Source organism: Coturnix japonica, chromosome 3, assembly GCF_054131305.1.
Source record: "Coturnix japonica strain WE chromosome 3, WE-NBRP24, whole genome shotgun sequence".
Taxonomy (NCBI): Eukaryota; Metazoa; Chordata; class Aves; order Galliformes; family Phasianidae; genus Coturnix; species Coturnix japonica.
Genome location: NC_140665.1, coordinates 60,382,188 through 60,670,545, shown reverse-complemented (window position 1 = coordinate 60,670,545; position 288,358 = coordinate 60,382,188). Strand labels below are relative to the sequence as shown.

Genomic DNA, 288,358 nt, shown 5'->3' with positions numbered 1-288,358 from the left:
GGATTAAGAAATAGAAGGTAACCCTTCATCACAAAGCTGTGTCATCCCTTAGGATCTCATTACTAATGTGAAATAGTACCAAAACAAAATGAGAACTGCACACAAGCACAAACAGCAACATGCAGGTGCTCTCACCATCACAAGTATAAACATATGTCAGTACAGAGACAGAATGGACTGGAAGGTGTAACAGCTTTCATCAATGGATTCACATAGGTATTGCTCCAGCTCCAGCTCAGACATCACCTGATTTAATGCAATTACAGACAAGCATAGAAACTGCTAATTTGTATTCCCAGATATTGCTAGCTAGATAAGAAGCATTTTCTATAAGACTCTGTTGCAATCCATTAAACCTATTAAAAATGCTAATTAGATTACACTTTACAAATGAAAGTATCTGGGTTGCACTCTCTTGTCCTGCAAGCATCCACAAACTGTGGCTGACAATATACAAAGAACATCTCCTAGGAAAGCCTTGTAAACAAATTAAGATGTCAAAAGTAAGGGAGATAAAATGCCCTTCTACATCACAGCAGCTGATGTAACAGGCATGAAATTTATGTGGCTGGGGGACTGGGCTTGCCACCATTCATGGTGAGTTGAACTATGTGAAAGGTCAAGGCTGCTATGTCTTTCTGATAACATCTAAGCAGAACACAAGCATTTGGAGAGCCTCGTCCACACATACATCCAGTGAGATAGATCAAACTTATGCAGAACAGCTGCAGTGCTCAACAAAGGGCAGAAAGATTAGAGACCAAAATAATAAGACATGAAAGACCCTAATGACAAAAAGAGAAAGGAAACTGCTTGCTAACCCCCAGCAATGACAAAAATCATTATTTGAAACTTAGAAATGACTTAAGGAGAGCGGGGAGGGAAAAACAGCAGGACAGCACATCCTGGAAGGGCTTGCCTTTGTTTCTCTGCAGAATGTGAGTTGTGATCTTGTGGTACAAACTCTTGAGTTGATAGTATTGTTTTCAGTCGTACCAGTTGTTCTCCATTTGCTCAAAGTACGTCTGGAAGGACAGCCCGCTAAGGCACAGTCATGTGCAATGCACTGCTGGCAGAGCAGCTCTGCAGAAGGGAGGAAGAACTGTTTGTGTGCCACTAGGGCATCTTTGCATTTGTTTGTGTTTCCCTGTTCCCTGCTTCCAGGAAGCACTTAATCAAATGCCTTGCTCTGACCCTACAGGAGGCAGCACAGGACACATCATACAGATTATCTTTGGTAGAATCTGGTCAAGTTCAAAAGCATGAGGTGAGGAACAAGGTTCATAGTGGGACCTATTCTATCCTATGGCTGACTTTTCAAACACAGACTGTTAACATCAAAGTGAGAAAAAAATAAATTGTATTAAAGTTAGTGAAAAAACACATCCACTGTTTCTTAGAGCATGGGTTCCTAATACTATACATATTTAAGAAGCAATGAAGAAAACTTCATGAAGATCACAGACAAATGGCAATGAACTGACTCACAAGAGATGTGTTAGCACCACCAACCACTCCAAACTGCTGTGATCCACACTCACTGCTAAAAAAAAAACAAAAACAAACAGACTGCGGTTTTAGCACATAAGAAGCACTCAGTAAGTAGCTCTCAAAAGTCAAAAAGATTCTCAACTTTGATTTGTTGCCGGACCTCAACATTTTGTTTTACATCCCCGTATTTCTTGAATGCTGGAAATATGTATCTCAGTTAGGACTTACCATATATGATCATATCATACTTGTCCTGTCCTTGTAATGTTTACACTGTTCCCACTGTCGGTATCATAGCCTCCTTAATGAGACACTTCTATCAATCCTATGATACAACACAGGTCTTGTTTGCCTGAGTTATGTGATGTTGAGGTATCATGAATTTTGTGCTATCTGCAAGTTAGTTCTACCTTGAGAAGCCTAAAGGGGAAGTATAAAATACTGGCTAATATTCACTTCCTCCTAGAATGCTTGCTTTTGTTGTTGTTTTGCTTTGTTTGTTTGTTTCCAGATACTTTTTTTCTGACTTTTGTTTTCTCTGACTATTTTTGAAGAGAATTAACCTTCTAATCCACTAATTCATGTGCTGGGATTTGCTTCACAGTAGTTTTAATATTAAATCTGTATTTCCAAACCATTTTTTTTTTTCTTTTTCTTTTTTTTTTTTTTTTTTTTTCCTGCCATAGTCTGAACAGTTTAGACAGACACATGATCATCCAGAGGTTATTAAATATTCCTTCTGAGATGAAACTCTGTAGCTAGAGTTTCATTCTTATCTCTGCTTCCCATCAGAGTATGTCCTGCAGTCCTGCTATAGCAATTCTGTCTCAAACTTCCAATAACATTGCCATCTGTAGAGGAAAGCATATCCTTCTCTCTGCACCTGTGTGGCATCCAAAGATCCCTCTAAACCAAGCACTGATTATCTGGCTGATCTCTGTGTTTGTAACGTAGACCTTACACTAAGGAAGCTAAAGTTCAAATATGCTATGGCAGGGCCTTGTTTCAGGCAACATCCCTGATAAAAAGAATAATTTCTGGGTTTAAAGCCATGCTCTTTATGGGAGAAACCCTTCATTTGCACTAATGATGCATCTCAGTATGGTTGTGGAGGGCAGTGAAAGCTAAAGGAGGTCTTTCATACTGATGAAATCAGTGCATCACTCTAATATTACAGACTAGGTAGTTTTCTGACAATCTTGTCATTTGTCTCCACTTTTCCTAGTAGCCCAGTTATTTGCTTAGCGCCTCCTCCTCCTGTCAAAAGCCCTTGAACTCTCCCATACCTTTTACTTGCTCAGTTTTGGATAGGCATAACAATAAACACCAGCCTCACTGCAAGTCAGAGCTCCCGGAGCAGGAAGTCATCTCTATTCCTGGTTGCATGGGGAAGCTTACCTGGCACCTTGGGGCCACAGCCTGCTATGAGCCATGTAGATGAATGAATATGGTCAGTGGGCATGGCAGTAATGGGTTGACAGTTGGACTAGGTGATCTTAGTGGTCTTTTCCAAATGTAGTGACTCTATGATGTCTATGATTCTGTGGGTACTGCCTCCTGTGCTGCCTTTGGTCAGACTAGCATATGAGTGCTATCCATGAACTAAGGAAAACCATTAGAGATCAGAAATGTCAATATGTTGAATTCCTAATGTGAAACCCCACAGGTTACAGATTCATATTGCCATAGAATCACAATAACAGAATGTCCTGGGTTGAAAAGGATCATAATGATCATCTAGTTTCAACTCCCCTAGCTATGTGCAGGGTTGCCATCCACCAGACCAGGCTGCCCAGAGCCACATCCAGCCTGGCCTTGAATGCTTCAAGGGATGGGGCATCCACAACATCCTTGGGCAACCTGTTCCAGTGTGCCTCCACCCTCTGAGTGAAAAACTTCCCCCTAATATCTTACCTAAATCTCCCTTGTCTTAGTTTAAAACCATCCCCCCTTGTCCTATCACTAGGACACCCTCATAAACAGCCATTCTCCCTCCTGTTTATATGCTCCTCTCAAGTATTGGAAGGCCACAGTGAGGTCTCCCTGGAGCCTTCTCTTCTCTAAGCTAAACAAACCTAATTCCTTCTACCTTTCATCATAGGAGAGGTGCACCAGTGCCCTGATCCAGCCCTCTGATCTGTTCCTGTAGAGTACAGGTTGTAGCCATGTTACTTAGTGGCACCTGACATCTTCACAAACAGCAAGAACAGTGTTTGGAGCATCTTCTTGTCCATGAGTTTTTAATAATTAACAAAGCTTTTTGCCATTAGGTTTAACTTCTCTAGAACAAAAGAAGATACAGGAAAAGGTTATTTTCATTGCACATTACTAAACTCAGACACCTCTAGCAAACATTTTTATTTCTTTTTTCCCCAAAGCCGATGAAAAACTCTTCAGGCTTCTGCTGATCAAGACCAGATCCCTTGCAAGCAGCTCACTCAGAAGTGCCATGATTTAAAATCACAGAAAGTTACAGAACAAATTTGCAAATCATTCTTTAGTCTAGCCCACTCTTTTCAGAACAGAAAATTACTATTTAGCTGCTTTGAGATTGACTGTACTGTTCAGATATTTAGTACCATAAGAAAAATACTGCTGGAAAAACTACCAAAATATGTAGTGTATTTCTTAGAGCTGTTGTATTATAGACTCCGTGCTGTTTGTTGTATCTTGTTATACCACGTTACAGAAAAGCCTCTCCTTTTTGTTACAAGTATTTGCAGTCTCATTCTACCATCATAAAGAAGTGTTTAGGTTTCAGTTCCTTTTGGATGTGTATTGAATAATGCCACTTTTTGTTTACGAACATTTATTTTGAATTTCAACAATAGAACACAAGGACAGACCCAATGAACAGCTCTATTATTCTTCAGAAATTGAGTTTCTATTCATAAAGAGCTGAGTAGCTCCTGTTAGATGGTTTACCATACAAAAAACACTGAATACCTCCAAATGAAGCTGACTATATCAAAACACTAAAACATGAATAGCATTTATTCTCAAAGGAAAGAATGAATCAAAATACAACTATACTGATATATCTTCTAATACAGCTACTTACAATTTAAGAAGTACCTTTACCTTGGCTTAGAATCACTTTGATTTTTGCTATAATGTTTTTCTTATATACACCTTATTATGCAGAGGAAGGGCTTCTATAAACACCATAAAGGACACATTTAAAGACCAGTTCTTCAGAACCGAATAAGATGTTATCCATGAAATAAAATACTTGCAATTTTTCAGCTTTAGAACATCTCAAATTTATGTTGATATTTTTAATTATTTATCTCTACTTCTAAAAACATGCACACACAAAAAAAGTTATTGTTACATTTGAGAATCATTTTTCAGAAGCCATCCAGGAAAAGAGAAAACTGTAACTCTATGTCTTAGTGACAAAATCAGTCTCTTGACTGGCAAATCTTAACCAAAACAGCTTAAAATAAAAAGAACCACACATTTCACTTCAGTTGGGCAGAAACTACATGTAACCTTAGCAAACTGTGCGTTGGGTAATGAATGCAGTCTTGGTAGAAATTTTTAGAGGCAGAAATATGCAAGAACGTGTTCCAGATTGTATATTGTGTATACAATTGTATATTTTCCCAAAGAGAATTTTACCGTTTGCAAGGAACACACAAAATAAGGTTTAGGTGTTAATGCTTAATATCCTTTATTTGAAATGTAATGCAGGTTATAAAATAAAGGAAACCTCTTGCTCAGTGGTTGTAGCAAACCTTTGCTGAGGGTCTAGGAGGCATTCTCAGTTCATAGCACTGTTCTACCTGACAGTCTCCTTATGCCCAAAAGGCAGAACGCAACATCTGGCCTCATGTATCCAGGAATGGCAGAAAAACAGATAGATGGTGGTTATCCTGGATTTTCCAAAAATTAACTAATCCACTTAAAACATACACCAAAGAATAGATCCCAACTTCAGATTAAGCGTAAATGAGTGATGCAATGAAAAGTGAATAGAAACCCAGAAGAAGGAATGAGATTATTTTTCATCTCCAGCCTAAAGCCCAAAGCTCCATCATCTGTGATGCTACCAACTTTTTTGAAACTTTCTGCCTAAAACATTTAAGTTCAAGAAGTTCTTATAAGGGCTTTTTCATTTTTCACATTTTTAAAGATCTAAACCACTTAAGCACATTGTCCATGGGTCTCAACAAGAAACCCACTTAGAAACAGCAGTATTTCTGCTAATGGAAGCGCTGTTCAAAGAAAGAGCCCTGTAACTTAGTTTTTGTTCATAGCCAGCATTTGCTAGAAGAGAAGATACATTGGTCTCTGGATCATAGCGGGTAAATGTTACATTACATTTAGCAAGCCCAAATCAAAAGTGCTTTCCTATGTTGCTTTTTAGTTAATGGCATTTTCTCTGTGTTGTGACAGAGGCTGTTTGCTGTTCCTTCTACTCTAAAAATACATATTTTGGTCACAAAACATATTCTGCAAGTTTACTCACAGTAGGAGTATCCTACAGTGTCTGTGTGTCCAAAGGTTTTGCCTCATTTCTGGATAGAAATGATGGTTACCTTTTCTTACAAAGATAACACAGAACAGATTATTTGTGATGAAGCTGCATGAGCAAAGGCATCTATGAAATTCTGCTGTCGTATCTTGCTAACGTGCCTTCTCATAGCCAGGAGTTTCACTGCCCTACACCTTCTATCAGAAGGTAGATCTTTCTGGGTGGGATCTGATGACTTTCTCTCAGTGCTCCAAGAAATATTGTGCAGGTAGTTTTAAGTCAAAGTAAGTCCATATTGACAAAGGCACTACTTGTTTCACAGTGGCCTTGTACACCACTCTCTTCAGTTCAAGGGTGCATGACTACTTTGCACCCATATGATTCTTTCCAAGAAAGCATCTCTTCCAGACATGTCCTTTGGAAACCTTTACATGTTCAGGTTCCATTGACCCTCCAAAACAGAAGAAGTGCACAGTCACAGCTAGCAGCACACTTCCCTTCTGCATCTTTTGTTTAGCCAGGAATCGAACATACTCAAAATACGCTGATAGAACAGAGTCTACAGCCACAGTGACCAAGAGGACTCAGACATAAATTTCCAGTGCTCAATTACATTACAACAAAGTGACTGGCTCTCATATTCAAATACAAGTAACACAGGGCATTTGGATATTATCACGCTTTTTAGCATGCAGTTAACCTTCGGCTTGCATGTATTCAAAAGCTTCTTTATAGATGAGTCAGGGTGCAAGGTTTGATACAACAAGGAGAAGATAGATAGCATTGCTGGTAAATTATTTTGGAGAGATCAAAGGTGATTTTGGAAGCACTAAACTAGTGGAGTGTTTGCTATATACCTTGTGCTCTATGATAAACGATAGAACAAAACTGCATCAAAACAGAACATTTGGGAATTCTTGCATTTTGGTTGTCATAACAGACCAGAAGCAAGAGTTTTGCAGGTTTTCAAGCACCTGGCCAGAGGAAGTGAATTATGAAGATTAGGAAAATACTTCAGTAAAATATAGCAACGAAAGAGAGAGCACATAAACATATCTTTGAAAATCTGGAAGTAATTGATTTCTAAGCTTTTTCCACATCGAGCATCTTCCAAATTTAGAGAATATGTGTGCCATCGGCACATCAGGATCTGTGCTCAGCAATCTGCCTTTGCAGTGGATCAGTTTGCAATAATGTTCAAGAAGGTACGAAATAGAAGCAAGTTTTGACTCCATAATACCACTCTCTGAACAAGCATCAAAAGCTATCTTGTTGCTGGGCGTAAAAGGAGTTTATAATGAATGTGAACTGAGCCTTTCTTTGCATTGGGATTCAATGCAATGTATGTCTTTGCTCACTTAAATCAGTTTATTTGCACGGAGTCTGCACATAAAGAAATCACTATTAAGATATTATTGGAAAGGCCAGAAGGGCATATGAATTTGTGGCTGAATCTCTGAGCTGGCACATGTGATGTTTGGTTTTACCACAGACTGAACTGTTTGCTGCAGGACAAGTAACTATATTTTGTTAAGCTTCTACATATAAAGCAGAAGTAATATTCACAGTCAACCTTAGGCAAGATCTTTGCAGAGACATGGAATACCTTGTGCTGTGTATCTGAGTACACACTTGACTCTTTCCAAATTGAAAAGGCAGATTTCTCATTGGCAATGCTGAGGGTAGGAATCAAATCACTTCTCAATGTGTGGATTGCAACATATGGTTCAAGACCCACCTCACTCAAAAGAGGAACAATTTATCTTCACTTATCTTGGTTTCACTCTACTAAATGCAGTAGATCAGTGATAGCATGAACTATAAAAATGTGTACATTCTGTGGAAGAAGTCAGTGGATTGGATTGCAAATCACAATATGTCATACTTCATTGGATTGCAAACGTGATTCAGGAGATTACAGGCCTGCTACTTTTGCTATTCTTTTCCTGCTGAAGTAATTTCTACATTGATAATAATTTTTGAAACAGCTTTCTGACAAGCTAACTCTTGCAGTTAGTGCTCTGGAGTATGTGAGGCAGATTTGTTTGGATGCACAAATATTAGCCATCTGCTTAATCACAGCTGTTAGAGGCAGGTCACCAGACAAGACAGATCTTGATCTCTGCACAGGATGGCTGGCTATACTTGCAGGAGTGTTGAAAGGTTCTCAGACATGAAACAACTTCCCCAAGTCACATGGCACAGTATGCTTAAGTCAAAGAGAACAAAACCAAAAAACACCAGGAAAGACAACTTATCCCATTGTTACGTTTGAGGGAGCAGGGAGCAGAGGAAAGAGCCGTAACTCAGGGAAGGGGCAAGTGAAAAGCCATTGCTTCCTTCAGGATACACAGCAGTGTTTTCTGTGGGGGCAGGAATCAAATTCTTCTTTTTATAATCAGCATAATCCACCAGAAATAATATATAATTCCTTGTAACTGAACGGCTGTCTCACAGATGGATGGTGTAATGTGTCCCCTGATTCCCTCACTCCCCCTCTTCCTTTCTTTCCCTCTCTGGAAGTTCCTGTAATTGTCACTTTGTAATGTATATTCCAGCACATGGACATGCAGAATGAACACTGCGTGCTCATTTTGCACTATAAATGATGTGTACTGCCTTGTGTCACAAACAGTAAATCCTTTATACCAAAAGTCTGCTCATTTTCACACCATTCACTTGTTCAGTAACAGTTGTCCATATTTTTTAATTCAGCTTCTTACTCTAATCCAGCAACTGCTAGTCTTAGACAGGTGCAGGGATCAAACAGGCTCAATAAACTGAAACATCTGGCCTGGAAATGATAATAGACCCTTTTACTCTCCAAAGCAGAGAAGGAATGTGAAGTTTTCGAATGTTAAATCATGTAATTAGCCCCTGTATTTATTTATTTATTTATGAAAGTGTAGTGTTTTCTATTCAGTTTCATTCATTTCTTTGTTCCCTGTTCTGATCTGTACTGAAGGAGATGACAGACCAACAGAGAAAAGATACAAATCACCATCTAAAAAAAAAAAAAAAGAAAAAATTTCCTTCACAGTAGTAGATCTCAGGTATTTCATTCCAAGCCTGGCTATGCATTAAGTGAAAAAACAATTCTGAAGAAAGTTTTGGGAGTGCCAGTGCTCAGTTCCTTCATAAATTCAGTTTTGTGAAGCCAAGCCTCACTCAGACACAGGTGGCAGGGCTGAGCAAGCTGTAAACTGTCACCCCGTTATCTGGATGACAAAAAGGAGAACTTGTCCCCACATTTCTTCTAGTGCACAAACTGGAGACACAGAAAACATCTGAAGATCTGAAAATGCTTTGAGAAATGTCTCTTGTTGATGTCACCCAGGTCTGGAGCAGCTTTCAGCACACTTGTGCCTGCATCTGGTTTGGCTGAGCCCAGGGCTGGAGGTCTCTTCATGCTTTCCTCTAGACATTGCTCCCAGCTACTGCTCCTCATCTAGACTTCAACTCAGCTATCACTTCAGATCAAATTCAAGACCCTCTACAGTAAAAGAACACTGTCACAAGATTTTATACCTACAACTAAAGGGATGTTACATTCTGACAGTCCATGTGCCAGTCTTAGTGGGAAGAACAGGTTCCCATCAATGCATTAGAAATGAAGTTTCCATCTCTTATTCAGAAAGTTCCTCAACCTGATGAAAATATTTTAGCTTCAACTAAATAAATCCTGTTTAAAAAAACCCTTCAAACATGCTTCATTTCACCTACTGGCAGTGATTAAATCACATGAGCAGAGCTGATATTTTTATCCAGCATCCTTGCCAAACTAGAGTCTTGGTAAATCTGCATTGACCAAGTTTTCCCTTTACACTAGCAGCTGAACATGGCATACTTCTCTTGGGTAAACAGGAATGCTCATCTTGGTCCAGAGAAAACTGGAAATGAAGCCTGGATCCCACTCCAATTTTTGTCTCAAGTTTCCTGTGAGCCTGGTTACACTCTCCTTGGTATATCTGGGACCAGTCTTTCAGAGGTATGCTCGGTTCTTCTTACTGGCCATCAAGACCCAGAAACCTCTCGATGGACTGAATTCAGCTCTGAATGAGCTTCTCCTGAAAATAATTTTTCTTATGACTTCAGCTTGAGAAAAATGGAATTATAATATTAGCAGCCCTGAGAAACGACATCTCTTGGTCAATGTCATGCAGAGACAAAAAGAGGCATTATCTCAGAGCAGGGCTCTGAAATGCTATGACTGTCCTTGGACTAGACAAAGGGATTCACTGGGGAGGGAAAAGTTCCATGCAAATAAGAGAGGTTCTGTGTGCTCCCAAGGACACAGTACTGTGGGAGATGATACCGTTCTTCCTGTGCAGCCATAGTGCAAGTTTGAGTAAAAACTAGTTGCTGCATGGCTCTGAATGAGAGCCAGGGTTGACTCCTCAAGGGCAGTCCTGCCATAGGTCATCAATAGAAGCAGGAGTGCAGACATCAAGCAGGTTAACTCTCTACTCCTACCTTTATAAATCAAAGGATCTTAGATTGAAAAATTGTAACCTTAGAAAACATGCTGGATGAAGATTTCTTTACAAAAAGTAGATAGTGTGTCTCTGCTATATTCTCTCCCAGAAAGCAAGAATATTCTTATAAATTCTGAAGGAATTATGCAACTAGCAGCAAAATTCTCTCTTTCTACACATGCAGAACATCTCTCAAGAGACTACAGATTTGCCAATTACAGTTGTAATAGCTTTTCAAGTTGCATTCGCATTTACATTTGTAATGATTTGTTTCAGAAGGATAAACAGATGAAGAAGTCAGAGTTGTGCATAGTTTTAATCTTATGATTGTTCATGTTTCAGCTTTCCAGGCAAGCAAAAAAGGCCTAACTTGTGACAAACCAACCAAGTCATTTACTTGTATTACAGGGAAATGAAATTCCTCAACACATTCTTTGTGGGTCTCTGAAATCAACCTTCAAGTCATATGCCTACTTCAAATAGGTTCAGTGTTCAAAATCGACAGCCTATGGCCAGATTTAAATTCTCCGTGAAGGAAGTTTACACCTCAGTGGTGCTGGTGATGGAGATAAGGTCAAAGCAAAGTGCAGCAGAACAGTATGGAAGAAGCTGGTACAAAAGCCTGGGTGAGACGGGGAGTATTTCTTAAGTAGTTGTTCACCTTCTCTGTATCTGCTTGTTTGGACGTAGCAGGATCAAGAAAACTTATCAAAGCTGTGTTCAGACATTACTGAGGATGAGAAAGAAAGCAGTTTCTGGGGAAAATAAAAAATAATTAAAAAAAAAAAGAGTCACTATTTTTCTCCCAGAAAACAGATACCAGACTTTGATTTACTAACACATGGCTCCTTGGCGGGCCCTACCAGCCCTCGCCCCAATTCTGTACTGTGCAACATGAACAGGGTCTGCACACTGAAGAGTCACCTGACTTCACCTGGATTATTCATGAGTGCCAAAAGCCACTTGCCATAAATTGAAATATCACATCTGCATGTAATCTTGACTACTAGGATTAGGTGTAAAATAAAATCAATCCAATGATGCTTTCTTATTATAGGGAAAAAACAAACAAACAAAAAACTATAATTTTGTGTTCTTATTATTCCTTTGCTTATCTGAGATACTCCAGTTTATTATCAAATCACGATGTCCTTACAAGTCTTCAGTTCAAATACTCACTGCTAGTACACTAAATCCATCCTATATGTCCGTTAAAAATAGGCTACTGCACATACAGCAAGTGCAGCCCTCACTATCCACCCTTGTATGATCACTTTAAATAGCACACATATTCTCACGCTATATTTAGTGTTACATTCACAGTAACATACCACCACATCATTATATACAAAATGGCTTCATAAAAACAAACATTGAAGCAGAGAAATGAGTTTCTTTAGCCCACAATGAAGCCTGTCATATAAAAAAAAATCCTCATGGCCAGAAAGTTTTATTTCATTTAGATTAATTCCTTTAACATTCATTTTAAAGTTCTGATTTGTGAAACTTCCAAGCAAATTCAAATTCCAGTTGTTTTTTTTTTTTTACCGTAGCAGACATGTACTACCAGGTATTTTTAAACATTTGGTTTACCAGTTTGTACACAGATTTGTAAAACATTCCAGATTTCTTTGGGAACATATGCATATACAGACAAATATTAAGCACTTGGAAAATCGCGCCTTCCTTCTTCCCCACCTGCATGAGAGTTCTGAACTGGGATGCTGCACTATTAAGTATTACTCCCATATAAAAGAAGTATATATTAATCTATCAGCATGAGAAGGAGTACAGTAGGATGGTGTTCACTGACACACAAGTCTACAGCCTGAGAGTACCAACTATTTGTCTTCTTTATTATTTTTTTCTTTTGTAGGTATCAAAGACCAGAGGAGTCTTAACTGGTCTTGGGGAGGATAATATCTTAGATATATGAAAGCTTCCTGACATGAGTAAGTGCATGGGTGAGAGCATCTTGAAATTGTATATGGTAGGATATGGCAATAAGGCACAAGAAGAGAATAAATTTGATATTTTGAGAGTGATTATAAACTACTGAGTCAGAATGAAAAAAACTAGGAATGGCCCTGAGCATGAAGTACTTAACTCAAAAGAAAAGGGAAAGGTGGTGAAGGCTGCTCAGGGAAATGTTACCAAACAATAATTGCAGTATACTGATAATACAGGCTATTGTTTCAAAACCAAAGGAGATAATTTTTCAGTAATAAAAGCTGTATGGTGAACAGGAAAAGGCACATTTTGGAGAAGTTATACAGAAAATTATTCTTTGTACTTGTTTCCCATTTTATAGTCTGTACTTTTCTCACTGAATCAATGAAACTACACTACAGATCATGAAACCTCACTATGATGTCCTTCAGGAAACTGATCCAACCAAAAACAAAATCTGCCAAAAATATCAGGTTTTTCCCGAGACAGCACAGCTCTCTGAACTGCATCATGTGCTCACATGTTGTTCTTTACTATGAGAGTGGTAAGGTGATGGAACAGGCTGCCCAGAGAGGTTGTGGATGCCCCGTCCCTGGAGGTGTTCAAGGCCAAGTTGGATAGGGCCCTGGGCAGCCTGGTCTAGTGTTAAATGTGGGGGTTGTTGGCCCTGCCTGCAGTGGGGGGTTGGAGATTTGTGATCCTTGAGGTCCCTTCCAACCCAGGTCATCCTGTGATTCCGTGATTGTATGAAGAAAGGAAGGAATGTGATGGAACCACGATCAGGGTGTGCATAGCGTTCACATTCACATTCACATTCATAGAGTAAGAACCCCCACATTCACTTCTCTGCCAAAATCTGGGGGGGATATAAGATCAAGGAAAGTCCCAACCACTGGGTAATATTCTTGGATGGTGTGGGGACAACAAAGCATAGAAAGTGAAAACAAAGAGTCATGTTTTAGCTTGACAAACCCTGAAGTGGTGACAAAACATCCATTAATAGTTACAGGAGAGAGAAGAAAAGACTTGAACAGGAGGAGGCAGGTTTGGAATGAAAAGGTATATTGGTAAATTACTGATGTTTAAAATCTCATTTAAAATAAGTCATCTCCAAATGCTAATATTTTTTTTAACTGTTTCTGTGAATAAAACACTTAGAAAGATAGATCTCTTTTGCTCCTACATGCAGCCTCTTGTCTATGTAGCCACAATATTATCTTACTTCTTTTACCATTACTAATGTTTTCTTAAAAACCTATTTCAGAGGACTGGTTGAAAGACCCAGATTTCCTGATACTATTGCTGTAATTTTTCACCTTTGCTTATTGCAAGAAGGCTGTTTTTAAAATGTTTTCATCTGCTCCAAAAACAACTTACACTGGGCTTAAACTCATTCTTTCTGATGGTTAATTCTACTCGGAAGCTTTATCCAATCATGCTTTTTCCTTAGCTACAAGGAGTTTTATTAGGCACCAATAGCTTTCTTGGCTCAATAGAAGCCCTGGCCCAGCTGAGGCAGTTTCCAAAATACTCCAGATTTTTCATGGAGGTTGAGATGAGAGCTTTAAATTGCCTTCAGAAACAAGAAAACAAGCAGTTCTGTGAAGCAAGCACATACTGTAGTTCCACCAAGATGCCAAGCTGCTTACTGTGGTGTAGATAATTACTTTGAATGAAATCTCAGCTCTCAAAGTAATCCCCCCAAAAGTAAAACTAGGCAGAGAAGGCATGAAGAAGTGTAGCTATCAAATAAAAGGAATACTGTCTCATACTGTATGATTTAATCACAATAATTTCCATTACCTATATTGAATTAAGATAAATGTATAGGCCTCAAAAGGTTCTTTCCACACTGTGACCAGAAATGTTTTCAAAATCTTAAATTAAATCAAAAAAAGAAAACAAAAGCTTTGTAAGTAAAATACTGGACTTCTTTTCAAACTTTTGTCTTAGAAGAGACTTCCACCAAGCAGCCAATAGATCTAGGCACTGCCTTAGTAAACCAGTTCTCAAGAGATTAACAACAGCATAGCCCATATACACAGAGCTGGGCACTATCCTTCTGCAGTGGACTGCATAACAGCTCAGATAATACTGGCATCAGCCTACTACCCTGAGGTAGAAATCACCTCTCATTTCCACCTTCTAACCAAGATCTGGCAGCTGTATTCACCTCACCCCAGGAAGTGAGTTCCTCTGAATACAAATGAACCAGAAAACTGTTCTAGTTCATCAGGAGAAGACAACAGAAGGAAGTTACTCCTACTGTCCATATCAGTCTACAGGTAGAATAAATGATACTGATCTTATTTCAAAATTTACTGCAAATACAGCTGCATCAGTTTAAGATGATATTGCAGCTTTGCTAATTTGTTGTCTCATCCATTGCTGAGCTGGTCTTGTGAAAATCCCTCCTTTGTCTCAAGCTGAAGTTTACATGTTCAGCTCTCTTTGATGTCCTTCTTCACAGATAGAATACTGGGATACGGGATGCGTGCAGTTTGCATATTAGCATAACAACTTGGAGAGGACTGGGATTTTTTTGAAGATAATAACTAATAGAAGAAATGAATGGTTGGACACCGTGGTAAGCAAAGATACTTTTCAAATATTCTGCCTGACTCAATACCAAACCCTACTCCCCTTACTCTTTATGCAGTCCTTTAACTACACAGTCCCTCTGATTTCCCGACTGGGATTTTCATATCTTCTCTTCATTGTTATCAGGGTGTTCTTCATTTGGTGTGAAAGACTTCAGTCTCACTAGTTCTAATTAATCATGCTGAATAGCCTTGTGTTTGTGAAAAACTTAGAAGTATCTCAAGTAAAACATGAACTTTGGCACTGTCACAAGCTTGACAAGGAAGAAATTCGTCCAACTTATCTGTGCATGAAGAATCACACAGATATTGCCCAGTGAGTAAGGTGAGACACAGTTGATCCTTAGAGAAGCAAATCTTTCACATTACTCAGATGGTACTGCATGTACTATAGGTTAGTGCAGCAGATGGATTCTGAAGTACTGAAGATTCTGAACCTGTGGAGGGCTTTCTACAGACCAGGATGCAAGATGGAGTTTTATAGCTTCACAAGGTGCTTAACTTGGTAACCGAGGTTTTTTGATGGGATATTTTTTTCCCCTGATTTACAACATACTTTGTAAATACAAGTGTTCTATACGTGTGTAGTTAGAAATGATGACACTACAGTTCAGAACAAATTAATTGAGTTTTCAGCTGTAGCTCAAGGAAGCATTAAGTCCCAGTTCATGACTTAATGAATGTGAACTTGCAGAAAGAAATGTAGCACGTGTTGTTGCTTGCTAGTAGCTCTGGAGACTGTTCTTTTCATCAGGCCTTTCTCTCTACAGAAATGCAATAATGCTTTACCTATCATTTTAGGATATTTTTTTATCTTTTTTTATTTTTTTATTTTTAGGATTTTTTTATCATTTTATGAAATTTAGACAAGCAGCTTGATCCACTTCACCACATGATCTTGAGCCAAGAACTTGTTGAACTCTCAAGAGTATTCAGTTCTCCTTTCCCTTCTCCTGTGTGTAGAAAGCAAGTTAGCATACTTACAGAATTCTGCTATGTCTATCTTTCAGGCAAGTGAGAAAAATGGGAGGACATTAAAGAAGGGAACTCAAGACTTTCTTCTCAAATGGAGATTTTTTGATGCTCAGCTGATTCATAACCTCACTCTGAACAACAGGCTGCCCAGGAAAGTGGTGTAGTCACCATCCCTGAAGGTATTTAAATAAAGAGTAGACAGAGTAGTGGGTAGTCAGGTCCATCTGCACACGACTGTCTCTTGGCTGGAAGCATACTTTGAACCTCTGCAGTCTCTTCACTACGATGTCTGAGGATAGCTGCAGCAATTTTGGTGAAGTCACTCTACCTCTATGCCTCAGTTGACCCATCTATATAACTCATCTGTATGGAGCTACAAATATAAGACATCATTAATTAAAGACAGATGATATTACAGATCTTCAGATGCAAGGAACTGTAGGATTCAAATCAGACTGTTATTATTACCACAGAGTCAACATCTCATATTCAGTGATGAAAGCCTCTCAGAGGAGTAATGCAAACCTATTGCTGGAATTAACACTCCCGCTCAAATTTGATAGTGCCCTTTATACACGATTTTCATTTGTATTCACAGAAAAACGTAAATAAGTGCTCAGGCTGGCCATTCTATTTCCTCTGTAACTGGCAGCATTCACAGTCACTTTATTGTATGAAATAATGTCTTATTTTTTCTTTCCTTTATCTTGCTTGTGCCTGACCTTCCATTAAAAGTTGCTTGGAAACTGCTTAGAGAATAGTCAGTGGTTCTTCTTATTGATATCTTCCCTTTGTGGTTTCTTTGCCATTCTACCTTTTTCTATTCCTTTCCAGAAGCTTTTCAAGCTAGAAGAAGATGAAAAGAAACCAGAGAATCAAAGCCTAATATTTTTCTGCTTAAAAAGAACAGGAAAAAACATCCTCCCCATACACACTGACATGTTAAAGAAGAAAGAAATAATCTTCTAATAAATGGTCCAGCAGGTCTTTAATGTGCGTGTCATTATCAACTGTTTCAGATACTCTCTTTAGCACCTTGGTAATTAAAAGCAAAAGATACAAAGCAAATTGTGTCCCTAAACACACCTCACTGTTGCTGTTGTATAGAAATGGTGGAAAATGGGCACTGCTGTGACACACGTGTTAACAGAGAGGCTTTGTCAGGCCAGTTTGTACTGTATCCTCAGAGAAGGATGGAGAAGTGGCTCAGAGTGAAGCAGTTATCATGGGGTAGAGCAAGAATTTATGCAGTATACTGAGTGATGAGATTATTCCCATCTACTCTGCTCTTGTGAGACCATACACAGAGCTCTGTTAGGGTGCAGGGCACAGTGAGGTCTTCCCCAAGTAGACCTTGTGGCCATGGCTGTCCTAATACCCAGATAAGGAGCAGGGCAAATGGGAGCAGCCATGGAGTAACCTCAGTCTTAGGCAGGGAGCACCTTCCTAGGGACAGGAACAGAGCGTCACCCTGGCTGTGGTACACCCATTATGCTGTCTGGCAGCCTTTGCCTGCATCCAGCAGGGAACTGGTCCTGAGCCCCAGTCCAGACCTCCAGGAGGGAGGATGCACTCAAGTCCCTAACATCAGTGTCCACTTCTGCCCCTATTTATCATTGTAAAAGGATATATAAGGGGTAAGTCCAGCAAAGGATCAACAAAACTGTTGGTGGAATCAAGCATCTAATATAAAAGGAAAGACTAAGCAACAACAGTTTGTCTGGTATACAGAAGAGAAAGCAAGAAAGTGAATCTAGTAGTAGTCTTTAGATATCTAGAGAGATGATTGAACTAGAGATATAAATGAGTGGACAAGAAGCCATGGTCCCAACGATACAAATATTGACAGGATGTGCAGAAAGATATTCTGACACATGCCTTCTGACATATGTCAGAAGAGCTGGAAAATCTCCATCCTTAAAAGTTTGTATTGACAAAGCTCTTAACACTTTAAAAATAGCCTTTCCTTGAGCAGGAAAACCTTTAGTTAAACCAAGTTTATTTCATAGAGTGACAAGTCAGGAGATTCATTTCATTTAAAGAGATTTTATCCATTTTATCAGCCTTCAGCTTTGTGTTCTTGCTCTATACTTCTGTTCCTGTACAATAAAGCTTCACACAGACATAAAGGCCTATATAGCATTTCTCCTTTTCTCCTTATTCACACTGAACTACCTCACTGCTCTAATTCAATTTGCTGCTGGGACTTGTGATGGTCAAGAATAGTAGGATTGTAATGGAGACATAACTAAGGCTGTATCTGACTTTATTTACATCTATGGCAAAACTTCATTTTTTGGCTTAACAAGATTGTACATCTTCATTGTACAAATAATTCAGGCTCAGTAGAAAGGAGAAGCCAGACAAAATTATCTGAGTTTTTAAATAAAGAGAAAGCACACATTCTTCAAATTCTGTTACAATATTCTTTGAAAATGGTGGAAATATAGAATATGGTGTATTTTTCAAGATGACAGTGTCTTAAAATGTTATTGATCCTCTCAGTATTATCTGTCAATATTATCTGGTTTTAGTGCACTAATTAAGTCATTTGCAAGAACAACATGCAAATTATGGCATATTTGTAGAGAAAACTAACTTTTTCATACATTCATAATTCTTGAAACTGTAGGTATTTCTTTCATGAAGGCTCATGGCAAGTATGTACATTTTAATATGAACTAATATGTAGAAATAAGGCAGTAAATCTGACCAGGAAGTAGTTCTTTTGTGAGAAAATTTTGATTTATGCAGAACTGAAGTCCTTTTATTAGTTTATTTATTGGGTGTTTTTTCCAACCAAATTTAATTCTTTTACGTACTTTTGAGTCCTTTTTTAAGTGCTTCTGAACATGATTCTACACTGATCAGTCTGATCATCTTGCAAGCAAAAGGTCACATCAAATCACAGATGTCAACATGTAGTTCTTATCTGTTTCAATCCAGAAATTCCAGAAAATTATCACATGGAGATTTTGGCATGCCCTCTCAGAACACTATCTTTCAAGCTAATCTTTAATACACGTATTTAAGTATTTGTTTCCCGAGGGAGAAATACTTCAGCCCTTTGACCCTTAGAAAATTATATTTTACTTTATGAATTTTTCTAGTTTTGCTCTCTTCTGTTTTCCTCAGCTTTCCCATATTTCTCTATAACCGACTGGGCTAGCTCAGAATTATTTTAATATATGGACACATTGCTGCCAACATTTCTTATTATCAAAAATGTGATTCAACTCCAACTTGAGCCTGAAAGTTCAAAAAAAAAAAAAAAACCCACAAAAATTGCATTGATACTGCATTGAAAACACAAGAAGTAGCTCTTTACTGTTTGTATGTTTGTAGAATACCTGTTCACTTTTATAATAACTTCAAGATTTATGCACTGTATACATGCATTCTCAAGGAGATCCTAGATATACTCTTCTGCACCCATTTGATGCTGTTTTAATGTAAAAAAGTAAAGAGCTACTGTAAGTTAAGGGCACTGAATGTTATGAGGGCTGCAGACTTTGATTTTTATCTTAGGAAAGATAAGCTTTGTTTGCTTTTCATGGCTTGGAAATAAATTGTTCAGGTTTTTTTGTTGTTGTTTGGTTGTGCTTCTTTTTTTTCCTGTCTTATATTTTACTTCATTTCAAGGTGCATCTCACCTTGTTCACCACATTGGTTAATCTCAGATCGCCACAGCCAGAGCAGGACTGATGGGTAGTTGTCTGTGGAAGCCCCATCCCTGGAGGTGTTCAAGGTCAAGTTGGATGGGGCCCTGGGCAGCCTGGTAGAGACTGGTGGCCCTGCCTGTGGCAGGGGGTTTGGAGCTTGATGATTCTTGTGGTCCCTTCCAATGCCATTCTATGATTTTCTGACATAGAGGAGAAGGAGCTATGTCAGCACGAGCAATTGACCTCCTCCTTTCTGGGGCAAAAGTGTGGCAGGAAATTCAGATACAGAATGATTCATGCTGCCTAAGCCAACAGCCTCACTAACCCAGGGGAACAATCTCTGCTCCCCAGGCTTCTTTTTCTTGGCTTGTACAATGTGTTTTGAACTTCAAATTTAGGTATCCTTCCTAATTAATGATTATTTCATACTGTCTTCAAAAGCCATTGGGTTTTGATTAGCCAACAAACAAAAATGGCTTCATTTTCTTTTCTGGCCACATATTTCTCCTGTCTCCTTAGCACTTAATTGAGTCAGTGAATAATAGTGTGTTCATTTGAACAGGCTGCATAGGAAGGGCAATACCAGCCTGGTCGCCAAGAGAACTTTACCATCATTAAGCACTTAGCTAATCTGATCACCAAAAGGGAGAGTGAAGCTGCATCAATACATCCTGGTGCAGCTCGAGCCCTGATAGCATGGCATTCATCCTTTCTTTGTGGTAGATATGTCAGCTTGCTCCTTCCCCCAGATCCGTAATAGGAAAACAGAAAATGTTATATTCTCTCACCTAGTTAAAGGTGCAAACATTCACCTTCAGAGATGTTTTGGTCCACCAAAGATACACTGCTGGCTGCAGAGTATCTTAAGAAACAGAAATCTGAGATCTGATTAGATGCCCTTCCTTTTATCACCTCTAAGAAGATGTGTATTTCAACAACACTATAGGAAAAAAAAAAAAAAACAACGAAAAAAAACCAAAAAAAAAACCACCTGCTGCTATTCTCAGCACAGTGGTTAGGCAACGTGTGTGCAGAAACAGTGAATAAATATGTGAATCTCCTCACTGCACAGACCAGATAAAGTACAGCATGTGAAATCAACTAGGCGATAAATACGTAATGAAGACATCAAGAAGAGGAAGTGCTAAATAACCTTCAGAGCATCTTGATGGATGTTACTGGCCCTTATTAAAATATTCCAAGGGTAGAAAACATACTGTTATGCTTTCTAATGAGGTGCTAAGTTCAGAGAAATAAGACGAGGCAAGGAAAGCTTTCGACAAGTACTGCTTTTGAATTCTTTTGGCCTTGGAATGTACTAAAGCATTGTAAGTCTTAAGCGTAAACAGATCCTCCTACATATAACAAAATTGACATCAAGAGGTGCTGAACTTGCTTCCACAGCACTTAGAGCAGCCTTTCAGCCTTTATGAGGATGAAAGGTGTTTTTATCACTAGCTTCAGGCAAGGTCTGAATACCAGACTCTTTGAACGTGGTGGCTTAATGTCAGTTTGAAGATCATAGCAAAACCTGAGCAGTGATTCAACCAAAAATATATATATATTCAAACACACTCTGGAATCATTTTATTGTTCAGTTCAGTTTATTGAATTGTGACAAAAAATGCATAAGGTTTAATGGGAGCTCAGCGATAGAAAGATTGCTTTGTTGATGGTGACAGTTGCACATCTCTTCAAATATATTAAAATACCAGTAACAAAATACGGTGTCACATCTCTTCAGGAAGCTTAATGGTCTTGTATTATTTCTGAGAACATGTCCCACATTACTCAGCCTGCTTTCTTGCTTAGGAACATGAGTGAATGCCTGACATTGCTTCTCTATTGCCAGCAGAAAAACTGTTGGCAGGCTTCAGGAGAAGCAATGCAACTACTTCTCACTGTAAAATGATGTGCAGCAATGGCTAACACTGGCTCTAAGATGGTAATTATGGAGGATATTATAAAAATGACAATTACAGTAAAAAAAAAACATTCACAAAATAAAGCTTATATATGGGAATCCTGACAGAGGAGGGTGATTGATCTAATTTGTGGCTGCTAAGGGAATCAATAGTGCTCAAAGTGATGTTGAAAGGTGGTGTAGCCCTGGGGTAGAAAACACAGTCAATGACATTCACCTGCAGAAGAACAAGATAATTGATCTTTTAGGTGTAAAACACAGCCTTAAATTTTTCTATGTGCAAATATATGAATTGTCAGATTTCTATATATAACTACAGATATTTTGAATCCATTCCATCACTTTGTTTCATACACACTCTTACTTTCCCTGTGACAAGGCAGGAAACCAGCATGGCAGAATGAGAACCTGCTATTAAGTCTGAGGGAAAAGAAGAAAAAGTACAAGCAGTGGAAACAGTAATTGGTAGCCTGGGAAAAATGCAGGAATGCAATATGTACACGCAGAGATGGAATCAGGAAAGCCAAGGTGCAGGAGGAACTAAATTTGATGAGGGAAGTGAAAAATAACAAGATTAGATTGTATAGGTACACTGGTCAGAAGAGACAGGTAAAGGAGAGTGTATCTCATCAGATAAATGAGAGAGATGACTTCAACAGACATGGAAAAGCCTGAGGTACTCAACAAGTTCTTTGCCTTCATCTTCACTGTCAGTAAGATTTCCCATATCTTTTCTGTCCCTGAACCTTGAAGCAGAACTCCCCATCTGATGTAGTGGTGTCCCAGAACAAGAAGGATGTGGAGCTGTTAGAACAGGTCCAGAAGGAAGTCTACAAAGATGATCAATTGTTGGAGCACCTCTCCTATGAAAATAGGTTGAGGGAGTTGGGATTGCCCAGCTTGGAGAAGAAAGACTCTGGGAGACCTCATTGTGGCCTTCTAGTACTGGAAGGGAGCTTACAGGCAGAAGGAGGACAGAATTTTTACAGAGTATGATAGTGATAGGATACGGGAAAATGGCTTTAAACTAAAAGATGGATAATTCAGTATAGATGCTAGAAGGAAATTCTTTACTCAGAAGGTGGTGAGGTACTAGCACAGGCTGCTCAGAGTATCTCTGGATACCCCATCCCTGAAGGCATTAAAGGCCTGGTTAGATGGGGCCCTGGACAGCCTGATTTGTGAGTGGAAGCCTTGCCCATGTCAAAAGGATTGAAACTAGATGATCTTTAAGGTCCCTTCCAACCCAAGTAATAATTCTGTAATACAGCATACTTGGGAAAATAAATTACAGGCAGGAACTGGAGAAGCCAAGTTAACAAACTTAGAGCAAATTATCTCTGAGCCTCACTCATCCACTTCCAATTTAATAACTAATATGGAACCCCTAAAAAGAGATATGCAACCTTATTATTTCACAAAACAAAGAAAATCAGTTTTGAAGTCTTCCCATTTCCAGATCAGCATTTTCATGGGGAAACAATAGCCATAATATTCAGAAGCACAGCTGAAAGGAAGTACACTCCGTTTTCCCTTGAATCTAAAATTGAAAGGAAGGAAGCCAGTTAGTGCACGTTTACAGACAGCTCTCTTTAGCGCCCCCTCTACATTCTCCCTGGTCATCAAAAGGAAAATAAAAGATGCACGTTAGCTTGAAGCGAGAATATAGTCTATATATTCCATATGGTCTCTGTTAAAGTACAACTCATGCATCATTTAAAAACACATTTTAAAAATAAATACATCAAAATTTCAGTTTGTTGTAGTTTATCCATCCAGCTAAGCATCTCACACCAACCGGGCAAGAGATTTTATTTGCATCTCTAGAAGCAGTCTACAGGTGGTTTGAAAAGGATGCATGCTCAGCCCTTGCACAGTACAGTGCCTGTATTGCTTTTCCATGCCAGCAGCCTCTGTGCCAGGCATGCACAGCATGCCAGTTCATCAGAGATCACATTAGCAGTTGTATCTGGTGCAAGCATTTAGGGAGCTGGGAGAGGACTGTGGTGCTGCACTGTAACAGGTGCTGCTCCCAGCTTCTGGTGCTGCTGGCCATGGGTCTTAGGACATAGGAGAAAGCACACATCTGTGGAATGAACAGACAGATCGGGGCAGCAGTGTTGCAGCTGGTATTTAAGTTTTTCTGATTTAATCATTACACTGAAGTGTGGAGGTAAACTATATGTTGAGGACAGTGAGAGCAACTTGGATTGGCGGCTGAGTGGGGACAAGGGCCACCCAGGTGATTTGTTGAATCCAAACTTTAGGGCTGCAATGGCCTGTGGAGTATGCACATCATGCCTGTGTATCCACAGTACGCACTGGAAGAAGGAAAATATATCACAGAATCAAGTGCTCTGGACAGTTACATGCCAGAGCTGTAACCAAGGAGCAGGAGGTGACAAAGGATAGTGAAAAGTATGTGCAGCATGGCCCATTCACACCTCCCCTCTGTGCCAGCCCAGTTCAGTGAGCACACATAAAAACCAGAGCAGCCCCTTTCTAGCTGCTTGGTCTCTCCCTCCTCTTCCATTGGGGAAGACTGCTACCTGGGGAGGGCACAGGCACATGCCTACTGGCACCACGTGCCAGGCTGTGGCATGGCAGGCCCCCCGCTGCTGTGTCCTGCTGCCTTCTGCTCAGCTGTCCCATCCAGCAGCCCCAGGGCTAGGGTTACAGGACAGTTTCTAACTTTGTGCCTGTCCCAAGGCAGCAGGACAGAGGCACATGATTTGTAATTTATGAGGACACCCATAGAGCTGTCACTTGCAGGGCAGGTGTTGAGAAACTGGCAAGCAGCCCGAGCAAAGAAAAAGACTGACCTCACCCTGAAATAATGGTGGCCAACATGGTCACAGGACAGAGAGCATTGACATAAGTGGGCTTTAAAAATAACTAGGTCATCCTGCTAGACTAGCTCACTGTCTTATACAAAGAAGCCATGAGATACCAATTTATAGTAGAAGTAGGAGCGTAAACAGCTATTCAAGGGATTGACTACTGTGTAGCATTTTGAGTCATAATTTTATTTAGCTTTTTAGATTCTCTCGCCCAAATCAGATTTTAGGTCATATCACCAAGCATACCACCAGAATAAGAGGCAATCTCTCAGTGTCTATGCTAAAAATGTAGCAAAGGCCGCAAATATGCACAGAAGAGAGCTGCTGAATCTGTGTTCATAGGGCTCGGGCTTAGGAAAAAAAAAAAGGAGAGGAAATCCAGACAGGAAATGACTATTTTCCTACCTAATCCAAACTTTGGGAAAAAAAATCTTAAAACAGACTGTTCTCCATTCAGAACTAAGACAAGGCTGAGCTCTTTCAAACAAATACTCGTTTACGAAAGATGCTTCATACTTCCTAATATCCAAATATTTTGCTGCAATTCGTAAGAGGAGAGAAACAGCCAGGAAAATCAAATAGCTTCAATTGTCATCACAGATATTAGAGGCTAGTAATGACTTAAGTTGTGACATCCACATCCATCACACACCTATTCCTGGTTTTATGGCACCTAGTCAATTCCACACACTGTTCAACAGTACATGCTGTTAATTCTACCTTCTTCAACTTGGTCTCTTTAGAAAGATAAATGTTGATTTTGGTATATAAATCTCTTCAAAAATAAGTCTTTCACGCAATTTAAATGGTGCAAAGGGAGAGGATAAGAATCACAGAATCCTTAGAGTTGGAAGAGACCTTTTAAAATTGTTTAGTCCAACTGCCTTGCAATGAACAGGGACATGCACAGCCAAATCAGGTTTCCCAGGGCCTTATCCGACCTTACCTTGAAAGTCTCCAGGGATGGGACATCAACCATGTCTCTGGGCAACATGTTCCAGTGCCTCACAACCCTCACTGTAAAAGGTTTTTTCTTTATATCCAATCTATATCTACACTCTTTAAGCTTGAAACTATTTCCCCTTGTTCTCACCCCAGATCCTGCTAAAGGGCCCCCTTCTTTTCCAGTACTCCCCTTTAGATACAGAAAGACCACTATCAGGTCACCTCAGAGCCTTCTCTTCCCCAGGCTGAACAGCCCCAGCTCTCTCCACCTGTCCCCACAGGAGAGGTGTTCCATTCATTGGATCATTTTTGTGGCCCTCCTCTGGATGCACTCCAACAGGTCTATGTCTCTCGTGCACAAAGGACTCCACATCTGGTCACAGTACTCCAGGTAAGGTCTCACCAGAGCAGAGTAGAGGTGCGGGATTGCCTCTCTTGACCTGTTAGCCAAGCTTTTTTTGATGCAGCCCAGGATACGGTTGGCTCTCTCAGCTATGAGGACACATTGCTGGTTCATGTCCAGTTTCCCATCCACCAGTAGTACCCCGAGATCTTTTCTGGCAGGGCAGCACTCAATCCTTTCATCCCTCAGCTTCTATCAGTGAGGGGACTACCTGCTGGTTACTGCACTCTGCATGCCCAGGAACATGAGAATTAAATTCATGTGTTGCTTAACACTATTGTTTTTGTCAACTGTGTATGTTCACAGCAAATTCTTTTCAGATTCTGGTCAAATTCTGACCAGAAAACAGATACAAATAATCACAGGAAACACTTTTTTGCTTTCATCAACAGTATCTCTGAGGCAGCTGTTAATGTTTTATCACATGGTAACTCGTGAACTACCACAAACAATCTAGCACTGCTTGCATTAGGCTGTTTGTCAAGCTTGTAAAGCAGTTACCTAAACCAAGACATCAAGTTACCGTAGGCCAATGGATTGCTACTTCATGTTTGCTTATCACCTTGCTCCCACTAAAATGTACTAATTGTTCAGATCTTCAGCTAATCCTCAATGATACAAAAAAAAAAAATGCTCCAGTAGAGAACCCATTCTGCTACTTCAGATTTTCATTTTCAGAGAGCAACACCACATCCCATGTACTATGTTCAATTCACGTTCAATTTTTCCATTGCATTTCATAATGAGTTCAATGCCTATCTTTTTCAGTTCTGGACAACCAGTAGTAGTTCAGTCCCTAGAGGCACTAAAGTGAATAGCAAGAACAGTTAAACTAGGAGAATAACAAGCAATATATACTACAATGCTTTCACAGTCAAAAATAAGAGAAAAAAAATGCTTTTTCAATTCATTTTGTAAGCCATTGAAAACAGGCCATAAGCAGTTTGCAGCATTTCATGACAAATTGTAATTGACAGGCCAATTAAAGTAGAAAAACCCTCAGCAAAGCAGATTCTGTGAGCCCAAACATCTTATTAAAGTAACGGGCCACCTAATTAGCTTCAAATGGAATTAGGAGCTTGCTGCCTCTTTCTTTTCTAGTAATACGGCTGTCCTAGTTATCCATATCCTATTTCATTCATTTTGACTGTGAACACCTTTCCAAGACAATAAATAGATCCTTTCTTAATCGGTGTACTACAAACTACATTTGTGGAAGCCATTTGTGGTGGTGTCTTTGCAGTTGTCCTAAGCTGGTTCAATGCCTGTAGCTGTTTTCCTTGCTACCAACTTAACTCAGAATTATAGTGACCAACATAATGAATCTAATTTTTAGATAGGTATCTAGGAAAAAAAAAAAAAAAAAAGGCCCTGGTAAAATGTAATTCCCCGATTTGCCAAAGATTTACTCTTGGCTGCCATAGAACAATATGAAATTCTTCAATATGGTAACCATATCAGCTGTAAGAGGAGGACAAAGGGGAATCTCCATTCTTTACTGGACGAGGCTGGGAATGTGATCACAGAGGATAAGAAAAAGGCAGAGGTTCTGAATGCCTTCTTTACGTCTGTCTTTAAAAGTCATCTTGGTTGTTCCCAGGACTCCCACACTCTGACTTGGTAGTCTCGGCTGGGGAGCAGACTGAACCCCCTGTGATTCTTGAAGAAGCAGTCAGGGAATTACTACTCCAACTGGACTGCCACAAGTCCATGGGTCCAGATGAGATTCACCCAAGAGTGCTGAAGGAACTGGTGATCGCTGAGCCGCTTTCCGTTATCTTTCAGCGCTCCCTGTTAATGGGTGAGGTCCTGGAAGACTGGAGGCTTGCCAATGTGACTCCCATATACAAGAAAGGTTGTAAGGAGCATTCGGGGAACTACAGGCCTGTTAGCCTTACCTCGGTGCCAGGGAAGGTAATGGAATGAATTGTCTTGAGGGAGATCACACGGCAGGTGTGGGATGACCAGGAGCTCAGACCTAGCCAGCATGGGTTCGTGAAGGGCAGGTCCTGCTTGACCAATCTGATCTCTTTCTACGATCCTGTGACCCATCTAATAGATGAAGGAAAGGCTGTTGATGTGGTCTACTTAGACTTCAGCAAAGCCTTTGGCACTGTCTCCCATGCTATTCTCCTACAAAAGCTGGCAGCCCGTGGCTTGGGTGGATACACTCTCGGCTGGGTAAGGAGCTGGCTGGAGGGCCGGGCCCAGAGAGTGGTGGTAAATGGAGTTAAATCCAGTTGAAGAGCAGTCATGAGTGGTGTTCCCCAGGGGTCGGTGCTGGGACCTGTCCTCTTCAACATCTTTATTGATGACTTGGATGAGGGCATCGAGTGCGCCCTCAGTAAGTTTGTGGATGACACCAAATTGGCAGGGAGTGTCGATCTGCATGAGGGTAGAGAGGACCTACAGAGGGATCTGGATAGGCTGGAGAACTGGGCTGAAGCCACCGGGATGAGGTTCAACAAGTCCAAATGCCAGGTCCTGCACTTTGGCCACAACCCCAGGCAGCGCTATAGGCTTGGGGCGGAGTGGCTGGAGGACTGTGTTGAGGAAACAGATCTGGGGGTACTGATTGATGCTCGGCTGAACATGAGCCGACAGTGTGCCCGGGTGGCCAAGAAGGCTAATGGCATCCTGGCTTGCATCAAAAACAGTGTTACTAGCAGGAACAGGGAGGTAATTGTCCCCCCTGTACTCGGCATTGGTACAGCCGCACCTTGAGTACTGTGTTCAGTTTTGGGCCCCTCACTGCAAGAAAGACATTGCAACCCTGGAATGTGTTCAGAGGAGGTCTACGAAGCTGGTGAGGGGTCTGGAGCACAGGCCTTATGAGGAGTGGCTGAGGGAGCTAGGATTGTTTAGCCTGGAGGAGACTCAGGGGAGACGTTATAGCTCTCTATAACTTCCTGAAGGGAGGTTGTAGTGAGGTGGGGATTGGACTCTTCTCTCGTGTAATCAGTGATAGAACTAGAGGGAATGGTTTTAAGCTGCACCAGGGGAGATTCAGGCTGGACATTAGGAAGTATTACTTCTCGGAAAGGGTAGTCAGGCATTGGAATGCACTGCCTGGGGAGGTGGTGGAGTCACCGACCATGGGACTGTTCAAGAAACGTTTGGATGTGGTGTTGAGGAATATGATTTAGCCGAGAGGTATTGGTAATGGTTGGACTAGATGATCTTCTAGGTCTTTTCCAACCTTGGTAATTCTGTGATTCTGTGATTCTGTAAAATACCTGCAATTTGTCAGCTTAGCCCAGTCATCAGTTATTTTGCACAATACCTTTCCCCCAAAGACTTTTCTTTTAAATAATCTTTGTCCATTGTTTTAGTTTCCTGTTCTGTGTATGTTACATTTAGAAAATTGAAACTAAACTGAATTCTGATTACCCATTTGAAATAAGTCCTGGTGGTCTTGACCATGGGGCAATTAAACATGACATACAAAGAATAGTACAAATACAGTCTCAGCTCTGTCTCCAAATTATTAACATGGTTGGTGATGATGAGAGTCTAGACACTTGAGGACTGTACATACTTTCTAGCAGTCTGATGCTCCGTGACAATCTTTTACCAGTTACAAATTACTTCCCCAAGATAATATTCAACTACCTGTTGAGTATCTACCTTGTCAAGTGTTACACTTAAAAATATTATATGAAAGCAAAGTTGTGAATGGTTATTTTGAAATCCGATTGTTGGGCTCACAACTGGTAAGATGGAAGCACAAGTCTCCTCAGCTTCTCTAGACTTGTGCTGCTAAGTCATGCAGCAAAATATGAAATTCGCTATTCAGAATCTTGTAAATACAGAATATTTGACAAGATCATCTTGTTGGAAAATTACAAGGGAAGAATTATTTAACTAGTTCTCACCAAACTGATCCATACCCTGGAAAACTATCTGCAGATACCTCTTGGGACAGTGAGCACACAGAGTCTCTCCAAGCACAACCCTTTACCAGTTGGGTCATTAAATAGAGCAGAACTGAACTCAGTGCTTCCAGTGCTCCGTGCTGCATCTGAGCATTTGGTTATTATGTGTCTGGAGAGTGAGATAGCAGAGGAGTGAGGTTTGACTTGAACTACTTTCTTAAGTAGAAAAAAATAAGTTCTCATTAAATTCACTTAAAGAAAACATACAAATAATAGCTCATTTTTGTTTAACACAACTGTGTATCAATAGTAAACCATCTATCAGGTTAAAGAACCACATTTTGGAGTTTTCCATCACAGTAGCTAAACATAAATAGTATCCAATCAATAGCTGGAGTTGCTGGGACGCCATGTGAAGCTTTACAGATATCCTCATTATGTTACAGGTTAAGTAGGTTACGTGTTTGAAGGTAACCTAACAGCAGATATCTTGATTAGATATTTTCAGGCTGACATCACTCATACATTTCATTTCTTGGTAACTAATTCTATGCAGCATGTGTATTATTGGCAACCCGTAAAAGCTTTTCTTATGATCCTGACACCCTTGTTAAGATTGCACTAACTTTTGCATGAAATAAGGGATTCCTCCTCATTGTATTTTTAGAAATTACATGCATTCTCCACTCAAAGAGCAAGAGCCTTAATTTTGCAAGGGCACTATGTTTTCTAGCTAACATGCTTGAGGAAATAAGATATTATTCATTGGAAAGACTAGCATAATTTAATGACTATGTCAGGCAGAAGAACATCTGAATTATTTTGTGGCTGTACGCCGTTTTCTAACTATATACTGGTATAATGTTTGTATAGTGTGGGAATATTGATTAATGCTTGCTGTACAAGAACAAAAATATACAGTATTTGATACTTACTCCTCTGTTCCATTTCAAATTTGCTGAGTGCGTTCATGGAGAGCCAAGAGCAGTTCTGCTTCTGATCTCCAGAAAATTCTCTTCTTATTTATTTCAAAACTTTTCTTGCTATAAATTTAGCCAATGAATTGCTAAAGATACTTTTCATCCAAATATATTTTTGCAAGTGTTCTTGGTGTGATCTCTACAAATGTCCATCTTTCCCAGAAAAGCCCACAGTGCCATCAGTTTACGCTTATAAATTCCAAGTGCAGCTAGTCCTCTGCTTGCTCTTGTAATCACTGACACAGCTTAGCCACTAGGGAACAATCCTGTGGAAGTGTTTTTCATCAAGAAAATTTCTCTGACAGGAAATAATAGTTCTTTTCTGCTTTTTCTTTTTCCCTAATCCTTGCAATTGAAATTATTTTCAGCTCTGATATCATTAGAGAAAGAATACAACATAAATATTGAAGGTGCTGTACATCAAACTAGACCTAAGATGTTTTTTCATTACTACACGAGCTGTCTTCAAGCGAGCTTGGTGGCCAAGAAAATAATAAATTTGGTCCACATACAGCAGTTGGCTTGGCATGCCTCATTACCCAGATGTGAACACGGGATCCAATTGACTAAATTTTCCTGGCATTCCAGAAGACCACACTTTGCCTTCATCTCCATTCAGCAATGTCTGCACATCATGACTGCATCAATGGACTGACTTTTCTCCTTACTCTTTCTTCTTTCTCTCCACCATTCCAACATGAAAAGGTCTTTATGCCAGCCAGGGGAATTCCTTCATCCCATCTCCATTCTGAACTACTTTGTAGAAGTTTCCCCCTTCAGCATACTCACAGTCTTTGTTGTCCAGGTCTGCAGAGTACTCAGCAAACTGAATTAGTCTGACACTGTCACAGTGGGCACTCATACTGTGTTCGAGGGAAATTTACTCTGGTTCTAGTGAGGTAATGAAGTGTGTTTCTGATTATCAAAAATGGATTATTACATCAGTCTTAAAATTTTAGTTTTGACTAGGAAGAATATGCTGAAGGGCTCTACTTATTTTCTACAATGTATAAAGTGTTCAAGTGTTGGATTACCAGATTCATTGCTTCATTAGAATACTCTCATTAACCATCACCTATGCTATTCTTCTATAGAAACCCCTGCCGACAGTACCATCATTCTGTTAATGCTTGCTGTATCCCTAAGAGTTGTGTAAGGGTAAATTGCTACAACAAATTTCTATTTTTTAAGCTCATTTCATTAACAAAATATAAAATTGTGGTTTTGTTTTCTGTGCAAATCAAATCACATTCTAAATTTGAGTACAACGTGCTTGCAGGAGGCCACATGCTACTTCAGAGAGCAAGCAGCCTAAAATGCTGATAGAAACACTCCGTTTGGAAGGAAGATTTCTTGAGTTCCAGGAAACATCTTTAGAAAAAAAAATCACTGTGGCACTGTTCATATTCTTAAATATTCAAACTGATTTAAAGAAAGAGCCCAAATTGTCTGGGAAGTAAGGCCTGGGAGGACAAAGTGGAATGGATATCTCTCAGCAGAGATCTTGTAGGCTCATATTTCACAATCCTATATGTCCCCATTAGTTCCAGTTACAAGAAGGTTTGAATGTACTTCCCATTAAATGTTACATTTAGCTCCCTCCCCCATACCTTTCACCCAAACCTGCTCCATTAAGAATAAGTAAATATGAAGCAAATATGAATTGCATAGATGAACATGATTTGGTGTGTCCACATGAAAGACTTTTTTTGAGTGCTAATATGAGAAGAAGTAAAGATTCCACAAAACAAGACCATCCATAAATAAATAAACAAATATGTCAATAGAATTTCATTTGGATAATTACTATATTTTTTGAAACAAGACCATTATATATGGAAGCGAAATAACATTTATTGGAATGTCATGTCTTTGTGGTGTTGCTGTCAATATTCTACATCATAACATCATGTACAGTGTGGATCATTGGAAGGTTCATGCTCCAGTTCCGTGGAATGGCAGCATCCCGAGTGCTCAGCTCTCGGAGGAGAACTACATATCCCAGAGGACTTCGCAGAGGATGGTTCCCTGACCATGGCATTTCCTGATCGGGAATAGAACCCGGGCTGCAGGGGTGAGAGCGCCAAATCCTAACCACTAGACCATCTGGGATATGTAGTTCTCCTCTGAGAGCTGAGTACTCGGGACGCTGCCATTCCACAGAACTGGAGCATGAACCTTCCAATGATCCATACTGCACATGATGTTATGATGTAGAATATTGACAGCAACACCACAAAACCACGACATGGAATTACTTATTTCTGTGAATGACAGAATAGTTGGCCTTTCTATTTGACAAAAAGAATTTTAAACATTAAGAGCACAAGGTTACAAGTTTCTTGGCTGTATGCACCACAATCTCCATTACTAAAAGCACTTAATTATTAAAATCCCTATTTATTCAAGAAAGTCCTTCCTTAGGTGTAGGTGAATACAGGGACACTTAAGGATGTGATAAGGTCCTACTCTCAATTCCAATTTAATACTTTAAACCTAAAAATCAGCACTTTTTGTGCCGAAATGATTAGCAGCCATCACTTCTCATGACTTAAAAAGTAGAGAAGGCAGAGTTCAGTCTGGATAAACAAAACAAAACAACAAAAACAAATAAACAAAAAAGTGAAAATCTATTGACAGTGGCCAAGTTGGCAAGATCTGGTAGGTAATTCAGTGCTCTTTCTCAGCAATTCACAACAAACATTTTATCTGTAAGTCCTTGATGTGAGCAAGGCCAGCATCCACAGCAGACAGCTGTTGCTGCCTCTCACGGCTGCAGCCCAGTACTGAAAATGAGTTGGTGGTCTCAAACCAGGTACTTGTGCAAGGCAAAAATCCTTGGTACTAAGTGACAACCTTGATGGTATTAGTCATGACAAAAAGAACCAGGATCAAAATAAGCTGAAAAGTACATCAGTGAGCACATGACCCCTATTTCCTCTGAATGATATATATGAAGGGAAAGATTTCTGGAGCAAGTTATCCATCTGAGTCAACGGTAGGAATTGGTGATGGTGACCAGGCTGCAACTCTTGGACAGATAGAGAAGTCAACTTCACATACAGAACCTTTTCAGATAAGGTAAGATTCTGCACAAATAAGAAAGAAGCAGCATGACGTGTATTATACAGGCAGACTAGAGATATCAAAAAATGCCTAACTAATTCGGAGATATTAGCTCCAAATAAATAAATAAATAAATAAATAAAAAGAAAAATGATCATCTTGTATTCCCATGGGACAAATCCTCATTTGCTAGCAATTTGACTTGCCTAAGTCTGCCTAAGTAAGTCAGTTTGTAGGTTTTCATCACAATTTGAGGTAAAATCCAGGAATACTTACTTTGCACTCCATCCCACTTTTCTGCAGTCATGGCACTGAAATGAAAAGTACAATAAAAGTGATTTTTAAAAAATCACTGGAAAGCAAAGATAAGGAAGGTAGAGAAAGCATCAATTTTCCCTTCCCCATCATTTAAGGAAAAGCTGATCACAAAATATTTATGGCTGATAATGCAGGGACACTCAAAAATGCAAAACATCAGCTGTTAGATAGCACTTCAGCTCCTCTGATCTAGCTGAAGCACATAGACTCACACTGTCTTCTACGCATTCTCAGGCACCACTAATTCATTACTTGCTCCTTTTCCATAAAACTGACAGATGCTGGTGCTATAACAGGGATCTGTCCAGATGAGTCCCACCACTGACCCAGCCTCTGCCTGGCCAGCCCTGCGAGAAGCTGGGCGGCATGATGAGTTAAGCCTAAGATTCTCAGGATTCCCCACAACATAACAGCAATGCTTCAGAGAGTTTCTGCAGCTTGTTATGGGGGATGCCTCACATGGTTACTAGAGTGTATATTTTCATTTAGTCTGAATACTTGGCACACTTGGACAGTAAACAGAAGCCTAGGTAGAAATAGATGGAATTATTTACTTATGCTCACAGTGCTGAAAATGATTAGTCAATTAACTTCACTAATATACAGTATCTTGTGAGATGATAAGATCTCAATAAGCAAAGCTCCAGCTTGTGTCAAAAAGAAGAAGCCTGCTGGCATTTAGGCTGATTTACAGTGAACTATGATAAGTATGCAGGTTATGAGAGTTCCCTTTTATGTTTACATTTGTGCATTTTTCTTTGGCTATTTCTGATGATAGGCAGATTAGTGTGTCTACTTATAATTCAATCTCATTGACAGAAATTGCATTCATCTTGGAAAGACTTTCTGCAGCCCCAACTTCCTATTACAACAACAGACTGAGAGCACCATGTTGGTAAATAGTTTCAAGGGGAAAATGGCAACTAAAATTAGCCATGATGATATTACAGGCATCACTTAAAAAAACGCCCAGATGAAAAAAGTTTATAACATGAGACAGGTTCAATTAGCTATTCAGTTCATTTAAGTAGTTCAGTTGGACAATTATAGACAGCTACCAATTCCATTACATAATCATGAAGCAATGTCCTCATGAACTTCTATTTGTGCATCACTGTATCTGTCCAGGATCTCTAAATCTCTCTGCAGTCCACTTGTCAAATCTATCCCTACTCTTTCAGAGGATTCTCTCATTCTCTGCCTGTAACCCAGCATATGTTACCCATGCTACATAGTACAATATGTAAAAAACCATGTGCAATATGTAAAAAACCTTAAACCATGTAGGTGTTTCAGGCTTTCTTCTGATTGTGTACCAAACATAGAACAATTGTAGATGGCCTGGGTCAGAGGTTTCCACTCATTTTATGTAAATGTCACTTCATCCTCTAACTGTGTACTTTCATTTTCATTGGAGATTTTACTCTCCCTCTGTTCATCTGCTTCAGTCTACTGAAGAGTGTGGAGAGCTATAGCTTATGGTCAAGGAGAGGGGTTCCCTCAAGCTCAAACGTGTGCTGTTCTGTAAGGTACTATCATCCACTAACTTTTTTTTCCCTTGTGTGCTGCAGTTTAACCCAGCAAGCATCTAAACACTAGACAGTTTTTTGCTCACACCCCCTACTTCCCAGTAAGACAGGGGAGAGACTCAGAAGGGAAATTAAAGGCAGAACGCATAGGTTGAGATAAAAATATATATATATTTACAGAGACAGTGAAGAAAGAGAAAAAGAACAGTAATAATAATGATATATAGATATGTATTTATATACAAAACAAGGGATACACAAAGCAATTGCTCACCACCCACCAACCAACCAGTTCTCAACAACAGCTGCCCGCCCCAGCCAACTCCCCTCAGTTTTATATTTCTCTCACATGATGTCATATGGTATGGAATATCCCTTTGGCCAGTTTAGGTCAGCAATCCTGGTTCTGCCCCCTCCCAGTTCCTTGTGCTCCCCAGTTCCCTTCCTGGCAAGACAGTACTAGAAGATGAAAAGCTGAAATGTCCTTGGCTCTGTTAGCACTGCTTTGCAACAACTAAAACTTTGGTGCGCTGTCAACACTGTTTTCCTCCCAGAGCCAAAACAGCACCACACCAGGCACTACAAAGAAAATCAACTGTGTCACAGCTGAAACCAGTCGGTTTGGCAAAAGCTGGTGAAGCTCTCCTTACCGTGATTTAAAATGAATAAATGACTGTATATATATGTATATACACATACACACACACATATACACACACACACGTATATAAAGTTGGAGTCTACCTGTATACTAGTTTGGTTGGGTATGAGCAAAACAGCTGTTGACTTGAAAAGTCACTGCATCAGGAAGAAATATGCAGTTTTCCATTGCAAGTCTGCTTAAAATATTTGGAAGGCCTTTTCTTGAAATTAAATAATTCTCAGCCTCACAGAACTAACCACTGCCATGACATTCTTAAAGAAGCTGAAAGACAGTTCAAAGGGCAGCCTACACTTGAACCGACAGAAAAGTCAAATTCAGTGTAACTTTCTCCAGTAAATATAATGTTCCAAGATGACCTACCCAAACTGCATGGTTACCAGTGCTCCTAGACCCCAGTAAGTGCTCACAGGGTGAGCAGATGCAAGACAGTCACAAGGAAGCACCCCAGCAGAGCTTCTCCATTTCCAGCCCTCTCCCATTCCTAGTGAGATAACATGGGTTCTTCCTTTGGCTCTGGCCAACAGTTGGATATAAATTCTGCCGTCAGCCCCAGAGTAAGCTACCCTCTGACACAGTTTCCACCCAGGGATGTTTCCAGACCCTGCAGACCCAAATCACCAAGCAGGAGCTGGACTCTGGAAGTTTTCCAGGCAGTAAGCCAGGAAAAGGAGAGATGGGAAGTCCTCACCTAGATTTGAGTTGCTGGAGGTGAATTTCAGCCCAAGGAAGAGGATGGGAGTCCCCAAGGACAAGTGGCAATCACTTGTTCACTTATCTGCCAGACAGACTGCTTCAAAGCGCACATAACAGCCTGATTCTTTGTAACCACACAAGATCAGTGATCACAGATCACCCAATGACAGCAAAGCTTTTGCTGGTGGCCCCACACCCTTTATTCTGGTCACCCACTGAACATGGGCTTTTCCAGTTTAACAGAAAGATGCTACTACTAACTACAAACATTAATAAAATTAATAGAGGAACATTAAAACACCTCAACTTTCAGTAGTCAAGCAATATTTCAGCAGTCAGCTCTTTGCAAGAAAATGTCATGAGTAACCCAGATTACTCAGATTCAGCCTGAACCTCTGGTATATCAGTAAAAAGTTGAGAGTTTAAAGGGCAGCCTACCTTAACACAGGCAGAACAGTCAGCTGTAGTTTGATTTTCTGTATTAACATGTTCTACAAATCTACTTAGCCACTGGCACCTCCAGACATTAGCTGTGAACAAAACTTCACTCTAAACATCCCAAGCCTTGAATTCAGATCTGAGTTTTCTTCAGGTTTTTAAGTATCTCATCTGAATGAATCCTGAGTGTGAGTCAATCGCAGTCATACTCTCTTGAGGGAAACACAAGTATTTTCACAGCATCTTCCAGAGTAGAGAAGGAGATGAGGCGAGGTAACACAATCAGTCTTTATCCCCTTATTCAGCTGGCACACACACAAGCCATAAATGTCCTCTGTGCCAATTACTACATGGGAGTTACAGCTCTTCTGCTTGGTGTGAGGATCTGGGAGAAAACCTAGGAAGTTCAGAATATTAAGTTGTTTTCTCCGACACTTCTTTTTCTGCAAATGCCTGTTAAAATAATAATAATAAAATAAAATTAAAATACATAAATAAATAAATAAAAGATCTTGGAGATTTAAAGGGAATATTTCCAGCTTGTTGAACATCAAGCAGTCAGTTTTCCCCCCATAGACATTAAGACTTTCACAGAATGTTACTACTCTGAAAAGAACACAGCTTTGTGTTACTAAAATTCCTCTGTTCTGTAGGTCAATATTGTGCAGTGTTAGCAATATAAAATTATCTCCAAATACATCTTCATGGACTAAAAAATTATTAGCTACTAGCCCTATCCTCACAATTCAAACCCAGTGAATATATATCCACAGTTCTTAGTAATGTGCAGTGTATTTTAATAGATAATCAGATAAAAGAGATAACTTTTCTCACAAGATTTTTATCTCTTCTGTCTGTAAGTAACCCAAAACTGAGCACCAGTAGTAGTACTACTCCCAGTACATATATGCATATGTTTTTTCAAACTAAACAGTTAGAAAACTAAAAACTCACATTATTAAGGTCAATAAAATTTAGTTTTGATAACAAGTACATTTCACACTGAATTTTCAAAACTCGGTTACTAGAAAATAAAAGAAAGCCTGAGAAACTCTGGGAATTAATGTGTCTTCCTAGGGCTCCAAAACTTCCAGAAATTCTGCATTTCTAGCTCTGACTAGAAGCCGGAAGAACTTACTTTTTAAATTAAAAATGCATGAAATAAAGTTCTTAACAAATAAATTCTTTTGAGAATTTGGTTTAATCATGTCATGGTTCAGTCTCATAATATTAGGACATATTTCATTCACACAAGAGAGACATATGCCTGATGTTATTTAGCTGAAAGGAAAGGGGAATCAAATATTGATCCTAGCATGGAGCAAAATAAGGGACTATCATGATGATAGAATTTACATATCTCACTCCTTTTCTTAATCGAAAGGAAGAATACATGAGCAAAATCACTGATGCTGAGAAAAGTCTGGGAAATATCCACCACTGATTACTGCTTAAAATGAATAGTTGTGATCTGGTTGCCTGAGTTCATTTTATTTTTAACTTGCAGATGGTAGAATCGAGTGAAGACTGAATAAGTTCATCATGAGCAGCATTTTGTTAAGCTTCCAAAACACTTAGGCAATATCCTTTTAGTAAGTTGTCCATCACTGTCCTTCTCTAGGACAACTGGTATGTAGAAGTTTACCTAGCATGTTGAATCTGTTGCATGTGTAAGTGGTCTGTGTAATATTTGTGTTCCACTCTTTGCTGCAGCACAGTAATGGATACTGATGAGGTGGCACAAGTTACAGGTAGGTACACCTCAGAGCTCTGTGCTAAGGGTATTAGGAAGAATGTTCAGTCACACAGAAAGAACTCATTTGCATTATCACCCTGCCTGGTGAGGACACTGACAGTTTTCAAAGATGGCTTTTTATATTTTTGTGTCAACTAGTTGAGTTTTATTTTCTACAGATCTAGCCAAGAACTCAAATATTTCTGTCTGCTCATCTACAGAAGCAATCCTACTTGTAGCCATAACCTTAAGCCTCTGAGGATCCACTGATTTTACTGTCCATGTTAGGTTCTCAAGCACATCTAAAACGCAGGTTGCTGAAGCAACAAACTCACAGCTTTTGAACTAAAACAGGATCTAACTAAATGTCCTGTTCTTGTCTTATCTATGCATAAGTTGAAATGAGGCAGGCAACCAGAATCTTCAAGAGTCAAAAAGACAGTTCTTTCTTAAAATCAGCCTATTGCTTTAAAAAATGTAAGATATGAGGAATTTGGAGGAACACTGTTGTTAGAGGCTTCAATACTCAGCCTTTAAATACAGTAAGATTTTCAGCAGCAAGAGGAGCTAAGTCTTCCACAGGAGCCTACTTGTGCAACTGCAGAGCAACTTCCCTCAGAAGCCGTCAACCAATACCAAGTGAAGTAGTCACTGCTAGACATACACAGCCCATTTCATACATACTTGGCCATTCAGTAGTATGCCCCTCTGTGCATGCACACATATTTCTGAGTTATAAAAACAAAAGACGTCAAAAGATCTGCTGCACATGTGCTTCTGGGGAAAGATATCAGAAAAATACTGTGTGTTAAAGTATCAGTTACATCACCCAATGCAGTACTGCAAGTTATTTGGGCAGTCTAATGATGAGCATGGTAACTAGATAAGTGGGGAGCAGAAACAAATTTTGCATAGTATCTGTGAACTGGAATTTGTGTAATCAAACTGTGTAAACCATGTCTAGACTTGCTTGATGCTAAGAATAGCACGAATATGAATGTAAACTATCTTGATTTTTGTGTGCACGGTAGTTGAGATTATTCTCACTGTTGGCTTTCTTAAAGGAAGATTTCTTCATTGTAGATGCAGCTTAGCAAATCATCTTTATACACCTCTGAGTTTGCTGAATCGAGGCCTGGCATGGCTGGTGCATGAAAGGAGAGTGTTTCAGAAGCACAAGACAGACATTTCTATAAAACTGCAGTCCTGCAGGATAGCAACAGGCAGCTCTCCCCTTACACAAACAGCTGCTGCAGAAATACTCCCTTGTTTACTGTTGGCACCGCGTGCACAAGAAACACGCCTCCATTCCCGCGCCTCAATTCAAAGTCACACGTAACAAGGGAGTGAGTGCCTGCTGAATCCTCCTGTCAGCAGATCTCCTCAGTTTTCACCTCTTCTTCACTACTTTACAAACCCTCAGCTATTTTTTTCCCAAGCTGTAACAAGGGGGCTCGTGGGGACTGTTGCCATTCTCCCCCTGCTTGTCATACACCTTGTTTCCAAGTATGGTCACTATGAGGAGACTGTCGCTTGGAGCCTTCGTGGAAAATTAATGGCAGACAGGAAAGGGCAAAAAAGACAGGACAGATGGCTCTGTCACCACCACCATCCTGATGCCATGAGAGAGCTTCACTGCCTTCGCAAATGCCACTCTGTTCCACAGACTTATTCTGAAGTTGATCCAATTGCACCCTTTGCAGCTGTCTTTCTTATTTTTCATGAGGTTTTTATTTGTCCTTCCGCTTATCCAAGTAGTAAATGCAAAAAGTCAGTTTTTCAGTCAGTGTCTAGACACTAGTTGTCTGAAATACTGCTTAACTGCAGGCCTATTGGAATCTTGCTAGAAGCAGTGTTGAATAGTGTTGTTAATGGGACTTGTTTACTTGCTGGTTAAAATCCAGATCAAGTCAGCTGAGACATGAAGGGGAATGAGTAAACTTCTAATTTAGTAGGCGAACAGAATGATGTCACCTCTCTTTATTCTTTGAACAGCATTCTGTCTAGTTTCACTTTCACAGGGAAATATGCACCCTTAATACACTGTGTGCACATTGGAAGCCTGAAGAGATGTGTCTCCTTGGGTGAGCAGTGCCAGACAAACTGTGGCTCACTTTATGTTCATACTCATGTAAAGATATTATTAGGGTTTTAGGCATTTAAAACATGATGAACTTCACTAGGGCTATTAAATTGTGATGTGACCCTCAACTGTGCAATCAGAGTCTACAGAGAGAAAGCTTAATTCCCTGTCCTGAGAAGTAGCACTATAATCTCTAGTTTTGTAGTTTCAGCCATACAATTGTAATCATAGGAGAAGTTCTACACTGCATACATCTCAGACTGCACAAGCAAGTTTGTAGTTAAGAAAGAAAAATCATGTTTGCAAAGGCTGTGATATTTGTAGCAGTTTGTTAATGTTATGCTGAGTGGTGGGGTCATGAGAAACTAATGAGGTTCAGAAAGTGAGAGATGCTGCACTTGGGCAAGGGAAATCTCAGGTATTTATACAAAGTGGGAGAAGGACCCCTTGAGAGCAGCCCTGCAGAGAAGGACCTGGGTCTCCTGGTGGACCAGAAACTGGACATGAGCCAGCAGTGTGCGCTTGCAGCCAGGAAGGCCAATTGTGTTCTGGGCTGCATTTAAAAGAGGAGTGGCCAGCAGGGAGAGCAAGGTGATTGTCCCCCTCTTCAATCAAGGTCACTTTCTTTACATTTTCCAAGATGAATCATGAATATCAGCCTTCCTTTCCTGATATTTTTGCTTCATGATCTCCATTCCTCTCCCTTTTAATCTGTCTTGAAGCTCTCCCTAACACATTACGCTTACTCCTCCCGTTAAACTGATCAAGTATTCTGTTCTTTGCCCAGCAGGACGACTTGGCTTTCTCAGCACTGACCTAGATGTGACATTTCTACTTGTTGTCCTTGCAGAATATAAATAATAAAGGGTTGTCAATAGAAGACAAGTACAGGACCTCTGTTTTTGCAGATGGAAGATTTTGTTCATGTTTCCACCTGCTCGATATCACTTAGACATATCAAAATGCATCAGATAATTTCCTACTATTACATTTCATTGTCAGCAAATGCTATAATCCCCACAGGAAAGTTGTGTCATGATAAATGGGAAGGAAGTGCTCCCCATAATCTCCACATAAGGACAGGTTTTGCACCACTCCTTCACTTTTCTGTCATATCACAGGGGCATAGCTGTACAGCTCCCTTGGCTACATCCAGCTCTTGTTCCGTGTCCCCTCTTTATATGGCTCTAGGCATATGTCACCGCCATAAGATCTCCCTAGGACGGTTGCAGAGGGAGTTTAGGAATATCAGGTTCTTAGGCAATCCACAAAGCCTAACATGAGGTTACTTTTTCCAGGCTGCAAGCCTGAGTCAGGTGCTTAATGGAGGGTAACTAAATAACATTTGCCAGCTTAGAGCATATGTTTGAAAAACAAAGATGTTGTTAGAGTAAGCTTGGAGTTATGTGTGCAACTTAGACTGCAATTCCTTCCTTGGCAATAAACCTTGGTGCTTTCAAAAGTCTCCATGCGGCCCAGTGAAGAAGCAGGGTTGAAATCACAGTACTTGAGATTTTAGTTATTGCATTTACCAGACAGATGAGGAAATAACATTTTTTCAGAAATAGTCTCAAATTTTGAAGATGAGGCTATATCGCAAGATGGAATTGTCATAGTAACTCCTCAATAGATACATGCAGAATATTAGCAAGACTTTTAGGAATGGGCAAAGTCTCTGCAAATGGGGAGATGGAGATCCCCAACTTTGCAGGTTCAGGTGGGAAGAATGGATGGGCACCCGGGACAGCAGTGAGCAGAAAGGATAGTGTTGCCTGGAGATGAAGACACAGTGGACCAAGAAAGGCTCGAAATGTAGCTGTGGAAAGACATTTCACCTCTCCCCATCACACTCCTATTTTCTTCTTTTTCCTGTCCCATTCAGCCTCCTGGAAAAACAACTCAAGTGCTGCTGGTTTCATTGTAAAAGAAGAGGAAGTGGAGTTTAACAAGCAGATAAAGTCTCTTCATCTCTACTTCTCCAAAATTTACAAGCATTTCTGATGAGGAGGTACTGTTAGCTCCAGGGGAGAGAGAGAGAACTCTTCCTCACATTTTTTTCCTAATAACAAGACTATATTGATAATCAATAACCAATTATGTTCCTCCAGCGAGTGCAGAAGTTCTGTGGACTTGAAGTGTTGTAGAGGCACTGACAGTCACATCACAGTGACAATGGACCTATTTCAGTTTCTAAGTAACATAAATCTGTATTGTATTCATTGTTGTCTGGGGAATGCAGAAATTCAAGTGTTGTACAAGCCTCCCAAGCTTCTCATCAGACACAAAATGTTGTGGGCCTGGGGATAGAAATACCATGATTCAGAAGTCACTGTCAGTGTAAGCAATTAGTACAGAGGAGGGGAGCAAGAGTGGGAATGCTACATGGGTCCGATGGAGAATACATTAGAAGTCAGGACTACATGAACGTGACATGTGCATGGTCTTAGTTATAGAGAATACACAGAAAGGACAGAATGCCAAGGAGGACACAAATTAGTTATTAAATAGCAAATGAATGAAAGTGTGATGTAACCTGTGTCGGGTGAGTGCTAATTAATTATGTCTGAGTCAGCAAAATGAGTAAGCACTTAAGAGTTTCTCTGAAAAAAGCATATCTCTATCACGGGAACTTTGAGGATAAGAGATGAGGTTTGCCTGATGTAGTGGTTGTCATGAAATTGTGAGGCACATTTATTCCTTATAAATGACAAACAAGGAAAAACATGGAGACTATCATTGGAATTGCAGAATAGGTCAGAATATTGACTTGTATGAATTCTATAGCAGAGGAAAATGAATCAAAAAGTAAACCTTAAGTGAAATGTAGTGTATGTGGTTTCATGGGCAGTGAGTAACCTAAGGTACAAGAGGTAAAGAAACACTGTAAACCCTAATAGAAAATATAGCCAAGGACATGATACCCTTCAGCGCTAACCTTCCTACTCACCAGAATATGGAACTACCCATTCTTCATTCATCCTTATTTTCTCTCTAGCATGCATTGTTCTACTATTCCTTGAGGAAGTCTGTGTAACCCTGCTAAGTTTCTGGATATTTCACACTTCTTACTCTACAAGTTAATCATTATTTCCTCCCCCCCAAAAAATATATTTTGAAGGGGAAGCCTGCTGGTCATATTTTTTCTTCAGTTCAGAAATACTTTCTAGCTACCAATCTATGAAGCTGGTTTTGGAAGAGATGAAGAATCAAAAACAAGTGATGTTGGAAAGAGACTGGAAAAAGCACCAGAGAAGGGTTTACCAACAGATCTGATCACAGAGAGGAAACTCCACTGGTAAAACTGAACTGGAAATAGTTTTGCTTTGAGTAGGCAAGGTCAAGGATGGATTAGAAAGATCCAGCCTCCAAAAACTTCAGACAGGATGTGAACTGTGATTGTAACTCACAACAGTCTGAAAGATGCAAAATCAGGCCTCTTGCTTTTATTTTCTCCCTTCCACCATCTTCTTCAGTTAGAAAGAGTGTAGGGAAATGTTGTTTTCACGGAGAGCCGCAGGAACATTGTCTCCCTGATAAGTGAAAGGGTAGCTCTATCAAACCAACAGAAATAGTTCTTTCATATTTCCAAGAGCCCTGGGAGTTCAAAGTGTCACTTAACCATCATTATTTGACCTGACTCTTAAAGCTTTGGCAGTAGCAATTAGTTGATATACGTGTTCAGAAAAACAAGCATCAATAATGTCAGCCAAAAGAGATACGTGAGTAGCTTCTGTATATAGATGACATTTGTTACTACTGTGGAGACTGAGATGAATAGCTGTGTGTGACCAGGCACTGATCACAGGCTCTTCGTGTCTGAAAAAGATCTCCTTAATGACAATTCAGCCATCTACACTAATATGTATTTTTAAACTTTTTCAGAAAGTCACAACCAGCATGCTGTTCCATTCACTGACATCAAAGGTGAGTTTAATGCTCTTTTTATAGCAAAGGAAGCATACGCAACTCGGAAATGGCAGTTGGACCAACACTGCTCAGTTGGCAGTAGCAAGTGGGGAAGTTCAGTGTTCAGAGAAAACAAATGAAAATACGTGTTTCAAGGTACTCATAGAACATTTTAGTCCCCGAATCTTTTAAATAAAGGTATTACTATTAACGATGAATTTTACACACTTTTTGAAACCCCAGGTTCTGCTATTAAAATGTTTAGTAAAACTTTACTGAAAGATATCAAGCAGAAGATTTAAATCTGAAAAGTTAATATCTCACTAATGAGGATGTACGTATAATCGTTAACCAGATCTAAAATGAGCAGCTTCTCTCACCCTGATACCCTTGGTCACAGCCGTCTTGCCAGTTGGACAGGTCATCTCTGTCTTGCCTGGAATTTTCTTGATCTTCTCTCTTGAGTGGCAGCTGCTGGCACTCTGCAACTATGGGGAATGTGCTGGCATATTGCAGGGCAGGCATAGCATATGACTGAATGCAGCAGAAAAACCAACAGAGATCCTGCTAGCAGAGGGCAAAAAGCACTGAAGGGAGAAAGGAAAGGGGGGAGTTTGTTGAATCAGATCTGAACCACTAGTGATTTTTTTTGTTCGTTTCTATCCAAACAGCTACCAACACTGTGTGCCATTTTTTGCCCACATCACGTTGACTGACCTAACTGCAGTGGCACTGTAAATACACTCGCACATGCAAACACACACACATACCTCAGGACTGCTAGGTAGGACCCAGAATGTGGTGCTGAAGCATTTGATATGAATCTGCTTCAGCTTCTTCTGATCCAAGGGGCATATACCACACTTGTCGCACCTGAGCTGGCACTTGATGCTTCTCTGCTTCTGCAGCATCGCTCACACCCACAAAGATTTATCAGCCCACAAGTATCAGATGTATTTCCTTTGGCTTCAAAGCTTTCATTAGACTGGAAGCATTTAAAATACCAGACTGTTAGTGCTGGCAGTCATTTACTAAAGCATATCAGGCACATTTCTCATTACTCTTTTTTTTTAGTATGTGTATTTCTTACTAACTTCAATAACATTGCTTTGTGTTGTCACTGAAGATCTCCTGGAAATTTGTGTTAGAACAACATTTCTCAGGATGTCTCCTTAACAGGCTTTTCTGCAATGAATATGCTGTTCCAGCCTATGTTACTTACCACATTTTTTCTGTATAAAACTTAAGTCTTGTTTTTACCATGCATGTTTAGGCATCTTGCGGACTAGTGAGTTGCTTCTTTATGTTATCAGCAGGCATCAGGTGGGGCATTCCCTGCCCTTACCTCCCCTGATGCTGGAGGCCAGGAAAGTAGTCCCAGCCAGTTGTGTTTGGGGTGGTTTATGTGCTCCTCCACACCAGCACAGCTGGCAGAAACCACACTGCAACTTTAGGGTGTCAAGACAATTGTAAGACCTAAAAGCTTACACAGGGAGAAGACAAGAGGATGTACTAAATTCATACTCACTTTTAAACGGCTTTAAACTGTCATAAGGTTTAAAGACTGACTGGAACAGGTGTTTGTGCAATGCAATGGCTCATGATAAGTGATCAGTTTGATCTTCACATCACTTCTCAGTTGAGAGTCGTAGGTTATAACGCACAGATAAGTAGTGATGAGAAAGGGTGCAGAGCATACACGGAAATGCATGCTCACTTCTTAAAGTTGTTGTAATTAAAGAAAACATTCAAAATACAAGAGCCAGCTTACCCAACCTGATATTCCCTAGCTGATTTCTTAGATACATCTCAATATATGGAAATAGTTTAGAAAAGTGTTCCAAGGACAGACAATGGTTTTTCATGACTGGATTCAAGGAGGGAAGTTTAAGTTATAGAAGTATGATAAAGCCCATAGAGCTGTGTGGGACCTTGCCCAACAAGCTGCCTTGGCTAATGTCACTGGCCAAGAAAATGGAGGTAGATGTGATACAAGAGAAATGGTACAAATGCAATAGCCAAAATGCTGCATCTAATAAAACAGTCTGTATGTTCAGTTTGACTCATTTGGTTTTGACAAATGGAGTTTTCTGATTACTAAGAAAACCAAAATGCCTACTTTCCAACCAGCTAGTTGACTGTTGTTTCAATTTGAAATAAATTTCCTCAGTTAAAGTACAACCATGTAGAAACCAGATGTCCTGGTTCTTCTTACTCGGGTCAGAATTTGCCCAACATATGACTAAATCTTGACAGAGTAAGAACCCAACATGATGGATTTCTTCCATGAAAAACCTAATGACATGTTCTTGTCTTTAGCAGTCATTATAGGAAATCTTTGGTGAGAAGTTAGTCAGAAAAGTCTACAAAGTCCTTTCCATGTAGTGGATCAGCTGCTATTTGCATTACAGCAGTCCAAACTTGAATTATACATGGTGCTGACATTAAATCTTGGTGCATCTTGCTCTTTTTTTGGTTTTAAATATGTCTACCCTCTGTTGGAGAGTCAGCACGTGTAAGTCAGAGCTTGGCTGCCTAATTTTAACCACTAATGGGGCTCGCTTATCCCCAGGATCCAGATTTGGGCCAGAAATAGGAAGCCGAGTGATGGTCATGTGTTTGACAAGGAGCCGGGCATCAGGCCAAAACACATTTGAGCTGGATGGAATTTCTTGCCCCTGTGAAAATGCAGTGCTAAATCTTCCTCCCCCACTCGCCTCTTTACACACAAGTGGATGTCTCTAGTACAGTGAACTGTCACCCGAAACTAACAAGGAGGATGTGTCTCCCGGCAATCCGAGCTTCGGTCAAAAGTTCACCACTTGCCAGCCCTATGCCAACTTGGACCCAGATTTCTGGAATGGTTAGAAAAATATTTTAATGTAATTCACCTTGCTATGCTATTTCATTAATAACCTCTAAAAATGCAAAGAGTGCGGCCTTAAAATTCCTTGACATCCTCAGCATATGACTAATAATAATGAAACTTTTTCACTGTCAGTGGAGCCACTCTATGAATACTCTGTTTTCCCTGGAGTTTCATGGAGTCTTAAGCAAATGCAGTATATTTGCCGTGTCCATTTCTTACAGCCTAGTAACTGCTGTTCAGCCAAGCTCATCTGAGCTGTCTCTTTGTCCACTTCACTCAATCCTTCTTTCCCTTTTCCCTGCACTGTGCTATTTTTCTCACAAAATAATTTGTCCAGGCATAATTTGAACGTGCGTGAAATACTTCTTTACACATTACATCTTTTCTCTGTATTTGTTTTGAATCCAGTCTCTCAATGTCTTCCAAAATATGTTGTCCATGAGAAGAATGGAGTTGTTACCAGTTGAGGATTGTGTGTGCTCTGTACTGTGTTGAGCGAAAAGCACTCAGCCCTCGGTGGAGCCAGAGCATGTCTGACATGCCATTATATAACATGAAACCAATGTATACAAGATCACTTTTAAAAGAAGATTTTACAGATTCCCTATTTGTATATCTTGCTTTAACCATTTCTTTTTAAAGTCTCTCTAAGTCTTTTGGGGGTCAGTGGATGGGATTCTGATCGCTCAGGGTAAATTCAGCACCACAGGTTTTTTTCTCAGTGTCTGGATTCAGACTGCTATAACCAGGTGTTTATGAACCACTGGATAGTATCTGGAATTAAATTAGCACCTCAGTAGCAAAAACAGAGTGTAGAGTTAAAGTGTTTGGTTCTCAACACCTCCAAAACATGAACGTCAAGCTTCTTAAATAAAATTTATTTCACACTTGTCATTTGACATCACTGGTAACAAACAAGAAATCCTCTCATCCACAGGTTCTTTAAAGCGTATTATAATACCTGATTATGGCCCACATAATGTACCTCCTGACTTTGACTTATTAAAGATAGGTCTCTCTCCACTGCACAGCCAAATCTAATAGGATTGTATTCTGCAGCTGACATGCAAGTACTTGCCATGATAGTTTGTTGGATCACATAATTTTTCAACCAAAGACTCCTTTGTGCCTGGAACATTTGCCCAAATGGAGGAGGTGATTTTTCCTCCATAAGAAATGCTTGAGATCAAATAAAAAATGCTACTGCAAATCATGAGATTATAACAGAAAGATGCTCTCTCTAGCAAGCTTAGCCACTGGAACCTTTCTCTAAGGGTCATCCTACAGAATGTGCCACTCCCCATCTACCTTGTTTTGCAGTGGGGATCTGTTGATACTGGGAGATATAAACTGGCAGAACAAGAAGAGAATGGAAAGGGGAAATGGTTTTGAACTATTTTTATAAACTGAGGAGCATTCACTATATTCATTCTAAATTATCTCTTTCCAATTATACCCATTTTTCCTAACTATTCACTGTCCCCACCTCAATTCACTTTTAGAATGTATTCTGATGTCTATAAGTTGTCCTATATGCACATTTTTTCTGAGAACTTCATTCACTAACACAGGCAATTTAGTACAGGTCAGTTTTACCAGTTAAAGAGTTTTCCAGAGATAAATGAAGATGGAATATTTTTTCCAAAATATTTCCCTGTTCACTCAATATTTCCCTGTGTGTTCTGTTACCCTGTTCTCCTATGGTTCAACCACCCCCTGCTGAGGCGCCATCACCTCACCAGGGCCATGAGCTACACGGACACTAATGTGGTGGAGAGCAAAATGACATTTATTGCAATATGGCAGCTACTTAAATACACAACCTACTTCGTCTACGCCCCCTTAAGCATGCGTCACATATCAGTCACAGAGCAGGAAAGGTCCTACTGCATCACATCCTGAGTCCTCGTTAATGCCTATCACAATAATGTTCACAAATTGGGCCCAGGGAAAAAATGGAACAGTATAACCAGCTAAAAAAATAAGCAAATTCTGGGGGAAAAGAAACAAATATTCATATAATTTAATAACATTTTGAAGTCCAGAATATCTACAGAACTGGAAATATTCTGAGCTCCAGTCCCTGCAGATTTTCACTGTGGGTTTGAGAGTGCATTTTTGGTGATGTGGGCATTTGATCTACAGAAAACAGTACTCCTCCAAAGTATGGGCAGTTGTTATTCCAAATGTGAATATATAAGAGCTGTTTTTGTTTTGTTTTGTTTTGTTTTTCTGTGTTTCTTTTTTTGTGTGTTATTGTTGTTTTTTCCCATATGTTTAGTCAGTGTCTCCAGCAAGCGTTTATTAACCTGGGGTATGTGGTAAAGGAACTACTACAGTGAGGGAGGAAGCAGCCTTTTACAGAGGATCTATGGGAAAATGTTCTTTCCATGACCTCTAAGAAAGATCTCTTTCAGGTTTGAGAAGCATCAATTACTTGCCTGGTTGCATGCTTCATGTTGAGCCAGTTCTTCAATTAGATTTTGCATTTTTTTTCCAAGAGAAGGGTTCTTCTTCCAGTTTTCGGTCATTTCTAGTGAACAATTTTTTGTTGATAATTTTAATCTCCAAACTTTCATTATGATTGTCAAGGAGTGAAAAATAATGTGTGTATATATACATTAAATGTCTGTACATATGCGGGCATGTCTATTTGCAAATGTATATATGCACAGATTTTTTAACCGTTTTTGCTATCTTCTTCACAATTCTACTCACTGTACATTTGTCACATTACGCTAGAATGTATTTATCTGGGAGCACATCCCAAGTGACCAGTGGTGCTCCATTCCAAGAAGTCACAAACTCCATTTAATCAGTAAAGCCAAAAATACATGCATTTATGTAAACTGATCAGTAGAAAGCAGACAGTGCATGTAACTTAACCAGGTTTGGAAAGAGATGTGTTTGTAACAAATATTTCTGCAAGCTCAGTTTCACTGCACTTGCTGTTGCCCATAGTGGCAATACTCAGCATGTTTCAGAAAATTTCCATTCTTCCTCCACACCTTCTTTTCCCCTTCCTAAAGGCCTCACTTATAGCAATCCATTTTCTTGTTTATCCAGCTGTTGTTCTCTCTAGGTTAGCAAGCAAGTGGAGTGGGAAACCCCAGTGCAGAAGGTAAGATATCACCATAAGAACTGATGGAACTGTACTTGGATCTCCTGGAGCTGAGACTTCAGCTGACTTTAGCCAAATGGGTTGACAGGAGGACTCTGACAGAGTATGGTGTAAGGTGAACGTTCCCCCCATGACAACAGAACAAGAACCATACAGCAATAACATCAAAGAATGCCATCTCAAAATAATCAAACACTGGAGAATTAAATTGTCATCATCCATAGTGCATATTATATAGCTGAACACTACTTGGTCTGTACCAGGATTTTTAAAGATGGTAATGTTCCCAAAGGATATAATTTTGCAGTTACTGAAAATTAAAAATAAAAAATAAAAAAATAAAACAAAAGGAGAGAGAGGGAAACAGAAAAATGTAAATCCTGTAGGGCTGTGGGAAATCAATGGTTATGTATTGGGTCAACTTTTTCTACAGAATACAAAAGAAAACAGGAAACAGTTCTCTAAAAGACAATAAACTGGAGGTGAATCTTATTGATGAATCTACTTAACTCTGAAAAGCCAAAGTGCTCTTTACAACCATTGGTTAAGGAGTTCTCCTGTTAGACATTTTTTATCTGAAAGCTGGACTTCAAGGCATTAAGAGGCATTGAATTTCCATGAAATTCCTTTTAAATTGTCTTTTTGTAAGTATTTGATCATTTTAAGACTATTGGTACAATAGGCTGTTAGGTAGATAAGATGTTAGGCAGATAGATAGGAAGGTAAACAGACAGTCAGATCTTTAGAAAGGTAGATGAATAAGTAGATAAATAATCTCTTGGGGGAACAATTTAGCAGACATTTAACCTACAATTTCCAGTACATTTGGTGCTCTTCAATGTGAAAGACAATGCACGACAATGCATATAATTGGTGTATGTTTTCAGGTACATTATAAATAGTTCTTATTCTCTCTGAAAAGAAAAGAATTCACACTGTATTGGGAGAGAAATTTAGAACTGATTTATATATTGAGTACAGAAAAATGGTTGGTGAATACAAAGAAGCACTGCTGAAGAAAAAGGTGGATTGTCTTAGAAATAGTTGCCTTTCTGCAAATTAATGATAACATACTTTTTTTTCTCCTCACTGCTTTTTTAATCTAGAGTCAATTCAGCACCATGGAATTGCCTAAATGCAGAAGAAAGCATGGTTCTGACCAAAGCACACATAACTACTTGGACGAAAACATGCAGTCTCAGGATGCCCTGAATACCCTTTGGAAAGTTTATTTTACCCTTGTGCCAGGTTTCTCTCATCTATGTAAAAGCCGTGAGGCAGCATCACTGATTTAGGAGATTAACACTGATACAATTCATGGAGTGGGAGTCATCTTGCTTTTCTCAAATAACAGAAGCACAGAATAGTGTCATGTGGCAGTCTCTTAGGATGCTGCTGGGAATGAAGGAAAAGTGTGCATTTTTCAGAGAGCTTCAGGAGATGTCAGAAGATTGGGCAAACTGAATAGTGCTGAACACATGAACGCTGCCCTATTTTTATGGGGTGACACACTGTCAGGGTAACACACAAATGTAACATGAAAAAAGATGTGTGGCCAACTTCTGAATCTCTGGTGAAGAGCATGAGGGCATGTTCATTTATAAAGGAGAACAGTACCCCTTAATCTGCTCTAGGTTTTCCCTGGAGCAAGCTGTGCTCTAAGAGGTAAGAGCGGGGTGTCCAGTGCTGCGGGAATGTGAGGACTGTGGAGTTTGCATGGTGCTGGAAGGCGAGAGACTGAAGTATGGCTTGGCACGCACATGTTGGAAAGACACAGCATACTGAAAGACATGCTTCTGTCCTCGGGTGTGCAGGAGGCTGGAACGCAGCACAGGGCATGCGGGAAAGGAAGGAGATTCCTGGGGCTCCTGTTCTTCCTCTCAAGTGTGGAGCTGATGGCAGACATTTCCCAACAGCTTTTTCTTGTGCATTTCTGATTTCTCTGGAAACCACTCTCTGCTTCTTCTGCTACCAGCTGCCCTGCAGGGCACCCTTGTGCTGTGAAGCAGCACCTCCCACAGTAATGCCACCTTTGGGGATATAGGGACACATCAGAACAAAATCCACATCAATTTTGAAATTGCTCCCCATGACCAAGAGTGTTAAAAAAGGTAACGCCACAATGGAGGGCAAGCCAGTTTATCTAATTCAGCAGTTGTACTATCTCAACAACAATGGACACATAGATAATTCAGAACTTGTGCTCTCCCCTGCAGCATGCCATCCTTCTATCCAGTCAGTGAACTATTTGTGAATTACAAAAAATTTCTTCAAACACCAGTCAAAAAGTAATGCCAAATTCTGAGCCTAAACAAAGCTCTGCCTATTCACTTCTTGTGAAGCAGAAACTCGAGGTATGTTATCCTGAGCATTTGGCTCTTACCAGCCAACGAGTTGTAAAAGATTTTCCAAACTGGAATAACTCTCTGAATTGTCTCTGTCATGTGGTCTAAAAAATATATATTTTTTAAAGCTTGGTTTATAAACTGAATCTACATTTCAAAACCTTGGTTTGGTAGGATGCCATCTCTGTAAGTTTTGCTCTATAGACCAGAAGTCCTTCAATACATGCAAGTCACCTTTGGATGATTTCAAAAGGAAGCATGATCATGGGAGAAGTATGAAACAGCATAGTGTCTATAAACTGCTGGCTCTTACCTACTCTGCCAGCCCAGTGGTTGAATTATGTTTACATGTAAAACACCTCATAATTCAGGAAAGCATCTACCTCAACATGAGAAAAGATCCTTTTTGAAAACTTATAGCCACCCTGTGTGTGATCATCCCAGCACCTGAAACCTGGTATGCACGTTTCCCTTTGCTGATGTGCAATAAATATTATTTGGGGTTTATAATTTTGTCCTTGTTATAGAATTATGTATTATTTTTTGTACAAGTAGGGGCATGGGGCATAAGCTACATATCTGGTACATTACCTATTATAAATAATTCCTTGCATATCATTGTTTTATCTTTCCATACTGAGTGAAATAAGTCTACATTGGTACAAACAGGAAATTACGGCACAGCCTCCATCTGGGCTGCAATAAGCTTGCTTCCAGTGGGTTCAGATTTAGGCACTATTAAGAAAATCAAATGATGTTTTCTTCTGTCTTACCCCACTCTCCCTCATATAGACTGGGTGCATATCTGCTGTGGCAATACCTTCCTTTCTTACTGTCTTCCTCTCTCTTTCCTGTTTTGAGTTTACTTCTAAAGATGGGATTTTCTTTTGCAGCCATTAGGATAAGAAATTAATTATGTATGGCCATAAAAATGTTAAAATGAGGGTTTTGTTCAGTTTAAGAAAGTCAGGATATTTTCCAGCTTCTGAAATGGCACCTATCTGCACTCGGCCCAGGAGCTGCATTATTTGGGGCAATTCCAGGAGATAAGAACACAATTCCCTGTACCATGGCTCCACCTCCAGTATTTTTCTGAGAATTTTCTTTTTACTCTTTGATACTTCTTTTGTTTAAAAAAATATTCTTGACATTTTCCCGATGACATTTTCTCGAGGCTTAGCCAAATACACACTGAAGAAAACTGAAGTGAACCAGTGAGCCCCCCCAGTATGATAAGGTGTTGAACAATAGACGGTCCCACTCATTATAGACATAATCATGGAAGCCAATGTGAATATTTCTTTATCCCATCCTAGCTTTGTGTTGTCTTTATTGCACAAAAGTCGGAGCAAACAAAAATAAAAGCAGATACATTACCTGTTTATGCTCAGCTAAGAATCTGGCAGTCTTGTTTCCTTGCATCTAGCCACTCACTTTCTCAAGCTGCAGTCTTTCTCTGCCACCTACCTCCTTCTTTCTGAAACTTTATCTGTAGAGTTGAAAAGGAAAACATTCCTAAAATGAAAATGTTTATTGAAAGTAAGGGCTTCTCATTATAACACTTCTTTCTTTTTTTTTTTTTTTTTCTTTTTCTATTTTTCCAAAGCAAAGCCTGCAAATGTATGAGTGTGCCATCAAAATCACGGATCATGATTATTGCAGAGGAGTTAAATGGATATATCATGTTAGTAAGTCTGTGCTTAAGCAGTGCCAATGGGACTTGAACACTACCTGTTCCTACTTTCAGCACTTAGTAATGAAAATAGGCATAACAAACCAGGAAAAAAAAAAAAAAAAAAGCTGGTTTATGATTGGGGATCATTGTTAGGGAACATTTTGCTTGATACTCTTTGTTATGAATGCAGATAAGGAAATATGCATTCATGACAAACAAAAAATACTTACAGAATATCTTGGTGAATGCATCTTGGAACAAGCCCAGTTTGGTGGTGGGGTGACTTGAGTGGATCTGTGCCCATGAAGCAGAAGCATGCAGTGATTCAGCTCCCAATGTAAGGAGGTACATGCATCACAAAAGCTGCTATCTCTGCCTCTAATGACCAGACATAGCCTATTCTCATACCAGTTCATTAAAAACTTCCATGAGCCTTAACATTGTGAAAGCAATGCCCCACCGTTCAATGTACCCAGTGTCTTCTCACACATGTTAATCTACTCCCTCATGACAGCTCCAGGCTTCCCTTCCAGCCCTGCACAATGATCTCTTCATCTGCCACAATCAGCAGAGCAGAGACAGGTGATGCCATGGGCTGATGGGCAGAGAGGATCGGGCCAGAGGAGTGAGTGACATACACCAGATGCAGAACCAGCCCCACTGCAGCTCCTTGAAATGCATCAGTGTGGGGAAATCACCGCATGCACTCCAGCTGCTGCAGAACTGCTGGAGCGGATGCATTACACAAACCGTCACCCAGTAGTAGCTGTGCATGTAATGAAAAAACAGCCAGCAGTCAGTTTGGAGAGCAACAAGGAGACGGGAAAAAAAGGAAGGGGAAAGAAAGAGAGAGAGAGAGAGAGAGAAAATAAAGCACTCCTTCAAAGAAAGATCAAAATTAATTACAAAATATTTTGAGACTGAAAATTAAATGTACAACAAAACTGAGTTCCTCAAGACAGTGAAGAAGAAAAGATCAATAATATGCGCCCTTACCCCCTTACCACGCTGACTTTTATCTGTAAGCTTCATGAATTTAGTGCCCATGACTGTAATCAAACCAGCAATTTCTGAGCCTGAAATCTTCACACACGTGGGCCCGGGGATTGCACCTCAGAAACATCTCTGGGAAAACCATGGTAACAGTTGCTATGTCCTAAGAAGAAACAAAGAGCTTTTTAGGCAGACTGAGCGCAGGGACTACAAGGGTAAGAAACAAAAGTGTAGGTATTGATCTTCATTCATTTCAGCCAGATTTCACCACTGAAAACCCACCAATCATATGTCCATCTTAAGGTTAGGTACGCACTGATCCCTTCACACATTTGAGAATAAAATAAGAGCACAGAAAAGGGAAGCCCATTGAAACCAAAATTAACATCTCATAGAGGAGGTATTACACACAAAAATGAAACACATAGGAAATGGATGAAAATGTATAAAACTGGAGCAACAGAAAATATTTATTATATGGGAGCATTTGCATTAGATAGTTTGTGAACTGTTCAAGATGATCGTAGTCAATTTTAAAACTAGTATAAAATCTACCAATAAATTTTGTAGGTAATGTACTGGCAAGAAGGTTGGTCAGTAAGATGATAAATGGGACATATGGAAAGACCCGAGCCTGCTGGTAAGCCTGTGGGCACTTTCAAGCAAGCAACATGTGAATGGAGCTAGTAGCAGTGCTGCACATCTAGGAACACAGCAGGTGGGCAGTGGAAAGGGTCCTGGAAAGAATGACACTATGGGCAGCACGAGCAGGTGTCATATGATTGTGTGGCACCGCCAAAGCATTGAGTTGGTTGCGTGCAGTCTCAGTCAGCTACATGACAGCTCAGAAGAAACATCAGAAATAGCCCCCTACCATCTGTCCTCATCACAATGTAGTCCATAGTTTGGACTCCTAATAGCGAAAACATGTAGAGTTCCCAGTGGGAAAGCAGGGAAGTGTGCACTCCTTGTCTTTAAAATCCTGTTGTGGCAATAAGCAAACAAACAAGCAGGTAAACAAACAAACAAATAAATAGACACAATCCTCAAGCATAATCAGAAGTTGCTAACTTACTTCATACACACCTCTGGCAAGAGAGGTGTTAAAAGTAGCAATGAGTTCTTGTTTTAAAATGTTAAAATCATTGAAAAATTGTGCAGAGTACAAGAAAAAAAAAAGGTATAAAATGTCTGCAGAAAATTAAGGAGCTGTATCTGTGTCTTCTCTCAGGAAAAATAAATAAATAAATAAGCAAATATGTGGAATAAAAAGGGTTTCACAAAATACTACATCTGAAAGGACACTCCAGCTACGTGCAGTAAGGCATTACATGAAGCAACAGCTGGAAGCTTGAGTCAGATCTACTCCAAGTGGAAGTGGGAAGCACTGAAGGCTGCTTCAGCACAGTGACAAACTGCTAAGGCAGGGGCAGAATTCCCATGCAGCTCGTGGTCTCTCCCAGTTGGCAGAGTGTGCCTCTCTGGAGTCAATATTAGTTTCCCTGACCTTCTGAAAAACTGTATTATCAACAGCACAAGATATCCATTTGGGCAGATTCAAAACCAGAAGGATCTCTACTGGTCAGTAAATGTTTAATCTCTGAAACATATGTTGGCTAGGCAGACTGCTGTGCATAGGATGTAGTGCTGGTGCTGGATGCAGCATTCACAGGGATGGTGAGCAGCACATGCTGCCAGTCCTGTTACATTTCCCTTCCCTTTTTGTTCCTGTCTTTCTGAATGTTAATGCTTTGTTTGATGGGGTATTTGCTTGTCCAGAGAACTGTTCACAGTAATGCCCCATTCTTTTGTGAAAGATTACAGCTCAATTAGAAGATAACTTTGAATTGTGTTATAGGAATGCGCCCAAGGCATGTTGCAAGGTTCTGCAACTTGCTGTTCATCAGAGCCCACCATTCTTCAGCCATAGCAAGAAGCTACAAAACAAGATTTCCTTTTCACATTACCGCAATGAAACATTACCTGTCTGTGAACACAGGCTGTGGCCCATGCCAGTGCTTTAATGGTACATAGTCAGCTCTAACCCATATCCTTTCTAAAAGTGTTCTTTCCCTCACTGCTATTGTTATTTTCTCCCTAGGATAACTCAGATGGTTTTATTTCAAGCCTTTGTTGTTCTTTATGTGAGTCAACTCACCTAAAGTCCTTTAGTTAGAACCAAGAAAAACCATTTATATATAATTATACTAAAACAGTGAGATCATTATTGAATATAATGCTGACCCAGGAATTCCAGGATAATGGAGACTGATTTCAGAGAGTGCTAAAACACTGCCGACACTTTTTCATGAATGCTTGGACTGCTCTGCCTTGAAGTAAAACAATTTGCTCGTGTCTTACATTAGACAGTTTTACAGTCAAATAACTGTTACAAAAGAAGCTGTGGATACACCAAGCCACATCAGTGTCACTTCCAGTAACATGTACTGGGGGTGAGGTAAACCCACTCAATTCAGACCTCAGGGAGAGATTGTCCAGGGGAAGCAGCCTGGACTCTGCCACACTGTTGTACACAGTCGCATGTTGCTGCTGCACTTTGCTTTTTCTCCTTGCTTGAAGCACATGCTAAGCTGTGGTGAGAGTCAGGTGTTACTTTTGCTATTGCTCAAAGTCACTGGAGAAGAGCTTGTGCAACCAGCAGGGAAATGTGCTGTGCTTTCAGAGCACACGTTCCAAGTGTACTCACTTGTAAATGTGTCACCCAGTAGACTGATACCTTTGAGACAGGCCCCGGCATCTCCCGGACAGGGACGCTGCCCGGTGGGGACGCCAGGCTGGGAGAGGGGCCCTTCAGTCCCAGTGCGGTCCCTCGGGCTCTTGCCGCAGGGAGCTGGTGCATTCCTCCACTGAGAGCAGCCTTTTGAATCCCAGCCATGGGGTGAGTCCTTCCCGCTACTGTGGTTATTTGCTTCCTGGACAGGAGAAATGAAGCCATAGAGTGTTAGATACATTTCTTTTCCCAGGCCTGGTACCTACAGTCCTTGCCTTTGTTCCCATCCCAGCCATGAGCACACAATTAATTTAGGTTAGCAGTGAGGGGAGCACCGGTGGGACTGAGCTGTGCAGCCAGGGCTCTGAGTTGCATTGCAGTACAGAAAACAAACTTACTGAACTAGAAGAGGGAGGAGACGATGTTTAAGTTATGACTTTTCTACACCTGGTGTAGAAAGAAAACAAAACAAAACAGAACAAAAACTTATGATCATTGGCACTGAGATACCTTTTATTTTTTATTTTTTATATTTCAGCAATAGATGAGCATTAACAACAGTTCTCAGACTCTGGATCATAAAAATTGTGTTTTTGGTAAACAAAGCAGTGGTAAGTACAAGTCTTTTTAATTATAAAGATTTTCTTTTGAAATGTAATGGAAGAATTCCGGGCCTTCAAAATTCAAAGTGTCTGTTCTTTTCAGTTTTCCCCCATATTTTTGGAAAACTAATGATATGCTTTCATTTCCCCCCCGTATTTTTGTCTTCATTTCAAAAGCTTTACAACTAAGTTCAATAGGGTCCCTTTCCTCAGTCTCTGTGAGTCGTGCTATGGATGCTTCAGCGGCTGGCATCGATATGAGAGCCTCCATCCCCGTATTAGACACCGAGCTTTCCTGTACACCGCCGTCGAAGCTGCTTTGGGATGCGTTCAGCTGTTCGTGTCAGTGCGCTCACCGGAAAGCCGTGGAATAAGCCGCTTTACCTTCCCGACAGGTTGTTTTTACCACGGGAACCGTGCACGAGCATCCTCATTCATTCCCGGCATTTCCCATCCTAAGTTCCCAGGAAGGTTCCTCCCGGTGAGATAACTTTTCACCAGCTTTGGCTGATCCCGGAGCAATGCTGGTGGCGCTCCCAGGCGCACGCTGGGTCTGGGGGCATTACCTTACCCGCAGGACGGTCCCCGCTTCGTGCGGGAAAACCCTCCCCGGCACGGTGGGCGGAAGGGAAAGGGCAGGAGCAAGCGGCGGCTGAAGGGGGCTCTCCTCTCCCTGCCCTGGGTTGAGTCCCTCCGTCCCGAGGAGCCGCTGCGCGGTTGAGGGCGACGGGAGGGAGCCGCGCTGCGTGGGGGGGAGGCAGAGCCGGGGGGGACCTCAGCGCGGCGCGGTCTCACCCCTCAATCACTCCTCCCACAGTGAGCCGTGCCTCTTAACCCCCGGGATCCTCCCTCCCGCCGAGCACTGCTCCGCTCTGCAGAACGCGAGTTGATGTCCGAAAAACGAATTAACGGCCTCGGACAGCCATGAGCTGTCTGGATGTTATGTACCAAGTGTATGGTCCCCCCCAGACGTACTTCGCCGCAGCCTACAGCCCCTACCCGCAGGTACGTGAGGTGGGAGGGGTGGCGTCGGGAGGGTGGCCCCCGGGCCTCACCAAAAGGAAAAAGGGAAAAGGAGAAGGGGAGGGGGTGGGGGAGAAGAGCCGGAGTCTGCGATGGTGAGAGAAGCGGGGCTGCATCCCACCCTGGTGCGGGGCTCGGCACGGTACGTACCGCCGGGACTGCGGGAGAGAATGGGACATCAGATCCGATATGACATTTAAGGGATTTTTCCCCCACTTTTTTCCTTTCCCTGGCCGGGCTCCATCCGAGCTCGGCGGCTGCAGACAGCGATGCAACCGGGTTGCAGAGGGCTACCGGGGAAGGGCGAGGGAGGGTGCACCACCTTTCTTGGGGTTACCGGGGATGATCCCGCTCCAGCCCCGCTCGGCGGCGGGACCCCGCGGGCTGCCCTAGGGACACGCGTGTGCAGCGTGCAGCGATCGGTAAGGGGATGCCTGTGCGTGTGCAGCCCGGGCTGTATGTTGAACCCGGTGTTCCTGTTCTCTTGGCAGCACCTGCTGCACCTCTCAGCTCCCCGTGTTTCTTTAGAGGTGTTTTTCTTCCTTTTTCTTTTTCTTTTTTTTTTTTTCTTTTTAAAATGTATTTGTTTATTTATTTCTCCCCTCATTGCTTCGGAATAGGAGATCTGCATTCCCTAGCAAACGAAAAAAAAGAAAAAAAGGAGAGGAAGAGGCGAAAGCGCCCCGGGCCGCTGGCGGGCTGCAGCCCCGGGCGTGCGGGATTGGGGGCTGGCAGTCACGCTCCGCTCCGCTCCCTCTCCGCGCAGCCCCAGAGTGGCGGCTCGCGGGACACCTCCAGCCCTGGCATCGAGGCCGGCATACCTGTTACAAATAGCAGATGATGTGTTCCCCCACCTTGTCCCCCCCCCCCGCCCGTCCGCACGCGGGTGACATTATTTAGGGGGCTAATTATTAGCTCAATGGCTGAGCCGGCAGCCAAGTGGAAAGGCGGCAGTCACGGAGAGACGTTATTAAATATCCCGCGCCGCCCGGTTCAGGGCTCCCGCCCGCCCTACTCTCGTTCTTCCTCCGGTCCGATCCGGCTCTGCTTCCCCGGCTCATCTTAAGGAACTCCCGGCGGCTGCGGGCAGAGAGACCTCGGGAAAAATCCGTCGAACTTCTGAGCGCCCGCTCTTTTTTAATCCCGGAGGGATCCAGTAAAAATTGTGCAATCCTGTAGGAAATACCTGAGGCTTCCCGCTTGCCAGAGAAATACCTTCTGCCCTGAAACGTGTTTGAAGCGGACAGCTTTGATTTTTTTCCCCCTTCCTCTCGTTTTCCACTTTGTTTTGTAGGTCATGCTTTTCTCTTTCCCCCGGTGTCGGGATCCGGCCCGCAAAGAGCCTCTGCGTGCGGAACTTAGTGCCGGGAGCTGAGTCCCGCGCGTCACCCCGCTCCCGGCAGTGCCCATCCCGCACGGCACTTCCAGGCTCGGGCGACCCGGGGGTGCGGCAGGACCGCAGCTCCCGCATGGAACTCGGAGCGGGTCTGGGCACTGCATCCCGCCTGGCCCGGGAACGGAGGGCCGAGACGAGGGCCAGCACGCCTCGTTGCTTCGTTTCCCGTCCTCCCTTTCCTTTCTCTCCCTCCAGAAACTCGCCTTGTACTCCAAAATGCAAGAAGCCCCGGAGAGCGGCAGCAGCGCCGGCGCCAGCAGCTCCTTCTCCAGCCACGCCGCCGCCAGCATCAAGGAGGAGGAGTGCAGCCCCGAGAAGGAGAGGCCCCCGGAGGCTGAGTACATCAGCTCCCGGTGCGTCCTCTTTACCTACTTCCAGGGGGACATCAGCGCCGTGGTGGACGAGCACTTCAGCCGGGCGCTCAGCCAGCCCAGCAGCTTCTCGCTTGGCAGCGCCAAGGCGGCGCGGAACGCCGGCTCCTGGCGGGGTGAGCACCGAGGAGGGGTGTGGGTGCTGACGTTCTGAAAGTGCAGGGGATGTGGGGGTGCAGGTCTAGGAGCCACGGCAGGAATCCTCCATGTCCCTTGGCTTTGAGTTTGGGGCTGTGATGAGCAAAGGTGGGAGCAATATAAGAAGTGGATGCAGGCACAGGTTTTTTGTGCCTATATCACAATTTTACACCGTATAGGCTCATGGGGTATCCGAGGTGGCAGGGAACACCTGACCTCAGGCATCGCTACATAGCAGCTTCAGGGACCATCCCTCATCTGCCAGTGCCCAACTGAGAGCCGACTGCACACCTTCCCCACGAATTCCCATCAGTTTTCTAAGAATGAAATACTACTTAAAGTATTTCACAAGTGGAAAATGCTCAGCACTAAAAGCTGAAAGATTTCTTAGCTCCTCAGGAACTTCTTCCCTTTCTCCTAACACCAGAAGGCTCAGAGCTTATATACTTCCCTGGCAAATGTTTGTATCAGCAGCACTGTCTTCACAATCAGTAATGTGTAGCATCTACTTTTGCACTATCATTTATCTCTATTCCACGGGGTCCTTGTCCTTTGCCCTGTCAATCCTCAAAGAGCTAAAAAATGCTTCCCAAACATGCTAACAAGAGCCCCAAGCAACAGAAATTACCCCCCCATAGATTAAGCACATTTAAGCTGATTGCGCATCTCACGCTATTCCTGGCTGCTTTGAAACCACACTGAGGAAGCAGATGCTTTCCTGGCAGCACTGGGCATCCTCTAAGGTGTTGAGCGTAAATGCTTCAAGAGGGAGATTAGTACTAAATAAATAAATAAATAAATAAACAAAAGGAGAAACCCAACCTTGACAATTGCTTCGATTCATAATGATTCTGACTCAGTTTCCAGACTGAGAGAAAAAGGAGTTTCTCTCACCTTAGATAACAATCTTTTCCCCTAAAGAAGTACTAAAAGAAGCCTGGAGCAAATTGTTCCAGCCCTGGGCTAATTGTGCTGAATGACTGGGCTGGGGAGGGCTGCTGGTGGGCAGGTTTGCGTGTTTGGTGGTTGTTTGTAAGATAACTGCAGAATGAGAGTGAAGAGGAGCCCTAGGGTGTCGGATGCCAGGGCTGAGAGTGCTCATCCGTTATTCCTTTCTCTCTGCTTCTAGATGGCTCCTTCCCGATGAGCCAGCGCAGCTTCCCCCCATCCTTCTGGAACAGCGCCTACCAGCCCTCCTCGGTCCCTGTCACCCTTAGCAGCCCCCTGGCCACCCACAGCGAGCTGCCCTTCACCACCACGGACCCCTATGCCCCAGCCTCCCTGCATGGCCACCTACATCAGGGCAGTCCTGAGGCCTGGCATCACGCCCACCACCACCACCACCACCATCCCTACCTTGGGACACAGAGCACAGCCTACCCCCGCCCCACAGCCATGCACGAGGTCTACGGCCCTCACTTTGACCCTCGCTATGGTTCCCTGCTGGTGCCCACTGCCTCCGTCCGCCCCCACCGCCTCACCCCCGCCTCCGTGCCCACACCAGTCAGCCCACCCTGTGAGCTGAGCAAGGGCGAGGCGGGCCCTACTGCTGCCTGGACAACATCGGGAGCCTTCCCCAATGCAGCGGGAGATGTGGCACAGAGCCTTGGCCTCAACGTGGATGCAGGTGAAGAGAGGTCCCTGGCCTTTCGGGGTCCCCCCAGCTCAGGGCTAACCCTGGTGGTGGGAGGGGAGGGCTCTGTGTAGAGGGCAGCTAGAGGAAACATATGGGTGTGTGAGCTCCCAACCCATCCAGTGTGTCCTTCTTTGCATTCCTTGGCCAGGCAAGCAAGGGCAATGTGTCACCCACTCCACATATCTGGCTCTCAAGACACACTCTGAGGTACTGCTTGCTTTGGGCCTTGTTCTGTGCTGGAAGCCTGATGGATCCCCGAGGGCTGTAGCTCAGTCCGGCCATAGGGCAGTCGCACAGCTCTGTGAATTTCTGCAGCTTTCTAAATGGTTTCCTTTGCTTACTTTTTTTTTTTTTCTCCCAGTTTTCAAAAAAATGCTATTCTATCTGCTGAGCATGTAAGGGCAATATCTATCCCTGTGACCAGGGAGGCTAGTGCTAGTGGCCTGCCCCTGGCCAGCTGTAGGGCTGCATGCTCATAATGGTGCTGCAGAGAGGACAGAGTCATGGACAGCAGTGCCAGCTCCTCAGGCTGCAGCTCCTTGTCTGCAGCGGCAAGGAAAGCCTGCTCAGCTGCTTGGCTTCCTCATGATAAAACCCAGTGACCACAATCACTGGTTGCTCCATGCAGCCTCACTTCAGGTTAAAAAGAGACATGTGCCTCTCCTCACTGCAGCCAGGGCTCTTCTCGCTTCACCGCTTTCTTCTAGCCCTGGGGAGCCCAGGCTGAGCCTCTGATCTCATGTGGCAGAAATGGAGTTTGTCTTTCTCTTTCCTTAAATGCCTGTACCTATTTTTTCTTCTTCCCTTTTTTTTTCTTCTCTCCATTCTCAGGTTTGCAGCCTCAGGACAAAAGCAAGGATCTGTACTGGTTTTAGAGCTGTCCTTCACTCTTCCTCCCCTGGCTCTCCCCTGTAGATCTCTGCCTCTAGGCATGGTGGCATTCAGAGCTGAAGTCGGGTCAGTTTGTAACAGCTTCTGGTCTTGGTTTGCAGCTCGGCGTTACTCCTTCTGTGGTGGACCCCTTCTGAGCTGACGAGCTGACTCAGAGCCTCCCAGACCCCCTTGCCCTTTTCCAAGCCTACCATGGTCCTGCAGCTTGGGGACAGACAACGGGACTTAAAACAACCTGGCTTTGCAAGGATGATCCTTTAGACTTATTTTGGAGGTGAAAACCCCTCTGCTGAGAGAGGAGAGCCAAAGACCATGAACTATTTAAACAAACTCCACAGTCAGAATTGCAGTTGGACTATTTTAAAAGAGTCAAATGACGTCATGAACCGTGATGCAAAACCACTGGCCTTCTTACAAGGGACAGAGGAAATTGTGGTTATTTCGGTGGTGTGAATATATATTTTTTTTTATGGAGGTGAAAATTATTTCTTGACTTCAACATGGGAAAAACTAATGTAGCAGTTTTGAACTGGAATCTTACTTTACAATTCAGAAAAGGAAAAGGAGAAGAAACTGGAACTCACTAACATTTTTTGGACTACTGAGGAGCTAGTCAGATTTTTCAGCATTGTGGTTATGAATGGCAAGCGCCGAGCTTGGGCCACCTGCCTTGGGCTTACAGAAGTGCAGCTGTTCCGCGGACAACTGTTCAAACTCCAGAAATATGAAAACCAAGGTGGCACTTGTCAGAATTTGACATAACATTTGCATTGAATGTGTAATGGTTGTTTGTTTTCTTTTTCTTTTCTTTTCTTTTTTTTTTTTTTTAACAAGAAATATTTTATGATGAAAACAAAACCCTCTTAAAGAAGGGGGAGAAAGGAAACCCGGGAAAAACTGCCCGCCCTCAACCTGGCAACCTTTAAGGGGAACATCAGAAGGATAGGCACTTGTGGGACAATAGGTCTGGGTTGCCTCTAACGCTTCCCTTTGTCTACTTGTTGCTGTCATTTTGTCACTTTAATAATTGTCTTGCTTTGGTTTGAAAGGTGGAATAAGATATCTATTTAACGGTAGGAAAGCTGCATTAAAGGTATTCCTTCTTTCACCCTGAGTGCTTTTATAGGGAATTAAAACAGAAAAAGAGAAATGAGGCGGGTTAGAAACTTCAGGATGAAGAAAATAAATACCTGTAGTGTGGATGGAGTGAGTTATTTTACTAGTCTGCATTAACGCTAACTAGAAATCCCAGCAGTTGAAAATAAATTCTTAATGTGTAGAAAATATGGTGATAAATACAAAAGACAAGAAAATGCAATGTTATGGCAATGCTTGCTATTTAGCATAGGGTGTCTCTGTAGGATAGGCTGCAGAAAGGGTGGCACCCCATAGTAAGAGGTGCTTCCTCATACACCTGATAAAAAAGGGAACTATATTTTGCTATTCTGGAGTGGTACATTAAAATGTTATTATAAAGGGTCGAATGACTAATTAAACAGTGCAGAAATAGCAAGTTCACCCTATGCTTGCAAGCTGATGTTTTTACAGGCAAAGCATCAGATCCCAACACTACAGTGTCTCATTTTGTTCCGTCTTTTCTTAATGCAACATCTTTGAAGGCTGACAAAGTTCAGTACATGTGAGAGGAGAGTCCTGATGCCATCCCTCTAACACTGGGAGAAGCAGTAGAAAACAGACTTTTGTGATGTGATAGGAGATTTTACATTCTGAGACTTGGGCAAAATGTTCACTGTGTTGGAAATGGAGAACTTGTTGCGCCTAAGTTCTCAACCAGAAGTATATTTATGGGGAATAACAGGAACATTAACAGCAAGAAAACAACAAAGCAGTGAGAATAAGTATTGCAAGGAGCTGCTTTGAAATAAAAAGAGGGCAGAACATCCCTGGCCAGAGCTGGGCAAAGGTCAGGATAAGGCTTGTGGTGGTGCTTCAGCCAGACAAACCCACAGGCATGTCGTCACAGCCGTAGGCTAACTGGCAGGCTGGAAAGGGCAAACAAACAGCTCCAGATTTTGTAGCGCTGGTTAAGCCACAAATGTACTAAGTCTTCTATCATGAAGGAAGACAGCAGCACTTAGCAGGAGAAAAAAAACTAAAAATGGCATTTAACTTTATTGCTGCAGAGGCTTGAAGATGGCAAGGTCTTCCTGTGAACAGTCACCTGCATTTTTCTTTAGGTTGTTTTTAAAGTTTTAGGGTTTTTTTTAAGTTATTTTTCTTGTTTGTTTTTTCTTTTCTTTTCCTTTCCCTTTTTTTGTGTTTTTTTTTTTTTTTTAATTTTAATTTGGCTTTTGTGTAGACTATGCATTTGTTTCCTTTTTCTTTTATTTTTCCCCCTCTTTTTGTAATGGGGAGCACTGGGCAGTAGAGCCCAGATATGTTTGGATACATTCATGTAAGCGGATATTTACTGTGCTGACAGTTACCATTCATTTTGACTGGGAGCATTTTCAACCATGAGGATTTATGCAATGAATACACGAGTATTGCTTCTGATACTTGCTCTCCAGATAGTTTTTATTGTTGTACTGTGGAAGTACCTAAACACCAAAGTCAAGTCTTTGGCTTATGGTGTTAGGTGCTATGCAAACCACTTTTAAAAAGGCTCCCACTTTGGGTGCGCTGCAGTCACAGGGTGTTTTGATGAAACAGTGCAAATCACTGGGTTGTCCTGACTGTGGGAGGCTGCCCACAGCACTGCCTCTGAGATTCAGGTGTGAAGCTGTGCAGGGCTAGGGCTACAGTTTGTATTGCCAGAGCAGAAACTTCACCCTGAGCGTTAGGCTGCCCAGCACAGGGTGAGTGAGTTTCCCAATGCAGTAGCAGTGTAAATAAAACCTCGGTGCTATTTCATAAATCTGTTTTGTTTCTCTTTGCATCATAGACTAATAATTGCTTAATCAGGAATGTGCACAAAAAAAGATCTGTAAATGCAAAAGGTATGCTTTCTCTGTGTTACGTGCATCTTACATGTCATTTGCAAACACCTAGGGTCTCCCTTCGGCCTGCAGTTTTGTACTGGCTACTACTCTCCAGCAATAGTCAAGCAAATAGATTGTTTCAGTGGTGACATACAAACAGACATAATTTGTGACAGTCCTTATAGGCTCTGGGGCAGGAGGCAAAGGGCTCAGAGCTGTTGCAGAGTGATGCAGAAGCAGGTGCAGGGGCAGTCAGGCACAGAGTCTGCTTCATTTTAACAAAGATTTCCTTCTGATATGGCTGCAGTTGCAAGGATGCAGTTCAGGGCTCCTTAAAGGCAAATAAATATGTACCTCTGCATTTTCAGTCTCCTGTCAGCTAGCCCTAGGGTGAATATTTCTTCCTACCATCTCTCCCAGTGGGTTTTGCATCAGAACCCCTAGGGGAGAGGAAAGTAGGAGAGGAGAGGAGGATAGCGCCTGAAATCTCTGCACCTCCCTTGGCTCTTGCCCTGCCCGTCCTCAGGGAAATGGATCTGCCCGTCTTGGGTCAGAAGCAGTCCGTCCTCACTTTGCCTTTGATGTCCTATTAAGGTTCACAACAAGCTCTAGCTAGGGCTTAAAGGTTGGTCCCTTTCTAAAAGGAAAGCAAGTGTTGTGGATGGCTTTAGATTCACCAAGGCCTCTGACTGGCAGTTCTTGTGCATCTTTTTCTGGGTAAGGGGTGTAATTAAGATGCCCTTTTGATTACAGGAAGGCGAGTCAGCTCCTTGGGGGGTTGTGGTGTCCTGGCTGGCTTCCCTGGCCTGCCACCCAGAGGAGCAGTTGCAGAAGGGAAGGAGAGAGAAGAGGTGAGATTATTTGGAAGGGTAAGCAATGCTGTGTAGGGAAGTAAGAATGAGAGATGGGGAAAGAATATGGATAAAAAGAAAAAGAAAAAGGGAAAGGAAAAGGAAGGAGAAAGAAAAGGAGGCAGAATAAGAAAGGAAAGAAAAAGAAAAAACCTTCTATTAAGATCTGGGGCTGAAATCCTGGGAACTGAGCTATTGTTTACCTCTTTCTACAGTGAGACTGCTTTCTGAACTGGCCATCCTGATGAGCAGCTCAGACCAGATGAGTCCCACTGTTAGTGTCCATCTCTAATTATACCTAAGAAATTAACTTTGCATCCTACTTCCTACTGCTTCCACGACCAGGGACAATGCATGAATGCTGTACAGCAGACCTACAGGCAGGCGCTACCTGCAGTGAGGAGTCCTATGCCCTCTCCTGCCTGAGCTTCCTGGGTGTAGTCCCACCTGACCACTGCAGGCATCTTCTCCTGTTTCACCTGGCATGGTCAGACTGCAAGGTGTCTTCCCGTTCAGCTTCCTCATTTCTCCTTCTCTTGCTCCATCCACTGACCCCCACTCCTTGCCCTCCCTGCTCACTGAGCCCCTTCACTCCTGCATCCACTACTGGTCCTATGCTGCAGCCACAAGGAGTGCCACAATGAGGGATGTGAGCTTTGTCATCAGCACCTCTTATCTGTGGTTGAAACTTCAATACTTGCACAAGAAGCAGAACTGAACCAGAAGAGCCAGCACACTGTTTCCAGTCCTGGACCCTACTGGTAGGAGTTGGGTCTGAATCCCTGACCCAGCAGAATAAAACTTTTTCACAAGAAGAACCCAAAAGGGCTGTGACAGCCCCAGTTGCACACAAGCACAAATGATTATTTTCTCTTGACAGACCTGCACAGCTCCCTCTGTGTATTTAACTGCGGTCACAGTGAGCTGGATCAGGAAAGGGACACTTGATATCTGCTGTTTCCGTGGTTGAAATATTTGTGAAGTTAGCGCATAATCTGAAAGCAGAAGCTAATAAATTATAGGGTGCTAATTGGGGCCGGAGTGGAGCTGTCAATCATATTATCCTAAACACACAGAGACCCTCATAACCTAAAAAGGCAAGAGAGGCTCCAGGAACAGCTCCCAGTTGTCACTAGCCATGACCTCCACTTCAGTGAGAGCACAGAGAGCCAAGGCAGAGAGTTTGTTCTGCTAAGAAAATTCAAATCCTACCCTCATGAAGGCACTTATATGTGTTTTGTTTACCTTCTCTGGCAGTGCATGTCCCAGGGCACTTTGTTATTTTGCTTTGCCACCTAACTTATTGCTCTCATGATTTAAAAAAACCCACATATCTGAAAAGAATTTGCAACACTTATATTTGCATAGCCCTTAGAGTAACAGGCACAAACTTCTATTCATGGCCCAGCCCTACTGCATATGAGCCTATCTTCTAAAGGTTACTTTATTGCCCACGTTTCTTTTTCCCGCTTCTCAGGCTCTAGAAGCATATATGCTTCTGGGACACTGCAGAGGTCTATGATCTGGGTCAAAAGACAACTGTGCAAACATCATAGTTATAGAGCACCTGCAGTTATTTTGTCACTAGTTTTCTTGCATTGTTTCCATCAAGATATTTGCATTTTACTCAACATATAACATAAAATTGAATCAAAGGCTGTTGAAGAGGATTTTAGTACACATTTACCACAGAAAAAATCATGCCTGTATTGAGACAAGAGGCATTTCAGAAAGGCTTCCGTGGAGAAAGTGTCTTGAAAAAGATTAGGGACAACCCAAAAAATGGGAATCCTTGTTTTAGTGCCAGCATGACTGCTATGCACACACCTGAAAACTGAGCAACAGTGAGGTCAAACCCTGTTCCTCCCTTTTGACACCTCAGTGATTGCCTAGGCTTACTGCTGCAAGGACACATGATTAAGTGCACAAAGACTCTAAAAGGTTTTTCTAAACATGCCATTTTTCCCACCATTTGTGATACCTAATTGAATTACTTTATGGTAACCCTGAAAGCTGATAAGCAGCAGAAACAGTGATTCTTCTCCATTTCTGCTGTGAAAATACAGCCTCTAGCCTGAAGCCAGCAGCCAACTCTGGGTGGGGCAGGTGAGGGAATGTGTTTTACCCTGGCTGGGTTCATCATGGTCATCCCCTCCCTGTGCAAAGCGAGACAACAAAGCTGCCTGCATTAGCTCATCATGTGGTTGCAATAGAAAACCCTGAAGAATGGCAGTGTGGAAAGAACACTTCATCTTTACGAAACTTGTCCATGGTCACCTGCAAAATCTTATCAGTTTCCTACCCAGTCAGTGGAAACACAGTGTGTTATGCTGACATCACATCAAACACTTCACATTTATGTCTTGGAAAATTTTGTTTATAAATTAGAAGCATAAAACTATGCTCAACCCTAAGTGTAAATGTACAGAAATGAGTTTTTTAATTTTCTAAATGTAATTGGTAGGTATAACAATACTTGTACAGCTGTTGCTGCTCTCCTCTCCCTCTTCACAGAATCATAGAATCATTAATATTGAAAAAAAAGACCGCTAAGATCATCTAGTCCAACCATCAACCCATCATCACCATACCATGCCCACTAACCATGTCTCTCAGTGCCGTTTTTAATGGAAAGACATTTTTAACAGCTCCTTTACATGTGGCATTGAGAGCTGCACCTCTTCTGATACAGCAGTCCCCACACATCATGCTCTTATTCACCTTCACTCCTACAGTTTCCAGCGGAATTTCCTTATGTTGACTATTTCTATCAGGAGCTCACCCTGAGGATAAACATACTATTCTTCAAAATTTGCACTGCTAGTACAGAGAATCTTCTCTAAACTTTCTCAAAAACAGCAAAATTCTTCTGTCTGCAAGTACAGAGTAGTTTAAATGAAAGAAAGCATATTCAGCATAGGGTATCTGCATGCACAGAGTTTGCATACAAAGATCATGTCACTAGTTTTGTTTTAGTCAATTTAGGCAGAGGATAATTCTTAAGCAACAGACTCAAAAACTGTGGAGTGATGTCGTTGTTAAGATGGCAAAGACTATGTCAGTAGACAAATTGAGGAGAGAAGAAGGCTGGTGAGCTCATAAGGCTGGATCGTGCAGGTTGGTTTCCATTGTTGGGTGTGTGGGGAGGTCATATTAAAGAGACAGGAAGACATGAGAGAAGATATTCTTATAAAACGTTAATTCTGTGATCCCCAGAGTTTCTGTGAGAGAAAGCTAAATATATTTGTGACTGGAAATTACTGAGGAGTTATGCATTTTCCTCCAGGAAAGGTGTGAAAGTTGAATACATACAGAGAAATACACCAGATTAATCAGAGGACTAAGGTCTCATTGAAATAAAACAATGTCAACACAGTTTCCAGTGGGATGAAGAGAAAACCATAGTTACTTACCACAAGAGCACACAGGTATTTCAGTATCCTCACCTCTAATAATCACTGAATGACCTACACTGCCAGAAAGGTAGGAGGAAAAAAAAGAAAAGGAAGAAAACCAGAAAAAGAAAAGTCTGCAATGTGAACAGCATTGCAAAACTGACTGGTATTCACAGAGTGCCTATTTTACAGCTCACTTCTTACTGTAAAAGGCAGAAGGCAGTGATGAACATCCTCCAAATGGAAAATGTCATCTGAAGAAGTGAACACATTATTATAAAGGTTATTTTATACGGTAGTATCATTTATGCCATTGGCAATAATGACAATATTTTGGCATCAGCATTCGGCTTTGAAGCACAAGGTTTCTGATTATTTATTAGAGTTAAAACATAATGTCAGGCAGAGGTGCCAAGTGTCATTCCAAGTAGAGTCTTAGAAAACCACCAGGTTTGCAAGCCCTGATGAAATTCTATGAACTGAACAACAAACATGGATAAGAATTATCTATTTGATATAGTCTATGTGGATTTCCAAAAGGTTTTTTACTTTGTCTTCTACAAAGCTTTCCAAAGAGTGAAGGATCCTCATCTTGACATGTATCTTGTTAAAATCTTAGAGAAAAAGAATAGGAATAAGTGGTCAGTTCCTGAAGGGTCAAAAGCTCACCAATGAAGTAATTTTTATGGGATATGTATCATTTAGTATAATCAGAAGGAACGCTGTGGGAAGGTGTGAGCAGTTAAATCAGGACTGTAAAGAGACCCATCTCTGAGGAGTTGCAGAGGATCTCATGCAGCTCAAAGACCTGACAATAAAACACCAGTTTAAACTGAAATATGAAATGATTAAAAGGTGAAGTTAAATACATAACAAAGTTTTAATAACTTCACAAATAAGCAGATGGACTCCAAGGTGGCCGTTATTGCTTAGAAACAGCATATGAGGACTGTGAAAGATAATTCTATAAAAATGTCACCTCAGTACTTAGATAAAAAAGCAAACAAACTAACAAACAAGCAAATAAAATAGTAGGAGTAATTAAGAAAATATTAGAGAGCAGGAAATACTTTAACGAGCCTTGAATACACTGTGTTTCTGATCTCTTGCTTTCAGAAAGGAGCTTGTAGAACTGAGAACAGTCTGGGGAAAAATGCGAGGGTGGACAAAAGAATAGAAGATATCCTGTAGGAGAAATGACTCAACAGGTTAGAAGCCCTCATTGTGGGGAATAGTCACTGCCTGTGTTTGAGTGTGGGAGTGATAGAGCTCTGCAGAGTTGCAGTACCAAGAAATAGGAGGAGAGGGAGAAACCATTCTTTTCTTTCCTCTCTATAAGAACAAGGTAGTCTAAACCAAATAAATTTTCTGGACTCTTTGTGTGATCCATGAGATAATTGCCTACAAGGGGTGGCATTTGCCCAGACCTTGCTCCTCCAGAGTCCAAATAGTTCTTCAGAATCAGCAGCCATTTGGAAGATGTGATGAGCCATAGAGTGGGTGAAAAAGGATGTACATTAGATAAGAATTTGCTTCACCAAGCCCTCCAATGTCAGTTTAGAGTAATTAAGGAAATGTGCTTAAAAAATGACCCCTACCCACAAAATGCTGTGTGCCAGAAGAAATATGTATTGGAGAGAAAGTAGTCGGGATCCCCATGGAAAAGGAAAGGACAGAACTGTGCAACTGCGCAAAAGCATGCCAACAAGAATCTCTATAAATTTTCACTTCAGATTCCAAAAACCACTTCCTACTTTCTCCAGGTCTTGCAGAAATAATCTTCACAGGAGGTAGCTTCTGCTGGCTTATGAGTGGATTCAGGAAGAAATGTTCTTACTACATTAGATACCACACCCCATACTCATTATCAATGTATGCCATAAACAAAGAAGGTAAAGATATACAATATTGGCTGTACACTTGAGGGTGAGTCTCTCTTTCAGCAGGATGTTACACAACTGTGGTCATAATGACTGTTTCATTTGTATCTCACATTTAATCTTTCTGATATGTCAGGATTCTTTTATCTGCTAAATATATACTTTTTAAAAAAGATGATATTATCCTTAAATCCATCTACATTAACTTAAAAAAAAAAAACCAAACAACAAAACAAAAACCAAAAAACTATATACTTGAAAGACAAGACACTTAAATTCAAAGCTTTCTTGAATCTTTCACTTTGTCTGCCACAGGTGGAGTCAGCAACAGAGAGAAATAAACACAGGTCCTTTTTCTTTCCTAAGAGAGATTGTGTTAAAAGAGCTTTTCATGCCTGTTCATCCCTCCTACTGTCTCCAAAGGTAGCTATGAGAAATATTATCAGATGCTAGCTGCTTGAAAGTGAGAGGTGTCCTTCAGAGTGTAAGGAAAATTGATGAGTAAAACGTGGATAATCATGAAGAGGTGAGGAGTAATTTCAGTATGAAAAAGAATGTGAAATGCTGATTTGTAGAGAAAAGTGAAATGGAAGCGTGAAAGATTAAGAAGCTTTTTGCAATTAGTGTTATGAGTAGATTCAGATAGGGTAACTTTGAATTCCCAGTCAGTATCATCATCATCATAGTATCATAGTCTCGTGCGGGTTGGAAGGGACCTTAGAGATCATCAAGTCCAACCCCCGGGATTCGAGCCTCTGTGTAGCAGAGCGGCACTTCTACCACTTGCGCCACAGGGGGGATTCGAACCCCGGGCCCCAGTGTTACAAGGTGGCATTCCTACCACTGCGCCACCGGGGCACACAACAGTACAGACCTTGTGTATGTACTTCTCTAAGACAGGAAGCAGGAAGCAATGATGGGCAAGGTCAGACTTAGAGCTGAAAAATGGCATCACCAAGCATGCTTCGGACCACACTGTGTACATGGGGAAGGTTAAATAACGTGTCTTCCACTGACTCCTGAAAGTTATATAGGAGGATTCTTAGATATGTATTTAGAGACTTGTGTCTTATCCAATCAATATTTCATTACTGTTGGGTGCAATAGTGGTCGGTATTTTGAGTTTTGTTGGCAATGCATTAAACTCAACACTTTGTTCTTCATCTTCTTCTAATAAACCCTCCATCAAAACTAGTTTTCCAACTAGTTTCCAACTATGTTTTGTTATAAACAAAGCAACACTTAACTTCCTGTCTATTCTTTTTGTATCCTTGTGTATTCATGACTAGTTTGAGGTGTCAAAGGTATTACTACTGATTTCACTGTTACTTGCCTTCTACACTAACTCAATTTACTTATGCTGGATAGGCTTTTGCATGATCATTTTCCAACTCAGACCTATAAAAGACTAAACTGATGTGGGTTATATCACAGACACAGTCATGGGGCCTGTGAACGATGCTGCCTAGATAAGCTTCTTGGCAGGATTGAAGGCTCCTGCTAATATCAGAATATCATGTGAAAGAGATATCATATGAAGTCATGTTCATTCACAAACTTTTGTTTGCAGCTTGCTGACTGAGCAGTCTTCTTGAGTTAAGTGGAATTACATGTGCAAGTGAAGTCATCCTAGTATTGTGACCACGGAACAGAGATCTTCCTTGTTTCCAGTTAGCAAGTGTTACTGGTTAGTAAATGTTACTCATGTGTAAGTTACTGAAATGAAAGGAATAGCTGTGCAATTAATCAAACAGAAATTGAAGAGGGAGGAAACATTATACAGTATTTCGTTAGGCATCACTAGTGGCCTGGTGAGTGTAAGTTAAAAGAAGAAAAGATAGAAGTGTTTCAACTGTTGGTATTGGCAACCGTGGCTTGTACATGTACAAGTGTGGCTAAATGGTAAAAGGAAAAAATGACATATGATAACAGCCAATTTGAATTGGTTGTTGGTTTTTTGGTTTGTTTGTTTGTTTTTGCAAACAATTTTTAAAGAATACTAATTCCAAAATACCTCAATTTTTATTAAATTTGAGGCAAGACTTTCAAATAGTCAAATGCCAAACATATTTTTTTATCTGTATTGAATCTCCATTTAAGAAACTTTTGGAGCTTGACTTCAGTGGCAGTGTTCCTTAAAAATATCTACACTTTAGCATTAAACAATTACTACCCTCCAGCATTTCCCCACTATCAAGAGTTTGCATAAAAGCAGGATATGATTCTAGTTTCCAGACAGATGTCAGTGAATATCTCTGCAAAATTTGCAAATTGCTCTTCATGATGAAGCATTCCAAAGAGATTATTGCTTCCTTTTACTCAGGAATTATTTATATATTGTTTTATTGCATATTTTGATTTGACCTCTAAGGACATCAAGGGAAAACATTTACCTTTATCCAATCAATTAAGAAATGAAAGGTGATCAACATTAAAAGGGAAAAGGAATGTGGATACTAGATTCACAGATCAATCACTGTGCAACTTAAAATTTGAGATGATTTCAAGCGTATGTTTAAATTAAATGATAAAATAGGCCATCCCCGCAGTGAACAACCCAGCCACCTTTCTTCAATTGCTTACAGATCTGGAGATCAGAAAAATACAACTAGCATTTGTTAGCTTTTCAATTTGCATAATTTCATGTGTGCTTAATGGAGCTATACTTGAACTGTTTTTCTTTTCATGATCAGGTTGTTTCCTTCCACAAGATAGCATGCCAGTACTTCTCTTTTGGAAGGACTTCTTGTGTCCAAAGTTTATGTCTCTGTATAAAATTAATGGACATCATAGTAAAATCATTTTCTCTCTGATGGCAAGTTTTATTTCCTTAAACTATTTCTTGTGAAACACATGAACCTTAGCACTTAGAAAGTCAAAAATATGTGACTGTTGTCCTGTTGTAGACAAGTTTCAGTACCTTATGACATTCTCTGGAAGTTCTGGTGTTTTAAAGTGGTAGCGTTTCTTTTAAGAAATCTTTAAATGTATAATAAAATGCATGATATTTTCTCTGTCTTACATCTTCTTAGGTAGAGTTCTCTCTTCCGTCCTCAAACAGAGCATTAGACAGATGGTATTAGATTGAAGTAAGTTCTGCAGAGCTGATGCTACCTTGATCTTGGTTGCTTTCTTTGACTACTACCAAATAATTTAGGCCTTCTTGATCCTTTGCTTCCATTAGAGTGGTTGAAAGAATGCTGTCTGAATCTGCAGGTGAAACATCAATATCTGCAATTAAAAAAAAAAAAAAAAAAAAAAGTTAACAACCCAGTAATATACAAATAGTATGAGAAAAACCACGAAGTCAGCTGGTAGAGAAAGTCTGTCTAGTGACTGTGTGAAGAGTGACCGATGAGTCAAACCTATTTTCTGCTATTGCTTGCATGGATTATATCTTCCACCAAATCACTTGAGGATGTTTGGTCATCGCCATTAATAATTTTGCAGATGGAATTATATTTATGAACACATGAACTTTTGGTAGGAAAGATAGCCTGCATAAAGCTAAAATGGTTTTAATCTCTAGCTTTTTGTAACCTGGCTAGTAATACAGTAATAATGTCCTGTAACATGGGCAGTTTTCTACCTGCTAAGTTGTAACATACCCCCTCTCTAGAAGAATTGTAATATTCTGTCTTCCAGGAAATGTGAACTCAGCAGTACAATGTCTTTTATCCATTACTAAAAACTTTACATTTTTTTCTTAATTTGATGCTGTTTGCATGTGCATCATTGTCTGAAAACTACTGCAGGTACTATATATATATACATATATAAATATATTAAGCAATTAACTAAAAGCTCATGTTATAATTGTTGCTATTCTGTGCAGTTGTTCCTAGTAACATGTCTTTTTTTATTTTATTCTGCTCCCCTCTTATTTTACTTCACAACTGGAAAATGAAATGTGACATTCACGGTAATCGACTCATAAGAATCACATGTGTTGTGCTATTGCAGTGGGACAACAAACTATTATGTCACTATAAAGACACACATACTTCAATTACAAACTCGAAAGTCTTCTCCACATACTAGAGACCACTAGTAAGTATTATGAGGAAAAAGCATGAACAAGAGTTTTGAATTTAGAAACCTGCTAGCAAAGTGCAGACTGGGACAGAACGAACTGCCTTCATATACCATACTGACTGATAGCTACAAAAAAATCATTTGATACTCACTTTGTCACTTCAGGACTATTATGGCAATATTTAGTAATTCAATCCCAATTAAGTGTTCACCAACCAGTACAGCTCTTCTTTGTATGTGGCTTTTGTTTAATAAATATTTTAATGGAAACCCTCAGGCACAAGTTGCCTTGGAAAAGGCAGGCTGGCAAATGCTGAGAGCATGTTTGCAGCAAACTCTTAAGAGAGAAACCTTAAAATAAGGACCCAAGTAAAACTCGGTATTTACAGACCAGACATATGCCGGCTGACCTGCCTAAGTATAGAACACTGGAGGAGCATTCAGATTTGTTTCCTGTATAAGTATCTGGAACTGATGAGGTGATGTTTACACAAATGTGAGTATGAGGTCACTGAGATATTTTTACCAGATATATAGATACATTACTAATTCTTTCCCCAACAGGTCTGAAGATCTACGGAATATATGAAATATTATAATCCTTCTTTAGCCCATATACCACTGTATTTCTCATTGCAGAGAAAAAGAGATGAAAAATCAACACCTTTAGCTTGGTTTTACTTTTTGAGCTTTTGAGACAAAACAAGCAAGGACATTTTGTGTGTGTGTGTGTGTGTGTATGGAATGCTCATACCCTGTAAAAAGAAAGAGGAAGAAGATAACATTGATACCCTTTCTTCTATAACATGACCCACATAAGCTGCATAGCCACTGACATAATGAGATTTTTGACTACAACAGTCCTTTCCTTTACCATTGTGTTGTCTTCTCTCAGCATAGTGTTCAGTGCCCATGAAAGCTTAGCACTATTCTGCTGCACGAGCCAAAAACTGTGCAAAGATGTCAGGGTATGCAGTACAATGCAAGTCAGCAAACAAGCAAATAGTTTTGCTCACTGAGATATATGACAGACAGAGACAGAAGATACTGAAAATTAAAAGTTAAGAAAAAAATCATTGTATCTTGTGAAATTTCCCCCAGAAGAGACCTAGAGGCACCACCAACATCCTGGGAAGCCATAAGACAATGTAGAGAAGTTTGAATAATGTTAAGAAGTCCCTTCCAAACAACATCAAGAATTTGGAGAAAGATAAAGTCTGGAGATGGGAGACAGGTCAGCATATTCATGAGATATCTCTCTTTTCTTTTCAATTTTAACTTTTCTAAAATTAGTTGATTGATGTATAGTCATGCTGGGTTATACGTGAGTAAATGCAGGATAAACCATGTGATGTGATCCCCTCAGATTTCACAAGCAGAGCCTGGCTGAGCCAACAAACGTACCGAGAGGAGGCGTCCAAGGAACACCTTAATAGAATCTGGAGTCGTGCTGGGAAGTCAACTCCAAATGCTTAAATCCCACTGGCTTGTCCATACTGTGGGCCGCTGCACAGTGTAGAGTTACCCACATCCACTCCAAACAGTCTACATCAGGGCATGAGGTAGGCTGGCTCTGGCAGCACAGTGATCAATATGAGAACTCCATTGAGAAGTAGATCCCCACAGTGTTCCATGCTCCCTCAGACAGACCACTTCCAATATTAAAATGTTGAAAGCTCTGCACTTCAGCTGTGTAGATACTTGTGTCAGTTCCTAAATGTATGACCTCTTGAGATGTTTTCCCCACTACTAGTTGTAATTACAACATCTGAGCTAAACTGCAGGTAAACTAATTACAGTGCAGCTCTCTATGAGTAGGCAGAACTTTGGTCTAAAGAACCCCACATTAAGTGACACAAGACACTGTGATCACCTGACTCATAATCATGACAGATTGAGTTTGATTGCTTAGGCTCCTCTGAGAAGGCCAGTCCCAAACTGATAAAATCTGTGCTTCCCCCTCTAAATCCCAGCATCCCAGCCTGCCGCTTCCTGCAGCAGCCATATGAGCAGGGTCATGCATCCCGCCTTTCCAGCACAGAGTCTCCCTTCCCCTGCCTTCCTTGCAAGCTGTGAGGTCTCAAAGCATGTTTTGAAATCCTGCCTGGAAGGGCACAAATTGTTGTGATGTCTTGATAAGCAGATGGTTTTGAGGTGTTTAATTTCAGTAGGTGACAGTGTATAAGAGGAAAAAAGTCCACAGAAAAACTGATTGGTAGATTCAGAACAAACTGATCTAGAGACATTGATCTTCTGTTATAGCTATTTCAAGGCCAGAACCTCAGCTAGCACAAATTTCAAAGCTCCATAGGAACAAATGGGACATCAGAGATTTACTAAGAGGCTAAGGATCCAGCCTGAAACATACCAAAACTGGGTAACACAGTGGCATATGATGCTTAGAACCTTCAACAGGTTAGTGACCACGTGTTTAGAACTACAATCACATTTACTTCTTACCATTTTTATCTTGTTTTTTTTTTTTCTCTTACATACTCTGCCCCTTTCCCCTTCTGCACAGTTCGTATGGGAGTGAACAAGTGACTGTCTAGCATAACAGAAAGGTTCCCACAATGGGAACAACTGCAGAGGAAGTGCCTGGTGTATCTTTGTTCATGAAGAAAAAGGTATTTATCTAACAGTGACTGCTTCATCTCAACTGAGTCAATTCAGTTTGGAGCATTTGACCAATACCTGTTGTCCACCTGGAGCTGGAGGTGCTGTGTTTCAGTTTCTGCACATTGCCAGTAAGAATATAAATAGAACAAATATATATCCGTTTTAACACTCTGCTCTGTATTATGTATCAGTGGAGATATATCTGTGTTTCCTGTCTAACGAAATGTATGATCTTGCATGGCTTGAGGGTGACTCACTGACTTTGCTATTCTGTCAGACACTGAAGATGCAAAGGTGCAAAACAAAACCACTAAAAGCAAGGATTTTGTTCATCTTGCATTTTTACTGCACTAAACTGCTCGAAGCACTGACTTATTATTTTTCTTCCACATTTTCATAGATTTTTTTTAGAGATTCATGGAATTAAATGCATGTAAACAAGATGCTGTCTTGGGAAACACAGACATAAACTTTTTTATTAATTAGTTTATCATCACACTTAATAAAAGAGGACCAAAACCAGACAGCTCCACACTTGTTTCAATACAGTGTGCCTTGATACATAAGCAGAGAAGCACCTCCATTCTCCAGGTCACAAAGTAGGATTAATTTTACCAAGTTTTAATTACTCCAATGTTACATATCTAGTTTAGGCTTTTTGCCGAGGCTCACTTTACAGTCAATTGAGAGGGAAGAGAGAGATGTGTTTTTGTGGAGATACTCATTTCTTGTATTGACCTTTCCACAGTGTCATCCTCCGAACATGTGTACATCTCTCTGGTGACTATCAAATGGCCTACATGGACAGTGTAAGCGCAGAACCTAAATTTTAGTTGGTAATATCTGCACACTCATACAACATAAATGTAATTTGTAAAATCAGATCATCTGATGTTATAATATATTTTTTCTCACCCATTGCAAAGCAAAGTTTTAGTATTACTTTCCATGCAATGTCATACAGCTAATGTGCACTCTCTGGAATCAAAAAGCATTTGTCTGGGGAACACAAAGAAAATGATCATCCCATCAAGTCTGCCTTTTCCTGTAGTGTTGTAAGCACTCACTGTTTTGGAAGAAGCCTTTTTGTTGACCCCTCCTGGCTTTGGGTCAGGCACTCACTAAACTAAGTGGGGAAGAGGATTACTGAATTTCAGAAAAATACAAAGGAGGCTAGATACAAGGTTTAAAAATGGCTCTTATCAACATATCTGCTTCAGAGAAGCTTCCGTTTGTCCAAGTGATTACTTTAAGACTGGAAAGGTGTGCAGAATAGTTTCTAAAAGGCATCTAGTTTTAGGAAAATAAGCTAGTGACTTACATAGCAATCCAGTACTTTTCAGTCAGCAGACATATCATTAACAATGAGAGCCCTGATCCCAGATTTTAATAGCAAATCCCCTCAATGAAAAGTTTTGCACTTAGTTAAAAAGAAAGGAAAAAAAAAAAAAAAGAAAAAAGAAAAAAAAAAGTGACATTTTTAGCAGGTGCTTTAATTGATGAAAAAAAACCTAAATACACTGGGTATTTTAGCTTCCCACGTTTACCAAAAGACATCTCCAGTTTAGGGATTAAAACATTATCTTTTAAGGCTGAATGTGTTTCCATTCAGCCCCTTTTTAAACAACCAACACTTGTAGCTCTTGAACAAAACAAAATGCTGAAGGCAAATGAGACCAACTTTTGAGGAGTTTTTTGCTGTAGTTGCTGTTTTTGTCTAGTCGTGCCAGAACTCTGCTCCTCACATTATTATACTCAAAGAAAACAGTATATCAACTATGATCCACATCATTTTACCAAACTTAAATCACATTATCAACCTTTCTGAATGTGATTTTTTTTTTCCTAATTATCTCAGAATAAATGCTGTCAGTTGGTAGCTTTGATGGTAATATTTGCCTCCTATCTACAAAACGACTTCAAGGTAACAGTGGCAATTGTCACAACTATGGATTTCCTCAGGCTCCCTCAAACAGCCTTACTATCTGCTCTTGTCAGGGCAGCCTCTTCCAGCAGTAACGGTGTCATGCTCTGACGGTTTTTGAGCAGTTCTACATTTCTTCCTTATAGGTCCAGAATGCATTACTGGGAGCAGCACCAGTAAGAATAGTCCTCCTGTGTCAAAAAGGCAAGGAGCTGCTCCAGCTGCTTAATGCCCAGTTGTCTGATGTCGACAAAGATGTTTGCCAAAATGGGCAGGTGTTTCCATACTCATAAAGGGAAATGCTTGGGACTTGAAAAAACATAACACTGTCTTGAATGCACAAATGTAAAAAGTCATTTCTGAGAATAGATGGACTAGTTATTTTTACAGCAATGCAGGACCATCCTTTTAGCATATTTCTTTTGCACTTTTTGAAAAGGAGGGAAGAACAGCCTGTATTTCAGCCATGAGTGGGGCTCTTGAATCAATTCCAATTTGATTAAAAACCAGTAAGCCCACAGACATCTCAGTGCTGCAGATGCACTTCCCTCATCGAAAATGTTAACATTTCTTGCCTGCCCACATTCACTGTCCTGGGAAAGCCTGTAAGAGCAAGAAGAATAAATGCTCAACTGGTAGATATCAAGAGCCTTTAAACTCACTTCATACAGAGGGACTTGCAATGAGTGCTGCAGCTGGTATTGTGCTCATCTGCTGAAATACAGCAGGAGTGAGGTAAAAGCAGATCTGGGTACATAACCCTCATTAATGCTACTTTCAGTTGAAATGAGTGAGAAGTAGGCAAGAAAAAACCCATAAGATCCCACAGATATTCAGAAAATATTTAGTGAAATTTTATGATGCTTTATATGTATTTACTGCAATACTTACTCTGTAGACTACTATCCCAAAGGAACAAACTCATGTTCTCCTGCCTGTGACATTGGGTTGTTTTTTTTTTTTGGTTTTTTTTTTTTTGTTTGTTTGTTTTTTTCTATAAAAATGTTATTGGCTTTGAGCCATTATTGACATAGCCTGAGAAGTAATCTGCACATCCCAGTGGACTGCTGCCTAGCCACTTAGTGCTGGAAGAAGTATGATTGCTTATAGCTGTCCATATTTGCCATCCTTTGGTCAAGAAAGAAAAATAATTCTCTGCTTAGATTCCTTTACTCTCTTTCTAAACAGTGATGCCAGGACCTGCTGGTGTTGCTTGGACATATTTACTGCTATTTGCTGCCTCCTTTATATGGGTAACTCGTGGCAGCAAAGCTGGTGTCTCTTCTATCATCCCCTCACTATCCTGTTAGTGTGCTCTCCAGACCACTGGCATGCTTTTTATATTAGTTCACCCTTACTTGCAATCTGCTTGACATGGTGCATCAGTAATAATGTTGATAAGGAAGTCTAACGTTTTCACAGCACTTCTACCTATTAAAAAATGCTAATAGCATGTACAGACCTGCTAATTGCCTAGATAACTACAAGCAGGTAAGGTTTAACAGAATTTGGAATAAGTACTTTCCCATGTAAAGCTAAGTATTGTAGTTATTTTGTAATCATAGAATCACCAAGCTTAGAAAAGACCCACAGGATCATCCAGTCCAACCATCCACCCATCACCATGTCCCTCAACACAACATCCAAATGTTCCTTGAACACCTCCAGGGTTGGTGACTCCACCACCTCCCTGGGCAGCCCATTCCAGTGCCTGACCACTCCTTCAGAGAAGCAGTATTTCCTAACGTCCAGCCTGAACCTCCCCTGATGCAGCTTGAAGCCATTCCCTGTAGTCCTATCACCAGTTACATGAGAGACGAGGCCAACCCCCAACTCACTGCAACCTCCTTTCAGGTAGTAATAGAGAGCAATAAAGTCTCCCCTGAGTCTCTTCTCCAGACTGAACAATCCCAGCTCCTTCAGCTGTTCCTCATAAGGCTTGTGCTCCAGACTCCTCACCAGCTTTGTTGCCCTTCTTTGAACATGTTCCAGTGCCTTGAAGTCTTTCTTGCAGTGAGGAGCTCAAAACTGGACAGAGTACTTGAGTTGCAGCCAATCAGTTTTAGTCCAGAAAACATGGATGGAAGCAACCCTGCACAAAATGTATTACAGAGACTTTGCACTGTAACTGAACAACTTAACCTCCAGGTGGATGGTGGAATCAAGTGCCTTGTAGAAATCCATAGCATTGTCTCAGAGTCTGATGTCTCCTCATTTGAAATCTAGCATAGTGGATTTGTGAAACAATTGCTGCTTTATTAGACATCTAAAAGTGAGAAAGATGCTGCAAGTAGGGATATCAGATTGAAAAGATTTCTTCATGTATTCTTCTTCTGCCCACTTCCTGGAGAAGAACCCCTTGGAAGATTAGAGCCATTAGAAAATGCACCTTTGTTGGCATTAGTCCGTAAAATGAACAGTTGCCTCAGTCTGATGGAGCAGTTTCCAGTAAAAGTGCATGACTTCCCCAGTGGAAATGGAACAGGGAGCAGAGGATGTCAAGCTTTAAAATTCTTCAGTACATGTCAGTTACAATGACGGCTGCAAAGACATCCAGACTGTGCTAATGTGAAACAGTGGAAGAGTGGACCTGTGAAGACTGATCCTCTGGCTTTGGTTCAAGCCAGTGATATCTTGTTGCTAGAGGTTATGGAGGAGCTAGAGAAGATGATGAGGACAGTTATGATGATGGGACAGGTGAAGAAATAGATGAGTCTTTGGCTTCTCAATTCTTAAATTCAGGGAACTTGAGACATAGATTGCAGTTTTACATTGGGGATCACTTGCTAATGTGTAATTGTATCAAGCAGTGTATCTGTACAGTTTTCAAGCTGAGAAAGAGAGGGAATTGACTGATGATGAAAGCAACCCATTAGGAAGACCTAGGATTTGGACAAAACCGTACACCATTTGGTTCAAACCTGTATGGAAGGATGAAAATGGTAGCAAAGACTGTGCTGGTGATAAAAGAGGAAGAGCTGAAACTGCTCCCACAAAAGCCTCACCTAGAAATTCTAAAAAGCATGATGAATTGTGGCATGATGGTGTATGCCCTTCAGTACTGAATTCTTTAGAAGCCTACCTCGTATCTACTCCTCCTGAAAACATGACATTTGAAGATCTTTCATGAGATCTTATTCTTCTTTTGAGAATTTTACATGCTATCAGTTGATACTGGTATTATTTGTATGATAATACAAGAAGCAAGGAGATTATTCCAACTTCAGAATTTATCAACAGTAAACTGACAGCAAAAGCAAACAGACAGATTCAAGATCCACTGGTGATTATGACAGGAAACATACCAACTTGGCTGACAGAACTTGGAAAAACAAGCCTATTTTTCTTTCCATCTGATACCCTACAAATGCTGTTTTGTATAACTGCTTTTGATGGTGATTGAGCCACACAAAGACTACTGGATACTAATCCAGAAATCAATCAATCAGATTCTCAGGATATCATAGTGGCACCATGGCTGGACAGGAAAAAATGCACTGTTACACCAGGAAACTTCTTTGATGTCGCATGACTTGTTCAGTATTGATCCAGTAGTAGCCAAATCAATATATCACCTTGAAGATATTGTAAGACAAAAGAAAAGAATTGAGCAAAACAGAACACAGACCAAAGAAAGTCTACAGCATGCATTGGAAACTCTGAATATGAATGGCTGCTCAGTGGAGGATCTAGGGCTGGATTTCACACTTCTTGGATTTCCTAATACAGAGCTGAAAAAAAAAGAGGAAAAGATACACCAGTCACCATCCACCTCAGACTGATTATATTCTGGGCATCTAATGAAGGTGTTGCCAGACAGTTTGATTCTTTCAGAGACAGATTTGAATCAGTCTTCCCCCTGAGTCATCTTTAGTACTTCTGTCCTGAGGAGTTGGAGCAACTCTCATGTGGCAGCAAAACAGGCACATGGGATGTCAAGACCTTAAAGGAATGTTGCAGTCCAGATCATGGTTATACATATGACAGTCGAGCGCTGAAGTATTTCTTTGAGTTCTGTTATTACACTTTACTTGACATTTGGCTCTTTCTTTTGAAACCACATCTCCTGGTGAGAGCAGGCATTTCTTGGCAGCAGGGTAATGACAGGAGTTTCATTACACACAAAGGCCAATGACCATGTAACATTTGGGGAAGATCTTGCCCAGGACAATCCATCATGGAATGGTATTTTGGATTATTTGTTCTGGCTGTCATCTTCCTACTACTACTGCAAACACAAGAAGTTCTCCATTTAGTTCTAGCTAAAAATGAATGCAAACTTAAAGCTACTTTAAAAATCACTTACTTATACAGCATTTTATAAATCACAGACTGAAATTCCATGCCCCAAACTGTGTATGGCAGGATCATTAAGGAGTGTGCATTTTATTCTTGAAGTTTGACTAGCACATGAATTGCCAGTTCTTGCATAAAACAGCCATGCTTCTGGAGCCAGCATTACTCTGAACTCCATTACAAAATGTTTACATTTCTGGCAAAAAAATATTTGAATGAGTTTAAGCTGGATATCTGCAGAAAACCTACATGCATGGTTCCCTGATCAGATAATATGGTAACATTAAAACATCACTAGGACTCTAGGCCTTCAGTCGAGTATGCAGCATACAGTTTGAGTAGACTTGTAAAGACTCCCATGGGGAAAGAAGAAGGTAACCAACAGATAAACTATGAATATATGGGGGGGAAATATGTGTGTTATAGAGACATGTAAAGATCCTATCAAGTGTTTAGCTGTGTAAAATACACTTACATGAAAGAACAATATGTAGATGAATTAATTTCAAGTTATACTGTTTTCTGATGGGGATCCCTGTGTGAAAATCACTTGAAGGCCTAAGAAGAAGCCAAGGAGGAATTTTGAGAACTGAAGCATACCTAAAACCCCCTCCATAGAGATACCTGGTAGAGTATCTGAGATGAGATTGCTAGCTTCTAGACAGCTGCGTTTAGGTGAGATAAAGTCCGTACTAAATATAAGGCCTATTAGTTTGGGCAAGGTGCCTAATTAATTGGCAGTACTCATTTCCTGAACTAAGTCCAGGCTTAGATTTGTGCCAGATTAAATATCTTTTTTTTTTTTTTTTTTCCTGAGCACCACTATTCAAAGCAAAGATGCCCTTAAAGAAACTAGCAATTATATTACATGCACATGCACTAAGCATTTCATTATTAGGTAAGGGTGCAAAATCAGCTGTTTAAAAAAGCAGGAAATGATAAGTTATCAGTGCTAGCTTACTTTTGTCCCAGTGCATCAGTGATATAATCTCTGGCATTATAAAGACATATGAGCAAGTGATACTGATACAGAGAGAAATTATGATGGGGAAGGGGAGGCTGACATCTGTAAAACATCATTGAATGACAAAGACTAGCAAAATATCGAATAAACTATCTTTAACTGAGAATTTGACAGTGTCAGTCAATTGAATGCACGTAGAATACATTGAAAAATGGCTACATAATCGCGTAAGTGAGTGCTTTATCATTCCTGGAATTGATCACAATTTGTTTGAGGGTGGGGAAAATCTCAAAATACTGATGCATTAAAACTGTTTATAAGACAGAGTAAGTTCCTAGTTCAAAAATTTTTTGTGAGAAGAAAAAAAAACTTTTAGAAATGTTAGCAATTACTGCATTTTGCTTTTTTTGGATTGGGAAGTACTTCTTTAGCAGAGTTTATTTTTTTTCCACTAGAAAAGAACAATAAGGAAACTGTTTAAATTAAAATTAACTGTGAAATAAAAGTGAGATATTTCAAGAGATAAAAACCTTCTTTTTGAAGACTTTCTAATCACACCATTTACTAAGACTCTGCTTTCTTTTTCCTAGATTTAACCATTTGGGAATTACTGCAGGATTGGAAAAGCTTGTTCTGGCTCAGTTGGGATGTTCATTTCCGTGCTTAGTTGCTCTGAGCCTCACTTGCTCAGATTTGACATCAGATTTGACTTTTCAGATTTCTGACAACACAATTTTAACAGTATTCTTTTGAAATTGGGCTTTGTTATGTCCATTGTCTTGAGTATTTCTTCCCAAAGATCACCTCATGAGAGTTCAACTTTTTACATGGGCAGATAGTGACAGGACAAGGGAGGATGGCATTAAATCAAAAGAAGAGAAATTTAAGTTAGATGCTAGGGGAAAAATTACTTGTTCAGACGGTGTGAGGCACTGGCACTTGCTGCCCAGAAAAGCTATGGATACCCCATCTATCCCTGGACGTTTTCAAGGCCAGGGACAGTCTGATCTGGTGGGCGGCAGCCCTGATCATGGCAGGAGCTGGAACTCAGTGGGTTTTAAAATCCCTTCCATCCCAAGACATTCTGTGATTCTATGTTTACACTGTTGCAGCTTTGGGCAGAAGCTGTGGGGACAGTGCTGTCCAGGCTTACCCTCAAAAGCTTGGTTGATGAATCCAGCCACTGACTCTTTGTCTTCAAGGAAGCAGCTGAAGCACAGTGGGGAGTGTCTTATCTCTTGCAGTTTGTGCTGAATATGAAAGAAAGTAGGTCTGTTGTGAGGGTCTTGGGCCCAGCATCGTGTCATTAAATCACGTCTGGAAAAAAGAATTTTTAAAAGGTAAGTATTAAAGACGATGCAATCATCCATCTCATCGTTTAATCATCTGACATCATCTGACAAGCAAGTTCAGTGTAGATTTTCAACTTCTGAAGCCTTCATATATGGTGCAAAGACTACCACTAGTTGCTGAGGGAAGAAAAGTAGATTATGGGTCAGCTGACTCCATGAATGTTTTCAGTTTTGCCAAAGATGGATATTTTTTAAGACTGAAAGCAGCTATAATGTTGTATATTAGTTGGGAGCCTACTATAATGTTGGCCCCTAAAACCCCACCAGTACCTGCTCACAACTCTCGCCACTCTCTCATAAAAAGTAGCCAGTATTTTCTGAGGAAGCAGACAAGAAAATAGTTCTCTGACAGTAAAATTTCACTAAAGTGAAAAAATGAACTTGAAGCTATCAGCTTGTTTTATTCTCCTTCAACTAATGCCACTTCAACTTCAGAGATGTTCAAAGCAAACCCTCCAGGACAGAGAAGGTTAATTTAGACTTCTGCTCTCAGACCAAAACAAATAGGAGTACATTTTCCCATCAAAGGCAAAAATGGTATCAGTTTCCTCTGGGTGCAGGGATCCTAGCCTGCCCTGCACAAACCTATTTGTATCACTCAGTGGCAAAACTGCCTTTCCTGTTTGTCTAAGGGATAGGGCTGATTTACACTGCCTACTCGCGGGCATGGATTGTGGCAAGACACAGACACACAAAAACAAATCCTTTAAAAGCCAGGGGGAGCCAGGCTGAAAACCAAATCGCAGCCAACACCTGGATATGTTAAGTGTTGGGAGAGGGATCTTAGGGCCTCAAAACCAGAGCACAGCATTTGAGCAGTCAGTGAAAGGACAATTCAGAAAACTCTTACAGGAATGCAGAGTATTCACCTCTAAGCCATAAGTTCAAATCCTCCCCTGAAAAAAAATCCTTGCTGTGAGATCTGAGCTATGTGAAATGAACTGGCTTGCTCAGAAGGTCCATGTTAAAAAGGAAGCTGCTGTCCTTCATCACAACTCAGTATTTTACAGAACTCCTGATGACAACTGAGGGACATCTCTCTACTTCTGATTTTTCCATGATATTTTTCATTAAAATATTGTATTTGGGTGGAAAACATCAGTACATTTTTTTCAGAACCACTTTTCATCAAACCATATCACACAGTTGCAGAGCTGTTAGAGTGATACCAGCTTCTCAAAAGAATTCAATGAAATCTTAAGGATCTAGAAAGTGATAATAACTTCTTGACATTGAATCACTTCCTCTCCTTACTTATTTTCATGTGTACTGCTTATGGATGACACAAGAAATATAAACAGAAATATAGTGGATTGGACTGAAAATGAAGAGAAATAACTCTGGTTTTCCTTCTGTTGGCAACAGAGTGTCTGTCACATTCAATCCAAAGGCCAGACTTGGATGCTGGCAACCAAACCACCTACTTTCTGGTAATGCTGACTTGTAGGATATTCAAGAGGACCTGCACTGCAGGTTAGTATTGACTCTGATGGGCAGAGCCTTGTGCACGGAGGTGTGCACAACTTAATGAATGCACTGCTGTTGTGACAGAAGGGACAGATAGACAGCCAGAAACCAACAAAGGGAGAAAGAAATAAGAAATGGTCCATAAGGTCACTTGTGAAACAAGAATTTGACAAAAACAGATTCAGAACAGTTTTGCATTCTTAAGAGAATCTTTTGAAACAACTGCTTTTTAATGGACCATTTGCTTCACAAAGCCATTCAGTTTTGTTACTGATTGGGAATATTCACTATTGAAAAGAAAAAAATCAGAACTGGCATTATGTTCCAAATTCTTATTTCTTTAATCAATTTATACGCTGATTGGCGTAAAATATTAGTACGGGATAGCATATATATTGTCTATAAAGTATGTAATTTGGATAGGGTTTTGGTTTCTAATGACTGAAGCTTTCATGCTGCCTCAGAAAATATGTGGAATTTTTGTAGGGACAGCTACTTATGGGTGTATATATTATAGATATCTATCTTTCAAAGTACCTCGTGGCATCCAAAATTTTCAGTCACGTGGCAGACCGAGAAATGCACCAGCATGACATCAATCAAGAGAGTGAAAGTGAGTCTAATATACTAAGACATATGTGAATTGCCATTTGTGACCTTGAGTGTGTTCCTACAATTTCTTGGGTGACAAACATGGGTAACATACTTCATGGGGAAAGCCTTCCAAAAGGAAATGAAAATTAACCAATCTAAGCACATCCTTAGACAAACTATAGCATTAGATTTAAGAACTAGCCCCTAGATGTACACCTACACACCTACATTTCACAACGGTATCTTATGTGGGCTGAACAACATGTAACCAACTGTCCAACAGAACTGCAGATGTGTAGATCTTGACTCTAAAGTATCAAAGAACTACTACTGAGTAGCTAATTTTGGAGGTTGAAAGTGAACCACTCCCAGCTATTTCATTGGTAATGTCCTGTAGCTTGTGTGAAGTAATTTTCTCACACACAAAATGAAAGGTACCATTGGTGTGGGGATTTTCTTAGAAAAGGAGAAAAAATGTTGGAATAGAGTCCTTGTCCTCATTTTGAGCAAGCCTTTTTTACCACCCAACCTCAAATCCCCCCCAGGGGGATTCTCCTAGAATCAAATTGCAAGAGCTTTTAGTTACCAAAATTCCTTCAGCAAACTCAGTTGTATAATTTTGTATGGGCACGAGTATTTAGTGAAACAGCAGCTTCAGGTCAGCAAGCGGCATTGCCCTCGTACAGATTCTACTGTTTGCAATCCATAGCCTTTCAGGATGGGCGTTAAAAGATGTTCTACCTGAACCTTGGCAAGCTCTTGCATGCAAAATTTACACCCTGGTGGCTGTACCATATGAGGGTCTCTGACTGCACAACTAGAGTCATTCATACATATGATTCATATTTCAATAAACACAGCTCATCTACAGATTCCCATATCTCTTTTTCAGTTCATTACCAAGCTTTATGTATCTGCACTTCTCTTGAGGTAAGCAGATGATTACCCTCTGGAGCAACATCTTAAGGAGGCCAGGGGCAGAACTTCTCTTCCCCTACACCCAAAAAATGAAAACAATTCCACTTCCTAATGCTTTCACACTCCAGGTTTCTGTGTCAGGTCTCCTTGCCCTTGCAGTGCAAGCCTACCACAGATTCCTAAACACTTCTCAGATGAAGTAGTTTGGCCTTTGAACTCTCTTCCTATCGATGATGGTTTGTTTTGTCAAATGACAATGAGGAAGCCAAAGTATCAGGATGACAATCACCGACTGCTGATGTCCCGATGCAGGTTCAAAACCACACGGAGAGCAGCAGGAATGCTAAGAATCTCAGCATGCCATTAATGACCGAACAAAGTAGCAAAAAAGCTATTTAGGCTACTGACAGAAGCTGCACGCAGGTGCTGAGCGTTCACCAAATGAGATAAAATACGATACAAGCATCTAAGAGCTCATTCAGCCCCTTGGCTTTCAAAAACCAGACTGCTGCTATTAGGTCGTGATCCTGCAAGTCACAGCCTGTGGATGAGAGTTTAAGCTCTACCTGATATGCTAATTTGTGAGACCTAGGACTTAAAAGAAAAAATAAATACTTCAGTCAACTTTTGTTTGTTCTTAAGATCTTGTCGTTCACTTTAAAAGCAGCCTACAAACCTTTGTGTGAGCTTGAACATCGAACTATTATATGGGCATACTTCATCTCCTGCACTTTTTAATTCATGGGTCATCTGCCGGATATTTTTTAAGGAAACATTTTTCAATAGAAAATATTGAAACTGAAGTTGCTGTCGGGCTCCCATTAGTGCTATTGTTTCACCTCCAGTTTGCACTCTGTTCTTAAAATTCTAATATCTTCATCCAGATAATGATAAGTAATCACCATCTGGAATTGAGAGTGTTGTAATTGATGTGGGACCTATCATGGAGATCCAGTCTCGCCAGACATAGAATCAGTTTCCAACCATTTCCTCAGCCTGAGGAGTAAGAGTTGTGTACCTTAAGTACCCTCTTATTCCATTTGTAGGACCAGCTGTCAAACACATTTCTGCAGCTGCTTACACAGAATGGTTGTATAGGAATTGAGACATGAAATTAGGCTATACTGAGCAATCATTGGGCTCAGATTCAGTTTCCTCATTCATACACCTCTGTCTGGCATGGGTTGGATCCATTATACATATTCACTTTTTTTTTCTTTTAATTGCAGATGAATTTTGTACTTAAGATACAGTTTAGAATTGAAAGCTTTGTTAAAGTCCAGCTCAGTTGAAGTCTAACCAGAAGTACAGACTTATTTTTTCTGCTTCAGCTCCTCTTATTGGCTTTTTCACAGAGAGGTCTGCTAAGACAGTATGCTATCAGTGAGAAAGCCTGTTATGTCCTTCATCAGTGGCACATGGTATACAGGACCAGGTAAATTCACTATAGTCATTATAGCTTCTAACCAATTTTGAGCTGGTTGATCAGGCATTCCCAGCCTGTTATAACATTACTACTGGATTCATGTCTAAGGCTTAATTTACACTATCTCTACAGCCCTGTTTAAAAGATAGCTGTGTATCAGTCATGAAACTGTAAGATTTAATTTTCAGTTCTCACTGAAGTTCATGCTCACAGGCAGCACTACAAGATGAATTAGGAGCAAGTGGGTAGCTACAAGTGCAAGCTGTTTTATCTAAACAAAACCAACAACAACAACAAAAAATGGAAGGATGTTAGATTTTGCAGTAGCCATTCTAAATGATAGTCATCTGACAATAAAGCTATTGCTGTATTATAAATATTATAAATAATATGGAAACAAAATTAACTTACATGTCATCAGGACAGTTGTTGGGAGATTCCAGCCTTCCTCCTGATCGTACATGGTGTAAAACTTCTATATTGGAGAGTCCTGGATATGGCTGTTGGCCCAAAGTTAATGTTTCCCACACTAAGACTCCAAAAGCCCTAAGAAACACCAACAATAAATTTTGATTGCCATGGTGATGATGAGCAATCTCCCTATCATCAGTTAATTAAAATGGCTCCAGTCTAAGAACAAGTCTCAGAAAAATTAGGAGTAAGTTGTTTTAACTTTATGTAAAACACTGGACACATTCTTAATCCTGGCTCTAGAATTGCTAAAATAAATATGTAGGACTGACACACTTCCCTAGACTCGGTGAGATGCAGCACAGCATCCAGAGGCACCAGTCTCCATTTGAGTATGTCCTCACTTAAACAAGCATTTAGAAATCGCTGGAGGTGTCACTGGAAATGGAGAGAGTTACAAGTTCTCCTAAGTACCACTCATAAAGCAATCAGCACCTCATTGGATTTGGCACAGAGAACTAAGCAGGTTTTTTTAGATAAAGTTAAGAGTGGCAGTTAAGTGGATATGCTGTAGGGCCTGAAGATTTGACCAAGATCGTGGGCCATTATCACCAATAGCCATCCAATCTAAAACTGTGAATCTCACGTTTACTGGAGCTGTATTGGTTTGCTTTTTTCCAGGAGTCAGACAGGGTCTCTGCTTCTTCACCATAAACCCAAGCCTGCACAAATATACCTTGCAGGTGAACCTCTGCAGCAAAGTATTATGACTTTCTCGTAGTGGTGCTGAGAAATTTCAGCTTCAAAATAATGAAGTCACCACAACAGGGTGAAATGGTAAGGGGAAAGTATTTGCTTGTAGGAAGGAAATGTCAATTAACCTAATGGAAAACAAAATGGAAAGAACAGGATGTAGGCAGTCAATTCACTGCTCAAATGGGGGGAAAAAAAAAAAAAAAAAAAAAAAAGGTGGGCCTAGTATAAAAATGTTTCATTGAGCAACACTAGTTTTTCCCATCCAGGATCCCAGGGCTAGAGCTCAAAGCATTAAGTTAAGAAATACTTACAAGCAGATACAGTTGTCATGCCAATTTTTTTACTAGTTCATGAAACCACCACATAGGAAGAAATCTACCTTAGCTTGTAAATAATTAGAGATGGAAATATTCAAGCTTATCATTGCTGCTGTAAATCAATATTTTCTTGCTGTGGGATTTACTATTCTTTTTACACTGCTGTGTGCCTGCTATAGCTCACCAAACATCAGAGCGATTTGTAAAGACGCCATCAATGAGGCTTTCAGGAGCCATCCATCTGACAGGGAGTAGGCCTTCTCCTCTTTTCCTGTAGTAATCATTTTTATAGATATCTCTGGCAAGTCCAAAATCGCCAATCTTTACCACTCGGGAACAGCTCCCATATTGCTTCTCAGACACAAGGCAGTTGCGAGCAGCCAGGTCCCTGAATTTTACGGTAGAAACAAGAAGATGGAGTCAGCTTTGCCAAGCAACACAGGTCAGAAGAGACCTCCAGAGGCCAAACGGTTCAACCCTCAATACAGAACAGTGCGACTCATCAGGTTAGATCAGGTGACTAGCAGTCTCATCTAGTTAAATTTTGCGTATCTCCGTGGCTGGTGATGCCACAGCTTCCTTGGACAGCCTGCTCCAGTGATTGATCCTACCCATTGTGAACAATATATACCAGTTTCCCTTGCTTCCCTGGTATAAAATGTTAGAGTAAACTACCATTTTTTGAGACAATTGTAAATAATTTTAACAGAAAAGCATAATTTTATGTTTTAATCCTGTTCTTACCTTTCCTGTTATATTGTGACATCTTTCCCAGGCATTTTGTCCCAGGTAAGATAATTATCCTTGATACTGTGGATAAAGCTTTAAAGATAAAGGAAATGAATTCTGTACCTGTGTATGAAATGCATTTTCTCTAAATAGACACAACCTTTGCAAATATCTAAGCATATATCCAAGAGGTCAGTCAGTGTCAGTAAGGGACTCTGGAACTACAAGAAACAAAGATAATGTTAGCCACATCTCCCAGCTTTACTAACTCAGAATGACAGCCTCCCCATGCAAAGATGGTATTGTTTTCTCATTTGAAACTTATAGGATTTTTGCAAAACAGGTGCAAAGTATCTCTGTGCCAATAGAGCAAATGCTAATTAGTCGCAGGGTAAACTGCTAAATCACTAGACTGCAGGGCAGGGTAACACATCCTGTTCTTTGATTTGGGGCTAAGAATATCCTGGGACCTTCAGAATTACTTCTTTGTTGTAATGCAGGACACCAAATATTTCCTCCTGCTATTATATCAAGTTTGCTTGCTGCCGTATTAGTCAGTAGAATATATTATTTCTGTAGAATATATATACATACTTTTCAGTAGGCTTCAACACTTACTGTGGATTTGATGTGGTCATGTAAATGAAATGGACAACTCCTATAGTGCTGTAAAAGTCCAATGTCAAGTCCCTTTGACATAAACTCATACCATTTTCTTAATCTTCATGCTAACAATGAAAATTAATTAACTTCTCAAATAAAGAGATTTATTCTTTATTCTTTTCTCCTCATTCCTCTGAAGACTTTTGGGATATAGCCACAAGGACAACAACAACTGAGAGGCCTAGTGGACTCGATACTTGACCGCTATTATGTATAACTTTTCAAAGGGCTGTTCACTGTGTTCATAGAGAAGGACTCAACAGACATATCATGACTGTAAAAGATCCTACTTTCAGTCAGTGATTTAATGGTATTCAACAGGACATTCAGTCTTCTTCACAGCAACTCTGAATGCCTGGTCAGCAATCAGTGCTGAGATCCCAGGGCATTAGCCAGGTCAGAGCCTGTACATGCAGAAGAAACTGGACATCAGCATGGCCTTTAAGGAAGATTAAAATGGAGAAACTGTGGGCAGATACATTTTAAAAATAGATTCCTTGAGGTCATCCTACCTTTTGCTTTCTGGCTCCTCGTAAATAGCTAAGCAGATCTCCTCCTTCCATCAGCTCCAGTATAAGGTACTGAGGTTCATTTAATAGGCACACTCCAAGTAGCTTCAGAATGTGGGGATGATCAAATTTACTAAAGAGAAATAAATGACTGTAAGATTATACATGAAAAAAAAAATCAATAATTTGCATATAGCTGCAAGTAATGAATTGGGTTATCTTTTACAATCCCACCTCCACCAACATCGTGATTTAGTAGCTTAAATTGCCTTGATTTGCTCAGTCATGGGGCAATCCTGTGACAACCTTTCAAAGCACAAGTTTACACTGTGCTTTGACAGACACTCTAAAGCATACACACATATGAAAGGCACACTTCATCATGTTTACATGACAAGATACTCAAAGGTAATTTCATCTTCTTGGAATAATATGATTTGCCACCTGTTCACTGAAAGTATCTCTATTATTTTAATAGACTATTCCTACTACAGCAGTTACATTAGAACTACTGATTTGGAGAAACGCACAAAGAAATAGAAGCATAAAGTACAATATCTTCATCTTACAATCCAGAGAATCATTTTGTTCAACTATTTTTGTTTTGTTCAAGAGAAATAAAACGTGTATGAGAAGAACTAGCAGATATGAGAGTAATTGCTTGTGTGTGTCCAAAGTCTTGGGATTATGACAGAGCAATCAGCCCTCTGTGATCTTGCAGTTTATAAACAATGCAAAATATTCATTGACTCTTTCAGTGGCCGTGTTTTTACAGCCACACGTATTGTGTTTGAAAATAGTTTTCTCTTTGCACTGCTGTGTGAAAGGACTTGCACCATCAGCCAGAGAAACCTGACCCTGTTGGGAAAACTGAAGACATCACTGTTGGGTGGTGTCTAAAGTGCTGTCAGATGCACCAGAATAAACAAACAAATACAACAGGGTAAGATTTTCCTTCTAATCTCTTTCAATTCACTTAATCTTAGGTGTGGGCAAAAGCTCTTCAACAAAAAGTGTGATTTTGAATTTGGCAGTTCCCCTGAAGCACATACCTCTCCATCAGACAATGTTGTCACCCTCCAGAATAAAAACAGAGGAAGGAAGGAGCACTTGATTCTTTCCTTACAGATCCTGCAGTCCTTCCTCTACTGAACTGTCATTTCTTATTTCCAAAGTGATGGGATGCTCTCTGAAATTTGCTACATGTATTTACACACAAATGACCCACCAATAACCAGTATCAAATTACTGTTTGACATACAGGTAGATCAAAACTTTTCCCACTGCTGTATAGCAATAGTAGAAGAAACTTATAGTCCTTGCCTAGCTAGGACAGCAGCACGCTACTACTGGATGTGCTCCCAAACAGCAAGCAACATTTAAACAAAGAATAACAGGGTTTTTAAACAACTAGAGCCACATATGTAGCCTTTTTGCTTTTGGCTTACTTTGAGACATCACTGATGAACAGCAAGAAAAGTTTCTAACCCCACCATGAGAAAACTAAATAACTTTTTCTTGTTAAAAAAATATTTAAAGCATATACAATATGCCTTTTTACTATTATTATTTAATGAATACTGGAAATATGTAACACCTAACCTTTCCTATTCTCTTTGTCTCTATTAACTGATATACATGGGGCCCCACATTATTATTTATCTAATATTATAAAATATAATTAAAAATCTAATGAATTCCAATAACATATTTTTCCAGGTTTTCTCAGTTTGGATTAGTAGCTAAAAAAAGCAAAAACAAAAAAAAAAAACTACCACAATGACATGAAAAAGCAGAACTGGAGAAGCTCTGGGTAATATAATACTCCACAAGAGGAGCTTTTAACTTCCAGGTAGACTTAGGAAGTTTGCACACAGCACTTATTCTTCATCATGGATTTCCACCATCATTACACGATTTCATTTTAAATTTCATAAACCTTTTACTTCTTTTAGTGAACAGTGTTTGGTAAAAGTTGGATAAGATAATTAAAGACATAGATACATTCTAATTGTAAACAACAATAACAAAAAAACACAGTAAAAATCAATTTCAAATTTAGCAATATCATGTTTTCTGCTCATTTTTTAAAATATGATTCTAATCCTGCATTTATGAAATGGAAATCAAGGAAGTGTGGATCAACACACCTGAAAACCACACTGTACTTCAAAATCAAGCAGAACTTAATTTCAGTTTGTACTGGTCTCTGTGGAGTCTCTGGAGAACAAGACTTCAAGCTGACACATAGACCTTTCCATGTGAAGTTCTCACACTGTGGACATGTTTTATTTTTTCTGGGTGCACATCAGTAGAATAGGTATGTGGCAGCCTCTAGTGGTAAGTATGCGCATTTTAAAAAAGCAGTTTCCATACTAAATAATTGAAACTGCAAGATGTAAGCTTCTTTCAATACAATTATTTTGACAAAATAATGTCAGCCAAATTTTGCTATTAACCTTTAACTACTTAGTTCTAGGGGAACAAAATACTGAAATATTTGATATCAATATATCAAATTTGCAACCCAAATCTTAAATTTTGCAAGAGTTTTATAGCCTTAATTTCATAAGATCAATCAGTAGCAATCTGAGTATTTTAGAAGAAACAGGAAACTACCCCTAAATGCCACAGCTGAGAAAAGTGCTGTTCTCATTCCTATCAAAGTCTACCACACTAATATGAGAGCAGCTTTGAAGGATACCCAATAGCAAAGCTTTTCCTACCTCATTAAGTGTGCCTCTTTCAAGAATTCACTCTTCTCTTGGTCTGTTGCACCCCTCTTCAAAGTCTACTCAACAGAAAGCAGAAGAACACCTATGTCACTATCACTTTTAGCACATATTGGTAACATAGACACAGCCTGAAATATATGGTGTTTTCTAGAAGTTGTTGCTAAGTGATAGGTTCAGCTTTAAGTCACTTGCAAGAAATCCAGCAAGGAAATATCTAAATCTCTCAATCCTTGTTTCAGTGGTATAACCTCTGAGCTGTTTCTCTGCCCATTCCATTATGTTTCCAGAAGACTGTACAGATGTAATTACCTTGACTGCTACTTTTGATTCTCCACTTCCATCTGACAGGATGTCTAGAGCAGTCCCTTCATACACCTCTCCAAATGCTCCACTTCCTAACAACTTGTGTAAGTTCAGTTTGTCCCGAGGAAATGCTGGCAATGACTCAATCTCTGCTTGAGAAGGAAGAGTGCTGCATAACAGCAATATTAGTCACTTGTTAATACTTAAAAATGCTTGAAACTATATGAAAATTCTTGCTTAAATGAATCTGATACTATTTGTCTTGTGGACAACATTTAAGATGAGTTTGGGAGAAACCTGACTGTTTCAGAATCTCTTGGAAAACACATTCCCTCCCCCTTCCCTTGTGTTTCTTGCCAAAGTGAGCACTCAAGGTGGGCTAGAGGAAATCCAGGCCATGCTCTATACCAAGGAACCAGGGCATATTTCAGAGCAGAGCTGCCCTGCTGAGCAGACGCAGCCCCCAGCATCACATCGAGTTGTGAGGGATTAGAATGCTGATAAAAAACAATCCAGGGAAGCCCTCTTCCATGTTTTTGTACTGAAAATGCATTTCCTCCAAGGACATACCTGACAGCATAACAAGCATTGGCTAATCCCACTGTCTCAGCCATCCCCCTGAGTTGAGCTAATTCTTTATCTTCCTTGACAAGCACTATCTGCCCGGGTAAGGCTGGTTTTCTGGATTTCCATCTTTGGTGCCATACTGGAATTGAAAAGAAGACCATAAGATATTTTACTCTGAAAGCATCCCAGAATATGAGTAGGAACTGAAAGCTTGCAAGTATTTTTGTTGCTTGTTTGTTGTTGTTTTTTGTCGTTCTGTAAAGCATGACCCTTTGGCTGATAGTGTGAACAAGACATTTCCCTTTGGCTACCACCTTTTCCGACAGAAGACAGAAAACTGAGAAATTAGGCAAGCATCCACTTCTGTATGTGACAAGACCAAAACCCTAAGGGCTGGTGCAATATTGCTTGGAAAAGATGAGGAATGAGAGGAGAAGACCATCATATCTAGATATCTATATTGCAGAGTAATTTCTGCATCCTACCTTCAGGAAGAAAGTTGAAGGGGACAAAATTAATTCTTTTGGTGAATAAACACAATACTTAACTTGGGAACTACAAGTTTTCGTAAGGGTACATGAGAATGTCAGAGCACCTTCAGCATTTCTATGCTTTTTCTACAAGGAATCTGCAGCAATAATGCCTTAAGATAGAGTGAACTGTTTTTCTTTCCTAGATGCTGAAGAAGTAACCATACATCTCTAGGACCTCAAAGGATGAGAACTCAGAAATTCCCTCCAGCTTCCACACTGCAGATTGTTCAGCATTTCTCCAAACCTGGAGTCCCACCATCTCCTGCTATCTGAAATGCCTGGCAAACCAAGATTATGCAAGAAAAAAAAATAAATCAATCACATACCAAAACCAAACAGTATGATCATAGTCAAGCATACTACAATTGCTCCAATCACAGCAACAATAGCAGTGATATCTGCAGAGGTCACAGGATCTGTTAAATAGAAGGGGAAATTTGGTAAACAACTGTTTATATGAACTGTATCAACCTAACAGAGGTGAGCAAACCTGTAAGATCCCATGAGTTGCCTGCTGTGTAAGTGTCTTTCTCTGCACAAAGCTGTCTTGTAGGCTATGTGGACACATCTATACTTGGTCAAATTAATTATCTTCCTCTAGGTCTTGACTACTTATGCCCTGATGACCTACAGTATGTATGTAAAGAGAATGTACCAACTGCTTGATCACTCAAGATGGGATTTTCAAAAATAATGGCAATGGACAGACCTAGCATTTTGACTGACATCCATTAATAAATCTCACATCTTTATCCAGCATGGAAGTTTGCATTTATTTTAAGAATCACATCATGATGCAAAGTGCAGAACCATGAGGTAAATCAGTTTAAACAAGCAGAATCAAAGTTCGGGCCTGCTGTTCCGTGCAAATCAGTCACAGTTGAGGTTACCATGTGAATGCTACCAGTGATTATCTTACAGACACATTCTTTGTGCAACAACTTCATCACAAAATAGGTCTTTGTAATTAAATAAGTATATTTATTCTGAAAAAAGTCTTGATTAGTAAAACATAAAAGTGTAGGACATACCTTTAGCCAACACAATATCTTTGCTTGTGTCACTGTATTCACCAAGCCCCAGCATATTTGCAGCTGCTGCTCTGAACTGAAAAGTTCCTTCTAAGTTCTTGGCCTTCCATGTGCAAATACTGTCACAAGAACCATTGTAAACCACTACCCACAAGGAGCTCACTTTGTTGGTATTGCCAGACTGTTTCCTGCAAGGGGCACAATGATATAACCCAGGTACATCATTAATGCAGTAAATGTTGTTCTCTACTTCTCTTCCATTCTTCACTTCCACAGATTTCTCAAAACCTCTCTGCCTGCATGAAAGCTCAATCTATTCATGGGGATTTGGCTCTGGAGCAGAAAGTTGTATCATGCCATTTCAGCAATGTCAGGAATCACCCATCCTCAGTTTGGCACTGGAAATGAAATGCTAGAACATTTTAGATGTACAAAGCTGCAGGCACATTTTCATCCATTTCAGTGCACACCTTACAGCCAAGGTTTCTGAACTTCTTATTTATCTTTCAGAAAAAAAACAAAAAACAAAAACAACAAAGCAGTGTTTATTTTGTGTACTGTTACAAGTTCTTGCTTTCCTGGGCCTAGAGTAATTCAGCGGCTCTTGTGCATCAGGTTTCACAAGCTAAACAGGAAGCAAGTCATTGGCAGGGAAGACACAATTCTTTAGCTAGCCAGGTTCCCATAGTATCTGCTGACTGCTGCATATATTTCTTCCATTCCCCATTGGACTGAGATTGATTGCTCACAATAAATCCAGAGCTGATTATTCATCAACCAAGAGAAGACCACGCATTAAACTTGAAAGGCAATATGTGAAATGTCATTTCATGTCACACAGGACTGTAATATTTCATGTGAGATGACCTTCATGGGTATGTCAATCACTCTCCCAATATGCTTCGATTCAGAAAAGAGACCAAACACTTCTAAACAAAAAGACAAATAAAAACTATACCTTCATGTCCACATCCCTACTGTTACTGCATGAAAAATGAGTTACTTCAGAAGGCTATGCAAACATTTTCTCAAATACTATAGGTCTGACTTTACACTTTTTTGAAGGACATAGAAATACCTTGAGGCTTAAAGTGCAGTTCAAAAACCTCTGCATTTGTGCATTGAAGCTGCAGGAGAAAAAGATATATTTCCTTCAACTAAAAAAAGCCTCAGTGATGAAGTATGATTCCAGGGATGAATATGATGCTGCAGCCTGGAGAACACAGCAACTAAAAGACAGCCCTGACCCAGGCCACAGAAAGTCAGGCACAATGTGGCTGCGTCAAAATTATTGTGGTCTCATAGCATGAAAGTCAGTGCTGCTGTACACTCATAGAAATGTACAGAACCTTACAGCACCAAGAAAATATTTCTGAGTGAAAGCTTACATAAGTAGAGTATGCTCAACACCACAGTGCTGTGAGTCTGTAACTTTCATGAGCACTAAGTTAACTGAGGAAAAGGAAGGAAATATAAGCTTCTCTCTATCCCTGCTCATTTAAAACGTGATAGGAATATCTCAGGAAATGGAACCTCCTTCAGTTTTAAATAATGCATTAATTAAACCTTTTACTGACTGCATTAAACACACTTGGCCAAATACTGGTCAAAATAATGAGAACTTTCTAAGACACAGCCATCAACAATGTATTCTAACCTGTCCATTCAGCCCTAATATTCCTCATGCAGGAATAAGTGTGAATTAGCATTCAGTGGGGCCTAATAAGTGAGACAAGAACAGCCCAAGTGATTTGTATTTGACAAATTACTATAAATATTACCTAATTTTCTCATATTGGTGAGACTACCTTACAACTCTTTTTGGCAACATTATATGAACTTTCTTTATAACTACTGAATGCTATGATATTTCTACATATATTTTAGCTGAGAATATTTTCTAAATATTCAAAAATTCATATTTGAAAGATTTCCAAATCTTTTAATGAACAATATTTATCCAAATATATTCCCATATTTCAAGGACTGGTCTGGAAATGTTAGTGTATATTTTCTTCTGTGCTTTCTGGGAATTAATGACAAAAAATGGCTACTTATTTTACAGAAGTATGAGATCCTTCAAGAGGGGCTATTTGCATTATTGACATTTCAGTATTCCCACTGAAGATATATTGAAATCCCTTGAGATCTCATAACTGTATTTCCAAAAATGATTAGCTCTATCAGATGTACTTCAAATTGTCCAGAATCTAAATACAACCTCAATAATCTACAGAAAATCAGAACAAATGGAAGTGTCTCAATCTGCATATTCAAAACAGAGAAAACAAAAATTGCTTGTCAGTTCAGAAATTTCACACTTCGTGTCCTTAAACTTCCTCAACAAATCATGAGCCCTCTTATCCCTTAATTACAATTGCAAAAGCAATTACAGAATAAGTGGAAGTAGTTCATAGGAATTCCTCTTGTGATAGCAAAACACAAGACTGATTTACCCTTCTGGTTTGTACAAAAGCCCAAGCAGAGGCAATTTCAGGGACAAATAACTAATTCTCGGCAATTTCCAAAACTTCCACACTGTTTTGGACTCAAAGGGCAGTGCTTCCTCAGAGGGAAGTGGTTGAGTACAACACAGTTGGCACCACGTTAGTCCACCTGTCCACGTATCCAAACAGCCAAAGCCTCCAGGAAAACCTGTCACTCCTCATCCAGTTTTATTCTGGGCTGCTCCCTAGGTAACACATTGCTTACCTGCTCTCTAAGATGTAGTAGGTGAGGTTGCTTCCATTGTCTTCAGCCTTTTCCCACTGTACAGAGTTTTTAGAGCCTTCTGCTCTTTTGGGCGTTCCTGGCTTACTGGGAACACCAGCTTTGGCCAAATGGGGAAGATACAACACATTTAAAACATGTTAACACAAAACAAAAGGCTAACAGATAAGGAGCAAAAGTTAGACGTGTACAAGAGTGGACATGCAAAAGAAGCAAGGATCAGCATCAATAATGCCCCATGAAAAAAATGAGTCTTTGGCCTTCTCTTTGTGATGAGTCAATACGGATATAGGCATCTCATCTCAGTTTCCCTCACTCTTTTCACCATGTTCCACTTGAAGTGAATTTTAATTTCTTGGTATCTTGCTACTTATTTTCCAAAACTATTATGTCCTGGTATAAGAAAATTAATGGCTAATTTTTACAAAATATGTTTTGATTATTCATGTTCTGAAAATAGTTCTAAAATCTTGTTATCCTATGCTATGTGCTTACCTGTAGTTTTAAAGCTTGTTGGAGAGGAAGTGCTTTTCATTCCTGTAATATATATTACTGTTGCTCTTACAAGATAATTGGCAGAAGGAAATGTTCCTGTGAGATTGCATGTGTAAACAGGGCCAGTAGTGCATGTGGTGCTTGCAGGAGAAAACCAGTCACTTCTTGTTTGCCACTAGAAAAATAAAATGTCATCACGGTCAGATTTCTTACTCTATTGAAAAAATGTCACAGATCTATTTGTGGATATATAACCACCTTGTTATGTTTTAATATTGTAAGGGAGAGGTTATGCATGTGTTGTTTCAGTCACAGGGCTTTACCTTGTTAGAGACCAAGGACACAAAAAGCAGGTGTATTTTTTCTTTGCTTTCAAGAGACTTGCAAGTCTTGGCAACCACAAAGGACAGCAGATTATGTGACCCCTTTGCACAACCAAAAGGAGCCTTCCCCTTGCTCAGCTCTGTGCAGCCTGTATTTCTAGATCACTGTGACATGACCATGAGTTCAGTTTGCCATTGTGCAGCTGAAAGGAGATGGGTAAGTGGAGTTTGCAGTATGACACTTGTTACATGGCAAGTGGGAAACATCTGGTGTAGGCCTCATGGATCTGATTATCTATATCAAAGAATCTAAGTGATCCAGGTTAGCACAGGACATTTTCTGTTTCTGGTGGTCTAAACATTAAAACCTGAAGCTTCCATCCATACTGCTGTCACTGCAACACATCTCTGCAGTCTGCACTACTGGACCTGTTTTTCTGTCCAGCATTTGCTCCTAACTACTATGATAGGAAAATAAAAATCAAATACCAGGTTGTAGCCAACATTCAATGCCAAACGTCCTTTTCTTTATTTTCTTTTGCAGAGTGGACATACAGTTCACAGCTAACAGGCAGATTGGGGGAGGGCAGTGAGGAAAGAGGGAGGGAACTATACTGAAACAGGAGACCCAGGAGGAATTCTGGTGGGGTCATCCAGGATGTCCTTTGGCACTGTGGAGTATTAAATGCTGCAGCTGCACTCCTCCTTGTTCCTGGCAAATGCTGCCTGCATCCTGCTCCTTCTGAGTCACTAAGACTGACATCACTGTGCCCAAATTAACCACTGAGATTCTTCATACATGCCCTGCCATGCTGTCTTGCATGAGGACAGAACTGGGTTAAGTTTAATCTGGTATGGGATAAAAAAATAAAAAAAAGTATTTTACCTTACGCAGCTCAAACCAAAAGCTGGTTCCATTGATGTGCAGAGGAGCTCTCCATTCTAGCTGGAAACTGGTATTTCTGGGGATTATATTGGAAGGTGAAACCGGAGTCTCAAAAGTTTTTGCAATAACAGGGACACTTTCAGAAAACCAGTTCTCATTGGGATGAAAAGCAAAAACCTAGTAAGGAAACAGATGAACTGTACAGTACAAGACCAGTTAGAAAAGGTGGCTTTAGACACTCAGAGCGTTTGGAAGGATAACTGATTTAAAACAATATACTATTCAGGCAGTCTAGGATGAAATATTCTGTGCAGCTTCAATGTTACATATCTTTAGGATGGATGTCAATGGTTTCTGCAGTCCCCCTACTCAAAGAATCTTTTCAGTTTCATCTTTCTTTTTTCTTTTTTCTTTTCTTTTTTTACTAAAGGAAAATATAGTTATTAAAGGAAAAACAGCAATTGGTAAAATGATTAAGCCCACTAAGATAAAACTTAATTGATTGGCTGTGACTCATTTCACTCACACAGCCAGTGCTTCAGAGGTAGGCGGCCTCCTTGGAGAATGGAGGTCTCCCATCTGTTGATCCTCCTTCAGCATGTATGAAGGCAACCACAGCAAGACCATAGCAGAAGATCCTATTTAGTCTTGATGTTAGTGAAATGCTCCCACAATAGAAAATACGTAAGTTAAAGGATTTAATCTGAAAAACTCATATGGGAATAAACTGTGACGTTTGTTTTTCCTTAACCAGAATACTAGAAGGCTGACAGAAATCTGTCAAGTTTTGAACTTACATTTTCAAAATAAACACACAGATTTACAGTGGCATGGTCTGAAAAATTACAGGTTAGTGAACAAATGGGTAGTGGTTATACTGCTTATAATTATACCTTGAACAAATTGTTTGTTCCAGACTGGAGACCACTGACAGACCATGAAAGTGTCCCATTTGGAAATTCACTTTTTCTCAAGGGAGCTTCTGGGAACAAAGACAATAAATTGACAGAGATTTGATAGCGGATGGATTCCAAAGGTCCATTTGGCTCCAGAGGTTCACTCCAAGATATGTTGATAGTAGTGTCGGACAAAACCACCACCTTAATGGAATCAACTCCTTCTGGTACTGGAAGAGAAATTAAAATGAATCTAATTTTGGTATGGACATCAGTGTTTTGTTCTTTTTTGCTTGATTGAATTTTAGACAAATAAAAAAATGTCATAGAGGAAGGAAAAACAAGTTACGAATACGGTCGTATTCTTGGCTATTGTACAATGCAAGCAGGCAAAAACATATCTGGTGTCCTATAACTTTACGGTCATATCACTGAACTCCTGCTCTCTTATCAGTTTCAGATTTGAGTGTAGTAAGACACTAACTTGGATATGCACTAAAAAAATACCTGTCCTCTATTCCAATTGGAAAGAAGGAATCCTCAAACTTGACCATGTATTGCAATATTCTCTAAAATATACATTCAGAGATTATTTAAATTGTTCAGGTTGGGGTCTATAAATTGAGAAGTTCCAATACAGTGTAAAACTGATTTATTTTTATCTGATCTACGATATAAAATTCTTTTATAAAGAATTAGAACTCTGGGGAAAAAAAAAAAAAAAAAGTTTCTGCATAGCTTCCATGTATTCTCCTTTCTTTAAAAGAAATCATTAAACTGAGGATTTCTCATATAATACACGAGGTTGGCCTTTGATCTAAACACACCTAAGATAGCCATCTGTTACTGGTGAGCAAAGAGAAGTCAGCTAACAAGATAGTAAAACATCACATACTCACCTAATGTATTCAGCTTTCTAAACTTTGGAGATGTGCTACACTCGATTTTGGTGGCAAATAAAAATACTGTATTCTGGATTACCAGTCAAATGGGCTAGTAAGTAATTTACAAAAGAAAAAAATATTTGCAAACTTGTCATGTAAGCAGGATTGAATTGAAAGGGTTGTTAGATAAAACACAACCCCCTCAAGTTCATTTTTTCATAATTTCATGTATTCTTCAGTTCTTTGTTTTGTCCAATTCAGAATCTCACAATTAAAGAGATTTATTTTGTTCACTTTGAGAGGTGTTTCTAGACTCCAAGAACAAATTTAGATGTATTCAAGACAGCTTGTTACATAGACTCTGCAGAAGAGGAAGCCAGCTGAGAACTCCTAAACATTTCTTGCTATCATTTACAATTTTGTTCAGAAATACATTCTCTGCCTGAGCTATGTAAGCAAGAAACTTGACTGTTGGTCTGTTTTCACTGCCAGCAGATTTCGCACTAGCACTTCTGAAAAAATAAACTTTTCCTTTGGATCTTTGTGATCACAGATTGAACTGGTAAATGGAATGCCCCAACTCTGCATTAAACATTCTTTCTTTCTCATTGAACTGTTCAGATACATAAAAAGTTAAAAGTTGTTACACTAAATAGATTACCAACATTTCAAAATGAAGAGAACATACTCTCTAATGTATGCCTTAGCAGCAAACATTGCAGGTTATTTCAGTGAAATGTGCAGAAGCTAAGCTAGCAAGGAAGGAAAATGATTTGTTTCACTAGCTAAAAGATATGTGGAGGAAGAGTGACACTCTGTGGCAAGAGCAATGCATTTATTTTTCCAAGTTGTACTTTTTTCATTCCTTCTAATTTCCTATTTGTTAGAAAGCATGGACTAATCCAAGCCTCTTTCATTTCAATACAGAATTGAGGGAAGGAGAGGGAATGTACATAGCTTCTGAGGTGTGAAATAGCATACACACTTCAAGAGGCTCTAGTAGCATCTGATTACAATTTAAACCAGCAGTTACATTCATGAAATTGAGAACACAAGCTCTGGGACACAAACACATTCTAGTCACAGCTGGTTGGAAAATTTTCAACAAATTGTGAAAAGCTGATCAAAATGTTGATCAAAATACCTGTGAAACTGCTCAGGGTTTGGGATTTCTTTTCTTTTTTTTTTTAAATTATCATCATTTATTTTCTTTTTTCTATTTTGTTTTCAGACTTCATTTGTTTTGGTCACGCTGTTTTGTTTTGCCCAACTAAAGATGTTTGTTTTGAGTTTCATGTTTCACTTGACTCGAGCCTGAAAAATTCCACTTCAGTGGAGCAACACAGTCTCTCATTACATATTCAGTGTTCGAGTTCCTCCACGGAAAGGGTGTACATTGCTGCAGGTTGGCTCAGTTTACCACACAAAGAATCAAAAGTGTGAATTCCTGCCACATCCCAATAGTATCTGATCTTACTCAGTCAGCAAGTTGTATGAATTTTGCAGTACAGACATGGATTCCCACGCAAAGAATTGAAATTGACTACCAAGAACATAGGCCTTACAATAATACTGAAGTGATGCATGCAGTCAGGACAGGCAGCAGTGAGAGAGAGATGAAGGAGAAGAGCAACCAAGAGAAAAAATCCAATCAAGTGACCTTGCCAGGAGTTCTATCTACTCTCTGACCACAAAGACCCCTGGGGAATGTAGTTCTTCTCTTCCGGTCAGGTAACCAGAACTGGAGCATTAACACTTTAACTCCCAGTTCACTACATGATGTGGAATACCAGTAACCAAAAATCATAAAACCATGACATTGGGTCATCATTTCTTACCTTCTGCAACAGATTCTTTAGGAATATGCTCAAAATATTCATAGATCTACATAGGATGAAAGCCTATTTGCTCAGTGCTTCAGACAGTGAGAAATCTGATTAAGTGGTAAAAAAAATAGCAGGGCAGACAGAACCCAAAAAGAGGTAAAGAGAGAGAAAGGGAAACCTTTGGAATCTTGCTATGTTATGCACAGGTCTAGCTGCATGTCACAAGAACCTGTAGTTGTGTAGTTCTTGTGAACATCTATGCTGGTTCCAATTTGAGCAGAAAATTTCACTACTTTCTGACTTGCTACCCAAACATTTCTTTAACTGAGATGAGAATTATGTTCAGAACCAGAATAAAATGTGAAACAAACCTCCATATAGAGTTGTGCTGACTGTCTCCCTTCCAATAGCCAGCTGGTTTTGATCTGAATAGTAGTTTTTCACAGCAACTCGTATGGCATAGCTTGAAAATGGTTTTAGGTTGTTTATGACAGCAATGGGTTCCTGAATTTCCTGTAATTTGAAATCAGATAATGAACTTGTATTCTGAGAAATTACTTGCATGTAACACTAATAATCTGCCTGTTATATTAGTAATTATGTGCAATTAGCATGGCTACAGTAGTGTTCTGTTCAATGACTGGTGTTTGAATAGGAAATGGCAAAGTTTAAAAAAAAAGTTATGGAAAAAAACTTTACTAAGGCAAGTAGAACTACCACAAAGTACATAAAATCAAGACTTACTGTTGCTGAACATACTGAAAATTTATTTAAACACTTAAAAATGTGTTTATTTAATAACAACTTCAACATCTCTTTTTTCAAGTAAAAACCAGAGATCCATTGCAATCGGATTTCAGTAAAGACATGTTGAAATATAGATGAATACTTGCCCAAGGAAAAGCTAAGTAATCCCCCACTTAGCAAAGCACCAATCACAGACAATAATTAGTATGGAATTTGCAGAAGTAAAAAAAAAAAAATAAAATTCCCTGACAGAAAGTTGCAGAATGGTTTATAAAATGATTACAATTCCACATTCCCTGTTATATATGGTAGTACATGCATTTTTTGTTCTAAAATAGACATACCAAACTTTTTTGCTGTAGAGTAGAGAAATGGTAGGTCGAGTTCTCATCGTTGCTAGTCATTTCTCTGAAAAATACCAGATATGTTGGTGTAGGCTGGGATATGCTGGGGCAGAGCTGCTGTGTTGTGACAGATGGTAAGCTTAAAGTAAAACTAGTGTTTGTTGTATCAAGGATAGTAGGTTTCTCAGTGTCTAGTAATGGAGTCAGGCATCTCTTATCTAGGAAAGACATTAACAAATGAAAAAAAAGCAATTACTGTTGGACCAATCTAAATGTGCATGGGATTCTATCGCTGTTCATATGACAAAATAATAACCACAAAACCTCTTCCACAAATAGAAACATAATAAAATATCACTTGGATATAGTATATTTGGTTAGTTTCATAGATTAAAATAATAGTAATAACCAAAGTAAAGGCTTATTTATCTCTGATAAGATCAGAATTGCTAAAATATTTTGATGCTTCTTTAGGTACCTAAATACTTTGGGAATTCAGACCTTAGTTGCTGTTTTACTGAAAGTAGTACACACCAGTGAGTCCAAACTTGCTTGTCATAGGAAAGGCAAATACGTAGAATAGAAACTAACTTTCCCTAGCAATTGAAGGGTATCTCATTTACTTCCAAACAGTTTTCCACTTGTAAAGTTCATGGTAACAACAGGGAACAGGGAGACAAGATTTGGAAAGGAGTTTTTATGGAGAAAACAACAGAATACTACGTAATAGTATAAAAGAAGTAACAAAATAAAAACCCTTGTCACTTGTTGTACTTTTAAAAAACAACTTAAAATTTTACTCAATTGAGTTGCTACCAGGAAGGAAATAATAGTGCAAGAACGATTGTTTGCCCTTAAGGAAGAACAATTGCCCTCATTGTCAAGATCTTTTCTCCCTACATGAGCAACCCTGACACTCCTACCAAAAGCAGGTTCATGCTTATAAGGGAAAAAGAATAAGAAAGGCTATTTGGTAGAAATAAATGTAAGGTTCACTCTTTGACCCTGTATAGTTGTTTAGGGTGGTAAAACTCTCATGGGAAAATCCAAGGTGGAATAAAGAACGGAGTCATTTTCATAACTGAAGTTTCTGTCAGGCAATCCCACAGAAACATGCTTACACCGGGGAAAAAAAAAATAAAAATCCTTTGCTACATATTCAGTCCTCTTCCTTCTAACCCTGAAGAGAAATCATTCTCTCACAGAGCCTGTGACAGGACAATAATTTTCACTGAGTGCTTCTGATGTGTTAAATGATCAACTGACATCATGTCTCTGGATGGCAATTAAATAGGTTAGGATGAAAGGAAACTAGCTGTACTACCTGCACACATCACTAAGGCAATAAAAAGCTTGTCAGTCAACCCAGATGGTCTTTGCAAACATCCTTTTTTCAGTACCAAGTAGAAAATAATTTTTTTTCTTAATTTAAAATTTTTATTTCCTTTGCTCTTAAACTTATGCAAATAATTATGACCAATGTTTTTCTCTTGTTTTGTTGCTTTGTTTGTTTGTTTTCTTCATTAAGTGCCAAATATTTTTATCCCACTATATATTTATTTTCAGAAGCCATCGTTAGTGGGAAGAGCTCTTTGGAGATCTCTAGGTAAAAACAGACCAATTGGACCAAATACCAGCTGTTCCCTTTCTTCACCAGCCAAGACTGGATTTTTTCAAATGAGCTGTATCTCTGGTTCAGTCTGTACCAGAGCCAAGCCAGGATCCTGCATCAATCCCAAGCCCACACAGACTTTATGGGATTAAATTTGCCCAAAGTACTGATAAGAATAGCCTGGGTTTTGGTCAGAGCAGCTGTGGGCGGGAGAAACTCTGCCAGCTACCCCAAACCAGCATAAAATGTTTCATTCCATAGAAATCCATCCCATTAAAATATCCTCTTGTATGTTTGCCATTTTTTAATGTAAAAATTAAGAAATTACTTTTTATATATTAAACATGCTACTTGCCGTTCTAAACCTCTATACTTACAAATACAATCTCTGTAGGTACCACGAATGCTGGAATTGCATTAAAATAATTTTTCCTTCATTCATTACTATTCTATCATCATTTCTTTAAAACAAAACAATAAAGGAGTAGTAAGTGAAGCCTGAGTCTACTAGCATATAAGCTGGAATCGCCTCCCAAGCATTATTTTATAAATCACTTTAATAAGTGAAGCTCTTATCTGTTCACCTTTGGAAGAACATACATATTTTGTTTCAGCTTTGCATACTTTTGAACAACAGCAGAATTCTGTATCATGACAAAGACCATTACTAAACTCTTGCAGTACCTCATGACAACTGATCATTTTCAGGGCACAATGGTTGCTCTTTTTCAGCGCTTCAAGGTTCATCACCATTGTCAGCTCTCCAGGTTCAACACAACTTTGAAAATAGGTATTTTCCTTTCATTACTATCCTGAGCCATTAAACCACAGGCAATAACCACTATCATGTCCTTCCATGAAACACTTAGTTAATCCTTATTTCCATCTTTTATAAATATAAATACATATAGTGTGATCTATGAGTCAAATACATGATCTGAAATAAACTTAATGTATTTGCCAAACAACCCAAGCTTCCACTACCTGGATATGATTGCACTGCTGAGCTGTAGGCTAAGATTTTCAGCTCATGATTTGCTTTCTTCTGAAGAGAGTGTCTTGTGCTTTCTTTATTTGCTAGATAAATTTCTGTGCATTCCTTCATTTCAACGGTCCAATATATAAATTGGTTGTCTACAGTCAAGCTTCCAGTTTTCATACCTGTAGGAAAATACTGTAGTTAAGCTTCAGCATAACCCTGAGTGAACAGTTTTATGAGTGCACATGAGCGCTTCTTCACAGTGAGTCAGAATGGGTCAGTATCTCAGACACATAATATCTACAAAGACTTTTCCTGGAAAGGAGATTTCTAATATCTCACTAGAATACATACTTACATACTCACACGCTTTCTCCTGGCTTGTTTCAACAGACTACACTATGCATGTAACCCTTAAGTTTTTTTGTCCGTCTTGCCTAAAGATGAATAAATTTTATAAACAAAGTACTTCACAAATGCTATTTTGCTGAAATGCGCATTGGTGGTGGTAGAGACAGAACTAATCACAAACTACCGAGAAATTCAACATTGCAATCAGACCTTGAAAACTTGGTATCTTGATAATCTTCCAGCAGTGGCAACCATCCACATCTGAGGCCCATATTTCATCTCTTCCTCTGATAAAGAGCAGTTGGGGTTTTTTGATGTCAGATAGATCTATACTCATAGGTCTTCCCAGCTCTGCTTCTGCCACGTTGCAGTTGCAGTAGTTTCTCATCTTTTCTTCTACTGATTCATATCCCAAAATGTGGTGCATGGTGTTATTCAGTATATCATAATAAAACATGCGGCTGCCGTAATCAAGCTCTTCAATCCAATACAAGCGGCTATCGGATAAAATGCATTGCTTTCAACAGAAAAACTTCAATCCAAACAGAGTGCCCTAAATACAGTTTTTCAAGTGACTTCAGTCAGAAACCTCCCAATCATTTCAAACAAGGTAAGTAAAGCAGCATATTTCCAGAGCGAAATTTTCTGAATGGAAGGTCACAATAAAGAAATACTCTGGTTGCAGTGATGTTATGGTAATGGTTATGTGGTGTTAACTTCCATTTGCATCACTTGAACAGAAGAGCCTATCAGGATATAAATATCATTTGAAACTTTTAATTAAACATAGTCATCTTTTGTAAAATTAGATGTGCCCAAATTCAAGTCGCATACAAGTAAAATAGCATCTAGAAATTTGAGACATACACAGTGCAAAAATCTCATATAAAAAATCCTTTTGGGTCCTTGCGAGTTAATTCTGCATTTAAATCTCATTACAAGTATGCTTCAAAGAAATTTTTAGCAATATGTGCCTTACCTTAAAAAAGGATATGACTGCAGAGATGATATAGTTGAATTACGTTTACCCAACTGAATGTTCAAAGCTTTTAAGGACTTTGTCTTGAGCTCCAGATCAATAAAGAATAGTTGAGTTTCGTTCCACGATGTTTTCAGGGCAACAAAAAGATGCCTTGCAATCCAATCTACTGTGATGGCTGTGACATTGTGAAGAAATACGTCTTCGAAAAACTTAAGAAAAAATAAAGTAAAATCTTAAGAGCAGAATTTTTCCACTCAATGCTACAATACTATGAAATCAGATTGCCTTCCCAAGTTATTTCTACTTGGAAAGTAGAAGTCAAAACATAAAGACGTGGGATGAAGTTTCCAATGCCTTTGTACAAACAAAAACCCTCTACTCTGCTCTCATGAGGCTCCACCTGAAGTACTGCATCCAGTTATGGGGCTTCCAACACAAGAAGGACATTGAGCTGTTGGAGCATCTCCAGAGAAGGGCCATGAAGATGATCAGAGGGCTGGAGCAACTCTCCTGCAAGGGCAGGCTGAGAGAATTGGGGCACTTCATCCTGGAGAAGAGAAAGATCTGGGGGCTGAAGGGGTCCTACAGGAAAGGTAAGGAGGGACTTTTTATAATGGTATGGACTGACAGGATGAGTGGAAGTGGCTTTATACTGGGAGGGAGTAGATATAGACTAGACATTAGGAAGAAATTCTTTACTGTGAGGGTGGTGAGACACTGGAAGAAGTTGTCTGGAGAAGTTCTGGATGCCCTTACCCTGGACACATTCAAGGCCAGTCTGGATGGGTCTTTGAGCAACCTTGTCTAGAGGGAGGTGACCCTGCCTACAGCAGGGGGGTTGGAACTAAGTGATCTTAAAAGTCCCTTCCAACCCAAACCATTCCATGATTCTACAATTCTAGGATTTTGCCAATAAATGTAGTTTGCTATCACACTACATTTTCTTTCTGTTTTCAGTATTGTGTTTTGACTTCTTCAAAAACACTAGGCCCAAAATAATGAGAATAATGACCACATTTTCCTAGATTCCTTATGTCAAGGGAAGGGACAAAGTAATACCTGAGACTCTGAGGTACTCTGTATATTCAGAAGAAAAAGAGAGTCTTCTAGGATGTAGTACAATTTGTCATCATCAGCAGTATAACAGATGTCCTTTATATTTGTATTTGTCAAAACTTCCCATATTGTATGATCATTGTCTATGTCAGTAAGAAACAACTTGTTGCAAGAAAAAGTTATAAGAGTTGGGACTGGGAAAAAATCTGGAAAGAAAAGAGCACAGCAGAATTTACACCAAGCATTCTAGGCAACAGCAGTCATTCATAACATGCAACATAAAGGAAGTACAAAATAAAAATGTCCCTGTACAAGGTATATTTGAACATGAGGCATAGTAAGTAAATAAATAAATAAAATGATCAGATGTCCAAATTGATGTTTGTCATCAGATACAAAATTATATTTTTCAGTGGCATTGTGGATGCTTTCCTAAGAACTTTAAGCCAGGTAAAAATGTATATTTGCTCTCTTAATTACCCTTCACAGCCCAATTAGAAATAATCTACAATCATATAGACCTTTAATTTTCTTGGGTACCTTTCCACAGCCCAGTTATAACTGACCTATATTGCTGTAGTATTAAACAGATTGAAGATCACCATTCCATGCCATCCTGCCACTGCTTAGAAAAACTGATCTAGCATACTTCTGAGAAAAGACTTGCAATTCCCAAAATTAAAGCTAATGATAAGATATATGTCAATAATTTCTCATTAAAAGCTGCAACAACGTCTTCTGTACCTCAGTGTGGAATAAACGTCACCCCTGTTTAAGGGACTATTTATTATCAAATACCTGCATTGTTGATTACACCATCTATAACATATAAGCCATAGGCCAGCATCTAAGTCATCCATACCTGATGAATTCCTCTGCACTACATCAGACCTAGGTCCTGGACCCACAGATGTAAAAGCTTGCACCTGTGAGACAGGAGATTGTTGTGTATGTTAAACAGCAGCATAAAGTATTCCATTATAGAGCCTACAGAGACACAGTTAATGACAAAAGGACAGTCAGATCCCCTGACTGCTCAGCTAGGACTGTATGTATGTGTTCTACTTGACAAAGGCTGTGCTGGTCAGTTCAAAGTCTACACTGAGATTTTGTCCATGGCTATGAGGAAAATTCTAAGACATGGCCTAGAAAGTGCCAATTCATACTACATTTATCAACTGGATACAAGGAAAGCCAGGCAGTCTTATTTCCTTCCCTTGGTTGGAGTACTTTCCTACTGTTGATACTGCAAAAAACACTGCATTCTTCCCACTCCATAGCCAGCCTACTACACAACATGTAGTTGTGTTTCTACAACATGTAGAAACAACACATGTTTCTAATTTGTCTTTCATTATGTTTTAAGCCTTTTATCATGACAGAAACATGACCTCCTAGTAAGTTTTAATATGAAAATCTTTCAGTATGGATATCAAGTAAGTCTTTGCATTTTTTAATGCAGTATTGCTTTCCACCTTTGCTGTCTTTTTACAAACAGTACAACATAAAGAAAGGCTATAAACCAACTGTCCGGGGTGAGTCAGTGAATCAGCAGCTTCAAAAGCAAAAGCCACAAATTCTTGCACCAAGCCTTACACCATCTCCTAGACAGATACATTAGGATGCACTGATAACATCTGAGACAAGCTCAGTAATTTTTTCATACCTGAAACCTTATTGTGAGCCTAGGAAGCACATCTCTGATTGAAAAGTGCAATGCAGTGGGTTTGACATCGCTCACATTCCACTCCATGAGAGTGTCATCAGCACCACTCTGATACAACAGTTGATAGTAAACCCTGAATTGTGTTAATACTCCATTTTCCCTTCCAGGTTTGTCCCATCTGAACTCCACAAGAACTCTCTCTTCACCTTCATGTATGTTATTATGCAACACATATATTCTAGGGTTTGCAGGGGCTGAAGGAACTGCATAAAAATAAAAAACACCAAAGCACTTACATGAAAACACAGCCTGTACCTTGTAATTAACACTTCTAGTTTTACACCTGAGCTTGACAACCTTAACATTGACAGGTACAGATAGCAAGTGGTTAGGTGTTAGTGTATCTGAAACTTCACAGTAGTTCCTTTCTGTCTTTGATCAACATTTATGTTTCTGTTAAAGATACGCATAAATGTAGATAAAGATACAGGTAAATGCACTCCTGCTCTTTGGGAAGTATCTATTTAGTAAAAGATTGGGAAGTATCTATTTAGTAAAATCCTGTGGGTTACTGTGGAGCAGCAAGAATATCACAAAACAGAAATACAGAATGAGCCCTATTCCTTCTCCTATCCACTTGAAAACCTACTGTGGCTCACCAGTTATTCAGCATTATATGTTAGCCGTCTTAACTTTAACCTATATAAGAGCAAAATGTTACACAATTAAATAGTGCATAACATTTATAAGAAACTTAATAAGTAGTTGATATATCACATGCAGCCTTTGATGATCATTATAATGGATGTCAGTTTCTCTGTATTATTCATAGACATGGGCACATGGTGGGTATATGGTCACACTCTTCCAAATTGCCTTACTGCAACAGTGTGCATTTATGTGTGCAACAGACAACTGCCAAAGATCACAGAATCATAGAATGGCTTGGGTTGAAAAGGACCGTAATGATTATCCAATTTCAACCCTCCTTTCATAGGCAGGGTTCCCAACCACCAGACCAGGCTGCCCAGATCCACAGCCAGCCTGGCCTTGAAAGCCTCCAGGGATGGGGCATTCACAACCTCCTTGGGCAACACGTTTCAGCGTGCCACCACCCTCTGAGTGAAAAACTTCCTCCTAATCTCTAACCTAGCCTCTCCTGTCTCAGTTTAAACCCATTCCCCCTTGTCCTATCACTACCCACCCTTGTATACAGTCATTCCCCTCCTGTTTATAAACTCCCTTCAAGTACTTGAAGGCCACAATGAGGTCTCCCCAGAGCCTTCTCTTTTCTAAGCAAAGATATTTAGGAATATGTCCTTGCAACTCTGCCTATGGCTGAATAGCCCTGGAAACTGCTCATTCCTCTCTAGACAGGGCTCCACATTCTGACACAGATCTGGTCCCAATACCCATTGCAGGTTACAGCTGGGATTTGAAATGCATGTACCTCCTTCAGGGGCTCGAAGGTACACAGTTGTTGTTGGTGCCTTGCCCCAGTATGTGTACGGAGTCACACTAAAATCAAAGAGTGCAAATGGTTCCAGCCAATCAACTTTGTAGGATGGAGTTGTAAGGTCATGTGGATGGAGGCACCGTTCAGTCTCCAAAGCCTGTGAACAAATAAAATACAATAAAATAAATAAACAACAAAAAAAAGGGCTTCTGTTTTCTATATTGTCCTCTCCAGATTGGTCAGTTGAACCAGGAAAGAACTGCTCCTCCTGAGTGATCACTGTTTTATCAGCTCTTGTCATGATACACAGCAATTTGATAGCAATCTGCCCTTTGAATTTAAATCTTGCCAAATGTGCTAAAATGCAGTGTGGATGGACTAGATCTCACATTCAGTCAAAGGCCTTCCCACTAGCATCTCGGAGGACACTTCTATCTTTCAGATATTGTGAAAGTTTTTCTCACACATCTTTAGGCCCTGGCCCTTTCCTGCCACTTCAAACTCCAGCAGCTAGTCCAAAACTACTGCTAAGCCCTTGTTCCTCCAGTGCTGGCCTCAGTGGTGGAAGAACAGAACAGCTTGCTTTGTATTTGCTTTGTCCCTTGTTTGGTTGTTTGATCAATTTCTAAATTCTGGAGAAGAAATAAACTGTGGATCTGTTTAAAAGTGTAGACACAGCTAAAGCAAGTAATACACATAGATACTAAGGAGGTATTGATTGAATACCCTCACCTGTAGAGCATTTGATCCCACGCAGTAGAAGACAGTTCCCCATTGCACGTTTGTGGAGGCACTCCAAATGACGTGAAAACTTGATGAATTTCCCTTAATCTTGAAAGAAGATTCTGGCACTGAATCTGGAATAACTTTTGGTATGTAAGAGAAATTTCCTGCCCACAAAGAGAGGAAATAATAAAAGAAATGTAAAGAATATTATCAATAAGTAGAGTTTTAAACCTGACTTAAAACTTTAAGGTACTACAAATAAACCCATAATTTGTCACCAATTAGGAACAATGGTCTACAAATAATAACATTACATATTCTTTTTATCCATAGTCAGCATCTTTTCTAGTTGCTCATTATCCAGCTGTAGACTGGTATGCTTAGTATCAAGTTGCTGTTGTTCTTATTTTTAGCTAAAAGGATAAAGAAATTTTAAGAGTGGGGAATGAGAGGGAGTACTTTTATTGAGGGGTTTAGATAAGAAAATGAAGTACCTGGCAGAGGTTTAAGTGAAGTGTGAACAAGGGTAAAGGCTGCAAACTCAGCTGGTTCTGAAAAGGGAATGCTAATGCTCTGGTTGACTTCCTGAGTTGTAATGAATTTAAGCCCATTAATCCAGAACAGACGACCACTGTAGTACTGCAGTACATTCTGAGATACTTCTGAAATGCTCCATTCTGATAGTTCTGTCACTATAATATTACCACAACTGCAAAAACAAATACAACATCAGCAAACACACAGAATAACAGAATAACGAGAACAGTGTTTATGCAGTGTTTGACATATTAATGAATTTCTCACCATTCAAATTTTTAATACTTATGTAGGAGGCAAGAAAACAAATCAAAAACTTTTCAAGTTCTCTACAGCACAACACTTTCTAGAATATTACACTGCAGGATCACCCACAAAACAAACCCTTCATTCCCTTGATTTCATTAAAAAACAGTCCTAAAGTGGTTTAATATTCTGATATATGGAAGTAGAAATTGAACTTTTTCAAAACTCAGCCCACCATCTCTCAGCCATCCCACTAAAACCATTTCTTAGCCTGAGATTCATTCTATTACATCAGAGCAGGTTCTCACATGAGTTTGACCCTGTTAGTTTCCTTGATAACTTCCACTATTTATTAAAGTCTATTAACATTTTCCTCCATTGATGTCACTGAATATTTAATTTGTCTAGTTACTTCTGCGCCAAAACTTACTGGTCCTTTTTGATCCCAATTTATCTTTTCAGTAAGAGATTAAATATATTGTGGGAGGTGTCATTTTACCATCTTAGAAATGTCTCTCGACTTAAACATATGCTATCCAAAGCAAATTTGGAAAATCTTTGACACACCATCAGGTCTATTAGGATGGGTTACTTCTAATCTCTCTGCTCTGGCATGCCGGAGATGATGATTCAAAACTGCCAATTTGTTCCTAATGGAGCTGCATGTTCTAGTTAAAAGTAATCAACACATTTTGATTCCTTAAATGTTTACCATTAATCACAGTGAGCATAAAATCAGTCAGAAAATTCAGCTGATTCCACTCAAAGCCAGCTTGCAACATGATGAACATATGTAAATACAGATACTGTTCAATTAAATCTATGAGGTACAATCTCATGCTTGTTAAAAGGTAACACTCTCCATATGAAAAGGAGCAAAAAATATGTTTTCATGAGCTACCACTAATCAGCCCTGCTAAATAGTTTCTTTATGATGTGGGCGGTACATATGTAAAAAATATAATTTTTCTCAAGGTCTTATCAACACACACTTTAGTTCACATATAAATACAGTTTTGTTCTATTTTGTTTTGTTTTTTAAACTGCCTTTCAGGAATAATGAAGTTCTTTCACATTCAGGATGATCAAGTGGAAAGCCTACTGCACACTGATTGCTCAGGAGAGAAAGTAGTGCTAATTCAAACCATCAAAACTCCATGCAAGATGTACAAGTTACAGCTCCAGGCACTTGCAAGCCATCAGGTGTTGTAAATACCAAGGCAAATATGACAGATAATACTGCTTATTTCCTAAAGATAAGTCTAAAATTAAATGAGCATGACTTCCCTTCTGTTGAATATCCCTGTTGTGTTTCTCGTATTGTAAAACTGTGTTAACAACTATCTTAACATATAGTTTTCCATTATCTACATGTGATCATCAGCTCTTCTTACAGTGCAATTAGAAACTAGAGTACTTAGCACTGGAAAATCTTCTTTTAAAGAGAATACTTTAAATAAATAAATAAATAAATAAATAAATAGATTCTTACCTGTTGACTTGCGGAATCAAACTCTATAATCCAGAGATGGGTTATAAAGCAGGTATGTTTATTGCGCAGCGCCGGGTGCAAGGGGGATAGCTCCACCAAACTTGCACACCGTAAAGAGAAAAGTGTGTTACAGATATAGGTTAAGCTAATACATAATCAATAGTCTCCTCCTCAGTTTGATTACATATTCATTACATTCCCTATGGCCCCGTTCCCCGCAACCCCATTCCCTCATTCCCCCTGACCCCATTCCCCGCGACCCTTGCCGTTGTTTTGGGGTGAAATTCTTCTTCTGTTTTCTTCTTGGTGTTATCTGCTGGTACCATTCTCCCACGTAAGCATCGTCTTGCCCGGGGGTATCTAATCCTTCTTCTTGTCAGAGGTCTCTGGACAGTTTCTTCTTATCTTTATTGCCCTCTTCTCTGGTTTTCTTTTGACTAAGTGTCTGTAATTCCCCTTTTCCCTGCCCTTTTAAATGTAAACTATCTACAGTTACCCTTTGTCTTGGTTTCTGTGAAGTTCCCCTTTCCCTTTCTATAGCAAAGTGTTACCTTACCACCATTTTGAGGCTTTGCTCACTCTTCAATTCCCCCCTTTTCTTTAATCTAGCAGGCTTTTACCTGCTAGATTCTTAATGGGTCTCAAAATAGGCTCCGCTCTCTACCTTTTGTCTCAGCTCATGTCTCTTCCAAACCTCGTATTCCCTTCCGGTACCTTGGTACAAGCACATAGAGCACTTTACTACTATACAGGTAAAACTTATTAACAGCACCAAGATGGCTATAATGATTCCGACCAAAAAGAGCTGCTTTACCCATCCTAAATTTGGTAACCAGCTAGTGAGTGTATCCCACAATCCTTTTTCCCAACCTATGTTATCCTGACTTGCCTTGTGCAACACCTTTGTTTGTTCCCAAATTTTCCTCAAGTCGGTTTCAATTCTTAGGTCTTTGTTTAGGTACACACAGCAGCTCTGATTTATTATTGTGCATACCCCCCCTTCTTTGGCTGTTAATATATCCAGTGCCATCCTGTTTTGAATCACCACCTTGGATAAGGAGGATACCTCTTCTTGGATTGCTCGCAATGCATCTGTTGTGGCATTTTCTACTATTTCTAAAGTAGCTGAGATATTCACAATTGCCTGTTCTAGTTGTGTCACCCCTAGAGATGGAATGAGAATTCTTAAGAAGCTATGAAAGCCTGTGCTGTGCACTAAGGGATTGTATGTGCGCCTAGTTCGAATCCAGGGAGTTCTTAAAAGTCCTCGTGGGGTGTCTTCATGTACTGTAGTTTGAGGTACCAAATATCCTACAGTACATGTCCCTGTCCAATTTATAGGTAATGCTTTTCGAGCATGCCCATCCCCACACAGCCACCAATACCCATTTGGTAATTTACATGGCTTGGGCATCTTTTCTTGATAGGCAAATGATGTAGCCATCCTTGCAATTCCGAGAATATTCTTATCTGAGACCCAGTATGATGCCTCATCTGTTCTAGGGTCGCATCCCGTGCCTTGTGCCCATTTCCCAATTCTAACAATCCCTGTTACTATTCCTGAATTCCCATATTCCCAACTACACCCTATGCCCGTTAAGTTTCGCCATCCCACCCCCACCCCCTTATCAAATTTTCTATCTACAAAGATTGACCTAGTAGAATCTAAGATTAGCAACTCAAACCTAGGACCTTTCTGTGGTTTGTCTTGTTTGTCTTCTAGACCAAACTTACATTTCCCATATTCCACCCAGCTTGGAATTGTCCAGTTTAGTGTTGCCACCCCATACATAGGTACTCTTCCCTCTCCTCTAGGGAGGGCCGTGCATATCCAGCAAGATTTATTGAAAGCCTGGCCAATTTTCTCAGTCATTTTCAGGTAGCTGTTCCCATGCCAGGCTACGACTGTTGTCACGGTCATGCTAAAAATTACCAAGCTGTTATACATGTTTTTGGATTTTGATCTTCAGTGGTCCTTCCTCTTTCACCGTCCACTGTTGTCTGGGAGCTTTCTTCAGGCGGGTGTGGTGTATCCAAGGCGTCAGTCCTTTCACCTTTGCTGCCGTGTGGGTGGTCAGGAGCACTTGGTAGGGCCCACTCCACTTTGGTTCCAGAGGTGAATCTGAGAGGGATTTAACATAAACATAGTCGCCTGGTAGTATATTATGCACTGGGCTATCTAGGCCCCGTGCCCTGGCCCCAAGTACTGTTTTTTCAATTTTCTTTAGTTGCTTTGTCAGATTTACCATGTATTCATTCAATACTTCTTCCCCAGTTTGCATAGAGATTCCCTTTTGTACAGGGTAGGGCCTCCCATAAAGGATTTCGAATGGGCTCAGTCCTTCCTTGGTTCGGGGTTTGGTACGAACTCGTAAGAGTGCCAGTGGTAATGCCTGAGGCCAGGGTATCCCAGCCTCTTGGCCCAATTTCACTATCTGTAATTTGATTAGGTGATTCATTTTTTCCACCTGACCGCTGGACTGCGGCCTGTATGGTGTATGTAGCTGCCAATCAATTCCCAATAGTGAACTTACTTGTTGGACCACTTTAGCATTAAAGTGTGGGCCACGATCTGATGAAATTGCTGCAGGGACCCCAAACCTCGGAATAATCTCATGTAACAGAGCCTTTGTTACCTCTCGAGCCTTGTTAGTCCTACAGGGGTACGCTTCTGGCCATCCCGAAAAGGTGTCTGTTAATACCAATAAATATCTGAACCCCCCTTTTCTTGGGAGTTCTGAGAAATCAATTTGCCACTGTTGTCCCGGGTAATTCCCTTTCCCTATCTGCCCTAGGGTGACTTTATGACCTGACTTGGGGTTATTCTGTAAACATATCTCGCATTGTTGTGTCACCTGCCTAATTGTGGAATACAAGTTCCGGGCAATTATTCTTTGGGCTAAATATTTATGCAGTGCCTCCACTCCCCAATGAGTTTTTCTGTGTTCAGCCATTATCACTGCCCACAGTATAGCCGTGGGAATAATGATTTTACCTTGTGGGGTAGTGGCCCATCCTCCCTCTCCCACTTGCCCTCCTAGATCTTCTATGAGAATTTTATCTTCCTTTGAGTATCTGGGTTCACTATCAATTTGGATTTTACCGTCTGGAATTAAAGAATGCATTTCCACCGGGTCTTCCCTTGCTGCTCGTTTTGCCTCTCGATCTGCAAAAGCATTTCCTACTTCTTCCGGCATCTTTCCTTTCTGGTGTGCTCTGCAATGCATAATAGCCACCTTTCTTGGTCGATGAACTGCTTCCAGGAGCTTTAAAATTTCCTCGGCATGCTTAATGCCCTTTCCTTGTGTTGATAATAGTCCTCTCTCCTTCCATATTGCTCCATGGGCATGTATCACACTAAAAGCATACTTTGAATCTGTCCATATGTTGATTCTCTTTCCCTCTGCCAGCTCTAATGCTCGAGTTAGAGCTATGATTTCTGCCTTTTGTGCAGAGGTATTTGGGGTCAAGGCTTTTGATTCTATTACCTTGTTTGTAGTTGTCACAGCATAGCCTGCTTTGCGTACCCCCTGCAGCACAAAGCTGCTACCGTCAGTATACCAAGAGTCCTCAGCATCTTCTAGTGGTTCTTCTTTCAGGTCTGGTCGGCTGGAACACACCGCATCAATGGTTTCCAGGCAATCATGCAGTACTGGTTCTCCCGAGGTCCCACTAAGGAAGGATGCTGGGTTAACAATATTAGTTACTTTTATTTCCACATCATCTTGTTCCATCAGGATAGCTTGATACTTAAGGAGTCTCTGTGGTGAGAGCCAGTGCCCACCCTTCACTTCTAACACAGTTGAAACAGTGTGAGATGTCAAGACTGTAATTTTCTGCCCTAAAGTAAATTTACGTGCTTCCTGAACGTTTAATACCAGTGCAGCTATTGCTCTCAAGCAGCTCGGCCACCCCCTGCTTACTTCATCCAGTTGTTTAGAAAAGTATGCTACTGCTCTTCGATAAGGCCCCAAGTTCTGAGCCAGGACTCCCAAGGCTATTCCTTGTTTTTCATATGAGAATAGCCAGAATGGTTTTGTTGTGTCTGGCAACCCTAAGGCAGGAGCCTGCATGAGCTCACGCTTTAACTGTTTAAAAGCTCTTCTGCTTTCCCCATCCCAAGTGAGAGTATTGGGGTTAGTTTTTAAAAGTGCAAAGAGTGGTTTTACCAGAAGTCCATAGTTATGGATCCAGAGTCGACACCAGCCTGTCATTCCCAGGAATGTGCGCAGCTCCTTTGCAGTCCGGGGCTCGGGGGTCTGACAAATGGCTTCCTTCCTCGCTGTTCCCAGCATCCTTAGTCCTGCTGTGATTTCGTAGCCCAAATAGACTACTTGTCGTTTTGCCACCTGGGCCTTCTGTGGGGAGACTCGATACCCATTAAGCCCCAGAAAATTCAGTAGACTGATAGTCCATGTTACACACTCTTCTTCCGTTTCAGTAGCTATTAATAGATCATCTACATACTGTAACAGAACTCCTTTCTCAGAGGGGCGTTCCCATTGTTCCAAATCCTTGGCTAGCTGATTCCCAAAAATAGTTGGGCTATTCTTGAACCCTTGGGGAAGCACTGTCCATGTCAGTTGTGTTTTTCTGCCGGATTTAGGGTTCTCCCACTCAAATGCAAATAATAGCTGACTCTCTGGACTTAGGGGTAAGCAGAAGAATGCATCCTTTAGATCCAGTACGGTAAACCAAGCCAATTCACTAGATAGTTTTGTAAGCAGTGTATATGGGTTTGCTACCAGGGGATATAAATCTTCTACTATTTTATTGATTGCTCTCAGATCCTGTACTATACGGTAGTTCCCGTCTGGTTTCCTAATTGGAAGTATCGGGGTATTGTATTTAGATTCACATTCCACTAATAACCCATGTCTCATGAATTTATCAATTAATGGTTGTGCTCCCTCTCTATCTTCTATCCTTAGGGGGTATTGTTTAATTCGTGGGGGTTGAGCTCCTTGCTTTATATTAATTACCACAGGAGGGGCGTTTTTTTTGCACGCCCTGGGGTTTCCGTTGCCCATACCCCTGGATAGACCTGATTACTGATTTCTTCGGGCATCCCTGTGTTTTCGGGAGTTGAATTTGTTGTGATCAATGCTAGGCTCAGTACCTCAATTAAAGAATCATCCCTTACTTTAAACCGCATCTTTCCTGCCTCAAATTTTATTTCTGCCCCTAATAATTCTAAGAGATCCCGTCCTAAGAGGTGATGTGGTGAGTCAGGTAGGTATAAAAATCGATGTATCCCTACCTGCTTCCCCAATTTATATTTCAGAGGTTTAAGGAAGTAAGCCTTTTCGGGTTGACCAGTGGCCCCTTTTACAGTCATAAATTCTTTACTTAATGGAGTTAATTCTTCATTTAGTACTGAACAAGCCGCACCAGTATCTATTAAAAATTCTACACTCTTCTGTTTCTTCCCTAGCTTTATCTTAACCAGTGAATCCGCCAGGGTAGACTCGCCCGGTTCCAGTCAATCCTCCTTTACGGGGGCTTGGAACTTAGTCCATGCCCCCCTTTTCTGTTTTCTCAGTGGGCATTCATTTTTCCAGTGTCCTTTTTTTCCGGCAGATGGCACATTGGTCCTTTTCCAGGGGCTTTCTTGTTCTGCACATTTCACCCCTCCCTGTCCCTTGCAAAGCTGCAATCAGTATCTGTCTGTCCTTTTTCCTATCTTCCTCCTCCCGATTGCTAAACACTCTCCAAGCTACTTCTAGCAAACTTTCCAAATTTCTATTGGCCGGTGCTGGTAATTTTTGTAGCTTCTTTCTTATATCCCCTGCAGACTGCCCTGTGAATAGTGACACCAACTGATGAATACCTTCCTCTGAATTTGGATCCAGGGAGGTATGTTTTCTCATTACATTCCTCAGCCTTTCAAGGAATTCCGAGGGAGTCTCCTGGGGACCCTGTTTCACTTCAAATAATTTAGACCAGTTCACTGTTCTAGGGATAGCTCTTTCTACTCCCTTTATTACCCATTCTCGGTATCTCTCCAAAAGCTCCCTCCCATGATCTGTATTTGGGTCCCAGCGAGGGTTTTGTAATGGGAAATAGTCTTTAATATCTTCATCTGTTCCTCGCAAATTATCCTCAAGCAGGGTTTGTGCTGTTCTTAGAACCAGTTGTTTTTCTGTTTCGGTCAGTTGATCTAACAGCAACTGAATATCATTCCAGTCTGGTTCAAATTGTCTAACTAAAAACTGCATTTGTCTTGCTACCTTTGATGGGTCATCTCGGTAGTTTTTACAAACCTCCTTCCAAGATTCTAAGTCAAATGAAGAGAACGGAACTTTAACTAACATTGTACCCCCCTCTGGACGTACCACTTCCCTCAACGGAGCTATTGTTAACGGCTGCTGGCTTCGGGTACGTGAGGCTACTGGGGAGGCAGGAGGCTCAGGGGGAGAAGGGAGGGCCGGGGGTGAAGGGGGTGAAGGAGGATTAGAATCCTCAAGAGAAGGCATTTCTGGATCTAGTGGGATTTCCTCATTTCTCACCCTTATTGCCCGCTGAACCTGGAGATATTCCGACAATTCTTCAGGCTCCCTAACCTTGCCTGTCTTTGTGCACTGCTGTCCGATACTACAGGATGAGCAGCAGCGTTTTATTTTACTTTCTTTTGCCTCCCGCCGTACTTTTTCTATAGTTAGTACAAAAGGATCTTGTGGCGGTCCCATTCCACACTCTTTCTGCCATTCCGGGTGGTTGCGGAGGGTGAAGAACATATCTGCATATGCTACCTCCTCCCACTTATTTTCTCTCCTCAGAAACAACATAAGCTGCAAGATTGTATTATATTTTACTGTTCCATTTAGAGGCCATTTCTCCCCTTCCTCCAGCTTATACACCAACCACCACTGATTACAATATTTAATCAAGTTTTTCCGACTCAGGGTTCCTCTTGATTTCCCAGCAATATCTCGCCAGTGTGCCAGTATACAACCCAGGGGTGTGCGCTCAGGGACCTCTTTGCTCTGTGATTTCCCCATCGTAACTTAATATAAACAATCGTATTCTTTTATAAGTAAAACCACTTCTGACACAACAGTATCGTTATGACTTATGACCACGTACTTTACAACAACCGGTAACTAATAATACAAAATAAACACGTATTAAAACAAAGATAAACAAGTATTGGAGACAACTTTCGCTTCGTCCGTCCCCGGCCGTTTCCCTCGCGGGAGGACGGAACCGCGGGTCGGGACTCCGCACTCGCCCCGCAGCTGTGCTGCGTCTCACTCACACCACACTCACACGACAATTCAAACACAATTACAATATATCATTTGTTAAGCTTAACCAAAGATGTTAAGAACACCGGTGCTAGTTGTTGACTTAGGCCACCTATATAGACAGCGCTGTACGATACCAATTATCCCAGGATTACACAAATCACCCTGTACCAGAGAAAGCAGACAAGCTCTGCCCAATTAGCAATCACCTGAATGTGAGCAATAGCTCTTTTACCATGCGTACGACTTACTGGCCCCTTTGTAGGCACTCCCTAGGGAGTCCTAACCCAGCCGGCAACCTAACCTAACCCGTGAGCTCACGTCCCTAGGGGGGGAGCACGCCGACTCCACTGTGCCCTGCGTAGGACGTCTCCTCACGACTTACGGGACCCCCGTTTCCCAGTTTCACATACCTTTCCGCCGACAGATGGTTCTTGTCTGCTCCTGCAGTGATCAGATGAGGGAGGGGAGTCCTTCCGAGAAATCTCGGGGCGCGCCAAAGGCGTCCCCCTTCTCAGCTGGTCCCGCAGCCAAACAGAGGTAGTCCCATCTGGGGTGCCAAATTGACTTGCGGAATCAAACTCTATAATCCAGAGATGGGTTATAAAGCAGGTATGTTTATTGCGCAGCGCCGGGTGCAAGGGGGATAGCTCCACCAAACTTGCACACCGTAAAGAGAAAAGTGTGTTACAGATATAGGTTAAGCTAATACATAATCAATAGTCTCCTCCTCAGTTTGATTACATATTCATTACATTCCCTATGGCCCCGTTCCCCGCAACCCCATTCCCTCATTCCCCCTGACCCCATTCCCCGCGACCCTTGCCGTTGTTTTGGGGTGAAATTCTTCTTCTGTTTTCTTCTTGGTGTTATCTGCTGGTACCATTCTCCCACGTAAGCATCGTCTTGCCCGGGGGTATCTAATCCTTCTTCTTGTCAGAGGTCTCTGGACAGTTTCTTCTTATCTTTATTGCCCTCTTCTCTGGTTTTCTTTTGACTAAGTGTCTGTAATTCCCCTTTTCCCTGCCCTTTTAAATGTAAACTATCTACAGTTACCCTTTGTCTTGGTTTCTGTGAAGTTCCCCTTTCCCTTTCTATAGCAAAGTGTTACCTTACCACCATTTTGAGGCTTTGCTCACTCTTCACTGTACTATTAACTTACCTTTCTTTGCAAATAGAAATTCTGTATAGGTTTAGGCACAGACCATCTTGCACAAGCCAGTAAAGAAAACCAGAGGTGAGATCCAAAGCTAAACCAACCACCTAAGAAACAAAAAGTTCAAAGTGCAATTTGTACACACTTTCACTTCTTGACAGAAGCCTTTGGTCATCAGTGTTGTGCAGACAGCATTACGTGTAGCTCTTTGTTGACAAAAATAGCACTATTAACATGAACATTTATTTTAATACCAAGAGAGGTAACACTAGAAAACAATCACCTCCTTGGTGGGCATTCATTTATAGCAGCTGATGACTTCTAGATTGCATTTTATGAGCATCTGTCGCAGCATTCATTCCTAGAATATTTGAGTGCTTCAGATTTATGGCAGTAGTGTATCAAGTGATTAGTGAAACAACCTATCAACATTTCCAAAACACCTCTGGTATTTTAATATTCTTTGTCTGAAACAGATGGTTGATATTCAGTCTGAAAATCAGAACATCTATTTGAAAGAAGTGTTTCAGTTCTTCTGTCTTTGTTTTTTAGCTTTGATTTTAGGCATTAAATATTTAATGTATTGCACTTCTTCTGTAAAATGCATGCATTTTTTAATTGATCTATTCAGCTAAACAGGAAATTCAAGTGTTCACATTTTAGTAAAGAATGCATTATTAAATGAGATTCAGGGCAAAAAAATTAGGTGATCCCACTGTTTGTTATTTCAATATTTCACCTTCATTTAAGTCAGATGCAGGATTTATTTTATCCATTTTAAATGGGATTTAATATTCAAAATAAAGCTTTTTGATTTTTGCAACACAAAAAAATAGACTCAGCACTATATGCAAAATAATAGAAATCAGTCATCTATTAATCTGTTCTGTAAGTGACAATGAATTTGCTTCCACAAGTCCGTCTGCTAAATGTTATCAAGTTCAGTCCGTGCCACATCATTAGCACAGCTTACAAGTGGTTAGAGGCCTTCCTGAACTTGTTTTCCTGCAGCACACAAACTTTGCAACTGAGAACTAGTTGTAGCTCTTCTTTTATAAGGTTAGATTTTCATTATGAATGTAAATGGAGCACCTTTTTTTTTTTTTTTTTTTAACTCTTCATTAATAACTGCAGAAGATGATGACAGGAAAGCAAATGCTGTATCACTTAGTTGTCTGTTTGTCCTTATGTAATCACATTCTTGACATATTTCTGTTGACACTGTATGTCAAGAAATCAAGGTTTGAATGATTGCTCCTGTTGCTGTTAAAAATATCTCACAGTATGTATGTGCCCTAGTGCATATTTAACCAAAAGCGTTATATTTTATAACATATACCTATTCTTCCATCTGTGTGCAACACTGAATTATATATTCCTGAATCTACCACAGTTTTTGAAACATCTCAATGTTTTCTTTCTACAACTATTAGATTTTCCCACAGGCAAGACCATATTCTTTCCTCTGGTCCCTGTATCACCATTAACAAAAGGGAGATAAATATTTGTATGTACTATTCATATTCAGGAGTTAGGTGGTTATTTAACACCACCCTTCCCTTCTGCTTCAAAAACAGGCAGACTTTTCCATTTCATGGGAGTTACTGGGCATGATATCTAGTTGTGACTGTGCAAAGTAATTTCACATCACAGGGTGAAAAATAAGTGTAGCTACTTGAAATACCCCTTGACTAGCAACATTAAAAGGCAAGATCTAGAAGGTCCTGGCCCCTCATGCATACGGTGATCTTTGCTACTCCCTACAAATTTATTTTGTCCCAGGCATATTGTACAGTGTAAACTATTTAAGTGCTTTGAATATTCTGGGCCAGATCCTAAACTGTAACAAGCCAGAGTAGCTCTGCCAAGATCCATCAAACTATATCAATGCACAACAGCTAAGCAGCAAAATTGATTGCAAAATAAAATAATTGTCATAAAGAGATCTAGTTCCTGCCAAAGAACGTTCAAACTCTGCTTTCAAACTTGTTCAGGACACCTATTGTCACCACAGTAGTGATCTTCTAGTCCCATTACTCACATTTCAAGCTGACAGCCCTGTGTTGACCAGTTGAACAGAAATTCTTCATCAGAAAAGCAATGAGTAAGTTCCAGCACGAAACGCTTATGTAGAGAGCATGCTCCAACAGTTGCATAATAGCAATCATCTAGTACACCCGTGTTTTAATGTTAAGAAGGTACTCTTTTCATGATAAAGGGCTCCACTGCCTCAGGAAGATACACATTATTACTTGTAAAAACACACATATTCATATTTATATGGGACAGTGACAATCAGCTTAGTAACTCCAACACTAAACAACATTGTACTGCCTTTTTTATGAGCTTATTCCAGGTTTCATTTTAATAAATAATCACCCATCAGTTACAATTGGTCACTGCTCCCTTTAGATATTTTTACTTGGCGTTTTTCCTGTGTGCATCACAGCAGGAGGCTGAGTTCAGGAAGTCAGTGCACAGAGTAGGGGCAGCACAGAAGCAGGAGATATTTGTTTGTAGGAGGTGTGAATAAGTGGAGGGTTGAAGGCTGGTATCACTGACACAGAGAAAGGTGCAGAAAAAAATGACAGCAACAGACAGGCAGTCTTACTGCTGCCAAAGGCCCTGAAGATGAGAACAAGAAATCTGAGGTTAGAACGAGATGATTCAGAGAAACAGGTCATAGGTCAAAAGAGAAGGAGGGGAAGGTGACTTCTGTCACTTAGGCTAAAATGCAAGTTGTCATAACAGATCAGAAGATACATGAGAAGTGTGTGTGTGCTATTGAGGTTGTATGACATACATCTTCCCTTGAAGACAGTCCATACTAGTCAGCCTCTGTGGAGAAGTTTGATCCTCTGCAGCATAGGCATCTTTCTCTGTATGTGTGTTCAGATTTACACTTTAACCATGTGCCACATCAGAACCAGGTTCCTTCTCCTCAACAAATTCCCTCTCAGCTTGAATGCAACAGAGACTTATGAGATCAGCTGGCCTTCACAAGCATTAATAACCATTTAAAGACTAAATCAGACCTGAGTAGAAGTTATTGTGGGGTTTTTTTTGTTTTGTTTTGTACCTGTGCAAAAAACTCAAATAGGTTTGAGTTTTTTGTTTTTAATCTAGAAACACCAGTCTCTTCTCCACTTAAAGAAGGGTGTTGAAATGTTCTGGGAACTAACACAAGATACTGTGTCAGAAGACACAGATCTCCAGAGTTTCAGAAAGCTCTTTATTAGAGAGCCTGTCTTTAGGTAAAAACAGGAACAAAGCTTGTTGGGCAGATAGATAGAATTTTTTTAAAAGGCTTCTTTAGCAAAAGATGTGTTTTAAAGCTGTTGCAGCAATAGGATCTGAGAAGATGTCTTCTGTAGTTGTCAAGTTATGCCTCACCTCAGTTCCTTGGGCAGAGTGAAACCCCTCACAGCCTGTGGCTGGAAGAGGGGATCATTCAGTTTTTCTTTGAGAGAGACTCCAGAGATTAACAGAACTGCAATAGAGGGGATGGTCACTTGATCTGACTTCCTAGGAGATGCTCAAGTGTTCAGAAAACCTTACATGCTTCACCAATTCTGCAGTTACCATCTTAATGACTCCCAGATTTCTCCTGTCCCCATTGCAGCAATAAAAGTACTTTCTGCCAGGAAACTGGGTCATCTACCACTCATATCTCAACTACACAAGGAAGAGAAAGGAGTCAGTGAAAGGAAGGAAGTACATATATGCAACTGCAAAGACTCTGGCAGATCTTTTCATAAGGTAAACTTTCAGTCTGGGTTCTTTGGCTGTACTGGCAACTCTGAATCCCACCTTTCAAGAAAGAGGACAAGTCCCTGGCATGGCAAATCCCACATGGTCGCAGCAGCATCAGTATAGGTCTAGAGAAAGCAAGGATGGTCTGTGAGGAGCCAACAGTGAATTGAGCCCTTACATGTCTTGAGAAGGGTGAGTGGAAAAGAAAAATAAGAAGTCAGCAGGGAGACAGAAGCTGTCTGGGAAGAGCAGAGAGCTCTCTCAGAGCACATCAGGAGGTATCCAGTCAGGAAAGGTGTGAGTTAATAGGCACCCACAATTTGTAAGGTCTTTTATGTGCTCTGTGTCTCTTCACTCCACCAGCTTATGCCTTCATCAAATGCATTATCCACCCTAATATAGCGAAACAACTCCCATCATTTCTTCATCCTATACTAGCTTTTCTCACTCTTACAAAAAGCCCCTTCCCTCCTCCCAGAAGTGACACCCTCCTCTGCAGCAGCCTCTTCTCAGCCACCTGGAGCTTCTCAAAAGGATGCAGCAAGGGGAGATGTGCCAAGCTGGGGAAAGGCCTGCAGCTGATTGGGGCAAAATGAGAAAGGGAAGACTGGGAAAAGGAAGATAAATTGATGATACAGGGTACGCAAAACATAAGTCTTGTTCTTGTGGTCATGCAAGGAGCAGGAACAGTCAGGATAGGGACTGCCAGTGTGAGATTTGGCATCCACACTAGCACAGCAGTAGTAGAAGTAACAGAATCATAGTATGAGTATTACATGATGTAATTCTTACCTCACTCTCAAAATGACAAAACAATACTGAAGGAAGGCATGCTTTTCTTCTGATTTTAACATGGTGGTTGTAACAACCATGAATTCTGACTATACTCAAGGGTAATCACTAAAACACATTAAAAATAAAAAGAAATAAATGATGCCAGTAGTCACCTGTTTGCCAGAAAACTGTAGATGCTCTTGTAATATAAGGTACTCCTCTCCATTCAGTCTCGCACTCTCCACTGTGTATGGTGTGGCCCAATACAAATAACCATTCACTGAATCCACCACCAGATCTTTCACTATATATACAACATGAGCCACAACATCCGTATGGCCTCCTAGCAGTGATTTTCTGTAGATCTAGGGACAGAAGAATTGTTTTTATAATCACACCTATATTATCAGCCATGATCAATTCAGTGACTTTCCCACAGCCATTTATTACAAATTTATGTAAGCCTAAGGCTTCAAAGTCTAAGCTTTTGTGTTCAAAGTGCAAGAAGAGCAAGGCAAAATCATTAGTTAATGTTTGCCAGAAATTAACAAAAGGAAAAGCTGAAATATTTATACCCCTTGGCTTTCTGAGTTTCATCAGCCTTCTGTCTGACAGTTTCTCTCCCGCTTCTTATTCACTATTCACGAGTGTAAATGAGGGTGCAACACAGTGTGAAATCTGGCCTCCCAGCTCCAGTTTTTAAAACAGCTTCTGACTTTGCACTTACAAGAAATGAAAGGCATAATTTGACAGCACTGCATAAATTAGCACTGCAATTTTGAAGTCAGTTACCTTTTAAATAATTCACATGTCAACGTTCCTGATATGAGAGTGTACAAAGTGCAATTGTAATTATTTTTTAACTGCAGTGTTCTGCAAAATATCACACTACAGAAGCCTAACTTGAAAATTTTTGTGTAAACAAATCATGCCAAATTTGCTACATACATAAAGTTTAAAATAAAGTCCATCCCTCCTAGATGGGATGGACTTGGCAGCCTCCTTCTTCACTGTCTTCACTCATTTTTACAATACTGAATCCTACAGAACTGTTGAAAGTGTATTTGATTAACTAATTTTGCACCAACAATTCAGTATCCTGCATTAGTCAGTATTTGTGAACATTTTACCCCAAACTTTTTTCTAACTGGAAAATCACACAACAAAGGCCTCTTTACTGTGTAGCACAATAGCAAATCCATCTCTGATTGCAAGTAGTAAATATTGTCTACCCAAATATTATTCTATGATTTTCATATTGACTTCAAGTTTTTATTTTTATGTTTTAAAATGCAACTCTACCCTACCGTATTTGCTTTGCCAGCCCAATACAAGCATTGTCCCAGCCAATCAAAGGCCAACATTCTTGCATTTTTGATGTCAGGTACATAAACATTCTCAGTGGTACCCTCTTTCTTATTCATCGACCAGGTCTGAACTTTCCCCATAGAATTACTCCAATACAGAGTGTCATTATACCAGTCGAGGTCTTGAAGAAAAAAGGGAAGATGTTTAGTATTTCACAAGCACATTAAATATATATACATACAGATAGGTAAAAAGAATCCAGACACTCTACATTTTAAAAATGAATACAAATGAACAGCTAGGCTTAGTTAACATAAAGATAAGTACTTTCTTGTAGAAATCACCAATTTCTACATATATCATTTTGATGATTAGAAAAGTATGACATCTATCAGGATGCTGGAGGCACAGCCATTGGTTCAGAGAGTTGATTTCAGCTCTGCTGTAACCATGATGACATCAGCAGAGTTTCACTGAGGACTAATTTGATCCACAAAGCAGAAGAAAGAGGATGGACTCAATGGCTTGGCTCCAATGAAGCTGTTTCACTGCGTGTTCAAGTCTGGACTGCTGCAATGAAAACTCATGCCTTTCAGTTCTGTTGATGAAATTTATGAATACATTATAACACTGGTATGCAGCTTGGATAGTATTTACCTGAAATATTTCTAATATCAGAATAGAGGAGTTCCCCTGGCCCGTAGCTATCCAGCCTCTGCTTCCAGAGCCCTTCCAAACCTACTGCCAATATGTATGGTTCTTCTTCAGCTTGTAAAGAAAGAAAACTGAGATTGTACACACAAATAAAGAGTTATGTATATTTGTAATTGAATCATTCTAGATGGGGTTCCTATTTCTGGAAAGTTCCAGAAGCACACTGTTAAAATTGTTTTGTTCTATGCAATAGTGGACAAAGAAGGCAGGCTTTCTCAATAATTTGAGAAAGTCAGAAATTCAGGGAACATTTAGACCCAGAACAGCAAGATAATCTGAAACCCTGCAAGTTTGGGTACTTCTGGCTGAAATAAAAAAAAAAAAACAAACCTAGATTTCAAGTCCCAGCCCACTCCCTTAAGTTGAAATCTTTTTCCAGCCAGACACAGGTTTTTAGGGGGTGAACTAGGTTTCAAAATACATTCCAAAAATATACTAGTCTCAGACATTATACACACATCCATTTCCCTCTTTAACTGCACTAAACCCAAGAGTTTTCAGCTTTTAGAGAGCCCACACTTTCCCATAAGCTGTCACTAATACCTAAAAAGCCACTCTAACTACTTTATTATGGAAAGTATTTTACAGAGGACAGAGCACCCCTCGTATAACTGTTTTTATCTTTCTTCCATGCATCAGGTAGCGTGTTCAACAGTACATTTGCATTAGAAAATACATTCTTATATATAAATAAATGTAAATGATAAATACATGCTATATAATCCTGTTGCAGTTTGAGAATCTTGTTTCTTTAACTTAGTGTGAATATAATTATCCTATAATTTTTAATGTTTTCAAGATGGACCCTTTTTGTGCCCCTCATTTTTCAGTCTTTGCCAGGGCTTCATAAGATGAAAAGATGTACACATAACTCATTCTTCATTCCTTCTGAGTAACAATGAAATTCTCACCTTCTTCAAATGTCATGCCTCTAAATGGCTCTGACCATGGTCCTTCACCAGCAGGAGACACGGCTCTGACTGACATCTCATACTCTGTGAAGTTGACCAGATTCTTCACAGTAAACCTGGTGTCAGTAATGTTTGAGATGACCCATCCCTCCTCAGGAAGACTTCGAGATGACACTTTCACATCATAGGTCCAGTTCTGCCAAGCAGACTGACCTGTGAGATGCAAACAAATGTGTTTAATTTACATCACAGAGAAGATACTCATTCTCCTAGAAAGCTGTAAGTTGGAGACTTGTTTCAAAAATGCCAGTGTCAGAGGAATTAGGAAACAAATAAACTGAAAATTTATATTCTCCACTCTGTGATGAAAAGTAGTGACTCAATTCCCCAAGAAGAATGAAGCAAGAAGAACCATAATTTTCCCAAACACACAGTTTTCTGGTGATAACCAGGAACCAGGACAGTGGTCAAAGGAATATTCCATAATACATTATGTCACACACAAAAAAAAACCTAAAAAATCTGTGGTGAGTTGGCCAGGGGTGGGAGTTTCTGCTTGGTAGACTGAGCATTGGTCAGTGAGTAGTGAGCAACTTCATTGGGCATCACTTGTTCTCTGTGTGTATATAAACACATGTATTACTGTTACTATTTTTTTTTATCTATTTTCTTTTTATGTCTTAATAAATTGTTTTTTATCTCAACCCATGAGTTCTACTTTATTGTTTATTTCCCAGTTCTCTCCATCATCCCACTGGGAGTGGGAGAGCAAGGCAACAGCTGTGCAGTGCTGAGCTGCCTGCCAGATTAAACCATAGCACTGTTTAAATACACGTGAACAGAAGATAGAGACCACAGCACTGATTAAAGACTCTGCATCACAGGCATGCATTTCCTGTGTGATACCATCAACTAACATTACTGCCACTTTGTATCATACATAATATAGAACCTTGCTTAAAATCCCTTGCAAGTGAAAGGACAGTTATTCTCCAATATAACATTTTATTAATTTATGCAGATATTTCAGTTATTTTATTGGCAAGTGTTAAATTCTTCAAACTGGGATAAATCCACACTTACTGGCTTTTGAAATCACTAAAGCCCAACGTCAAAAACAGGAAAACCAAGAAATTTTTTCCTCTAGAAAGAGAAGGATTGGACTTGAGGATATAACAGCTGAACTTACTGGTTCCAATAGTGTGTTCAGGTGGACTCCAGCTGATCACAGCTTGATCCAATCCAAATAGCACTGTTACAAGCCGAGGAAGAGTTGGTAAAGGAAAAGGCTGAATTGATGTTGCATAGAAAAGCAAATTGCCAAAGCCAAAATACTCTGGATATTCCAAACTGCAATCTACAACATACTCATTGAAGCTAGAACTTCCCACTTGCGAGATCTCCTCATGGAAAACTGCCCGGCCATCTGTGACAGTAAATATGTTATTCTCATAAACAAAGCTCTCCATGTCATCAAGTGGCACGTGTGATCGCAGAGTGTGAAGTTCTGAACCATCAAGAAAACCCGACACAAAGGCCTGTTCTGTTTTGTTGAAGAAAATAAGTCTCTTAGACTGGAAGTTGATCATGAAGTCTCTCAAAGTGTGGGATTTCACAACTAGTGAAGCTGCTGAGGCAGTGCCAGGAAAGAGTGGAAGATTTGCTCTGTATATGCCATCCTCCAGAAGACAGAAAATATACCTGGCCATGGAGCAAAACAGACCCAAATAACTACAGTGCAAGGGCTCCAAGATGAGCCACACATACTTAAACAGCTCAGAGTTGCATCTCTCTTTACTCAGACAGTAGGAAAATACTTTTGGTACTATATACATACATATATACATTCTGGGAGAAATAAGCACACAGTTTTTTACTTTCTGGGAATCTGGCTGGCAGACTACTAGAGAATATTCTTCCTTAATAACTCAAGTATTAATCACAGACATTTAAGAAACAAAGAGCTTTGTATTTGTAAATGCATCAAGCTTATGAAAACCAAATTTCTACATGAGACACACTTAATCTCTTCTAACAACCTAGTGAAGAAAATGCAGAAACAATACTTCATAGTGTCACTCTTCTTCCAAAAGCTTTCTAGTTTGCTATTTGTTGTAACTGCACTTTTGTTTAGGTAATGGAAGAATTTGAAACAGAAACCAGATGACTAATGAACTGAAGAAAATTAGAGGAGTTTTATAGCACTGTTGACTCCAAAGGCCTCAAAGGAGGACACTTACCCATTATAGGGATCAGCTACAATCTTCCTAGGAGATGTCACATAAAGAGGAGTGATGTCTTCAGCTGCCGTGCAGTTCTCTAACTGGCAAACATGTATCTAGGGAATGAGAAGAGAAACTGAAGATGTGTAGGGCATTTGCCCATTGAGCAAACAAGCTGACTTGAGATTCTTTCAGGTGATCCCAACAATAAAACACCACTAGCCTAGGTTCTTCTGAGCTTCTGTGTTGTCAGCCTCCAAGAATATTTAGTGCTCAGTGTAACAAGCACAAAAGCACCCACGTCAGCTTACCCTGAAAGCTGTCTGTCAGTCATCTTCCCAGAGGGAAAAGCCTGAGACTGGAGTACTAGAAAACTATGCTTTGAAAATGATCTAGTAGGAAAGGGAAAACAGGGAAGAAAGTGTTTTTCCAATCCTAGAAGCAGGACTTCTGTAACAGGGACTTCCCTAAGCTGCAGCAACTTCAGAAAGCTCTGCTTTCAGTCTGTTTGTCTGCAGCTGTATTTGTAACGTTGTCTCACTATTGCTCTTCCAGCTCCCCTCTCCATGAGCAGCAAGTGAAAGATTAGACAAACAAATAAATAAATAAAATAACCCACTGACCACCTAGGGCAGCTTTCTAGTCCTTAGTGCATTAGACAAACATGAAGGTACATGTAAATTCTGGCCTTTCATGTAACTGATGCTTTACAAGCAGGGAATCAAGCACAGGGCTGCCATCTACACTTATACTTCAGACTGAAGAAGTTGTACCCTCAGCTGTCATCAGTAGTATGAAATACTTTCTCTCTTGAACTTCTTTTGCTGCCTGTGAAGAGCATTATAATCTCTGAGCAGTTATCACACACTGCCTTCTTGAAGGAGAGTGTGAACTGAACAAGGTAGATGAAGAAACAAGTAACAGGAGAAAAGTCATTCATTTTGGGCACAAACTGGGTATGAAGCCAGTCTCAAAAATAAAACAGTTAAAATGAAAGCTTTTTCTTTCCTGAGGAGAGAAAAATTTGACAAGTCAGAGTTCTCTGTAGACTGCTTACTTTGAATATGACCTGATTCCTCCTTTCCTTTCCTTTCCTTTCCTTTCCTTTCCTTTCCTTTCTTTCCTTTCCTTTCCTTTCCTTTCCTTTCCTTTCCTTTCCTTTCCTTTCCTTTCCTTTCCTTTCCTTTCCTTTCCTTCCCTTCCCTTCCCTTCCCTTCCCTTCCCTTCCCTTCCCTTCCCTTCCCTTCCCTTCCCTTCCCTTCCCTTCCCTTCCCTTCCCCTTCCCTTCCCTTCCCTTCCCTTCCCTTCCCTTCCCTTCCCTTCCCTTCCCTTCCCTTCCCTTCCCCTTCCCTTCCCTTCCCTTCCCTTCCCTTCCCTTCCCTTCCCTTCCCTTCCCTTCCTTTCCCCTCCCCTTCCCCTTCCCCTTCCCCTTCCCTTCCCCTTCCCCTTTCCTTTCCTTTCCTTTCCTTTCCTTTCCTTTCCTTTCCTTTCCTTTCCTTTCCTTCCTTTCCTTCCTTTCCTTTCCTTTCCTTCCTTTCCTTTCCTTTCCTTTCCTTTCCTTTCCTTTCCTTTCCTTTCCTTTCCTTTCCTTTCCTTTCCTTTCTTTCTTTCCTTTCCTTTCCTTTCCTTTCCTTTCCTTTCCTTCCTTTCCTTCCTCCTCTCCTCTCCTCTCCTCTCCTCTCCTCTCCTCTCCTCTCCTCTCCTCTCCTCTCCTCTCCTCTCCTCTCCTCTCCTCTCCTCTCCTCTCCTCTCCTCTCCTCTCCTCTCTCCTCTCCTCTCCTCTCCTCTCCTCTCCTCTCCTCTCCTCTCCTCTCCTCTCTTTCCTACCATGTGAAATGTGTGGGTTGATGTTTAGGATCTATTTCTATAATTACATTTTATGCATGATACTTATAAATCAGAATTTCTCATTTAAAATAAATTATAGGATTTATTTCAATGAAACAAGAAATCAGCAATGCCCCGGAGCATTACCTTTTCATTCATGACAAAGTATATCCTCTGGTAAAGCCAGTCTACTGAGATTGATGTAATGTTGCCCCAGCCAGCATAAAAGAGTGTTAGGTCAGATACATCAGACATATCCACAACTCCTTTCACCCAGATGGAACTCCCCTCAGAAAAATAGACAACTTGCTGATACACATTCACAGAAATTCCTAAAAGCAGAAAGACATATACAAATAATGTAAGAAATGTGTCTCAATTTTTCAGTGTTTTGTTTTGTTTGTTTGTTTTTTATCAGTATTTAAAAAATAAGTACTTTTCAATCTGCAGCCATTATACAAAAGTTAGTTTTTTCTCTCCTTCACTCCTAGCCTTTGTTCAGACAAGGAAACCTTCCCCTCTGACTTGTAAGTGACATTACTGTGAGAAATTGCCATTCAGAAAGGTAATTCAGACAAGAAGAGAACATACAAAATGCAAACTGAGTGGCACTGATTCCTCCTCTATAAGGCAAAGAGATGCAGTTTGTATCTGCTCACAAAGCACCATACACTCTAATGCAAGTTAGATGTTATCTGTTCCAGCTCGGTACTATCAAAGAGTATTTAGTCTGGGGCAACATTCATGCTCTGGCATCTTTGTGACCCTGCAAACTGCAGAAAATGAACTCAAATTTCTGCACTGTCTCCAAGGACCACAGACACACCAATGTAGATAAGAGACATTAAAGTGGCAAGTAATTTGAGATAACGTGGTAGTCTGGTGACCCAGGCTACTTAAATGCCTTGTTACAGATATCTGTGCCCCACGATTATTGATGCTCTAATTTCAGCCAGTATCCTTTGCCAATTTCTGTTAATTCTTCAATTTGGACCACTTTAGTTCCTCGCATTCTTGTTGAGTAAACACAGCCATTAATCATGGAAACACCTGCTTTGGTTTCATCTTCCTTCAATTTGTATACTTACCGTAAAAGTCCAGCTCTGAACTTGTTGCCTAGATTCAATGGAGTGCTAGCATTGGGGAAAACAATTTATCTCATCCTAAAGTGTGTCACTTTAAATAGATCAAATCACATCTTGAAAGTTCCTATTTCTTACCACTGACTACAAAGGGAAGATAATACTCTGCTAGGCTGAACACAGGTATAGTGTGTTACACTTGAGAGAGAAAGAGAGATCCTGATGATATTTTTTACCTGTAATGTTGTGGTGTATTATACCACTTTGCAGACAGTGGGCGGCTTCAAGGAAATGTTCCGTGTATCTTTTCCTTAAAGACTGGTTTCTGGATAGAAAGAGCCATTTTGCTTTTTCCTTAACTAACAAAAGGAGAAATTTGGAGTTAAGGCAGAAAACTACAGCACAGAGTAATGTTTTTAACTCAGACACATTATTAACAGACATTGCAAATACGATATATATTCTTATGTTAGCAATGACTGACTGAAACTTTGAGTGTTGAAAGGGGATAGAGTTACCATTACACCAACACTTTCTGACTGCTTGTGTAGGGTGTGAGTGTAACACCTGAACTTCACAACAGTGGTTTCTCATCATCATAGAATCACAAGGTTGGAAAGGACCTACAAGAAATAGCAGTGGTATTCCTAATGGAAGAACTCTGGGGCAAAGGAAACTCTTATGATTTCCAAGGAAATAAAGGCACTAAGACATCCACACCACCCTGAAATCCAATGGAAATGGGATAATTATATAATCACCACCACCACCAGACTTCTTTGAAAACTATATAATATCATCTGACATCTGCTATCAGATACCATTTCCTCATATGGTTGTCACAACACTGTGATCAAATGCTTTCTTAATCCACTCCTGGATAATCAGAACAGATTGAGTTGTACGCATGTCTCACATGATGCAGACAATCTAAGTCATTCTGGTGATAGTCTCACTAGCAGAATAGAATAGAATTCAGTTGAAAGGGACCTACAAAGACCACCAGCTTCAACTGCCTGATCCTTTCAGGGCTAACCAAAAGCTGCAGCCTGTTACTGAGGGCATTGCCCAAATCCACTCCGAATGTTGACAGACATGATATTTGCTAGAATTTCCAAGTATTTGACAAGTGGATTTCTTCAGAAAGTGAAGAGTCTTACGTTGTTGTTGGATTTTTGTTGTTGTTGTTTTGTTTGTTTGCTTTGGGCTTGTTTTTTTTGTTTGTTTGTGTGTTTTTTCTGAAGATGCATTTTCATAGCACTGAATTTTTTCCTACTAGTGGTTTATCTGAACACAAACTTTCCTCTGGCAGCAACTTTTTTTTCCTTGACTGATGCTTACAGAGCATCATTACTTTTATTACTAATGAGTAAATGTAGCAAAAACAAATATAGCAATACAGCAATAAAAGCAATAACAATATAATATGCTTTCACATTTTATTCATGAGATAACTATGAACATTTTGATAAGAGTATAATGTGATATATTAAATGTTATTAAAATAAATATTTGTTTTATGAGCACTTAGATTTAATATAGAAAATGAAAACATATCTTCTCAGTCTGCCTCAGACCTCTGATGTATTTTTCATCTGTAATATAATTAAAGTTGAATTTTTATGGCCCTACCATTATCTCAGGTTGTTACTGGGCTGTGTTGTATAGTAATGCCTACAGCCAAAGAACAGGGCTATCTCTGATGGACTGTTGCTTCCTCAGCATACAACTCCTTGTCATGCATTATTTACAGTCAAAGTATCATTCTCTTCTACTGGGGATATAACAACCCAGGAAACATGATTTTATCCCTAGGAACAGATGGCAATAAGGACTCTGCTAAGCCTGTACCTTTGGATTCCGGTGTTGTGATGTTGGCTTCTGCAGGGGGTCCAGCTCCAGCCTCATTAACAGCTACAATACTGAACCTGTGGTGAATCAAAGGAACAGATATTGGTTTGTGGGTTTCTTTTCAGAGATTGCTTGAGAAACATTTTCTCAAGCAGAGCAGCTGTAACAGAAGTGCTTTTTTTGGGAAAGATCCACTTACATAAAACACTCTTGGAAATCTATAAAAAATATAACCACTCAGAACTTGACTTCCCCAGATCTGAAAGGTGGAGCAACAATAGTATTTTCAAAGTGTAAATTTCAAATGGGGTATTAGGCTCAGAAGAGTAACTCAATTTTATTTCTGAGGAAGGCCTGTATTTACCAGGGCAAGCAGAATGCATGCTCTTGTATTTAATAAAAATGGAGGAAACTTTCCAGATCTGTAAAGAAATAGGGAGGGCTGTGTTACCATTTCCTGAATACACTGAAAACGTGCTATGCAGACTAAAACAAACAAAAAAAAAAGCAAAAAAATAAACAACTAAGAAAATGCAGCCTATTGCTCTATATCAAACTGTTTTTCCTTCTTCCCCACCTGGCTTCCATAAAACTATAAGAAAGATAAGTAGCCTATCCATCTGGAATTACTTTGTTATCTGAAGAAAAATACCTGTGCTTTTGGCAAGAGAGTAGGTAAACAGCACTACTATCCGGATATGGCATTTAGACACACCCCATTATACCTGAGCAAGATGTGGTATAGAGCTCTTGGATATGTTGATTATCTTTTCTTTTTTTTTACCTGTAAGTGCTGTTTGGGAAGGTAGAGTAGAACTGAAAGCTGTGCCCTCTTGATGCTCTCAACAGTTCATGATTCTCATTGGTCAGGACCAAGTTGTATCCAACAATCAATCCATTGGGAAAAAGTGGTGGAGCCCAACTAACTTCAACAGTGTTTGGACTTGAACTCTGAATATCTTTAATGATAGGAGCTGTAGTAGGAACTGTATAAGACAGAAATAATTTATCCTGAGATGGTATTTAAGATAAATTTTTTTCATTTTTCACATACTTTTTTTAGATTTTATATCCGTTAATGCTGTCTTTAGTCATATTTATTAGTATAAATAAATTAATACATACTACATAAGCTGTTGAGAAATCAGGTATTACGACCTGGACTAAAGGATCGTGAATAAAAGCTGGCCTCACTGCACACTATTGAAGACAAGCAATTTCTTATTTTGTGTGTATAGCCTTTTATCTTTTCTTTCCCTTATCTCAGCCTGATCCATGTGACAGTGGACCAAAAAGTGACAGTGTGGCCTGTGAGATGTTTTTCTCTCAACTGTGCCTCTTCAGTGTTGTATCCATATCACATTTTCACTGAAGATCATTTATCATCTATACAGTTCTCTTGTTGTAAAAAGAAAAATAAGAAGCAGACCAAGCTTTACAAGGTGACTTCTATCATCTTGCATAGTTGTGATCTCCACCACGGTATACTTGGGAATCTGCTGAAAGCTAAATTTCAGTTTTCATAGACCTTTCCTTGTCCTCTCTCCTCTGTTCAGTTGAATTTTTCACAATCCATAAAATAGGAATCTTGAAGTTATACTTCCTCCTACTTTTTATATTGAGAGCTTGTTGGTTTTATTTTTCTAAACAAGAGATGCAAGATGAAAGTTAAAAAAAAATAATATGTCATACAGGGACACGAACAGGTGCTTTAGAGTAAGATCCTAAAGCAGCATTGTTTCAGCATTAAGCTCAGTGAAGCTGGAAAACAAAGCAATTAGATATCACGAAAACTAACTTCTTTTTTCTTTGAGGTTATGTGCACTATACCATGGGATGCAAACTAAAAGTCTATGGCACCTTCTCCTGTACTATATTCAAGGGTATACAAAGCTTTCAGTACGAAAATGTGCATCTATCACAAAAGGAAAGTAACTGGTATCTATGCAAGGTTCCTGATTGTTAAAGATTTTTTATCTCAGTTCCATAAAACACTGATAATGTACCATGACATCATGTACTGTCCATAAGACAATAATGTACCAGGAAGTTATATTCAAATATTACAATATTATCTGCCTTTTCATATGAATGATGTCTTAACTAGGGAACATTTAAATGTAATTTCTATCTCAAAATAGTGGAGTGCAGGGAGATTCCATACTTCTGTTGTAGATATACAGACCTTTTAAATCTAAGGAAATTAACCTTAATGTTGTAATCAACATTTCAGCAAAAGTTTCTTTTTGAAAAAAAATGTCTGGGAAAATGTGTGTATTTTGTTCAAAAAGTTCTCATGCATAAAATCATCCAGTGTGTCCTTACAATTTTGACCCTGCATTTTTTTGTGCACGTTTTTAATACTGAAAGCAGGAAGCAGCCCTGAATCTTGTTGCTCAAATAAAAAGATTTTGCAGTATTTTTGTCCAGTCTTCTGCAGTTACGTAGCATAAAACGTACACACAATTCTTAAGGTAAGCATCTTATAATTTTTCTTTTTCTATGAAAGAAGGAAGAAACAAGAAAACCTAAGCATTTATAATGCAGTCCTGAAAGTCTGATAGTACAATACATTACCTCCAGAAGCATGGGTCCGGTAAGTGGGACTTGATGGAGAATGGATCTGCATCTGGGAGGTTATGATCCAAACTACTCGAAACTCATACTCTGTGAAGGCTTGAAGGTCTTTGACTGTATATGAAGTTTCAGTTACTACCTATATCGACACATAAACACACAATTTTCATTATTCCTCCATCTTAAGTTACTACATAGGTTGCTATCTGCTCAAAACATATTTCAGGATACTGGACTGAAGTATCCAAAAGTTTAAATGAGAACAAATCCCGGGAGCACAAGATTTGTTCTTTCTTCCTTTCAAATTTTTTTAGCTCCTCTGTTATTCAGGACACAAAACCAAAAAACAATGAGGGAATGTGTAGAAGGATGGATGCAATAGTAAAATTGAATAAAGTTTAAAAACTAAAATGCTAAGACATTATAGGCACTATATTTTAAAATTCTGACATAATATGCACTCTAGATTTAAGATCCAGTGCCTCCTAGATACCCTAAAATATTTATGGTCTGACGTTACTGTTCTCTGTTATTTAACCTATGATTAATTCTAAAGGACTTCCTGCTTAATAGATGGTCGTCATGCCTTCTTGTACTAACTCGCCATGCTCTGTACATTGTTTCAAGAGAGATGATGGCAAGATAATGAGTGTGCAGTTGACGCAAAATAGTGTAATACAAAAATGGCCATACTGAATCAGTTTGAGACCTATCCACATAGCCAAGTATTTTTGCCCCTCAGTGGAAAAAAGTAGAAAGATCCTAATTACTGAATTATCATAATACCAGAATAATCTCAGTCTTGACATTTCTAGAGCAATATCAGTATTTATTTATTGTCAATATTAGTATTTAGTAGAACTAATTTTTCTTCCACTTTTTTTCTACAGTTATTATTCCAATCATTTTTTGGAATTCTAGTAGTTTTAATATTTAGTAATTTAACATCCACATATGTGGACGAACATCTTCACCACATATGCAGTGATGCAGTACCTTCACGTGCTTGTTTTGAACTTGCTACCTGCAATCTTCCATCAAGATTCCTTTGTTGGAAGAAAGGAATCATTGTTCATTTCTCAGCTTCCCACGCTATTCATGATTCTGGAAACCTTTTCTACGTGCCTAATGTATTATCAAATGTGTTTCTAAAATAAAGCAAAGAACATATTATTTACATAACTTGTGCCCTACAAGTACACTAAGAATCCTAACATGCTCTACTGGTTTTAGCAAATTGCTAGAAAACAATAAAGCAATCACCTAATTCACCAGTAAATTACAGCCACATCTGTTCCAAAATCTGGCTATTACTTTCTTTCTTTGTGTTTTTTGGCATGATTACACTCTATTAATAAATGACCTTCTTTGTTTATCCCAGTGAAGTAGGACTGGATTATAAATCCAAAGAAACCTTGCAAAGTAAAAGGAACTGCCTTTCTTTACCTCTGTGTACCTCCAGTCTCCAGGGAGCTGATGGAACTTCCACTGGATAATATACTTAACCTCAGAGATACTAGCTGGCTTCCAACCCAATGTGATATTGTGGCTTCCAATGGTAGATGCAAATGGTGCTCCAGGCTCATTCAAATAGTCTGAGGGGAAAATACAGCCTAAGAGTGAGAAAAATTCCTTCATGGCAATCTCTGGACATATTACTTCACATACCTGACAGCAGTGAAGCACAGAAAAGAGTTTATTTTAAATACTGATTAATAAATCACAAGACTTTTTAAACATAGTTTAAGTAAGCCTGAACTGGGCCAAGCTCACTGAAAGCCAAGGTAAGTACAATTCTGTACTTAGGTATATGCACTGTAGTTGCCTGTTAAATGTCTGCTGAACAGAAACCTAGAGAAGGTACAGGGGACATCTGTAGACAGGATTTTCAGGAGGTCTATTTCAACAGTGCTTACTCTAGCTAGAGTATTAGCCTAACTGTAACTATATAAATCACAGGAGCTTTTGGCAATGATTTCAACATAGAAGTCAAGGATGAGTACTCTACAAAGTATCATCTTAAACAGTTGAGACTGGATTAAAAAAGTCTCAGGTACGTGAAAGGAAGAGGGGGAAAGGTGTTATTTCATTTTTCATTCATAAGAAAAACAGAAGAAAATGTTTGTTTTCTGGTGAAACAAAAACATGGGATATCTCTATTACTTTTTTTTTTTTCCAAAGAAATTCAGACTGTGAATCAAAGCAGTAAGTCTGAAAACTGCATTTATCGGAATGTGAATCAGACACGGGACTAAGCTCAGTCTTACTTTGTGCTTCAACACCATATGCATCCTCTGCACGACTACAGCCAAACTTACAGGAAACTGCCTGTGTGGGAATACAGAAATTAGTGGTTAGTTTTGTGGAAATACATACATTTCAAATACGTACAAATCCTGTGAGCATTTTGAAGACATAAAAATCTTGTGGAAATAATTACATGGTTTTAAAAAATAAAGTATCAGAACCACAATCTCATTCCAAAGGGTTTTCTGAAAGCTATTCCGTCAATTTCACAGAGCACTGAATTGGGGCTTTCATCCTCACACACTGTCCCTTTGTAGAAAGCACAAATATGGAGCTGTTTTAAAGCTGGAAACAGAATGCAGTGAAGTCAGGAAATAAGGTTTTTTAACTTGCTAGTTACATATTCTACATTTTGTATTTCACTCCTGCTCCATTTATTTTTCATGAATGAAGCACTTTCATACAAGGGATTTTCAAAATGGTTCTGATCAATAATTTGTCCAAGTAGTCCTGGCCAATTTACACTTCCTTTATAGTATTTATGTCCTGGTTTTGGCTGTGATCGAGATAGTTTTCTTCCTTGTATCTGCTATGGTGCTGTGTTTTGGATTTGGTGTGGAAATAATGTTAACACATGATGTTTTAGTTGTTTCTGAGCAGTGTTTACACTAAGCTTCTGGCAGTGCCCTGCCCGTGAGGAGCTGGGGGTGCACAATGAGCTGGAAGGGGACAGAACCAGGACATCATGTGGCATCATGCAGAACTACAAAATTGGGAGAGCTCGCTGTAGAGGCAGTCCAGTTCTCAGGGCCTGTCTGGGCACTGGTCAGTGTGTAGTAAGCAATTTACATTGTGCATCACTTGTTTTGTGTGTTCTTTTATCATCATTATTAATACTATTTTCCCACCTTGTTCTGTCTTATTACAGTTTTCATGTTCAGAAAACAAAAAATATTTCCAAGAGAATTATCTTGATTACTAGCAGGCAAAGGTCTGGGTAATAGCAGACTTTAGTTATCAGCTGAAAGTTGTAACTTTACTACCAAGTACTGCACAATTTATAGGGGATCGATCATGCCATCATTTTGACAAGTAAATTCGTAGTGCTTTCAACTTCATTTGTCACAGACATTTTCAACCACTTGTATTTTGTATTGTTTTCCTTTCTTCTTCTGATCTTTGTCAGCACCATAAATCCAATTTTTGCTTGATGTAAGAGGATTACTGAAGCTCCAGCTCTTAGAAATTTTGAGAGGAAATTTGCCATCTGCTCTGATTGAAAACAAGAATTTATTCTCTACCTATAGCAACTGCCCCTTCTTTGCATATTACCACTGAATTCAGTGCCATTTCTCTGTTCCTAGGCAAGAGGTAATATTCAACAGGAGTAATACTGCAATTAGTAATGCCAATTGGATTTCATTCTCAGTGTGCAGTCACTTAATAGAGCTGAATCTATGCTAAAGGAGAAGTTCCACTTATCCCTCCTCCTTTCCCACCAACTGCAGTGGTATGATCCCCTGCATGTAGTACATGGTGTTTGGCCTCACTACATGAGGAGTCAAATCAGCCAGCTGATCCAGCAGAAAGATAATCCCAAAAAGCCCTTGCAGTTTGTGAATTTAACTGGCATATTGTGTAGCCAGACAAGCAAAAGCATACAAATAAACAAACCATAAACACCCCATACTGATTCTGTCTTTCTATAGAAATAAGTTGGCTACTTACTGGATTGTTCCTATGTTCCAAAACTACCTACTACTTTATTTGTAAACTATTTTGCTTATTTTTTTCTTTGCATTTTCACAGATTAGAAAAGCACACTACTACCCTCCAAAAAATCAGTCCTTCCAATTATATTTCCAGCCTTCCAGCAGGTTTATTCTCCAACTCCTTCGCTGCCTACTTGCCACCATCTGGATACAGCCACTGGCCTCAACAGTCCCAGCTGCAGTCCTGCTACCATCAGTGTCACATCCCATGCTCTAAAGGACAAATTCTTGAATTACATTTTATTTAATTCATGTCCTCTATCCAGTCAGGAATGTATTGTGCCCATTCTTTCTTGTTTAGCCTCCCCTTCTCTCCAAGCTGGTGTCATTCAGGCTTTAGTGAGCATTCTTAAGGGTTCATCCTTGATAGTATCAATGAAAAACTGTACAGAACTCCTGGGAGAGCCTAGAAAATAGCTTAAGTAGGTCTGTACTGTGTCTCATGCTGGTGGGACCAGACGGCTTTTTTTAAAGCAATATTCCTTGTTACAGAGCAGCCTTCAATGCAAACACGCTGCTAAGAAGGATTGTATATTCAAATACATAACTCATTCTTCAGCTTTAGGGAACACAGAACAATTAGAACTGGATTGATAGCTATGTTTGTGTATTTACATTATATTTTTTAGAATTCTGTGAACTTTGTAGCAGCTGAAATTATGATAATTTTAAGTTTGTGTCAATTTGATAGCATTTAGCTTACCTCACATTCTCTGGTGTATGTCTTGTTCTGACAAGAAATAAAGAAGAGAAACAAGAAGCAGATAAGTGAAACATAGGATTAATATAAATATAATCACAGAGTATTTTAACAGGTACCAATTAATCAGAAATTTTTTACAGTGAAAGTACACTACCAAGTCTTTGTATTGGTGAATAGTGAAAAAAGGAAAAGATACACACACAAAAATAACACCAGAAACTTTTATGTGTGAATTTAAAAATGAGATAGGCCCCAGGAAGGTAAAATCCTTAAAAGCACTAATTCTTCCTCAGTAGTTGAAAACCTGGGTAAGTGGTTGAGCTTGATGAATTATAAAGTGTTCCAAATTTTTGACAAGCAGAATGATGTTACAGGTAATTCCTATGCCAAGAATTGTTATTGATCCTATTGGGTCTCTTCCAACTTGCAGTATTCTATAATTTGTTTCTGAACAGAGAAATTATAAATGCACAGAAAAAAATATAGACATCTGTTTTTAGAAATGCTGCTCTGATTAGGTTTTCCGCATCTGCCATTATCTGTATTTGATAAGCAGGAGATAAGTGTTATAGAACGAACACTAAGGCAATACTCACACATTTCACTGGGCAATTGACTTGAACTGTTGCATTCCAAAACTGACATCCCTGTATGCACTGCAAAGACAGATGGTGGCTTAAAAAGGACTTTGAAATTACATTTTTAAAGAGAAGGAAAACTCCAGTGCTAAAGAGGAAAACTACTCAGAGCAACTTGTTCACAGGGAAGAAGTAACATTATGTAGCATTATCTGAACTTGGCGTTGGACTTGTCTTGTTTAATCTGTCCCATCCACCTCTTAATAGCTGTGTGCATCTTTCTTTTTAAAGGGAAGAGGAAAGGGGATGACTTTAGAAGCAGGAGCCTCTGGCATCATGTACTACAAAGCCTCATGAAAAAAAAAAAAATAGCAAGACTTGATAACAACGAGCAAATAGTCAACTGTGCTATGTACTGTCATGACAACACAGCCTTTTATGGTTCCAGTATCATAAAAGATCCAGCCTTGCTAGATACCAGGTGCTGAGAGGCACCTTCTCACTAGTCTCTGCAGAAAATATTGATGACTGAATTGTCCATAGTTCTTCTAAGAATATATATATAACTACCAGCTTGACTTGTGTTTGAAGTTGGAAGTAGAAGAATGCTGGCTTACAAGAATTCTGCTACAGAAGGTACATGTTAAGCTAAAGAGTCTCCTGATATCAGTACAAACCTTTGAACTCATACCTAGCTCTAAATCTTAATCGATTGTTTTAGGTTTTCTCCCATTAAACCACTGAGAAAGCAAAATAAGCAAAACTGAACTGTACAAAGCTAAAGTTTGTAATTATTTACATTCTGTGGATAACACTGTTTTTCCCCAATTTCTAAAGAATGACTGGTTATGAATCAGTGTGATTATGAATTTTGTAGACAAAATCTAAACCCACTGAGTCAGACTCTACACACCAAGTTTTCTTTAAGCAAAAAGAATGATAGTTGCCCCTGTGGGTACATATCTTATTTACATCTGGTCTTTGACAATATGGTCATTGTATCCATGTTATTCAAATAGCAGTAATGCAAACTGTCAGTAATTAATAAAGCAAACCATTACTCACTGCCACATTGATGTCACTAACATTACAAAGGTTAGCAATTCCAAGTTCTCCTTCCTACAAGAGGAAAAAATACATACATTTTTACAGAGTCAAGATGTGTTTCCACCCCCTCTCTTCCTACCCCTCTCCCTGCCCTCCCCACACTCTCCTTCCCCCCCCACCCCCAATTATTTTATTAAAATAAAACTCTGGTTTCTTGTAAAGCAAAATTTCTTTGACTCATGATTTAGTCATATGAATAGGTGCATTGCTGACACACAGGTAGCTTCCCATTTGAGACCAATTTCAGGGCACTGAAAAAAAGAAGATTTGGCAGAATCAAATAGCACAAATTTATTATCTCAGGTTGGAATTTGGCCCTCACCCCCTCATTCTGGTTCACTGAGTCAGTAACAACTGCTTCATAAGTAAATAGGGCATAAATGACAAAGGCAAGTGTCTTTGACCTCTGGAGAGCAGAAAGACCTTCATTCAAGCTAATTGGCTTCTATCTTGCCTCTTTTTGACAGTCTTTGTGCAGCCAAATGGTGACTAGCCTTCTTCTTTGGCCAGAAAAGCCAAAGCCTATATTTCCATGTCACTCCAAGTGTGCAAAACCAGTCACCTGTTGTGAAGTACAAATGATGTGGGGGTATATCTAAGAGCCTTTGAAAAGCTGAATGCTAGATCTTAGATTTGGTCCTGTGAGCAAGTAAGATCATTCTTAACAAAACAACCCTCAGGTAGAGATTCTCAGCACACTGGAACACAGGTAACGTGACAGTAAGTAGAACCCCAGACCCATGCAAAGCTGTCACAACATAAATGTGAACACAACAAGTAGACCAAAGAAGAAAAGTAAGATCTACAGCTGGCAGACTCATCTGAATCCCTAACACAATATATTCACCGAACACGAGCATGAATGCGATTTTCCTGTCTTTCAAAGCTGATAGGAAGAGCAACTCATTTCTTATTCTGAGCTAATTTAAGCTTAAATCAAAGGATCTCCATTAAAGTTATCATTGCATGCTAGGTTCCCATCAGGGAAAATAATTAACTCTTTCATTGGTGCTGGAGTTAAGAAGTAATTCTAAAGGAACCATCAGGCAAATGTATGAAACAAAATGGAGCAGGTAATAGCCTCCTGCAGTAGGTTTACACAGCCAATTAGCCCAGAGGCACAAAATGTACTTTTTATACAGCAAAGGTACATGGTCTTCTAAGCACATCAGTGTTTCAAGCAAATAGAAACAAGTAGGTGACTCCTGAGAGCCTGAGGTAGAATTATTGTTTGGATTTGTGAGCTTCTGCTTATCTTTGTTGTGCATCAGTAGAAGGAAAAGTACTAAATTCCCCTCGACTCAAAGGAATACTGAGAGGACCTAGCCACTTGCTTAACTTCTTAAAGATTTACCTATTATTTAAGAGGTTCAAAAAGGAAAATGAAACAAATTCAGGATAACTGTGGAAGCAAATGGGTGTTTACAGTTTTTCTAGTGTTACATAAGAAAAATCACAGACTAGACAGAAACCATTAAGTAAAGTGAATAAACTGAACAAAAAATGTTTCTCTCCTCCGCACTTCAGGGTCTTTGGAATTTATAGTAATCTTGGGATCTGCTGAAACAAAAGCATAAAATGAAAACTCATGCAATCTGGCTAATGGGATATTTTCTTTCCAGGTTTTACAAGTTCAGTTGTAAAATATTAGTTCTTATACTCTGCTTTTACTCGAATATACTATTAAAAATTAAAAACTTAATAGGTAACTGAAAATTCTTACAGTGCTAAAAACCAGATGCGTTTCAAAAGATTAAGTAGAGTTTTTCAGAACTTACCAGGTTACTTGTACATAGTTCTGGACAGTTTTTTAAGAAAGAACAATATGCAGCAGAAATCCAAATGAAGTAAAAAGTACAAAATCTATTCAGCAGCAGGCAAGCGTTCCTCATAACGTGAGCAGTTTCATCTGGCAGCCTGATTCCTTCCTTGTCTTGGCCATACAAATTCTTTCAAGTCCAGGTGGCAGAGACACCACTGTGAAATTTCTACTTTATAATTTATTAAATATCTTTAATTCTTTGTTTACAATCCATTCCTTGTACGACCTTTCTGCTTCCTGGAGCAGTTGCCTTGAAATTGCACAACATCTATTTCACAGTTTCTTATTAAACCGCTGAAACAAAAGGGGTGACCAATGAAAGTCAGCGTATCTCCTTACACAAATATCATTAACGTCAAGAGGAAACTAAGCACAATGCTTTCAGTCAGGTGCTGCAAACAACACGGAAATGGAAAGATGGAGAAATCTTAACTTCTACTACTACTATGTATTTTCAGATCCCTACAGCTAAGTGCATTTGTTCATGTTCATGAGTAACTTTGTTAGGACACTACAGGTCATATCAGTCAGTATAAAAACATTAATTAATTCTATTCAATATATTTATGCCCATATTATGGAGGAAAATAGAAGTGAATAGATAAATCATATATCTGATTTAGAGAGAGGTAAAGTGCCCTATATCAAGTTAGACACCAGCATTAAAGAAGTCAGTGGGAATTCAGGCTTGAGATACTTGCATCTTCCAGCCTGTGCGCACCTCTACTGTGCTAGCAGAGCTATCCACAAAGTAACTGTGAACTGGAATAAGAAATCAATCCAGCCTATGTATTTGTATGTATAAATAGATACTGTGTTATTTCTGTACATGTGTTTTGTGTGGTTTTGTGTGCGTGTATATGCAAGCACAAAAGTAATGTAGCATTTTAAAGACCAGTTTGAACTGTCACATCCCACTGACGTGATTATCCCCTCATACTCAAACCTTTCCACCTCTCTCCAACTTCCTTTCTCATCATACTCTCCAACTTCCCACTCATTTGCCAAGAAAATGATCATGCAATGACCTAGGTTGAGAATCTGGTTAACGCTAACCCAGCAAAAACAGAAACAAATCGGTCAACATTAACCCAAAGTTATTGTCTCTGATGCAGGTCACAGCACAGTTCTGTGTGCTGCTGCACTCAAGTGTGGTGGATGAAAGGAGCCAACAGCACTGAGGCAGGAGTAAGGGATAATCCAAGCTGGAGGGATCAGAGGATATTGCCAAGCACACGGCCTGCAGAAGAAAAGACTTTGTAGAACAGGATCCTTCCTTTTCTTCCATTTTCCCTGGAAAGCCCTGAGGGGCTTTCTCACTACTGCCCAAGGGAACTGCTTGTGAACAGTAAGACTTTAGGCTTCCAGCTATACCGGTGGAGGGAGGGGAGCCACTCCCTCAACATTTTGCCACCTCTCCACTCCAGACAGCTGCTGCCCTTCTCTAACCCACCAGCAAAGCTGCTCAAGAAGAAACTCCTTAGCTCCAGCCAAAATAAACAAGGTCAGTCTGATTGCTTAAAGAGTGGCTCTTTGCTAATCCAGCTCAGCCTGGTTGAAGAAGCTTTGTCAGTGCTTGCAAAAACCGTAAGTCTGAAGAGGGAGCTGGCAACAGGCAGGTGTAGGCTGTGATGTCTTCCCCAGAGAGGAATGCATTCTGGGTGGAACTTCAGGAGATCTTAGGACTCTCAAGATTTGTCTTTAGGGCTAGTAAGTCTATGAGTAAATTAAATGTATCCATGTCAGTATCCTAACATCTAGACCAGGGATAACACTTGATAACAATGATAAACCAAGAGTTAACTTGGTTTAAGGGATAACTCTTAATCATGCCTTAAAACTTTATCACATTCCAGAAGTGGGATTGCCAAAACATCTGTGTAGAATAGGCCCTAAATTTTATTAACTGAACTACTACTATCCTAAACTGTCCCTGGAATATATGATCACAAGGATTGTCCATGCCGCTGCTTCCCAGATTTTCTCAACAGCATTTACACCATTTACTGCCCACAGAAGGGACTGGAAAAAGGCATGGCATCAGCTTGCACTGAGTTCCCGCAGGGACAGCTGGTGACCATGCTTTTCAACTTCCAAGGTCTGGAGGATCATACTGTCACCATGACAGCCCCACTGATTTCAGGCTCCCACTCTTGAACATAACCTGATAGATGCAAATGGTTGTAAAGGGACAGGTCACACTGAGTGTGGGAGCTGAAGACACTCTACAACACAAGCTATAGCTCCTACTACCCTGCTGGAAGCAAAGGTCTGAGAGCAAAGGTCTGACACCTTAGGCTCTTCGCAGGTCTGAGGTTGTTGATGTCCAGGATACCAGAGACCTGGAGTGGATGCAGGTGAGGCTGGGCAGTGTGTGCGGGGGAGGCTTGGCTGATAGGAAGAACTAGCTTGAGGCACTGGAGGATCTGTCTTTGGTCTTGTTTGGGGAAGTATAAGGAGGAGCAGTGGGAGGTAGAAGGAAGGTTCAAGTTGAGATTCTGGTTAGTAGAGAAGTAAAGGTACATCAGAAAATAAAATAAAATAAAATAAAATAAAATAAAATAAAATAAAATAAAATAAAATAAAATAAAATAAAATAAAATAAAATAAAACACACAGAAAAAACAGAAGTTGTTGTCAGCCACACAGAATGCTGGTATCTGACTCTCGGGGCAAGGAAATATGGTTATTATCAATTATACGTGACATTTTCCCTGAAACTAAAAAGATTTGTGCTTACTGGTGCTGATAGTTATTGTAAGCGAGCATTTGATCATCCTCATATGTATATGCATGCCTTGTGAAAACCGCCTCCAACCATTACTGCAAAATAGTCAGTGAAATTGGTATTAAATAACTTGCAAATGATCTGCTCATTTTAAGAACCAGATTTTTCCTAGACTTCCAATGCATTTCCACCAGGTGTCACTGCAACATGCCATAAACAAGGGGGGGGAAAGAATTAGCACTGAAGTCTCTCCTTTCTTGTTTACTTTCCTCCTAATGCACTGATTAAATACTAGCAGTCACCTGACCCTTCAGATTTTTTACTTAAATATTAAGAAACTGCCTCCAGTGAGAGTGTTTGTGGACTTCAGAAGCCAAGACTTGAAATGAAGGCTTATAAAATCTTTAAATGATGGAATATTAGCTGTTATTTTTAAGCTTACCTCTTCCATAGAGCTGCATTCTGGCACAGAACTAGAGATCCAATCTCTGTGAGAATACATTAATAAAACTTGTCAGTTTTCATTCTAGTTTTACTTACTGTACACCATTTCCTTCACCACAAAGACCAGAAAAGGTGAAAAAAGTTTTAGTCTGTGAAAGAGAACAGTATGAATGAACAGGGAAATAAACATAGCAAATAAATGATGAAAACAAACTCTCATTACAATTCCACATTTGTACGGAAGTAAATATATCAGAGTACTTCTCCAGCTGAGGATTCACCTTTTAAATTCCTTTGAAAATGAAAGAAATACATGCAGATGAATGATCAGCCTTGACATAATGAATAAGGGCTTGAGAAAAATATGTATTATTAGTGACAGCGAGAGAAAAAACATCTTATTTATATTTGGAATGACCATGATAAGACAAATCTTTCCTGTCCATGAGCACAAACATGTCTGTTCATATGTGTACATGGATGGTATAATACATGCAGGGGAGTGATCTAAGAGTTTTAGGGATCCCATGCACTTACAAGAACACTTACAGAACACTGAAATTGTTTGCTTCAGCGCTTCAATTGGATTGGCGGTCTCTCCCACTCTCTCATGTATAAACACAAGGTGTTACCCTCACAGTCAGGGCAACCAGTTGGGAATTATCTTGCAGACTAACAAAGGAGACAGCCCCATACATTAGCAAAAGCTGATGCCAAATTCAGATTGTTTTAATACTCCACAGTGAAAGTTTCCAAATTTCAAGGCAACTGCAGGTTAACCCAACACCAGAGCCATTCCATCACCCCTGTCCTGGTGGCAGTGACCTTCATTAAAAAGGCAGGACAGCCATTTCATGGTAATGCCCACTGTAGATATCTGTCTGTAATCTGCTCCTGCACATGAGGCAGGCACCTAAAATCTCACCAAAGGAAACAGCCGTGACCACCATTTAAACATGCCTACACTTGGTTTCACAAAACTACGGTGCACAGCAGCAATTGGAAGGACCACAGAAAAAAGGGTTGGCTGAGGAGACACTCCAAAGCCCCCAAACATCTGTGTCAAGTCTGGACTGGTGGTCTCCAAATACGTAACAATGAATATTCCCAGAAACTGGGATCACATTCATAGGTCCAGTCTTGGTAAGGAGGTGGGATGGGAGAGGTGAGAAAGGAGAGACTGTCATTCCCACAGCCAGTTGGCTTATAGGGCAGAGAAATAAAAAGAAAAACTCTGTTTTTCTTATCAGTGTCTAATCCCTTTGTCTGTTGGGAATAGGCTTGAAAAGATATGCAGATGTGAAGCCCTCACTAATGGTGGCTGATTTTCACTCTCTTCCAAATATTGCAGATTATTCTCATTTTCCCCCCAGCAATGGGACCTCATTAGCTTTTGAATTTCTCTGCAGAGTAAGTGAACGAGGACCCTAAGGGCAAAGAGCTCCCTCCACTGCCTCTGCCTTCCTCCTCTTCTGTCTGTTAGTGCAACTGCTCAGGCAGATGTTTGTCTGGCAGTCACAGACAGTTCTTTGCACAAACAGAGGGAAAATCATACAGGAGAAGCCCCTGGAAGTCTGGCTCAAGATTTATATCTGTCTCTGCAGATTAGGGAAGGGGGGAAAGGAAAAAAAAAAAACCAACAAAAAAAGCAGACTGTTAAACTGGATCAAATTGGAAAGACAGTCATGCGTGAGATACTTACCTAAACCAGTCAGGAGACAGGGATTTGTTTCTATTGATCTGCAGTAATGATGACTGGAGAAATGTCTCATTAAATGAAGCACAATGATGGATTTTAGACTAGGCAAGTTTGAGCTGTGGGGATTAACTATAGTGAGGGATCTGAAAGCTAGGCCAGGGCAGAAAATATAAGGACTTCTAAAGAACAATGTGGATCTATGATGAGTATATTATGGTTAACCGCAAACAAAATCAGCCTTAAAAAATGGTCTTGCTTGCGAAAAAATAAAACAAACAACAAACAAAACAATATATTGAAGCTTATTATGCCACATTTTTTGTAATAATCCTGTACAACACCAGGGAAAAAGAGAGCTAACACAAAGTGAGAATAAAAACCTTGCTGCTAAGTAGATAAAACTTGCATTTCATTTAGTATTGCTTTAAGTAGGACAGGCTGGCAATGTATTTACAGAATTCTTCAGTGATTTGTTCAGTTGTATTATCTATTAGGTATCTTCTGATGGTTAATTATAATTTTGAAATGTGGAGACAACTACATTTCAACGCACACAAGCAGCAAGCAAGGCAGCAGAGCAAGTGTAAGATGGTTGTATACAGCATGTCTGAGGGGGACTGAATGAGAAGACTTGTGAAGTTTACTTGGTGAAGAACAGAATGAAAAGAAGATTTTGTACTACAGAGGGAGTGACTTACTACTCTGAGCAAGTAGATCAGCACGTGAGAAGGTATAAAGCCAAGATTAGGAGAAAAAGGCAAAAGGAACAGCAGCAGCAGTATGGATTACATGGTCTTTGTACAGATTCTTGGAGCAGCCTTCACAAACATCTTCCACAGAGGCTTTACCTCTAGCACTGCCTGGTTTCCATGGCATTCCAAAATACCTGAACATTTCATCTCCCAGTAGTTTCATGAAAAGAAACTGCTCTGCCAGGAGTCTAGAAGTGTGAGAGTGGAGGCTGTGACATCCTGAGAAACAGCAGATCCCACTCTTGGGAAATGAATTAGGTGGGGTGTGACTATCCCTCTGACTTGCCCGTGGAAAGGACTGGATCCACTACACTAACTTGTCCATCTAGGGTTTCAAACTAAACACACTGTGGGGGAAATGTTCAATAGGAAAAATCTTCCTGGACCTTAAGGAACTACTGGGTATGGTAACCCAGGATGTAAACTTCAAAGATATTAGCAGTTCAGAAGAGAAATACTGTGGGAAAGCCACCATTTTGCCTCGACTTGCTAACATTTGCTGACGTCACAGACAGCCAAGTCGACTCTTAAAGATTTATCCTACAAAGGTTCAAAGCCCATCTGGAGAATCAGCAGTTGCCATGGCTGAAGAGGATCCATCTCCTCAGGACAAAGCTGTCATGCTCCTGGAGACTTCTGCCCAGGTTCATGTGCAGAAGGAAATGAACAACCGTGTCTCCATCAGCCCCAGACTTGGGTCAGTGCTGGGAGATAGCAGCACAACATCAGTTCCAGCATGTACTGGTTCTCAAGGTCCCTGTCCAGGCAGTAGGGACTGAAGCAGCAACCCGCAGAGATTCTGCTCATTCACAAACAGTCTCTGGGTCTTGGCTTCATCAGCTAAGCACAGGTCACTGGAGAGACCCAAAGTTGCACCCAGGCCTAGGGCAGCATGCTCTGGGATTCCCCAAGGGTGGGGCCTGGCAGCCAGGAGCACCAAGCATCACCCCCCTAGAGACTGGGACACACCAAGGCCCTGGAGCCCAGTCCTGCTGTGGCATCACTGGGACACAGGCTGACAACCCAAGAGCTGATACAAGTTCCAAGACTTGAGCATATGGAGGGGAGCCCCAGGGGATGGGCAGGGACAGGTCTGGGTGTGCCCTGGCTCCTAGGCAGGCTGATGTCACCCTACACTAAGTCAAGGTCAGGGTCAGGCACACAAAAATGAAAATTAAAAGTGAGGATGTATATGGAGGTTGAGGTGATTTATGCCTCTGTGAAAGAGAATAGCCCTGCTCCTCAAGTTTTCTCACCCCACTTCTACATCACCAAACTTCACTTGCCCAGCCCTAGCTGTGCACTTGTTTGTCCTTACACCAGTTCTGGTTTGGTTTTGATCCTACACTGAGACAATTCATGCTCCTGATACAACAGAAAGCCATTCACCTTGCTGTCAAGAAAAAATTCTGCAATTCAGCAAACTGAATTGACTCAACACCAGTGAGTGAGTACCAGGAAGAAGGGAAGTAAGGCCAAGAAAGGGACACTTTGCTCCTGCTGGTTTGAACCTTCATTATAACAGCTGCTATTGTTAGCTAAATTTAAATCTAAGACTACATCATTGTGCCTTAATAGAGAGAAGCCTGGCAAGCAGGGTCTGCTGCTTATGATGTATTTGAATGTGATCTTGCACAATAGAGTTTTGACCTCCTCTTTGCATTACGCTAATACAGATTATAAGGACTGGCCTTTAACTGTGAGCACATCTGGACTCCCAGAAGATTTGCAAAACAATGACACGTTTAAGCTGGAATGACAAATATTATGTCAAGGTAAAGCAGGATAAGAGAGGGGAAGCACTAAACAAGGGATGCCACACCTGTTCATTAGCTAATGCTCCTAAGACTAGAGATATAAGCTGCCTTGTGAAAAGTATTTCATTTTTTTCTGTATTACATGCTCAAACACATGTGCACACATACCTCTCTTGATGCTGAAAAGAGTCGAAGAAGAACGCAGTACAGGAGGAAGAGTAAATCTCTAGATCATATCAGATGTAACAGCATTATTTATTTTACACCAGGTGATACTGCAGTAACTATTCCTGAGAAGATTCCTCTTCATTTTCTTCTCTAGCAATGTATAGGATATGGACTGAAATGAAAACCAGAGAATGAATGTTCTGTTCAAAAATCTAATGCATCCTTTGAAAATCTCCAGTAGAGACTGCTGGAGACCACATCTTAGGTCTCCAGAGCCACTGGTGTTCACAGTCCTGCAGCTAATGCACACCTACTGTAACAGCAATTTAAGTGAATGTAAAATAAGTGATGTGTAGGTATGTGTTCTCTGCTCTGCTAGTGTGCAAGCTACAGAAGCTAAGCAGAGCAGAGAGATACAGGCACAGTAATATGTAAACCACTATACCAAGAGACATCAGAACCCAAAAAAGTGAGTCCTGGTATCTTCAAGATGCTTTGGATTAGGACCAAAAACTAAGCTGAATGTAGAGACTCTTACAAAGAATGATTCCGAAGTAGAGATGCTTCCTCAGGCAGCTTCAAGGTTGAGAATGAGTATTCAGACACATACTGCTTTTAGATACTGCTTTTTTTTTTCATATGCTTTTCAGATAAAGATGATACAGATGAGGAATTGTCTATGTGTATATTTCTATAAAAACAGTAAAATAAAATAGCTTTACATTCTTTTCTCATGTAGCAACCAGTTAACCTTCACTTGGTAGACCAATTGTCTGCAAATGTTATCACCATTTTCTGATTGTGCTATCTTTGACATGAGGTTTTTCTTTCTTTTACTTCAGTGTTTGCTATTTTATCACATTAATGTAATTCCACAAATCAAAACAAAAATGTCTCCAAGAAAAGGAACACGAAGGAATTATTAGGAAGCAGGGAAGTAAGTGAAAGTTCATGGTCCACCAAAGCCAGCCTCTGCATCCAGAGAAAACCAGTGTGGGATGACCTACCAACAGTGGTTTGTAGCTCAGGAGAAGTTGAGGAGCAGCCTGGTTTCCTACTTCTGCATATTGAGAGGTACAAAGGATATTTGACCATTAATTATACTGGCTTTGTCACATACTTAATCCCTAGCAATGATGCCACATCAGTGGGACTGTGAGAGAGGGACAAGTAGAGGACCCCCAGGCCAAAACAACCACCAGTGTGCATGTCTTGCAAAACTAAGAGTACAGTGTCTTTAATGAAAAGGAGACAAAGGTATTCTACCTGAAGTTTTTACTTTGAGACCTATTTAAGAAATGATAATGTCCACATAAAGCTAACATAAAGCTAACACCATAAAAACATCTTAAATCATTGATCATTTATTATTCTATGAGGAATTAAACTTTAAAATTTATCTGAGTATTGATAACCCTGATAGTTTTCTATTGTATAGCTATCTTTGTTGAGGAAATCAGGGGAAGCTATCTCTCTTTTTCTTGTTTTCCACACAGTCACGATAATACATTGCATATTGTAACAAAATGAAATACTCCAACCCCTATTTTGTAAAAAATTATTTTAGAAATGGACACAATGACCAGCCTTTACAATGACAGATGATACTTTATCTTTTTTTTTTTTTTTTTTTGACGTTTAATAAATAGCCTGGCCTTCATGGCAATTGACAGTGAACCCTTAAACTATATACACAGTTGTAATTCACAGCTGGAGCAGTTGTGAATTACAAGAATTTGACCTTGTAATTCATTGGTGTAATGTCCCAGTGCTATGTGGAAAAGTTGCACAAGAAGCTTTTTCTCCTCACATAATGATTATTGCAGATTTATGACCCATGCCTCCACTATGCATAACTGGCTTACTTCTGCGAAGCTCCTGAGGAATGCTGACTTCCATAGGACCTGGAGTTGGCACGAGGAGGGAACACAGTCCCAGCCACCACTAATTACTGAATTAATCCCTCTCTCAGGGAAATAAACTACATGAAAATAAGGGGGTCTCTGGCCTTACTTTTCAACCTTTAAGATTTTCTGCCAAACTTTACAACACACCTTGAAAAAAGGAAAGAAAAAAGAAAAATAAATAAGCACAACATATCATGAATACTTGAAATTAGGAAGCAGGGCTAGATCTGGTGTAAAACAACTAACTTCAGTACTTCAGTCAAATTAGTTGATCACTTGTGTCACTCCTGTGTTTGTCTTCAGGTCTCTAAGCTCTGACTAGCTTAGCTGGAAGTATAATGGTCAGTAAAACAAAATGTAAACTGCCCTCTCTGGTATGTGTGACAGTAAGCGCTGAGCACACAGCATCAAAAGGTGCCAACCCCACTTGCTTGCACTCACCTTCCAATACTCCACACTTTTGCTTGGAAGAATGTAACTAGACTAATTACCGTCTTTATTAATAAAAAAACATGTGACTCAGACATAATTGGTTGTTCCAGTAAGTGACCACTGGATTGCTTCATGTTTGGCAAAAGCAATTTCTTTGCCCTTGCTTTGTTGCAGCTTCCTAAGGATGTGCAAACGATTAAGACTATTTGTTTTTCATGGAAAGAAAACGCAGAGTGTGCAAATCCAGCTGCGAACTCCCCCCTCAAAATCATGCTACAATTAAAATTACATACTACCTATGCATTAAAGGGGAAAAATTACATATATATATATTAAATATGTGAGATCTGCTACCTTACTGAGACAGGAAAATTTGTAAAAACATCTATAAAAAGCAAAGAGAGCTTTGTCACTGACAAATTGATCGAGGATACTGCCAGCTAGCAAGTTATAAAATAGTAGGCTCTGTTTTGACAAAGAATGTCATGAATCTTTAGATCATAATATTTTTCAAGGCAACCCTAAAACAATATGTTTAAATGAAAAGGAACATTCTGCCCCATATTTCTTGACAGAATTAAAAACGACAGCATGGCACGTTTGGTTGATTATCTCTAAAACCAAGATGATTAGAAACTTGATTTCTTTCCATGTGGAAGTAAGAAAAATGATGACACAAAGCTACCCAGCAGCTGTGAGAAACTGCAGAATGTGTGGCAGTGGGACAAGTGATCCGTCTTGAGCTGGATTGCATAATTACACCATAAAAGGTGATAAGATTGGATAGGTTACAGTAATTAAAATGATGAAGGATGCTCATTCATCCCCTACGTGGCTCCCAGTAGAGTCACACCCAAGTGCTGTTGTTGAAGTGAATGAGGCCCTGTGCCCTCTTCAGAGACCAAATGTCTCGTGCTTGTCCCGTGCTGGTGCTGCCAAGAGCTCTGTTGCTCCACCCACTCAGATGAGGTCTAAGCTGCTGAATATAAGGACGGAAGTATCAAAGCCTGCTGGAGGCCATTGCTTGCATTTATTGCCCACAGCTTCTCAACTGTGTTCTTACTGTCAAAGAATGTTTATGCTCCCCCCTCATGCAGGGTCCTGTGTTCATCACTGCTAAGTGCCACTGCCACAGTGTCAGGCCGGCCAGGGTACTGGCAGCAGACTGAGCAGTTAAGCTGTTTATTTTCTCTGAATTTTTTTTTTTCTATTCTATTTTTACTTTATGTTTCCCTTAAAGTAATGAAACACACCTTCTAAAGTTATTGCATCCTCTGAGTTAATTGCTCAGAAACACCTGAAAAGATGAAAAGTTTTCCAAACATCCTTGCTCCTGCACAGGTTTGCATTTTCACATCTGGAGGTGGCTCCTTGCAGTAAGCAAGAAGGGGACTCTAGCACAGGCTTTGGCTGAACCATGGCTTGGGCAGACATTGAGTCTTTTCTTTTTGTGAATTCTCAGAAGCTCCCAGGAGCCCTGGAAGTCAGTCCACCTCCTCCAGGTTCAATGACATGCAGATATTAATAGAAGATGCTGTTGCATAGGCTGAAATGTCTTTGTGCCAGTATACTGTGTCCATTAAGTGCTCTACATGATCAGAATAATCTGACTGTGTCTCAAGGAGCTTGTTGGACTTCCTAAGCCATGACATAGCTATGCAGTAGCACTGAGTTTTCTGTAGCCTAACAGTTTTCAACATGGGGGCTCCCCATAAATTATACACAGTGGCTGAATCCAGACACATCTCAGGCTTCTGCTCTGTAAGACGCCGCCTTGCAACACTGGGGCCCGGAGTTCGAATCCCCCCTGTGGCGCAAGTGGTAGAAGTGCCACTCTGCTACACAGAGGCTCGAATCCCGGGGGCTGGACTCGATGATCTCTAAGGTCCCTTCCAACCCGCACGAAACTATGAAACTATGAAACTATGAAACTATGTCTTCTTTTCTGATTTTGCACACAGCCATCAGGCACCCTTCTGGCAGAAGGCAGCACCTGGATGCACAGGGATCAGTACCCATCATATCTTGTTCTCAGTTTTATCCTGTGTGCCTATGATACTCTGTGCCCCACACCAAAGCAAATGCAAAATGTGTGCTCCATATACAAAGACTGCTGGGAGGCTTCTGAATCTGCAAGCCATCTCCTGCTGAATTATGAGATTAACATACCTCTCAAAGACTAGAACTGTTCTTGAGCTTTGTGATTTGTGACCTCAGGTCCTATCCCCTTCATTGTGCCTTATGATTCTCCCCACATTCTCCTACACAGGCAGCAAGGAAAGTGCTTCAAGCTCCCAAAGAGCAGGAATCTTTCTGTTAGCCATACAAAAGAAAGGCTGCTCCGCTAAGCTCAAATTTAAACCTCCCAGTGTAAATTAGGATTCTTTCCCCTTTTCTTTAATCCCTAGAACAAATATATAAAACAAGATGCCTTTGAAAGATAGCATGTATACGGAGCCATGATTACAAGATAAATTTACAGAAGCTCTTCCTTGTCCCTTCTTTCTCTCTGGCCCATCTCCCAAAACAACCCACCAGCTTCACTCCAGCCCAGAGCATACACAAGGCCTGAACATGCCTCAGGTCTGCTTAGAAGCAGTTTTTCAGTATGTGTTAGCTACAAGTATTTAACAATATAAAACATGTAAAAGTAAGAAGGCAAATGCATGAAGCCATGGAGACTGTAAAAGTGTATGAATTTAACTTATCCATGTCCCAGATACTCTCTTAAAGTCCCATCCTGTGATCCATCTTGAGGCTGGATATCTGAGGGTGCTCATTTGCAGGTGACCACACACTGAGGCTGTACAGACTGTGAGTGAGTTACACTATACAGTGTAGATAACTCATGTAATATGATTTGTAATAATCAGCAAGAAAAACTAGTACATTCAGAAAAGTAAATGGAAAAGTATGTGCTTATGCTAGTAAGTAATCTGCCTAGATCACTGGGTGAATATCTCCCAGATTAAGCCAGTGTTCATGACCAAAATGAGTTGCACTAAACTCTCAGAAGTGACTTGCCAGGGAGTTTTCATGTTGTGAAACACCACTGAGCTGGTGTTTCAACCAACTCACAAGGGGTCAGTTAGGCTTCACTTTTATCTTCTTTCTGAATAATGGGGAGTTGTTCCTCCCCAGCTGTAGGACTCTACACTTGCTGTTGTTAGGCCTCATCAAATTTCTCTCTGCCCAACTCTCCAGCCTTCTGGTGTGTCAGCCACTCCTCCTAGCTTTGTATCATCAGCAAATTTGCCAAGGGTGGACTCTAACCCTCATCCAAGTCATTGCTGAAGATGTTGTTTATTTAAAAGCTGGGCTTCATTCTCCTTCTTACAAAGGAGATTTGAAAAAGTATACACAAACCAACAGTTTAGTGATGTGATGGGAGTTACACAAGTCCTTGAATAATAGCTTTGAGAGCTATGGACCACTTCATTCATCTTAATGATTATTTAATCTTGGGAGCTGACAGTAAGTTCCTTGCCTATAGCGCATTAAGAGCTGACAGAGAGAGGGCATGATAAAGTAATGTGAATTTAATAGCAAAATAAATAATACAGAAGCTTCTGCAATGATTGCATAATTCATTATCCTCTTGAAGTTGATAGGAAACCTGTGCTTCCAACACCTTCTGGAAGAGGTGCAGTTTCCACCCAAGCACTTTACCTGCTTGCTGCAGGCACCATGTGCCCATGGAGCTCAGGGCCATGAGAAGACTGAGCAGACGGGCTGCATTACCACAGCACAGTAATCTCCTTCAACAGTCATGAAAGGAAAGGAAAGCAAACATATCTCCCAGGTGTTTTACAGCCCTACATGACCTATTGTTTTACTTGAAATTGCTGAAATAAAAATAACCATGAAGCAAATTGTCCCTGGCTGTTGGTTCCACAGGGTACTGCAGGACTCCGGCTCCCAGGAGGCTTCTTTAGGCCTGAGATGGGCATGAGCCTCTTCAGCCTTCCAAGGGGGCTCCCCTGCCTACCCCAGTTTCCCCAGCTCTGCATGGAGATCAGCACCAGCACTGTTATTCACAAACACTGCGGCAGAGGTTTGTGCCTGGTAAAATTGGACAAAATCACCAGACCTGCATCCAAAAGGTGACTGGCATTGGCCTGCAGGACTTCTTTGCCCAGTGTTTATCATGATCTTTATCAAATACAATTGCAACTAAAACTTGGACATATAACTAAAGAATATATTCCAGTCCTCAGCCAGTTGATGCAAAGCAGAGTGATTCCCACTGCTGACCCGTGTTGGACTGCCTGGCACCCGCTGAACCAATACACAACGGCCATTATGTTGCTACATAGCTTTTCAATAACCACAACTCATTCAAAAGTGATGCGTTTTGCAACATCTCTATGGTGCCCTTTCTTTCCTTCGCACTTTCCGCGACGACGAGTCTCATTTGTAGGTTCTGAAACAACATTTGCTGTTGGGGAATGTATTTTCCATGACCACGCTTTTATTTATTTATTTTTAAACTTAATTCTGTGTTGTTTTTAATGCAGTCTGGAAGCTGTTGCTGAGTTCGACTTTCTCACTCCTTCCTCTGCATGGACCATGTGTACGGACCCATTCCAGGCAGTCTGTGAGGCACTCCCAGGGACGGGCATCCTGAAACGCCGCCTAATCACCGCGGCTTGTCTCTGGGACTCACGAGCTAATCACGCGCTCTGATTTACCACACCACTGACCCACCAGCGCTGTGCATCCCCGGGCCCGCGGCTCAGAGCCTGCATAATCCCGTGCGAGCCGCTCGGAGCGCTGGCACCCACCCCTCGGCTCACGGCTCCCCCCGCACGCTCCTAACCCGACCCGCAGGTCCCGGCTCGGCGTTACCCGGCCCTGCCGGAGCTGAGCTGGGAGCGGCGGGCCGAGAGGGGGTGGCGGGAGGAGGAGGCGCCGGGCGCGGCAGCCCAATGGGAGCGGCGGCGCTTCCAGTCCTCCCGCTTCCTCTCCCCACCCCCGGGCCGGGCGGGAGGCAGCGCTGCACCCGGCGGGCAGAGCGCGGCCCCTTCTCCGCCTCCGCGGCAACACCTGCGGGGAGGGGGATGCCGTCGGGCGGCCGCCCCCCTGGGCTGGCAGGAGGGCCGGGCCCGGGGCCGCCCCTTCGAGTACGAGAGGAAGAGAAAGGAGCCGGAGGAAAGCGGGGAAGTTGTGTCTCGGAGGGAGCCGGAGCCATGAGCCCCGCCGGGGGGGCGCGGGCCGCCCCCTCGCTGCTGTTCTCTCTGCTGTTGGCGGCTTCAGCCCCGCTCTGGCTGCAGGCGGAGAAGATGGGTGAGTGAGTGCGGGCGGAACGGGCGGCTCGGGGCAGTCCCCGTGACCGCGGCTCGGAGCTCGAGCAGCTCCGGGGCTGCGTGGAGTCGACCTGGCTAATCCGCGACGGGTTTATCCGCGTGTCTGAGTAGCTGCGGGATTACAGCGGTACCCAGCCTTACGATGAGCGAATCCCACTGCTTTCTTAATCTCTAGTTAATTAGGGTGGTGGGGTCGCTTGGTTGGTTTGAAATCGCTTAAGTAGAGGAAAGTCCCCGGCAAGTTGTAGGCACGGGGCTGGAAGCGGCTCCTGCCGACACCTGGGCGCCCTCTGCCGCCCCGGACCCGCTCCGCCCCGCCTTGCCCAGGACGGCGATGTGGGGCCGCGGGGTGCCCGGGGCAGTCGCCCCTTCCCGCAGCTGGATGCGGGCAACGCCGCTCAAATGCTGCCCCTCTGAGAGCAGCGGTCCGCTCTGACCGAAAAGAATGTCCTATGAGTTTTAGGAGGGTCTCGCTATCTCTTGCGACGCTGCAGTTTGGTGAAATGAGGGACTGGGTGCTACGTCTCTTAGTCTGTGTTTTTATGCATCTCGCTCTTAAGCTTCCTGTGTGAATTACAGCTGACTTCTGCTGAGGAATTGCAACCTTATGGCCGTGGAATTGCCCGGCCTAATGCATCCATCCTAGAGGAGTTCACAGACAGCTCCTGTAAATGTAGTGCTGGGAGTTGGGCAGTGCCTTTTGGGTCAATGGATAGTCCCCATGTCCCTGATGGGCTCCCATCCCCAACGCTGTGGTTCAGTGTCATACCCAGTCAGAAGTACTTTGGAAGATTTGTAATCATCTTTTTCACAACCTTGTAGTGACTGAGATATGTGGCATGGATCTCCATTGAGGGGAAGATTTGGTATGAGTTGTGTGGCCTTTCTTAGCAGCTTCATGCAAGAGCTTTTCTTTCCTTTTTCTTGAAACACTGCTTTTCTCTCTCCTCTCTGTTTCCCAGTTTTGAGACTCCAACTTGATGTGCTCCATGAAAAAGATAAAGTGTGTTACTTTCTTCAACCCCCCTCTTTCCGTCAATGTTCATTTGTCACTTTTTTCACCAGTGTTTTGTTGTCATGATCTCACAAAGTTGATGGAAGTAGTGACTTGTGCAGGGATTTCTGTGTGTTTCAATGCATGCCGTGGTGCTAAGTTTTAATTAATCATGACTTCAATTCCTTGTCTGTATTCCAAAGCTGAGTGCTAAGGGCACTTATGTTATACTTACGTTCTTCCATCAAGTAAACAGCACAGAAGCATGAAGAAATAATATATTTTCCTTTTTCGTCTTTAAGACAGGCTCAAATTCACAGGAAAGTCAGCCTAGCATTTAGAAAGGGGAAGACTTGGCTGAAATCTCTTCCCTTCCTCCCCAGGGGGTGGTTATTCTATTTGTTTGTTTATTGATACTGTCCCATAAATTCAAAGCTAAGTGCTCTGCAGAAACACCAGTGTAGAAAGGAGATAAGGATAAGTAGATACAAACTTCCTGTCACGCGAACTTCTTGACTTAAAAGTTGTGGTAGAATGAGAAGTGATAGATTGAATCAGGCTCAAGCTGCAGCTAATTCTGAGTCTTGTCACCACTGGCATGTCCCACCAGCTGGCTCACAGCAAGATGCACAGGTTTAAATATATTGATTTAAAAATACTCATTTAAAAGAAAAAGAAAAAATGTAGTGTGGCCTTCTGTCTTCTTATGAGCTGGCTGTGCAGTCTGCTTTTCTCACAACCAGCTTGCCTTCCTTTTCAGCCTATGCCAAGGGATGCTACAGAACAAGGATGAGTCTGCCATTGTGTCTTCTATCAAATCAGGGAAAGGTCATTTTTCCACTGTGCTGTTTGCTAAGTCATAGCATGGCTTGTATTCAGGTGACTGTACAGCGCCTGGTTAGCAGCTCTTGAAAGCCTGTTGAGGACATTTTGTCTGAGGACATCTACAAAACATGGTGTTTGGTCACTCATCAAATGATGACAAGGAAGTCTGAATGGCTGATGAACTGATTTAAATCAAAACATATCATAAACTTAGTGGTCTCTCCTGGGGACAAATACCATGTTCGTGGCTGTGCATTGAGTAACTTGGAGATGTATATTAAAAGGGAAAAGAAGAACCTTTTAATTCTACTGTATGCTTAACTCCTCTTGTAATTTCAGTGGCCAGTTCTGGGCTGACCACTGCAGAATAGGCCTTATCCCCACCTGCCCGGCCTCACGCAGCCTTGTCTGTCCTGGTGGTCTTTCCCAAGGTGTCTTTCCTGGAGGTCAAGGCCAAGGCATGCCTGAACTCATTGCCTTTGCTCCTCACTGTTCTCCAGTTCTTCTAGTCTCACTGAGCAGGATGCTGAGCTATGTGATTTTGGGTGGTGGATGTCTAAATTGGAGTTGAATCTGAGTCTTCCTTCTTCAGAGCTTTGAGTAGTCTTCCATTGCTTTTCTTAAACAGATTTTGGCCAGTAGAACCTCAGTCTGCGTGTTGATTATTTGTAGGAAGGAGAATGGGGAATGAGGATTTCACCCTATTAAGTGCGAGACTGAATTTGCCACTCTCGCAAATTCACACTCATTTTCTTTTCACTTCAAATAAAGCACAGCAGTTAAACAAACTAGATTTGTGGATCATTATCCAAATGTGAACTTGTTCTGTGTTATATCTGGGTCTGGTTACAGTTCCATCCAACGCCCAGATTTTTCTCTTAAGTAGGAAGAATTTATGAGCAGTAGACCCTTAAACATTTTGGGGCAAGGCTGTTGTTTAGTGTGATAACAGCATATGCAGTAATTATGAGAGAATGTGCCTGTTCTCAGAGGCTTGTATAGAACACATACTGGGGAGTATTGGTGCGATAATGCTAATCCAGCCTGTGTACCCATTCCCAGCAGTTTGCAATGCAGATAGAGATGAATCTTTGCACGCACACTCCACATCCTCCACAGTTTCTGAATATAACCAATTGGTAGTTTTTTCAGTTTGTTTGCATTTTGTCCTTATGTCTGCTTCCTTCCTTGGCTCCCTTAGCGCTGTGTTGTGAGTGCCGACTGGAATTGCTAAAGACAGAGGCAACAGTTTTCCAGTTGCACTTGATAAGCACAGTGTATACCCACCACAAGAGAACTGCCATGTTTTCAGTTGCACAGACTTTGCTATAAATAGCTCTAAGCCCTTTATATGTACTTCTCTTTAGGTTAGCAGAGGACATATTTCAAATGAAATCAGTGACAGGGAGGCCGCTGGGAGTCTCACTGACAAAGGAGGGAGAAAAAGATGCTCTTTCCTGAGTTATCTGCACATGCATGTAATGTAAATGATATTTCATACAAATTATTTGTTATTTGCTTATGTAAAAATACGTTCACTTATATTTGTCCAAAGCTTTCATCCTTAGTCCACTGGATTACACATAGAAATACCTAAAATGCCCTCTCAAAGCTGTTCTGGGTACCAGAGGTGCTACAGCATGGAAGGCCTGTCTGAGACACCCCACTGTGCAGAGAAGTGTGATCCCGAGCAATGGTGTATGCTAAACTCCTCAGCACAGACAGAGCCAAGGTGTGGGGCTGGCTGTACCGTATCCGAGGCGTGCTCCTGTGGCATGTACTCATCAACACATACGTTTGCACCATCTGTTAAGAATTAAACAAGCCAGATAGAATCAAAATAAAATCCTTCTTACTGGATTTGGTAGAATGGTGTTTTGTAGCCCAACTATCTGCAGTTTGAAACAAACAAAAACAAAACATCAGTGCATAGGAATAACCACACAGCTTCCCCAGGAGGTTTAATTACCATTACCACAGTGATTAGGGAACTCTAAACTGGGACAACATACTGGTGAAGTTAAATAAATAATAATAAGGAAAGCGGTGTCCTGACTGGTTTTAAGAGTGTGTAGGTATCCCTGGTTTTGCTTGCAGAATAAATTAAGAACTAATTAAATTTCATTTTGTCTGTGAAAATTTTGTTAGAGCTGAAGCCGCATTTCTGAAGTTGGCTGGATGTAGGGAGGCTGCTGCTAGTTATGGATTTTTTTACACCGTCTAGTTAAGCCTGGGGGCTGAGAGAGTTATACGAAAGGAATATCTTGGTCCTTTGTTCCCTCTCTGCCCATCAGTTCTCTGGGCAGAACCAGGACATGTCCCTCAGGAGTTCCCCTCCAAGAAGTGGAGGCTCAGTCTGGTGATGGTGGGACTTTCTCCCTGAGCAGCATTTCCAGCCCCACAGAGTCCCTGCTTATTATTTCCATTTCCTTACTGGGCCATGTTCGCTGCTAGCGCAGCCCATGCTGTCTCTCAGTGTGGAAGAGAAAGGACAATTGTTTTCAGCCCATCCTGCCTTTGCTCATCTCCATGGGGCTGTGGTAAAAGTGTTTTTGAACCTGAAGAATGACAGGAGAAAAAATGGGGAAGACAGAGCAGGGCAAGGGGAGAAACATAGATCCATGGCATCGTCCATAAGCAGCAGCTTCATTTTTTTGTTTCCTGTCACGTTTGGGCTCGAGCTGCTACTGTGGTTGCAGTGATTTCACCGTGCAGTTACATGTCTGTTGTGTTATTCTTCCACCCCAGGTTTAGTAGAGCTCCAAACCATTGTTTCTTCCCTCAGCTGCTGCAGAAACTTTGTTTCCATCACAGCTTTGATCTATGATGTTCAAGTTTCTGGCTCTCCCACCACAAACATTCAACAGTATTGGATTTCAGTCTAACACTTTGACATTAAAGCTGAAGTCATGTTGATGTCATCTCCCAGATGTTCATGTCTACTGAATTTAAATTGTGTTTGTTTGTTTTATTTCATATTTCAAAAACACGTGGGAAATTCTGGATGCGATCCCTCTTGCCATACAAAGGCCTGTGTGTCCTGTGAGAAATCAAACAACCTTTTTCTTCATGGTGCCATGAGGAGAGGCCTAAAACACTGGGAACATAGGTGGGATTCTTCACCTCTCCAAACAGAATGGCTTTGTTATGCAGCTGAGCCTTGTTGTTGCAGCTGGAGTAGCTGTGCAGAATAGGGATGTGCAACCTCTCCTTGAAAAAGCTTATATCTGTTTTACTCTGGTGCATTCCCTTTCTGTGTTGGTGGATTGCTTTCACTTAACAGTTAGTTATGCTTCCTGTGCAAAATGATCTTGGGACATAAGTAAGTCCACTGTATCCTTCCACTATAGGAAAATGTATTTTAACCTGTAAAGTATATTCAGAGACCCTGAGAGTTCTCCACTGTGAGGACTTCACAGAAAGGTCCATGGCTAACACCATGTCACTGCCCTCCCTGCCATCTCAGCTTACTTCCAAAGCCAGGGTTTTGTTTTATCCTAGGTTTCCTGTGTCAGGGAAGGGGAAATTGCAGTTGAAATGCTTGGGAGACAAAGGCTTTGTGCTCCTGCTGAAGGCTTTAAAACAGAATCTCAGCAGGTAAGCTGTAATGCAAAGTGTTGTGTTCATGCGATGAGAACCTGGGTGGTAATAATATTTTCCAACCTGAATGAGTAGTCAGCACTTGCTGATCAATTATCAGTTTATCACAGGTGGAAGAAGCTTAGTTAAACACGTATCTGAGAAGATACTGATTTTTCAGGAAGTGCTAATGCTTGTGCTTTGAGAGTAAACCTCCTGGTTTTCAGGAGAAATTCAGCCTTTGTGTTCTCTAGGAATAAAGTGGAATTATATTGTATCAAAATAAATTAGTAGCTGAGGAGATGTGCTGAAGAATTCACTCTTAAATGAGTGAAAAACTGTAGAAACAATGAGAGGTTCATAATCAGCAACACAACCAATCGTGTAGTACTTAAGTTAAATTGTGGCTGATGGCACTTTTATTTTTTGATTTGAAATCTTTCTCCCACTAGCTAGATGTAACCACAACAAACCACAGCGACCACAATATTTTGTGTTTTCCTTAGACTGTATGTGTATCTCTCTGGTCAGTGCTGTGGTAGTGAGTACCAGGCAGGCTGATGGCATGGGAAGGCATTTTTTACCTTCAGTACTCCAGGTTAGAAGCCTGCTGGTGTGCATCTTTGACTGCATGGGTGTCTCTTAGTTCAGTTCATTTTTGCTTCCATTACTACTGGAAGCATAGAGAACTGCTTGTTGTTAAGGCTGCAGTATTTATGATAGAAAGACCTGGTTTCCTAGAAGTTAGGTTGGCTGAGTCAAAAAGCAAAACAGAAAGTTGAGTCTTGTGAATTAATGACAATGGATGAGCACTGGAACAGGCTGCCCAGGGAGGTGGTGGAGTCTCCTTCTCTGGAAATATTCAAGACCCACCTGGACGCCTACCTGTGTGACGTGGTGTAGGGAGCCTGCTTTGGCAGGGGGGTTGAACTCGATGATCTCTAGAGGTCCCTTCCAACCCCTACAATTCTGTGATTCTGTAGATGTTTCCTTCACAAAACAATGAATTTTCTCATGAAATATTTAACTTACGGACAATGTAGGGCTTGCATAATTTTCTTCAACAAAAAGAGGTACTTTCTGTTGTCCTTTTAATTACATCTCACAACAAATCACTTATTCAATCCAATCATACAGGGTGTGTGTGTGGGGAGGGGGGGAGGGGGGGGCTGGGGAAAAGCATATGTATGATTTGCTGGTAAGCCAGGACAGATTTGATTTCAAGAAAAGAGACCAGCCTTAACTGTTGGTAATTGACAGTCTTTCCTGGCTTGTGTCACACTAACGAGGGAATTACATGGTAAAAACACAAGGCAAGGGGGTTCATCCTATCATGTTCAGACATTTCCCAAATTAAAGCTGTTTTGAAATCTTGCCTTCCCACCTGCTACCTTAACAGGAACTGCTTCAGCCTTTCCTTAAACTTAAGTCTCCAAATTTTCTGTCCCTGTGAGTTTGCCAGTCCTTTCCATGGCTGTGAATATTCCTATTTCTGTGCCACCCAATAATCAAGTTTGGCCCTGAGCTTGCAGCATATGTTTCCCACACAGCGCCTATTCAGTGCAATATACTTTAAGTTAATCTCCAGTAAAACGTAGCAAAGAGAAAACCTGGGAAAAAAAAACAGATGGAGAAAGTAGAGCAAGCAATTTGCATATATATATGATATGTCTCTCAGTTAAGATTAGCTTTTCCTACTTTGCCTGAAAAGCTCTTGATAGAAATCCCACTACATGTTTGTCCCAAATAAGGGGAACCTGGAGGTGCCCTAATACAATGAGCCATCAAGCCCATGAGGCTCCATTTCACATTGCTGGGATGCTCTTGACAGGACACTCCCACCATCACCTTTATGGCACTGGAGCTCCACCCTGGCCTTCCCAGTGGCATGACTCCCTTCCCCTTACTAACTGCCTTCCAAGGTTCCTCCCAAGGGTGCAGCTACAGACAAGTCCTTGTGCATTCACAGCACCTTCTCAACACCACTGCAATGAAGGGATGTGCACCTTGATGTGGATTTGAAAGGAGGAAGATAACCTGATGGGGAAAACAAATTCAACCTCCATTTTTGCAGAATGGGGATGTTATACTTACAGTTCCTCTGGAATGTCCATATATTTGTAAATCCATTCTCACATCTGTTCCCAAAAACATGCAGACTGATAAATGTAGAGGTGACAAGTCACGACAATATGTCACATTGTAAAAGAATGGCATTGATAAATATTAAATGCAGCTACACAGTGAATAAATAAATAAATTCTTTATTGTTGTAGCAGTTAGGAAGGCATAGAGAAGTTTTCTCACACCCACAGCCTCAAGATTGCTGTATTTAGAATGCTGAAAAGCAAATTCCAGTTCTGAAGCTCGCTTCTGTGCAGAACTACATTTGGATATTCTGCCTAAGTCCTGGAAGCAGTGCCTCAAGCCTGCTTATTTTTGACGTGTACTCCAGTACTGTCTGTCTTTCACAGATTGTGATGAAATCAGATAGCTATCATGAAAAGACAAGACAAACTTAGTTTACTACTACTTCTGAGTATTCAACAGAAGCAAAGCGAGAGAACTACGTGATGCTATTTAAAGTCATGTATAAAGCTTGCCCCTTACACATTGCAGGATCTTGTTCGTTCCAGAATTCAGTAACTTCTTAATTCTGTGCCCTCATAAATAATTCATTGGAAAGGGACTACCAAGGCTGTACCTGCTGTTCTCTTTCTGGCTCTGTGATTTCTATGGCAATCTAAATAGTCTTGTCACTCATTCTCATACTGATGCACTCAGGTGTTGCTAGGCTTCATCGTGACACCAGTCCCCAAGATGTATATACAGAGGAGACGGTTGGTCTCCAGAAGGTTAAATGATGGAGTGGCAAAATTAATCTAACCTGTATAGACACAGAGAAACTAGAAGAGTTTTGGTGTATGGTGTTCTGGTTCATATGTGTGCTACTTTAATTAAGACTTATTCTACTCCTTGATAAGTCTGTGATCCTGAATGTAGAGTATTAAGTTGACTCTTCAGTGTAACATGGATTCCTGTTGGTGGAAGAAGTTGCTCAATGTGTGATTTCTGCTTTCTTTTTTTACAGTTTAGCAGTTAAATAAATGAGAATTTGGAGCTTACGAGATATTCATATTTGTAAACTTCTGCAGCACTGCAGTAAAGGCTTCCAGAGTTGTTTGTGGCAGTCCGGTGAAGTAAATGCCTTTGATGTCAGTGCAGCTATGAGGATTTCCCTAGCTGCTGCCATATATATGCATCCCTTAGGTATTGCTAAAAAGCTCTTTGATTTTGAAAAATGGTAATACGGTTGGAAGCTACCTTGCTAGATAAGGAACATAAAAAGGACTGTGTGTGTTTGGTTTCTCTTAATATATGTACTTGATGGTGGAAACCCTACTGGTTACCACAGTGACTTCCTACGTGCTCAAGGCAGGGCATTCCTAGAGGTTGCTGCAGGCAAAGCTTGGGGAAAGCTAACCCCCAACCCTGCCAAATGGCTGGGGAGGTGGTCATAGCTGAGAATGGGGTAGAAATCTGTGATTTATAGAATCTCTGTGGGAACCACCTTGAGAACATTTGCTGCGCTCTCATTGCTACTTTAAGAGAGACATTACAGTAAATAACAGCAATGAGGAAGAGGAAAAAAACACATTGTTTGGCCTCCTACTCTTTTCGCATCACTTTGAAGTTGGTAAGTAAATAATTTGGGCTACGAAATCAGCACTCTACAATGTCCCTTTGTTTCTTTCATTGCTCTACCTTACCTTCCTGCCCTCTGCTCCCTCCCAGCACTCCCCACCTCCTGCATGATTGGCTTTGGCAGCAAATCAGGCGTTGTGACAGTTGCGGTGCAGGGGTTAAAATGTTTCCTGGGGACCCTACAGAGTCAAACAAATGAGAGCTCAATTCAAACAACAAGTTTATATCATCATTATTTTTCCATTAGCAGGAGGGCACACTGCAAAGTGGGGGACTTGTTTTCTTGAAAGTGTATTAATTTTGAAAAACTATATTCATTGTTTTTTTTTCATATTTTGGATTATGGACTTGCATTAATTTCCAGTAGTTTCATCATTTAAAAAATATTCTTCGCAGTCTCCACAAAATGCTGTAAAGAATTGAAAGCTGGACTTTTGAAAAGCACTGCTGTGGGTTTCTATGCTGTCTTACACAAAGGACCTGGCCAGCTGCTCAGCTGTTGTGAACGGCATCTGAGAATATGGAATATGATGTGGAGGACTGGTGTGACTCTGCCCTTCATTTTTGTTAGCCACTTGAGCCTGTTGCCAAGCAAAGCAAAGAGATCTGAGATTTGGTCATGCTCTGGAAAAGTGACAGTTTTAGGTCCTGATCACTTGGCGACTTCTCTCTTTCATGACAATGGTGCAGCAAAGACCTAGTGCTCCTCACCAGGTTAGCTGATAGAAAGGTTAGAAGGTGAGCCACTGAAGGCTGAGTATTAATCACACGAAGCAGTGGAAGCACAAACCCACTTAGTGTGCAGCATGCATCCTTCTGTTAGTGACAAAGGTCATAGAAACTGTACGAAGACCTAAATTTAGAGTTGTCAGGCCATGACAGTGGACTTAGATGGAACCTGTAAAAAACATCTTGGTTTTCCCTTGGTCTTTCCTCCTATCCCATGTGATCAAAGAAGGCATGAGTCTGATTGGAAAACTCTTAATTTATTTGTTTGGCGTTAGTCTGTTTTTATGCATAACTCTTCTTTCAGAAATGGGTGCAGAGCCCTTTCAAGACAGTTATTACTTTATCTTTGAATGAGTTGGAGTTACTACTTTGGGGGGGAGACGTGGATGATGAGATGAATTCATGTTTTTGCTGGGGATTATCAGCAAAACTTTTTGCTCAGTGCAGTGGCATTTTCTTTGCTTTGTCCACATCCTCCTGCAGCTATAGCTCTTAAGAAAGCACTCACTTTTGGCTGAATCCAGAACATAGGATCTGGCAGACAAGCTCTGTGCTCTCAGGAATAGGAGGACAGCAGGCTGGCAGCTCTCTGCTCAGACCTCTGTGTAGGCAGAAAAATGTTGGGGGATGGTGGTCATATTATCCCAGTTACCTCCATGCAGGCAGGCTGGCATCCAGACAGGAGGAATGGGGCAAAGAAGGAAATATGGTGCTGGGGGGGGCCTCATGGTTTGGGAAGGCAGCCATGGCTGAGGGCGGAGTGGCAGTGGGAGCCGAGAAATGCTCGTACCCAGAGGATGGTGGAGTGTGCGGGACCGGCTGTGTGCCTGAGCATGCTTGGATATAACACGTATTTAGCACTGGAGTGAGGCCAAGCCTGATATTAATTGCTTAGTAAACGTGAGTCAGAAGGATGAAAAAGGCAGCTGCTTTCTGCCAGGATATTGTAGCAGCGCTTTTGAAAACACGCTTTGATATCATGCCTTGTAACCATTTTGTAGTTGGCAATATAAACATTGTTCAGTAAAAGCTGCAGTACGTGAGAGATTCTGTAGCAGTTATGTGAGAACAGCCTCTTCCTTAGGGGAGAGTACCCTGCTGTAAAGCCAGGGGTGGGCAGGCACAGGGGTGCAAGCCTGGGGCTTGGCCTGTGAGCTGGCTGTGGGAGGCTGCAGGAGCAATGAGACAGCCACCCAAGTAGTACTGGGTAGCAGGACGGCACTGTGAGGTACTGGAGCTATTTCCAGAAAGATCCAGCTCTGCTGCTTCTGAGACCGCTCCTGTTTTGTGAAAGCTGCCCCCTTCCTAAGCCATAGTATGTGTGTGTGGGGATATTCCTGTGAACAGCTCATGTGCTTGTTTGTGGGTGCAGGTTTTATCTCCTGTGTCCCACCATGTGCCAGCCACTGTGGCCAGGTCAAATCCATGGCTGCCCAGGGATACCTCCTTTACCCTGCCCTGCACAAATCAACCATACAGGAATTCAAGTGATGGTAATGGCAACCCCCCCACCGATATGTGCCCTCATCCTTTCCACGTGGACTAGTTGCATGATCCATGCCCTGGTGACCTCTAGTGAGACCCAGGCTGGGCTTTACTCATAAACATTTATCTCAGCAAATACAAGGGGGTATCAGGGAGCCCAGCTTAGCTGCAGAGGTTGTGGTTCAGTCCAGATATTTTCACTTTCTTCCACAGGAGACTGTTTTTATCTTGGTGGTAAAAAATCTTATTTCCAGTGCTGTGTGATCCCCCATGCAGCCTGAGTGTAGGCCAATGGGCTCTCAATGCAGTGGCTGCAATCTTGATCTCTATTCAAATGTCCATGAGAATGCAGTTTGTAAAGTACGTTTGCTGTGCTTTTAGTAACTCCTGGTGATGAGCAGAGTCTTTATGAAATCTATGCATATCTTGGTTTTCTGGCTGGTGAATACCTTCTGCTTAAATATTTTGTTTAGCTTCAGTCAAGTGGGAAGCCATGAAACTGGGATGTCTGTGGCAAGACCATTGACTGCTTCCCAATAGGGTGCTAGAAAGCAGCTCCGAAAAGCAAAGCTAAATAAAAACTTAGTGTTAGCAAGAAACCCTGCATTGAATTTACTGGTTAAATACACCTATTTCCATTCACAAGAGCTGTGCCTATAGGAAAGAAGAATGTGATATGAGGAACTTAAACCATTGCATGTAAGGCTCAGTGTATTTGAGGTTTGGTCAATGCATTTCTATTAAAAACAAGATTTCATATAGAAAATAGCAATAAAACCTAAACTAATAATAGGCTTGTTCACATTTTTTATTGGAAAAGATGAAGAAAGCACGTATTTTCAATTCCTTTCAATTTCCTCAAGATTTGAACCTTTGATAAACAATAAGTTATATTCATTTTATTTCGCTTTTTTTAAACTAAATGTAGTCATTAAATGTCTTTGAATGAATTATCTGAACCAGAGCTTTATTCTGCCTTCCCTCTGTGACTTCAGGTTCCTTCCCCAGGGTGCATTTTCAAGCATATTTCAGTATAACATTTTTCTTTGCTCTGGTAATCCTGCTGAGAAAGTCAAAATGTGGAGCTGGAGTAAGAAGCAATATTTTCTAGGGCTTGGCCTGACTTGGGGCATTGCTTCAGCTCCTGTGGCAGATGCTCTTTTGTCCTGACCTTTTCCTTTGAGGCAGACAAGCAGAGCAGGGGCAATGAAGGACTTCACAGGTTCAAGACAATGCTGCACTTGCTTCTCATCAGCCATAGGGCCTGAATGACTGTCCTGCCCACATTACATAAGTGAAAAGCTGAAAAACAGCACTTACACTATCTTAGTTCTAAAGATGTTCAGGTCTTATTACATTTCAGTGCTGCCTCAAAGTCAGATCTTTAAAGAAGGAGTTTCTCTGGGGACAAGACCTTGTATAACCTACAAAGAGAGGGACGGAGGTCTGAGGTGTCTGCAGTTTCCTGTACACTTCCTGCAGATATGTAGTGCCCTTTGACCTGTACGGTTGTCAGCATCTCACTATGATAACGATGTTATCATATAACGAAGCATCGTGAGAACAGCTGTACCACAGAGAATCCTTGAGGTTTTACTGAGGTGGCGCAGGCCAGAACAAACTCACTGAGATGAAAGCCAGGCAAACACTGGACTTTTAGTTTCAAGGAGTTCATCCCCATGATGTCTTGCTGTGGCTGTGTAACTTTCCCCTTCATTTTCCCTTTTCGCTCTCCAATGAGGACAAGTTATAAATCAAACTCCAGACTGCGGTCACTTGGTTTTCAGCAGCCCAACTTAAATGAATGCTTACTGGTAGAAACACCAGGATTAAATAAGGACCATAGGTAGCTCTTTTTTACTACACAGACCACAGGATTGTCCAATATCCTGTTAGAAGCAATCTGATTTCACACTGCCTGCACCTCCCTGGTCAAGACAGCTGACAGCATGTGGACTGTATCTCTCCTTAAACTTTAATTCCCGCTGAATAAAGTTTCCATTGAAAGGATGAACCAGGAACTGGTTTGTCTTTTGTTTTTAGCATTTTCCTATTCATCTTAAAATCAAAGGAGAGAGGAAAACTACCTTTAACAACAGGTATTTTTTTAAAATATATCAACAAAGAGATCTGAGAAACCTTTTTTAGTGTGTTTCTTGGTGATACGATTTTGGATTACTGTCTCTTATTCACCTCTATTCCGAGCATGAACCTGTGACAGAATTAAATAACAGGCAACAAAGCCAGAAGTAATGATAACACCTCAAAATGAATGCTGTTGCCTGTGAATAAGCAGCTGAGTGAGATTCATGAAATGGCAATGTAATTATATAGTTGCAAGGCAACATTTGATACCTTGGATCTCACCTTTGCACAGCATGCCACCTTCACTCCAGCCCCCAGAATGGTTCGCATTTTTATCAAGCAACTCTTTTCTAACTTTTCATCCTTCAACAGTCTTATCAAATCTGAAGCTTGTTCTTCTGAGTATTTGTGAAAGGAAACTCAGGTAGTAATTAAAGCAGCCAGATCGACGCAACTTAACCAAAACATCCCCCAAAGTGAAACTAAGTAAACACGAATTCTCAGCTCTTCAGAAGTCTGTTCTATTAATGCCTCTAGAATTGGTTTTAGTTTTGCAGTGGTAAATGGCAACGGTGTACAAAACCTCTATAGAAAGAGTTGCCGTGTTACATTTGACCTAAAACTGAGGGCTGCTACACATACACAGATGTGGCACCAGTTTCACTAAAGTAATAGTTTCCTTTTTTCAAGACTCAGCATAATGAAATAAGTCAGGCTTTAACACATTAATTTTACAGTACTGGTACACCTTTAAATAGTTCACTAAGAATTTCTTCCTCCAGTAGTCAAGGTCTCCTATCTGTCACCTGCTTCCTTCCCCTCTGTAGATGCATCCTGTTTTCCATGTCAGTCCCCACGTCCCCCCTGTATTTCCATGGACCTTTTCCTGTTGTCTTATGCTTCTGCAGCTGCTCCAAACCTGAGTTCACCTCTTGCCATGAAAATCCATTTTGTCGCAGTACCAACTCTCTGCCTATGCTGGGGTGGGCTGGGTGAGCACCTATCTTCTCCCTGCTAGCGGTGAAAAGCAGTGCTGACTGCTCCAGGAACACTAGCATGAAGTAGCCTGCACATTTTGCTGAGGACACCCATCCCACCATTTGTGTTTACTTTGCCCCCCGTGCTTTTTGCATTGTGCAAGCAAAGCAAGAAAACCAACAGGAAAGTAAGATGAGTCAGGGCTGTGACAGTATGCGGTTAGGTCATGTCTGTGCTTCCATGCATGATTCAGTTGCTCTTTCCCTGATGGCTCCTTACGTGGAAATAAAGTGTGGAATGATAATTGAGGGAGAACTGTTTGAGGAAGGATCCTACCTATTACACGTGAAATTGCATCCTTAAGGTTTCAGTAGGGTTTGGCTGTAAATCAAAACCAGAGTCTCTGTTTATACAGAACTGTCAAATACTCTTTAATTCACAAGTGTTTCCAACTCTTTTTTGCTCCTGCTTTGCAAGATAAATAAGACTCCATTTATTTTAATTACCTGTTTTCCAACAACTGTAAAACTGAGGCGGAGAATTACAAAATACTCTTTAAGAAGATGGAATGCAATTGAGATGGTTTTGTGGTCAGCCTTTTCTTACTTTTTTTTAAAATATTAATTGAGGAATATGTTGTTTTTCTTCCTTGGTTCTACTACAGGAGATGGATGTGGGCACATAGTGATGTATCAGGACAGCGGGACCCTGGCTTCCAAGAACTATCCTGGGACATATCCAAACTACACACTATGTGAAAAGAAAATCCAAGTACCTCAGGGAAAACGCCTGATCTTAAAAATTGGAGACCTGGATATTGAATCACAGAAGTGTGAATCCAGCTACCTTACCATCCTGAGTTCTTCAACTCTGCATGGTAAGTCAAAGCGAGTCATCTCTCCTGCATCTATTTCATCATTAGTCTGGGTCTCAGATGAGATAACCTCTGCTATTGCTACCTATTTGTTACCGATAACTTTTCCTAACATACAGTCTTTAATACTTCAGATATTAAATGTGTGCAGCCAGACTGCACTTGAGTAAGCAATTTACCGAAGAGGATAAGTGTATAGATGTGCTATAACTGTGCACTTAAAACAATAGAACAACAAAGTCCTCCCAAGAGGACCTGAGGCCTTCCTCGAATCAGTTTTTTCAGCCAGCTGCTGCTGGGGCTTTTGATCTGCTCTATAAAGGAGTCAAACTGTTGTTCATGTCAGTGAGCCCTTTTTCTGAAGTCAGATTGAAATCTAGGCAAAGACATGGAGCTGTGAGAAGTCCTATATTGATGGAAGAAACTCATGAATTACAAGTCCATAAGGTTTTGCCAGCTGAGAGCAGGCTATAGCCCTTCAGGCAGCTGAGGTTGAATGTACTGTAGTGGATATTACAGGCAAAACAGATTCAGAGGAAAAAGAAAATGAAGAGGCAAGCCACAGTGAGCTGTCAATGTGGCCCAGCTCATTGCTTGTCTCAGTGCAGTACGTGGTTCACCCAAGCTCAGGTCTCATAATAGTAAAGACAGATGATTGCCTTTAATTCATAAACATGGTAGGCCTATAATTCATCTGGTAAAATAAGATCAGGTGAAGTACTAAAGGCTCTCTCACAAATGAAGGTGAAGGTAATTATTGCTCATCACAAGGGATGTATTACATTTTGAAGCAGCCTCCAACAAGAGTGAACACTTACATGTTCATATCTAAGTCTTGCATATAGCTTTATCTGAGGTATAAGGAATGTTTCTGTTTGTGCACTTGGATTTATTTATTTATGTTTATGTTCATATACCCGTAAGAAAGGAATTCTGTTCAGTTGAAGCACACTGTCTGTACTTGGCAGTAAGAGATACGGGTTTAGTGGTGCAGTATCACAACTTTGAATGATTTTTACTGATATTACCTTAACATTTCAAATCAATAGCTTATCTAAGGAACAAGGACAAGTCAGTATATTGGTTTTTGAAGTAAAAATCAAGCTTGAATTCTAATTGAAATTTTGACTCCTCACACAACAGCCCCAAGGTGTCTTCACATAGTTCAGTCTTGCAGCTAATCAGCCTACAGACACCGAACGCTGGTGTATTATGCAATCAAACCCATGTAATGAATTTTGTAAAGTGTTCCCACACCCATTTTCATACCTGATTAGTAATATCTGATGCGTATGGACTATAATTTACATCCTCTGTAATGAACTGCACAATTAGCAGATTTTGCTTCTATTTGATTAAACAGGTTTTACAGCTTAAGCAGACATGCTATCTGTAATGGTTTTTGTGGTCTATAGCTTGCTGTAGACTTTCCTACATACAGAGTGCTTTCTTTACTTTCAGGTAGATCCATGCAGCGAGGAAGTAGCACTATATGCAAAAATTCACAGTACCACTTGTGTTTTAAAAGATGCAGGAACTCACAGATGAGATTAAGACCTTTCCAAGTGTGTTGTTTCAGCAGTTTTGCTATAGTTCTAGAGATTAATAAGTGTTTATGTAAGCAAAAGGAGCCCTGTGATTGGGCAGTGTTAAGCACATTCGATCCTGTGAGGTGCCCTTTCAGGTGGCTGCTTTTCAGCCCAGGTTTTCACTCTACATCTCTCCTCTCTTCCATGAAGCAGGTTGGTATCTTCATTCAGGAAGATATTGACCTTTGCCACTGAATTTTTTAATAGGATGTTGGAGATCTGAAAATACTTTACAGGCATTGGAACTTCCAAGCAGTTAAACATTAATGTTTGACTGTTTGTGGATGTCCATACCTGACTAGGGCTTAAAAAGGAAAATCTAAAAAGCTAAGTGTGAAGCCTGGCAGTGTGAACATTACTCATACCTCAAATTAGCCAGACAGCCTCTGCTCTGTGAGGTATGCAATTATCAGGAAATAAAGTCCAATGGGAAATATGTTTTAAATACTACTCTGATCTCTTCAATTCCACTGAATACAAGACAGGCAACATCAGTATGCACGCAACATTTTATTGAGGAGTGCATCTGAAGCCTAGAAAATTGGTCAGAGTCAAAGCACCACACCATGTGCATGTAAATACATTAGTATAAGCAAGTCTTCTGATGACAAAGTCCTTTCACATTTGTCCCATAGTTCTTTATATATAACTGTGATTCGTTCATTCTAATAACCTCCTGCTGGGATTCATGGAATACACAAGGAGTAACTCAGTTCATGTCTGGGGTATTTTTGTCCCGTGCACCAAAGGCAAACTGTTACAAACAAGTGGATTTATGTTAGCCAAGTGATTTCTTTGCTTTAGCAAGCCTGTGACTACAGATTAGGCAATAGAACACTGATATGTGAGATGTGTTTAAGTTCAGGGAATTCATCCCATCTTGTGCACTGACCCAAGAATACCCTGGATTTAATTCCTTCCTAGAATAATGTGTAGCACTGAGTATGCTGATCTACTAAGCCTCTACACTCAGATGGAACACCAACTTTACACTACAGTTCTCACTTTTGATACTTCTTATCTTTGATGAACCTATGAAGGCACCCATTGCATTTACATTTCCACAGTATTGCCATCAAATGGTGGTCATTAAATAATCTTAATGATGCTCTAAAACTGGAGCCATAAAGTGGCTGAACACTGTCTCGGGGTTATTATTCTTCCCACTGTTTTCTTTGAGGTCAACTGGATGAATGACACTGTAGTAAGCCTTCTCTTTCCAACTGCTGGCTTTCCATCCAGACTTAGGTGTGAAAACATTCATCATCAGTCAGTACAGTAACACCAGTTTTGGTGCAACTGAGTCACCAAACGTTAACACAACTCTGCACATGTTGTCTCTGGGAGAAATAAATAGTGTCCCTTTTCAGAGGCACGACTTTGCCCTGAGTGAAAACAGGGTGGATTCTTTTTGTTTGCTTCTTCTATTTTCCACACAGAAGAGATCTAGAATGGAAAACAATATAAGCATGTTTCAAAGTGTGGACGGTGTGCAGCCTCCTCTGAAATGCTTTTCTTCTAGAGTTAATTGCATTAGCTGAGCATATTAAAAATACCGAGCTCTGAAAAGAGCTTCTGATTTTTTAATTAGTTAAAGGGATATGTGAAAACAAGATTAACAATGTGGTCCCTGTAGTTCTCAGGAACACAACAGCCATTGCTACACCACTTATGTACATATTAACAGAAATGTTTGTAAAGCTTGACAGGAATGGCTTTTGCTCAGCTTCTTTTCGTGACTATCAAATTCCTGTATCTCTTTTGACCCTTTTTACTTGCATTTTTCAGTCTTTCCTCAACTAATGGCTTAGTATTTTTTCCCTTAATTTTTGTGAGATGATCATAAATCTGACTGGAGAGAGAATAAAGAACAGATAAGTGCCTACTTCCATTCACTTGCACTCAGTAGGAGTCTGATGTGTTCCTCTGGGGTGGATGTCAGATCTGCTGAGTGACTAGTAATAATTTGGAGAGTTAACGCTGTTAACTGCTTGCATAATTCGCACTCAATAACTAGTGTGAAATAGCAAAAGAAATTACTGGAAATGCTCTTTTCTCCCTGCAGCCAGTCACTGATGGTTGTTAGGAAAACTGAACATTTACTGATGTGTGAGTGTCTGGTAGCTGTTGAGAGAGCATGCATGTGTGTGTGTGAAGGAGAACCAAATGCCTTTCAGTGCCTCACACCTGTCACTATGGCAAGAGGGTATTCATCGCACCACCCTTCCTTACTATAGATTGTAATAAATGTCTTTCTTGAACAGAGGGTGCGCCCAGGATTCTTTTTCACTCCTCAAGGGAAACTTGCTATTGCAGTATTGTTTCTGGTATTTCAGGAAATCCAGTGAGATGCCCAGACAAGTTCTCATTACTGAAGATGAAGTTGAGCGATTTCTTAACAGTCAAAACTCTGTTAACAGTTGGGTTTCGCCCGAATGGTTGCAGCAGCTTTCAAAAGGCTGAGATGTAAAATGACAACTTTGCTTTTCTTTCATCAAATGACCTCATACTCATTTTAGATTCATAAATGGTATTATGCTTTTTGCTGAGTCTTTTGTTAAACAGGTACATCTCTTCACTAGAGATTCCTAACTGTGGCTGGGCTTCTGTCCTTGGGTTTAGCAAACACCACGGGCACAGTGTTAGGTGAGGTCAGGCAGGCAGATCTACAGCCTGGAGAACAGGTGGTCTGGGCTCTCCATTGTTTAACTGTAGTTAATTACTTCTTTTACCTGACTGCTTGGTGGCCTTTTTCTCTACTTCATCTCCATCTTTGGCAGCCCTTTGGAAGAACAAACAGAAAGTTTCATTTGTTTTTCCTAAAACAAGTAACTCTCAGACTTATTCTGAAGTCAGACTGCGTTGCACAGTTAAATGCTGAATAACCAGACTGTCTCACCCTGAGTAACAGATGTGATTTCCCTGTCAACTCACATCTACTTAGCATTAAACACCACTTCGTTGCGTCCTGTGCAGAGGAGGCTTTCTGTCTCCTCTTCCTTGGTAGCAGGAGAAGAGTTACCAGCTACGCTTAATTATTGCTTATGAAAGTGAAGCGTGTGTGTGAATTTGGGATGGAGGCAAATCTCAAAAATACACATTTTTACATATAAAAGAGATCCTTGCAGTTTTTGTGAGCTGTTTGTGCAAATCTCTTACACACTGGCTGAGTTTTTAGCTCTGAAATGATGCAGGCATAATCTGTGCTCATCACATCCCCAGTCCTTCTGCAGCTATTGAGGTACCTCGAAACCTGCAGAAACAAGCAGCATGTAGGCCTTGCTGCTTGGTATGAGAGAAGTGAGCCCTCTGGCAGAGCACTTCTTAAGGGAAGTAGAAAGAATAAAGGAGCACAACTCTACAAAACGACCTCAGGAAATGTTCCAGAGTCTGGCTGACAGCAGAAGTAAACTAGACTTCATAAAAACAGACAATGCTGTAAAGATCATCAGATTTGCAAAACAATGCTATTATCAAAAAGACAAAAGTGGGAGACTATTGCTAACATTTTAAAAACAAACAAAGCATAAAATAACTTCTTTGGTCTCCAGAGGCGACAGCCAAAGGATGTACATGAGACCGTTTACTGTGTATTTCCCAGGACATTAATACTGCTTGGAGACAATGATTTCAAAATAAGAGTATTTCATTTAAGCCACCTAAACCATATCAGCAGATTAGGAGTTGTAGAAGAAAGGCATTAAATGTTAATTTAATTATAGAGAATATTAAATTAGGAACATTCAGAATCCATAAGCCCCTAATAGCTCTCCTGTAGAATTTAAAAAATACATATCTATTAATGAATCTGGAGTGAACAGACGGAACCACAGTTGTGTCAGCTCTTGTCAGCAAGACACCAAAAAAAGAAAGGCCCCTGATATGTAGATATACTAATACTGAAGTATGGAGAACACCTACTCAATTTCGTGACGTATAGCACATCTGTTTATTAAATCAAAATCTTTCCTTTGTTCTTAGTAAACAAACCAAACAACCCTGCCTCCTCCTTACCCTAACAGACATCCAGCAGAGTCACTGAGAGAGGAAGCAAGGAGAGAGATCAGCATTCATGACTTGTTTTTCAAGCTGAATATGCAAAGCAACCCACCTCACAACTGACTTTAGAAGATGAAAAACTGATAAAGTGATCTGGCAGTTTTCAAAAGGGATCTTAAAAACTTCTGGCATAGTCCCAAGTTTAGAAATTAAATGCTTATCCAGAGTCAAGTCCAAATGCTGCAATAAAAGTTAACAAGGCCTTTAAATGAGATTCTCCCTTTTAAACTGCTCACAAACCAATGCTTTCTCCTTCATCCCTCTTCTCCACTGCGGTTGCTCAGTACTCGTGTAGACCAGCTGTCAACAGGCTCAATGTGGAATACTCAGAGAAAAGAGGGAGTGTATGTGAGTCTTAGAAGTAGATGGTAAAGATCCACGATCTTGTCATCTCAATTGCAAGTGGAAAAATCTGCCTAGGAAATAGTTTTCAGTTTAAGTAGAATTGCTACAGGTGTTGATGGTTCTTAATCTACTAATGTCTATAAGATCTCCTAATGTGTGTACTCGGAGGGACACTAGGACGCGAGGTGTTGCTTTTACCCTTTTCTAAACCATAGTTCTCAGTGCAAATTCCTGTATTCGATGGCATGCAAGCAGTTAAGCTTTACTAGGTATCATGGAAGTTTGATGATCTGGCTGTGTATTGCTGGTATTGCCGGAATTATTGGGAAGAACTATGCTGAAATACTTTGCAAGGCTTCATCTGTTTGCAACGAAAGAACAAGTTAATGTTTTCTGATATTAATATCTGCTTTTTTAAATTATTATTATTATTATTATTTTAATCTATGCAGATGGATAATTCATACAATTTTGGAAACTATTGATTTCTTCAGTGGTTACTGCTTCTTGCTTTTATATCCTTTATGATAGACCAAGTTGATCTTAGATCTCCTTAGTTGAGAGCCATATACGTGTCTCTGAGCACACCAGAACTACCATTGACAGAACTGGGAGATAACCATAGATTTGTAACCCTTATTGGATTTATTACTTATCAGTATAAACTTGTCTTCAGGCATTGCATGCTGATTTCTTAATCTGTTTCTGAATTATTGGTTTTCATATTATACAACTCCATGAGTCTAGACTTTCTTATTTCATCTTTTTTACTTATGGCATGTGATTTGTTTGTATAATTACCTGAAACACATGTAGACTTGCTACTGTAGGAGACAGCTAATCCTGACCCAGCCGGTGTGTGGTTGAGTGAGTCAGCGATCAAAATTATACCTACAGAGTAGATACGTCACTGCTAATTGCTGTCAGGGAAAAAGCAGAAGAGCATTGGTGAGAAAATATACAGTCAGTCCCTGAGACAAGAACAAGACTAACGCTTTCTCAAGTGTTTCATTTTGAAGAAGCACAACGCCTTCCTGTCTTCTCCCCTTTCTCTCTTTCTTTCTTCTTCTACTTCGGAAGAAAAATAAGTTAGCACTTCTCCCACTGCATTCTGACACAAAAGACCTTCTCAAATAAACCACTTGTGCAGTTGTCTGGTATGACACGGTGTCAAATGCTGTCTTTTTGATAAGTTCATTTCCTAAGCAATTTGTTTAACCCTTTTTATAGATATTGTTTTCTCTGACTAAGCCGTGACTCATTTTTGACACAGGAGCACTCGAGGGAAATGTCACAATTGTCACTTGTTTCTCTGCCTGCCTGACTTTGTTATAATTTTACAAGCCAAAAGGCAGAATTTGTCCTTTAATTTGTCCCCTTCTCCTGGCAGCTGGCTGTCATTGCTTCTGACTGGGCTACTCTACAGGATGATCTCCTAGCTGCTATAAGGCTGATTAAGTATTTGGGAAAGCCCCCCCCCCCCCATCAAGAATATCAAACAAAATGAAGAGGTTTTAGACACATATTCAGAAGGCTGATCAAATTTGTGTTGTACTTTGCAATTTCTTGTAATCTCAATTCTGAGGTACCACAAAATATCCACCAAGAAAATGAGATTGTCCTGGAAAAAAAATCTAAGGGATCATTTTCCACCCCAAGGTCTTGCTTTATTATACAAAAGCTGTTGTAGTTCTCAACAGAATAGATGGTCTGAGGGCTTCTATGTAGGAAAGAAGTGTTTGCCATTTTACAAAACCTCTTATTAGCACTTTATATTATAAACATCCCCTTAAATTCAAAGTGTATCCAAACTGCTTTTGATTTCCTGCATCCTCTGTGCTTGAGGGGAGCCAGAGACGAGTGTTTGCACCCAGGTGTGGTGATGGGAGGCAAGACTATGGCAATTTCAAAAGATAGCTCCCCTCAGGAAGTGACTTCTGAACAGGCAAATGTAATTGTGAGAGTCCCGGACATGCTTTCTGGGACAAGAAAGGAGTGTCCTGAGGAGTGCTCCAAGATACTGCAGCTGGTAGCTATAAAACCATTATCTAATTCAGTGTAGGCACAAGACTCGTGTCTCCTCTTCCTACTCCCTTCCCGCCCCTCTTTACTTTGTCTTAAACTCAGGAAATTTAAACTATGTATTTCAATGGTCTGGTGATGATTTTAAAATGCAAGTAAATACAGAATATTTTAGTAGTTCTTGCTTATAAGCTTGACACATGGTACACATATCCTTTAAAGCCAGGTGTGTTGTTTATGATCCTAAGCTTTTCAGAATCCTGTGTAGATACCTTGGATTGCCTTTCAATGTTCATTCAGTTTTTTTTTTCTCTCCTGAGTTACTGCTGTATTTAAGAACACTCTGCTTCAGAGGTGAAAGAGTATTAATCATTTTCTTGAGGCTTATGTGATGAGAGATTTTAATGTTAGAGTTTATGCCATGGAGGGACAATTGGATTCTTGCCATTCTTTGTCAAGGTAACATTGGAGCTCATACCCATAAGGGACTGAAGCTAAAACCCTTTTGTCAATATATGGTTTGGTACTGAAGGAGAATGAGCGTGTAATGAAATTCTTTGTTTATCACAAGAATATTCCAGCCTAACTATCTCATCTAAACTCTGAATTCTTCTTTCTGTCTGTAGGGCCCTACTGTGGTAACATGATGCCTGTCCCCAAAGAAATCATTCTGGACAGCAATGAAGCAACTATCCATTTTGAGAGTGGATCCCATGTGTCAGGACGAGGCTTTCTGTTGTCTTATGCCAGCAGTGATCATCCAGGTAAAGCACTTTTTCTAAAGGACAAGCAGCATAGTCCTCCCTAATTCGTTATCTTCTCTACACACAGACTTTGGCTCATATGTTTGGTCCTAAATATTTTGAGGTGTCTTATTGGCAAGAAATATAATCTTTTTCACAGCGTGCTTATAAGAAGCAATAGTAACATTAAGCAGATACAAAAGCTGCTGAAATATTATCTAGATAATTTACAGAACAGGCCCAGCGAAACAGCAAATGAGAACTGTCTGTATTCAGGGCCTTTGCCACACAGTGATAGGATGAAGAGATCAGAGAGGTGAAGAGACAAAATCTACATTTAATACTCTAGGATGTGTTCCTATGCATCTTTGTTGAAGGTATGTAAAATATGAGTAGAAGAGGGAGATGAAAAGAATGAGGGAAAACCATAGCTGTTGATTTGTCTTGAAGTATTATACAGAGAAGTCTTCAAATGCAATTTCATGTTTAGCCAAACATTTTTTTGTATTTCTATGTCTTGCAACTTGGGTTGACATTTGTAAACTTTCCACAGATCTAATCACATGTTTGGAACGAGCAAACCACTACACAAAGACTGAATACAGGTAAAGAAGATCTATATCTCTCCTCTCTTCACTGTTTCTTACTTTTCTGTGTCACCAGATCCAATTGCTGTAAAATGTCACATAAGACACATACAGTCTTAGTTTTCTGGAAAAGTGAATGTTTTTGAGCTACAGTACTGCAGTAGTGTCAGGCCTCGTTGTGTGAAGCACTAGTGCAGAATGGAAATCTGCATCCCAGGAAAACAAGAGGATATTGTTGCAGAGCTCTCAGCAACCCTCATTTGGGAATGCATGCATATGGCATATGTAAGAAGAATTTCCACTTTGAAATTCAAAGTAGCCTTGAATACCACTGCATCTCCTGAGAGCAGATCATGCCTCAGCTGATAAAAGATCATCTGAGGACAAGCTATAATTTCTGTGCTCCTTGATAGGATTTGAAATGGTAATTAATTGTACTTTGCTGGTTACTTGCCTGGATGTGCATGCAGACTTCTTATCTGGGCTGAAAGCTTGAGTAATAACATTCCTAGAACAACAGGATTGAGCAAAATGCACTTGAAGAACTGCTATTGTAGTTCTTTGTGTGCTGCTATGTGCAGTCCACTCAAGGGCGCTTTTATTTACTTTCTGTAATCACTAGTGAACAGTCAGATACAACACACTGCTGAAGCATCTATGGTTCTGAGAGCATTTCTTTTGCATGGGTTTGTTTCTGTGTATCATCATGACAGTCCATGTTTCAAATAAGCCCTATTCTTTTACTACAGTAGATACTGTCCTGCCGGCTGCAGAGATATAGCAGGTGACATTTCTGGGAACATAGAAGAAGGATACAGAGATGTAAGTACCCTGTATAAAGAGAGGAACTTAATAAAAAACAGAAAAGAATCCATTGCTCTGTTACATAGCACAATTTGGTTTCAGTTATTGCTGTTCAGCTCTTGTAGATAGTTCTTCCCAGCTGTGTTGCCTTCTACTATCAGCATATTAGTATGTTATCAGTGTACATTGAGCAGGTAGCGAAATACTGTTCAAACAGACTAATCAATTCTGTGAGAACAAAGTCCGCTGACTGTCAAACTAACCTACTAACTCCAGGTTTCTGGCCTTTTGGATGCATAGGGTTTCTCTTTCTTGAGGCAGTGCTCTTCGATGTCCTAAATATTCCTATGAATTCACTTTATACTTTTTTAAAATCCACATGCATTTCTTTTCTAATGTTATGTCTTATTGGAATAAAATGCATTTCCTTTACTTGTGGGTTTTCTTTAAGATTCTGCCTTCAGCACTGCAGGAACATGCTCTGAGATGAAATTAATATTATACACTGTCCAATCACATCCCACTGATAACTGAAAACCTTTAGGATCAGTTTTTATTAACCATTCACTCTTTAAACAAAGCTGCCTGAGTGCTTACATTTATTCATGGTTCCTAGAATGCATTGTTCTGCCTTTCCTGTGTCCCTCACCTTGGTCTCACCTCCCTCTATGCTTCTGAAATCTTGACATCTTTCAGAGTTAAGATTAATCCTTCCACTGAAGTAAAACCCCACCATATCACAAATACAGCAGTTACTGAGTCTCCAGAAAGCCCATGCATAACCTGTTCATCCAGTTACTCAAGCACACCACCCCATCCAGGAGAATGGCAGAGCTGAAAAAAACAAAGAAATGCTACATTGCATTCTAATTAGCTGGAGTTATTCCTGCTGTCCAGGGTGACTGGGAAAGAAAAGCAGCACATAAGATGACCTCATGCAGATATTATCTAGGCGGAGGAGTTTTTGAAGGAAATCCTTTCTCTGCCATTAACACAGATTCAGCTTTTCTGATGGGAAAGACATCCAGGACTCCCTGGAGCCCTGCTACCCCAGTGTCCCAGCACACCAGCCCTCCCTGGAAGGGACAGGCAGTCAGCTGTGCTTGCCAGGTGCTAGAGGTGCCCAAGCTGGCCCCATGTGAATGACACACAGCCACATTTCCCAATGCTTGACCTGCCTCAAATCTTAAGGCACTATACAGTAATAGGTAGTTCCAGCTTCAGGTAAGTCCACAAAAGCCATTATTTTTTTTCTCTTTGCAAAGAAGAGTGGTTGCTTTGCCTTTGACTTTGTTTTCCTGAGATGGGCCAAAATATTTATCAGGTCAAAACTTCACCACATTTTCCTAGAACCACATGATTACATTCTTCATTTGAGAAAAACTTGACTTTTGGAAGCATGTATTTTTTTCAAAGATAGCTATTCTTTCCCTTTAAGTCTCTCCTTATTGCTGTCATTCCTTTGCAGGACTTTATGAGCTCTAACACTTCCATAGCGGTGGCTTGGAAGTGAGAGCACTACCACTTTGTCAGATTTGCCTTCTCAGTTTGGGGTTTTGATGGCTTCTACTTTTCAGACCTCACTGCTGTGCAAGTCAGCGATACATGCAGGCGTTATTGCAGATGAACTGGGCGGTCAGATCAGTGTCACCCAGCAGAAGGGCATCAGCCGCTATGAAGGCGTTGTCGCCAATGGTATCTCCTCACATGAGTGAGTATTGCTGGGGCAAAGGGAGTTGGGAGGGAACTTAACTTACCCACCACTGGCTCTGGGAGCAGTTCCAGAGCCCAGTGTACTGGCCAGGTTGTTAAATGGAGGAGAGACACCGCACCAATGCTTTTTGGGGAAGGAGATGTCAGCTGCTGGTTTTGGGGGTTTGCAGGTTTGTCTCTATGGCTTTATGAACATGGTGTTGGCAGAGATTGTAGGAAAATGTGTCAAGTTTATGTGGCTTTATAGTGTTTAAGGCTGTATCTTCTCCCTCTTTTCTTCCTTTCCTTCCAAAATACATCTGCAAATTAGTTTCTTAGCAGAGATGTGAAAGTATGATGTTCCGCAACAAACATCTTGAATAGATCTACTAATAAATCACGTTAAATTCATGTTAAAGTGGAAAAAAAAAACCCACCTAGGAATAATAAATAAAGTGCTGTTGAGCCACAGGGGATTTAGTGAATATCTTCTTAAACATTGTGCTTTTGACATGTTCAGAATTCTTCCCTTTTAGAATATTTATAGCAAGGGTGTTATATTTACCACTTATCTTCTGACTTATAATTGCACTGTTGTTGAAGTAGAAATAAATCCTCTAATCTCTATCCAATGCAGTAAGCCCTTCCAGCAATTGCCTCTGTCATCTCTGTTGGTTTGTATTTTGAGTTTTTAAATGTTATCTGGGTTTTGCAATAAGCATTTTTTTTCTTATGGGAAGGAAAATCTCCTCGGTCCCAAAGACTACAAGAGCAAAGGGAATATGACTTCAGTTTTTTCCTATTTCCCCCATGCTTGTTCCACGTCCTCCTGACAATCTAACAATCATTGTTTCATGTGTTAATAAATAAATCAATAAATAAAAGGAATGAGAAGAAATCCTACAGAACCATGTCAGCCATTCTGCAAACATTTGGCTTCTCCCTCCTCTCAGTGAAGCAGAACAAGCAGACCAATTATGAAATCACTATGAAACATGCTGGTACCGAAATCAAAGCTAATTTTAAGCTATCTGTATATGCATCTCACTGCTGCAGGTGATTAGCAATTTATGTAACCAAATGTTTAATTTTTAAGCCTCGTTCCCAGTGACCCTGGCCACATTCACTTTGTGAACCCAACAGAAGACACAGACATTCATTCTTTCTGTCTATTGCTGTGCTTAACCTTGGGTACAGGTGGAAGGTCTGTATATTGACACTGTGGGTAGCTGAATACAAAGTGAGTAGCATGTAGGCAACTAGCAGAAGGCCTCTAAGGCCTAAATATTTTCTATTTTTCTTAAGTATTTTGCTTAACAGCTAAAATACGTATAAAAATGATATGATCTTGTATCAAGGAAAGCAGGACTGCGGGCTCAGCTCAGCAGTAAAGCAAGCAGTACAAATTATTTCCATCACACATGCCAGCTTTATGGAACCCTAAGAAATTAAATATATTGTGCCTTAACTGCAGAGGTTGTAGAACCGTTTACATGCATTTGTATGCATGTGATCCTTGAGAATCCCAGGAGTAACTCAGACAGTAGCACATAAAATGGTATAATGAAAGACAGCTGGGATTCCCACTTGTATTTTTTCACAGTACAAGAGTTAGTGAGCAACGAATGAAGCATAGAAGACAGCAAATGTAGATGTGCTGGGGGAAAACACTGCTTGCATAATTAACCCATGAACTTCACTGCCAAGCATCCTTTTATTATCGCTACTCAAAATGAGTTATCCACTTCATGTGAGTAATGAAAGTGCCCGCAGAGGTGAAAACAACCATTGCATCGAGTGATAGAACTCCCACTGACACAAACAAGAGCTGAGGTGTGCACTCCTGTGTTGAAACAGGCCTCCCGGCTTGGATTCATCCTAATTAGTGCGAGGCTCCACAGAGAGCACCCCAATGAGGAGTGCTATCACCTCCCACACACTGGGGTGGACAGAAGTGCTCCTCAAGGACAGTGCTCTCCCAAAGGAATGGGTTTGACCTGAGGGATCAACCAATGCTCTTTGCAGATCGATAGGACTAGGGGTAATGGGATGAAAGTACAGCATAGGAAGTTCCGCACAAATGTGCGGAAGAACTTCTTTACAGTGAGGGTAACGGAGCACTGGAACAGGCTGCCCAGGGAGGTGGTGGAGTCTCCTTCTCTGGAGATATTCAAGACCCGCCTGGACACCTACCTGTGTGACATGGTGTAGGGAGCCTGCTTTGGCAGGGGGGTTGGACTCGATGATCTCTAGAGGTTCCTTCCAACCCCTACAATTCTGTGATTCTGTGATCGTACATTGAGACAAAGGTACACAGGCTCCTAGCATGTCAGATGCCCACAAGTGAGTTGCATGAGTTGTAGAAACATAAGAGGGTGAGAAAATGATTCTTGGAATGCTTCTGCTGCCCCCGGTGGCTGAGACAGTCCCAGGAGCAGATGAACCACTGCTGTGACCTCATTGTTCCAAGGGAGGTAAACTGGGGGTTGCAGGGAGATCATTTTATTTAAAAACACATAAAAGTGGTTCCTGCAGGCAGGTGGCCTATTTACTATGAAACAGTGCACATCATGCTTTAAAGAACTTTTTATAATATGCATTCCCAAAGCTGCCCAGCTTCCCTGTCCTTGGGACACCTCTGCACTGCAATACATTCCTTTGAATGTTTTTTCCTTGCCGGCACCAGCGAGGAAAAACAAGTGTGAGGATAGTAATGTTGTACCAGCTTATTGTCCTGCCTTAAATGAAAGCTTGCTCAAGTTTTTAAAAATCTCATTTATAGCGGATTTCGGTATTAAGGATTTAAATTATTTAGTGACTTGAGCTGAAACTGACCTCATCAAAGCTGCTTCATGTGTGCACTGAGCTGTTAAATATCTGTGTTATAAAGTACCAGCAGAGCAATGAATCGTTCACTTGCCAGCCCTTAAGACCTGACCTTGGCCTCCCCGATTCCATTTTTCAACGAGCTTGTTATGCTCTGTTATCTATGAGATTTCCAACTCTCACGCCCCATGTGCAGACCTGAACCCACAAATGATATAATGAATATCAAGTGGCAGGATTTATTGAGCATTTCTGCTACCCGAGGACAAATATATGGGGTTTAACTGTAATGTGAGCTGCCTGTGGAGGCCTGTAACTGTACATCTGCACAAGTGAATCATTTGCCTGTGAAAATAGAAGAGCTTGCATGCCTGTGAATTATGAATATGAGATTTGGGTTAACCTGTGCTGCTTATGAAAAGCTTCCTTGGGACAGATGCTGGAATAAAGGATTTGAGGTTTACATAAGCTTATAATGTGAAGCAGCGTTCTTTTTTTTTTCTCAGAGGCACCAGCACAGGTCTGCCATGCAGCCCTGACAGTGGTGCTGCTGGCTAAGCAGGAAAATGAAGAGCATGGGATGACGCCATCCCTTGAAGGACAAAGTGAAATTTATATGACAAATGCCACCTGTCACATTATGAAACTGATGAATTGCTGCTTACCAAATTAGTTTGTCTTCTTCAGTGACTTGCAGAATTATAACAGAAATATTTCAGCCCGATTTTATAGCTTTACAGGTATTAGGAGTTCTAACTTCCTCCCTTTGGTTGCTAAAATTGCAGTCCTGTAGTTTGAAAGGGAGCTCAGTGACTTGTTTTATTACAGAGGGAGAGCACATAAATACATATTAGAGAAATGCTTCTGTTTTGAGTAGGTTTTAATGATCACAGTCAGTTTTTCTTTTCTTCTCTTGAACTGGATTGTTTTGTGTTTCCTAAGAAAGCAAAAATGGTTTTGGCTGCGGTTCCGAGCTGGCTGGAAGCAAGCACAACACATCTGATGGCCCATGAGGATTGCCTGCGGGAGGATGTGGGAGGGAGGGGCTGAATTTCTCATCCCAGTGACTCCACCACCTACGAGCCCAAATAGATCTGCTCCCTCCCAGCGCCCTCCCCCACCCCAAAGGGCCTCTTTAGCCTGCAGGCATTGGCTTTCCCTCAGTGACAAAAAGAAGCAGTGTTCTTATTGACCTTGACACCAGACTGCTTTCCACTTCCTGATTTGCAGCATTTGAAAACCATACAGCTGTGTGTACCGCTGGCAGGCTGTAGGCTGTTAGACTCCATAGGTAACCTCTGAGGAAATCACAGAATTATTTGAGTTGCAAGGTACCCTGAAAGGCCATCTACTCCAGCTCCCCCACAATGAACAGGAACATCCACAGCTAGATCAGGCTGCCCGGAGCCTTAGCCAGCCTGGTCTCAAATATCTCCATGGACAGGACACCTACCAACTCTTTGGGCAGCCTGAAATGTTCATGGATAGCAGCAAAGGGCAGCCTAATGGAGCTGGCTCAGTGCTGGAGTACTCCACTCAGTCACACTGGCCAAGAGCTTTCAGAAGGGCACCTGATGCATGAGACCACGTGAAGCAGCACAGAAAGGGACAGATTTTCAAGAAATCTGAATTTCATGTTGAAACTCAAGCTTTTATTTTTATTGTGAAGACCACCAAAGGAATAATTTTGGGATCTCAGTGAGAATCAGAAGGGAAAGTGGCTCCATAGGGAGGCTGAGAGCACAGTTTTCCATGCTGTAGTCATTGGGTGATGTTCTGCAATGTGCAGGGTTATGGAAGGTGGCCCAAGAAATGTTTTTTCTCCAGAAGGGAAGTAGCCCATGGTACAGGGAAGAACAGGGAAACCACAGATGTGTTAACAGAGCAAAAAGAACTCCTAAGAAGAGCTGCTGAATGTGGCTGTAACAGAACTAAACTGTTGATCTGAATGTAATCTGTTTAATCTGATTAAAGCAGTGGACAGTTTTCATTGCCTGACTGAGGCACAATTAGCCAAAAGGATTGGCTGGAGCCAATGTGCATTAGTCATACTCAGGCATAACTCTTTCACTGGTCCTAAGGTAATTTTCTTACACCAATGTGGTCTTACACCAATGTGAATTTACCAGTGTGGACTTGCACCAATTCACTGATTTCAGTTTAAAGTGATGTGAGAAGAGAATCTGGCCTCATGCTCGAGCAGTGCTTTCCTGGCTTCTTCAGCATGCTTTGATTTTGCTGCTCTGAGGACTGCGAGGTGGAAGATTTTGAAGCAGAGTTTAAGATCCTGCGCAGAGTGAAGCAAAGATGCACAAAAAGAGTAACAGGGTGGGGAGATGGGCAGTCATCCTAGAGCAGAGCAAAAGCTGAAGGCTGCTAGAACTGCACTGGGTTCTGTCACAACATGGTATGCACAAGAGTGCTCTGAGGGGGCAGATAGTCAAGAGCACTGCAAACAGCTAACTGGACAGAGATACTTTGCTGGATAAAAGGTTATTCTGTACAGTGCCAAAGCCACCCATTTCTTAGCATTCCTATGGCTGTTTCCTCAAAGGCTGAATTACCTTTTTTTTTCCCTTACAGTGGTTCGCTGTCAGATAAGCGGTTTATGTTTACTTCAAATGGTAAGAATAATGGCCTTATTTTTACCTTTTTATTTAAGTATTTCCTCAAAAGTTTAGAAAAGCAATTTGAATGTGTCTAGAAAAGGTATTTTAGGACAGTTACTTTTTTTCAAATTGGCAGGCTGAATAAAAAAGGGAGGTGAAGTGAGCTGGAGAAAAAAAACAAACAGAATAGGAATAAGTCATCTACACATAGACGAGAAACAGGAATAACGTTCTGATATTACGTTTGTGGTGCCAGCACATGAAAAATGGCAATCAGATAATTCCATTTTTATGTACTTTAGGTGGCAGAAAATGAAAGCAGTTTTTCTTCAGACACTCATAAGTTCCACCTTCATTATAGAAGAACTAAAACACACAGAGGGATGGAAATATATTTACATTGACCTTATACAGAACTAGCTTTTGTTTATGACTTTCAAAGATGCAAAATGACTTTAATCTGTCGAGCTGTTAATTTGCATAAAACACAGAAAAGCAGGGGGGAAAAGTTCGTGCTCATTCATTTAAATTATATTTCAGTCATCTTAGATAAAATCATGTACTATTCCAGTGAAAACTTCAGAGCATGTACAGGCCTTTGTAATTGTCAGGAAATTATTTTTAACTCACTGAAACCATATTGCACTGGCCTGTTCTCTCTGAAGAACCTTGATGTGCAGATATTTTGTGGGTTCTTTGGTGGATTTTGTAATGCTTACCTGAAGCTATTACCTTCATGATGTCACCTCTTGGCAGCATCATCGAGGAGCTTCATTAATGAGGAACTTTCCTAGCCCTAATTGCAGGTGAAAAACATGAATATTTACAGTAAAGCGTTCCTTTCAGTAAATGCCTTCATTTTAGAAACGTTTTGTACAGCAAAATTAGTTAATGCCAAACTTTAAACATAAATATTATGATTCAGAAGGAGAAAAATAAAATATAAGAAGTCTTCACATAAACAAAATAATACTGCAGAGATTTAAAACCAGAATGACAAAGAAAAAATAACAGATTCAGTAGTCAGAAAGTGTGTATGTAGGAGCCAACTGGTAAAGGAGAGGGACTGCAGCATTCTGGTACTGGATTATCCACTGTAAATTGGCTGGCAAACACTAATGGATAGCATCAGGTTAGCAGATTAGGCAATGTCTGACTTGGCTGTTGTGAACGATCTTCATATGTTGTCTGCCTAATATGAAAATAGACTGTTAAAATGCAAAATAACTGTTTATGCATGTCTGTGCTGGGACTCCTAGGCTGCAACAGATCTCTCAGTCTGGAAGAGGGATTCCTCTCCAAGAGCCAGATCACTGCATCTTCCTACTGGGAGGAGACCAATGAATTTGGACAGCTATTCCAGTGGTCTCCTGACAAGGCGTGGCTTCAAGTCCTGGAACTGGCTTGGGCCGCTAACCACAGCAGCAGTCGTGAATGGTTGGAGATAGACTTGGGAGAGAAGAAGAGAATAACAGGTAGATTGCTCTTATTATTAACAACTAGGTTTTCCACTGGAGAAAGAAACTAAACATGGTTGAAAATTTAATAATGCACTTACTAAATCTTTGTTTCACTGAATGTAAGTAAATGTTCTGCACTGAGAAATGTTATTTTCATATATTTTCAGACTGCGGATGCAGACCATAATATTAAAAACCAATTAGCATTTCTGGAGTCATTAATTTAGGCTCTGCTTCAAGCTCCTTGAAATTCACAGCTTAATGCTGATTTCTACCCTTGACTCAGCCTTTAAACTCAGTGGCCACTCTTGAATTCCATACACGGTTTGAAAAATAAATTAAGACTTCAAATACAAAGGCCTAACCTAATGTGAAAATATATCCTGCATTTCATTCTAAGGCATCAAAACTACTGGTTCTGGATCCACCACGCAGAATTTTAATTTCTATGTAAAGACGTTTACATTGAACTACAGAAATAACAACTCGAAATGGAGAACTTACAGAGGAATTCTAAGCAATGAAGAAAAGGTAAGAGAAAGTGGGACCGGTAGCAGAGCACAGAGGGAAAAAAAACTATATGCTGCCTTGACACTGAAGGACAGACTTTCACTGACAAGAAAGATCAGGAGCTTCAGACTTGTCCAGACTTGGGTCGTCTTCACCAGCGTAATTTACAGCTGTGGCGTAGATAGCAAGCTTGTTGAAACAAGGGAGATATCCAGGGCTTTCTGAAGATATATATACAGAGGTTTGTGCATGTGCATATACTATTTGCATTAAAAAGGGTGATTAAAGCTGTACAAGAAGCTATTTGGAGAAGTATTTAGCTCGGCTAAATATCGGTGCAACTTATCGATGCTTGCAGACTGAGCTCCTGTTTGGACAGTGTTCTAGGGATTGCACCACTTCCAACACCAGACTGGCGTGACTCTTCTGACAGCCCAAATCTCTTAGGAATCAGTGTACCTGCACTTAAAGTAAACGCTCTTAAATGAACAAAAGGGATCCTACAACTGTCCACACAACAGCTGTCATAGACTCTGAATAAATTCAACAATGACCTGATAAAATCAGTGCAGCAGCTCCTGCGGGCAAGGGTGTGCTAATATTTTTCTGCGGAAAAACTCTTTGTTTCCCTTGAAACAAAGCCTTTCTGCTCCCACAGCATTCTTAGTCAGATCATCTTCACTAATCCTTTATGAGGGAGCTTGGTAATGCTCTACCTGGTTCTCAGTCTTGACTATGGTTTTAAAAACCTGTTAGACTTGTGGAAAGATTTCCTTCTAGCTGTGATTTCCATTTCATCAGCTGGTACAGAAAGGAATTTCACTGCACTCTGTTAACTGCTTCCAGACTTTTTAATGCTAAATGCTAGGTGTACAGATAGATGTTGGCCCAAGAAGTAAAACAATCAGTCTCATAACAGGTGAATTTTGTGTAGGCTAACTACTTTCAGAGCTCCCATTTCCAAAACATCTTGTGGCTATGTCCCAGATGATCGATAAATTAGTTTTAAGGTAATAAAAACATTTGAAGTTGGAAGTCAGGAGCATTTTTGAGAAGCACAAGAGCAAATAACACACTTTTGTTTTGTTGCAGGTATTCCAAGGCAACTCTGACTCTGGTGACATCGTACGTAATAATTTCATCCCCCCAATAGTGGCCCGTTATGTGCGAATTATTCCTCAATCTTGGAACCAACGGATAGCATTGAAGCTTGAGCTGATTGGTTGTCGAATAATGCAAGGTATGGGGTAAGCAGTGCTTCCAAGGCACAGTGCTCCGAAGGGGCGCTGTGTTACCACGGAATAACTCATTCCCTGCTCTCTTTTGCAGTGAACAGTTCATTTACACATTCAATGTGGCAAAAACCAAGTCAGAGCACAGAAACCTCCCTTGGAAAAGAAGACAGAACTGTTACAGAGCCCATCCCATCAGAAGAAACCAGCTTAGGTAACACTGCTGATCACTAATATTTTTCTATGATACAACACGTTTTCACCCCAGCCTGAGTAAACTTTCTCACAAATCAAAACTTTTGTCTCCCCTTCAGATGTTTTTAAAGGTTAACTACAGAGAGAGGAGGGAGGAGCTTGGCTTCTTTTTGTCTCGAGCCACAGAAAGGAATTGAAAGCCTTAATTTTTCTTGATGTAACACCAGGCTTTCTCCTCTCTGACATACTGGTTATTTGCCATGCTTTGTAGGCTCAACTGAGCATCTGTTTTCTAACTTTTGTAATACACAGAGCAGTGGTCTCACAAAAATGTTACCTTCCTACTAAGCAACCACGACCCCTCTCAGAGCAGAGCCCCAGCACTAAGCAATATACTGTAGTGCACAATTGTGTAATGAATCTTTTGGGTTTTCTTTTTCATAATACTTACGTTCGTGGGGGTTCAGACAACCTTAATTCTCATACTTCTCCCTCAGTGCCTTCATTTGCAATCATCATCCTTTAAGTGGAGGTAACTTCTTAGATCTTAAAAAAGTGAACAAATAAAATGTGTAGTATGTACTGGCTGATTGGTGGATCCATAGCCTGGCAGGAATTATGGACCCACCACACCAAGCACTGCTACCTGTTGGGTAGCTGATAGTTGTAGCACTGTCTCTGTGAACAAAGAGTTTCTACGAAGTAATCACTATTTAAGATATATATATATATATATATTCTGAAACAGCATTGCTCTTGCCAAGAGCAAACTCACCTGTGCAGTGGTATGGGTAAATTGTATCCATCTTCACTGAAAATGAAACAGTTTGAAATCTGATCTGCTAAATTGTAAATATCCCATGGACATGTGCACTACCTTACTCTCCAAGTGTCTGCAGGAATAGTGAAATGCATGTTTCTGACACAAAAGCCACCTCACGGCTAATTTCCAAATCCCTAAATTCCAAATCATTTTTAACACGAGGAAAACATTTTTCCCTAGCTCAAATCTTGGGAATCTTTGAATTATTTTAACTAAAATGTTTCAGCCAGATCAGCAGGAGCCAGATACTCAGCATGGAAAAATGCAGCTTCATTTAGCAGCTTTGAAAGTAACTGAAAACAGCATTGCTGTAAGTGGCTTTTTATAACGTTACCCAGTATGTAATAAGAAAACTGCTCAGTGTTAGGATGCTTGTAGATACTATGCTAAGTGTCCGCCTTGAGACTGAGAGTTCAATGTATTTCTCGACACTGTTCCACTCGTGTACATGGCAGGCAGCTACGTATTGCTGAGGAGCAGTTCTGCTGTTCTATAGTTTTACATTTACATGCTCTCCCACGAGGAGTGTTCCTGCAAGATTATCTATAGGAATAGAGATATCCATCTTCAGAGTAATCTGCCTTTTTAACTTTTATCCATTTATTTTTTCCATGCAGGCTTAAAGCTTACAGCTATAATTGTCCCAGTCCTCATAGTGCTGTGTCTGTTCCTGTTCTCTGGAATTTGTATCTGTGCAGCCCTACGAAAGTAAGATACTGTCTTTTGTCATGGGAGATATTTGTGGCATCCTAGCTGGCACAATCAAATATGTGCCCTCTTTCCAGAGTCTCTCTACCAGGAAACTGGAAATAGATGATCTTTTTTTAAGTCTTCCTTCCAAATAGAACTCACGGTGCTGTAAATTGTCTTTTTTAATCATCCCCTAGTCAGAGGAAAACAAGGATGAAGCAGGTTCAGAACTACACACCCCAATTTACAGTCCGATTCAACCGGCTGCTCTGTTCAGCCTACACATAACCACAAATGTGAAAATGGAATGCAGTTGAAGATGGAACAGTTTGCACACCAAAGCTGAGCAAAAATTCAGGGAGGGAAGCATTTTATTTAATTTCCCCTCCTGTTGTCTCTCTACTTCCTCACCGCTTAGTGCAAGTAAAGATGCGGGCCAAAGTCACAGCTGATCTGTAAGGAGTTGCACACATACATTGTTAAACAGATTAAACTAAGCCACTCTATTCCACAAGTCAGAATTGGAAGAAACATTGCTAACTTTGGGTCAAAGGCTCAAAGTAGGTGTCCAATTCTTGTGAGCTTGCCCTCGAATGTAGAACAGGAAAATACATCTATCAGTATCCAGGGATTTGGAAGCATAAGAGCTATCTCTGTTGATCTTGTTTCGTCATAAGCAGTACCTGGCTCTGCCCTGGATTTCCAGTAGAATCCATAAAAGTTTAGAAGGACAGGCCCAAAATATTACCTAGAGTGACATATAACAACATGTACACATCAAGTCCATGAAGGAATTCCTTCAGACCGGAGGAATTTGCACAGCAGCACTCAGAACATGCACACAGATGGGGAAACAACAGAGTGTGGAAATACAGGTTTTTTTTGTGCCTTACAATCTGATAAATGCATCCTCCAGGAACTAAAAGGGAACAGTTGTTTTCAGCTGTTAAACACGCAGATTCTCTGCTGAAGTGAAGGAGTGAAAAAGATGAAATGTTATGAGTGCAGAAGTTTATAAATGCTTTCCTCTCCTCACAGGCAAGAAGCCAAAGGACTTTCTTATGGATTATCCAATGCTCAGAAATCAGGTTAGTGGAGAATGGTGGGCTTTGTCCGGTCCCATCCTGTCACCTGGGCCAATGGGAAGGATTTTATGCACTATGTGTGAAATGCTTATAAAAGACCAGCCATGTTTCCTCACTCAAATTCGCTATTTCATACAGGAGAAATGGCAAACGATAGTCCCACTTGTGTCATCCCAGCACAGTGCCCAGAGAAACAAAGTAATTTGGTTTCTATGACAGAAAGGCAATTAGGAAAAGATCTATTACACAAAATTCATAACTGATAATGTAAGAGTGCTCCCAGGTGCCTTTCCTTTCCTTCTCTCCTCCAAAACACCTATTTGGTGGAAAATTGCTACTTTCCTTCTTCTTCCCCCCAGAAGAGAGGATTGCTGTTCTCCAAGGCAGCAAGTGCTACCTATTTTTTTATGGCTTCAGTGTTTCCACATTGCTGCCCTCCCTGATTGAGACTATACTAACAAAGTCTAACAAAACTGAATTGTACTTCACATCTAAAATCAGAATAGAGGATTGTCTTGAGGTCTCTGCTGTAGAAGATGCCTGCAAACCGTGGTGCAACAACATACCTTGTTGTGCTTAACTATGCTTTCTAGAGCAGCCTCTTCTCAGCCTGGAAGTTGGAGCTCAGCTGCTTTTTCCTGGCTTGCTAACTCTGCAGAGGAATATCCTTCTGAAACTCAACTTTCCATTAAAAAGAAATCACTAAGTAATTCACATGTCTCCTGCAACTGCTCAGCTCCAAAATTCATCCCTCAGAAGGTGCTGGCATCAGGGAAAGGAACTTTGTTACCCATTTCAGCTCACCCTCATTAGAAAATTAATTTGTACTTAGCATCATATTTGCTAATGTGATTTTTCAAGGTCACATTAAAATCCTTTCTCACTCGCTAATGAGGACAAATCCCATGAAATTGGAGATGATAGCCTTATCCATTCTGTTCATTTGTAGTGTATGCTTCACAAATTAAGCTTCAAAACACTGTGAACCCTCAATAAGTTTGCAGTTGGCACCAAGTTTGGAAGAAATGCCGACCTGCTTGAAAGTAGGAAGGCCCTACAGGGAGATCTGGACAGGCTGGGTTGTTGGGTCAAGGCCAATTGTATAAGCTTCTACAAGACCAAGTGCTGGGTCCTGCACAAAAACTCTGCAACACAACAGGCTTGGGATAGTGGCTGGGGGGCTGCACAGAGGAAAAGGATTTGGAGCTGTTAGCTGAAAGCCAGCTGAACATGAACCAGCAGTGTGCCCAGGTGGCCAAGAAGGCCAATGACACCCTGGCTTGTATCAAAAATAGTGTAGCCTGCAGGAGCAGTGAGGTGTTTGTTCCTGTGTATTCAGCACTTGTTAGGTTGCATCCTGAGTAGTGCATTTAGTTTTGGGCTCCTCACTACCAGAAAGACCCCAGAGTGCATCCAGACAAAGGCAACTAAGCTAGTAAGCTTTCCAGAACACCTAAGGAGTGATTGAGGGAACAATTATTTACCTTGGAGGCTCAGGAGATTTTATTGCTCTCTACCACCACCTGGAAGTGGTTTTAATCTTCAGGAGGGGAGTAAACTCTTCGAAAGGACTGATAATAGCAGGACAAGGGAAAATGGATTTAAGCTGAAAGAGGGAAGATTTAGGTTGGATGTTAGGGGGAAGTTCTTCACTAGGAGAGTGGTTAGGCCCTGGAACAGGCTGCCCAGGGAGGTTGTGGATGCCCCGTCCTTGGAGGTGTTCAAGGCCAGGTTGGACGGGGCCCTGAGCAACCTGATCTAGTAAATGTGGAAGTTCGGTGGCCCTGCCAGGCAGGGGGGTTGGAACTACATGATCCTTGAGGTCCCTTCCAACCTGGGTCATTCTGTGATTCTGTAATCTTGCTTTGTAAGTAGTTAAGCATATTGACAGCAATCAGCACGCATAAAAATTTAACATTCTGATAAGCCTTCTAATTTTAAGCATTTAACTTTCAGACATCTTCTATTCTTATTTCTTTATCATAGGTTGTTGGAAACAGATCAAGCAGCCCTTCACCAGACATCAGTCAACTGAATTTACCATTAGCTATAATAATGAGAAGGAGACACCACAAAAACTAGATCTGGTCACAAGCGACATGGCAGGTAACAATTCCCCTCACTCTGATGCACTCATTTTATTCTGTGCAGAAAGTAGTTAGCAGGAGGAAGGACAGGCCAGCTTCTAAAAGCTCCAACTCTCATGAAAGCTCAGGCCCAAGGACATATTTATCTGTGTTCATCCCAGACATGCTGGGGAGACAAAAACACTACAAGAACCTTCACTTTTTATACATTTGTTCTTGTTTTTTGATCCTGGAGTTATTGAGCAAGACTTTTTCCTTGCTCTGAACTAGTTACAGTTGAAGGTAAGCATGGAATGCATTCAGGCAAGGGATCAGCGCAAGAATTCAGAACAGAGTGCCCAGGTAAATGGTGATGTCACCATCCCTAGAGGAATTTAAGGAAAGGGTAGATGTAGTAGTACTTAAGGGCGTGGTTTAGTGGGCAGTACTGGGGGTAGTTGAGACAGTTGGACTAGATTTCTTAAAGATCTTTTCCAACCTTGATTCTGTGATTCTTCTATGATTCTATGAATGTATTTAAGGTATTGCTGACACATTTTTATATTTCTATTTAAATTCAAATGTCTCTGGCACTGGAACAAAATATGATGTCCTTTGCTGCTGATCAAATAGAAAAACTGCTTATTCAGTTTGTTGTTGGATTCCATGCCCAGCTGGAAGTCATGCTGAGATCTGTGTATGGTATTCCTGGTGCCTGAACTGTTTTGGAGACGAGGTCTCCTAAAGTGACAGATGAGGCAAAAGAGAAAAAACACCTCAGGGTGTCTCTTCTGTGTTATCTTGGCTTCAGGTCACTGTCTGGAGAGAACAAATCCCCACATCAGTACTGCTTGTATTCCACAGGGATGGTTTTTTTTTAATTCATCCTCTTAGCGCATCTTATCCCTGCCTGGTTTTCTCTGTCTGGAAAGGCCAGACAGAGCAGCCATTTTATGAGATCAGTGATCAGCAACCTTCCAGAAAAATTTATTTGCCATTTCCAGGCTTCAAAGCTTAGAAATTCCTAAAGATTTATTCAATACATTTGTTAGAGAAATACACTTTAAAAGTCTATCAGAGATGGCTTCAGTGCTTCACAAAACCTTACTGTATAAATACATAGTTTTATTTCATAAAGGAAAAGGAGCCAGTATAGGTACCTTACCACTGTGGTTACCCAGCTACCCTGGCTGCATTCAGGGGCTTCTGCTCTGCCCATCTTTTCCTCCTGCAGTGTATGAGAATTTACATCTCTCATCCCAGCCCGACAGCTCCCAAAGTTTTGCGTTTCACCTGCAGTCTCCCTAGAAATAAGAAACATGAAATAAAAACCTGGGACTGCAGCCAAGAAATGTGCAGTAAATGCCATTACATAATTAAATTTTGGTGGGCATGCAACTTGCATATAGGTTACCATACTACACTAAATTCTTCCCCTTTAAATTCCTTGCTACTTGCTGGTTTTCACGGCAGCCCCCGGAGCAAGTGGAGAGATTTCTTTCTGAGCAAGTGAGATTCCTCAGTGTAGCAGCAGCAGTGCTGGTGAGAGCTGCATCGCTTACGACATATCCTAACACCTTCACCCTACATGCTATGTTTGGGAAGTAGCCAGGAACTGCCAGAAGGATTCACAGGACATATGGGATTGAATTCCAAGCTCGTGTCAGATGAACTACAATGCTAAAACAGAATCTGAGCTAACTTCTTCGTGCCTGTGCCAGAATACAACATTTTATCAGTGTCATTTACTAGAGCTGTTCAGGTCACCATGTATATCAGTAAGCAATTTTCATAGAAGTACCAAAGTGAAAAAGTTAAAATGCAGAATTTCAGCAAGGCAATTTTCTGGAATGTTTTGAAAACCCCATTAGTTCAGCTTGCTTTCTAATACAGCAGCCTGGCATCGTCTCCAACTAGAACTGCAAACATCCTCATTGTGAGGCTGTCTACCCTGGATCTTTCCTCATGCTCCTGCTGGGGTCATTTCTCCATTCCCAATTCAGCTCCTGCCCCCTACCCTCGATGGGGTGAACTGTTCTCTGGCAACACCGCTCCTGCTGCTCGCCTTATGGCTCGTCCCCCTCGCACACACGCTTCAGTTGGAAGCTGACTTCACACATCTCACACTTCCCTTGACTCTCTTGGCTGCCTTTCCGCCTAACTTTATCCTTCCTGTCAGTCAGCCACTGAGATTCCTTTTAAATAGAGCCCGTACTTGGGCTCGTTAAGAATCCTTCAGGCATCTTAATTATTGCAAAAGTGGAACACTTGCTTTGAGAACTTTTTCCCTTTGTGGAACTTATGTGAAGTCCCCTCTCGGGTTTATTGTTAATATTTTGTTATCCTCCTTCTCTGTATTTTCATAGGGTTTGGGGGGTATTCTCCAGAAATGATGTCAATGCATTTGGGTGTGTAGGTGGGGAAAGGCAAGGAGGGAGGGAGGGAGGAAAGGCGTGACAGATTGAAGAGCATCTCTGCCAAACTCTGCAGCACCTGGGCGATGAAGGAGGACATGGAATAGGAGATAGGGCAGTGTTTCCTGACATCCCTGATAATCATGAGTTAGATATAATAAGCAAATCATTTTCTGCCACTTACTACATAAAATAACGTGGCTATGTGTTGTTGAGCAGTTCGTACTTCCTTTTAGATTATCAGCAGCCTCTCATGATTGGAACTGGGACAGTAACGCGGAAAGGATCTACTTTCAGACCCATGGACACAGAAGAAGAGGGAAGAAGGGGGAGCGCAGAGTTTGAAAACCACTACCACTGCCCGCTCAGAGCCAACCGGCACGAGTACGCTCTGCCTCTGACCAGCCAGGAGCCCGAATATGCCACCCCCATCATCGAGCGGCACGTCACCAGGGAAAATAACTTTCCCGCTGAAAATGGCTACAACGTACCCGTAATCTCCTCACAGAAACATTCCCTTTCTGCCGGCAGTTTCTCTGGCTCATGCAAGACTGATGCCAGGAGTGGAGACTATCAGACACCCCAGAGCGTAATAAACTACGACAAACCTAAAGCCAACGGTATTCTGACCTCTGTGAGCTACAGTACGGACTACCAGAAACCTCAGGCAAACGTGCTAGGGAGCGAGGGTTACTCAACACCCAGAGACTGCCTGAACCCAATAAGCCAGACAGCAATGACAGCTCTCTTGTGATCTGCTAAGCAAGAGAGACGTGGTGCACAGGAATGTCGCTGCACAGCTTCCAAAGTGAAAACAGAGTTTTAAAGGATTCTGCTGCAGAAGGCAGAAGGCAAACAAACCCTGTGTACATAATATTGCAGTCTTGCTGGGTTCTGACATCTGAAGAAAGCATATGCTGTTTATCACTGTTTATATCAAAAGAGACGTTATCAGTGAAGACTGTATATCTTATTTTCTGTAACTGATCTCAGTGCTCCGTTTGCAACGTGTGCAATTTGTACATAGCTTTTATTTAAGGAGAGTTTCTTAAGTTTCCTTTTCACCTGTGGAATTGGAAGGACAAAAAACAACAACAAACAAACCAGCTTCTGCAGAAATAGCTCTCTCTCTCTTCCACCTGCTGTTGTACTGCAGCTGTAAATTGTGTATCTTACAGCTGTCATGGTTCAGTTCCTCTCCTATGAAAACTGAAGATCATCACTATAGTCCCTTTTGGGACAGCAGAAGTAAAACTGCTTGAAGCGTGAAGTGTGCAAGAGAAGGCAGCCGATCATTTAAATACCACGCTCCATCTCACCTGCCCAGCTGCCTTCCAGCAGCAATCTGTAGATGCTTGAATGTGATCTAATGTATGAGCTGAGCCTAACTTGCTATTCACATCAAGTACACATAGAAAAGGTGGAACAAGCTTTGGATTCAAGCCATAGCGATCACCTTGCAGACACATCTGCAATAGAAACACGCCAAACTGCTTTTTCATTGAATGTGTGTGGAACTATAATGTGAATTTACTGCTAAGAATCAAATCCTGTTCAGGCCCTACCTGATGCTGTTAATGCTAAACTGAAAGGAAATTTGTTCCTTGACACAAAACAGCTCTTCATTGCTCCAGTAGGTATTTTCCTTTCTGGCTAAATATTTCAAATGGAAATACTACACTAGATTTGTAAAACTAAAAGACAACAAAGACAACTAAAAGCCCTGCTAGGCAGGGGGGTTGGAACTACATGATCCTTGAGGTCCCTTCCAACCCGGGTCATTCTGTGATTCTGTGATTCTGTGAACATGGGTATGGTTCAGTGTTGCATTTAAAGGCAAGACAGTGGATCAGCACAGTTGTGCTCAAATAGGTTTTTTTCTTATCCTCAATTTAGACAAACTTGAAAAAGCTTGGGGCTGGCTGCAACGCACAGCTGTTGGCTCCTCTTTCAGCAGAGGTGTCATTGAAGCTACACAGCTTCAGGTTGGGACTGCAATCATCCTTTGCCCTCCTACCTGCAGCACTTGGCGCCTTACCTTGAATTTGAAAGTATGTCTCAGAATATACAAAAGCGATATTCTTCCGAGAGGGAAGAATGGTGCTATGGGAAATTAGACTGGTAAAATGTGAACTCTTGGAAAGTCAGTATTTCAAGGCCTTGTGTGTTTCCTTGCATGTAAGCTGGGGATCTTTTGCAAAGGATGCAGCAAAGATTTCTTGTTTGTTCACAAAGTGCTTTCAGATCCTGGGGTGGAAAGTGCTTTCAGAGTACAGAACAGCTGTAGTGATACTAGGTATAAATATTGCTAACTCGAGCCATATCCAACCTTAAGAACAGCTCTCAGTGGGTTCTTCGCATTTGCTTGTTTTGTGGCCTCAGTGGTGCAGTTCTGTCACGCCGATGCACAGTGCATGCAACTTCCGTGCAAAGAAGAAAGAGCTGAGCTAACCTTGTAGTCCTCCCGTGTTTGCTGTCAATACAGTTTCTGTGAATTGTATAAAACACCTCAGGTTCTGAAGTGAAGCAGCAGCAGCCTGTTTGTTAGACCGAGCTGGGTGGTGTTGTTTACCTTCTGTTGTTTACATGTCTATGTAAATAAAGAACACTGGTATTTGTAAATCAGTCACACAGGCCTGGTACTTAACTTGGTGACTTTATCATTGCTGCACACCCACTCCTGTCACATATCCCGCAGAGTGAGAAGTAACTGTTCCTTATTCCGTGCTAAAGTGCCAGTTGCGTGGCTGCAATTTACTCTCAGTATGACAGGCTAAAAAAAGCTTATCCCGGTGCCCCACTTAGCCTGGCTTTTGTGTCCGTAATCTCTAGAGAAGAAGCGCCCACGAACAAACTTCTGCACCCAGCCCTGCTGCTGGATGCACATAATTGAGGGGAGGATGAGGCTACCCCCCCCGGTGAGACTGAATCCAATACTCCACCCACACAGCTAATTAGCTTGACTTGTCACTTTGCAAACAAGTGGAGCTCAGTAATCAGAGCTATTCCCCACAAAGATAATGCAGCACTGCAACAGCAGCAGGCAGCTGATGATATGGCTTGTGTTATAACAACCTTTTGGCATGCCTCAGCCACATGCTTTTTTGCATCTGCAGAGTCAAACTGTTCTTCATTGCACATGCCCGTTTTTTGCTGCCATTCAAACCCATCTCAGAACAGCTATTTTAGCTGAAAAAGATGCTGGGTTTCAATTTGCAACTTGCCTTCATCCTCCACTTCTCATAAAGAACCCACAAAACTGTAAAAAGATGGCTTGGAATCAATCCCCAGATGTCTTCATTATTTCTGAGTTACAGTGGTGGCTTTGACATCACACACACTGCTGGTCACTGCACGGTGCTTCATGGCTCGAGTCTGAGTGAATGCTGAGGGCAGCTGACACAAACAGCTTGGGGTTTCTTCCCCTCAGCCTGGGAAATGAGAAGTTCTTAGTGACCTAGCAGCAGATACACAGAGGAACTTCTAGTTTCTGTAGTAGCATCTCCTTCCTGATGGTGGAAGAGTTACTAAATCCTAATATAGAAAGGAAAGGGGATGCCTGATCTTCCCGATGGTGGGGACTCACCCTCATGCTCATCCTCGGAATGGTTTCCCACAAGTTGTTCTGGCTCATTTCCTTCAGTCTAATTTCCACAGTCAAAGCTAGTTGCAGGTGTAGCACAGACTTAGCAAACATGGCGTATTCAAAAATCTTTCTTCTACAACAAAGATTCAAACAGGCCCTGCTTCAATACATTAACACACTTACTTCTAAGGGCTACTTTTGCACTGGATCTCCCTCCTGTATGTCTTGAGATTACAGCAGAACACAGCCTAACATCTTTAGGAGACTGACCATCTGGTTAACAGAGACTTTCAATAGCAATTCAGTATCAAACTTCTTCCCTGAGCGGGCACTCCCAGTAGTCTTGAACAGTACAAATGCAGCAGAGTTCACAAGAAGGTTGAATATTAACAGGTCAGAGCCCTGAGGGTCTACCTGTTCCAGCTGCAGTTGATGGCAAGCCTCTGACAGTGCTGTGAATGGGGTCACACACTGTAACTATGCACCTTTAACCAAATGAATTGTAGAAAATACAGTGCCTTCTATTAAAGGAAAAAAACAACAACAACAGAAAAACCCACAAAAAAATCCTTCCAAAAACCAAAAGGGTTTCCCAAACACCACAACAAAATCACAAATGTTCATCACTTTCATCTCTTTAAACTGGAAAAGACAAATTCCCCAAAAGCGATGAGATTTAGGTTAGGAAGACATTCTTTACCTGGAGGCAGTGAGGGACTGGCACAGCTGCCCAGAGAAGCTGTGGGTGCCCCATCCCTAAGGTGCTCAAGGGCAGGTTGGGTGGGACTGGGTGGGCTTTAAGGTCTCTGCCAACCCAAATTGTTCTGAGATTCTACAATTAATACTCTTTGACTTTAAAACAGTAGCACTGCATTGCAACAAGGCCCTCAGAACTGTGCATACAAAGGCACCACTAAGGTGGCTATTAAACAAAAAGCCGTTATTTGTGCTTCAGCTTTTCCCAAAGCTCGGCATTTTATTTTTTTCTTATGCCAAAACCAATCATTTTTCTCTAGGCAGTTTCAATTCATTTCAGGAAGATAAGTAAGAAAAAGCAATTAGCTATGAACAGGAGTTTTCTGACCTCTATGAGACCACTAATTCATTTCTTAGAAGCCAGGCATTCTCTGAAAATAAACCTTGTAAAAATCTGTCAGTATTCTTTCATTCATTCTCTCCAAAACCAGCTTCAATTTGCTTAATGTGCATGTGTCCTAAGGGTTCCCTTTAGCCTGCAATCAGTCCAGACTCCAGGAATGACAAGGTTATATGACTGCATTCCTTTTTTCTTTATTACTTTCCATAATAAAAGTTCCATACAGGTCTCTTCTTTCCAATGTCAGTGATGATGTAAAGCTCACACTGACCTCCAACCTTCCCCACAGTAGCAAAGCATGCAGTAAACAAGAAGAATTTATCTTCTCCTTTTGAAGCTCATCAGTGTTGTTGAACATGACATCTATATCAAAAATTATCCTACTGTAGCTGTGTGGGGCTAACAAGACATGATAAAGGAACAGCAGCAATGCCTATGAATTACTGAAGACCGACTAAGCTTTAAAGAACATGATTATTTAAAGGTTAGGTACCACTTCTGCATGATCACTTAGGAACTCCAAATAGAAACCTCTTCAGATAAAGTATTTCTGAACTAGATGAAGACAAGAAGGAAGACATCCTTAGTTGGGAAAAACTCATGCTGTAAAAGATAAGAAGGACGCCTAAAATTTGTTGTTCTATGTTATCTCATTGTATAGTCTGGACATGAGAATTTGGAGGCTTTTTCACTATAACTTCACCATATTTGCCTAAGTTTGGCCTCACATTACACAGCTCTAAGGCCTGATAAACATTTGCCACCTATTATACACAGAAGTTATTCAGTAAGTCAGTGTCTTAAGTGGAGTCAATCATCATTTATATTAACACAGTTGCAGAGCTGCCATGCAACATCTGTGAGATTATTATCCCATTTACTTTTATACACTCATAGGTAACAGGAAGGAGACAACTTGATAAATGTATAGAACAACATCATTTTTCAGCATAGCAAAATATATAAGCCAATACACGTAATGCTACTATAACAAAGGCTCTTGCACCCTGATCACCATCCTGAACTGAGCTCAGAAATCCATAATTTTGTGTAGACAGAGCATTTTTAACAGACCTGATTTGAAAAGCTGCCTTAGAGATCCACATTGTATCCTCACCCAAAGAGGAACAAGAACACTGAATATCCAACACTTCCTATCACAAATGTGAGCCAGTAAAAGCAGTGAGAAAGCAGTAAGAAAGCTTGCAAAATAACACGTTATTCAAAACTGCAACATTCTTTCAGTCAGATCAGGTAGCAAGAGACAATAACAGACCTTAAAAAAATACACATACTGTTTAGAACGTAGCCAAAAATTAACGCCAAAAATTGGCCTTTGAAGAACACCTGAAATAATTTAACACAAACAATACAGAAACAAACAGCAGTGGCTGAAGACTGACACACTTCATGGGGCTTATCAGAAGCCTTTTGAAAAGCTACATGAGGAGTGACAGGGAGCAGAGATGATGGTGATACTGGCCATGAAGGAAGGGGAAGACACACTGTAGAAAGATAGTAAGTTACATCCGCTACTACTGAGCTGTCAGTCCAAATGATTTGTTGCCTTGAGCATGCAAGAGAAGCCACTGCCAATGTATTTTACACATCTTAACTTCTGTGGCCCAGGCAACTGTTTCATAGATGGACAAACTATGAGAGACAGAAAAGTTGTCATTTGATCAGAGTTGTCTCAACAAATCAAACCCACCCAAAAATGTAAAGGCCTTTGATAACATCGGTCACAAACCTGTGAAAAACTTCTGTCATGCAGGGAAAGAAGACACAGGGTGATAAAGACTAAGAGGTGCTATCAGGCCTTACTTGAAGAGGCAGGTTTTCTTCACATCTATGACCAGGTTTTTATCCTTAAGTGACACCATCTGTTCTGACAGACAGTTCTATAAAATTTGAATAAGGTGACCTCGATAGAGGATTCTCGTGATGTGGAAGAATGACAGTCATACGTGGATGTGAAAAGGTTGCGGACAGCTCATGTAATTTCTCTTCCATGGGTACCTAACCGCATACAGCACAGTAACAAAAGACAGAACTCATCCCTTTTGACACTCACAACACATAGCCACCCATGATTCCTGTAACAATGCTGCTGTAACTTTTCTACTATCTTATAAATGCCTGGTATGCGTCGTTCAGAAAAATGCCCCTTTAGAGTCTGTAGTTCACTTACATAGTTAACTTCTGACAGATTAGCACACAGTACCCCCACTGATTATAGCACAGTCACGTCACCATATGAGGATAAGGGACATAAATGTTTTATGTAACAGAACGGATAAGTTCATGGATCACCTGGTTAATAACAACAGGCACCATTTGGTGAACACTGGAAACAACAGGGTTAGGGAAGAGACTACAGAAGGTCAGTGTGAACTGATCTTCTTCTTTCCCCTGACCAGAAGCTTTCAGTATAAAACTAGGCAAGAACAAAATGTTATATTCACCACTTTTTTTTCGTTGCTACTCCTCCTCATCAAATCTCAACACAGTTGGACATGATGGGCAGCCTCAGTTCCAGCAAAAATGTCAGGAACGTGACGAGGCCGGTTGTAGAGCAAGATTGAAGGGCACTCGCAAAACACAAGCAGGGGAGTCTGCAAACCTACCCGGTAACTCATTTGGTGTTTTATCACTGCTCTCATCCCATTCCTTCAGCAGCACTTAATCTGCCCATGGAGATCAAAACTTGTACAATGAGCATGTAAGAGAACACTCGTTTTTTTAAAGTAACCGATGGAGAAATTAAAGCATTCTTTAGCAAGTCATGATTCATGCATGTGCGTGTTCACATGTTCCTGTACGTACGCTGCAGTGATACAGAGAACAATGTTTGGTTTATGTTATTTCACCGGGAAAGCACTTGCTACAGGACACCAACTAGACCGGATGCTTGTTCTTTTAAGAGTAAACATGACTAGAAGTAGTTTTAAAGAACAAAGCCAACAACAACAAAAAGAATCTGCAAACAGCAAAGAATAGGACCTTTCCCTGTCCAGTAAATGCCGAGGATTTGAAGGAAGCTGCTGCCCCCTTTTGGTTCTAAATACAAGTGCAAATATCATGCACTAAAATATTTAGGATTCTGATTACAGATCATATTCACCAAGAAACAGACAAGTTTTGGTTTTGTAAATAGCATAAAACTGAGGTAGCACAAATTAATCTTGACTGCTTAATAAGGTCACTTGAGACAACTACTTACTATAGTACGAAAACTACTAATATCTCATAAGTGCAAAAGGAGAGAAAGCCAGGCAATATAAAGAACATAGGAAATCTAATCAACAGCCTGATACATAACACATCTCACAAGTCATCTTAATATTCCTTGCTTTAGCAGGAAAAAGATCAGGATACATTTTTTTCTGAAGAAAAATACTATTTAATAACTAAACAAATTTATCATACACATCATAGCCTAATGGTTCTTGAGTAATATTCCCTAAGGGATACTACTGTGAAAGAAGTGACTCCCATGTCCTCCCATGTCCCCACCTGTTCATTCCAGTGATTTCGCCTTTGTCAGCCAGCCTGCAGACCCACCCAAATTGAGAGGGCCGGCAGCTCATATGATCGCCAGGTAGACCAGGATGAACCTGGTACAAAGCCTGGGAGAACACAAAAGCTTTAACTGCCCCTTAGAAGAGGAAAAGTAAACAGCAGCACTCACCACAGGTTGGTCCCAGAGAGAATGAATTGCAACATCCCACTTCTTGATGGAAGGAAAAGCATCCAGGGCAAAGACATCTCCGCAAGTGTAAATCCAGTACAGAGGATGTGGTACTGCTCTGGTCCAGCAGCCCGAACATTAACGCTTCCATTCCCCTAAATAAATTAACAATAAATATTTGGACAATAACAAATACCATTCAATAAAATTATTACCATCTCATTCTGTTCTATTCTGTTTTACAGAAGCATGACTCACTCAGGCATTAAGACAGTTAACAAGAAAACTGGGATTTCCTCAACAGGACTGTAGTTAACAATTTGATGAGTTAAAACTCAACTGAATTTTACCAGATGTCAACCAAGCATCTTTGATTTATGACATTTTCTTATTGGTAATAAGAACACTTCCGTTTACGCCTCTCATTCAGCCAGTTGGCCTCAAAGCCGAACTTATGACCAGCACACCACAGGCATGGGCATTGGGAGCAGACATCAAACTACTTGTACAGCAGAGTACACAAGCAAGTACAGGTAAAGCGAGGATACTCTTAAGCACACGAAACAACAACTGCCTTGGGGTGGGAGAAAGGGAAGGATATTTTTCCTTCAAACTTCTCTACTTCTTAATACCTGGAATCCACTCAAACCATGAATGATCTAGTTTCAAAAGAACTGGAAATAATTCCACTTTGGTGAAGACACATTCTGGGCAGCAGGTAAGCAGGCAAGTAATTTGCTCTTCAAGTCATTGATTGGGCTGAGGTTCTACACAACAAAATTGTCTTCATAGTTGTGCCCAACGTCAGGATGAGCTTCTCTTCTGCTACGTAGTGATCTCTGGTCAAAAATACAGAGAAACTGTTTAATAATTGCAGAGCCTGGCAGCAGTCTCTAAAGTCATTCAGCTAGGCACCAAGACACCATGAGAGCATGCACAATCCTTCTTGACCCTAGCTGGCATAACGAAAGTTATTTTACACCTTTTACCATCTGTTTCCATCTTCACTCTCAGTTTCCATTAATTCTCTTATTATTTTATTACACCTCAGCCACCTGTAAGTTTTCTCTCCTTACTCTATTATTTCCATCTTCTTGACACCCATGTATAAACCCTTCTAAAAATTACAGAGATAAAAAATAAATAGTGCAGTTCTAGCCCTTGCCAACTGAGGGCTAGACACATCTTTTCATCCAACATGACTCAGCCTTGTCTATTCACAGTTCCTACACCTACAACCATTTTATTCACAAGACTCAAGAAATCTGTAAGCACTACCATTATCAAGTAATTGCTTACCACAATTACTATAACATTACTTTTATGTGAGCTCTCTGTTTATCATCCAGTTCTGGGTGAACTTGCTGCTGGAAGGAGGGAAGACCACTTAATTTGTTGATTACGTGTTTAACAAAAAGATCACACACAGAAGTAGGTATCTATATTTTATATATAAAAACAGAAGAAAATGAAATATCGGTCTGAATTAGGTACAGAAATCACTGAAGTACAGAAGAGTATTTACAGGCTAATAAAAATATATTCAGCTTAACTAGATATGATACATTTGCTGTTAAATGTTATACCTCCTATAGGAATGACTTCATAGATGTTTGGACACATACAATAAATACTTGGATTTCATTCAATATAATGGTTGATTAACATATATTGTGATGGATTCAAACCATCTTCACTGCCACAAATACACTTCTACAAAGAAAATACTACATACAGTCTTTGATCAGAGTTAAATTTATTGCCATCTAGCACTTTCCTTAACTAACATGCTCTTAATTAACATTGGTCCCAGATGCCAACAAGCTCTGTCTACCTTTAGCTTAAAACACAGTCGTCTCAATGAAGTTTGCTTGTTTGTTTGTTTTTAATAGGCAAGGAATTATCTACTAGAAAAAAAAAAGCACAGTTTTCTTTAGAATACTATTTTATTCTTGAAGTAAAAATATATATACATGCCAGTAAACGGTTTTACACTTTAAAAAATAAAAATGAAGCCTGAATACTGCCTTTCCTCGGAAATTCTTCCAAGTTTCTTTCTTTCCGCCTCAGGGGATCAGCAGGACTGAGTCTTCCAGTTACTGACAAAGGGAAAAATACACATTGGTCTACTGAATCTGGAAATCTCAACTTGCAAAACTTTTCTCAATTTAAATATTAATCTCAAAGCATCTCAGTACGACTACGGCACATGAGTATGTTAAATCAGCTGGTACTAAGTATGGAGTACAGCCACACTGCAGTGTCTGTGTCTGCATATTCCTCCCATTCAGGGCTTCCTAAACGAAGATTATAAAAACTGCAGGGAAAGAAACACAGTGATGATTTACTGATACCTGATTTGTCTGCTCCTAGTCATTTTCCTCAGCCATTGTTCCTTCTGTTGATCTCATAAATAGATTAAAAATAGATAAAGTAACACAGAAAGGGTCCGGTAACTTGCAGATGATAAAGTGTACAGGATCGCAACAAACAGGTGGACAAGGAATGTCAGGAAAATAACTCCCGAAATATTCTCCCACCTCAGGCTGAAATGGATCAATGGACTAAATGGAAAATGAGCTACGCCTGAAAATAAGGAAGATCAAATGAATAAGGAATTTAATCTTTCCCTCAGATACAGGGAAAGTGTGCAGGCAAATTCAGTGCTTTTAAAAAGCTCTTAGACTAGTTGGACCAGCCTCACATCTTACAACTGCAGCAGAATTTTATACAGCTATGATTTTCAAAGACGGTAAAATTACTACTTGGCTTCAAATTACACTCTCTGCCAGGGAGCACAGAGTGTTCTAGGCCACTGGCCAGTTTCAGAGTGCACTCTTACTTTACTAACTGAGAGGGGAAAAAAATAATAATAATAATTAAAAAAAAAAACAAAACCACACAGTAGCAGTGGATTTATCTGCTAATTTGTACCCAACATGCCTGTAATTTTTGATGCATCAGAAAAAACATATCTATGTCTGTTGACCTGTTTCTTCTTTACACAGATTCATTTTTAAATACTAGTGCCTGTGTGGTGAAAACTGTACAACTTTGTCTATTCTAAAAGCCTTCAAACAGTATGCCATATGACAAGGGCTATTACAAAAAATGAACCGAATAACTCCACTGAGTGAATGGAACTCATGCGTACAAGCACACACACAAAACAATCTTGTAAATAGCAAAGTTAAGGGATTTATAAATAGAAAAATCTTTGAATAAAGTATATACATTTTTAGGATTTTTCTATTAACATATATATAGTGCTCCTAGGAGAAACAAGCAACCGTGTTCTACATCACAATTTTGAAGGTCAAATTAATTGATGTTACTCTAAAGGCCATCCAGGTTTTTCCTTAGGTATGTAATATCCTACATACTAACACTTCCAAAAATGTTTTTTTCACATTAGTTCCACTGTCAAATAATAAAATCTTTTCACATTACAGTCCAACAGCCTGCAAAGCAGTGAATAGGAAAGCTATCTTAGCTGGCTGAAATAATAAATGTGATTACGAAGAGAGTTTGTATATGAAAAAAAAAGTTGCATTTCACCTAAAGATCTACAAGGTCAATTCTTGTACATCTACAGTTATACAAGAAACTGGCCAAGAAGCTGTCCTCAGCATCTCCATTTGCAACCATGCCATGGGCCTTTAGATGCACACCAATTAAAAGCTAGTTTCAGATACACTGCCATTACAAAAACAGTATCTTTTCTCTTTCAACAGTAAGACAATTACAGGTTAATACAACTGCCCAAAAGCAACAGATAGGGCCAGACACTATACAATTCTGAGCACCTCTTATAAAGTACTGTGCACTTTATTTTCACTTCTTTAAAGATTATTTTAATCTGAAATATGTTCTGTACCTATTGAGAGTACTCAGCATTTCTTAAGCTCAAGCTAATAATGACCAATTCAGATGACTCCATACCAGCAGTAACCAAATCCATTCAAGAATGCACACTGAACTGATGATGTTCAGACACAATACCAAAGGGCACACATAACTGTGGATGTCTTTTAAAACTAATTTTGTTTGTAAAACCCTTTAATACCCTGTTTAAATACGCTTGGAGCAGTTTTCATATGGAAGAATTAGCAGTGAATTAATTAAAAGAATAATATCAAAAAGCACACCCATAAAATTATCATGGGTCATAGCTAGTAAGCACTCCATTGCTGAATTTGGGTTTTGACGGCCTTGCTTATTAACAAGGTTTTGCTATTTTGAGAGGAAAAAAATAATACAACCAAAAAACAAATGAACAGAAAAAAACCACTGTTTTTGAAAGTTATAAATCAAAATCTCCAAGTGGAAAATTCAGGTATGCAACAGTACAATTCTCCCTCACCTTCCAGAGTCAAAGCTTGTTTCACAACAAACTGAACACTGGTTGTCCCTTTAAAACATCAAGGGGTTAAAATGAAGCTGGTCACATCTTATCCCCCTTCCTTAGGGATATAAAAGAAAATAAAAGCTGAAGGTATTGAGGTTATCCTTTTTAGAAATCCCATGCTTTGGTGCTTATTATTAAAAGGAAATTCATTTTACATGCAATGTGTTAAGTAGCCGTTGTGTGTCAAGGAAAAGACAGTTCTCCACGCTTAAAATTGCTCACAATGAAGCCCTGAGGTAACTGCCTTTTTTCCAGGCAAAAGTAACAGTTCCCTTTGACTTTTGATTACCCTTTTACAACCTACATTTGTGTACGCAAACTCGGAGCAGTCAATATTGATTATCAGTTGTTCCCAAAGATGGGATCTGTCCAGTTGTTTTTGTTTGTTTGTTTCTTTCTTTAGGATAAAGACTCAGCAGAACGGGTTAATTTGGGTGCAGCATCTTCTAATGAAGCTTCAACTGAATTCCCCAGGTCTCCATTTTCATGTCCATCAATACTTGGTTTCTTATCAAACACTGCAAGTTAAAAAGAAATTTTATTTAAAGAGAAGTAATCTTGGGAATAAAAGATTAGTGAGATTTATTTCAGAAACTAGAAAATGTCCTGAGAAGACTGCTAAAAATACAAGCTCATGTTTTCAGTAAAACACTATGGAAGGAAAACATAAATTCTTGACAAACATCTAAAAAAACATACCTGAAGAAGTGAACAATACAAAATAATGGCTCACAGGGTATTAACTACACCTAGACTAGTTAGGAAAAAATAAGAACAATTGGGAAAAAGTGATCAGGAAAAAAAACAATACACAAAACACAAAAAAATTATCTAATTCAGTTTTATCTAAGTAAACCAAGCCAGTGAGTAAGGGGCCAACCAAAAGAGCTGACAACTTACTAGTAGGTTAACTGAATTAACAGAAGATAAATGTTACAATTAACACAAGAACAGTGTTCTCCAGAAACTGGTTTGTATACTGAGACCTCAGAATTAAATACAACGCTTTTTAGAAGGCTTACCTTGTGAGGGTTTGACATCCACATTTACTTCTTTCCTACTGGAACCTGAATTTGCTCCTTCTTCCAGTTCATCAAGATATAAACGATAACGGTGTCCACTCTCATCCTCATATTCTACATTTTCATCATCCGAATCAACTTCTGGAGCAACATACACTACTTCAAATTCAATCTCGCCTCTCTAGAACAAAACCAAAATATGAATATATTCAAGGGGACATATTAATTGGCTGAAAAAGAGAAGCAATGCAGCAACAAGATTCTAGACCACAAAGTATATCAGAAACACTGTTCAGCTGGGGCTGTCCACTCATAAAATAATAAGACTAAAATAACTCACTAAATAATTATTTCTATGGGGAGATTTAACAAGATTTCCACCAGCCTTACGAAAGAATCATTGGCCAACACAAAGGTTTAACAGAACAGTATTGACCCAGCCCTTTTCTCATAAACTGTAAGACACAGGAGGACTCACTGTAAGGTGATGGAGCTTCAGGAATTACCATAGCTTAGCATAATACTCTGTTTGATTGAAAACATTAAAAGTCAAGGCAATTCAATAGGCAGAATAAAGGAAGTGCATAAATTTGCCTGTGGATAACAGGTCCCAACTGACCTGTTGAGAGAGGATAGTTACAGCTTCTTTATGTTTGGCATCTCTTAGATTAACTCCATTTACTGCCAGAATAGCATCACCAACATGCAGTCCTCCACATCGATCAGCAGGTTGTCCAGGATGGATTTCAGAGATCAGTATTGGAACACCATGCTCCTTCCCACCCTACAGAAAATGAGAATTTTAATCAACTGAGACTTGCACTGGAGGAAATTCAGCATTCTAGTAGCTGTTCTTATGTGCTTATTTCAACTTTTATTACAGAAAATAAGAAAGAATGCTTTGGACAAAAAGAATACTTAAGTAGGTGGTATGAGATGTTTCTTTTAATTCTTCTCCTCAGAGAAGAATGGTCCAATTTCAAATTTAGGGTCTAAGCCCAAAACAAAAATTGAAATTCTAAGTTTTACATCAATTTAAGGGTTTCACAATCTATCAAAATGAGTTGGATTCTTAAGTCACACAATTATAGCTACAAATTTACATAATGCAACTTTATGCTTTTTGATTGCTGTGCTCTAACGACATATTCACTGTTCAGTATTTTATGAAGTACAAGTTTAAATGGCTTCTTCTTTGTAATGGAAAATAAATGCAAGCATTTACTGTGATTGAAATTCCTAGTCCTTCGTGGTCTTCTTTAACTAGCAAAACCTTTCTGATTGGACCAACACCTTGACTCTTCTTTAAGGCATCTGGATCCTAGTTTGATATAAAAAAACAAATCACATAAAAACTCAATAAACTGTAGATACAAATGTGTGAATCAAAACATATCAGCATTCCTGATTTTTTTCAAAATTACTTGTATCAGGACATTATATCAGCAACAGACCAGCACCGAGCACGACAAACCTGAGTGCCCCCTTACAGATAGGCTAAGAAATCAGAAAAGGTTTCTCATTATGCACTTCTGACAAGAATAATCATTTCAATTATTTCAGTGACGAGTGTTGCACAATACATGCAGCTTCCAAAAGCAGGAAAAACAGACACATATTAAAAATATAAAGGGACTTCATAAAGGAATACTGAATACTGCGGAAATGTTGTACAACAAATTGTAACTTAAAGCTAATGAAATGATAGATGTAATACTGTGCCACGAAAGGGTTTGCTCACTCAAGTTTGCTTGAAGTGAGAATGCTGAGGGGTTATGAACAGTTCATGTGCTAGGCTAGGTAAGACAATGTCTACCAAGGCTACACATGCTAAATTCATATTACTACACATACACAGCAGAGACCCAATTTTCAAAAGGACTTGAGTATTCCTACGTAAGGCATCAGAATTGTCTATCAGATGGTCATGTCTGTAGATATGCTATTCAGGATGGATCTGTCCTTTAAGTTATCTAGCTCTGGGTTCCCCAAAATAATAGAGACCTGTTGAGAGTGGGCCAAAAAGAGGGCCACAGAAACTATCAGAGGGCTGAAACACCTCTCCCGTGATGAAAGGCTGAGAGCATTGGGGTTATTTAGTCTGGAGAAGAAACAGGTGTAGGAGTAGATGATCTTTAACAGTCCCTTTTAATACAAACCACTTTATGATATAAAATAATTACACATATATAAAAGTGATGGTTAAAAGAACTCAAAAGTGAAGTGAAAACAAACAAAAAATAAAGAAGTAACTCCTATCTTTTTTTCCTCAAATGTCAGAAATTACAGAGGAATGAGTCACCCTTTCAACTTACATGTCCTGGTGGTGCTTGCATTGGTCGTTTTAGATCATTCCTACCTCGACAAGCTCTAATAACAGTTTTGTGACGGTGAAGGTGTATTTCTGCTTCGAGTTGATTCCAGAGCTTGTCATGAGCAGGTCCCTTCATATCTCGACCCAGCAACTGAATCTGTTGAACTCTACAAACAACAAAGAGAATAAACAACACACTATAATATAAAATCAGAGCACTGTACAACTCACACTCCATCAGATTACAGCATGCAGTCACATCGTAAGTGCAGTAACTGCACGGAACTATGACAGTGATTAGCATGTTAAACTTCAACAGACATGTATATATACAAATTCTTCATAAGCTTAAAGGGCTCATCTACCTCACGAAATACAGAAAACATAACTAAAAACAAAACAAAACACAACCCTATGGCTCTTCTTTGTAATGTGAAGGTTTTTTGGTTTCTTCCTTGTTGAATTAACTGTAAATACGAGACTTTCCCTACTAACTCTTAACTTTGGGGATGCAAAGGAAGAGAATAAACAGAATTGCAGAAGTGACCATGTTAGACATAAAATATACACAGAGTTGCAAATAACAGATGTGGCTGGGCTTTCCCAATGATCAGAGGGACCAAAAACTGTCCTCAGTAGCCATATGTAGCTATCTTATTTCTCATTTAAAAAAAAACACAAAAGTGTAATAGATGGAATGTAAAGTAATGTCATTTTTAAAGAGAAAATTTAAATCGAGCTGTAAGGGCAGCAGACTCACAAGAAAAGATTCAAACTGTCAGCTCAGTACGATGTATTTAATAGTGTTTATGGCAAGATAAGAACTAATTTATTGCTATACTATATAACTAGCCAATTAACGAGCAATTAGATGGACAGTGCAAGAGAATACTAATTAAGATAGATGCTGAACCGAGATAAAGTGACAGATTACTTTCAGTCAGATCAGAACTGCCTCATCATGAAACATCTTTGTCTCCATAAAGTAAGGAAGTACAGAAGGCAAATTCTGCATTGCTTTCTGTGGCACTTCTGCAGGGATAAAAATACAACTTGGATGCTACAGATTGGGATGAGTAAAGCAGGATCAATGCTGCAAAGCCAGGTGCCTCAAAATAACGATATTTCCAACCCACCTCAACACACAGACCTGGGCAGCCCCAGCCCTATGTGTGGGCTCTAAGGATCCCTGCAGATGTTAATGGGACTAGAGAGCTCAGGAATATGAGCATAATTGTAACACCATGCTGCTAACAATGAGAATTGTATGCACTAAGTTTACTGTAGTTATCTGCTGCCAGTTATCATGGTTATGATGTAGAAATATCACACTCATATACTGCCAAATTTAAACCAGCATAACTGACATCACTTCATCTGCACAGCCATGCTTAAGCTATCACAGTTGCATGTTGAGGTTATTAGAGAACACTGCATGTATACTTTAGATATACATGCCACAGAATCTTTTCTTGCAAGAGCACTCTCTGCACTTATCCTTCCTGCTAACAATTTTAAAAGGTAAAGAAATGAAGGTTTATAAATAAACCAAGAATAACTCATTCTCAATACTGTACTAACAAAGGCTTTGTAACACAGCTATTTACCAAAAAAAAAAAAAAAAAAAAAAACGGAAAACTTAAACCTTGGTTAAATTAAATTTTGGAGCATAATGTGATTTTTGACTGGCTTCACTGAGGTAATTCTACTGTATTAATCCCTAATGCTTATAAATATAGTACAAAACATAGGAAAAGAGAAGTCAACAAATGCTATTAGAAAACACTTAATGGTTGTAGTGGAGAAGATAGTGAATAAGAAAAAGTCTGTTTTCTATTTGATAATAGAATAAAAGAAGGTCAAGAAACCTACAGCATTTATTTATGTCTCTCTAACTCTTTAAAAACCATGACTTCAGATATACATATTTTTGATATTGGCACAGTGTTAAGAAATGCCAGGCACAGATCAAGCTTGTTGTGCTACATGCTCTCCAGTATTAAACAAAAGTCTTGTAACAACAACAGCAACTAAAACTCATGCTAAGGACAAGGATTGATTTTACATACCTTCCAGCTAGTTCCTTATCTAAGTACTTGGCTGCCAATCTTGCTCCATAAACCTCAGCCTGAAGAACAGCAATGTGTCGACGAAGAGCTTCATTCTCCTTCCTCAGCAACTTCACTTCAGCTTCCAACTGAGCTTCCTTCACTTTTTCCTTCTTGCTAGCTTCAAGTTCTCTCTCCTTAAAAAATAAAAACAAAAATAGTTAGAAAGCATTTATCAAAGTAAATAACAAAAGAACACACCAATGTGTGTGAAATAATGCTATTTCTAATACATGCAGAAAAACAAAAATGACTCTGTCAGTGTAGCTACTGCACCTATCTCTGAGGAGAGGTGGCTTTGAACTCAACTTTGTGCTCCCAGCGTTGTTTTTATCCTGCTTACTACTCCTGCACATTATACATATACTATCTTGAAGTCCAAGGACTGAAATAAGCAACAGTGCATCTCCTTGCCACAAGTAGGTGGCAAAATGTAGAGCTTGAGTATCATAGAATCATACAGTTACCGAGGTTGGAAAAGACCTTGAAGATCATCAAGTCCAACCACAGCCTAACCATCGTACCCTAACTCTAACAACCCTCTGTTAAATCATATCCCTGAGCACCACATCCAAATGGCTCTTATCATTATTGCTTTTCCTTATGTTAAGATGGGAGGTTCATCCAACGAGAGGGAAAAGATTATTTTTAAAATGTAAAAGTTAATAGGAAACCACAAAATATTTCAGGTGGATAATATTCTTTAAGTATTTTAATGACTTTTCAATATGCTTCAATGTTCTGTAGGTTCTTAAAATGACCAGTTATTATCATGCAAACAACCCAGAAATGTCCAGCCAGGGATATTTCCAAGTTAGATTCCAAAGACCACAAAAACAAAACCAGGGATTTTATATATGATGGTACCCACCCTGACAAAATTAGAAGAGACGTAAGTACAAATTAACTTCATTATAAAAAAAAGAAAGGAAGAAAGAAGGAAAGAAATCTATTGTCCTTTACTACCTTTCCCTCTCCCCATGAGAAAAGAATTCCAGAAGTAAGAGTTAATTCCATAGTGCTCTACCTCGAATGTACAGATAATGCATAGATGCAATCTTTTCTAAAACCCAGACTACTGGAACCTAAGAGGAATTAGCATGTTCAACTCAAGTTATCATCCTACTAAATCAGCTACAGGAGGAGTATATTTGATTACTTGTTTCTATTGTATCGAGTTTTATATCTCTTTTACAAAGCAGAGAGAAAAAACTTAGCAAACAGTAAACTACGAAAACAGTAGAGACAGAGGATTTATTACTGTTCCCTTTTAAATACGGTTGCCTACTGGAAAAAGCAATAAGAACTAAGTTCACTAAAATGCATTTTAAAAGACACATAGAGAACCTAGTAAATGTTTTTCATACTTGTATAAAGTACTACGCTATTAAACAAATAAAACCATGAGGTGCTACTAAAGAAGCAACAGGACAGAAACAACATTTTACAGAACTGGCAAGACAAATCTGTTAAGAAATGATGAATATATTTATTCACTATTCCAAGAGTAGAAAACAAAACAACAGATATGGATTGTGATACCACATTTTGAACACTGAAGCTACGTTGCTATACAGAAACCAAAAAGAGGTATTTTCACAATAGGTATGTAGGCATTTGTAGTTCTTTGCCAGAAAGAAAAATGTGGATTCGACAGACTCTACTTCTCAACACCTGTACCGGGTTAGATGAATTGAGTACATTACACACCAGTACGTGTTGGCCAAGAACTGCCTAGCCATTGCTTGGAAAGTGTAGAACAGAGATTGCTTGAAAGAGCAATAATTCTCATAACAACCCAGTTTCACATCCGGTTTGACTTGATACACGCATTAGAAAACCTGCCACACAAAGACACACCTGGCCTTGGGTTTGGAGCTGTCTTGTGAGATGACTCCAACTACTTTTCAACAAATCTCTTTATGACCTGCAGAACACACTCATAAATTAAGAATTCTGGCTAATCTACATTTCAAGAACAGTACTTTCTAAAACTATTCCAGTTCTCTCTGCTGTAATGATGGTTCTGGGCTATTTTAATATATGTCTACTGCCAACAGCTGGAGGGCAATTACAGAAATACAAGTATGCCAAAACACTGTGTTGCATCTGAGACATACTTTAGCTGTAAGGAATGTCACAGTTAAGACACAATACTAGTTTTACACTAGCAGGAGAGTCTGTCTGCAGCTAGCATTTATTTTAGTTTTACTGTCAAGACTGCATCCAGGTGCTGTAACAGTACAGGCCCACTGTCTGTGTAAGTATTCTCTTTTAGAACTCCCTTTATTTGAAAATCTGAAAAAGAACTGGAATTTGAAGCAGGCATATGACTGTACAGTATTTACACACAACACTTTCTCATTAAATATTATGAAGTACTCAGTTTAAAAACTGAGCTTTTCCACTGATTTTCTCTGGATTTGATTTGTTATCTAAATTAAATTTAAAAGAAAATCATCTGTTATTTTCCTACGTGCAGTAACTTTTAATTGTGCATTGTAAATGGTGTATCTAGAATAGGAGGAACAACATAATCCCAGTTTTCTTCCTATTTTCTCTATTACTGTGACCCAGAAGCCACTGGACTCCCTCCAATCGATCACTACATGAAGAAAAGTTGGAGGTCTGCAGTACAGAATCACTAAGGATGTACTGAAAGGATACATCTTGCTCTAAGCACTTGCAGTGAAATGTAATGAAAGACTCCAAATACGTTTTTTAAAAATAAGGAAGTTAAAGAATCGTGTTTCTTGCTTTCTGGTGCTCACAGCATTGCAGAGGTTTTGGTAAATATAAAGAACTGTATTTTCTGTTGCTAATACAACAAGTAAGGAAACAAAAACACAACTGCAACATTGTCATGGTTTTGTAATGTTGCTGTCAATATTCCACATCATAACATCATGTGCAGTATGGACCATTAAAAAGTTCCGTGGAATAACAACGTCCCGAATACTCAGCTCTCAGAAGAAAACTACATATCCCAGAGGACTTGGCGGTCAGAGATAAGTCATGGGAGGAGGACATACATAATCTCACTCCCAGGCTGGAGTTCTCTCTCTCAGACTCTAGGGGAGTGGGAAGCATTCCAGCCATATCGCCTAGAGTTCACAGTAGGCCTCTCTGTTTTTGGGACTCTCTCTCTCTGTTTTGTTCAATTTATTAGCCTCAATCATATTGTATTATATTGTGTTATCTTGTATTCTGATATCATATTTAGTAAAATAAGTTTTCCTCCTTAGATTGCCGCCGCTGTTCTCTTTTCCCATTCCCCTTCTCCCTTCCCTTTCAGGCCAGGGGCCCTATGGGGCGGCTGTCCCCTGTCACGGGCACAGGTAGATCTAGGTAACCCGTGACAAACGCTGAGGATCAAAGCTTACAGGTATCGGATGTCCAGGGGCTTTCCAAAAAAAAAAAACCAAAAAAACAAAAAAAGGAACAATGATATTGAGGCTGAGGTACACAGTGCAATAAAAGAGGAAAACCTGTTTGAAAGTCTATTACTGGGAAAGAATGAAAAGGAGAAGTTAACTATTCACTGCTTTTTCTTTCCATCTACAGGCTGTTAAACAGGTAAGTATATGACGTACATTAAAGGACACCCATAAAAAGAACTGAAGGAAGAACTGTCAGAATTTTTTAGAAAAATATCCTATATAAAACACAGTACATCCATGTGGTGCCTCATGCTTTGCTTTAGAATTTGTGTAACACCTTAAAGACTTTTGATCATGTTGCCAAAATACTTTGTCAGAATACCACATTGTGAGATGTCATCTTAAATTACCAGTGAAAATAATAAATATATACATATAGACTTAGAAAATTGGCACTAAAGTTAGAGAAGACAAACTAAAAATGTAAATAAAGTTCTTTACACAGCACTTTGCCAAGTGACAGGAGGATGGAACAAGATCTGCCTTGCCAGTTTCTGAGGCCAATATATAAGTTGTCACACAAAACAAAAGCACTTAATAATTTAAAAAGAGCAGAGGGAGCAATCAGTATTATATATATATACATACTTACCAATTCATCCACAGAAAGGACAGACTTAAGACAGAAGAAAAGAGTTCCGTAATTAGAGAAACAGGCAATTGGAACTTGAAGAAAATGCATTAAAGACCTATTTCAAAAGAAAGTTACCAGCAGACTGCATTTTATTAAAGGGAATTCTTAAAAACCAAACTGCTGTAATTGTTTTTAGTAGCAATTTTGATATTTCGTTGTGATTATCATTAAAAACACCTTAATTTTATTATAGTATTGAAAGCAATACTTTCTCCTAAAATATCAGAAATTATAAAGAACAGCACAATAACATGAAAAGCACTGCAATACTTGAGAGGAAAAAGCAAAAGAAGGTTGTTCTGATGTTTAAGATGACATTTAACTGATAGGTAAATAAGCTATATGGCAGTTTTCTGAAAGCAGCACAGAAAAATATGTCTTCTGTAACACAGAACCTGATACTGACAATGGATATTTTTCCTTGCAGAAAGCAAAGCAAAATACATTTTTGCTTGCTCAAGCTACATGAAGCTTCACAGTTTTCTGTGTCTACAAGAGTTCAAAAGGAAGCTTCTCTCCACTGAAACTATAAAATTCCTAAAGGTGAAGTAAAAAAACAACCTCAAAAGATTAGCCCCCATGTCTATAAAAAAAAGAAGGAACTACATGGAAATAAGGAGAGAGTGTCAGCCTGGACTGTGAGCAATTTCAACTTTAACATGGATAAAATATGAAGCAATACAAGAAAAAATGTATTTATAGTTAGCTGTCCAAAACAGACTGAGGTCACTTGCATGGAGATTTAACACATCTTTAGAAATTGCTTCTAACAACATAAGGAGAAAGAAATATGTTAGAAGTATGACTGTGTCACTCAGCATTTAAGTTTCACTAATAAAATCTAAGAATGAAAATCACACATAATTTGGGTTAGCTAAAAATTTGCTTCATGTAAACCTGAAGCTTAACACTCAGAATACGTGGATGGTATTTAACTAATTCTTATTTTATATGTTCAGTTAATAACAGCTCTAATAAACCTTTGTCATGCATAAGCTATAATTCAATACAGAATAAATTATGTGTGGATAATCCAGAAAATGTTATTCTTTATACTGAACATGCAAGTATGTAGATCCAAGAATACTGCTGTAATTCAGCTACACCCTTTGGATCTGAAACCAAAAGAATTTGGGATAGTCTCATTTAGTGAACAGCCTAGATAGTCTTTGAGCCTGAGAGCCTATTACTGTGTTTTATTTTACATTAATTAACAGGACAAAATAGCAGAGACTAATTTAATATTTCACAGATGGTGAGACTTGCTATTTGGAAGGAACTTGTGAAGCAGTTTTAAAAACAGCTAGATGGGTAATCTTTGAATTATGTAAAGAGTTAGAAACCAGAACCTAGACAGCATTACACCACTTCCTAATTTTAAAAGTATCAGTATTAGAGTATGAATCTGTAACAAGGCATACAATGCTCTGGGTATCAGTCAATAACTAGTTACACAGTTAAATTACTGTTATCTTCTGGTATATATTTGAGAAGACTAAGTTACCCAGAACCATACTTCACAAAATTATCGGTTGTCTATTGGTCTTTTTATGACAATATGCTGAATGTAACAATGGTAGCATCTGTACTTTTTCTTTCAGAATGCTACAACAGAGAAGGCTGTGACATCATCTGCCATCTCCTTCTATGGCAAAACAATCCCACTCCTACTCTTGTACTACAGCAAGAACAGATTATTTCCTTCTACACTGTTTTATAACATGTAAAGAATTTGGTTGTTTTTTTACATTGGAAGCTACCATCTTTCATTACTTCTGCTGCCATAAAAGCATTATAATTCACCATAATAAACTGGTCAGAGAAGTTCTATGTAAAAATTACTTACGTTCTTACTTATCATTTTTAATTGATCCTAACCACTAACAATAAATTTTGTTTAAAAAAGAAAAAAAGGTTAATTCTCTCCAACATCTTTAGCAGGAAAATTTATAATCAGCTTATTCATAATTTGCAAGGAAGAGCTTCAGACAGGAGAGGAGAAAGTACAATCCTCCATTCAAGCCACTGTACTCACCAGCTTTGCCTTAATAGCCCCTGAATCCACATTCTGACCAGTTTTGGCATGTAGCTGAAGCTGGACAGCATGAAGCTGCAAAAGCTGATCATGGACTTCCTTTTCCAATACTGCTTTCTCTGCCTGGGTTTCTGTCAGTTCAGACTTCAGATCAACTAACTGCGCCTGGAAGATAGAAACCGTTGTAGTAATTAGAACAGCGATCATATCAAAACTGACATACATGAATGTATCTTTGGCTGGCACATTTTACAGCTAAATGCCATAACACAAATAACAGTACATGCTGTCATGCGTACATGCTGTCGCCCTACTCAAGCACTCCATCATTTGCAGGCTTTTTCCCTCTGCAGTTTCCACTGCATCCATTCATCCACTGATCAAACCACTGCACTTCTGAAAATAACACGAGCTGGATTTTTCTGACAGAGGCTACAGCATTCTGATGATGTCCGCTCTGACACAGGATACTGTCTTTAAAACCACAATAGGATTTAAAATCATAGCAACACAAGCACCATTCATACTTCAATACAACTGCATATTACCAGAAAAAAACATATTAACCAAAGTATTAATGCAATTATTAAAGCAGAGATAAAATCAAAGAACCCAATTCGCAACACATCTATTACCAATAACTTAAGTGAAACAGCCAACTAAATAGGGAAACCAGAAGCTATGAATTAATACATCCCTAAAATGTTTGTAGAAAATCATAGTTATGACCTCTAACATGACAAAATAAAAGAACATTTTGAAACATTTAAATAGTCTATATGCACACTTGTAACAGGAATGACACAACAAATATACATTTTTAATGGGCTACTTCCTGTCCACAAGTTCCAGTAGATTTTTATTAGATAACCTACATTTCTATGAGCCCTGAAGCTATTACATACCCATGAAAACACAGATGTCAGGGGAGAAGAATTTTGATCATGTTTTGTACTTTAAAAGTAAATTCAGATTCTATTTTTACTTCCAAAAATCTGGAACTTAGAAGCAGAATGGAAAAGTCAGCAATCCTTAAAAAAAAACCCTCACATTAATGCAAAGTATTTTAGATATTTAATAATACTATCCTGATGTTCAAATTCACACTGAATACCAAATTGCAAGTCAACACTCATCCCATCCAATTATGTAAGTCACTGCTTTAAAAGGTCTGTATCAGTTTTAAAAAGCACCAAGGATATGAATATCAGTACTTACTGGGTCCGATTAAGGTATCTAATTTAAATGGATAGCCTCCTTAAGCTTCCAGCATAATTATCAGACATAAGTAGGCTCTTCCAGAGGTGATTCAGAGCACCTCAATTACACAGCAGCTTGATGAGACAGGTCAAGTCAACCTCCAGCTTATCGCTGTTGAAGAACAATGTCCTTCCTATCTGCCTTACCAGTACCTCAGGGACAAGAGGGTGGAAGAAGCCCTGGCAATGAGCTCTGCTGACTTCTGAGAACCTCTGACCACCTCCATGGAGCCCCTACAGATCAGGTTAGCATGTAGTTTTTGTGCTGAAGAAACTGACTGCACACACTTTTGGCTTTCTAGCCTTTGGAATGACTAGAAACCTGAATAATATGTAAGCTTTCACAGAATTCTAAAGCCAAAATTGCCTTCCACAGTGAGATTTGTTTGGGAGTAGAGCCTGACAATCAAAAAAAGGGAGCATCAGGTGGCCTACAAAGGCCTTTATCTGTTCCCTTTGAGCAGAAATAATAATAGAAAAATGAACAGTCCTCTGGGGAATGTAGTAGTTCTCTTCTGGGACAGATGTCCAGACCCAGAGCATTAACTGTTTAATTCCCAGTGCACTACATGATGTCATGACGTGGAATACGGACAGCCCAAAATCATAAAACCATGACACAGGCCCTCAAAATGACTCTTGCTAGCACTTGTTTATAATCCTCACTTCCCTCAATTTATGTTATAAAGGAAAGCCCACTGCAAAACCAGCAGTCCCACATTCACTCCTGAAAGATGCTCAGTTAAACAGGAGAGGAGTCAGAGACAGAACATGAAGCAAGGAAAACAAACCAGAACCACTGATGCAGACACTCATTTTGAGACCACCGCTCACCGCAAGAGGCTGCAGTACAGCACAGGAGCACAGTATCAGACCCTACAAAGATTGTGTTTCAATCTGCACAAGCAAAACAAGGATAAATTTGAGCTGCACAGGCAACTGTACCAGTCCTTCTGTTGGCAATTTTGTAGATGTGCTCTCCAATGAGACTGTTGAAGGTGAGATGTCATGCATCTCCATGCACACATCTCAATATATCTACAAATGTACTGCACATAGAGCAGGTCACTCATGACTGCTCTAGCACTTGCTAAGAAGCCAGCCGGGGGCAAAAGTAACACTCACCCACAGGAGACCATTTAGCTTCATGGTTACAAGCATTCAGGAGAAGCCACTGAACAGCAAACAGAGAACAGAAACTTTCATTCGTAAATAGTCATGGATAGAGGCTGAAGGGAGGGGTGTCTGTTTAACATCCTTACATCCTTTAACACTAACTTGTTGATTCAGTCAGAAGAGGAAATAGGGGAAAAAGGCTTCTGAACAGATGGACATTCCCTTCAACTTTCAAATATTTACTTTACTTGACATGTAAACCCAGTAGAACTAAATTAAAGTATGGTTACAGTCATTTTACACACCCAAAATACCATCAGAAGCTGCAGCTACATCACATTTATATAAAAACCCTCAATCTATAATTTAGGATTATCACTAAAACACGTCTGTTAAGTTCTAAAAATTACTTTGCTGCTCATTTTCTATCTGTATTACAATAACTGATGTTGTTAAAATGTTTCTAGCTTGACATTGGGGGAGCAAATACAGCTCTACCTCTAAATGTTAACATTACCACAGCTTCAAACCGGAGAATTGCCACAAAGCTAGCAATATAAAATAATCTAAATCTGTAGTCAAAGAGGAAGAAGAATTAATCTGCAGCAAACAAAGTTTGCTCCTCCACTAAGGCACAAAATCTTCATTTAACATGGTATGTGACTGTGCTGATTAGCAATTACAATACAGTATTTTGTTGATTTATAACTAGAATAATGCTTTAGTTTCTCTGCTAGTTCATTTGTGAGGCAACATACAACCAGCAGCAGGACTGAGCAGCAGCTCAGGGAGGTATGATTCCACCAGGGCAACCTTCTTATAGCGCTATAGCGCAGTGAGAACTGGACACAAAAGACACCATATTGGCACAGATCTTTTGTCCTTTCATTTTCATGGGTGTTGGCACGGTCAGTGCCTTTTGAGACATTTTCATTTCTGTCTCTGACTTGATGAAGTCTTAGATACTCTTCTTACATCAAGATCTAAGACTAGAATTAAGTGCCAATGGCAATGGGAAGCGCCTGGTTTGGGGCCTTAAAATACAAGCCAAAACTTACTGAAGTCAATTAAAAAACATCTAGGTTTCTTCTATAATAAAGGAAATCAGGCCATTTATTTCAATGCTTCCCTTTTCCCATTACTTTTGTCTGTGGACAATATATATTAGTTCTTTTAAATGCTCAGTGATTCATAATATCAGCTCTGTAGTGACTTCTAACCAAAAACACTGAGAAGTTACATAAATTGAGATAAATTGAGTCAGTATGGAAAAGACTTGAAGTACTGCCCTCAAACAATCACCTATTTCTCAATGTGTTCTACAGATATGCCTGGTAACTCCTTTGCGTTCACTGCTCCAAATGCAAACTGTTCCACTCATTTACACTGCTTACAATGTCAGACCTACTCCTTGGTATCTTACCTTTTTCTCTTCATTATTGAGAATTAAAGATAAATCCACCTATGTTTTTTGTTTTGCTCTGTTCTAACTCAAAGTACCAGAAAACAGACAGATGCTTATTCCACAGATCATGCAAAAATATTACTGCAAAAATTAAGAAAAAACTAAAAAACCCACAACAAAATGAAAACAAACCTCTTAACAAAGCATTATGTACATTTAGCATTTAGTTCACATTTCATCTTCAGGTAGTTACAAGTTATGGTCCTACACGTTGCTGTCAACATAATTGCTCATTTTAAATGCAGGGATTGCCTGCATTTAGTCATGGAGTTATGTCTTACCTGGCGTTTTTCATTAGGATGGAGAGGACACTCTTTAAAGTGAGATAAATATCACTAAGGTCTCATGATTTCATATCATACTTTGTAATTTCTTCATATGTTGGTCAGAAAATATATATATATTTGTATTAAAAAAAAAACAAAAACCAAACAGAAAGTGTTAGAATAATTAACTCATAATCATATTTCTGTACGATCTCAGAACTATATTCAAAGAGCAATGCAAACTTCTGAACATATAAGAATAAAAATGTGGACTTTGCCCCGGACAACATGCAAAGTAAATATAAGAAGGAAACAATGAATAAATGTAACACGAAAAGGAAGTACAGAAACATTTGTGTATAGGAGGGCACAACGGGAAGCAGACAGATGGCATGCTAAAACCACAGGTTACCATTTTTCACCATCAGCAGTGCTTGAATGAGGAATCATTATATCATGGGCTCCTAGACCCAAAGCTTCAGAGTGAGGAGGCCCAGAATTACAGAGTGTGGATAGTGTGATAGATGTCTTACATCAACAAGAAGTAATCTGCCTCTCACTTCTGAAAGAGAAAGCAGTTGCAGAGGGGGGCAAGCAGGGAGCTGACAGAAGAAATCAAGTAATGGTTTTAGTTTTGGGAAAATGTCTTTCACTTTCTGAGCTATCGCTCTAATATCCTTTACAGAATAAGTAACAGTTGCATTTGATTTAATAGATATGAAAAAATAATTTAAGTCTTGGCCACAGCCCAGACACAGAAACTCAAACCAGAGCACAGCTGAATTGGAAATCGAGCTTACAGGTCTGAATGTTATTTGTGCAAAGCAATGGCATTACTCACCCCAATCAAGAAAAACAACAGAGAAAAGTGAATTATCTCTATATTAATGCAAGTGATTTTTGAGGCTTGTAATGATACACATTTCGGTATCTCAATTTCTAGCTTACATTAAGAACCTTTTAAGTATTGTTCAAATGATGAGGCATTACAGACACATTAGAAAACACAGATTTCCAGCAAAGGAAAGCAAGGTACATTAAAAAAACTTCCACTGCAGTAATATTGGCAGTAAGTAAAAGCCATAAGCCAAGCACTCATTATATATCATTAATATAACAAATATTCTTTCAAGATTTTCTTTTAATTTGCCTTTAATCAAAGGTCTAGCAAAAAGTAAGACAAAACCCAGGATTATTTATGTCTTATCTCCAAGGCGGCCTGTTACAACCATTTTATCTGTATGACCACATCTCACCATTTCACCTTCCTTCCCTGCTGATTTGACTTGAAATGCTGTTTGAGTTTCAAACAAGCTCATTACAGGGGTAAAGGCGTGTACGAGCTGGAAACTGCACTACCTAACTCTGCTTCAGCCTACCAACCAAACCACATGTGGACAGAAAGGCAAAGAATGCCACGGTGTGGAAATACCGCAGGAGAGAAGCAGAGGTGGCATCTCCTTCTCTGGAGATATTCAAGACCCGCCTGGATGCCTACCTGTGCGACATTGTGTAGGGAGCCTGCTTTGGCAGGGGGGTTGGACTCGATGATCTCTAGAGGTCCCTTCCAACCCCTACAATTCTGTGAATCTGTGACTGAATCAGATGGTCGTAGTGATTTCAGAGGGTGCTCAATATTTGCATTAGAAAAAGAAAGAAATAAACCAACTACCTTTCCTGACAAATGAGCCAGAAGTTATATTTCACCGGTTCCACTGATTGTTACTAACAAAGCACCTTGTGTGTGCAACTTTTACAACAGTTAAGATTATGAGAAAGGTCCCTATTGGTGGATCTTGCTGTGGGAACAACCAAAATTCACAGACAGATAAAGCCTATGAGGTACTTTTACCTTTTCAGCAGTGTGTGCTCATTTGGTTTATACCAGACTCCAGAAAGTTTACCAACAAATGCATTTATGTATTTAAACGTTTGCTCCCGATCAGGATCATGAAGCAAACACTGCACCCACTCTTTGCATTCTGCTTCAGTATACACACAAAAAAAGCAACATGAATATCAAGAAATAACACTCACATAGTTAGTGAGCATTTTTCTTTTTTTTTTTAAGAGAAAAATGTTGCTTACAGGCAAAAATAGGCTAAAAAAATAAATTATATTTTACAAACAGTGATATCATTATTACTGAGAATTCCCATAATATTATACAACTGTGGGACAGAAAACAATTTTTCAAGAGCTGACAGATGCAACCACTGCAGCTCGACGCCCAAACACACACAGATGCAGACACGCATATGATGGAGGTTTGGCAGCAGCAGGAACAGGGAACACACTTAGGAAATGTGTGGCCAACTCATACTAATGAGTTTTCTTGGGAACTGCTGGACTGCAGCATCAGCCAAAGATATGAAGTATCAAGCAAAGTATTATGCTTCTCTAATTGCTGGAGGGGAAAAAAATTGTCCAGTATCCCATCTGTGTCACTTCATCACTGAACCACACTTAGGCTACAGCCCCCCAAAGGACAGGGCTATTCCACCCCTCCCTCAGCACTGACTTACCTGCTCCTTCCTTCAGACCGAGCAGCACTTGCTGCAACTTCTTCTCACAACTCTATAAAGTTTGCAGGACTTGTTCAAAATAGAAACCACAACACAGCACAGAGCCTTATTCATCTCACCATGCTCTTTGCAAAGCTGAAGTGACAGCACTGTACAACATACTTGTTCCTGAATAAATAACACACCTTGGAATCATAATCCTGGATGATCAAAAAAATACCTGACTGCAACAAAAGCATAGAATGCTTACAACTTGTCAATTACAAAAATGAGGAACTTGCTTCTAATTATTTCAAAAGGCTGTATTTGCAAACTTTGTAATGAAATTCTTTATTTCATTAGTTATTTGTTTTCCATTTCTACATGAATTGATACATTAACTCCCATTTATGTGCCAGTGTATGGGAACTTAGTCACAGCCTGAACTACTGACTGAGCACCTGGAAGAAGAGATCTGGTCAGTGCTGGGAGCACAGGTGGAGGCAATTCACACATGTGATCAGAAGACTGGCTCCATCCTTCTTAGACCTCATTTAAGGGCTGACTGCCACTAAGGTTTGAATCTGCCCAGGTTCGAATCCCCCCTGTGGCACAGGTGGTAGAAGTGCCGCTCTGCTACACAGAGGCTCGAATCCCAGGGGTTGGACTCGATCTCTAAGGTCCCTTCCAACCCGCACGAGACTGTGATACTGTGAAGGATCTCTTGTGAGGGACCTGACCTTTGTGGTGTTTTTCTGTGAGTCTAGATCTTCAGAGTTGGGTGAGCATTCTTCCCTTGTAATATCTTCTAGCTGTTAATGAGGAATATAGAATTGAGTTTTTAGAAGTCATATTGGTGGTCACCGTCACTATTTTAGAGGTCAAACAAGCTACGCGGTGTATTTCATCACATGAAACCAAGAGTTACAAACTAAGTTACCATATCCCTATTGCTTAAAATTTGGAACTCCTAGTACAGGAGAGAAAAAGAAAATACAGTTTAGCATTTCTATTATGCACTGACTGAAATTAAGGTGAGCTAGTTGTATACAATTCCATGACTTCTGATACAGAAAAATATGAATTAAATGCAGGTCATCCCTTTAAAAAGGCAAATACTGCACTGCTACTGCCTGAACATCTGCAAACTAATCTAATTCTAGGATACAAAATAAGCTGTATCACATCTCATTCTAGATTGACCATATTCCATCCAGTACCAACAGTTTTCAATTTGAAAAGTGAAAAATATTCAGAGGCAGATGTGTAAAAAAAGAAATGACATCTCAGTAAAAGATGAACAATTAAACACATTTGAAAACATAAATCAACTTCCTTTTCTTATTAACTCACTAGAACTATGTTCCCAGCATTAAAGGCACATCTGTCACGGAGCTAAGAAATACCATGGTTGTACATAGGTGCATTTCATATTGTAAGCCAAAGGAGAGAGGGGATTAAAAACAAACCAAAGGACCTTCATGATAAAGTGTACGGTCTGATCTTGGTTGAAAAGTGCTCCTAATCAATAATGCAGTTCTGCAGCACACTCTGTAAGATGGACTCAAATGATGTGAAAAAACACCATACATATAAAGCCACCTACAATTGGCTTTTTTGGGTACTGAGTTGCTTTCTTTTCTTTTTAAATAGGAATCTTCACGTTACCCACACACACTACACATCCTTTAGCTGATATAGCACAAGTTAGTAAAGAAATAAAAATTCAGCTTAAAGGAACTTGTTCTTCTAAACCTATTAACTCCTTTTAAGTTCAACAGTAACAAAACTACATAGGCAAATAACCTCTTAAACGTTTGCTTAAATGCTTTCCTAAACTCTAGCCTGCAGTTGGCTTAACCCAACTGCCAAGACACAGGGTGTGCTCTACCAGACATTCCATTCCAGTTTGTTCATTTAAAATTACCGAATGAGGCTGGCAGTCAAAGTGGCAGAATCAAGCTCAGTTTTCACCAGCACATTAAGCTACTACTTCTACTTCCACTGAATTTTTAAAAGATTATCCAGTCCAACCGTTCACCTATTACTAATAGCTCCCACTAAACCATGTCCCTACATAGATAACAGCTCCATCTTTCAGAGATTAAAAATGGCAGTTTTCATTTCCAATTTATGACTAATAATCATGATATTTGGATGTTAGGGGGAAGTTCTTCACTAGGAGAGTGGTTAGGCCCTGGAACAGGCTGCCCAGGGAGGTTGTGGATGCCCCGTCCTTGGAGGTGTTCAAGACCAGGTTGGACGGGGCCCTGAAAAATATTGTTCTGTAGCTGAAAATCTGCTCTATTAAGAAGTCTTACTGTGCTCTTTGTGCTAGTTTCCATAGAAATAAATAGGAGGTTTTACTTTCAGAGCAATCTACGATCTTTCAGGATCTAAGTTTTATAATTTCCTTGCAAAATATTTAAGCATGAAACAACTTCTCAAAGCAATATTCACCAAGCATTATTTCACTCCCTTAAGCTGATCTGAAAACCCATCTGTTTTACACGTCTGTACACAACACCCACCAGCCCTGTGCAATAAATGCTGATTGTCTACTATAAACTCATAAATCTTATTTGACTACACCTATACAAATAAGCGTGCTGTATAGCTTGACAGCATGCATGCAAACTGTGTGTTCAGTTGCATTTAGAAGTGTATTCAAGTCTATAGCAACTTAAATACAAAGAATACTGTAAACATCACTAGTGAGAACTGTGGTGAAATAAAGACTGCAATGAGCAAAACTTCCTTAGAGAGGTATTTATTCTACTTTGAAATAACCTGAATCTCTGTTAAGCTTTACCAGAATTTTGCATAACAAGGTTTTCATACCAGGAAGAGATCAGATTAAAACCAAAGCCAGCTTACTTTCTTCATTTCCTACTGCAAGGAAATCCCTCAGAAGAGCAGGTTACTGTCAGAAGATTCTTCAGTTCCTTCATTGCAATAAGTGAAATACAAAGGACTAAAAGAACCAGCACCTCTGACCTGTCCACTAAAGCTCTTGCAATGCACTTGCCTACATGGCTTCTAAGCAGCTCTCCTTATTCCCATATACTTCAGAGCTACTGGAACAAACAATACAAATCTAAAAGCATGCTCTACAAGTGATACTGAAGAAGCTAACGATTTCTAGCCAAGGGAAAAGATAACTGAATGGAGACGTCTCAGCAGTCCTGCAGCACAAAGACTAGTCCTGTCACAGAAAGACAAGAAGGCATCTAATGTCCACACTCTTTAACGACAGGCCAAATGACATCCAAACACACTGCAGAAAGAAGCCTCAAGTTGGACTGCAGCTATGAAAATGAGAAATGTAAAATTCCCCAGATTTTCCTTCCAGAGTGCTCCAACTATTGCATCAACCACAGGACTTCACAGCCCTACCTCTTCAGTAACATCAACACCAGCCAACTCAGCTCCAGCAGACACTTCTTCCTTCCCAATCTTACTGAAATGCTCATTTAGACACAAAGAAAACTTTACAGCAGTAAGTCTCCACACAGATCGTGAGATCTCGGTTAGGAGTTCAAGTGAGTTCAGCAAGGGACTATCTGATCTGCTAGGAGTATGAAGAAGGGACAAGAAGGCCTGTCAGGCCTATCCCCAGTCCATTTTTCTGTTCCATTCACTTACAGACAGGAATAACTGCTGCCTGTAAGCTTGAAGATTCTTGCTGTCTTTGTCCCATTTTGTAAGGATTACCCAACTTCCTAGAGACATAATGCAAATACAAGGCCAGCCAGTGGTATCTGCTGCTCAAGATGCTCCTTTCATCACCAAAGACAACTTTTATCACCATAAGCAACTCCATAACAACACAACCCGAAGGGATCTGCTGGGCCGCTCCAGGCCAGGCTCCCGGGGGACAGCCGCCGTCCTGCAGCTCGGGGCCTGAGGGCCGAGCAGTCTGCTTGCTGCCCACATCAGGCCTCACACTGCCGTGGGCGGACAGCCCCAACCCTGCCGGCCCCTCAGCGACCCGCCGCCGAGCCCTCACCTCCAGTTTGTGGTTGATCTGGGACACGGTCTGCGCCTTGTGGCAGAGCTGCGCGAAGCAGGAGCTCAGGCTGGTCATCTTCTGCCGCCCCTCATAGGTGATGTCGGCCTGGTCGGGGTCGATCTCTCCCAGCAGCAGGTCCACGTCCACGAAGGCCTTGTCGAACTCCTTTTCCAGCACCTCCAGCCAGCGGAACATGGACACCCCGCCGCCCGGCGCCGAGGCCGCGCCGCCCACCCCTCCGCCGCAGGCCGCGCCGGCCGGCCCGCAGGAGCCAACGCCGCCCGCCGCCGACATCCCGCTGCCCACCGCCCGGCCCGGCCTCGCCTCGCACAGGGCCCGGCTCCCGCTCCCACCCGCCCCGGCCGTCTCCTGCGCCCTCGCGGCGGCCCCGGTTCTCCCGGCGCGGCCACGCAGCCAAGGCGAGCGGAATGAGCCCGAGCGCAGGCGCGATGCCGCTGCCAGGCGGCCTCGGGGGCGGCTGGCGCTGCCTGCCACAACTCCAGGCGGCTCCCAGGCAGCAACGGCTGAGCTCCGACACCGCGATCGAGGCCGCTGCGCTCCCGGCCGGTGGCGGCAGGGGGCGGCGGTGCTGTCATACAGTGCGCTGTCAGGAGGGGATGGTTTTAGGTTCAAGCTCTGCAAAGGGGCAAAGATGCAAACTTGAAAGTATTGCATAAAAAGGACTATCCTAGACGTCTGTGCACCTACAGATACACTGGTAAATGTCATTATACCAGAAGGAAAGGTATTTGCGTTTCCTAACTCATTTTGGTTCTGAATCCTGCCTAACAACAGAGTCCCAGAAACTCTGTACAGCACAGGGTGCAAAGGACCCTAGAGATTGTACAGCAGAGAGATGACCCCCAACAGCAGCAGACAGCAAGAAGATGGCACCGACATGCCCTGCCTCTGGGCTGCAAGGTGTCCTGAAGCCAGTTTCTCTCATGGCTTTACTTCACATGAATAATTAATTGGGATACAGAGAGACAAATTACAGCCCAGCAGTGTGACCACTCACCTGGAATACAGACAGAGCTGTTAAAGCAGGAAAGGATTGCACTTCTATCAGTTTGTGTTTTCAGGAGAGAAGGGTAAAAGCAAACTTCACCGCTAGCAGCAGTTTCATGTTTCCTCTGGGATCTGATATCGCAGACTTGACAAGAATCTTACAGATCGCTATTACAAACCAGTTATTTTGCCCTTCACTGTTCCGATTGTCTGCACTGTAATTTGAGGCAGGTAGTAGCAAACTAGAAACATAATAGGGGTGCTTTTACTGTGAAGGCCTTCCACAATGGATACAAAAGCTGCAAATATTTTTATACTGGCCCATAGAAAGAAATCTGGCTCAGTAAAGTGGGGTATTCTGATAGTGTCTGAGCAAAGGGTGTGTCTAAACTTTAGACAGTTGTACAAACGCTTCTAAATGAGCCAAGTTTAGCAGAGCAATTGTTCAAGCTTCGTTCTAATGCTTGTTCACCACAGCTATTATACCAACAGGGTCTGATGGGGAATCCAAGTATTTTCAGTATCAAAAGATAAACTAACGTTATTGTTTAAAGTCATTCTGTTAAACAATAAAATTGCTTCAGGATTTTACAGTTCAGACAAGGGTTTGTCTCTGCTTCTTACACTCAAAGATTAGCCTCTCAAATACAGTTTCTTTAGAAACCTAACTGCACAATAATACCTGTCTAATACTTGCTGGACTATGTAAAAATGAGAAATACTATATATTATTAAGAACATCCGCAGTCATGACATGAAACCTTAGTAAATGTAGTTATCATTAGGAACTACTCGTATTCCTTACCAGAAATACTAGGTGAAAAAGTTAATAATTATTATTATTTATTAAAATAATTATAAGTTGAGTAATTACAACTACACATTGAAATTAGGAGCAGATATCACTGGAATAAGGGTATACACAAGAACAGTTTAATTAGCTCAAAACTATCTAGAGCCCTAGAAAAATCTGACCAACTCTTGGAGGTGTTCAAGACCAGGTTGGATGGGGCCCTGGGCAACCTGATCTAGTAAATGTGTATGTTTGGTGGCCCTGCCAGGCAGGGGGGTTGGAACTACATGATCCTTGAGGTCCCTTCCAACCTGGGTCATTCTGTGATTCTGTGAACTCCAGTTACCCTTGAAATGCCTGCCAAAAGCACCCAGACAAGCTCAACTCTGTTCTGTAAGCAAGCAGTGCAGTCAATATACAATCAAACCTAAGAAAGCTTAGTAGTTTTGGTCTTCAATTAGCTTAAAGTGATTTGAAGTAAGCTGTAGTGTATTCCACTTTGATGACATCAAAAATCGTTGAAGCATATTTTAAAAACAGAGGTAGTTTGAGTAAATTGATCTAGCGGAATCTGTGACGCATGGACACAGTGCTGCTACACCCAAGGAACACTTCTAAGTAACAAATAGTTGCAGAAAGTTATCTTAGGAAAAAGATAATTGACTGCTTTTAATGTCGGAGGAACTTCACTGTCAGTTTCCTAGTCTGCTCATTTGATCACTCCTATTTTCTTTACATAAAATTTATGCACATTATATCTATAATTATTGTCTAGAGAATATGAAACATCTGTGCTACTTTATTGTTAGGTACCTTTGAGTACACACAGTATTTTATAAATTTAAACCTATTTATTTTGACTGATCACTAAAGTACCAAATTAACTACCTGAAAAATTACTTTGTACTAAAAGAGTAAATGACCTGAATTGTGGGGAGGATGCAACTTCATACAAAACAACAATATAATACCCTAATCAAAAGGAAAAAATATATATACCCTTGCAAACATCTTCCTTGTTGTATATTTGATACCCAGTACCCATGCCATGACTGGGAATAGGTGTGTGAGATACTCTACAAGCCCTAATGTAGACCTACCCCCTTAGCAAAAAATTTACAACATAAACACGTGTGTTTGCACATGAGGGTCAGCTCACCTGTGAACCTCTGTAATTGCAGCTGCCCAGCTGTGCACGCCACGTGCACATGTCAAGGCCATCTTTTGTGCGGTTGAGTGGTTTGATTGTCTGGCGGGGTGTACAGCCACAGGCAAAGGCAGCAAAGGGGAAATGCAAAATGTTTTGCAGTATCAAAGTGTGGGAGAATTTTTGAGACGATAAAGCAAGAATTTCACATTGGAGATGTAGATAATTGGAATACGTTTTCTGAAACTACACTGGAGAGGTGGAAGTTTTCCACCCCCACTGAAACAGAAAGGAAGATGGATTTTTAATTGTCATTACAGAAGATTTCTGCTAACAACACTGAAACCTTTTATACATCTATATGTTAGATTATTCCTTCTTTGCAGGCTCATGGAGGCTGTCTTTTACAGTCCGCATAGTGACTCCACGGGACCAATGAATGGCTCACCCCTATCCTGAGGGAGCATTCATTTTTTAGTGACCTCTTTACACAAGGCAACTTCTACAAGTCACTTCTGTTCATCTTTCCCTTTTTACAGCTCCTACCACAGTCTTCTTCCCATGTTTATTTCTACATATCCACTTAATATCATTATGATTTTCTTGTTTAATTTTTAAAATTCAGTAAAGCGTGTGCTAATATATACATACATATATATATATATATAATGGCTTTTATAGCTTGGCAGAATGAGAGCATATTTTGTGCACATGGTGGGTATAATTTGGGAAGCTGCTGTTTCAGACTCCTCCATGCCTCACAGTTTCAACAGCAGACAATTTTTATACAATTTCAGCTCTGTTCTGGTCCTGTTTGGTGAGCAGTGACTAGAAGACATTTCTTAATGATTAAAGATACCCACAGGAACTGGAAGAGACTGTACAGGCCTCTGAACAGTCCTTGCAGATTACAATTGTTAACTACTGATCTGAGTCAGTTTTGTATGAGTAAAGCCACTGGAAAAGAAAATCTGTGGTCACATATTGGTGGCATCATCCATCCCTCTCACTTTCTTTTTAGGCAGTATCAAATAAGGTAATTAAAGATCTATACAAAAGACTGGTGTGTCCAAATTCTAGATTGAGAATAAATTCAACCATTTTCTCTGCCCTCTTTATCCTCTTCATTCCTTTTGGGACTGACTTGACCTTTTTCAATAGTTACTGGCAAAAACAACAGAATCTAAAAAGCTTTAATCATACCATCCTGTGCTTTTGTTCATGTGTGTGACATTATCTAAACTGATCTCTTCCAGGTGTCTGCCTTGGTTACGTCTCATCTTAGATGGCATTCCTCAGCACCACCATAAAACTGGCTGGGTCTAAAACTCTTTGATATGTGGATTCTTGTTTAACAGAGTTTTTGTTTCTTTTCAATACGCTTTAACCCTGCTAGTTCCTCAGGAATGCACAGTTGCCACAGACAGGTGAAATGTGAGAAATTCAAAAGGGGCTATCACTTTCATCTTCTCTGTGTAACCAGCTACCTACTCATTTCGTGGAGGAAAAATCTGCTTTAAGACACTCAGCAGCTGTTCCCAGTGTATGAAGATGAACTTGCCTGGAGTTAGAAAGTATGTTCTCCACATGCTGTGAAAGCAGATAATAAGTATTTCCACAAAGTTTTTGGCTTACAGAGAAGACTGAGACATCATTTTCAGACAAGCTCCTGATTGTCTTTGTGAAACTCTACTTGCAGTTTTATTTTGTATGAATAAAACACAAAATTGGTGCTGATAGATTTATTGTCTTCATATTTATTAGATATAATTAAATTACCTGGAACGTGTCTGGTTGACATTCTTAATTCAGTGTAATGCTCTGAGGCGCTTTGTTTGAGAAACGTAACTGAAAAGTGGTTGAAATTAATTCAACAGGTGATAAAAGGAAACACAATGTTTTTAAGAACAATGCTATGATTATTTTCCTTAGCAGGTTTATCCATTCCAGAGAGGAGTTTGATTGGAGGTAATCTTTGTGGCAGACAAACAACATTTGTTGTCCCTATGAAAAACTATTCTAAATCCAAGTTAAAAACCTCCAGAAAAAAAAACAAAAAAAACAAAAAAAAAAAAACACCTTGTAAATTCACACATATTTGTAGCAGGCAGTTGATAGCATATGGCAGCTAAATATGCCAAGGATTCTTTCAAGCATACGCCACCACTTAGCAGCTCCCAGTTGCCAAACTACTTGTGTACGACATCCCTCAGTGACCCAGCTACAATCCATGCTTTCTGCAGCTCTCAATCCAGTCTTTTCTTGCAGTGTCTTCTTTCCAAAGACAAGGAAGATGCTGACTGAATGAGCTTTGCTTCCCCATGTCTTCAGTGCTAAGGCTACATATTTCTTTATGTAGTCTGTGCCACCACGCACTTTGCAAAGGAACTTTTATAAGCTGTCTTCCTTAGTGATTTCTAAACTCTTAAATAAACAGGGTTTGCAAAATTCATCCTTCTGATTTTAATGTTGACTTGTTTTTCTATGATATTCTAAAGGTAATCTTAGGATAAATATGCAAAAATTATCTCTAAATAAAAAAAAATAAATATGTGCTTCTGTCAAACATCTGATGAAGAAAGGAAGGGTCCAACCATCAGTACCGTGGAACCTGAAGTCTTGCATGAGGACAGGCTTGTGCAAAAAGGTAGTATTATTTTTATTAGACTAATATATTTGAAAACAAAAATCCACCAATCAACAAAACTTTAAAATCACGTGAGTGACTCTTCAGATCTGAAATTCAAGAAGCAGTAGTGAAAGATCTTCTAAATTCCATCAACTCAGCTCAGGAATCCCTATTGAAAGGTGTGGGGAATTTGCATCAAAATCTGATGAGAAATGACCATAAGTCATTTATTTTTTTACTGTACCCCAACAGAGCTGTGTAACCCACTGAGCCAGCCATGATTTTTCCGTATTACAGACCCCGGACTGGTTGGTTGGTCATGTTTCTGCATAGTTCACATATTTTTATTCAGCTTTCATTCACACAATCTTGTGCCTCCTCATCAGTTCTCTTACACGCAGGTTGCTCAGAGTCAATAAAAAAAACATATTACACAGTTTTGTGCAAAATCTAAGGCATTGGCTCTTCTGGACTTATGTCAGCATGTGCACAAAACAAATGGAATAGGATCATCTTTCATAGCTCTCCCTTTAAAATACCTCCCTGCTCAAATCAGACGTATTTCCATATTATTATTCCTGTTTAAATCGTTGTTAATATCACATGTCTATAGCTAGTAAAACAATGAAGCCTCCTTCCGTTATGTTGAAAAGACCAGAACCGTGAAAAGCCGGCAGTATGGCACCGTCCTGTGGTGCTACCTTGTAACTACAGCTGCAAATTCCGGCATCGATTGGGTTACTTGAAATTTTCAGAACAGGGAAGGATGCAATATACGGTTCTCATTAAAAGGTATTTTTGATTGATTCTGCAGTACTCCAGATCTCTAAACTGTAAAGCGTAGGGTTTGATCCGGATCACTTTTTGATGATGTTCCTGAGGAACACAAATAGCTCTGTAAGACTGAACATCACTGTCTCAGCGACCTCAGTACTTACACTCAAGTCAACTGACAAAACAGGGGTAAAGTCTGTTCCAGGGCATACTAAAATATACCACAAGTAGTTATCAGAATGCAGAAAGGTTTTACACTTCTGTCTGGGTAGTTTGTCTCTTTGATTTCTATGAATTACACAATGCAGGTAACTTAGATTTTTATGCAGTCTTTCCAAAATGAATACCAACCTGCAGCACTCAGCTGTACAGCAGATATTCAGAAAGTAATAGTAATAGAATGTTTTAGTTTTTAAATAATAGCTGCCTGGGTTTTTCTATTTGGTTGGTTTGGGGGCTATTTTTTGGTCTAAACAAATGCATGGAGAGGAGTGAAAAAGCTCCTGTGTTGGTTGTAGTTATTTTTTACAGTTTCTAATGCTGGGTCACAGAAGATACAAAGGTTTTACAGCCCCACTATAAAACAGCTCTTTATCTTTTCCCTGCTAATTCTGTGGTGGCACATTTAACAAAACTAGGAAAGTGCAGATAATGTGGATGTTTGCAGATTAAATGTCAGGTAATAAATAACACTAATTTCACATACCTGCAAATGTAAAGACACCTTATCACTGTTTTAGTTTCTCACTCTTTGTAATGCCTGCCAACACTTTAACCCAGGCAAATTGCAGTATTGTTTTTGCTGTTTTTTCACTGGGATAAAATACACAGTCGTAATATCCTTTTATCAGATTTCATGGTATAAAAAGGACTTTGCTGCTTAATTCACACTATATGTTGCTGAGACAATTTCAGACCTCCTGTTTTGGAAGATGCATTTATTCTACTTTTTAGCTTTTTTGTTTTCTTCTTGTAATGGTCTGAGTACCACTTGCCCAAGAAGATGCAGCTGTGACCCTGCCCAGTCTGTGCAATGCTACAGAGCTACAGAGATCCCCAGAGAGATTCCTTTCACTACTAGAAGGCTCTACATCAGCCACAGCAAAATTAAGCAACTCCAGGTAGGAAAAATACAGTAGAAATACCATATATGATGTGCTGTATTCGAAAGTCATATTTCCCAGGTGGTGGACTTATGAGGGAAAGGACAGTTTTTCTCCAGGTTCTAAAAGCTGGTAAAACTGCTGTTAGATGTTTTTGGTTTTAATCACTTATGAAATATATGTAAATATATACCCATGTTGTTTTCCATATGCAACTCAAAAAAACAGTAACTGACACAAGGAGACAAATGTTAACTTGTTTTTATAGGAACAAATAACCACTGACTTAAAGAGTTACTTTTTAACTTCTTGAAAGCTTTTTCTGCTTTTGATGCAATGCAATTCTTTTCCATAGCAAATAGAAGGGTGTTACATAGCTAGAATGCAATTGAATTTCTTTTGCCCTTCCTGAGTTGCAAGTTTCGGACAAAACTGCTATTAGAAATAACAGCAGGAGTTAGTAATTAAGGCTTGATCATTCATTCTTACAGATCAAGTCAGTGTGAGATGATAAAAGCAATACTAGGCCTTCCTAATATTGTCATCCACCTAGAGCCATAAAAAGAACAGTTCTTTTCTAACTGAGACATTTCTGAATCATATCATTAAAGTCATTATCAGTGCAAGTTGCACTGAATGTGCAAACAATACTTTTCTTTACATTAAAAAAAATCAATGTAATAAATATAACTTCCATAGGTCAACACAAGGGAATAGTAGTATACTTGTTCTCTTACAAAGAATACATCCTTAACTGCATCTTTGTTCTCAGGACTGAACAAAATGGGCTAAGGCAACAGCTGGGATACCTCTTGTCCACTGAGAAACAGCCTGAATCATTTTGCAGTTTAAGTCAGTGGAAGAGTTTAGTCCTCTTTTAGCTGTTACTGTTATCAATGATTTTCTTTTTGTAGTTCAAATACCATACCAGAATCAAAGTCTATTCACATGATATAGTTATTTCAATGCGCTATGTGCAATGTGTTAAACTAATGAACTCTTTAATGAATTCTTATGAGGAAACAGATCTTCTGCACAAAAATATTGTCTTTTTAAATAATCAAAATGAGCCATGTTTCCTTTCCTAGGCTATTTGTCCATGCCTGTCAGCTATTCCTAAGTACTGCCAGAGACGAGGAATGAAGCTTGTGAGGTGGTTGGAGAACAAGTCTTAGGGGGAACTGGGATTGTTTAGTCTGGAGGAAGCTTAGAGGAGACCTTGCACTCTGCAGCTACCAGAAAGGAGGCTGTGGTGAGGTGGAGGTCAGCCTTTTCTCCTGTGTAACTAGTGATAGGATAAGAAGGAATGGCTTCAAGTTGCACCAGGAGAGGTTTCGGTTGAATAGGAGAGTTTCTTCTCTGAACGAGTAGTCAAGCACTGGAACAGGCTGCCCAGGAAGGCGGTGGAGTCCCCATCCCTGGAGGTGCTCAAGAAACATTAAGATGTTGTACTAAGTGGCATGACTTAATGGGGAAATATGGGTGGTAGGTGGGCAGTTGGACTAGATGATGCTGGAGACCTTTTCCAACACTGGTAACTCTATGATTCTATACCAGTAAAGAAGCCTTAAGTTCTGGCTAGAGAAAAAGGCAGGTATTTGCTATAAAGCATTCAAATGTTGGTGATAAGAGAATAGAGCAGTAGAATAAACATTTTGTGAGTGTTCAGGGCAAGCAAATGGTGTGTAAAACCATCTAAGGAAAGAGTTTTTCGCTTTATACATTAATTTAACTGAACAATCAGTATGTCTTACTTCTACTATCAGCTTTATTATGAAAGGAAATAAGTCCTTTTATGTTATTTGCTTGTAATTATGTAAATTCTTTACTTAAGATTAAATGGGGTTTGTAAATAGATTTTTTCAGTCTCTAACAAATCACACCTTCGATTTCCTGGCATTGTAAATACATAAGCCTAACTTAACACAGCTGAACAATTCTATTGGCTTACATGATAGTGTTTGTAGGAACAGGTTTTGATTTCTGCATGTAAACTACATATCTGAAAGCACTAAGAGAACTCTACAGTTCTTTGTCTGTTTGTTTCCCCTTTGGGTTTTATGTGCGTTTGATTGTTTTGTTTTTGTTTTCCCTTTCTTTTTAATTGCTACATTTGCAGTTCTTAGAAAAGAAACATTTTAAAAAAGAAGTTGAATCTAAGCCTAGGCTTTTCACAGCTGACCTCCTCTGTCTTTTATATGTAGTTATTCACATATAGTATGGTTTGACAATTAACAGCCTCAGAAGAATACACAAATATTCTCTCAAACCAAGAACAAATTACTTCTGGACTTTACAATGGTAAAACAGTAAAGAAATTGAAAAGAAGTTTATATGCTAAATACAGTATGTTTTGAAGAAAGAAGCAGATCTGTTTTATCCACATCAGTTTTGCACTTTTTCTTGATACCATGAAAAGACTAGTTGGGTTTTTTGCCTTTAGTATTTTGATACAAACAGAGTAGCAGTAGCAAAACTAGATGGCTTTTATTATCTTTTTTCAACAATTTCCATATCCTTCATTTGAAGATCAACCTTAAACTTTTTAGTCTTACATTTAGTTTACTCTTTAACATTTAGTTTATTTCTAGCTATATTAATACATGCTTTTTATATGTTAAAAGAAAATTGCTTCTTTGGCCCACACAGTAAGGAGCTGTTTTAAGAAACTGCTCAAAACAAACTCCAGTTCCCAAAGCCTGATAAAACCTACCAATTAGGTGGGAAATAGAAACCACAGCATTTCACATTAAGAAGCCTAACATTCTTCAGCACAGAATAGATGTCTGTACATGGACCTTCGTGTAACTCTCTGCCACTTACTGAGATGAAAATTAAGCTCTTAGTGATATACAGCACTCAATTGAGGGAAAACAGGTAATACTCCTGTTGATCTTACAGGGGAAAATGTGTTTAATTTATAAATATTTACATTTATTGTAATTTCTTTAGTACTGTTTCATTACATGTGACTATTGCTTTCTGCCTTTGTGCAGTGCAGTTCATTTCCATGGGACTTCTCATGATGAACCATTGCAAGACTAGCAGCCTAATAATGACAAAAACTGGACATATAATTCTACAGTCATTATTTAGAAAATTGATAAATATATATGTATCTCTAATCTGCAATTACAGAAAAGCAGACAATGGCCAGCTTTTGTATTTAACAATGAGATTTTTTTCTCCCCATTGGAAGCAAATTCCCTCATTGAAATCAAATGTAACTGATGGAGAAACCTGAATCAATAGAGGTTCAGTATCTATACTTTTCTACTAATTACCTCAAACACTGCAGTGTTCAGAAATGACTTTACAAGATGGAATGAAAGACAATTGAGAATAATGAAGAAAAATGAAGTTTTATTTCTCTTTCACAGCTGCATAAGCTCTAATTTTAACAGAAATTTAAATGGGGAGTCTGTGGAGAAGCTAAAGAGATACAACTCAGAAACAAATGACAACCGATAAAGAAAGCAGGAAGGAAACTTTTACATCACCTTCCTAAGCTGATTAAAGATACACACATACGATAGTAAAATGTATACAATCAGGATCATAGAAAAAAACTACTATGCAGAAACTGAGCTAGAAAGTGGTTTATATTGTCTTCCTTGTACATTTATCATTGGGATTAAACAAGCTTTGTAGTGTCTCTCAATGAGACTAAATCACGCTGGCAGGTAAGGAGCTCAAGGGAAATAGTACGCAGCCTATGTTAGTTTAGCATCTGCTGCTCATGAGTACTGATGATGCTTACCAGACACCTGAAGGGAAAATGGAAGAACACACCTTCCTGCCTCTTCCATGAAGAACATCTGCTCGTCTTGCCATGAGCTTTCTGTGATTCCCTTAGAAATGAACTTTTAGGAAACAAGCAGGTAGGCCAATGGGCAGCATAGCTGAAAGTTTCAAAGAAGTGCTGTTTAATTAACTGTGTTCTGACAATTCCTGGATTCACCCTTATTCTATCCTGCCTCATTTCTTGTCTTAGAGTAACTGCCAAATTCCTTCATTTCCTGACCTCCTGAGACACAAGATAACATGCTTGATTGCTTGATAAGCAAGCAAGTTTCAACAGAACAGGGAAAACAAACAAACAAACAAACAAAACCCCAACAATTAGTATATCCCTATAAATAACAGTCATGTTAGTTTCAGCTTTAGTTTCCTGCCAAAGATTCATAGCAGGAAGAAGATGTGATGGCTATGTGTCTGGGAAAGTAATGCTGTGGTAATGATATATAGAAATGGCTGTATGATAAACAAAAGCCTGCATATGTAACTACCTACTCATTTCTGCCACTGGTGACATTAGCTATCTATTTTACATAGCCTACCTGCCAGGCAGAAATAAATGGTGACACACTGGAACAGGTTACCAAGGAGGCTGTGGATACCCCATCCCTGGAGGCATTCACGGCCAGGCTGGATGTGGCTCTGGGCAGCCTGGTCTAGGGGTTGGCAACTGCACATAGCAGGGGGGTGAAACTATATGATCATTGTGGTCCTTTTCAACCTAGACCATTCTATGTCTCTATGACAATATGGACTTAACACAATTTGAGAAGTAAATACGGGCAAAGTGATGGTACCTATAGTGATACTTCTTTTGTAACTGCACCATTTCTCTTAGCTTCTTATTCTATAAGAACATACAGTAGCAATGGTTAGAGCATCCAGAAAAGTACTCTGTGAGGTGACTCATAAATGCTGCATACTGTCACATGAACTATTTTTATCTTTTATCTCTTTAAGATTAATGACTTCAAAAGAATGTCGGCCCTTGAAGAGCTAGTCCTGTCATGCAGTGGCACAGAATCAATAGAAAACAACACTTTCAAAGCTCTGAGCACCTTGAAGTCCCTGGAACTCTACAAAAATCAGCTAAAGCAAATACCCATCTTTCTCCCATCTGGCCTTGAAATTTTAAAACTCGCCGATAATTCCATCAACACTTTGCATGCAACTGATTTTGAAGGTTTGGTAAAACTAAGAGTGCTTGATATCAGGAACAACTTGATTGCAACTCTGCCTTCGAGTGCATTTTCTTCCCTTTGCAATTTACAGAGTCTCATTCTGGATGGCAACAACATGGAATTTGTGTCTGCACCAGTGAAGCTTCCAAGGCTGAAACATCTGAGCATGGCTGACAATAAACTAAACTCTCTCCCAACCAGCTTCTTTGCATCTTTTGAAAGCCTACAGTTCCTCAGTTTAAGTGGAAACTTTCTGACAAAAGTGCCCCTTGACCTACCTAAGTCCTTGCTGTCACTAAAACTAGAGAAAAACCAACTCAAAACAGTACAACTTCAAGATATGAAACATCTAGAAAACTTGTCTGAGTTCTTCCTTTCAGAAAATCAGTTGACATCAGTAGACGGTGCCCACCTCCTTCCCAACTTAACAACATTGGAGCTCTCTAAGAACCAGCTCCAGGCTCTGCCACTCAGGCTGCCGGGCAGACTGCAGAAACTTGACTGCAGCAATAACCTGATTCAGAGGGTGACAGCGCAAGAATTCCAAGGACTACAGGACCTGAAACACTTATTTCTTGACAACAACGCTGTCAGCACATTTGAGGCAGGAGCTCTTCAGCAGTGTGCACAGCTTTCTAACCTAGCACTGGAACAGAATCTCCTTATTTCTATCCCACTGAGGCAAGTGATTCTGAGGACAGCTGATTTACAGACATCATCTTTCCATCCTTAGATTATCAGAATGAGGGCCAAAGTGAAAAAAAAAAACAACAAACAACTGCTTTCAGACCTAGTCATAGTGGAAATCTACCCACACCATAAACCATCTGCCATAACTGGAACTAATTAGCACTGATTAGCTGTTTTCATTACATCTGTGGTCCCCAGTGATCCTTCTCCTTCCATATTTCTCTGCCAGTAAGGCTGCTTTATTTAATTAACACATGAATAAGAGGAATCTGCTAGAAGAGTATAACAGTGATTATAGAGAAGCTATACTGCTCCTTACGTTTATCTTCTCCCATTACACAAAATTAATAAAGCATTCAATAAAAAAGAAAGATAGCATGTTTAAAGCTGAATTTTCCATCAATCACATAATTTATTGTTAAAATATTAAAATTTCAGGAGATGAGTCTGGTCTAAAAGACTATGTTTTAGTGGATATTATAATTACTATCTTCATTAAATTCACACGTTATAAAGTTCTTGGATTGCTGATAAAGTCTCCTGCTTCAGGCTATAAGCAAAATTTCAGCCAAAGAAGCACAGAAGAAACATTCATTGGGCTCATGCTATTCCTTAATGCCTTGCTCACAGTGTTGCTGGTCCTAGTGATTATCAGAGGTGTTGTATTAAAGCAAATGGAGACTTGCCTGATACAAAATGGCAATTTTCTTATTTCAAAAAGCTGAGCAATAAGATGGCATTAAAGTAATTATGTAATTCCCTTAACATCATCTTCTCTAACACAACTGCACTATTAAGCCCTGTTTCCATGGCTTGTGGACAGGTTTAGTTGTGCAAATAAATAACGCAATAAAATTTCAATTCGTTTACCATGAGATCCTTAAGCATTTGAATCTATTTGGTTGAAGTCTTACAATCAGAAAGTGATTTAGTGGTATATAAATATTTTATTTCAGTCTGGCTTGACAGGAATGCTTAATGCTTTCTAGTAACATTAGTATTGCCTAATCCATCTTATTTTACAACCCTCGTAGTCAAGGGAGTTAACAGGAAGGAGTTCTCTATTAGGCTATAAGAAGTACAGCTTTTAGGGAGGGACTGGGTCTTTTATTTTTAACTCAACACAGATTTCAAGAAGAGGCTGTAAACATAAAGTAGGAAAGAAATGAGAAGTAAAATGTGCGTACTTAATTTGTGTGCATCCACGTACCTAATCTACTTGTGTGTGTCCATACAGCTACCTGTTGATCACCAATTAGTTGCATGGATACACAGCAATAAAAGTATTACTACCGACAGAACTACCAGTCACCAGTATCATAGGTTAAAGAATATAGTTAATGTGGCACAATTAATGGGACTTACCACTTGTTCAGAGGGAATCAGGAAAAAGAAAAGTTATTTCCTTTTTATCCAAAAGGTGAATAATGACATGATATTTTCTATAGCAGACCGCAAGTCCAAGTATTTTCTGGTCTCATAAAGAAGAGCTGAAACACCAGAATACCTGGCAGAGTAACTGGTCAGAATACAGGAAAAAGATTGGTGACAGTCTGTGGAGCAGCAGCAGTATGCCTGTCATGGTCAGCTACTGAATGTACATGGCTTCTCTGCCAGCAGCAGGATCACACAACACAGACCCAGACACAGTTACTTCTTCAAGATCAACAGAACTTGAAGTCAAACAATACAGCTGCAAAGTCCAATTTGATTGTACAGGCTTTAGACTGTATGCTGGATAAATATCCCAGGTGATATCCTATTGCCTTTGACATCGTTGGCTCTAGGATTTTACCGCAGAGAACATCTTTCACATTACAGTGTCATATTGAACAAGTATTATCATAGACTGTATTTAGGTTTCAAAGTCAACTCACTGCAGCCACAAGCACTGGTAAGACCAGTGGAATGACTTAGCATTTCAATACATAAAATCCTCATCTCACCCAGGGAATATAGCACAATGGAGAGCTCTCTTACCCTTGAAATATTCCCATTGAAGTTGTGGTGTCTGTGTAAAAACAACAACTGCCTTTCAGCCCAAAAGGTCAAATTCAGCTTCATAGAAAACAGCCAGTGAAGATCACAGCGTACCCTCTATTAATTCGCAGAGGTATCTCAAATCATTTCATTGAGATAAAGCCAGACCAGCCGTTATGGGCTGTGGGACACAGCTGCTCAATTCTCAATAGTTCTTCCTATTGTTACTTATAGTTTGTCTAAGAGTTTTCCTGAAAAAGTTTCCTTAAAATCTCTAATTACAATCTCATCACCTTGCATACTAAAGAATTAAAATTCATTTTCTTAAAAGCATTTCACACAAATTAACTGGCTTTTCTATTAAGCAGTTTTCACAGATGAGCAGAAAAACAGATTATAAATAAGCTAGACTTCTGAAATAATAGTCTTATTACACAAATTATAATGCATGAAAACAAGAATGATATTCATCACCTAGTATCAAATGTCAAGATATTGGCTTCTTTATTCTTTTAAATACACTCAGTTATAATTCTCTAAAGTACTAATTCAAAAGACCATAAAAAGCATTTATATCCTCCTTGTTGCTGATTTTTAAGTATGAAGTATATAATCAGATGGACTACTCTCAAGTTTATTAAGTTTTGAATCTGCTGGCAGCAAGAGAGCAAAAAATAGGCACTAAATAGTGCAAAACACATTACTTGGCACTCAACTGAATATGCAGCTTTCTACACAGTACAGCAGGCTAGTATAGGTCAGAACTGCAGTAATTTGGGAAAAACCATTCAAACGTGCATAGACACTATTCCTACAACATCAAATAAAAATAATAAAGGGACATGAACCAGATTTTCTTCTCCCACAGAAGACTATTATTTTATTGATGGGTTGTTTTTTTTTTTTTTCAATATGTTAGATATGCCTGGGCACAAAGAGAATCAGTATAATGAATATAACAGATCTGTGTTGTTTTATTTTTATTCAGACTTCCAGATACCCTTGCTCGGTTGGATCTAAAGGGAAATGACATAGAAGATGTTGGAGAACAAGAACTGAAGGACTTGAAACAGCTTCAGGTTTTAAATTTAAGGAACAACAAGATATCTGCCTTGGATCGCAAAGTCTTAGAGTATTTACCTCGTCTCCGGCACCTCTATTTAGATGGAAACCCTTGGAATTGCACCTGTGACCTTCTGAGAACCAGAGGAGTGTTGATGGCCAAGGGAACGGATGTCAGGGGAGGGCAGTGTGCAGCACCAGCAGAAAGCCGAGGAGAAAGCTGGATGTCTTCCAAAAAGATTCTGCAGCAGTGTGAAAATAACGCGTCTTTGACGGAAAAAGGCAAGGAAGACAGAAAGAAGATGAAACCCAATGAGGTCTCCAGTGTTGCAGTAAATACAGATGATGATTACTATGATTATGAACTAGATTGATGCCATGGTTAACCTATCATGAATGTTAAAGCTGTCTAGAGCTGCCCACCACCACGAGGATCCCAACTGACAACCAGCTTGCTGGGTTGCCATTAAATTTTCCTCTTTAATTCATACTATAAACGTTAATAGCTGGTGTCAGAAGAGCTATAATAAGGATGCCATTATAATCTGAAATTTGTAAAAATAACAGCTGTTTTTCTTTGACATTAGTACTATGTAGCTTGAGGTAAATAAGAATAAAATTACTATCTCTTAGAAAAGCACTCTGTATGGACTTTTTAATAGTAAACCACTTTTATAGTTGTGAGAAAGGAGAGGGAGGGAGGAAGGGAGGGAGGAAGGGAGGGAGGAGGGAAGGGGGGAGGGAAGGAGGGAGGGAAGGAGGGAGGGAAGGAGGGAGGGAAGGAGGGAGGGAAGGAAGGGAGGGAAGGAGGGAGGGAAGGAGGGAGGGAAGGAGGGAGGGAGGAAGGGAGGGAGGAAGAAGGGAAGGGAGGAAGGGAGGAAGGGAGGGAAGGAGGGAGGGAAGGAGGGAGGGAAGGAGGGAGGGAAGGAGGGAGGGAAGGAGGGAGGGAGGGAGGGAGGAAGGGGGGAGGGAGGAAGGGAGGGAAGGAGGGAGGGAGGGAGGGAGGAAGGGGGGAGGGAGGAAGGGAGGGAGGGAGGGAGGGAGGGAGGGAGGAAGGGAGGAAGGGAGGAAGGGAGGAAGGGAGGAAGGGAGGAAGGGAGGAAGGGAGGAAGGGAGGAAGGGAGGAAGGGAGGAAGGGAGGAAGGGAGGAAGGGAGGAAGGAAGGAAGGAAGGAAGGAAGGAAGGAAGGAAGGAAGGAAGGAAGGAAGGAAGGAAGGAAGGAAGGAAGGAAGGAAGGAAGGAAGGAAGGAAGGAAGGAAGGAAGGAAGGAAGGAAGGAAGGAAGGAAGGAAGGAAGGAAGGAAGGAAGGAAGGAAGGAAGGAAGGAAGGACACAGAGGACTCATCTTCATCATGGCAAATACAACAAACAGAAGAATCAGTGTCTTGGTTAATGAGATTTAATGGTTGTTCAGATGTTAATTAGTGAATGAAAAGGCTGGGGGTCAATTTGATCCAAGTTTAATATCGTAAATAAAAGAAGGGACATTCTCAGGAAACCGTTTTGTACCTTTGCTTAGAACTAGGATAAAGCCCAGTGAGACACAGTTATCACAGTAATTTGTTTTGGTAGCCAGTAAATGAACTGATCGCCATTCAGCTCAAGCTGCTGTATGGATGTACACCTTTAGGTTCACATGGAAGTACAGACCACAGATGCCCTTTTCACTGGTGGGATCACTCTAGACTTTTGCAACACAAAAGGACTTTGTGGTGTGTGCATCAAATCTGATATATGTGCAAATTTTATCAGGCAGTTCCCAAAGTGCTCGAAAATTAAACAGAATTGGAATAGCCAGACCACTAAAACCAGCAAATTACAAACAGTAATCTAAGGGGCTTCCTGACAGTTCATAAATCTTGGGTGATAAATGAAGAGTAAGCACACCAGCAAATTACTTTTCAAAGCAAACAGTTTCTATTATTCTTTATCTCCTGTTGGCATTCCCTAACTGAACAATCACTCACATTCATAGCGCCTGTTTTGTCAGAGCGCAGCCATGGGGCCACGGCACCTCTGCAGAATCTACTGACACTTGAGCTTCTTAACACATTAAGCCAAGTAAGTTAAAGAGGCTCACATTAGTTTTTTCTTCGCATTTTGACTTTTGAACATGTCATCATCAGCAGTCATTGGTAGATAAAGATTTTGATGTTTACGGAACAGCACAAGCTTCCTAGTAGTTTGAGTGTTGTTTTTGTTGGCTAATAATGGTCTGCGAAGGGCATTGCCAACAAGAAAAGCTATTTTCACGCTACAGTACTTTTCATTCAGTTCTGTACTGATGGTACACTCTTGTTTTGTCACTTCAGCCCATTACAGAATCACAGAATTATCAAGGTTGGAAAAGACCTAGAAGATCATCTAGTCCAACCATTACCAATACTTCCTGGCTAAATCATTTGCACTGGGCAAAGCTCTTGCACAACCTACGGGCCTGTGAAGAATGGGAATTTGCACCTATAGGTCCTTATGCCTATGCACAGCTACAAGCCGAGCCAGAAAACCTCTCTTGTACCTCACCTAGATAGAGGCCCCATGCTACACTAGAACGATGCTGCCCCTCTAGGCCCGAATCACAGAACTATCAATGTTGTTAAAGACCTAGAAGAGCATCTAGTCCAACCATTACCAATACTTCCCGGCTAAATCATATTCCTCAACACAACATCCAAACGTTTCTTGAACACTCCCATGGTCGGTGACTCCACCACCTCCCTGGGCAGTGCATTCTAATGCCTGACTACCGTTTCCGAGAAGTAATACTTCCTAATGTCCGAACACAGCCCTCCTCCTACTCAGGACAGCCTAAGCTGCCACTGCTCACACGAGATGGGCAGAGGCGCAGAACGAGACGCCCCGCACGTCCCATAAGGGTGATGCAGTGCAGAGCAGCACCGCCCCGGCCTCGCCACGCCCCATGAAACTCCCTGCACGTCCCAGCCCTCCTCTTCCCTTACAGCCACGTCATTCTCTCGCCGTGTGCGGAAGTGACGGCAGCTCTCCGTGCGGCCAACGGGCTCCGCGCATGTGGCGGGGTGAGAGGTGAAAGATCAGGCGGGGCGGCAGGAACATGGCGGTGCGTGCTGCGGGCGCCGGGCGAGAGACGCGGACTGTGTGAGGCGCACGAAGCGATGTCGCGGCGTGCGGCGCGCTGCGGCTGAAGGCGGCCATCGCGGGCCGTGCGCGGAGCGCTCCCCATGAGCGCGGTGGGGGGACTGGCGTGGCGCGCCCTGCACGCCCTGCTGCGCGCATTGCTGTGCCTGCAGCGAGCGCTGCTGGCCGCTCCCCGCGCCTGGCTCCGGCGCCGCGCCGCCGCCTCCTGCGCCTTGCTGGGCCCCGCCGCCCGCGCTCTCGCCTTCCCCGGCGCGGCCCGAGGGGGGCGGCGGCCCGGCAGGAGGAGGATCGGGATACGAGCGAGGGGCCGCGCGGACGGGAGAGCCCTGCAGAAGCTGCCGCTGCACGTGGGTCTGGTGGTGACCGAGGAGGAGCCGAGCTACGCGGACATGGCCAGCCTGGTGGTGTGGTGCATGGCGGTGGGCATCTCCTACGTCAGCGTCTACGACCACAACGGTGAGCTGTCCGGAGAGCCCCCACCCCTGGAGGCTCTCAAAGCCAGGTTGAAAGGGGCCATGGGCAGCCTGAGCTGGGGGGGGGGCAGCCCTGCCCACTGCAGGGAGTTGGGGCCGGGTGGGCTTTGAGGTGGTCCCTTCCCCTACAAGCCATTCTGTATTATGCAGTGCTTTCCTGCTGAGGATGTGAAACCAACTGTGTGGTAATCTCAGCTGACGGATAATCTCTGAGACTGGAAGCCAGCAGCTCAGGAGGGCTAATCGCATCCAAGGTGTGCTGTGCTCCTGTCCTTTCTGAGGACAAAGCTTCCTGCTGCAGATCTGGCAGTGCTTGTAGTGCCTCTCAGAGAGACCACAGAATCACAGAGTTATCAAGGCTGGAAAAGACCTAGAAGATCATCTAGTCCAACCATTACCAATACTTCCCAGCTAAATCATATTCATCAACACAACATCCAAACGTTTCTTGAACACTCCCATGGTTGGTGACTCCACCACCTCCCTGGGCAGTGCATTCTAATGCCTGACTACCCTTTCCGAGAAGTAATACTTCCTAATGTCCAGCCTGAATCTCCCCTGGCACAGCTTAAAACCATTCCCTCTGGTTCTATCACTGATTACACGAGAGAAGAGGCTCACCTGCTGTTTTGAGCCTCTTCTGGTGGCTGTCAAATGATGTTGTGCAGACTAGGTTTGCTCTGTAGATCTATGAGTGATTAGGGGTGCTGTCTGCACTGTGTGTCTTGCAGTGGTCTTTCAGGAAATGCTCAGCAGTGCCTTTACCAAAGTAGGTGGCACCTGATGTGGTTAAGGATATAAAACTTAGAGCTGTGGTGGCCTTATCTTTATCATAGGTATGTGTGGTTTTTAAAACTACTGCCTTGTTGTTGTTGCATCTCTGGTCCTTCATACGTAATGCAAGACTCAAGTGGCCTGACTTTTGCTGAGTCTTATAAGGTCTTTCTAAGAAACTGGACTTAACACCAATCCCTTATCAGTTTAAATTGACCTGTGTACAGCTGTTGCGGAACTTTGTTACGCTGTGTTTCAGTGGGAGGACACTTCCTCCTTTCAAAGTCAAAGAGTCTCCTAAATATTTGCACGACACTTTGAGGATACGGTGCCTTCTGAAAAGCCATTAGTGTGTTGATGGTTTTTGCTTTCAGCTTCAAAAGCATGAAGCCAGGTGAAGTGCTACAGAGCAAGTATTGGGACTACACAAAAGTTTCCCTTGTGACCTAAACAGAAGAACTTGATTCTATAACCCTTGTATTTTCTGTCAAACCTCAAGTAAATTATCTGCTATGTTGCCTAATTCTATGTATGTATGTTTAATTTCTTTTTAGATCCATGTGTTGTGCTGCACAAATTTACCTGAACTGAATTGAGGACCAGATCTATCTGAGGGCTATATTTCTTGTTGCCTTTGATTTTCATATTTGAATGGCTTCAGGGTAAACAACCCTGAGGAAGGGTAGGCAATCACAGATACTGTTACTGAGGTCCTGTCTGGAAGGGTGAAAGCAGCATTCAGCTTGTTTCCACTAATAGCACAGTTACTTCTGCTTCTCCAGAACACGTGCTGAGACCCGGTCAGACCTGGGACTGACTGGTACAAGGCTGTGTGTGTGATGACCAGAAATGATGAGGTTGTCCTCTGAGAAGTGGTGCAGATGAAATAACACTGTAGAATGGTTGTCAGCTGTTCAGAAAAACTGTTCTGAGTGGTGATTAACAGGAGTGTAACTAATAAAAGGAAACAGTTGAAGTTGTGTGCTAATAAGTTAGTACCCTTAGGCTTGAAAAATAGAGCTACAATATCATGACATTGAGATGAAGAGTTGTTTTATCCATAGCTAATTTTATTAGTCCTTAGATATCTGAATATACCAGTTTAATTACCAGCTTGTATTCTGACTTATTGGACATGTAATTGATGAAGACAAGCCTTAATCCACAGCAACTAAGTGGTCTAAATCATTAGCTATTGCCCGACTTCATACTTATGAGACAAGCCTGCTGTTACATATCCATGTTCTTTACAGATATTCAGTGTGTTTTCTGGGATACCAGCCATGTCTGCTTTCTGCACAGAGCCTTTTAAATTGGTGCCAGAGAGTTCTGAGTGAGTAGTCATTCAAATGGCTTGAGTATGCACATTTCTGGTAGTAGCAGATACACTGCCTTTCTCTTGGTGCTGAGCTCCTTGCAGTGTCTGGATTGAGCGTAGAGTAATTCCAAATAGGCCTATAGCTACACAGGACACTGTAATATCATGCAGTCTTGTTCTTAAATGCAGTTCTGAACTATGGTGATGTCTGAAACCCTCAGCAGTAGCATTAATGTGTGAAGGTAAAAAAAAGACAGGTATAACTGGCTGCTATCAGTAGCAGAGGATGATCCTTAATTATGCTTTGCTTGTTGTTATCTTAGCTGAGGGTTACTTCTTGTGTGCTGATCTGCTTCAGCGAGGTCCTATGTTCATACAGTTTACTTACTATTGACTTAGCAAAAATGTGTTGTCACTACTGCTCCTGGCTCTGGTGGAAAAGGAAACAAGGTGAGAATACTCTGCTTCTTTATTAGAGGTAGTGGAGTATGCTTGGGTTCTTCTTCCTTCACTACTTTTGTGTAACAGTGAGATCCTGCTCATTAAAACAGAAGGCTTTGTTACAGGAGTGCTCTTCCATGCTCTTCCTGGAAGGAAATTCTTTCAGTTTCCTGTGGAAAGCTCATGTTAAAACGTGACCTTAATTGAACTGCCTACAGGAAAAAGGGAGAAGTGTGACATTCTTCCAAGAAGAAGAACTACCAGATAAGCACTGGTAATTCTTATTATAAGAAATAATTGTGAAATTCTCAGATTTTCATTAACTAATCGAAGAAAAGATTAGTTCTGTATTCTTAGCTCTTCAAAATAAGTAACTCCAAAGGCAGCTTGGCTGGAGTTAGATATTCTCTTGGGCAATTACGAGAAAGCTCAGTATGTTACAAATACATTGAACAATAATTGTGTAACCTAATAGAACTTGACTGTCTTCCCTGAATCTGAAGGCCAGTAGTCTAAAAGGTTTAAGTAAGAGTGCACAATACAGGGGGACTTCAGGATAAAGAACTGTCTTGTGCTGTAATAAATATGTTGTGATATGGCATGCAGTACTCAGGTGGTTTTTTCCTAAGCTGGGCCTACAGCGCCATTCTCATGGTGTCTGATGGGTTAGAGGCCTTTTTCTTTCTCCCACGGATCAAATATTTTCCAAATATGCAGCAGAACTCTTATGAGGTTCACAGTACTGTGTGCCTGAGTTGTCGATTTTAGATTAATTGAACTTTATTTTAATATAGGTTTTACTCAAGCAAGCTTTTGTCAAAGAGATATTATTCCTCTGAGATATTATCACAGAAGAAGTAACTTGGCCTTCTCACACTTGAAGACTTCAGCTGCCTTTCACCACTGTTAGATGCTTTAAGCTCCTTTTGTTACCATGCTAGTTGTAGGACACCGAGATTTACTTCTGTTCATCAGTGAAGCTTTCCTGTAGTGTGGGACAAGGATGGAGCAGTTTTGGGAGGCTTGCAGTCTCTTGGCATCTGAATGCTTTGGGTTCCTGAAGAGATGCTTCTGGTTGGAGTGTGGTTAAAAGCCTCTAGTACTACTGTGTTGGACCTGAGTTTCTTTATCTGGGATTTGGCATTCTGGCGAGCTGTTTTACTTCTGACCAAGTTTTCTTTAAGAAATTCTTTGAAATAATAAGATAAAGTAATAATTAAATAATTTAAGGAGCTGCAGACTAGGCCTTTAGTCTCTTCTGGATTATTTGGTAGTTTAGTTGATATGATCAGTTTACAAAACTGAATGTTTGATGTATTTTCAGGAAGATAGAGTTAAGTATGTTGTAGCTTTGTGTCACTGAAGTGCGTTTATGTCACACTGCATCTGCTGTGAGTCTTCTAATGATATGAAACTTGACATTCAGCAACTGTTTTGGTGTTCATTAGGTGGAGTCTTGAGACCATGTATTTAATGTGGTTTAAGGCCAGTCTGTACACTATAGCCTTATAGGGATAGGTAGTATGGAAGTAGTAATGCTTTTTTTTTCTCTTGCTAACCAGTGAATTCTTGCAGGGACATTCTGTTCTTGGAACAGGAACTGTGGGGTGGTCACTGAATTCTGATTCTGAGTTCTTCCTGTTTTGTTAGCTGTAGCTTCAGTGGCTCTAACTAGAATGAAATTTAAGTGACTTCAGCTGTTTTCAGACTTGGTTTTAATGTTTTTCAGGACTCATTAGATAACATTTTCTTGTGCTTGGTGTCTTCTAACGTGCAATGTAGTGACACAAACCTTTCTTTCTTACTTTCAACTTTAACCTGTCCGTTTTGGGGCCCCTTGCTACAAGACAGACATGGAGGCCATTGGAGCATGTTGAGAGAAGGACAGTGAAGCTGTGAGGGGTCTGGAGCACAAGTCTGAGGAGTGTCTGAGGGGACTGTGGTTGTTTCTTCTGGAGAAGGTGAGGCTCAGGGGTGATGACCTTATTGCTCTCAACTACTTGAAAGGATGTTGTGGTGTGGCAAGGTGGGAATTGGCTGCTTTTCCTGTGTAACTAGTGATAGGACTAGAGAGAATAGACTCATGCTGTGCCAGTGAGATTCAAGTTAGACATTATGAAAAAACTCTTCTCTCGAAGAGTGGTTGGATGCTCAAACAAGCTGCCTAGGGAGGCTGTGGAGTCACCAGCCCTGAAGGTGTTCAAGAAACATCTAGATGTTGTACTGAAGGAAACAATTTAGTGGAGAAATATTAGTAGACAGTAGGACTGGGATGAGCTTGGAGGTCTTTTCCAGACTCGGTGACTCTGAGGGAGCTGGGATTGTTTAGTCTGGAGAAGAAGCTCAGAAAAAAACCTAATTGTACTCTACAACTTCCTGAAGGAAGGTTGTGATGAGGAGGAGTTTGTTGCCTGGGAGAAGAGGACGAACAGGACTTGAGGAAATAGATGCAAGTTGTAAAAGGGGAGGTTTAGATTAGGCATAAGGAAAAGCTTTTTCTCTCAGGGAATGGTCAGGCAGTGGAATAGCCGCCCAGGGAGGTGGTGGGGTTGCCGTCCCTGGAAGTATTCAAGAGGCATCTGGATGAGGAGCTACAAGATATGGTTTAGTAGCTTGTGGTAACAGTGTAATGGGAGGATGGTTGGACTAGATGATTTTGTACATCCTTTCCAACCTTGTGATTCTATGATTCTAAATTGCAGCCAACATGATCCAACACAAGGATGCAGGTTTTCATGTGTTAAAACAGTTTCTTGTATATATATTGTTTGAACTGATAGTCACAGTAAGCCTGTCCTAAGTAAACTGGCATTGAAAGAGTTGAGAAAGCAAAGACTGGAATGCTATGGAAATGTATTCTTTCATAGGCTTAGTTTGGTAGGGTTTTCTCTTGTAAGGAAGAGGTGGTTTTTCTCCTGTGATTGCTTTCTTCTGTCTTGCTTTAAATAGCAGGACAAGTGAGAACGTTTAACAGTGAGATGCTATCAAGCCATTGGCAAGTGTTGGTTTTGGCAGTCTGGCCTGACAGATGAGTGGCTGACACCACCTGGTGTTCTGTATGACAGTGGTTTCTATGATTTGACCTGTCTAAACTGATTTGTCATGTTTCTGGTGCACCTGCAGGCTTCTGCTTACACACTGCATTGTCAGTCTCTAACCTTTAAATGCTGCAACACTACATTTGGCTACAAATGGGCATGGCTTATAACTATTCCAAAGCTAAGCAAAAGGTGTGAAATAGAAAAGAATTATGTAATGGAGGACTAATGTAGAAAGCTGACTGCTCTGGTTTGCCTCAGCTATAGTGTGAGTGGGAACTAATGATCAGTGGTGTACTTGTAGCTTGTGTTGTGAAAATGGAATATACACATTTCTACGAGCTTGCTTTCAGAAACAAAAAGTAGAATACAAATATGAAATATTTCTTCACCTGTCAATGTGAAATCAATTATAAGCATTGTTAATGTTAAATAATGACGTTATTTTTTGCAGGAGATATTCAGGATGAGAAGAAAAGCTGCTGAATTTATCACCTGTTAAGGCATCTAATAAGTCTATATATATATAAACACCAGCTCACTATTATAGTAAATACATTACATGTTTTCATGTAGGGGTGGAGAAAAAACACTAATTTATTATGATCCTAACCTAATACATCTATACTGACTCAGACTACTGCTGACATGGAAACTGTTTATAGCAGTTTCTAAACGTAGAATCAGGCTGAAGTGGTAAAGTGGAAGCATGACTGGAAAGTTGTATGCAAGTTCAGTGTTTCTTGAGTAGTAGGTTGATTGTGTGGATGGTTTTTTGACTGGTCTGCAGGAGTCCTTGCCTTAGGATCTCTGAATGAAACTTAAGCTCTTGGTAACAACCCCTGAATGCCAAGTGATAAAGGCTTTATCAGTTCTTATGTAAATATGCATATCTGTACTCTTTCATTGTAAAGTAAATATTTAGGCTTTAATGCTTAATTTAACTGTAGTTTTTAATTAGAAGTAGTGTAACTAAAAGCTAGAATTTCAGAATAGCAACCCAAGCATGTTTGCTTAACCAAGTTTTTGTAGACTCCTGAACTCAAATTGCATCTATGATAAGCATGCAAGAGGAAACTGCATCAGCTCATTACATGATAGAGCTTGTGAAATTCTCTTATTAGGAAACTTTTGACGTTGGTAATTGCATGAGTAGACAGTTACTGTGACCTGGTGCACTGATTTAGTTGTCTTCTTGCTCAGTTTATGGTGAATTGCTTTCTTAGATTATAATTTTACTAGTATGTGTGTAAATGAAAGCAGATGTCAGCAGCAAATATACGGCAGTGTGGGGCAGTAAGGAAGCTGCATGATGACATGATGGTCTTGTGCTGTTGGGATATTGCTGTCTCAAACTGTTGCTCAGCATACTAAAGACAGCCAAGTGATTCTTAAAGTGATTGCATCTCTTATGCAATTGTGAACTGCTACTTAAACCAGGCTGTGTACAAGAGGAATAGAAACACGTCAGAGTTGTCTCCCTTTATATGCTCTTGCAAGGTCACTGGAGTTAGTCATGTGAAGTAGCATTTGCTTTTGATTCTTATCATACTTGTGCATTCCAGTTTGAAACCAGTACTGGCCATTTACTTTTTCTTCCCCCAGCATAGTGTCAGATCTGTTTTTATAGCACTCTGTAGTTTGTGGCTGACATGTAACTTTTTTTTTTTTTTTTAAGGTATTTTCAAGAGGAATAATTCAAGGCTGATGGATGAGATTTTAAAACAGGAGCAAGAACTCTTAGGATTAGACTGCTCCAAATACACAGTGGAATTTGCAAGTCAAGATAAAGCTGATCAAGGTAAGGTGAATTGAGAGTGGGCAGAAACTAGTATGACTTTAGTTATGGATCATAATGGATCATAATTCTGCTTTTACTTAAACGCATTCATATACGTGATCTTTTCCTTCATTAGCCACTGATAATCAGAATACATACCCCATTCTGGGGTTAGTATTAAGCTTTCAATATAATTGCGTTTGTAACTCATAGTGAAGTCTTGCTCTTCCCTATGCCTAGGCGTTGTTAGTGGGTAGTCCGATCCTGCTAGTAAAACAGTGACCCCTTTAATGCATCAGTGAAGCTCAGCTTTCTATTGCTTGAGTGAAATTAATTGTTTTGAGGAGAGACTTGAAAAAGGGAATTATTATTAGGTTAGTAACGAGTACAGTTCTTTCTCCAAACTTATGCTTTACCTTAGAGTTGCAAGGATGTGGAAGAGCAGAACTGTTGGTTATTGTGTTAATGTGTAACAGGGAATACAAAGGGCATACAGAATACTAATCTGTCAATGCTGGTATGTCATTTAAAGACTGTTTCTCTGTATGACAAATTGATCAAATATTCTCAAGGTTTTTTTTTATTGTGGTGGCCTTTGATAAACTGTAGGTGTTCTGATGTGTATTCAAATGAACACAAAATACAATTGTAAGCAGTTAGATTCTTTACTGGCATAACTTGTGTATTTTAATGTTAGCGTGCTTTGTGTTTAACCCAGTTTCTTCAAGCTGGGCTTAATACAGCAGTTATTTGTAGTCTTTAGCTTCCTTGGTAAGTTTATCTCTTAGGTTTTTATCCTGCCTCACAATAGCATAGGCATTCATGAGATTATGCCTGTGATTTAAGAGGCTATTTTACACACAAAAAAAGTGGATAAATTCTGATAGTGTTACATAGTTCCTACCTTCTCTGTATTAAGTAATCTTAGGATCAGTGTTGCAGCATCACTTGTTGATCACTTTTGGAGTGCTGTGGAAATCCTGTATTTGGGGAGAGCTGTAGCTTAATCCTGTTGTCAAATTAATATTCAAAGTGGTTGAAGCACTTTCTCGTAAAGTGTAAGAGTTGGATCTTTTTACATTGCTTGCCAAACCCAGATCAGTAATTCAGTACCTGTTCTTAGTGCTTTTCATGACTGTTAGAACCTATACAAATTTCTCTGGAACAAACTGTATTTGAAGATTGACTTTAAGCCATTTCTCACAGGCCTCATCATAATAGTTGCTTTAGGCTTGGTTTTTAGCAATAGCCAATCCATAAGTTTCTTATGAACCTCTTTAACAGCTGAGTGATGTATACTTAAGACTAGTTATATGAAGTAAACTAAGTTACTTTGTCATACCCTGCAAAGTACATTTAAAACTGTATTTCTGTTACTTTTAAACTGTGTTTTGTACTTTCAGTTTTAAATTGCCAATCTACATTGAAGGTGCTGTCTCCAGAAGATGGAAAAGCAGACATAGTAAAAGCTGCTCAGAACTTTTGTCAGTTGGTAGCACAACAGCAGAGAACGTATACAGACCTGGATGTGAATGTGTTAGGCAACTTGTTAAGTAGTAAGTATGATATCCTCCTTCAGGAGGAGGGAAACATGTAATTCATAACTAATTTGATTTCTTATATGCTTATAACATGTATGTATCTTTGTATATAGTTTATCAGAATAAGTTATGCTGAGTGCCATCAAACTTATGTTCAAAACTCTTGCTGTTTTGCTGCTTAGATCTGTTTAAAGAAAAAACTCCAAAGAAAACCCTAAGTTAAGTTGAAGAGTCTCATTTTCACAGAATTTACAAGCCTTATGGGATGTTCTGGGAAAAAAAAAGTACTTCTGGGATAAGCTGAAGCTAGACTTACAAGTAAGGTTATCTTCTTGCAAGCTAGCATGCTGCAAGCCTAGGTGTGAGTGGGGAGGTCTTTACAAATCTAGTTACAGGAATTAAAACTACCTAACTATCGGCACTGAGTTGAATGCAAATAACAGGGTACTTGCTGATCCTTTGCTGCTGTGTAACCCATGTCAGTTATCTCCATTACTAATTCATGCAGATTACTGACTCTGTGCTGAGGTTGCATGGCTACTTGCAATGTTGTGAAAAGGGCAGGGCTGCCCCCATCGCCTGTGAGGGTGGAACAGCATTGTGCTAAGGAGCTGGAGTACTTATTCAACTTCTCTAGATATCAGTGCATGTTAAGTGCAGCTGGGGTCAGGTTTCAGGTAGCGTAGTTCAACTTGGATGTCTGCAGGCAAGCTGCGTGCCTGGTACATTGTTACAGCATGGCTTCCATTAATTGGAGCCTAGAGAGATTCCTCTCTTCCCTTCCTCATCCCCCAAACAAGTAATCAGCTGAATTGCAGAGTGGTTCTGTATCAGTGCAAGTTTAGTCTTAATCCCAACTGAATTTTCCCTTTCTTAAGCATATGGAGTCTTCTTACAGTAGTGGAATTATTAAATGGGTGTTTAATGTGACCCCTGAGAAAGTAACTTAGATGTCTAGCCTGTTATGCCCTAAGGCAATTTAAGAAAGCGGATAATTGCTTCTGTAGGACAGGCACTCATCTTGAAGAACTGGTGCCAGTGATACCCATATATGTATTCTGACCATTGATGCTGAAGTAGAGTTTATCAAACACTTTTTTCTGATCTTCTATCCTTGCATGTGTGTCTATTGTTCAAGTAATGCATGATAGCTGAGCACAGAAAAAGAAATCTAGATTTCTAGTTTGTCAAAACTGTAAACTTTCAAAATAGATTGTGTGGCTTGTAACTAAAGACAATATCAATAATGAGTCCTGCTTATTAATCTGTGTGTTTTTGATGTCTAAGACAGTTGGCAGAATTAGTCTTCCATGACTGTCTTAGTTCACGAAACTGCTCGTTTTATTGTCATGTTTAGTTTCAGTGTATTTTCGGTTGCAAGGTATTGAATGTAAATGCCTGAGTTGCTGATCTAAATCCAGAGGGAATTTTGAAAAATGGTATCTAAATAACAATAATCCTAGGGTTTTCATTCAGGAGCATTCTGTAAGCCTCTGATTTTTTTCCACATATTGATTTATGTACATGATAATATAGTTTTTTATAGCTCCCTCATGTAGAATGTGCTTACTTAAAGTCTGGTTCTGAAGTGATGGGGGTTCTAACTTACATGGCTTTTTAGATTCTTCATTCTTGTTCAAATTCTTACAGCTTAAGTTTTCTTCAGTGTAACTGTGGTTTGTTCTCAGCCAACTTTCTTTCAGAAAAGTAGGTGCCAGCTACATTATAAATACCTCTACTTTGTCTCCCTTTCCAATAATTAATATGATGATAATGCTGTTCAAGTTAGCCTAGTTAATCTGTGTGCAGTGGTAATGTCAGTTCTACAGATTCATTCATGTTTCCCTCATCAAACTCCTGGCTTAGAAGGGATATTGTGAGATTTCTTTTTCTTGAGGGTCTGAGCCTTCTTGCCTCCTCATGGATTCTGCTCCCAAGTCCTTCTGTCTTTCGTGTGCTGAACTTTAGAGTGCACTCCTTCTGTTCAGAGGGAGTTTCCACATGCAAAGTATCTGTAGTGTTGATGTGTTTAGATAGAGAAATGGATGCAGGGTAGGAAGCACAGCACTGTATTTAAATAGGCTGTTCTGACAGTAATACTACATACTGTTCATTTTCCTTCTTCAGATAGGAGCCAGAAGGAAATGTTAGAATTAACTGGGCTCTCTGAAGGTCTTTTCCTGTTTGAAAAAGTCATTGCAGTGTTGGAAGATCCTGCTGCTGAACTGACCAGCTGAGGAATACTCAGCTTCTGAATCAGCTGATGAGTAAAGCTGTCCACTTCCACCAGAATCCCCACTTCTAAGTATTTGCTGCTTCCCTGCAAAGCTGTTTCATACTAACATACTAGCTTACCAATAAATAAGCAGCTTCAGCTTTATACTTCTCTGTTCTCTTTGAGATAATCTCTAAACTGGCTTTTGTAGAAGTGCTTAGGGAATGCTTGAGGAAAGCAGCTTATTTGTCTCTGATGGAAAGTTTACTGTTGTGATTATTCAGTGAGGAGGGAGGATATGAATTTTCTTTAAATCTTCAGCTTGAGATTTATAAAGGGGGGTGGAAGGAAGAAGTCATACGGGACCTTAGTTTTTTGTTCTTCCGGATGTTAAGTTCCTCTCCTAAGTTTAGGCTAGCATGGGTTTTGTTTAAAAATAATAATAATAATCTGAAGTTAGGAGCAAGTAGGCAGCACTGAATTTTGCCATTTGATAAAGGTAAGAATTACACAGTGCAAGCACTCCTGCAGTTAAGTTGTGGAATTAGTGGATAGTAGGAAGCACAACAGGAAATACTGTGGAGTAACCATTGCTTGTAGCAGTATTATAGCAATGTAGGATTATGACTGCTGGAATGCTTTTTGAGGAGAGCTGGACAAGTGCATGAAGAACAGCTTACTTTTTTGGTCTCCTTTTGGTAAAGTACTGTTTTTCACTTGTCTTAATAAATTTGGACTTAGCAGAGAAAGCTGGACTAAGACTGTTCATTCTAAGCATGTTGCCTATGTCAGTTCTAGACTGTAGTACCTCAGGTGTGACAAATTGTATGGAAGGGGCCAATAATTGTCATCTTCCTTGGAAGGTCAGTAGGAAGCTCTCATGGTGAACAAGACAGCAAGCTACTGAAGACTTAATTAGTTTTTCTTAACATGGGGAAAATTCCAAGTACATAACTGTAATACTTGGTCTTCTACTTTTTGGGGAGTGAGATTTACTACCTTGAACAACTGTTTATATGCCCGGTTCCAAAGGCTGGGTATAGGTAATGAAATCATCAGAGCACAAATTGGACTACTTGAACAACAGTGACTGGTGTTTTTCAATATGGATAGTAAGAGTGTGGGTGCCTAATGAACTGGGTTTTATAGTCATGTGTGGATCCTGTCTGCTTACTAACAAGAGGAATAAGGCAATTTTTTTTTTTTTTGCTCATTCTAACCAGGAAGATGCCACCTGTAACAGTTTGTCTGCAACTTTGCAGTAAGAATTTTATGTGTCTGTGTAGCTCTATTCTGAGCAATCAGGCAATTAATCTGGCAGTACGTTTTTACAATATATTTTCTTGGCAATCAGTGTTACCAAGTGTTCTTTTTTTTCAATGAAATGTCCTTAAGGTTTTTTGCTAGTGGCTCTTTTACTGCACTTGACAGTAAATCTGCATAGTTAAGACTATAGTAAGTATGTGTTGAGATGTAATATGTTCTGCTCTATTAAGTTTGCCAACACAAAGGTAGAGCAAGTCAGCTGTAACAGCACTGTTATGGTTTGCTGTTATTTAAAACAATCTAACTGTTCCTGTCAGTGCCTTTCCGAGTATTTGAAAACTAAAAGCATTCAGTTATAAAGCAGATGCCCTGAGACTTAAAAACAAATCTTCTGGGGAGTTTGACAAAACCTAACTTAATTTGTTCTTACAGGTACAAGTGGATTTCCAGATCCTGATTTAGTCTTGAAGTTTGGTCCTGTGGACAGCACATTAGGGTTCCTTCCCTGGCACATCAGACTAACAGAGATCATGTGAGTTGTCTATAATTCCTGTGGAAACAGATTGAAATAATATCTTAGCTGAATAAGCCTGTGTGACCTACCTAACTGAAACAGCTGTAAGAGGAAACATGTTTAGACAAAAATATCCACACCTTGATGTCAGGGTTTAAGAGTTACTAAATAAGAACCTGTCAGATACTTCCTGCATTGTTGCTGCTTCAGTTGTGGTGAGGCAACAGCAAACTTTTCTTCTGTTACCTTCTATTCTCTGTGGTCTGATCCAAGTTCAGTTGGTGTTCCATAAATGGGTTCTAGTACCTTTCAGCTTTCTGTGTCATTTATATTGTTACGTTATCCTATCAGGGAAACTAGATGATGCCTCTAGATTGCTATTTATCTTTAATAACTAAACTGACTGTGGTTGCTGTATTTCTTAAGTCTAAGAGCATTTATAAGGGCACTGGAAAACATGTCTGGACACAACTGTTTTTCCTCAACTTTTGCACAATATGAAGGTGCCTTTGTAATATAATGGGCAGGTTTCAATTGAAAGGGTGGCAGAATACTGACAGCAGCTTAATTACTATGTGGTTGCATGAGGGCGACGAGTATTGAGAAACTACCATGTTGCAAAGGCAATAACTTGTATTCAGTAGACTGGCTGGCCATATCAATCATGTGATATTTATATTTATAATGCTTATTAATATTTTCTATCTTGCTTTCTCAGTTCTTTGCCTTCCCACCAGAACATCAGCTATGAAGACTTTTTCTCTGCCCTCCATCGCTATGCAGCCTGTGAGCAACGCTGGGGAAAGTGACTTTGGGCTGAGCACACTGAGTTGTGCTTTCCATAGAAAGGAATTGATGTCTGTTTACAGTCACCTGTGACCCATAAGTCTGGTTCATAGTCCTTTCTTAATTTATCAACAAATTCAATAAAGTGTCTTACCTTTCTAAAGAGTCTGTGTGAACGCGTGAGAATCTGTGGGAAAAGGGAAATCAGCATGTTTGCTTTATCATAAGATGTTTGTTGCAAGCAAAGCTCTTCAAACCTGAATTACCCTCACTTTTATGTCCTGATGACCTGATGAGAGCATGCAGGAATTTGTGTGAAGTTCACAGGACAATGTAGGTAAGAATGTTGTCCCCTTGAAGGTTCATGTCCCTCAGGTTTATTTCTTCTCAATTCTTTGTGGTCAGAATTTCAGAGCTCATCACCGGATTATTCTGTATTTACTATGTAATGTTTGAATTTTAGAAGTCTGTATTGGTTCTGTTAACAGCTTAATACACTGCTACTTAGTTGTCAGGGCTAAGTCAGCAGTAGCTCTAGAAATGTGAAAAGGTTCTGTTAAAGAAGAACAGAAGCTTCTGTGGTAAGTGGATTAGGCAGTATGTTTATTAATGCTCATACTGGGCTTTTTTGTTTGTTTGTTTAAAGAGATAAAAGTGAAAAAGCAGAGTACTACTTCAGCTTGAGTGATATTTCTATCATCAGGCCCATTTTCTATGGGGAATAATTATAAGCATAATTCCACATAGGATTCTAGCCTAAGGTGACAAGCTGGTTAAGGCACTGGCATCACCTGTGGGGGAAGAATCTGAAAATGACCTAGGTCAGCTGCTGCAGCTGCTGCTACTTTTTTCATGTTCTTGTGTACCTGTGTACACAGAGGAGTGCTTAAGCCTTCCACTAGGTTTATTTTCAGCTGTGCATTAGAAGCTTCAATGGTGTTTCACAACAAATGGGAACGTGGTCAAATGAAGCTGCACCAACAAACAATACCTCAAATCTGAGAACATAGCTAGAAACGCTAGCTAAGGAGTCTTCATTGTGGAATGTCTTATTCTAGTTGTACTGTGCATACTGGAAGTTCTTGGAAGTTAAGTTGTCGTAGCAGCATTTGGATGAAGCAGTATCCTCAGTTGTGTTATTTGGACACAAACATTTCAATGTTCTGGCCAACATGCTACAGAACCTCTAGGTGCTTTGCACTGGAAGTTTTTTTCCTTTATCTCTCCCCTTTTTGGAAATGAGCCTGGATTTATTTTCTTCAGTTTAGATCTGTCACCAGGAAGAAATACTTCCTAGGAGGATTGCAAGACTTTAAAATACACTGTTTCACAAAGAAGGGAACTTTAATTATAATAACATTGTAAGCTTGTGCAGACTCTTAGTTGTAGGCTTTGGTTTGTGTTTGCCATGCTAAGATTAGATTTCAGTTACAAGAGAGGGCCGGTGGTCTATTTTACTTCATGAAAGAAAAATAAGTTTAATCAGCTAATGTTCTTAACATAAAGTTATTTCCCATTAGACCTGGAGTATAGTTGGAGAGCTGGAATAGAGTTGACTACCCTTTACAGTTTGATTTCTGATGTTTGCCAGTGATGATATTGCACAGAAGATGAACAGTCATGCTGTGTTCCCTGGGTTTTGCCTTTGCCACAGGAGAGGCTTCTCACCAAGAGTTAGGTTTGACTTTTTGGCTGGTGAATGGGTAGCGTGTTGGAGGGGAATCATGAGTATTGAAGGCTGACTGCATTATGAATTTGACTTTATCAAAATGAAAGGTTGTGTATAAATCCCCATGTATGCATGCTGCTGTGTCACTAAAGCAGTTCTGGTGCTGACAGTAGAGACGAAAATGAGAAAAGTTCTCAAAAGTAATCTTGTTTGTTTGTCTTCAGCTGCCAAAGAATACTTATTTTATCTGAGCTGCTGTTGGTCCTCTGGTTCCTGCACATCTCAACTAACAAACTTGGTTTTCATTGTAGATTGATCTCAAAGTCTAGAACTTGTCTATGGAGGGATGTCTAATGAAACTAAAAATTATTAGTTCAGCTGCATTTGATTCAGCTTAATCAGATCTCTTCTGATGGCTACTTTAATTGTAAATGTCCATCCTGGAATTAATGGAGTTGAACTAATCCACGTTGGGATTATTTTTACTGTCCCCGTGTGGGCGATCCTCAGTGAGCTGTGCCAAACGCACTGTGTATCCACCACTTGATCTCTGAATGTATGTTGCTGCAGTTAGCACCTCCCCAGCTTGCTCTGTGAGATCTGTGGTATAGCTGTGATGTTCTGTATGGCTGTAGTCTCTGGGTACTTGTACATAGTGTGTAAAACTAATTTTATGATAAGGGAATCATTTTATTGAATTTTATTATTGGAAATTAATCTGTAAAACAAGAAATCAATAAAAGACTATAATCTTTCTACAGCCTTTTGTGATACGTGAATACTTGTATGGTGTAATCTTAAGCATATTGCTGCACTGCTTAGAAAGTGGGGAACTTCACAGTTCATGCCTTTTTTAATATTATTCCTAGGTTATTTGCTATATTGTAAGAACTATGGATGGCTTTTTTTCCTGTTAACCACTCCTAACTTCTAAGAAGTTCTTTTGAAAGCTTTACGGTTGAAAATGTTTACCGTAAAGCTCTTAGATAGCCCTTGGAACCTGCTAAACTTGTTTCTGACTGCTAAAGAGCTTGCTGCTTCTGCCTGTTGCTGAGTCAGTCCTGAGCTGTGGGCTGTGCTGCGATTCCTGACATCACTGGTTTGGATCAGGGTCAGATTGAGGGTGTGGAAGAAGCAAGTGCAGTCTGAGTGATGTGTTGGAAAGTGTCTTCAGGCAAGGCTTGAATAAGCACTGGGTGTCTTGGTGGCCATGAGCCAGCAGTGGGTCACTGCTACAACGTCCAGTGATCTTCTGGGCTGCGCTGAGAGTGTTAACCAGCAGGTTAAGGGAGGTGGTCCTTCACCGACATCTGGTGGGACAGTGCAAATCCAGCAAGGGGCTGTATTATGAAGTGGAGAACAGTTATGTTAGAGAAGATCTGCACAGCAAAACATCTAACATAGCAGGGGGTCAGTATATGATGCTTTAGCTGTTACTCTAAATGCTTCTACTTTAACTCTGAGGAAAGCAGTAGATGATTAAACACAACTGGGACTGCTTGGCTCACTCCACCTAACTGAAGGAGTGTGCTGGGTCCTGGCAGTGGCGAGTTTTCAGTAAGCCCACCAGTTAACACTTGTGTCTCAGAATCCCAGCTGTTGACAGGGGAACTAGCTTCTTTACTCAGTTGTTTCACAACAGAGGTTTTCCTTTGTTGCCTCTAAACATGCTTTTCAGGTGGTTTTTTTCCCCCCCTTCATTCAAAATTGCCAGCCTTAAGCTGCTTGTTGAAGGTCAGTTTAGTTGTGTCTGGTGCTTGGTGTGCTTCAGGAGGTCAGGGCTCTCAGCTGGCTTTTAATAGTCAGCACAGCACCAGTGGCTCTCCATCCATAATGTAGTTGATATTCATTATCAGAATTGTAACTTAGGAGTTCCCTGTATGGTGAAAATTCAAAAAAGCCAAGTTTTAGCTCATGCTATGCAAAACTTCCCAATGAGTGCTGCTGTGAAGGTTACAGTTTGTCCCATTTTCACCACACCATGAATGACTACATAACTTCTAGCTATTTTCTAGGAGCTAAGCTGCTTTGATAAGCTTGAAATGCTAAGCCGAACAAATCAAAGGCCACGCTTTAAACTTCTGCACTTTCCCCTCAGATCTGACAAATTTAAACAGAGACTTGCAAGCACTTCATCTGCTGTATGTTCTTCTATTAAATGGTACAAGGCCTCACTGAATTCTGTTGAATCAATTTGCGGAGAGCCTTAGGATTGTTCTCTAATTGCATCCAAAACAACTTTTTCAGATGATGAATAATGTTATGTATTACAGAGCAGCATGCCTCAGCCTTAACTTTGAAGCACTTCACAAATTAATGTTTAATGGAACTATTTGCCTTGAGGTCTTCACTGTGCTATCTAACTGGCTGAACATGAATGCAAGCTGGGGCTGTTTCATCTCCCTGACAAGCCTTGCTGTTTTAGTATGGCATGTGTTTTCTGGCTGTGTTGGTTTTCAGTACTTCTCTTTCTTGTGTTCGTCTCCTTGGCCTGCAAAAATACCTAGGCCTCCGCTTGCAACAAAAACAACAGGAGCCTCTAATGGATCGATTGTTTAGGAAGCGTTGTTCATGAGAATGTTTACTTGAGCTAAATCCTTGGCTGCTATGACAGATTCTGATTCGGCTATCAAATTTAAAGGCTTCATGTGGGACTACGGGTTCAGAAACTGTACAGAAGTTGCCTCTTGGTTGGCGAGGTGCCTACTCACTTGGAGAACACAAAGGCATCAGAAAAAGTGTCTGCTAACACCAGGGTGTTTTTGTTAAACTGATTTCATGAGCCACTCTGTAACTGGAAGCTCTTGGGTGTAAAGGAAAGGCTGAGAAGGTCAGTTGTTCAGCCTGGAGAAGGCTCTGGGGAAAAGTCACGTGCAGCCTTCCAGTACCTGAAGAGGGGGAGTGACTTTTTAACCAGGGTCTGTAGTAACAGGACAAGAGCTTTAAACTGAAAGAGGGAAGAAGTTTAGGTTAGATATTAGGTGGAAATTCTTTACTTAGAGGCAGTGGGGCCCTGGCACAGCTGCTCAGAGAAGCTGTGGGCGTACCATCCGTGGAGACACTCAAGGCCATTCTGTGATTCCATGATTGTGCTTGGAAATTGGTGGAAAGTCCGAGACAGAGGGTTAGTGAGAGAAAAGGAAAGCAGGAAGGGACTGAACTGCTCTAAGTAGGGGATTAAGGATCACTAGCCAGTGCTCAGTCTCTCACCAGCTGGCGGAAGAAGGCTTTAGAGAGAAGGCCGAGCATTTTGCTATGGGCACTGTCAGATCAGGACCATTATTTGCTTTTTGTATTTGGAGGGGGAGCATCAAGGCTGAATATTCACAGGTTTCACTTGCAGACCTTATGCATAGCTTGCGTATTTCAAAGCAGTTTCATCTAATAGAAACAGTGGTCACCTCCCTCAAGCACTAGCCAGCTCACCTACAAGACCTGCAGCTCATTTTGAGGTGAGTGCTCTGCTCCACAGCTGCCTAGTAAGCCCAGCTCACTGCCCAGCAGTGATATCAGCCAAAGCCATACAAGGCACCAATGATGGTGATACTGCACTGCCAGATTTATCCCCAGACTGCCTGACATGCTGAGAACATCTCCTGCCTCTTGGTTCTGTTACTGAAGCCCCATATGTTCTGCTTGAGTTCTTATGTGCAAGCACATTCTGGAGACATAAAACAGCATCTGTAATGATGCTCACTACCTTGTAACTCTCTGTGCAGCTGCTTCTGGCCATGTTTTATTCAACTGGCTCTTCTCCAAAGCTCAGATTGGCTTCGTTCTCTGATGCTCAGGGCAGAGCTGAGCACACGTCATATGGGTGGGTGGAGGGCTAAGGTGAGGGTTCTTCCCATCTTTGCCTGCCTCTCCCTGTCATCCCATCATCACCACCACAGAATGCCACATTGCCTGTACGGGCATGAGGCCTCCACCTGGCCATGCGCTCTTTTCTTGCTCCTGTGTGACATTTTGTGCTGCTTCTTTTTTTCCAAGATAAATGAAGAGATTGTCTTCCTTTAAAAGGATGCTTCTGCTTCTATTAGTAGCAAATCTTTAAAACGTAAGAGAGGTGGCAGTAATGCTGGAAGAGGAGGCTTAGGGAGGATTCTCTGTCTGTGTATCAGCTCTGATTTGAATTTAAAAGTGGGAGTGAAAAGATGGAGCTTCTCCTAGCCTCACCAGCTCA

At 40.3% G+C, this 288,358-nt stretch overlaps 6 protein-coding genes and 1 long non-coding RNA gene across 17 annotated transcripts; 4 read left to right on the top strand and 3 right to left on the bottom strand.

The window, feature by feature from the left end:
* The first annotated feature begins 59,272 nt into the window (after positions 1-59,272).
* On the top strand, positions 59,273-67,701 carry VGLL2 (vestigial like family member 2). Of its 4 annotated transcripts, none has more exons than XM_015858805.3 (5): positions 59,273-60,373; positions 61,983-62,274; positions 63,426-63,923; positions 64,081-64,139; positions 64,925-67,701. In XM_015858805.3, exons 1-5 carry the CDS (start codon positions 60,293-60,295, stop codon positions 64,958-64,960), a joined length of 966 nt encoding a protein of 321 aa, XP_015714291.2. In that variant the 5' UTR covers positions 59,273-60,292; the 3' UTR covers positions 64,961-67,701. The 4 variants fall into 4 exon arrangements, with proteins under 4 accessions (XP_015714291.2, XP_015714290.2, XP_015714294.2 ...); XM_015858804.3 differs by having other exon boundaries at positions 64,764-67,701; XM_015858808.3 differs by lacking the exon at positions 64,081-64,139.
* Positions 67,702-75,894: 8,193 nt separating this feature from the next.
* ROS1 (ROS proto-oncogene 1, receptor tyrosine kinase) lies at positions 75,895-156,186 on the bottom strand. Of its 2 annotated transcripts, XM_015858759.3 has the most exons (44): positions 155,882-156,186; positions 154,062-154,115; positions 153,015-153,074; positions 152,419-152,445; positions 149,964-150,024; positions 149,143-149,291; positions 147,697-147,835; positions 145,904-146,105; positions 145,120-145,196; positions 143,505-143,627; positions 142,334-142,518; positions 140,378-140,475; positions 139,327-139,838; positions 138,138-138,350; positions 137,170-137,280; positions 136,512-136,693; positions 135,378-135,569; positions 130,684-130,784; positions 120,494-120,708; positions 120,006-120,163; positions 119,268-119,430; positions 117,818-118,080; positions 117,014-117,077; positions 116,155-116,357; positions 115,093-115,304; positions 114,324-114,610; positions 113,768-113,944; positions 111,172-111,389; positions 110,452-110,593; positions 107,368-107,600; positions 106,475-106,651; positions 105,266-105,440; positions 104,753-104,870; positions 102,041-102,228; positions 101,336-101,425; positions 100,480-100,615; positions 99,916-100,078; positions 99,598-99,662; positions 96,875-97,004; positions 95,823-95,920; positions 95,155-95,358; positions 93,898-94,032; positions 88,883-89,046; positions 75,895-77,122 (listed from the first exon to the last, which is right to left on the bottom strand). In XM_015858759.3, the coding sequence occupies exons 1-44, from the start codon at positions 155,993-155,995 to the stop codon at positions 76,971-76,973; spliced, it is 6,930 nt and encodes a 2,309-aa protein (XP_015714245.2). In that variant the 5' UTR covers positions 155,996-156,186; the 3' UTR covers positions 75,895-76,970. The 2 variants fall into 2 exon arrangements, 1 of the variants encoding a protein (XP_015714245.2); XR_014944112.1 differs by lacking the exons at positions 75,895-77,122; positions 88,883-89,046; positions 93,898-94,032; ... (10 more) ...; positions 106,475-106,651; positions 107,368-107,600 and having other exon boundaries at positions 110,564-110,593; positions 111,172-111,235.
* A 14,494-nt stretch (positions 156,187-170,680) lies between these two features.
* Positions 170,681-215,597, top strand: DCBLD1 (discoidin, CUB and LCCL domain containing 1). 4 transcript variants are annotated; one of them, XM_015858670.3, is made up of 15 exons: positions 170,689-171,098; positions 186,163-186,375; positions 195,014-195,151; positions 195,684-195,735; positions 196,467-196,539; positions 198,099-198,232; positions 203,623-203,663; positions 204,908-205,123; positions 205,509-205,639; positions 206,711-206,858; positions 206,948-207,064; positions 208,486-208,576; positions 209,597-209,646; positions 211,630-211,749; positions 214,360-215,597. In XM_015858670.3, the coding sequence occupies exons 1-15, from the start codon at positions 170,741-170,743 to the stop codon at positions 214,875-214,877; spliced, it is 2,400 nt and encodes a 799-aa protein (XP_015714156.3). In that variant the 5' UTR covers positions 170,689-170,740; the 3' UTR covers positions 214,878-215,597. The 4 variants fall into 4 exon arrangements, with proteins under 4 accessions (XP_085397903.1, XP_032299186.2, XP_032299185.2 ...); XM_032443295.2 differs by lacking the exon at positions 208,486-208,576 and having other exon boundaries at positions 170,683-171,098; positions 214,360-214,424; XM_032443294.2 differs by lacking the exon at positions 211,630-211,749 and having other exon boundaries at positions 170,684-171,098.
* LOC146761429 (uncharacterized) lies at positions 189,275-193,287 on the bottom strand. The gene is made up of 3 exons (XR_014944111.1): positions 193,167-193,287; positions 190,694-190,743; positions 189,275-189,407 (listed from the first exon to the last, which is right to left on the bottom strand). It is a non-coding gene; the product is annotated as an uncharacterized LOC146761429 (long non-coding RNA).
* Positions 215,598-223,316: 7,719 nt separating the features above from the next.
* Positions 223,317-249,618, bottom strand: GOPC (golgi associated PDZ and coiled-coil motif containing). 3 transcript variants are annotated; one of them, XR_014944110.1, is made up of 10 exons: positions 249,077-249,618; positions 238,458-238,622; positions 236,381-236,404; positions 232,310-232,485; positions 230,242-230,407; positions 229,152-229,247; positions 228,546-228,710; positions 227,927-228,107; positions 227,209-227,422; positions 223,317-223,335 (listed from the first exon to the last, which is right to left on the bottom strand). XR_014944110.1 is itself a non-coding variant. In XM_085541778.1 (9 exons), the coding sequence occupies exons 1-9, from the start codon at positions 249,371-249,373 to the stop codon at positions 227,304-227,306; spliced, it is 1,389 nt and encodes a 462-aa protein (XP_085397904.1). In that variant the 5' UTR covers positions 249,374-249,618; the 3' UTR covers positions 223,929-227,303. The 3 variants fall into 3 exon arrangements, 2 of the variants coding, with proteins under 2 accessions (XP_085397904.1, XP_032299187.2); XM_085541778.1 differs by lacking the exon at positions 223,317-223,335 and having other exon boundaries at positions 223,929-227,422; XM_032443296.2 differs by lacking the exons at positions 223,317-223,335; positions 236,381-236,404 and having other exon boundaries at positions 223,929-227,422; positions 249,077-249,616.
* Positions 249,619-256,176: 6,558 nt separating this feature from the next.
* On the top strand, positions 256,177-265,664 carry LOC146761428 (nephrocan-like). The gene is made up of 3 exons (XM_085541776.1): positions 256,177-256,551; positions 261,292-262,193; positions 265,171-265,664. The coding sequence occupies exons 1-3, from the start codon at positions 256,363-256,365 to the stop codon at positions 265,616-265,618; spliced, it is 1,539 nt and encodes a 512-aa protein (XP_085397902.1). The 5' UTR covers positions 256,177-256,362; the 3' UTR covers positions 265,619-265,664.
* A 2,619-nt stretch (positions 265,665-268,283) lies between these two features.
* NUS1 (NUS1 dehydrodolichyl diphosphate synthase subunit) lies at positions 268,284-282,671 on the top strand. 2 transcript variants are annotated; one of them, XR_014944109.1, is made up of 6 exons: positions 268,284-268,816; positions 276,083-276,205; positions 277,588-277,740; positions 279,853-280,030; positions 281,639-281,738; positions 282,439-282,671. XR_014944109.1 is itself a non-coding variant. In XM_015858739.3 (5 exons), exons 1-5 carry the CDS (start codon positions 268,444-268,446, stop codon positions 282,527-282,529), a joined length of 840 nt encoding a protein of 279 aa, XP_015714225.2. In that variant the 5' UTR covers positions 268,284-268,443; the 3' UTR covers positions 282,530-282,671. The 2 variants fall into 2 exon arrangements, 1 of the variants encoding a protein (XP_015714225.2); XM_015858739.3 differs by lacking the exon at positions 279,853-280,030.
* Positions 282,672-288,358: the final 5,687 nt, after the last annotated feature.

Bases quoted from the DNA above. Each gene is read 5' to 3' on its own strand.
- VGLL2 (XM_015858804.3), top strand. From the start codon at position 60,293: ATGAGCTGTCTGGATGTTATGTACCAAGTGTATGGTCCCCCCCAGACG. The intron at 63,924-64,080 runs GTGAAGAGAGGT...TTCCTTGGCCAG, and splicing joins TGGCCTCAACGTGGATGCAG to GCAAGCAAGGGCAATGTGTC. The intron at 64,140-64,763 runs GTACTGCTTGCT...CTCCATTCTCAG, and splicing joins CTCTCAAGACACACTCTGAG to GTTTGCAGCCTCAGGACAAA.
- ROS1 (XM_015858759.3), bottom strand. From the start codon at position 155,995: ATGAGGAACGCTTGCCTGCTGCTGAATAGATTTTGTACTTTTTACTTC. The intron at 143,628-145,119 runs GTACAGGCTTAG...TCCTTTTGTTAG, and splicing joins CACAACACCGGAATCCAAAG to TTAAGGAAAAAGCAAAATGG. The intron at 119,431-120,005 runs GTGAGGGTATTC...ATTTGTTCACAG, and splicing joins TGGGATCAAATGCTCTACAG to GCTTTGGAGACTGAACGGTG.
- DCBLD1 (XM_015858670.3), top strand. From the start codon at position 170,741: ATGGGAGCGGCGGCGCTTCCAGTCCTCCCGCTTCCTCTCCCCACCCCC. The intron at 195,736-196,466 runs GTAAAGAAGATC...CTTTTACTACAG, and splicing joins TACACAAAGACTGAATACAG to TAGATACTGTCCTGCCGGCT. The intron at 196,540-198,098 runs GTAAGTACCCTG...TCTACTTTTCAG, and splicing joins TAGAAGAAGGATACAGAGAT to ACCTCACTGCTGTGCAAGTC.
- GOPC (XM_085541778.1), bottom strand. From the start codon at position 249,373: ATGTCGGCGGCGGGCGGCGTTGGCTCCTGCGGGCCGGCCGGCGCGGCC. The intron at 236,405-238,457 runs GTGAGTACAGTG...TTCTGTCTTAAG, and splicing joins GGGCTATTAAGGCAAAGCTG to TCTGTCCTTTCTGTGGATGA. The intron at 229,248-230,241 runs GTAAGTTGAAAG...ATATCAAACTAG, and splicing joins TGCAAGCACCACCAGGACAT to GATCCAGATGCCTTAAAGAA.
- LOC146761428 (XM_085541776.1), top strand. From the start codon at position 256,363: ATGCATTTATTCTACTTTTTAGCTTTTTTGTTTTCTTCTTGTAATGGT. The intron at 256,552-261,291 runs GTAGGAAAAATA...TATCTCTTTAAG, and splicing joins GCAAAATTAAGCAACTCCAG to ATTAATGACTTCAAAAGAAT. The intron at 262,194-265,170 runs GCAAGTGATTCT...ATTTTTATTCAG, and splicing joins CTTATTTCTATCCCACTGAG to ACTTCCAGATACCCTTGCTC.
- NUS1 (XM_015858739.3), top strand. From the start codon at position 268,444: ATGAGCGCGGTGGGGGGACTGGCGTGGCGCGCCCTGCACGCCCTGCTG. The intron at 276,206-277,587 runs GTAAGGTGAATT...TTGTACTTTCAG, and splicing joins TCAAGATAAAGCTGATCAAG to TTTTAAATTGCCAATCTACA. The intron at 281,739-282,438 runs GTGAGTTGTCTA...TTGCTTTCTCAG, and splicing joins ATCAGACTAACAGAGATCAT to TTCTTTGCCTTCCCACCAGA.